This window comes from Trachinotus anak, unplaced genomic scaffold (assembly GCF_046630095.1).
Source record: "Trachinotus anak isolate AG129_WGS33_773 ecotype Australia unplaced genomic scaffold, CSIRO_AGI_Tana_v1 ptg000011l, whole genome shotgun sequence".
In the NCBI taxonomy this organism is placed as follows: domain Eukaryota; kingdom Metazoa; phylum Chordata; class Actinopteri; order Carangiformes; family Carangidae; genus Trachinotus; species Trachinotus anak.
Window position 1 is genome coordinate 26,003,994 of NW_027273862.1, and position 288,358 is coordinate 26,292,351.

The 288,358-nt window shown below is 39.1% G+C and overlaps 7 protein-coding genes and 1 long non-coding RNA gene across 10 annotated transcripts; 3 read left to right on the forward strand and 5 right to left on the reverse strand.

Moving 5' to 3' along the window:
• The first annotated feature begins 7,516 nt into the window (after nt 1-7,516).
• hsd17b12b (hydroxysteroid (17-beta) dehydrogenase 12b) lies at nt 7,517-24,902 on the forward strand. Its single transcript, XM_071489367.1, has 11 exons — nt 7,517-7,838; nt 13,627-13,673; nt 13,921-13,996; nt 14,720-14,827; nt 15,149-15,213; nt 15,964-16,008; nt 16,660-16,694; nt 18,038-18,119; nt 18,839-18,904; nt 19,565-19,714; nt 22,911-24,902. The coding sequence occupies exons 1-11, from the start codon at nt 7,661-7,663 to the stop codon at nt 23,016-23,018; spliced, it is 960 nt and encodes a 319-aa protein (XP_071345468.1). The 5' UTR covers nt 7,517-7,660; the 3' UTR covers nt 23,019-24,902.
• A 6,225-nt stretch (nt 24,903-31,127) lies between these two features.
• On the forward strand, nt 31,128-177,991 carry LOC139628050 (uncharacterized). Of its 2 annotated transcripts, none has more exons than XR_011692666.1 (3): nt 31,128-31,409; nt 76,475-76,572; nt 177,448-177,991. It is a non-coding gene; the product is annotated as an uncharacterized lncRNA (long non-coding RNA). The 2 variants fall into 2 exon arrangements; XR_011692667.1 differs by lacking the exon at nt 177,448-177,991 and adding an exon at nt 99,500-99,630.
• lrrc4cb (leucine rich repeat containing 4C, genome duplicate b) lies at nt 86,327-127,537 on the reverse strand. The gene is made up of 2 exons (XM_071489370.1): nt 126,405-127,537; nt 86,327-91,275 (listed from the first exon to the last, which is right to left on the reverse strand). Exon 2 carries the CDS (start codon nt 91,246-91,248, stop codon nt 89,353-89,355), a length of 1,896 nt encoding a protein of 631 aa, XP_071345471.1. The 5' UTR covers nt 91,249-91,275; nt 126,405-127,537; the 3' UTR covers nt 86,327-89,352.
• Nucleotides 150,095-160,553, reverse strand: apip (APAF1 interacting protein). The gene is made up of 8 exons (XM_071489483.1): nt 160,421-160,553; nt 156,584-156,653; nt 155,642-155,742; nt 153,983-154,031; nt 153,713-153,830; nt 152,753-152,888; nt 150,993-151,160; nt 150,095-150,884 (listed from the first exon to the last, which is right to left on the reverse strand). The coding sequence occupies exons 2-8, from the start codon at nt 156,647-156,649 to the stop codon at nt 150,785-150,787; spliced, it is 738 nt and encodes a 245-aa protein (XP_071345584.1). The 5' UTR covers nt 156,650-156,653; nt 160,421-160,553; the 3' UTR covers nt 150,095-150,784.
• LOC139628049 (uncharacterized) lies at nt 167,970-172,509 on the forward strand. Its single transcript, XM_071489374.1, has 8 exons — nt 167,970-168,132; nt 169,839-170,441; nt 170,639-170,719; nt 170,916-171,011; nt 171,257-171,358; nt 171,541-171,600; nt 171,704-171,782; nt 171,878-172,509. Exons 1-8 carry the CDS (start codon nt 168,036-168,038, stop codon nt 172,053-172,055), a joined length of 1,296 nt encoding a protein of 431 aa, XP_071345475.1. The 5' UTR covers nt 167,970-168,035; the 3' UTR covers nt 172,056-172,509.
• On the reverse strand, nt 172,684-193,891 carry slc1a2a (solute carrier family 1 member 2a). 2 transcript variants are annotated; one of them, XM_071489371.1, is made up of 11 exons: nt 192,594-193,891; nt 182,965-183,104; nt 181,953-182,105; nt 180,383-180,633; nt 180,177-180,285; nt 179,257-179,383; nt 178,862-179,095; nt 178,009-178,203; nt 177,446-177,580; nt 175,974-176,184; nt 172,684-175,009 (listed from the first exon to the last, which is right to left on the reverse strand). In XM_071489371.1, the coding sequence occupies exons 2-11, from the start codon at nt 183,092-183,094 to the stop codon at nt 174,938-174,940; spliced, it is 1,617 nt and encodes a 538-aa protein (XP_071345472.1). In that variant the 5' UTR covers nt 183,095-183,104; nt 192,594-193,891; the 3' UTR covers nt 172,684-174,937. The 2 variants fall into 2 exon arrangements, with proteins under 2 accessions (XP_071345472.1, XP_071345473.1); XM_071489372.1 differs by lacking the exon at nt 192,594-193,891 and adding an exon at nt 185,598-186,659.
• Nucleotides 193,892-194,024: 133 nt separating this feature from the next.
• pamr1a (peptidase domain containing associated with muscle regeneration 1a) lies at nt 194,025-204,378 on the reverse strand. Its single transcript, XM_071489369.1, has 11 exons — nt 203,726-204,378; nt 202,561-202,734; nt 202,122-202,247; nt 200,590-200,704; nt 199,613-199,830; nt 198,234-198,431; nt 197,910-198,104; nt 197,413-197,479; nt 196,492-196,760; nt 195,440-195,771; nt 194,025-194,932 (listed from the first exon to the last, which is right to left on the reverse strand). Exons 1-11 carry the CDS (start codon nt 203,829-203,831, stop codon nt 194,360-194,362), a joined length of 2,373 nt encoding a protein of 790 aa, XP_071345470.1. The 5' UTR covers nt 203,832-204,378; the 3' UTR covers nt 194,025-194,359.
• A 2,208-nt stretch (nt 204,379-206,586) lies between these two features.
• Nucleotides 206,587-210,858, reverse strand: slc35c1 (solute carrier family 35 member C1). The gene is made up of 3 exons (XM_071489426.1): nt 210,731-210,858; nt 209,300-209,811; nt 206,587-208,345 (listed from the first exon to the last, which is right to left on the reverse strand). The coding sequence occupies exons 1-3, from the start codon at nt 210,841-210,843 to the stop codon at nt 207,765-207,767; spliced, it is 1,206 nt and encodes a 401-aa protein (XP_071345527.1). The 5' UTR covers nt 210,844-210,858; the 3' UTR covers nt 206,587-207,764.
• Nucleotides 210,859-288,358: the final 77,500 nt, after the last annotated feature.

Sequence of the window (288,358 nt, forward strand, 5' to 3'; positions counted from 1 at the left end):
TGGCACTTGTCCGTCACGAATCTTTTTGCGGTCTGGGCTTGCTGTGCATACATGACTCTGGGAAGCCCTTACCCCAAAAAGCATTCGTGGAGGATGTTGAACGTCGGTCGTGTTGTTGGGGCTCAGGAGGCTCACTGCCGCTGTCAAGACTGCTTTAGTGGTTTGTTGTAAAAAACCGAGGTCCGGACTCACAAAGTCTACAAGTGTGACCCATGCCTCCAACACACACACACACACTGAGATGACAGACAATGCTCAGTCAGTTGTAATATCACAATGTTACACATTTAAGTGGACTTCAGTCTTGAACACTTGCCTCTCCGGCTGTGACACACCATGAAGTGGGTGAGGCCACAGGTCACAAAGGAAAATACTAAAGAATAAGGAGTGTTGTCCTTCCCCTGTGAACACACTTCTCTGTCCCTAACCTGACACAGCAGTGCGGGCTGCACTCATTCAGCAGTCCCTGGGTTGTTTGGTGCTACGCTTGTGATCTGCCCCATTATGTTCAACGTTTGTCTCTATTGTGCTATAAATAAACATGTTTGAAAGAGGAACAGATATGGAGGATTTTTTTTAAATGTTTCAACACTTTAGAAATTTATGCCTTATTATCTACAAAAAATGGTTTTTATTGATGAATTATTCTGCATCAGAACCACATCACCATCATCCTGTCTTCTCTGCAGCATATGTAAGGCCCTCTTATCTGACGTGTGTTTCTCACAGGATTTTTCAACATGCAGCAGTTTCTTTTTTGTTGGTTAAGCGAGCAGATGAATACGCAGACACGTTCTTCAGCAGAAGTTGTCATTTTCTCCAATGTGTTGTTGTGATTTTTTTTCTCTTTCTGCTGACTGAACATTTGGGATGTAGACTGAATATTGGACAGACAGATGTCAAGGAGAAGGAGATGAACCTGCTTTTAGACTTGCTTTTAGAAATGTACACAGAAAGAGTTGATAACGTGTTTACTCAACGCAGTTGCTCAACAATGCTGGAGATTCAAGAAATTTGAAGTTACTTTAATCTGCTACTTTAAATCAGGGTTACATGGATTTTGGAGAAGCCTGAGGTGGACGTAACGTCAGCTCTTTATTTTCTTCAGTCAACAGAATGCGAGATGGAAAGTGTCTGAATTCTTATTCTGTATATTGGCATCATACAATCTATGGATGCTCTTATTGTTTTGAGTGGTTTCTTCTGCATTCCTTCAATTTATATTTGGTACATTTCCCCATTACACTCTTTACATATCAATGTATACAAATTTCAAATCAGTTTTCCCTCTGAGGCAGGAACTAAGCAAGAAGCACCTCTCTGTGCTATGAAAATATGTTTTTTTGCTGATCTCTAATGTTATTTTTTATTCTTTTTTTTCTTGTTGTTTATGCCTTTTGAACTCGCAGGTTCACTACATCACACACACACTACACCGGGGAAACCACAGCAGTGACCAGTCCACAGCCAGGTCAACGGGTGGAGTCCACACAGTGAGTGGGGAAAATAGTAAAAGGGAAGCAAACAATAGTTTTTCATCCTATTCAGTGACCATGGCTGCTAACATCATCATGCAGCATGGATGTGACCCCCAGCGCTACGTTCAATTTACTCTACATCTTGTGTGTCACCCTAAGATTTTGCTGTATTTTAAGTCCTTCTTCCTCTAATTGATCACGACATATCACAAGAGTGGAAATTCCTTTTGTCTCTTCTTCTTCTTCTTCTTCTTCTTCTTCTTCTTCTTCTTCTTCTTCTTCTTCTTTTTCTTCTTCTTCTTCTTCTTCTTCTTCTTCTTCTTCTACTTCTTCTTCTTCTTCATCTGTCTACTCAACCTTTACAGGTTATTGTTTTGCAGTATCATCTGCAAAAAACAAAAACAAAAACAGCCTTCTATTTAATTTTGCAAGCTGAGGATGAGCCCAAATCACAATAGTTCCTAGTCATGTCAGTAATTTCATTTGTTCCTCTTCAGGCTCAGCACTAAAACAGAGAGAAAGTGTCACAACATGACATCATGTTGACTCTCAAACATTCATCACGTTTCAATGTGCAAACACTTCAACTGGCAGCACACACGGTAACGTTAATCCTCCCACGCTGCCCGGTGAAAACCAGCTGTTTGATCATATCTCCACAGAGTCTCCACAGAGTCTTCATCTTATTGCATACTGTCAATAGAGATTAATAGACCTGAACATCCTGCAGAAACTCTGAGGTGGCTTCTTTCTCATGACTCCTTCAGAGTGAACAGTTAAGAGATTCTTTCAGTTTTACAAATGTGCTTTTTTGTCATCTGTGACTGACAGGAATGACCGGCCCCTGCATTCGATCTTAAATCTGCATTGTGAAATATTTTCATAATAGTCACTTCATACAGAATCGCTGGCTTAGGGATCCCAAGCCCCTGGGACCTGGGGTCTCACCCATGCCCATAAGCATGGAGTGAACCAGCCCAGCAGCTCAGAGAGTGCGCAGCTCCTGGTTTGGGAGAGAGAGAGAGAGAGTGTCTAAGCCTCCTTCTCACTGCGGTTTCCCCTCCAGGCCATCTTTTTAATCAGCTCACCTGCTTAAAGGAGAGGTAATAAGAATTACACAAAAGTCAGAATACACACAGCGGTCAGAGGACAGCCTGTTTCTGTAGTTCTCTGTTTTGAGAGGTGTGAGGATGGCAACAATAACATGGTAAAAAGACAGAAATAGTAAAAAAAAAAGATTATGTGACACCCACAGTGAAGGACAACCACTTTAAATGCTTCACATAATTCCTATCTTAGAGATATCAGACCTTATTTATAGGAAGATGAACAGAGTTTAGATCCAGGGATAAAGATGTCGTGCGTGTCCTTTCCTTTCCACTGTGTCACGTTTCATGAGTCATTGTAAACATATTTGGCCTCATATTGTGAATCAGAAGGTGTTTTGGGGTTTTAATTAGTTTTTGTATTTAACATTTGGGAGTGTAAAAAGACCCTACAGCTTGTAATGTGTTTTACCTGGACAAACACTTTACATAGAGCTCAACTTAGTGGCAATACATGGAAATAACTATAGTTTATATCAGAATATGTCATCGCCTTTTTTCTTTGACTTGGTCATTTATTTTTTCTGCTTTGTCAATAGTCTCAGTGTTTAGTTTGGTTAGGTTGTGTGTATGGAGATAATGTGCATCTGTGTTATGGTATTAGTGTGTGTGTGTGTGTGTGTGTGTGTGTGTGTGTGTGTGTGTGTGTGTGTGTGTGTGTATTTGCATGTGAAATTAGCAGGAAAAAAAGAAGAGAAACTTTATTTATTTGTCTTAAATTTTGTCAGAAATTTGCAGTCTGAATTTTATTTTTAATTAAACAAGTTGTGCATATATCTGTCCTTCATGCACAGACTACAGTACAAGTGACTGTTCAGTCAACTACCACATCCAACAGCTGATCCCACTCTTTGTAGTTTGAAGACGTACACTGAGCATCCAGACACTTAACTGTGATTAAATGTAAATCTGCAACCATTTCCTCTCACACTTCATAGTTCATGTTCAACTTTCTTCAACTGGAAAGGTCAAATACACATTGACTGTTTAAGCAAACGCTAATTTATCACAGTGTGAAACCACTAAACTCCCCATTGGCTCCTGAATAATTGATTTGTGATGTTTTTCTTAATTTAACAACAGACGACAAAGCGAGACAAGATACAGAGAGCAGGTTGTGTGCATGGAGTCATTGTTAGTGTTGGTCTTTAGATGTGGGAATGTATATATATGTGTGTGTGTGTGTGTGTGTTACCTTGTGTTATCTTTTACGTTATACTTTTCTCCCCCTCTCTTCATGTGTGTTCTCCCTGTTTGTTAAAATTGATTTAACTTAATTTAACATTTTATCTCTCACTGTCTTTTTTTCTTTTTCTTTTTCTGTTCAAATGTGTCATAATGTCTGTGGACGAAATGACCGACATAAATAAAATAGATTTTAAAAAATCTGTTAGTCATATCCCAAGAATGACTGAATGTATTACTGGTAAATTCACCTCATTTGCTTTGATTACGAATTCATATTATCAATGGATATTATCTGTATGCTGTTAACTGTGTGTGTGGGCGTGTGTGTGTGGGTGTGTGTGTGTGTGTGTGTGTGTGTGTTTTGTTTCAGAACATGCTATGTTTTAATATTAACCATGCATTTCTACAGCAGCTCTGATTCATAATGAAATCAGTGTGAAATCTTCTGTCATGTGTCTCATTGGCTTTGCATGTGTAGTTTTAGTAAATAACACCACAGCATGTGGAGCGCCATATTTCAAAGCTCTTATAACCAGTGTGTACCTTTGTGCTCACTCTCCCTCTTCAGACTCTGTGGTGTTTATACCTGTTGTGTTCATTTTTAGTTGACAGTTTTTAGTCTTTATTCCCCTGTATGTACGACATGTGGAAATGACAATAAAGCTGATTTTTTTTTTCCTGTAAAATAACTCATGGAAATAAACATAAATAAAAACTCAAATGATGCACAGTGTGTTTTTTTCTGTGTGTGTGTGTGTGAGCTGAATCTGACAGTAAAGAAAGACACAGAATAAAATGTGTATTGTTGTCCACTAAAGAACAGAGTTTAATAAGCATATTATTTGGAACAGTTGCTCTATGAGTGTGTTGTTTTTCTTGTACGTCTGTGTGGATTTTCTCCAGTTAAAGACTGATTTCTCTCTGTGCTCACAGCTGTAAATCTCTCTAACTTTTTGTCTCTTTATCAACAACATCCATCCTCAAAAATAACAGACAGGAACATTAATATGACTGATATGGGGCTGTTTATCAACATGTGGTGCATTGCTGGCTGTAGTACGCCATGTTGTGCGTCCTCATATTTCTAATGTAGATTTATTAACCAGCTGTTTTTTCTATGTCATGTGCCTCTCTCTTGATTATTTATCAGTGCAACAGTTTTAACTCTCACTCGTCGTCCGCCTCATTCACACTCACTCACATGTGGACTTCAGGTCTACTGTACTTGCCTGCAGGCTCAGGGACCTTTATGTCCGAGATAGCACTTTAATCTAGTTTTCATTCAGGTTCCTTTGAAAGCTTAGAGCCAACAGTTTAGACTCCTGTTTACCATTGCTGCATTTCTATTTTTAGACGCAATGCTCTTATGTAACGCTCACTCTCACATTATGGACCACTGCTGTCTGCTCCACTTGGCTGAACTATGTGTACTCCGTGTGTGTCTGTATACTAAGTTGGATTCAATCACGTCTCATAACTTCTATGAAGTCAGAAGAAATTAAAAGGAAAGAAAAGATATATTTATTTAAGTCTAAGCATCTGTCATACATGTAGTTAAGAAAACTAGAAAATCAAACATTTTACAACAAACACAAAATATCTAAGGCAAGAAAAATCCTGGGTGGGGCTGTTTTGTGGACAGTTTCACGATTTAGACCCTTGTTTGAGACTTGTGAAATAAATCATACAAATTCAAAATAGTTCTTACAATTTTCCAGGGTGAATACAGCACATGCCCAGAGTTTGTTGTGTTTAAGGATGTCTCACAGTACTGTAAGTATATTTCATATATACTGAATATTGCTTGAGACTGCAAAACCAAAAACCTTACCACATTTCCAAAAATGGCAGCCTTATCCACAGTTTATACAGTATTTCCATAAAACCTAAAAACACTAGGTAAAGCAAGCAAATAGAGAATCCACTAAAATACACTTGGGGTGTACAATTGCATAGTGACTTTTAGGTCTAGAGAAAATATTTTTTATATATAGAAAACTGAGCTGGATAATATATTTTCTTATTATATTTTTGTTGTTGTATTTTCAGACAAGGTTTTTCAACCTACTCAAAGTAGGAAGAAACTCAAAGGGTGATTATTTTTCCATAATGTGGGAAACATCTACAAAACTGCTCAGATCACTGTGATCAATAAAGCAGTCTATAACAATCAATACACCATCAATAAACAGTTTTTTTTAGTATTATTTTGCACAGCCAACACATTAGGTGAAATAATAATATTTTTAGTCTTAAACTGCAAAAAACATGAGCAAATCTAAAACATTAACATCTTATAAACTGTAATGCAAAGACTCAGGTATTTTCCCCATGAAGTTATAAACAGTCTGCAGCTTTGGCATGATTACTGAATATAAAGTCAAGTCCAATTTATTTATAAAGCTAATTTAAAAACAACAGCAGCTTACCAAAGTGCTATACAATCAAAATAGCAAAAACAATAAAACAAACATACAAACAAAACACAAAGACCAGCTTAAATAGCAATAGAATAATAAGAGCAGCAAGATTATAAACAATAAAAATAAAATAGATTCTCATACTGAGTTAAAATCCAAGAAATAAAGATGTAGGAAAAAAAAAACACAACATGAAACAGGCAGTGTAGGCACCAGCCGAACATGTAGAGGCAACTTATTCCAGAGTTTGGTGGCTACAACTGGTAGCTGTGCCTCAACCTTGATCCTGACAACCAGAAGTTACCGGTCAGCCTAAATTACTTTGATGGGACGTGTGGTTGCAAAAAGGTCAGAAAGATACGTTGGAGTTAATGGTTTGTGGGCAAACAATAAAATCAAATAAATCCTAAAATGTACAGGGAGCCTGTGAAGGGATGCTAGTTTGGAGGAACTGTGTCCTCACTGAGTGTTTCAGTTAAAAGATGAAGTGCAGCATTCTGGACCAACTCCAACATGAAGGACATTACAGTAGTCAAGTCTTGATTTGATCACTGAGTTTAAAATCCATTATCACACCCAGATCTCTTACACACGGTTCCAGGGAACACAGGTCCACATGAGAGGACTTCAGTTTCACTCACATTAATGTCTAAAAAAATGTAAGGCCATCCTATTAAATTGTGATGCATCTAGAATGACAGACAAACCTCCTGTAAAAGAGGTAGCAGGTAATAGGTGCAGTGATACACTTTCAGGGTGGAATGATGAATACTTACATAAAATAAAATAAAATACTCATATAAATTTTAAAGAAACACCCACTACATAAATTTACAGAATATACACGCAGCCACACACTCACAACTTGAAAGTCGTATGTGCAACAATTACAAAAGTGGAGATAAGAGTGGAAAACCCTGCTCTTCAGGGATGGTACAGAGCAGACTGCTGTATGTGTAGAACAATGTTAGTTTAGCATTTGTGAAAACACATAGTCAAGATATTCATACTGGTGAAGGCAAAGCAGAAGGACAAAAAACGAAAGAGAATTAAGACCTAATAAAGCTGCAGAGGTTGTGGGATGAAGAGTCAAATCTATAACATATTTGTAAGAGAAAATAGTTGACAAATGATTGTTAATTGTAAAACAACCCAACAGCTCAGGAAATGTCAAAACATATACATTTAAATGTTTAAATTAATTGCTGCCAGGCAAGGCTGTGACTGCAGCATGACAGTAGGTGGTAGCAACGCTCTCATTCCCTGCAATGTGCTGTTTTAAAAACTCACGAAGAAGAAGAAAACGGGCCAATCACAGACGGCCGGGCGCCGATGCGGATATCCGGAATACCCGTCGACGCATGCAGCTGCACTTTGAGCACCTCTCGGCACATTCACACAGAGACCACGGGCCCTGGCGTCGTAGCGTTATCAGACAATACAAGACAGAGGCGAGTGCGCTGCGAGAATGGCGTCCAGCGGAGAAGCCGTGCTCCGGGCCGTGGAGACGCCCCTGTTCTGGCTCGGCGCTCTGACCGCGGCCTGGCTGTCGCTGTGCTCCGTGTACCGGCTGCTGTCCGGGATCAGGGTGTGGGTGCTGGGCAACGGTCGGCTCGTATCCCCCGCTAAACTGGGAAAATGGGCAGGTGAGAAACTCCAGTTGTCACAGCAAACTGAATAGAGGATGTTAGAGATAATAATGTGGTGTAAGTAAGTGTGTTAATGGTTAATAAAGAGTTTGTTCATTCTTATCACATCAGTTATAAGCTGTTAATAACACATTTTGACCCCTGGAGTCTGCAATTATACGTGTTAGCAACTCTTTTAAAACATGAATAGATAAACCTATAAACCTATGAAGCACAAGCAGGTGAGGTATTACCTTATAAACTCTTTTTAAATAATCTGAAAGTGGTGCAGGTATGGGCTGGAGGCTCCTGAGCAGATGAGCATCAACCTGAACCTGAACTTGGAAGGAAAAATAACAGTGTCCAATTCCAAAGGAGCGCCTCTAATTGCTGCAAAGATTAATCAATTCATTGATAAGTCAGTTGACGGAAAATTACTCAAGAAATATTTAAATAATTAATTTTTTGTTTGAGTCATTTTTCATGCAAAAATGCCATTTATATTTGCTGGTCCCAGCCTTTCAAATATGAGGATTTCCTGCTCGTTTGTATAATATATGATAGTAAACGAAATATTTTTTGTCTTTTGGACTGTTGATGGGATGAAACGAACATTTTAAGGACACTCTCTGAGCACACTTTGGGAAGTTGTCATGCCTGTTCCCCTCTATGTTTTGACTTTTTATAGATTAAATCCATAAAATAAATGAAAATAATCATTAGTTGCAGCCCTATCCTCTAACTTTTACTTTGTGATCACGTTTTTACCCCTTTGATTATTCATAGTCACATTTTAAAAGCTCAGCCTTCATATAGTGAAAGAGTGGCTGAACATCAACGTTTAAAAGCACCATTCACTGACCTGCACCGACTGACAGGTACAGTCTGTTGGTTGATCTACGCAGTGTCAACTTCGCACAAGCCTCTGATGGAATGTGGCACTCATGCTTAAATATTGATTTTAGTTATTTGTTAGTTTGCATGTTTAAATTTACCAGCTTTTAAACTTGGGTGTTAGATGTAGCATTTAACTTTGAAATCCCATGGCCCCTAAAAGATTTAATAAACAAACAAATTTTTTTTTTTTTTTTTAAAACAGTCATAGATAACAGGTCATTGAGCAATGGAGGCTTGGGCCGACCTGCCAGAGGGACTGATATTAGGAAATCCTTTGTAAAAATGATTCTATCCATGAATACTTACAACATTCCTCTAGATTTACTTCATTTTCTTTGTTTGGACTCTGAAATCTAATCATTTCATTTTATATCAGCATATTAGTAAAAGTAATAAGTATGAGAGAATGACAATAATACAGTGTAACCTTTTAAAAAGAAAATCCCTTATCAACAAACTGCACAGTGCTGTGCTGTTGCACTGGGTCACAGCTTTCTTGCATAATAAGTCTGCTCTGACAGTTTCATAGTTCAGACTGGTAATTACAAAGCCTCCAGTCTTCTGCTGTTACCTCAGCACACCCTTGTTCCTCCCTGTGGCGTCTCTGTCCCGGCAGCAGCAGACTGCAGTGCGAGTCTCTGCTACGTTTGACAAGAAATAAAGAATGGGCAGTGAATGATCAGCACTTTGCCACTGGGTGTAAACTGTAGTAAATCTTGTGAGTGGATTATGGCGTGAGGGGATTATCAAATCAGACTGAATGCTGTCCATCTGTCCGGCCTGCTCACTGCCTGAACCTTGAAGTTTGAACAGACCGCTGGGATTGATTGAAGTCTGGCGTTCAAGGTTCACATCATAACACGAAAAGGGCTGAAAACCAGTCATACTGTACTTCAGAAGAAAATAGAATCAGTGGTTTTGGATATAGCTTTATTACACTGCATCCAGTGACAAAGTTCGGAACAAAATGCTTGTAAATAATAGTCTGTTTGGGTGCAATTATTTTATTGCATTTACAGTGTATATTTCCCCAGTCCTGAATTATTTTATGTGTTTATTCTTTTACTTGAACACTTGGCTCCTCACTATTTTATAATTTTTTAAATCAGGGTCTAGATTCACCACTAAAACAATTTCTTTTTTTGACTATTTAATAGTAATTTAGGAGAAGTCTTTTTCAGCCTGTGCAGTCAGAGTCACATCAGGCTGCAAGAGAAACCCAAATGTTTTTGGGATGCAAGCTGAAGTTGCCTTTGATCTTTTTGTGTTCAGCTAAAAATGGAAGGGCATCAGACGAGGGGGGAGGGGACTTTATTTTTGGATTACACATGCAAATGATTCAGAATATGCAATGAGCTGAAGGAGCCCGTTAGCCTCAGCTGCTACTTTCATTCACAAACTTTGTGTCACTGAAGTGGACCTGATTGAGAGGACGGCCTGATTATGTAACTAGGGCCATTCATAAATGAGTTTCACATGAGACGCAGGGTCCTCAAGAATCTGGTTCACACACACACACACACACACAGACTTACAAAGATATTCACTTTACAATGATATTAAACAGAGTGGAAAAGCAGCAAATTCTCTCATTTGTTTCTCAAGTTTCTACCAGAAAAATAATTAATTGATTATCAGAATTGATTAATTGACCTGATGTTTGAGTTCTACATCACATTTGCTTGATCAGCCACTGTTAGGGCTGCATCAGAGCGCCTGGAACCTTTTGCTCGAGGTCGCCCCCTGAAAACTGGAGAATCATCTTCTCCAAGCGTGTGGAGAACAGTGGAAACTAAAGCTTGAACCTGTGACACATTAAGTCACAGATTGTTAAGTTAATGTACTGGAAAAGGAGAATCTACAGTAGGGCTGAACGAGATGCGAAAAAAAGAAAGAAAAAATAAACCATGGTGCCATTATTTTGACAGATGTTGCAATTGTGATAGGAGTCATGATTTCAGTTGGAGTGGTCAGTTTTGCATCACATTTTTACTAAAAAAAAATCTAAAAATGATGATGATGTGTTGCAGCTGCAGCTCCTGCGATTTGGACATTGCACTTGGCCATATTGTGATTTGGACATTCTGATCACTTGTTCAGCCCTGATCTACAGTTTGCATCTACACTATATGGGCAACTGTCAGCCTCTCCTTGGCTTCTTGTTTGTCTTTGCTATTTGATGATGGCGTGGATATATTGGCACAGTTTAGCACAGTCTAGTTAAGAAAATGAAAGTTGTTTGGCCCATACATACTGTAGATTGCAATGACTGGTATTGTGTACTTAGATGTCCTATACCAGTGCTTGTTTTATGAAATTGTTTGTTGCAAGCACATGCACTGTTACTCCCCTAGAGGAAATAAAGCAAGTCTAGAAGTAGGGCAGGATGTTGGTGTATATTTTCAAATCTCTCCTGCACTGTACAGTATTTACTAGTTATTAAAGCAACACTATTATATTATTATACTTCTGCTTGTCCAGAGAAGCAGCTGCATGTAGGTAAAGGGGCAACAGTGACACAAGAATATACATACTGGATTTTAGCCATATATATCAGGCAAATCATCATCATGTGTTCCTTTGAGTGCAGACGATGTTGTCCCTGGTCCTTCAGTCCTGTTCAACAATTAAATGATGTCTGCTTTCAAATCCAGATGGCAGGTTGGGGTTGTATTAGTGCTATCATCAGAGCACGGAGCTAGTCTAACCTACATTTGCAGAAGACAGCAGTTCCTAAAATAGACCTTGTTTTATTTGAGTGAAGGGAACATGCACTCAGCTGTAAAAGCTTTTTTTTTTCTCTCCCCCCCCCACCCCCTTGTCCTGAGTGCAAAACAGTTCATTCTTAAAACAACTAAAAATAACCCAGCTTCTGTTCCCCTCATCATTGTGCCTGCAGACTCTCCCCCTCTCTCTCCCCCTCCTCTTTCTCTGTTCTATTTTTAGTTGCCCCCAGGATCCCCCATGTTTGTGTTTGTCATTTCCCCCCCCCCACCCCCCACTCCCTCTCGTTTGGCTCTGCTGCAGCCCCGGAGGATGCTCGGCACCTCAGCATCATCTGTACGCAGGAAGACCACATAAAGGGTGGAGAGACAGACGAGTGTTGTCAAAGTAACAAAATATTTGCTTAAAATAAACATTATTTCTGCAGCGATGTTTGTGTTTGACTTTTCGAATAAACGCCAACGATCAGGTGTGTAGAGCTCAGCAATATTAATCTCTACACTCTGTCTGTTCTCATTCGTACATACAAAATATGTCATGTAATAAAAAATTTAGGGATGCACTTTGCCAGATCAGAAACAGCGTCCTTATTTTTTATTTTTTTACTGAGCCTTTAGCAACTAAAATAATAAATGTCAATAGTGATCTAATCTCAGTGGTCTCAGGTACTAAAGTTTAGAGATTGCACTTAATGTTTGCGCGCCCTGCATGTCGTATTTAATGAGTCTAAAAGCCCCGCTAGCAGACCCCAGAGGCTGCGCTGCTCAGTGCATCCAGCCAGACTGATGTGGTTTGACCCAACCAACCCACCAGTATTCCCATCTTAAGTGCACTTCACTCTCACAAGTAGGTCAGAACCACAATGCTTAAAAAAAAAAAAAAGAGAGCAAAATCACGTAAAACACAGAGGAATAATTACACACATCAGCGGAAGAGCAACACACAAGTTAACACAAGGACGAGATGAATATTGCTCTTTACAGGTTACACGGGGACATATTGTAACGCTCTGACTCTGTGTCCCATTCCCTCCTCACTTTCTGTTATATTTAGCCAGAGGTGTGATGAATAGTTGCTTCTGAAAGATGGGAATTGCTAAAAATAGGCCCCTGCTGCTGCTGCTTTTTGTGCCAGGCAGTTCCAGGGCATCTGTTCGCTCGACTGCCACTGATGACAGAGAGGACCTCACTTTCCCTCCCTCCCTCCCTCCCTCCTTTTTGTCCTCCTCCTTCACCTCAGCTGCTCTCCACGAACCTCATCCGACAGTACATCTGTCTATGCTGATGTTCAGCCCTTTACCATTGGAAGTCCATTGTATTTTTCTAGAGCTCTCTGTGCTCTGCCTGTTGCTGGTGTCTTCGCTCTGCACTTTACAGGGACCGCTTGTGAGTCCAACTGTCCACAACTGTGACATCTTCATCACTGGGTTTCTGTGATGGTAATGTTCCTGTAGGTGGCGCTCTTTGTCTATTCCTGTATGCTGGTTTGCATTGCTTTGTTGTGTCTGCTCTGTTTTGGCAGCGTTAACATTTATTGTTGTTCTGTTCATCTTGAATTCACACCAAGTAAAGAGAAACCATCTGTTTATGCCTCAAATTTTTTAATTTTTTTCTACTCCTTCTTTATCTCATAGTGTAAATGTCCACATATATTTGTCTAGTTTTTGTCCAATGGGAGCAAGCCCCATCATTTAGTGGGAAAACCCTCCTGGAAAGTGGAGATGAATTTTTCTGATGGTTTGATCCTGGGATGAGGTGTTTTTATGTCCACATACTTTTGACCATGTACCAGAAGACTTTTGTTTTTATTTTTTTCAGTGACAGACACTCAGTACTCAGTGTGTGAAGGTGTAGCCCATACACATTCATATGAGGATGTGATATGGCGACAGTGTCACATTCTTTTTCTCTGTGGTCCGTTTTTCCATCTACTTTCTATCTAGATTCTGCTCCTGATGAATGTAGAAGTATATGAACGGTACCTTCCTTCCCTCAGTTTTAATGAAGCAACCAATTGAGCCACGGTTTTACATTCATGGAAATAATCTATCCATCGCTCCACGTGAATTATCAGAGAATGTGGAGAAGTGCAGTTTGCCGCATTAAATTCTTTGTAATTTCAAATTTGATTCACAAACTTTTATCCTGCTAATCAAGTTTCTATCTGTCCCTTTTTTGCTCTTTAGTTGTGACGGGAGCCACAGATGGGATTGGAAAAGCTTATGCAGAGGAGGTAAGACTCCCCGGACAGGAGGGAGCTGGGCAGCGTGTCTGTGTCTCTCTTCTGTCAAACACTCACACAAACAACACACCTGCTTAACTAATGACTTTGTGACTATAAGAGGATTTTAGACCAGTCACAGTTCGATCATCACTGCAGGCTAAATGAGCAACTTGTGTTGCTGAGCTTTGTCTGTGCAGTGTGTGTTGAAGTGCACACAGTCGCCTTTTATTGACGCGTTTTTCTGTGTTTGTGTCAGCTCGCCCGCAGAGGCTTCGCTATCGTGCTGATCAGCCGCTCTCAGGAGAAGCTGGATGACGTATCCAAGGTGATTGGTGAGTTGTACTTGTTTGATTTATTTATTTATTTATTCTTTTTTTTTGGGGGGGGGGGGGGGGGGTAAATGCAGACAGAAATGTTGCCAGACATGGAAAATGAATGGAAAGTGAAGATTTTTGTGGATGAGTTTCATATAAATCACGGTGAAATGCAGCACGTAGCTCGATATGATGCTGTTTAATCCATCAGTCGAACTGATCCTGCATCTTAGAGTCAAGGGAAATCAGCCGAACCTGTGGTCCACAGGCACCAGACTAATATAGTTCATGTGTTAAGTATGACAGCTGCCTGACTGGAGTTCAGCCTTAATGATCCACGCAGCTACACAGCCTCATTCATCGTGAACCTGAAATGTTGCATCCATATTGCACTGTGTGGCTAAATGACCAAATGATATTTCATTGAGTTGCGTGTTTTGCACAAGTGATCTTTTATTGAATGGAGATTCAGCAGGACCCTGTGAGGCAGTAAAGCTTCATGCCGGAGCTGAAAGTGAATCTGTCCAATTAAATCACAGCTTTCTGCTGAGGGACGGATATCCTCGGTGATGGTGAAGGATTATTTCAGGGTTTAATCATTTTTCTCTTCTCCCTCTAAAAGACTATTTGTTAGCAGCGTGGCCATTTATAAACACTTTAAAGTGAGTTCTGTTGTCTGGTATCTTTCATTGTTTCTCATATATACTGAATTAAAATGTTCATGCGTGTTTCTGCCCTCAGCGAGCAAATGTGGTGTAGAGACCAAGACCATCGCAGCAGACTTCAGCGCTGTAGATATCTACTCCAAGATAGAAGATGGACTTGCAGGACTGGAGATTGGAGTATTGGGTAAGACTGCAGCTGCAGGTCACTTTTCATAAAATTTAATGAAGCTGCTTATATGAAATGGGAAATTCAATTTAAACCAAGGCCTATAGACATCAGGAACGCTATATAATCCTCTATGATAAATGTAAGTTTGTCATATCATCATAAAGGTTAATTTATCCTGGCTTCTCCAGCCCTTTGCTGCCCTCCGTAGATTGGAAAGAGGAATAGCACTCTGAGTCCCACATGTACTGAATTGCTATCTTCTTTTACATCCATCAGTTTGTCACATTATGTTGTGTTCAGAAAGTCACAGTGCTATTATTTTTCTCTTGTTGACAGTGAACAATGTTGGAATTTCCTACTCTTACCCTGAGTTCTTCCTCAATGTCCCCAGTCTTGACACTGTAAGTTAAAGGTTTATTATCTTCTGTCTTCCATGAATGTATAAATAATGGGCATATTAAGAATACAATGTTTGTAAAAGACTGTAAGGAATAGAAGTGGTAACAAGAGCATTTTGTCTTTCACACAGCTCTTACTTCAGATCAGTTTTCTGCCATATTAACACATGTTGAATGAACAGGGGGGGCTTCATGTGCAGAGAGAGCCGAGCTTCAGATAAAATGAAGCTGCACAAAGTATCCATCTGCATAAGACCTTATCGAATGTTTTACTCTTATTTTGATGAATAACACTGCAGTAATACCATCCTGCTTAAAGCCGGTGTCGCTTTTGCTGGAAGGAGGCCACTGTGGCAAAAACCAAGTGTAGCAATGACACAAGTAGAGAAGAGTAATAAAGTAAAGAAAACTTCATGACAGAAGTGTAAACATGTAAATATCTGGTATACTGCCATGCCTGCCTCAGGTTTGGTAGCATTAGCTGCCACAAGCTACTGGTCACACCAGACCAAGCGAGGCTGGAGCAGCAGAACCCCTGAGTGTGTGTCGCTTTCAGGCGAACAGCCTTTAGCATGTTAGCAAATCATTTCTACCATCTAGTGCTTTAACAGGTCACAAGATAATATCTTTAATACCTGCAGCCGAAATGAGAGCGGATGAAATAACCTACATATCTGAACAACAAAATGTTGAAGTGAACACATGAACACACTGTCCAAACTGTGGTAACGCTCCTGCTCTTCTCGTTTTCAGTTCATCGACACCATGGTCAACATTAACATAACATCAGTGTGTCAGGTGAGTGTCATTACTTTAAAAACGCTGATGCACTGAGGCTTTTTGAGTATTTCCCCCGCAAAAGAATAAAAAACGAATTACTCAGTGTAAAAGGTGTGGAAATGTATCGTGAACTTGGAGACCCCCAGCGGCAGGGATGATCTTAAATAAGTGGTTCAGTCTCAGTTGGACCAACAGTGACTCTGTAGACGTGGACTTGTAACTGTTGTACGTCTCACTCTGACGTCTGGGTTGTCCTTAAATTACTGTTTGTCCAAGTTTTAGATCCTCTGTCAGTTAGTCCCACAGAGGAGTGACCACACACACACACACACACACACACACACACACACACACAGATAAATCACAGTAAGTAACTTCTATCCCTCGTCTCCATATTTGTCAGTTCCCAGAGAAACAGCTTAATTTATGTCATTTAATATTTCTGTAAACTGCTCCCTCTGCTATCATTATCATTTCCTGACTGTCTTTGTCTTCCTTCCCCAACCACCTCTTCACACACAACCCACACACACACATTTACAAATGTGGATGCACTCCTCCACACACTTGCCGACAAACCCACACACATTAATAGACTAATGCTTTTACTTTTTCTCACACCATCTCTCCATCTCTCTCTCTCTCTCTCTCTGTCCTTTGTTTTTCCAGATGACGCGTCTTGTTTTACCTCGAATGGTGGAGAGGTAAGTGATTTGTTAATATGTGATTTCTGTGAATCTTCAGTAACTAACACCAACACATAGACTGGATTGATGAATGTTTATCTATCTTCGAAGGAAAAGGTGATTATGATATGAAGCTGTGTCGTCCACACGAATGGCTTTTAAAAATTTTTCTCGACGAAGATATTCACACATCTAGATGTCTTAGGTGCAGGTGCGTTGGAAAGTGTCACTTGAGTCTTGAAAAGATGAATATCCCGCTCAGCCTCTGGGTCTACAGACCGAAGGGTGATCAATAAGTTGTGATGCTGAGCCAGAGCAGTATGAGGGATTTTCATTCGCAAGTTTATGCACCTTGGGAAATTCTCCTTCTTATTTGTCGTTCTTCCTGAAGTTAGAAATGAAGATCAATGCCACTTTAAATGTCTGTTCGTTAAAGATGCAGGCAGCAGCTGGTTAACTTAGCTTAGCACAAACACTGGAATCAGGGGAAAATGTTCAAAATAAAGAAGTGCTGACTCAGTGGGGAGGCCAAACTTTTGCACATGCCCTAATTACTGTTTAATGAGCGTTAACATTTGAAGAAAAGCTCATATTCTAATCTCTCCTTGCTGCAGGGTTTCTATTTACTTCTTTCACAAAAAAAATTAATATTTTGTTATGGATTTAAACCATATCACCCAAAGCATCAGATGAATGTAGAGGAGTTGACCAGTTTCATGACACTTAAAAGCTCAGACAGGTATGCATGCTATCAACCACACAACTGTTCAACATGTGCATTAATATGTAATATTATAACTGGCTTCCAAATTGTTCATTTTTGCTGTAGCTGTCTACAGTGAAGGGTTTAAATATGCAGGATTATTGCTGTTTGGGAAATGAAACATACTGCACCAACTGTAATGGTGGTAATTGTACTGTGATAGAATGTAAATGTGTTGAAGCCTTGCAGCCAGTTTATAGCTATAGTAGCTACGGGAAGTTTAAGTAAAGCTTCACTTACCTGGCGTCATATACACACACACACAATATGATTTATTTCTGCAAATATCATCCACCTGTAGTTTGGAAGGAGTAATCTTATGAAGGCTGCACAGGCTGGAGCAAGGACATGATCAGACAGTAAATATTTAGGTATTGATGTTGCTGCATGTTTGATCTTATCAACATCTAGGAGCTCTTCTTTGATGTACAACAAGAGCAGTTTCAGCTCAGCTCGTGAGCACACACAGCCCCATGTTCTCTGATCATCCTGCCGTTGATTTCAGGGTGAAGTGTTTGGTGCACGTCTCCCTCTTCGCCTGTGCTTTCTGTTTCTTTTCAGTGTAAAAGAGCATTTGCTTATATTCCTGTGTTTCCAGGAAGAAGGGGGCCATCCTCAACATCTCGTCTGCCAGCGGGATGTACCCCGTCCCTCTTCTCACCGTCTACTCTGCCTCCAAGGTAATCGCCATACACAGTTTATGACCTTTTCTTCAAGTGTTAACTGAGGCGTTGTCCGTGCACGCATCTCAGCCTCATAAATGGTTTACATCCAGCCATATACTTGTGGTCCACGAGGAGAAGTCCGCCCTCTGCTCTCCTGTCATGAATTATTCGGTGGAATCCACCAACAGCCTTCGATGAAAAACACGACGGCTGATGACGAGAGATGTTAGTTGAGTGTTTATTTACACGCAGGGATAAAGTGAGGGATCGTCTTTCTCCATATTTGCTGTTTTAATTGTTGAATATAAACAAGTCGGCGACTCACTCAGGTCCCGAGGTGGTGTACCAATTAAAAATGTTTATGGGAGCATGTGGCGTCATAATGTTTTATAAGCGTCTCATGTGTGTTTGTTAGCTTAAGAACCAGCCTGCTGTTCACAGTTTCAGCTGATTAATTTGCCTGTGCCTTCATACTGGGTCATGTTTATCTACTAAAATCCCACTTTCTGCAGTGCAAGTTTAAAAGTGCATCTAGAATACATCCAGGGTGAATCTTTAGTTCAGTGCTTAATTTAATGATCACCTCAGTTCATTACAACAGCCGATGCTGTTAAATTGCATTGTCCATTAACCCTTTTTGCACATATTTCCTCTTTTTGCGCAGCAGTTTTTGTGTTGCATACGTTGTTATTCTTGTTGGTGTTCGGTGTTTGACCTGACTTTATCTTATACAGGCATTTGTGGACTTCTTTTCACGAGGACTGCAGGCTGAATACAAGAGCAAAGGCATCATCATTCAGGTAAATCATGAACAAACTGTTTAAAAAGGTGTGGTGCTTCATAACTGTGGCAAAATGCAGTTTGAAGGGAAATCCCTCTGTACGTTATGAAGCATCCAGGCCCCTCAGGTCATCTGGGGCAAGTTCACTCAGTGTTCCCAGAATCAGAGCCAAGTGAGGTGAAGCAGCTTTTAGTTTTTATGTTCCTCACCTGAGGGACAAGCCTCCTGAATACCTGAGCTCTGCTGAAACCATCAGCTCATTTAAATCAGGCTGGAAAACATTACTATCTGCTGCAGCTTACCAATAAATTATATACATAACATCTTTTTAATCTTTTTATTTGCTTGTATTCATGCCAGCATTTCTTTTAAAATAGTGCCCTAAGTTTCTGACCTTATTTTATGCAATCCTGATATGACTTATTTAAATATTTTTATGAATTAAAATTAGTTTTTGTTGTTTTTAAAGCCTGTTTTAATGTCATCTTCATGTTCTAGTTTTAATGTATTTCCAAGTTTCTGGAAAGAACTTTGAATAGCCTTGTGTCTGAATGGTGCTTTATTAATAAACTTGCCTTGCCTTCTGTCGGCTCAAGAAAAATAAGTGTTGTCTAAACACTGTGTCAATATAAAAAACAGACACATTTATGTAACAGGTGTGTTTCTTCCTTTCTTCCAGAGCGTTCTGCCGTTTTTTGTTGCAACCAAACTGAGTAAAATCCGTCGGGCTACGCTGGACAAGCCCAGCCCAGAACGCTATGTTGCAGCCGAGCTCAACACTGTGGGGCTACAGGCCCAGACCAACGGCTACCTGCCCCACGCCATTATGGTGAGTCTGGGTGTGTAATGCTGGGAGCCAAGAAGAAAAAGTCAAATTTACATATAGAACATGGCATGTGGGTTTCTTCTCAGCTCTAAATCTGAAATCCACTGCCTCTTCAATGATTTCCAAACATTAACTCATCACAATCTATTTTATACATCAAAAGTCAAAAAGTGTCTTTGTAGAAGAGGGTGAAACACACTTCACTCCTGCTGAAAAGGCAGATTTGTGTAACCCTACACAAACACATACAGTTGTATCTCTACCTGTTCGGGCTCTTTATTTAGTGCCTGGCAGTGAACTGGTTATTGTTCACAAAGTTTGCTTAAAATTGCTCTGCAGGCCAGTTGTTCCTCTGCATGTTGATGTCTGTTATATAATCAGCCTGAGTGCTTGAAATGCACCTCGAATATATGGCAATGTCAGTGAAAGGCAGTGGAGCACAGCTGGAGCATATGAGAGTGATATCATTCAAATTCAGCGTAACACTCGTTAGAAAAACTGAGACCCGTGTTGCAGGTAGTCGAGGTCTGTCATGGCAACAGCAGCGAAAGCTCATCAGGCTGCGATTTCACTTTACACAAAAGAGCCTCCAACCAGCTCATCACCATTCACTGAATTAATGTTGTGTCAACAATCGCTAAAGCATCTGTTAAAAGGTAAACATCCTCTGAAATAATGGAGTGGGATGCTTCACTACCTTGCACTATTGTCTGCATCCTAACACTGTAATTACTCCATGGAGACACAAGCATCAGAAATGAGATGGAAACACAAAAAGTAGTTCCGTTTATTTTTTCAGGATGCGCCTTCGTTTTAGCAGAGGTCGCAGAGAGCAGCAGCTAGTTTCTCCTCCCAGTTCCTCCATGTAGCGCTGGATGTTGTTGAACTACAATATGTGACCTGAATATCAATGATCGTGTTTATTGATATACATATAAACAACCACATCATCCATTACAGTGTGCATGTGGTCAATAAATCATATTCAGCATGAAAAAAAAAGCCTTTGGTGATCCTGTGTAGATAACGTAAACTCAGCACAGACCATTCCTGTCATCAGCTCCTGTATTTCACCAAACCACAAGCTGCAGACGAGTAGTGTCTGCCGTGATTATCTGATAATCCCCTCAACTGTGCAGCACAGCTCTGCTCATTTTCTAGTAATAATCCACAGTTCACCACTTTCTAATTTAGACTGCTGTGAAGCTGCAATCTGCAACCTTCTACATATTCACAAACAACAATAGATGTCCTTTCGTCTCTGCTGTAATTCATTTGTTTATTTCATGGTTGCACAATTAATATCATAGTAAAAGAACTAAAATGATAAAACTAAATGGATATGGAAGTTAAAGTTATAATATGTAACTATTCCACATTGAAATGCCTAAAAGCAACTAGACCCATGTTATAAATGTTTTTGAGTTGTGTACCTACATTATCTCAGATGTCTCCATCATTTTTCAAATCTAGAAAAATACGTGATTTTACTCATGATAATGGTCCGTTTCATTTGGTCAGCTGTCAATTATGTCATATTCCCTACGCTAATGCGTGAGCAATGTTTTTGTCTGTAAAAAATGAACTTTTATCCAGTTGTAAGCCACATTTAAGATACACTTTGTTCATTTTCAACTATATATTTTAACTGGATGAAAGATTTTAGTCATCGGACATCTGGATCTTAAGTTATCAGAGAAAAAAAGCCAGGCAAAAGTAGGCAGCTCAGCACCCAGTCCATCTGAGACGCCCTGCTTCCGCTGAAGAGCATCAGTGAATCACTGATTTTTAATGTGAAACTGTTTAATTCATAGTATCTACCGGTTTTAATCCCCTGGTCCATATGTTATGGAGAGGAGGAGACTTCTGTGGATAATTCAGGTGCCGGTAAAAACCTCATGAACATCTGGATCATTAGTTATCAAAGAAACAAGGGTTAATAGCAGTTTCCACTCCCAACTCTTCTCTGACATCTCATGTCCACCGTATAGAAAATGTGAAACTGCTTTATTCAGTGTTTTTACTGGTTATAATCACAGGGTCTGTTTGATTTGGAGAGGAGGAGTCCTGCATGGATTATTCAGCTCCCAGTAAAAACCTCCTGAGCTGAGCATGTTTTAGGATGCGTGCAACATGAAGACAAGCTCAAATTAATATAAATCTGAACTAAACATTTCAAACCAAAGTATGAAGAAGTTAGTTTGAGATTTGACCCTGTTGTTGCTTCACAATGACAATGTTACTAACCAACCAGTAAGTGAAACATTGTGATGTGATGAAGCTGAACAGCTTTGTCATCATTTTCAGCTGGATGTGTGTGACAAACTACAAATCTCAGTCGCAGACTTTGTCTCTAACAACAGCAAATGTGCTTTTTAAGTCTTTCATCACATGTAATTCAAATTCATGATCCATTATTACATACAACTTGGTTTTAATGATGTATCAGTTTAAGAAAAACGAGAATTTAGCTTAAAAGTAACTCAGCATGAGGAATAACAGAATGCATTTAAGAGGAAATCTATTGGCAGTGAATTGAATAATAAGTCGATGGAAGAACCATTTATGATGCTTCATAAAACTGCTCCTTACTTAAGAAGAAGATTAAATACAGTGGGGGGTTTCCTCAGAACAAAGCCAACTGTTTCAGCTGTTGTCTGTGAAGCTGGAGTTAATTTACACGACAGTTAAAGCAGAAAAGTGTTGCTTTAATTTGAACTGCCTGCTAATGCACAATATATTTAGAAAATATATACAAATTTGTTGAATTTATTCTGAGAGTTTGTTTATTGTGAAAGTTTTGAATAGAAAATTTCAGTATTATGATCTATATGCAAAATGTGCAGCTACTACTACTACTAATAATAATACATTTTATTTATATGCTCCTTTCAAGGCACTCAAGGACACCTTATAACACACAGTAAAAGATAAAATGCAAGTACAAGGCATAGAATACAACAGTACAAAATAAATTGAAATGAATATAATTGCATAGAATACTGCAGGGACTCACACCACAGTGGATGTGAGATCTGAGAAGAGCATACAACAATTGCCAGATATTTTTTTATTTATTTATTTTTTTTGCTCAAAGTTGCTCGCCACAGTTGTTGCTCCTGTGGGTTGGAAATTAATAATGAACGCTCATCTGTTATTTGTAAATGCCACCAGCTGACCATGTAATTCCCCTCTGCAGGGCTGGGTGACTACAGCTCTGCTCCCTGCCAAGATCCTCAACAGCCATGTGATGGGGATGGGTTTGTCCCAGCGCGCTCGTTACCTCAAGAAACAGAAGCAGGGATAGATCAGCAGAGAGATCGGCAGTGGCTGGGAGCGGCAGCGACAGACACAGGGGACCAGGTGTCAACAACTCGTCCAACTACCATCAACATCATCATGGACCAAGAAGAGAAAACGTGACAGTTTCTGAGCAACATCTCAGCCCTCCCCACCTCTCTGATACTCCTACTCATAGATGATGTGAAGCAGTGACTGGCCACAGTTGCCCTTACATGTATTCAGTCCAAACAGTAGTGTGAAAAATATAGAACTAAGTGGTTCTATTTATTGAGTGATCAGCTTTAATGAACCGAGCACTAACATGGAAAGAAGCTAATCATCTGACTGCACAATGTGATTGAGAATTTCAGCCTAACAGGAGAAGGGGAGGGATGCAGAAAATTTGGAGGTGTGTGTGTGTGTGTGTGTGTGTGTGTGTGTGTGTGTGTGTGTGTGTGTGTGTGTGTGTGTGTGTGTGTGTGTGTGTGTGTGTGTGTGTGTGTGTGTGTGTGTGTGTGTGTGTGTGTGTGTGTGTGTGTGTGTGTTTGAGCCTCCTGTGAGTATGTGGACAAGCTTAAAGCTATTCATTAGAGCACTGAAGGACAGTACCTTCTTACTGTTAACACTCTCTAAAGCACTTAAACAATGTGTGATCAAGATTTAAAAGGCTGACGTGTGTTTTCTTGTGATATTAATCAGTTCCATAATTCTTCATTCTTATTTTTTCATTTCATAGCATAAGTTTCAAAGTGAGGTGAAGGGACTGTATGTATAATTTCATCTGTGAATAAAATTGAGAGTGGGCTGTGTAGGTGAACAGCCAGCATGGAGGGAGAAGGTGTGTGTAATATAGAATATTAAAATGTATGTTTTGTTTACATACTAAATTGATTTGCAAATTAATTTGTACAACTGGTGTTACTGTTGGTCTATATGAAAATCTTTCAGAAGACATACAATCCTGTTATAATGAGTGGGTGGCGTCATGTCTACTTTAATCTTTTCACCTGTATTGTTGCATCTTACCAAAATGTTAAAGGTCCCATATTTTACACTTTTCCATTGTTTTATTTGAAGTGTTGATATCCATAAGAAGATATATTTGTGGTTTTAAGAACCAAAAGGCATCTGATCGGCCTCTTTTCTGAGTGATCAAATAAAATATAGCAGATTTCAGGTAAACACTAAACTAAATTCTGCAAGGTTGAATGGTGGGTCCAGGTGGGCTGGTCTTGGGGCATGGCTTAGAGCAGTGACTGCTTTGTTGTGACATCACAAAGTTACAGAAGTCCTGACGACTCGTTGCAGGGCTCACTTTCTGAATACAGGCTGTGTGCATTTCTCTATGGACTGAGGCTTTGATACTTTCACAGTATTAATATAGATCCTAGACCTGCTTTATAATCAAAAAAGACAAATCTCACTTTATACAATATGGGACCTTTAAAACCAAACCACATGTACAGATGAGACAAAACCAATGAGATAATGTAAAACCTCTGGTACATGTCTTTGACGTTCTCCAATGAAAACTCCATGTATGCTATGTTTGTGTGTCATACTGTCTTTCAGTCAGCAGTCGTCTCATATTTCACTTTTCTTGGCTCAATTATCAGCTCTAAGTTGTATACTGCATTAATCCCAATGGATATGGAAAATTTATACTTAACATTTCACTAATACTGACTGTGTAGGTGCAGTAGCTGGGGACCAAATTCACTTCTAAGGCTAGTTCTTCTTTCAAGGGCAGTGGCAGTAGGCATTAGGTGTATTCCTAATACCTGGGAGGCATGTTGTTGGGATGAAAGCAGAGCAAAACAGAACAACTGGGTGTTATTATGTCCTGTCTCTGAAAAACTTTATTCTATTTGTCCTTCCAGCCTACAATAAATATGCTTTTCAAATAACATCACCCAGCCATCTGTCTGTCCTGACTTCTTGTGTTATCTTGTCACTTGTGTTTTGGCTGATTTTAGCATATTTCATACTAAGGTCTGAATGGAGAACAGTGCTGGTTTTAATTTCTTAGTGGGACTTGTAATTAGATAAAATCTGACTTGGAGTTAAATCACATGTAGAAAGTGTACAAAGTGTACAGAATCTCTGTCACATACTATCACTCTGTAAAAAGTCCACAAACTCCTCCACGTAATAAAGAATCCCTTGCACACCCATATGTTATGTTACATCCTTTTACAACCCACTCTTTAGCTCAGGTAACTTCCTTTAGGGATTTTTTACCATTTTTCGTCATTTTCACAGTCCACACAAATGTGTTGGCTTTCCACGTTCAGCCTCCTCCCTCCCAAACATCGCCATCCAGTTCCCATGCCAACAGTTTCTGAGAGATTATTCCGGTGCACTGGTATGGAAGCTGCGGAAATGTGTCATCACTGAGAATGTAGGTGGGGAGGAGAGCTCTGTGTGCGGAGGGATGCCCAAAGGAAGAAACGAGTGGGTTGGTAGAGATGTATATAAAGAGGAGCTCAGTGGTGCTGAAGTCCACGGCTTGCTCAGACTCAGAGACACACACAGACACACACACAAACACTCTGTGATTTCACAGCAGAGTCTCAGAGCGAGGAGCATATTGGAATAAGGAACAAAACAGGATCTCTCAAATCTTCTCTCATCAAGCAGAACCCTCAGGACTGAATATTAAACAGCTCCCACTGATTGAGTATTGTCTTTTTTTTTCATCTGTCCCCAAAGCAGTGGAGACAGCTGATCAGATACATCAGAATCTTTAACAAAAGGCTTTAAATCCTACATCTACCACCACATCTACTCTAGAGCTTCGCTGTGTCCAGCTCATCATCCTCACATTTGGGCCACCGTTCACCATGGCGACCAGCATGGACACGCTCCCTGCCCACCTGCTGCCTTTGGTGATGGAGGAGTTCCCCCAGTCTCTGGCCACGGCTTGCGTCTGTAGAGCCGGCCAACGTGAGCCACGCCTCCGCTGCTTGCAGTGCGGCATCATCGAGGAGGAGGAGGAGGACTGCTCCACCCTGGAGGAGGACCAAGCCCAGCGCTCCTTCCTGCAGACCGTGGAGAGCCTGAGGAGGAGTACCAGATGAGCTCCTCCAGACAGAGTTGTGGCATGACTGTGACATGTTTGACCTATCTGGCTTCCAGTTTGCAACCAGTTTGGAGACCGACAGAAGTCTAATGGATGAAGAAGTGTAATGGATGAAGACTGTGCTGACTCAAAAGCTCTGTGGGTGGTGATATTTTAGTAGAACCGTCATCACTGGTGGGCACAATATATGGCGATGGATGAGAATGAATTGAATCAAGACTTAAAGAACTGTGATGGAGCGTTTCAAAAAGTCAAAAGCTGCTGGCAGTAAACCACTCTTTTGTATATTTTTATCAATATTTCATATTGCTGCTTTGTTGTATAGCATTACTTTCACATTGTCAAACTGTTATCATATTATTCAAATGATTGCATTTCTCTTTCTTTATGTCTATATTGCCTGCTGCTAAGATTTTCAATTTAATATATAAAGATGATGTTCTAACATTTCTTTGGTGGTCTCTCCTCTTTAATATTAAACTAACAGAAAAAAGAATCTGTTCAATTTAAAGTTGACACCTGAAACACACTTTCTACATCAGGTTTTCTATTCGTTTTAGTTCAAATCTAGAACTAGAAGCTGTGTGTTTCAGGGGAAATGTTGGCTTGCAGACAGCCATTAGAATCTTTCAGGCCTTTCCATGTGGTGGCACTATTGATACACTTTTTTGAGCTAAATACCACAAACTATGCTGTACAACACAACAATCTCTCCTCTTGGTCCAGCCTAACAGCATATTAACACCTGCAATTTAGAAACTAACCCTGCTATTTCTCATATTAGTCAGCTATAAATTTGTTATAGCCTTGATTGTTTCCAAGAAACAAAAGGAAGACATCATGAATCATGATACCATAACACAAGATTACAGCACATTGCCCCTTAGCTTTTATGCAGTGCCCCAAGCTGAATTTCACCCTTTCCCCACCTATTTTTTTTTACTAATTCTGTCTTCCTATGACCAGTTCATTCCAACCATGTTTACTATCGTCAAGGCAGTTTTTGCACAGTCAAGCTCTACGTCTGCATCATCTCTGCATGCTCAATATTCGTCTGTTTTAAAGGCAGAAATAAACAATTATGAAGCAGCTATTACAGGTTGAATGAGCTGTTAGTTCTGAATCGTGGTTATATTGTATTGCACTTTCTCAATTCCTCCATCATTTACAGAAAATAGCAAAACATGTTTTTGAAAAATACGGTCTGCAGATGTCTGCTCCATAAATGAATTCAATTACCAATACAGTATGCCAGCTGCAGCCAGTTTCATTTTTGGTTTTGAGTTTATTTGAGGGAGCATTCATGAGAACAACTCTCTGGCTTCTCTTCTTTCTTCATTAGTTAACTCAGTGATCACTGCAGTGGTGTTGTTGAGAGAGGCTGTTTCTCACTTTGCAAAGCTTTGTGTTGTCCAACAGACTTGAGTCCAATGAAATCAAAACTTTATTAACTTTAGAAAAAACCTACTTTTTGATAAATCATATTTTTACATACAGATACTGTCTTAGTCAAAAGATAATATTAATATTTACTTATATATAAAGCCTGGAGGTAGAAGTTATTTGAGGCAAGCTCCTCAGGTCACCCTCTTTTTGTTAGTTTGAAAAAATTGAAAAACCAAAACTATTTGGTTTTAAATTAAATCTACTTTTCATTTTTTACCAATAAATATACAATATCCTATCAATATCCTAAATATCCACCTCCATACCCATATATTTCTGTCATGCAGCATGAGGTTGCTGGAGTCTCTCTCTGGACAAGTCACCAGTCTTTGACAAGGCCAACACAGACAGACAGTCACACTTACACTGACACCTATAGGAAGTTTAGAGCTGCTGACCTGTACTGATCTGTAGGAGGAGGAAACCCACGAAAACACAGAGAGAACATGCAAACTCTGAACAGAAGCATTTCCTGTCAAATTCAGGACATTGTTGTTGGGTGTTGACACAACTAATATTCAGGGTTCCTACAGATTTTCCATTTCAAAATTCAAGACTTTTCAAGGCTCAAAATTTCTAAACTTCTCTGCAGATTTTTTCGACCATATTTGACATCTGATTATACAAATAGCCAGATGTTTATTAATTAAATGAGTAAATTCAAAATCCAATTGTTAACATGCATAATACACACTGACTATGTATGCTACTACAGTGCACTCAGAAAGTATTCACCCCTTGCAGCCTCATGCTAAAATAGTTTAAACTAATTTTTTCCCTCATCAATCTACACTCAACAGTACTTCATGATGACAAAGTGCAAACTGAATTTTTTGCTAATTTACTGAAAAAAAAAGAAACCGAAATATCACATTGATCACTGAAATTTCCCAAGAGCACAGTGGTCTCCACCTGGCCAAACTGAACACTTGGGGGTGAAGGGCCTTGGAAAGAGATGTGACCAAAAACCCAATGATCACACTGACCTAGCTCCATCTTCTGTTTGGAGATGGGAGAAACTTCCAGAAGGACGACCATCACTGCAGCACTCCACCTGGGAGATCTGGGCTTTATGACAGAATAGCCAGATGAAGCCTCTCCTCAGTGAAAGTTTGCAAAAAAGCACCTGAAGGACTAAATGACTGTGAGAAACAAGATTCTCTGGTCTGATGAAACCAAGGTTGAACTGTTTGGCCTCAATTCTAAGATATCACGTCTGGATGAAACCAGGCATCACTCATCACCTGCCCAAAACCATCCCAACAGTGAAGCATGGTGGTGGCAGCATCATGCTGTAGTCTTCTTTTTCAGTGGTAATGTCAGGAGACTGGTCAGGGTAGAATGAATGGAGCAAAGTACAGAGGTATCCTTAATGAAAACCCGGTCCAGACTGCTCAGGACCTCAGACTGGGCCTAAGGTTTACCTTTCAACAAGACAATGACCCTAAGCACACACCAAGACAGCACAGGAGTGGCTGAGGGGCAACCCTAGCCCCTTTATACTGGACAAAAAAATTCAAGTAATATCTGGCATATGTCTTCAAGGTACAATTAGTCATTCCCGAGTCAAATCATTCTGGAGTGGTCGGGTATTTCAGCTTTAGCTCCAATCAGCAGGGATGGAAACATGACAACCGGGCGGACATGCTAATTTTCGTCCCTTTTTCAGTGCAATGCTATAATGTTGCTATAACCCCAGGAAATTGCTGTGACGACCTCTTCTGTGGTGTATGAGCAGAACTCTTTTTATCAGTCTCAACCAGCTTATTCAAGCACTCCTAGGAAACTTCATGAGCGCACTACCTATAGGCAGTTATAGTATAACTGCATCAAAGCCTTTTCACAACAACAACAACATTGTTCAGTTGGCATTGAGTTTGAAGAGACTGAAGCAGAAGATAAAAAGTAACCGCCATAACATAGCCACTGGCCTCCATGCTGCTTTCTACTGTTAAGCCACCATTACCACTCGTCTACTGGCAATGGGAAAGAGTCAATCGCCTTTTTTTGTGGGTTTACCCACATTTAAAAACTTGCACACATGCGCCAATTTTTGTGTAAAAAAGGTTTCCTTGAATGTCCTTGAGTGGTCCAGCCAGAGCCCTGACTTGAACTTGAGAGGATCTGCAGAGAAGAATGTTGGAAGATCCCCAAATCCAGGTGCGCAAAGTGTCATACCCTACGAAGAAAACTCACTGTGATCAAAAAAATCTGTTCTGGTATCATGCGTTGTCATGATGGGATATTGTAGATTGATGAAGGAAAAAGTTTCTGAAACAATGCAATGTTATTTATTTTTTTTATGTAAATTGAAATCACCTCTACACCTTGTCACAGAAGGGGTGTTCATATACAATTCACCACTTAACTAGACAGGAGAATTAAAGTCAATTGACTTAATTGCTCTGCAAAATGCACACTCCTGCGCTCTGCACATACTTCTTGCCTTGCTTTAGACAACATTAAGCTCGCTTTGGCCCGTGCTCTCTCACACAGTGGTAAACATTTTGGCTGTGCCGCTGCCTGCTTCAAACGCCATGCGTGATCAATTCATATTTAGAAATTCAGAATTTTAGATTTCATTAAACAATAGGAGCAAAAGTCTAAATACAAATATTTCTCCAAACTCTCTTTTCTTTTTTCCATACTTATCCAGACCAGGAAATGACTAAAATCCATACTTTTCCATACTGTGTAGGAGCAGCTGTAATATTGAATTCAATTAAGCCTTTTGCAGAGATTTTTGTTCAGTGTCCTGAAATGCCCCGAACCTCCACTTGTGAAACTTGAAGCAAACACACACACACACACACACACACACACACACACACACACTGCAAGCTGCAGGGTTTCTTCAACTTTCAGTCTCAGTGGAATTTCCATGATTAGAAGGCTGTAAGAAAATCGCTAAGACCTCTTTTTCTATTTTCCTCCTATGGAATGACTGAACTGTTTTAAATTGGCTGTTCTGTAAACATAATAGATGTTATTGTTCTTGATATATTGTGAGAGGTAACGGTCATGAAGAGATTCATGGCAGCAAAACAGATTAATATGTTGTATTGGTTTAAGTTAACTTGTTTGACCTTTGCCTCTGTGTTGTAGTAAACTACTATGCAAAAGTTTCCTGCACTTGCAAATGAAAATAATAAAATAAAAAAATAAAAAAATAAAAGATTGTTATCAGAGCTGCAGTGATTACACAACATTTGAATCTGTGCAAAATGGGCATTTTTTTTTTTTTTTTACCATTGTCTGGAATATTAGAAAGAAAGCAATCAATTAATCATTACAAACAATTATCAGATTAATAAATAAAGAACATCATTTGTTGCAGCCCTAATTCTTGTTATCTTTTTGTTTAGAGACATGGAAAGATAAACATTTTTGCATGATGACATTTTTCTTTTCTTTTTTTAGTTCAAGATTAGAGCTGAAATAAAAACACTATTTTGATATTCAATGAATTGTCCATTTTTAAGCAAAAATGCTACACATTCAAAATTTCCATCTTTTCCAGCCTTGCATTGTAATAAACCCAATATCTTTGGATTTTAGACTATTGATTGAATATCAAAAGCTATTTGAGAATATCACCATAGGCTCTCAGAAATTATTATGCAAATTTTTGACAATTTTTCTGTGTTTTATAGGCAAAACAACCAATCGACAAATGGCAAAGACTGTCGGGAGATTAATCGATAATCAAAATAATCTTGCAGCCAAGTCAAGACTGAACTTTGACCTTTACATGGCCGCCTCTTTCCCACATGACATACTGCACTGGTCGCTGCCATGAATCAAACGCACCCTCCTCTCGATGGCGGGTTTTGCCACTGCAGGGGAGCTGCTGTAACCAGCGCTGTTGTTGGAAATCTTCTGAACCAGGTGAGCTTTGTTTTTGTTTTCTGCTAATGTCCACAGCTGTGGTGATATTAGCTCGGCTGATAAGCTGTGACTAACTTTTGCTGAGGACTGACTTGTGTCTTAGTAAGAGTTTTCTGTCTACATGCAGTGCTTACACTGGGTCCAGTTGTGTTATTTTGTGTAGCTGAGCTTATTTTTTTCCTGGTGTGTAATACAAAGCTCTCACACTGACAATGCTAAAGTTAGCTTCTGTTAGCTTCTGACTCACAGGTGAAAGGGAACTAATGTGTCAGCACTGAAGGACATCCACTTCCTGCTGTGAAAGGATGTTACACATCCTAATTAAGGCCTGTTCAGATTTGTGAGACCTTTGCTTTTTTTATGATATAACAAAAAAATGTTGATTTGAATGTTCTTACTATCTAGACCACATTGGATCTAGTCTAGATGAAAAAACCACCATACCTATACTATATACTAAACCACTATACCAAATGTGGACTCGATTTACAGAGAGAGTGTAAAGTCTGTTTAAAACATAGTTTCAGATTTGTGAAAGTTGTTTTTCCTATGATCAGATCTAGATCAAAAATCTTTATATCTCGACTTGTCAAATCTGGACTAAATTAATCCACAGAAACCAAAGACTTAGTTTCAGATTTGTGAAAGCACCGAAACTACTATTCTGTCAGATTAATCCAGAGAACCTAGAGACTATTTGAAACACAGTTTTAAATTTGTGCAACCTTTAGTCTATTTGTGTGAAACACTCACAAAAAGAAAGGTTTCACTGGTTTTGTTCCCCCACACAGACACTGTCAGACTGAGTCTAGATTAAGAAAACAAAACCAAAAAAAAAAAGCACTATAACTTAACTTAACTTTCCCCTTCACCGCAGAAGTGGAAGCTAACTAAAGCAGTGTCTACTATTGATTTATATACTAATGAAATATGAATAATTATCTTAGGGATATGAGTAATTTTGTGCATATTTACCCTTTTATTATTTATATTAACTGGCTGTTGCTGTTGTTTTTGGAGGATTGGCTATTTGCTTACTGCAGACTTTGGTCCTGCATAGAGAGAAATATTCTACATTGGCTTTAGGGATGTAAATATAACAGTTGTCTTGGACACAGCCCATTAACATAATGAATATTTGTTTCATGGGAAACTGAATGTGCTTTTGTCACACACAAATTAGGTTCATTATTTCTCTCCACATTTCATATTCAGCGACCAGTTTAGAATTATTGAAACTAGGAAAATGGGTTAATGTGACGAATGTGTACACTATTCTTCATATTATAATTGCATCCTCACTGCTAAGCTCCTCTTCTACATTTTATACTCATTGTCACCCTTATATCCATGGGATGATGGTTGTCTGCTGCTTATCACTACATTTCATGAGAAGATATTGTCTGCTCCTAGCCTGAAGTCTTATGATTTTAAGTTGGCAATTATGTGCTGCATAGCTGATGTGCCTGAGCCTGCTGCTGCATATCAGGTGGATTGCTGGGCTGAAACGCATCCATCTCTACTCACTAAAAAATACATTCCCCTTGTGGTCCCAGATGCCCAGCTGGGGAATGGCCACGTGGTGGTGGAGGCTGCTAGCCAATTTGCTAACTCTGTTGTAACACTGCTGCTGCAAAAACTTGCTGCAGCCACTGCTGCTGTCTTGTAGCTTTTCATAAACCCCCACCCTCACTTCAGCATCCACCTGTAGGCTCAGAGTCTATAAGTTCCCCCCGGGGCAGTTTATTATCGTCACTCCCCAGTTGCTGCTGTGCTGAGGTTGGAGTTTGCTTGTGGGGAGTGACAAGCTCAGAGTCAGACACCAAATATCAGCTCTGAACATACTTTTTATTCATGTAATAAATCCGTCCTACGTGAGTTGGCTGCCTAAAAAGTTCTGCATCTAGAAAGATAAATAAATATAATCTTTTTATGTGATTCTTTACCAAGTTTGAAGGACATTTGAAATGACTGAAGCAGCAACTGCTCCAAATCCTGATTCCTGATGCAGGCCGTTCTGGTGATATCCTGACTGTTGCTAAAATGCACTTATGTATTCATAGCAACTTGTGGTATAACCCATTTTATCTCCCTTTGAAAGTCTGTCTTCACATACTACAATATTTATCCCATCACTAGTGTCTTGACATAGTCCTGGAGGTCAAACAGAAATGCTGAACTGATTTTTGTTGCCGCAGGCACACTCGGTGTTCATCTCTCTCACTAACAGCTTACAGTTCTGTGGATTGTTGCTTTTGAGGATGAAGAGCCTAAAATAATGGCAAACAAATGGACACTGTGGATGCTTGGGTGTTATGAGCACCAATCCTCATTATCCCACCGTAGTCTGCTCACTGAGCACATGTACGTACATGATTGGACTTGCCCTTCCATTTCACTTGCCACGCTGCAAATCGCTGCCACGTTGGCGGGTTCACTCCATTCGGGCACGGCATGCTATTAAGGGGTTATTTGTATAATTTACCACTTCTAATTCCAAGGCTCAGCCATATTGGCAGGAACATTCAAGACTAAATTGAGTGTGAAGATTGAGAGGAATTAATGTCTGCTGGACTGTGAGCTGAATGCATGCCTTCAGTGGGCCCTCGGCCACCACAAGGACAAGAGTCTGAGAAGGATTTGTACGTTAAAGGTTGACTTAGCAAAGTCAATAATTGAGCTACTCTGTGGGACTTCGTCCGCCCCAAAGCAATCAGCCATTCTTTTTTGTTGGATAGGAGGAAAGAGGCGAGCAAATCTAATATTACTACATGGCTTGTAGGTGGAACACAAACAAAAGCTTTAAGAGGAATTTATTTTTAAAAACAGAAATTATATATATTTTTAAAAACGATTTGGTTATATTGCTTCAGCAATGCAAATATTCATGGCTTTGTGAAGTAAAATATCAAAGCAAAGTTAAGTTGATTTAAGTTGGTACTTTTATAGAAATAACAAAGAACGAATCTGTATTTACAGAAACACTACGGAATGCCTAGTTATTTTAATATATTTTATTTTGCAAAATTTCCTGACTAGATGTCAAAATGAAGTCCACATGTGTCTCACTAAACCTGATTGGTGGGTTAATTGGATTTTAGATGGTGAGCCACACTGGAAGTGCTTATTTTATTTTAATAAAACTTGTCTGCCTCACTGACCTATTTTTCTATTTTGAATAATCGTATTAATTGTCTGTGGAATGTGAGTGGTTAGCTTCTGCAGCATCCGATGTGCTTCTAAATACCCTTGCCTGTTTTCTGTGTTAAGTCCAACAAACTGGCAGTGTCTTGATGCAATGTTAATTCTCCGGAAAAGCAGCTGTTTAATCACATTTGCTCCCCGAAACGACACATCTCCGCTACTGTACCCTGATGTGTGATGCATGCCATCCTCAGGTTTAGTTGAGAGAAGACAGAAATGGGAGATCTTACCGGTAGGCAAAATACCCTGATTTGTTAAGCTCTGACACTAATATAGCTCTTATTGAACCTTTTATGTCTCCTCATTATTTCTTATTAGCAAAGACCAGAGTTGAAAACATTTAGGCTTCTCATTTATAGCCAGTGCAGCCTGTTAAAATGACCAGCATCACCAGGGATTAGATTATATCAGCTGTGGGTAATTAGCTAATGTTAATGCCATAACAGCTACACTGAAACTTTGGTCTGCTGGTTAATGTGCTCTCTCCAAGCTGCTGACTGTTCTCTGCCAAAGACTGTTCATTAGTGAAGAGACACATCACTCTGTAACTACCCTCTGTAGTCACTAAGTGTGAATTGTGTTTCTGCTGTGTTTCTGAGTGGAGACTCTTCTCTAGAGAGATGATCTATACGTCATCCAGTTAAACTTCTGCATATCAAGTCAATGTGAGGAACTCATTAACCTCATAATTCTGAATCAGAACTGCCCGTGTTTGATCGGGTAGATTGTGAATAATCAGGTGTGAGAGTCGGTATGTTAGGGCTAATCAATGCGTCAGAACGATCAATATCAATCTACAATCAATGTTTCAGATCTTCTGCCACTCATCTTATTTTCAGGATGTAGCTGCAGGTAGTGAAAAGGAATTGGGTTAGCTTAATTAATGTTATTGTTAATAGCTACTGCCAAAAACTCTATTTAAGGGGGTATGATATTCAGATCCCCATCCTTATAAAAGCCAAAATGCATTAGTATTGCAGCTTTATTATTTGTTTGTTTATTTATTTATTAATTTACTGTAGCTTTATTATTTTTTAATAAGTTAGAATATTAAATGTCTTTAAAATGTCAGACTATAGTGAAAACAAAAGAAAAACATACACATGGGCCTTTTTTTACCCATCAGATGCAGCTGTGAGAGCACATCACTGAGGTAATCTGTGATGCTGTTAACCTGCTCCAGCTTACCCTGAAATGATCCAGAAAGCCTGCATCATCACCAAAAATACCATCAGCGTTCCCAGAGGATTACCTGTACTTTTGATATAGCCCTTCCTGCAACATCTCCGTCTTGATATGAACAAAAACATTTCCTTCAAACAAGCCAGACAAGTGGTATAAAAAACTGTACAGCTGGTGTCTGTTGTTGAAATTACAGAAAATGAGAAGAAGGGCAGTCGTGTTTAGAGGCCAGAAGAATCACTTTGCTTTGTATAATGACATATCTCTTGCATCAGAGGGATGATAAATCTTCTTTAGTGTTTCCGGGCTGTTTTTCCACATTTTGGCCAGAAAAGAGATCTTAAAGCAAATAGCAGGTAACTTGAATTTGTTGTTGCATTATGAGTGAAAGTGACTGGTGCATATTGAGTGTGCTGAGCCTCGTTCATTGGATTCCCAAGAGAAATTGAAGCAATAGATTGCAAACATTCCCATTACCTCAGCACAGAGCCAACTTTGTAAATAGAAAATCTTTAGAGCTTCAATGTGATGACAGAGCTGCATCAATAGAAGAGTATACCGACTGTGCCTTAATGGCAGAGCAGTGATTAGACTTGTGTTCATGTTTTCACAATATCTGCAGTTCACCTCCATGAGGCCTCCTTATCAGTACTCATTTTTAATGTTACTCTCAATTGGGTAGATTATATGTATTTGTTTTTTAAAACTGTGTCTTGAGACATCTGAATAAGAGTTAAATCACTTTTTTCAGTTTAGTCTTAACATATTAAAATTGTGGGAGGCATTAGTTAATTATTAACCTCATTACAGTCTATTGTTTAACTTCCCACAACTATTCCCCCATCCACACTGATTCACATTATTTATGCAACCTTAATACCCTTTGCCCCCCCAGAGATCAGTAGTTTTATGTAGTACAGATTGAAAATGAAGCTTTAGAGAAGACATTTCAGCTTCTGGTAAAGTAACTGTCTAGTCATTGATGCTGATCAACCCTGTCGTACCCTCCTCAATGGATGATGGCCATTATGTGCTATTTGATGTGATGTAAAAGCCCCCTAGTTATGCTTTTACACATCTTCTGATGCTTTTCTTTGAAGTGTGTTATTTTGATCTAAGCATCATGTAAGTAGTGACTTTGTTAGAATCAAAAAAGTGTTGCAACAAATTGCCGTGTCATTCTGGTGGAAGGGTTTCTGTGCCTCAGTGACCCTAAAAGCATTGTGGTTGTGAGGCACCTGAGTGGGTCACCCAAGGCAAAGTGGTCTCAGCTCATTGGCTGGACAAATGATGATTCACAAAGTGGCCTTTTATGAGTTTTGAACGTTTGAAATTGGGACACTTGGGTCCCCATCTCCGGTCTACTTGCTAAAAATGAGAAAATACATTGTTTGTCATTGCCTTGCAAAACAACCCAGATTTCTGATCTGGTGTCCCTATTAGCAGGCTGTCAGTTCATTTCCTTCCAAAACCATTATCAATAAACAAGACAACAATATTTGTATGACCCTGCTGTGATCTGCCAAGTGGTCAAAGTCAAGGACTAGGAGTACCCTGCAGTCTGATTAGAAGAGAACAATGTTGACTGCAGGTGAAGAATGGTAAACAAGTGACTGGCCCTTGGGGTGGAAAGGGTGGGGGGCAGTTCTTAATTTGCTGATTAATCAAGTATGCAAGTGTTGTTCACAGCACTGTTACACACCTGGTATTTTTAAAAACCTGCAACTGCAAACACAGTGTTTTGCTTGTAGTTTGTGGCCAACAATAAATGAGATGGAAACCTAAAAAAAAAACACCCTGTTGTGCTGTTGCATAGTATGTCGTCATCACACTAGAGGGTTGCGTGTACAAATGTCGACCATTGTGCTTTTGATATGTCAGTTGACTAATTGGCTTCATCTTCCTAGGTCTCTGGCCGAGCTGCAAATCACAAAGCTTTGGAAGGAATTTCACCCCTGGGAAAGTTCCTGGACAATAGTTGTTGAGAGGTTCAAGTTCTCAGAATGTTTGGTGGAAAATAGGGCTGCACAATGTGCAAGGAAAATCAAATTGTGGTTATTTTGGCAGGGATTGATGTGGATCACAATTTCAGTTGGAATGATGTTTTTGCATTTCATTTTTACTGAATGCTGCTAACAAATGCAACACATTTTAACCTTATCAAAATAATTGCAACTGTTGTTTTTTTTTTTTTTTTTTTTTTGGCAGCTCCTGTGATTTGGATGTTGCACTTGGCAATATTGGGATTTCAGTTATGTTTCAATAATTGTGCAGCCCTAGTTGAAAAGCAAAATTATATCTTTTTTAACAACTCCTAGATTTATCATTACTGATTCAGAGAAACCTGGAAAAGTTCAAACAATTCACCTTTATTAGGGCTTGATAGGCAAGAGCAAACAGTAGATAAAATCAGGGCATTGACAGTGGTCAGTAACAGGCAGGCAGATAAACCAGGCAAAACCCATAAATGGGCAGATAGTCAAAAACAGGCAGGACAAACAGGCAAGAAAGGCTGGAAAGCTACAGCATGGAAAGCACAATAGACAGTCTGGCAGGGAATGAGTGGAAATGGGCTGGTATAAATACTCAGAGCTGATCAGGGAATTGGGAACAGGTGAGTAGGTGAGCGAGGAAGGAAAGGCAGGAAAACTGGGGATTACTGAAGGGCAGGAGGGCGTGGCAGGGTCTGAAATGACAGGAGAGTTAGTAGAATGGAAAAGACAAACAGAGAACGAATGCCCGCGTGGCAGTGCGCACTTTGGTCATGATCATTTTCTGCTGTTGGATCATAAAGGCAGTGCTAGCTGAATACAGTAAGAAATGAAGCAAGTGAACTAAGTGTTGTTTTGGCAGATCTGTCCAGGTCCATCGAGCAAAGAGCTCTGCTGCATTGTTTGGGGGGGGGGGGGTGTTGTCTCAAACAAAAAGGGATGCCAAAATAGCAGAGCAAGTTGTGCATGAGACATAAGAGGTTGTGAGGCACTAATAACAATGTCATTCTACTTCTGCCCTTGTTCTTGACAGTCATAATTCACATGGCTGCTAATGGTTCTTGTCAGGCGAATGTGTAGGCTGCTGTAGCCATTTGAACAAACAACAAACTGTGTTGTTTTTCTCGTCTCAAAGGGATTTTTTTTTTTTTTTTTTTTTTTATATAAGAAGAATAATTATATCCACCATTATATGCAGCATGTTGCAGATATACATTCACACAAAGCCCCTCTCCAGTATTGTAGTGATTACATAAAGATATGCTGCAGAGTAGATGGTTGTCCACCTGCCAAACTGATATGAATCACTCAACATGCCCAAGCTCTACCCTTGGCAAGAAATTGCACAACAGCTTTTTTATTTTCCTCCTCCTATTTGGTGACAAAGATAATCTGCATCACTTGAACGTATCCATGTATTGAGAAAGCAAATAAATGGGGACAGTCAGATAAGCAGTGTAAGCAGTATAGGCGCCTACAGTCTCATTTCTCAAGACTTCAAATATACCATGTGACAAAGCTAGCTTCATGTTTTCATTGGTTGCAAACAGTATGCACATATTTCTGCACATTTTCTGTCTTATTGTTATTTTATTTTATTTTTTAACGCATTCCCTGAGGATGAATTACATTATAATTTTAACCTGAAATACATATTCTGTTGATTCCAATTACTTTTGTAACTTTGTTTGAAATACGTCACTAAAGAGTGATCCCAAACCTGAGCTGCTGTTTTTATTTGCAGCATCATTACATAACCATTTTAATGGGAGAGTGTGTGTGTGTGTGTGTGTGTGTGTGTGTGTGTGTGTGTGTGTGTGTGTTAAGCATCATCTTGCATGTTTTCCTGTCAACCAGTATGTTGCTTTACACATTGTGTGACAGTGTGTATTGTCTTGCCTTCATATAAAACCCATTTTTTACCCTACACAGTGCAACATCTCTTTGTATCTCCATGACAGCAGTCTTTTGATCAGAGATTGTGTGTTTCTGTAGACTTGCATTTCAGGGAGATTAGAATAATACCTGCAAAGAAAATCTATCGATAGCGTGTTTGTACAATCACAGTAAACATAATAATGCCATTCAAAAAGCACCCTCGTGCCTCCTTGCCAGGTTTGTCTCTGAAGAGGGAACATTTGTGATGATGGTCAAAAAGCTGCTGCTTTGTTTTATCCCTCTTTTGCTCTTTTCCTGCCTTGGTGACAAATAATCCTTTCTACTAGGAAATGTGAATCTGACCATTTACCCCCTGCTATCAAATCAGCACAGTACACTGCCAGTGTGTCTTGTCAGTCACAGTGAGCCCAGACATAAAGGCATCGTTTGCCTCTGCGGGCTTATGTGCTTCTCCTTAATTACCAACCCAGTGGCTGAGTGAATTTAGATTCTGATATGGACTTCCTGGGCTTTTGGCATGATTGGGTTTTTATCATGTCTGGGAATGCTTAGAAGAATAAAGACAACGGACACATTGATCTACATGCTAATCAAATGGCTGACTGCTCTGAAATTTATAGCCTGCGGGGGGAAGGTAAATGCTCAGCAGCCTCAGTCTGAGGTCTGGCTGGAGACTAAAAACCTGTGCATTTAAAACAGAGTCCCCAAACAACAAGAGTTCTCCCACTTATGATCTGACTTTCTTTTGCTGTAGAGAATTTATTCCATTCAGACATGGCATGATGTATGCTTTATTTAATAAAGTAGACTTTTGTATTAGATTAGATGACCAATTTGAATGATGCTGCACTGGCACAGTCATGGCTGTGTCATTTAGCATGAATTACAATGCAGAGATGTTGACAAAAGCCATTTTGCAAGGTCACTTGTCACAAAGGATTTAAAGGAAAACTCAAAGTGATTGATTGACCTTACAGAGTAGGTAGAGAGCAAGGGAGAGGCATGAATCGCTCTCTGCTTCTGCTGCTACACTAACTGTCAGAACAGAACTACAGATCTGTAAATGATTACTTATTCATCAATTGACATAAAAAGAATAATCAGCTACATCAATTAGTGATTGCTCATTTAAGTCATTTTCCAATCAAAAAATGCCAAACATTACTTACTTTAATCCCCTCAGTTGTTGGGTTTTGCTCCCATTCACTATGTTAAGTGATACTAAACTTGTACATCTTTAGGTTTTGGACTGTTGTTAGGAAAAAAAGCTATTTAAAGACATCACTTTTAGGGGTGTAACAATAACTGATACTTTGGTACTAAGTCGATGCCAAAATTCTGCTGGTACTTGCTTTTCTACAGTACTCTAAACACTGGTGTGTGGAGATATTTTGTATTTGACAGGGATTATCAGGGACAAACTATGTCAAATGTATTGTGATATCCCTGGCTCCTAATGACTAAATTCCCTGATGATTAAATGGAAATTTTAATTTAGACAACTTCATTAGTCAAAAAGTCAGAAAACTGTCAAAATTGAAAAAAAAAACCCCATTGAATTGGGGTCACAGCATCTGTGGGTAAAGGATGTCATATTGCTTTATGTGGAGTGAGGCTAACGTTAGCAGTGCTAGTAGCAGCAGTCTTTTTAACAACCACATGCCTGTACAGTTTACTCCGACACAGCCTACATTAAATCTTATTTTCATTTTCTAGATCAAAATGCTGCCAAACCTTGCTGGTTTTACGAGATGTCAACTGTCCCTCTTTCCACCTTACTCGTTTACAACATCCAGGAATTAGTGGGGGGAGAGGGGGGAGCTGACGTCTGCTATTGACGGTTTTAACATCCTGGATAAGATATTAATAATTTTTTTAAAAGATTAGTATTTCTGGTGCCGACAAGTGAGGGTTGTAATGTTTAATCGTTCAGTTGACTAATCACACATACCCCTAATTTAAATCTGATTGCAAGATTAGTTGATTAACAAAGAATTATTCATTTGTATTCTATTAGTGATTTATCAAGCAGAAATGCTAGACAGTCTCTATTATCAGCTTCATATACAGTATGCGAGGATTTTATATGATTTTAGCTGTTCGGAAATTGATCAGCAACTATTTTGGTAATTGATTAATTGTTAAAGTTGTACTCTCTTCATGGTTCCAGCTTCAGTTAGAATTTGATGTTTTTCTCTGAATCGTAACTATTGTAAATTGAATATCTTTGGGTGTCTGACTGTTAATTGGACAAAACAAGATATCTGAGCATGTCACTGTGGGAATTATAAAAAAATCTATATTTCTTTTTACAGGTTTGGCAATTCATTGGTTAATCTGCTAATTACTTTCTAGATTAATCAATTATGAAAATCATGATTTGTTGCTCTACATACATGATTTTATTCAGTCAACGTAAAAGCAGTTTAGGCCTGAAGTCTGTCAAGCTAATTTGTGCTATGTGGTCTGTCTGTGAAGCAGTAGAGGGCACGTATTAAGAGTCAAACCAGTACGTTAATCTGATTCCTATTACTCTTGGTCCTTCCTACACTTGGCTTACTCCTCTTTTTTTTAACAAGAACAAAGTCTAGTTTGTCCCTGGCACTTGTCTCACTCTCCTCCCATCTGTTTTAGGAGGGCATTGCTGCTATTCATCAAGGGCACTGTAAGCGTTCATCAGACGACTGATTATTCCTCTGTTCTCCCATTCCTGTCCTTCTCGTTTGATTTCCATCAGTGGGGTCTTGTTCTCCCGCTCTCTCCTTCCCCCCTTAATTAGCCTCCAAGAGAAAATTGTGATAATGAAGCAAGGAGAGGAGAGATTCCAATTTGGAGTATAGCTAACTCTTCAGAGACACACAATTTAATTCCTAATTCATCTTTCCAAGGCCACACTGTAAGTTTCAGTGTAACCATCCTCAAAATGTGTAGACAAATCAAAAAATATTTATGAAATGGTGACAAAATTCTGGAAGAATATACATTGCATTTTAAAGTGTATATGCTAGTGCTGAAACAATTAGTGGATTAATTGAGTAGTTGATCAACCAAAATTTAATCCAGAACAGCTTTGACAATCAAGCAAAATATCCAAACATTTACTGGTTCTGGCTTCTGAAATGTGAAGGTTTGATGTTGTAAGTGTGTGTGGTGTAGTGTGTAATTTCATAACAAACTAAAGATGAAAAACATATGTTGACATATTTTTCAAGACAAAAATGAAACTAAAGCTAAACAAAAAGTAACTTTTGAAAATAGTGACTGTTTTAATGCAGAGTCCTACTCGAAGATCTGCATGTATCTGTGAAACTGTACACTGTAATCTGAATCATTAGTGTCCTCCGCTGCCCAACACGTCTGTTTCAGTAGTCGATTTAGCCACTTGACCTGTTGCATTAAAGCATCTTGCATTCAGTAACATTGTGTCTCTGTCAGTAACGTTATCTGTTGTTCTCGGACGGATTGAGTTAGATAAGATGCAGCATCAAACACAAACAGCTGAGACAAACTGTGAAAACATGCAGGGTAGCACACTGACATTGTGGATGTGGATGTAATGTTAATGCTACTTTGATTCAGTTACTCTTTGTGTTGCCATCAGAGGGAATGAGTAAGTTCCAGGATTAATGTTGGCGGCCAAACATCTTAAATCTCGCTCTGAAGAAATATCACTACATTATCTGACATTTTAGCCTCTCTGCTAACGCTAAACCCAGACAATGAGCAGGATTTAAGTGAACAAGTGATTGAAACCAGCTTCTGAATGAGCAGCTGCTCTGCTGTGGTGATGCTAGTTGAGCAGGAGCAACAAAGAGTTCTGTTCAAACAGCCAGAATTTACAATGACAGCTGGATTAACTGAGGAGAGTCAATCTCTTGTATTACTGCAGAGCACAGGGGCGTGGACACTGTGTGTGAATAAGCAAACTGCGCAGTTTCCACTAACGTAGCGTTAACAGATGTCAGTGCCTGTAATCATGGAAACTGCACAAAACAAAATAATATGCTTAGAAGGCAAAAATGAAACCAAAATTATGAACAAAAACTAAACTATGTTGACACACACTAGACCAAAACTAACGAAGATCAAATGACTAAAATATGACAAAAATTAAATGACATTTTTGTTTAAAGATTAAGATCCAAACTAAATCAAAATCAGAAATCAGGTGCCAAAATTAACACTGGATTGTTTCATTTAAAATTGAATGCAGTTGGGTTTTGGACTGTTGCTCAAACAGTGTCTATTGCATAATTAGATTAATTGATAATGAAAATATTTTTTATAGCTGAATGTCCACTCAAGACATACAGTTTTGTTTTATATAATGTTGGAGTTCAATGTCTGGTGATCACAAGCTTGGAATGAACTTTATAAACATTGACAAAGGTAGAGACTTCCTCTCATGTGCCCTCTACAAGGCTTTTATCTTCATGCAAACATTTCCAATACTCTGGAATATCTCTCTCATTTAGATGAATCCCTCTACAAACAAGCTGCATACATCAGCCAGTACTTTCATTTAAAGCATGCATCGAATGTGTGTTTGCAATCTCTGGGGGAGACAAACTGATAAGAGGATTGATTGACAGATCAGGGGGTGTTGCTACGCCATAATTTATCTCCGAAGGGCTGCTGCAGAGTTCACATTGAGGCGAGATAATGTCATTTTGCGCCTAATAAGCTAATGGATCTTAAATCCATTTTTTAGCGTGCGTATGAGCTGAGCACCATTACCCTAATGGTGATGCACAGACTAGTGAATGTTATTTGAGTTTAAATCCACTCTAACCTCAAACATCTGCGGGAAGGATTATGATGGAGGAAGTGATTGTTGCAGCGTTGTCTCCTCAGTTAACTCTGGCCCTGGAATTCAGACGCTTCCTCAAAGGGATTAGATTATATTTGCTGGATTTAAGTCACTAAATAGTTGATTATGGATTTATAGTATTTATCATTCACTATTATAAACTATTATTGTGGTATTTTTGTATCGAGGTCCTCTGTTTGTACAAATTGAATATCTCAGAGCCATATCTCAGTAACACACTTGAGGAAATTTCTGCAAATATGGCACAATCATTCACTGGGATTCAAGGATAAAATGATTAGATTGGAATTTTAGGTGGCAAAGGTCAAAGTTCAAGGTCAACGTGTTGTTAACATGAATTATTACTTTTTAACTGCCTGTAATAATCAGATGATGTTTCACTGTTTCTCCTGCCCTTATGATTATCATCCTCATGGACTCGTCCTTAAGTAATCGCTGAGATGGTTGTAATGTTAATTTAGGACCCCTTTCTAATAAATTGGACGTGCTGGGCTGCAAAAGAAACAATATACACCTGTTTGAGCAGCCACAGATAACAGGGCACCACTGCCGGACACCGTCCTGCTGTAGGGAAAAAACGCAGATGCTCTTATTTGGAGGAAATTCCTGGAGCAAAATTGCAGCTTTTTTCTTCCTCTTTGGTAGTTTTGACAACGCCTTTCTTGGTGCACTGTGCTGATCACGATACAGCGCCACCACATGATGTAATGCTGCAATTGCAGTTACAAATGACAGAAATCCATCAAGTGCATGTGTGTTTTCCAAGACACCCACTAGAGTTTGTGGAGAGCTGGAGGCCGCACGAAATTTGGTAGAAGCCTTGCAATTCTCTATGCAGGAAAAACCCTGTGATAATAAATTGAATATTTTTTGGTTTTGCACTGTTAATAACAACAAACAATGTGAAGACATCATCTTGAGCTCTGGAAAATGTCTGAGTATCTGATAATGAAGTAATCTTTCATTATCAGTAATCTTAATCTTAAAAAATCAGTGCACAGACTTGATGCTGATGACACTTGACCAAAAGGACTTTGTTAGCCACTATGTCAGAGAAAAAAATTCAAGAAACTCTGTGTCTAATAAGCCATGGCAACTGTAGATAATCCACTTTGGGGTATTTTGAGAAATGTGAACAGAGCCTACTAAACAACACAATTATTAGGGTTAGAAGTCTTCCAAGTTTTACGAATTGCCACTTAAATCATGCAGCCTGATGTACTTCTAGCCATTTGCTTCTAGAGAATGCTTACTGGCTGAGGCTGCAGTATGTTGGGCATTGACCTTAGACAGTGAAGAGTTGTGGCTCTTCCGGCTAGTCTGTCTTTGTTGTGGACTAGTAATTACTTGTTAAAGCCTGGGCCATCCGACATTTCCCACATTCATCTACCAAGGGCCACCTCCTACAAAGCAAATCTTTTGATGAAGTGTCTTGCTTTGTTCTGGACCTTTGATTGAATGCCATTGAGGCTGCTGCCTTAGAACACACAACACCAGTGTCTTGGCGTTGCTCATAGCCACCCTCCTGATGCCCATGAGCATGCTAATGTCTATATAAAGCTCATTCATGCTCATCTGTGCTGGTTCATTCACCTGTGTATGTATGGACACTAGTGTTATTACAAAGGTTGCATGTTTTTCATTTTTTTCATTTTTGCAGGGGGTTTCCACTGAGTGTATTTAAAATGTATTTAATCTTTAAGAGCTCATAAAAGCATATCATGTAGAAACAAATGAAAGACTTCCAGATAAACACAAAATGCAAATGAATGTAAATTGTAGGCTAATAAACACGGGAAACACACCTCCTATATGCTCGCAAATACACATTAACACACACATCATCACATACACTGATTTCATTGTCTGCATCAGGGATTTACAAACCTATTAAATTGCTCTTACATGCTATTTTATGCATTTGTTGTTATCATACTAAATTTAAATGTGCTACATTCTATTCTCATTTGGATTGAATTATCCTATTTAATTGTGTCTTTTTCTTAGTCTTTGTGTTTGGTGTTATTCTGTTTTGTGTTGAGGAGTGATATGGTCAGTGAAACTTTTTCCCTGCTGAGACATGGCAATGTTTCCCACAGAACTTGATTATTCTATGTTTGGAGATATCTCCAAAAGTCTGACACCACTTGTTTGGGAATGGGAATAAAGTGTAATACTGAACTCACAATGATTTTTTTAGGCTGGTAAATACACAGCTGTTAATGTTAACATTGGCTATGTAGCGATAGCAAAAACCTACATATAGCTCCTTTTTGTGTCAGAGCCTGACCACTTTCTGAGATTGATGCTAATATTGTCATTTTAAAGTTTTAAAACAGTTCCCTCCCATATTCATATTTTAACATAAATACATAAAGATCCCTCAGATTTGGTTAATAAAAAACAGTATGTAATCTTGTTAGTGCTTCCTGGGGGGAAAATTATCAGCACCATTTATAAGGTTCAAACATATTTTTCCTTTTATGCAGTGAAACATATAGATAATACGGCCCACAAATTGATCCATCTGGTTATTTTTTTAAGATCCCATAATTTACATATCTGAATGATTGCATAAAAAATAAGGTGTATTTAGGTAACCACTTGGAGAAATAAAGTCTTGCAACGTTGGACACTGGATCCAGGTGTGCTGTGCTGGGGGCATAGCTGAGGGTGGTGACTGCTTTGTTGTGACATCACAATGTAATCGAAGTACGGACAGCTCATTTTAAGCCACAGTTTCTGAATACGTGCAGTGTACATTCTGTTTGTGAACTGCACACTTTAATACTTTCACAGTATTTATAGACCTGCTTTACCATCAAATAATACAATGAAGTCTCACTTTCTACATATGGAACCTTTAAACAATGGAGTTGTTCTACAGCATAGTAACAGTGTTACTGAAATTCTGCAGGTCACAGTGAAGCAGATTTCTATTTCCTTCATGACTAAAAGAACAAGCGGCTTTCAGTTTCTACCCCATCAGCATATTTAAAAGAGTAGTGTAAATTCCTTTGTGTAAATACAATAATAAAACAGTGAGCTGACCAGTCAGACTAATGCCTAATTAAGCAGATGAGTCTACAGCAGATAACTGACTGACTGTCACTGAGATTTAACATCCGCTTGTTATTCAGAGATAGCAGTCTGCATCCTTGTATTGGACATGTGTTTAATTGATATCAACCGTTTTCAGCAGATTTCTCTGAGGAACGAAGTATTGAAGGGGAATCTGTAAATTAAAGACAAATGTATTTCACCTTACTTTGCAAGGTGTGAATGTCCTAAATTCTTCTATGCATGAGCAGACCTACATCAATACTGAAAATGAATATGGAGCATGCTAAAGCTTCGGTGCTGCACCACATGAAGCAGACTTGGTGAGGATCCCATCAACCCAGGGCTTGATGAGTGAGTTTCCACAAGTCATTATTGACTATTTGTCATTAAGCTGAGCTACAGAAGAAGAGCAGTGTTGTTGCCGTCTTACAATAGGGGCAGACTCCATGGGGCTGAGTAGGTTCATCCTTATTTTCTGAGTACATAGTGTGTATACAAATTCAGAGCACATAAATGCAGAAATGAGTGTCTGAAACCTTTTCAGAAAGAAATGCCATGGTGAAATAGGATATTTTGAATAAGCTTTATTTGCTGATTTAAAGATTTATCAAGAGTAACATAGCAATTCTTCTTCCATCCTTTTATGTAAAGTGAGGAGTCGTAAAGTTGAAGGGGAAGCTGCGTATGTTGTATTTAAACGCATAATATGTAATTTTCTGCTGCTAGGAGTCTCTCAATTAAAGAAACAAGCTGAGCTCACAGCCCCTCTAACATGAACCTGCTTTATTCTGGGTTTTTATTACCTGGTCTGTTTGTTCTGAAAAGGAGGAGTCCACTGTGGATAATTTGGCTCACAATAAAAACCTCCTGAACAACTGACACGGGAGGAATCCAAACTCCCATTATCCCGTGCTAACTCTCAACATCACCAGACTCTGTCTTTTCTTATTGTTGTAACCAGATGTCTGATGGGGGATGATACCATTGACAGGTGACCAAATGAAACCAACTGTTACCTTGATTAAAATAACAGATTTCTATAGGTTTGAAAATTGATGGCAATATTTGGGATAATGCCATTACACAACTCAACAAAATGTATAACACGGGCCTAATCATTTTTAGACAGTTTAATGTGAAAAAGTTACATACTGTACCTTTAAGTCCAGTTTAGTGGTGTCAAATTTAGACACGGGAGACAGCCAGAATCTGCCTTTGAATGATGTGGTAAAAAGATGACGTGCACTTTGAAAAGAAGATCTTCAGCCATTTCTTGGAGACAGAATTCATATTCTAAAGAAAGGAAAACAAATTGTGGAGTCTGGGATGTTTTATCTTCTTGACAGGGAAAGGAAAAACCAGTGGAACAGTCACTCTTCAATTGTTACTTCATTCCATCACCACTTGACATGACTTTGTACTACATTCGCCAAAGCTTTTAAGATAAAATGGGCAGCTTTGAAAAATGTGTAGGGTTATTATGTAGGCATGAATCAAGGGAGGCTCCTTTTTTTGGGGGGGAAAGCCTGAATACGTGCCTTCTTCAAATAATCAGGAATGCCATCAGTGGAGAAGAAGCCATTCACAACAGAGAGCAAGCAGGCGCCCCCTTATAACCTTTTTTAAGGAATGTAGTGTGAATAATATCTAAGGGAGTTTGGGTGGGTTGGAAGATAACCACAAAGAGGTTCAGCATTGATAATTTTCCACTTGAGCACCTCAAGGCCTGAACATTCACCAACAGAAATAGATTTACTGTGCTAAAAACAGTTTCAGAGAAATCACTATAATCTAAGCCTCTGCAAGAAAGAAAGGTGTAATTTAGAGTTGTAATTTGGGCGGGAGACATGGGGATAGACTTCAATCAAAATCTCATAAATTGACCCAAACCCTAAAAGTAAACTCTGTGTGTTTACAGCTACGTCTATATGATAAAATAAAGCATATTTAACACGCCTTTAAGTCTAATTCAAAAGCTGAAATGCTTATTTGAAGGGCAGAGGCACCAAAAGTGTGGAGGGTTGATGCTTTGATAAGTCTCCTCTTGTCTGACCAATCAAACTCTGTATCATTCTCATAATTCCAGTGTCCCTTTAAACCAAAACTGTGGTCAACCATCTGGAACACAACACTTACACGGATTGCTTTCCAGAATCTGCTCTGTCATTGTATGCTTTTTGGAAGACACATACTCCGACTTATTTGTGTTTAAGGAAATAGCTGCCTCAATGCTTCATGCTTGAGAGCCTATGCACCGTGTCAGTACAACAATAAGAGATTGGAAAACTACAATGATGTGATAATTATCCTAATGTGTTAATTTAGTTTTGATGGTGAGAGAAAAATAAACTTACTTCGCTCTGACGGAGTTCCTTTTTTTAAATGCACATCTAGATATTCCTGATCTCTTCAGTAACACATACCTCTTGTAGGCTTCTGAGGTGGGTATTAAGTTTGCTACATGAGCACAGCAGCAGAGCTCATGCTTGAAATCATTTCAGGTAAAATGGTTCATAGGGCTTGATGATAACACTGTACAGCTTTCAGGAGAATCGTATTGGGACAATGCGATCATACATTGTCAACCTGTCATTCTTGTACATTACCTGCCATCAGTTTTAGAACATCCCCATTTACAAAGGAAATCAGCAAACTGTCCAAGGTTAAAAAAAAAAATGTTTAGATCACCAAAAACTGAAAAATCATGTAAATTAAATAGAAAACTGGCCTTTTTCAGGGATCGGGGATCAACTCGCAGCTTTCTTCCGGGCAGTGAAGCAAGTTAAGCCTTGAAAGTTAATGCAAACAATCCCTACAGTTTGATGACTTATAAACCCTGTGTCTGTACAAATGCAGTGCTGGAACAAACTGTGTGGCTACACCTTCTGATGCATTATTAGGATAATACTGTAGTGCAGGAGGTAGTGCTATATATTGCTATCAGAATGGTAGAAAGCAAAGTGACAAAGGAAGACAGACTGGTTGACATTTCCATTGTGGAAAGAATGCCACCACATGATTTCCTTTACTTTGTTATTTATTTGCTAATTTTAGAGTGTATAGTATACTGAGACATGACACTTTGTGAATTTCACTTCCAGCTGATAAGATGAAGGTGCTGTAAATGTTTTGACCAACAATGACAGCTTGTAAGGAGTTTTTTTGTGTACGCCAACTCCTGAGAGAAATATGTATCTCTTAAGCTGCTAGACTGTCTCCTGCTAACTGTGTCTGTCTGATTTTGCTGAGCAGGTAGTGCACAGAGAGCTTTAAGGACACAATGACAGTGATGAGAGTGAGCACGTAAAGTTACAGACCAGACAGATGAAATTCACTATAAATGTCTGTAAAGCTGAAGGGAGCTGGGGATTCAAATTCACATTGTCACTGAGTTTTCGCATCGTAGCTGCTTTAAAAATGCGAAGAATTGACATTTTAGTACAACATCCATTAAATGTGAGTCTAATTACCTGATGTGAGGCATCTGTATTATGAAGGTCTATGTTGGATTTATTGGGATTTCAAAATCCTGAAAAATTTGAATTTCACTGTCTAAATTACAATTTAGATGTTAACACAAACACTGTTTATATGTTGGAAACTGTTCATTATAGAAAGTTAATTACAGGAGATTCAATTAATTAATGTAAATGGTGACCTACAGTAGCATTACTTGTTTATTTTGTAAACAGTGACCTCGAATGCTGTTAAAACTTTCCACTTGATGCCACAAGGGCTGACAGGATGACTCTCTCTCTCTCTCTCTCTCTCTCTCTCGGGCTCATTCATTGACATAATGCATTTCCTAGCCCCCTCACCCTAACCTTAACCATCACAACTAAATGCCTAACCCTGACCTTGAAGCTGTCTCTCCCCGTGGGAACCTCATTTTTTGTCCCCACAATGACATGAGTCCCCATGGGCTAGTGTGTGTTCAGGTTGAGATCCCCACCAGGATATAAATACACACACAGAGACTCACACACTTCCCACACTCTCCATTCTCTCAGACACAAGCACACACACAAAATAACGGGAAAATAATGTTGGTAATTATCTCATCTGTAATGGCAATGTGGTGTTCATAAATTAGTCTATTATAATATGAAAACAGAAAAACAATTTCCTCGTGCAGCCCTGCCCCAAATTTCTTTATAGGCCCTACTCCGATCATTTAGAATCATCTTAGGCTCAGGGAAAGTGCTTTGCCAATGACTTGATAATGCGAGTAACGTGATGTTCAATGGAGTCATTTCATCTCTCCACTGGTACGTCTCTGATAGCCTCCACTGTATTTCACAACAAAATATTCTTAACATGTAAAATTAAAATACAAATAACCATTATAAAGGAAAATACCATGCCACGTACAGGCCATGAAGTTTAGCTGTGACTGTGATTCATTAAAGGGAACCTGTTATTCTTTTATTTTATTTTATCTCATATAATGTTACAATGTTTGAGATCCATATTAAATGTAAAAGTTTCAAATAATGAGGTAACTGTATGTAGTAATAATCCCTGTGAGACAAAAGTTTGAAGTGGAGCAGAATAACATTTTACTAGCTAGCAACATTAGATTTTGTATTTTCTGACAGCCAACATTTTCCAATTCAGCTGGCATTTAAGTGCATTTCCCACACGAAGCTACACCTATTAACAGGGGTGTATATAGAAAAATTTGTATATGTGGATTTTTATTGAAAGACTAAATCCACTGTTATTTCACGTTGTGTGGGTGTAATATTTACTGAACAGATACGCCCTGCTGTAATCTTGTTGCAGCTGATGTTCATGCTGTTCACTCTCATTTTCTGAATCAGATTCAGGCTCGAACTTGTACAGATGGATTTGAGAAGTCGCAATTTCTAATTATGTTCTGTTACTTACTTTTAGTTACTAGTTGCTTAGCTTTACAATTTGCTTTCAGAACCTCCACTCCAGTAAGATGATGACCCGCTGGGTGTGCAGGCTTCCAGAAGTTCGGCCAATCTAGAGAAAGTAGGCTTTTAGGGAGACCTGAGATAATTTTGCCTATTTCAGTCAGAGGCTCAAGTGAGGGGCTGCAGAACAGGCAAAAAAATAAATTAAAGAAGACTTCTTTTAACTGTGAGTGAGGCAAAGCTAGTGGAGCCTGGGAATAAAAGTATAGAGGCGTAAATGAGCATAATGGGTCCTATTTAACTTACAATTTTCAGCAACCTAATTTGATGACTTTGAAGGCTTCTTGACTTTCCTCACTGGCAGTAAGTGAATCTCAGATGGCTGTATTCTGTCTGCCAAAAATACTTCATATTTTGCTTTGAAAGACTCAAATAATTGCAGAGCAGAACTCATGTTTATCACCGATTTATTTGCCAACTGCTAACAAAAAGTCCTCTCTCACTTTCCATGGAGTCCTCTCCGTGATCGTGTCACAGTGTCTGCTCGAAATCACAGTGATTAAGTTATGCACGATCAATACTTCTGGTAACAAATCATTTCTTGCACTTTATAACTAGCATGACCTTGCAGTTATCATATGCAGTACTGACAGTTTGGCACGGTTGATGGGTCTATTGTGTCGTTATTAAAAAAAGTTATTGCTTGTGTTTTAATATGAGATATCGAGTTTGTGAATACTAATGAAACGTTTGGCCTTAATGGAGAGTAATGGATTACAGATAGATTAATGTTCTTATGTGGTTATCTTATTTTGTCAGGAATTAAATAACTTAAGTGACATATTGCTGCACACCTTGCTTGGTGCTCCATGTACAGTGGCTTTAAAAAGTATTTAGACCCCTTCACTTTTTGCACACTTTATTGTGTTATAGATTTTGAATGGATAGAATTTGCCTCATCAGTCGACACCAAGTAACCCAGAATGACAAAACAAAAAACATAGAGTGCAGTACAAGAGTCTGAGACCACTTTGTCTCAGACTTTAATGCAATACTTAGTTTAGTACTTTGTAGAAACCCCGTTGGCAGCAATTACAGCTTTGATTCTTGTTATGAGCCAGCTCGTTATGGGAAAATGGAAGCAACATAAAACCATGTGTTTATAGAAAAAGAAACTTCATTTTTAAGGTGCTTGGAAAATTTGAATAAACAAACAAATTAGGAAAGGGGGAAACAGAGTTAATGGATGCTCTGTAAAACAAAGAAACAAATATAAGCAAAAGAGGATCCTCAAAAAAAGGTTACAACTGTCTATCTAAAAGAAAGCTAAAATGAAAATAAAACCTCACCGTCACTCTATCTACTCAATTAAAAACCGAAAACAGCCAAAACAGCACCCATGTTCCTCGCGTTTCAAAACAAAGGAACGATTTGTGCGTTCCTGTGTGATCAGTTTTTAAAGCTGTACTGACCCAGTCCCCAGGTAGTTTCACAAATAGCATATTCATAGGGGAACCACACATCCTGCTTAGCATATACACTAAAAGCACTAGAAGAAAGGTTAGGGAGACAGGGGGGCGTTGGTGATAGCTGTAAAAATAATTCACAAGAAAGTCTCTACAAGCTTTGCACACATGGATCTGGGCAGTTATTCCCATTATTGTTGGCAGATCCTCTCAAGCTTCTTCAGATTAGATAGGAATCATCTGTAAACTTCCATCTTCAGGTCGTTCAGATGATTTGTGGCTGTGGTCACTAATATGCGGACTGTGGTCTGGTTCCTATTCAGAACCGAAGTGATCATTTATAAATGATTGACAATTATTCAATTTTGACAGAGAAGTTCTGTTTCAGGCAGTGCAGCTTTTCTAGCCTTTATGGCACTGGTCACGTGACGCCACTCAGCCATTCACTGAGATATTCACTGAGATGGTTGTGCTTCCAGGAGGTTCTCCTATCTCTGCAGAGGACTTCTGAAGCTTTGTTAGGGTGACCACTGGGTTCTCGGTCACCTCCCTGACCACGGCCCCTCTTGCCCATGTCCTCCTTTCTATGGATGGCCAGCTCTAGGACGAATCCTGCTAATTCCAAATTTCTTCTGTTTCACAATTCTGTGTGCTCCTGGGAACACACAGAGTTTTAGAAATGGTTTTATACCTTTTCCCTGATCTGTGCCTCGCCACAGTTTTATGGTGGTAGTCCACAGAGAGTTCCTTGGATTTCATGGCTTGGTTTTTGTCCTGACATGCAGTGTGAATGGTGTGGCCTTATATCCACAGGTGTGTGCCTGTCTAAACTATGTCCAGTCAGTTCAATTTGTCACAGGTGAACTCCAGTCAAGTTCTAGATGTACCTGACCACAAAAAGGGAGTGTCAGAGTAAAGGCTCTGAATACTTTGGTGAATGAGATTTCAGCTGGATTTTTACTAAACTTTCGAAAAATAAGTTTTCACTTTGTCGTTATAGGTTAGTGGGGCTAGATTGATGGGCAAAATGGCAGTTTTATCCATTTGAAAATAAATCAACAACAGAGTAAAGTGTACACAAAGGAAAGAAGTCTAAATATTTTCAGAAGCCACTGTAGGTGCTTCCATGAAAAAGAAATACAACAATATTAAGTGAGTTCTCAACTTGCTTTATCACCCGGTGTCACTGACGTCTGCATTACATCTAAAAAATAATAGTGAACACATAGTTATAAGCACTTTTAACAAAGTTACAAAGTGTTACAGGAAATTAAAACACAACATAAGTGAGAAAAAAAACACAGGCAAAGACAAAAAAAAATAAAACATAAAATGCGAGGTGTTGCATGAGATTAATTATCCAGGAGCTTTAGGTCAGTGTCAGTGTTATTTTTTTCTTAAAAAATTGCTTAGATGAATGTGCAAGTCATCCAGACACAATGAAATTGTAAATCATTTTCCAATAAAGGTCTACGGCTGGAAGTTTTGAAAAACACTGTCACCTCTGGTTTCACCGCTTGGGGTACTTGCATCAATAGTGGCATGTATTTGCCACCAGAGTACATTTGTATTCACATAAAGTGGTGCTGGCTGTGTGTTATTGTGGTGAATTAGAGCTTCAGGACAGTACATTACAGAAAGCTCATACAATACACCCAACCGCCATCCTTGGATAAATCTACCATGCTGCATACATGTGCATATTGATGAAATAAAACATGGAACTGGCTGCTTTATTGTACATAATTTATAAACAGATTTCATACAAATATTAGCTAATTAATGCATTTAGTAGTTTTATTAGTGACTTTATCGCTAATACATTTTATTTAACATAGCTTGTTGATTGTGATGATACATTAGGTCAGTGGTTCTTTAAGTTGGGTCCCCACAGATGTTTTCCATTTGGAGTCCAGTCTACTAAGCAAGAGCAATGTGAAAAAATGCCCAGAGAGATGGAGTTAGTTGAGTGGGGCTGGCAAGCATTGTAACATAATGACTCAGAGCTGAGAGCTACTCTAAATTTGTTGTCATTAAATTATTAAAAGATGAAACACTACACCAGGACTAGAGCTCTCTTACACTCAGCTGGTTGACCAATTAAAACTGTAAGTGCTTGCATTTGAAGTCAGAAACCTACCAATTATCACTTGTCTTGAAAGCAGGCCCAAAATACACAGGAGCCATTTTTGATGCACTGGTTATTATTAAGTAGAAGAGGCTCAGTGCATTTGAGAGAAAATGTCAGATGCAGCTTCAAACATCATCATTATGCTCATCCTCATTACACAGTTATAAATTTCTGCTCATGAATAATAAAAAATTAAAGTATATAAAGCCATCAGGAGTCTAACAGATCAGCCAAATTGATTCATAATAATGTTCAGTGGGCATGAAGCCTAAATTTCCAAATGTTCTATGCCTATAGGTCATAACAAATTAGAGGTGCTGTCATTCACAAAGCAAACTTTATTTTCAGCCTTTCCCTCTGGAAAAATATCCTTGTGTAATTAATTGTGCTCCCAAGCCACTGCTCCTTGTCTTAACTGGAGAGCACAGTGGTGGAATTAGATAGATGCTCTGTGTGGAAGACCCTTCATTTGAGTAGATTCTTTATTAGATTGTATACTTTAATTTCCTCTGTTGAAGCGAATGCAAACAGTAAGGGGGGTTGCTTACCCACAACAACAGGCTTTCATTGTGTTTGTCGACATTATAGCACAAACACTCTCATACAACACATGATTAAATGCATAATAGAAGCCTGTGTAAGAAAGCGAGAGACCTTAGAGAGGAAGGATGTTTCATAAGCCCAAGCAGTGCAGATTCTTTTGAAGTGTATAACATGCCTCTAGTTAGCAATATTCACCAAAACAGTCTTGTGTGATTGCATGCTGCTACACTGCTCTTTGTTATTCTTGCATTCTTGCTTCACCCAGGTTTTAGAAGATATGTGCAGTGTTTACTAGACAAGGAGACATGAATAAATATGAGGTTTTTGCAGGCTTATCAGCTGAGTTCTTATAAAATATAATGTAATAAGTGGACAGGAACAATGTGAGATTATGCTCTGGTTTAAAACAAAGATTTGAATGATGATTTAATGTGGTTCATTAAGCTCTGCGTTAGTGTGGAGAACTCACCCCTGGACTAATTGTAAACGTGCTAATTTTTCAGGTGAGGAGAAGTAAATGCATGAAACGCTCATTTACTCTTAATTTGCTTGATTTTACAAAATGGGAAAAATATTGAATAGAACAATAAATCTTAATTACTGTCAAGCATAGTACATTCTCCTTCTGCACACATCATAACATGTTTCTTCAGGGCAGCAAAAGTCAGTATGTTCCTGTTTTTTCATTCCACTCCTCCTCGTAGTTCAGAAATTTTAATTCAATCTTTATTTAATCAGGCAGTCTCATTGAGATTAAGATCTCTTCCAAGAGAGACCTGAGGACAAGAAACAATCACAAGAACACAATGAACAAATAAAACAACACAGCTACACAACACAAGGAACTGAAAAACAAATAATTAAGAAAAAAAAATACAATAATTACATTTACAATAATTACTTAAGAGATAAGTTTGAATGTTGAATAGTACCTGAAACCAGTTCAACCAACATCCAGGGTTAACTAGTTACTGGATCCTGAGCTGTAGTCACTGGATTTAAATGAGAGAAGAGATTTAGATGAGGTCAGTAATTGAAGGTCATGTCTTGCACACTGCGCAGATTTTTGATTCATTTCTGTTCTGTGGACTGTGGAAGCCATTGTAAAACCCTAACATTTTGTTTATTGAATTAGTTCACAGTCCATTGTTAAGTTACAGTATGTAAAGGATCATTGTCTGCTCTGTGATCCATTCCTTTTTGTTTGTTGACTTGTTATGGGACATTGGTTTCCAAGATTTGCTGATATTCTTTAAGGCCAAAAGCAGAACCGCCACTGAACGGTGTGAGTTAAAACAGCAGCCTCTATCATTTTCCACTGTATGTACAACCTCGACGCTAGTGGTGGCGTGCATTTATGCACCACCCCATGACATTTCAAACCATTGTATTTCCAGCTCACCATCCCTGAAAAAGATTTTCCAGATGAAAAGCTGCTTTGTGTCTCCCGGCTCCCGTAGCAGCTCAACTTCCCTCTCCTCACTGTATCTTGTTTGTGTGCAAAGGATGAGGACAGACAACTTGTTGAGGTCAAGAAATATAAAGAGCTATATGACCCACAATTGTGTTATTAGAAACACAATGGCAAAAAATTGACTGGAAGGCCACACTGTGGCTCTAGAGATCAAGTTTAAGTAGTGGGTGTCCACACATGATTTTAATATCTGCAGCGTGAAGATTCCTATTGGTGCTAGGGGCAGCACTTGAGACATGTCATGTTATGCCTGGTGCTGCAGCAGCAGTGTGTTTTCACCTTTCGAGTCTATTATCATCAGTGGCGGTTCTAGCTTGTAAGGCGACCTGGGTGACCCCCACCAACAACTAAATACCAAATAAATACCGAAATAAAGCTGAAATAAAGTAACACGAATAGAGAGAAAATGAAAATAAAAAAGAGAATCAAACTACTAAATTGCACAAATCCACAAATAGATGATCACACTTTAAATAACCTAATTATTACCGCCACCTGAGAGAGGAGACCCCCTCAGCAGCAGAAGCCTGCACAAACTAGAAAGATCCACAGGGGGACATTTCATTGACGTGATGTGTGCAAATGAGCGACGGAGAACTGGTGGCGCAAATGTAACTTTTGCAGATGTAACTGACAGGATGCCCTGGACGGCTGCTCATGTCACCCATGTCTGAATTCACCAGTGATTATCATTTCTAACAATACTCACTGTGCTGCTGATTGTTCCTGGATCAATCCCCATGGTAAACAGCTGACGTCTTGAAAATGTTGTCTGTTGAGATGTCATCACCGGTGCGGTTTCCTGCTTTGTGTTCAATAAGATGTTTGTGAGGAGTGTAACATTAGTAGTCATACTAATGTTACACATGTGTTGCTTGAAACTCTTTTACATGTCATGCTGCTGTTTATGTTTTCAGGGTCTTGTAGCCTTCTGAGGGTTTTCCACTTAGAAATGAAATCTATTGTTGACTGTGTCATTTCACAACAAGACTGTCATCACTTCCCTCACAATAATGCCTCCCAAAAGGGGTGTTGATTAATCCATTAGCAAAGCTGCAATTACGATTTCCCCTGCAGTTATTTGCCTGTAAAAGGAGAAAGCTGCCCTCATAGACTCTGACAGACATCATCACTTTGAGATATTCTGTGCAGTTCAGGAGTTATTTTGTGATGAAGTGTTTGATTTAAATTCCTAATTTAATTCTGTGGTACACCCACCTCCCCTCGACTCGGCTGATATACTTCAACTTCAGTTTGTGATTTCCTTTGTCACCCGAAATGACTGAAACAACCTGCAGAGAAGGGGCATGAACTTATTACTTTCAATCAAAGGTGGGCGTATAGGAATATAAATGTCTCGCCAATGAGTTCTTGAACACTGGAGCAAGTCTGCGATTGCAGCTGAGCCCCTCGCTAAAATGTCTAGAGACTGCATTGCTTTATGGTCTATTGAGGCTACTGTCAGTGGAGAAATTGGTCTCTCTGCTTCTTGTGCTGTGGAGTTTCTCTTGTATTTCAATTGTCTGCCGGTGCAAAATGGCGGCTGTACAAAGGAGACCTTATTCTGAGGAGCTGACCCCGAAGTTACCTTAGATGCTTTTTTATACTCTGCTGTGATTTCATCAATTGGCCACTTATCAGTATAAGGTGGGACCCAGAAATAACCATAGTAATGCTTTTAGGCTGCATGCAAGTATTTCAAGATGGATTTTCCATTACCTATACTTTATAGGAAAAGGAAAAAAAAACCTGAGGTTTGGCATTGACCCTGGCACTTTTATGTTATGTCTTTGAGCATCATAACAGCCATTCCCTATTTACTGTGCACATATGCTAAAGAATTTTTTTCTTTTCTTTTCATAGAAAATGAGCAGGCTCCTGGTCCACTGCCATTTCACAAAAGCAGTGTTTGTTGTTCATATTTGGTCTCATCTCCACACACAGCTCAGTGAAAAGAGAAGCGATACTCGTGGGGTTGCTTACGGCTCATTTCTTGGTCTTGTCTCACATTCACCGCACACAATTCCATTAAACTGTGAGGTCTTTTGAGAAAGAGAGCATGCTCCCTCATGTGCAACACAAACAAATGCACCCTCAAATGCACACACACACACACTCACACACACACACACACACACACACACACCCTACAGGCTTCTTTTCCTAGCAAGGGAGCACTCACTTAGCGTAGCAGCAGAGTGCAAAGATTGGAAACTCAGCAAGTGGTAGGAAACTTGTGCTATGGAACGCGAGGACGTTTGATGTTAACAGAAAACTCAGTCTGCACTGTACAGGCACTTTGCTGCTAAGACTGATAGGCACTTGAGAGATTGTATCAAATTAGATTCTATTTTGGGGCAGATGGTCCCCACATAGTATTTACTCAGAGTGTGTACTTTTGGACTGTGTGTGTGTGTGTGTGTGTGTGTGTGTGTGTGTGTGTGTGTGTGTGTGTGTGTGTGTGTGTGTGTGTGTATTCGAAGAACGTTTAATGCACTTAACCTCTTCAGTTCTGCTGGATCCACCCCGGAGGTCATTACATGTTTTATTAGAAATTGCGTTGTCAGTCATTGTTTAGATGAACTGCTGTATTTCCAATTGTAGCACAAAAGCTTGTAAGTACATCCTCTCTATTTCATGCATAGAAAGAAGGTAATCATAGGTGCATGCTGAGATCCTGTAGTTCAGCAGTCAGACAATGAGCTATTCCTGATCTTGCTGACATATACATGTGCAAACAATAAATACATAGATAAATCAATAGATAGCATTGATTTTGTTTTTGTGCCACTTGGGAGCAAGAGAAACAAGCTGTGAACACAACATTGAGATTTCATAACCTTTTGTTGATATGGTGAACTTGTTAGCAAACAGTGTTTTATTTACACATGCAGCAGGTATTATCCATTATTGTTCATTTGGAGTAATGTGTCTGGCCACCTGGTAAATGAAGTCCTCTGTTCATTCTCTTTCAGAGGGAACAGTGAGCTGAAACTTGCCATAAAGCTCCATGAAGCCAATGGAAGCTGTAAATTTAGGTGATAATTATCTGTGGGTGCATCACTATCACATGGTCGCTCTGTCTTTGCATTGTCATTTGATAGAATTATATAATTAAAGTATTTAAAACCAATCCAACTGTCAAACAAAAACCACAAAACTTGGAGTTTATCTTGAGTCTAGACCAGTGGTCTCCTCTCCTGGACACCGAGTTTCAACAACCTTCTCAACATGGTCCATCATTTGGCCAGGAGGAAGACTCATTATGACATAAAAGGCTAACCTAAATGTGTGCACTCAAATTAGCTAAACTGTCTCCTTAGATCTATCAATTAATTGGAATTAATTAATTGAAAGTGTACCAATTGAACACTGTCTCTATTTCCCTAAAATGTAGGGCTGGGTATCGTTAAAAAATGTTCAACATCGACACATACCGATACCTTGACTTCAGTTTTGATCCTTAATGATACTTTCTCCGATCCCAATTTTATCTAATCCATTTTTCCAAAAAGAAAATTACACATTGCAAGTACAAATTTGAGTTTTACTTAAGTTTTAATTTTAAGCTCAGTTTCTTTACACACTTAATTGTGTTTATGTAAATAAACAGCCAATCGCCAGCATTATTAGATCTTGGTCCAAGCACGCTGTGTGCTTATTGGCTCACTGACGCTGATGAGATTTACTCATTTACTCCCTTTGTATTGAATGATGAGGCATTTTTCTATCCTCGATAGCATCAAACCAAATCGGTTGGACCATAAAAGTTCGATACCCAGCCCTACTAAAAAGAGTGGGAAATTTAAAAAGTATTGAAAGCAAGCGCTGAATGTGAGGTGAGATTCCTAATCTTTTATCAGGTTGTTTCCATATTAAATCATAATCATACCAATTTTGTAATTTATTTAAATGCATTTAGACCTAATTTCATTCTTTACTTAAATAAAAATGGATTTGTAGAAAAAAACATTTCTTTAAAGCGAGATACTGAAAAAAAAGTATTGAAACTCAAGTGTTGCACTGGCAGTGGTACCATCAGATCATTTTAGATGCAAATTAGCCCCACTCATTATGACATTAACCATCATCTGTCAAACATACAAGCTGGCATTGTCATACTGTTTGTCCTCCTCATAGCTGCAGCTCTACCGGCTCTGCAGCTATGAGTCAGCAGGCTCCAGCAGGCTGTGAGGCAGTTGTACGGTGATGTGGCTGTTGGTGCTCGTAATGCAGATTTAGTAGAGCAGCTGTGTGTTAGGCGCTGCAGTTGACTCATACTTTTTTTGGGGGTGTAATTGGACATAGATGGTTAGAGTTTGATTGGTTCCCCAAAAAAACGGCCTGAACTTAAATGAATTGTTGTGGATTCTGTTTAAACCCGTGTCAAATCTTACGTATGAGTCTGATCCCCCCTGTAGAGTCTTCTGCAGTATCTCAGTAGCACCATGTCAGATTTTTAAACTGTCAGTGTTTGACAAAAGGAATCAGTGTCTTGTCACTGCAGCTAATTGTGTTAAAGGTGCATCATACATCACTAAATTCTTCTGTAGTTAATTTCATCTTAACTTTGTATGTGTCTGTTTTGCAGTGTTGATAGGCAGGGAAATGTCACAGAATGTGTTGGCATGGCTGGAGGTAGGGGACAGATGTGCACATCAATTGGTTCCCGCTCTCCCAGTCAGTATAATATGTGATTAATTCTGAGAAAAGTCAGACAGTCTGACCTGACATGAACCCACTGAGTCAGGTGAGGCTGCAATCAGAATCAAAGCTCTGTGGAAATAAAAAAAACAGTCTTGCTGAGTAGAAAGTTTGAAAAATTTTGCGAAAAGAGAATCAAAGAAAAACACCAAAAAAAAAAAAGATTTTGTGACCAGCTGTTTCTCCCTGACTGTTACAGTGAGGCTGCTCTCCAGCTTAGAGTGAAAGACTGTGGCTGTGCTGGGAAGCTGCTGGGCGTGGGCTCAACATCTCTTCCTTGCACAAGAAAAAAAAATGCTTCAAATAAAGTTTCCCAGTGCGGACATTATGCATTCAGGTTTCAAGTACAGAGAAAGTGCAGAGATTTTTTTTAATGGAGAAATGTGCCTTCTCTTTTTAAGAAATGATTTGTGAATCTCTCAGAGGTGTTTCAAGTATTAAACCTGCTGGTGATGATAACCACTGCTCTGTTCACATTTTTGAAAAATTTCAAGCCTTGAACTTGTGATTAAATTTGACCTTTTTGACTCTTTGTTGGTAACTTCAGATTATTTTAGTGTTTGTATACATTTTTTTCAAAAACACATTGACAGTTTTAAAGTGACATACTGACAACACAAGTTTAGTCCTCATTACTGCTCCAGTCTAGTAAAATGCCTGCTGTTCATACAGTCAATTTATTTGTTAGTCTGCTGGTTTTCTTACCCCCTGGCTGTCCTTGACATCTTTCAAAAAGACATTATCTACATGGGAAACCCTACGAGCAGTCTGCACGCTGCGTGTGCTTTGGTAATTGCTCATTGCAAAGCTTAGGGTTTAACATTATGACCAAGGAAATGTTGTGCATGGGCGAGAGGTGAGGTTGCCAGCAGTTAAATCCTGTGTGTTAAGTTTGGCAGTCTCAGTGCTTGCCGTACGCAACTGTTCAGTAGTTTCTGCCTCCAATTTCTAGAAAATCCTCCCATCACTCAACTGATAATGATGATCTTTTTATGCTTACAGTGGAGTGTTTTATTTTTACGGCTGCGATTCACTACATGTGTAATCCAAAAAGTGCAGCATGAAATGTTTCTATGTAATGCACATCACAATATTATGCTTTATTTCTATAGCACCTTTTAAAACACAGTTACAAAGTGACAAGATAAAATTTAGGACAAACAATAAAAACAAATGACAAACAGATTTAAACAGTTTAAGGTTTTACAACATTGGGGAGGAGATAAAAGAGAAAAGATATGACAATAAGATACAGTAAACATGAGATATAATGTTCCAAAATGATTAAATTAATTGATAAAATAAGAAACATGAGGATGACTTAATATAATGATAGATTTAAGATGTTAGAAGTGGATTCAGATGCCAAACCCTGAGAAAGCACACCGATAAAAACATGTCTTTCAGAGGGATGTAGAAGAGGCTAAAGAGCTCATTTTGGTTTTCTTAGTTCGAGTGGATCAGGTTACTCAGTGTAACGAGACGGGGGTCACCTGTAGTGATGAACCCACAGGTGAATTACCTGACAGCTTCACTGTTTCGGTTTTGCAGCACACAAATAACTGTTTCAGTTCACTGTCAATGCTCAGAATCTTCACCAGCATCTTCTCCAGTAGCAGCAGGCAGCGGAGAAAAAGTTGTGATAAACCCACTGTCCTGTACCAGCCCAGCAGCAAACGGCAGAGCTAGAACAGAGCTAAAAGAACAGTGGATGTTGGACTCCTTCCAATGGCCAGTAACATGGCTGTGAATGTACACTCATGTTGTTCTGTGCCCGCTGAATGTAATAATAAAACACTGTTTGCTAACAAGTCTGCCATATCAACAGCTTGTTTCTGCTGCCTCCAAGTGGCCAAAAAAAATCCGGTAACACATCTTAGGAAATGGCCTCACTTTGCAAACACTGAATATTTTTGGACAAAATTTACAGAAGCAGATATGAATGAAAAATGATCAGGTTCAAGCCAAAAGAGATGATTCATACATGTGTATGAATGATCTGGTTCATCGATCAGTGCTGCAAAGCTACTGTATTTTAATGACATCACAACAATTTGCCAGCTTGTATGGGGAAAAAAAATCTAACGAATTCTGTAGTATTACAGTTTAACTCGTCAAAATGGATTATTAAACTTCAGTGAATAACTATTTTGACTTAGTTCTCAAAATTCAAACCCAAGACAAATGTATACCAAATATCCAGTTGTGTGGTACAATTTCCATGTTGAGCAAATTCTGTCAAATTTTGATGTGGTGAGTAAAAGAGAAGTGCCCTTACTTGAATCTCCCAGGTTCTGCAACTAGAAAAAACTCTTTGTTGAACAGAAGAGTGGACAGAATAATTTTGACGATGAAACTGTTGCACATAAAGTGAAATATTCCTAGGGATGTTATAGGAAACAGAGGACAACCCATATCTGAGATACGAAACATAAACCAATTAACTACTGTGGCTGCAGTTTCCATAAAGTCTCTAAAACTATTAAGAACCAGTGATAACAATACCAAAGGCAGCACTTCTGGTGGGAATATAACAGATATTTGTCAGAATCCTCTGCCACAAGGTCACTCATGACTTAATAAAAATGAGAAATGCAGTGTAGAAGTAACAGTGCACTTTTAGAGCATTGGAGCTGCCAGGTCAGTTAAGTTGAATACTAAAAGTTATAAATTGTTGTTTGTGATCAAGGACTAGTACTTGGCAACGAATGAGCCTGACTTTGATAATTCAAGGATGCACACAGTACACTGTACAGCTAGTCATTCCAGTGTCTGGTTTCTCCTTGTGTTTCGGCACTGAAGGACCAGGTATTGTCTCTGCGGTTTTGTATCCTGCTTTAGCAGAGACTTCACCTTCATAAATCTACACTGCCACTTACAAGACCATAACAGCTTGTGAAATCAACTTTTAAGTTGTTTTTCTCTTTGTTGTATTCTGCGATAATGGCAGTTTTATGAAAATAATTCATTGTATTATGCACCAATACTATGCAACACTTAAATTACTGTTGTTCCTAACTTCCAAGCCTGAAATTTGGTCAACTGCAGCACACCCAGTAAAATGGAAACTGAAATGTCATATTGCCATTTGCTAAATGTGTGTATGCAAATGATAGTGCCAGTTTGAGCCACTTACCAATTGTGTACACTTTTCATAACTGGTTGCTTGGTGGATGGTTCTTTCTGTTCCAGAGGAAACATCTGCGATTCAAGAAAATAAACATGCCAGTGCAAAAATGTTTCCCCTTAGCTTCATCATGCTACATCCAGAGACTAAACAGAATATTATTCAATCATCTGCCCAAATTAAGTGTCTGTATTTATGTATACAGGCTTAATTTTGATTAGCAGCACATTAAGCTACACAAGCTCAAAGAGATGAAACCTTAACAGAGCATGACTGCATGAAAATGAATCATGATGACGGTGAATAAGTCAGAGTGAAATGACTAACAACTCTGCAGACACATTCATCATGATGTGTCACGTCGTGCACTATATTGCATCTTTATTACTTCTTTCTTATTGAAATGCATATTTAAAAATGTGTGCGTATGTGCAATGAGTGAAGGAGAGAGAGACAGAGAGAGAGAGCAGTGTACAGAAAATAGGGTATCCCCAGGGACAGTGCTTACTCCCGGTGGAGCGACCTGTCTTAAATAAATCATTCCATTTCCATGCCCAACTTCCCTATCTTCCTTTAATCCAGTGTGGGAGAGAGTGGAGAAAGATAGGGGGGTAAGCTGTTTGCCTTCCTCCTCTGCCTGTGTGTCGCTTTAAGCCTTTGGTAACTTGAGTTCCCAACTTTTTTTTTTTTTTTTTGTTGACCCACTTACATGTAACTGTAAACCCGGTACAGTAGAGGGGGAAATTTTCGAATGAATTTTCTCTCACTAAACAAGGTTGTTTTCTTATCGATGCATGGGTTCCAGCTGCATGAACTGAGCTGGTTCACCATACATACTTTTTTATGCACTTTGAAATACAAAGCTGGATTTCAACCAAGGTCCATTCATGATCTAAGGTCTAATGTCATGTTTTCAGATTGCAATGAGTGTTAACCTGTCAGTGACCTGCTGCTTGATGAAAGACTCTTATATTATTGTTATTTACCCAAAAACAACTCACATGTTTTGCGGACTCCAGGTAAAAACTAAACACCCACCAAGCTGTGGGAGTATATATGGAATCCTATGGGACCACTAAATGAGATTTGGAGGTCATTGGTAGTCCCGCAAACAGCGAGGCTGTTCTTAAGATACCCTTGGCACATCTCAAGGGTCTGCCTCTAAAGTGCACATACTGCATAACGGATCAGTTGACCCTGTCAGCTGCGCCTCGCAATGATTGACACTGCACTCTTAGAAAGCTGCAGAATTTTACTAGTGCTGACAAGACAAGGTTTTCCTCTCGCACTCCTTTCTCTACCTCACTAAGCTTGGAGACCCTTCAGTCTTTCATGCTGCGATCAAGTGCAGGAAATATTTGCGAACCCTGATGGATAAGCCCTTCATTCCTCTGTGAGCACTGGGCTGGAAAACCGAAGTGCTCACTGCAAACAAAGCAAACATGAACCATGAAATAAAACAACCACTTTGATTTGTAGATAATAGAAATTTGACATGCATTTCACCATCCACATCAAAAAAAAAAGAAAAACTGTGGCCCCTGAGCAGCCACTTTATAAAGACTCTATTTGAAGCTGCTAGATAATATTAGGCTTCTTTTTTACAGTGCAGACGACAAACAGTTGAATGCACACTGTTCAACAGAGACAAATAGTCATGGTACAGACACAGCAGGTTGGGCTAATTTAGCATAATTTACTGTGTTTTGGGGCTGCGTACCTACAAGCCTAGAGAATAGTTTCCTTTTGTGTCTCCCCAGAGTCCTTTTTAATCTTTCTGCAACATGCCTTTGGGTCCCATCTGTATTTTTTGAAAAACACTGCTCACGGGTAAATATCTAATAAATGAAAATGGCCAAAGATTCCCAGTGAAAAGAGATGAAATGAAAGATGATATGAAAGCAGCTTCGTACCACAACATGCATCTGCTTTACCAAATTCAAATCTGTTTTTTCCCCCCCCAAGAATTTTAATGCCATGCAAATTGTCAAAGTGTGCCTGCACCCCAGCGCATGACAAAAACCATTATGTCCAGTTTCCTTTGCTGTCCTCTGAGCGCAACAGTACGAGGCAGCCTTATGAGTGAGTGACTCCCCGAGTTTCACACTTACCCGTTAAATCACATCTTCTGGCTTGAAGCTTACTCCACTCATCTCTTGGAAGTCAGCCATTTTCAACATTATAGCCTTATCTTAGTTAGTGGAGCCCACCAGGAAAAGCTCAGACTGGCTTTTTTAGGCCATGGAGACTTCTGCAATCGGATGTAAACATTCACAGAGCTAGAACATCTTCTAGTTTCAAAAAAGTCTATTGTGCCGTTTTAATTTATTTTGCAATGCTATATGAAATACTTTTTTTTTTCCAATCTGGGCCTCATGTTCCTTCACTGCTTTGTTCCCTCAGCTCTTTTAAGTTCAGTAATAAACTGTTCCAATATGGTGTCAGTATGTGTCCCTGTAGTACATGAAAGGCACAAAAGTACAGAATTTAACTGACAAAATGACTATGAGGAGACAGTCTCAGTGCAGTGATGCTGCAGTCTTCATATGACTTATAAATGACAATGCCGTAATTGTTTTACTTTAATAGAGCAAATCGAAAGGCAGCTGCATTTGCTTAATCCCTGAAGGAATGTCAAATGGAAGATTCTCTGTGTTGTCATCCCATATATTAAAATCATTGCCCTCTAGCCATTGTGTATGATGTTAACTATGTAACCTATGAAATGATGTAAGATTATGCTCAGTTTCTTGTACTTAGTGTGGACTGTTTATTACCGCTTTTCCATTAAATAAATGTCATAAATGTACTTAATACCCTGTTGAAACTTTAGCCCCATCTGTGACCTCAGCAGTCTGTATGTCACTCTGTGACTCAGTCACTTAATGTTCTCTATGCAAACCTGAGGGGGGAAAATCAAACTGTTATATATTTACCCATTATCCAGCAGTGGGTTGTATCATCAGCTGTATTTTCGTAATCCCACATTATGTCTATTGTCTGCTCAGACAGATAAGATGTTGCCCGGGGCAAAACCAATATTTAAATCCAATATTTCCACAGGCTGCACCAGCCACCGCTGCAACCTACGTAGCATCTTCAACGCATGTAAGATGAAGAAGGGCAGAGTGGAGTCTGTGGAAATGTGGTTTTCTTTTTTTATTGTGCAATTAAGTGATTACAAAGCCTGTGTAAATATTAGAGTTAAACACTGGTTTCACCACTCTCTGTCACTGCACACACAACCTGCAGCTGGGTCGATCCTCCGTAATGCTGTGACTGTATCGGGGATTAAACGTATGGAGTGATGGTGCTAACTGAACCTTAGGTTGTTGTGTTAACTGTGATGCTTGCATGCAACGAGACAGTATGCAAAGCAGAAGGTGAAGCAGCTGTTTTCTGGTTTTGAAGCCAAAACACCAGCTGATAAGATGAAAGAAATAATTATAATAATAAAAAATTAAGGTTATTCAAAGTGGTTAATCATGTTGTAAATCCATTATAAACAGATGTTTTTGTCAGATGACCTCTGGAGGCTTTTAATGTCGAAGCATTAATAAAAGAACACAGGGACATTAACACACAAATTACACTGTGTTGGTACTGAAGAGATTCAGATGAAAGTAATGCCAACAAGACAAACAATGCCACAGACATCTCTACCAAAACTAGCAATATATTTATCCTTCTAAAAAGTGTTGCCTGTGTAGCTAAACTCTCATATAACCTTCTCCTGTGTACCACACACTCAGTTATTGTCCAAAAACATGTGAATAAGCCACACAGTTGAACTGGATGACATTTGTCTTTCCTATGAGGAACATGGGCACTGTAGTTTGTTTGGAGTCAGTGCTGTACATGCCTTCCTGTTGCTGTAGATACTCAGTAGTGCACCACATGTGTGTTTGTCTGAGGCTAAAATTAGTCCACAGCAAATACAGTATTTACTCTAATTTGAGTAACATTTGCTGAAAGCTACAGTGCCCAGCTATTAAAGGAAATTAGTTAATTTTTTTCGAAATAAAGCAAAGGCTATGCTCCACACAGTCAGTAAATGTTGAGAGATGGAATAACACATAGTTGGTTTTAGTCTTTTTCGTTCCTTTGTTGATAAGAAAACTAAAAATATCTCTGGCCTTACTCTTTAAAGTTAAGAAGAGCCTTGCAACCAAGCTTCTTCACTTAGAGAAATTAACGACTAAAAATGACAGCACACTGTGTGCCTTCTTGTTCCCTCTGAGGACCAGCCTACCTTTTCTTGTAGCAAATACTGATGACTGACAGTGATATACATGAGATGTCTCCATGGTCAGGTGCAGACATAAAGAACAACTGGTTTCCTTGTTCTAAAAAGAGAAACATGATTTATTACAACTGTAGAATCAAACACATCTAATAGTATGTATATGGTTTAATGTGTTTGGTGCAAAGTCACATTTATACCTTCAGTCAAGCAAATGTTTTCAGCTTTTATCAAATTATACTTTTGATGATTGAGGATCGCTCCAACAGAACAGTTTTCTAAAACTTTATGTAGCTATGTCAAGATAAAATGACAGAGAACAATGTTGAATTTGCACCCAGGATTTTTTTTTTTTGTATAGACCGCCCATGAGCCAGCGCTACATCCACAAATGTCCATGACTGAGTGAGTGACAGTTGAGTGAGCGATGAAGTTATACCATTGGTTGGCTGAGTGTTGGTGTTTTCTCATTGGCCGTTGCGCTTTCAAAACGATTTGACCCGGACAGTTTCTTATTTCCTCAAATGGTGACAGGGGGCTTTATTTACCGCAACAACAGAAGGTAACAGGTTTGTATTAGAGGCAGGTCTTTATTTCTAATTCCTTCAGTTTAATGCGCATAATTGGTTACTCCATTATTTTGGTTAAGATGCTGCATTTTGATCTGCTCCCTTTTTTCCCTGTTGAAGTTACTGCATTACTTGCTAATACAAACTCAGCAATTCCCTCTAGCGTTTGAATGGATAGAACGTGCTGCAGTAAGTGTAAAGCTTCATTTCCGGCTGCTGGTATTTCTGTTGTTTACATGCTATTCAGATCTGCTAGTTTCTTTAGCTCATTAGGTACCGATGGCTTCTCTCTTTCTCTCTTTCCCACTCTCCTGCCCTCTCTTGCTCAATGTGTTTAGTTATTCTGCTGCCTCATTTTAGTAATAATGGTAAGTAATACATGTACTTAATTTGCCACAATGGAGGCGAGGCTCAGTGAATTGGAAGCACGGCTCTGCTTCCGGGAAGCCAGTGTGGCTGGGTGATTGCACGTAACAAGAGCTATAGCCCCAAGCCCACATTTCATGCCACTGCTGTGCCAATAAAGTGTTGAAAATAGCCTGATTATATTGTTAAATTTATTAAATTCAAGCGGTAAAAATTTACGTTATGCTTAACTGGCATGCACATGATGTGACAGGCACCAGGAGTTCATCCTCCTCTGGTCTAAATACCCCTGCTTCTGCTGACTTATTTTTATCATCCATACACATCCAGTCCAGTCATATGCTAGGTTAAGTCTTGTTTCTCTTCCTCCCAGTTTGTGCACAACCTTGTGGGCCACATGAAAGCAGAGTTTAAAAAATACAGGACCCCTAAAAAAAAAAAAAAAAAAAAAAAAAATGATAAAAATAAAAAAATCAAAAACCCTTCTGAGGCTTCTTCAAAGTCAGGAGGCCACTCTGTGCAGAGCATGGTCATCTGTTCACCCTGGTTCAAACTTGCTGAATCACAGAAAAATTATTGCAGATACTTTAGTTCTAACTTTCACAGAGATAACATCTCTCCTGAGTTTACCTTGAAGATTTGAGCATTACAGGGAGTTTCAGTTTAGAGCGACATTTGTGCGGTTCTCCCTCAGTTTAGTTTTCACCTCCAGTTGGAGTCTAGCCACTTGGGAGGAAACTGTTCACTTCTAATCACTAAGGATTGTTTTTCATCCACAACCTTTTCAAGGTGCCCATTAAACATACATTAGGCACACTGCACACTTTTGCATCTTTAATGAACAATCTGCTTCAAAATTCTCCCCATTTCTTACTTATCCTTGTGTAAACATGGGGTGTTTTTTTTCCGACCAAACAGCTTGTTAATCATTCCCACAAACTTTTCTCATCCACACAATGTTCCCATCCTCCTACGTAAATGTCAACATCCACAGCCTGTGTATCTGCTCAGTGAATAAAAAACAGAGCAAAGCAACAACTATAAAAATCTATGTTCCATCTGCATTTGCATCATTTGCAGATGGCGAATGATGCAAATGTAGACTTTTACACTCATAACAGACACAAAAAACCCAAATATTTTTATGGATACTTTAAATTTTTTTTAATTCTACTTTTTTTGTTGTCCTTATGTTTTTTGTTGATTGAAATAGGCTGCAAAACATTACTAAAATTATAATGTAGTAGTGGTCATGCATTTGAAAATATAATCATTCTTTCTTTGTTTTCTTGCTTGAAGTTTCCTGAACAAGTTGAAGAGATCAGTGAAGATCTCCTCCACATGTTCAGAAGTATTGTATATTTTCAGTGGAGGGAGAAGTCACACTTCTCACATTATGATACACTGCAGTTTGCTCTCGGATTTGGTAGAAGCAGTGGGGGAACCGGGCAGTTATGAAGGAGGTGGTGATTGATTGTATTATTGTGTGTGTGTGTGTAGAATTACACCTCTGTAATATCCCTGAAGAGGGGTGGACCTCTGCTTATGTAGGAGGATCGCACAGGATATCCACTGCAGGATATCTCTGCTTATGGATGTGATGGTTAAACCACCGGAGGAAGGAATAGAGGGGATGAATTTTATTAAATGATAAAATTCTGATTTAAGACTTGATTATATTCTGGGTGCAAAAACAGGCAATTAAATGAGGGCGATAAAGCTGTGGTGTGATGGATGCACTGTTATTCTAGATATTATGTTTCTTAATTACAATACAGTAGATCTGCTGTAAAGTAGGAAGATAGGTGTATTTCAGTGTTTATTTTATTTTGTTTGATTTTGAATCTACATAAAAAGAATTGACAGCTACAATTATCAAACTGGAGAGCAGGTCACATTTTCAGTAGGGCATCAGTGTCTTGTGTTATGATTACCTCTACTGTAACATCCAGTACACCACCAAAGTGTTGGAAGGCAAGTGTTGCACTGTACACTTGCCTTGTCTTATATGGCAAAACAAGGAAAATTGTTGCTTTATCACAGTAAAGCAAAGAAAGACTTGGAGAAAAACCACAGAAAAATAAAATGGCAAATCTATTACTATTATCTATCTATCTATTAGAAACTGTCTCTTTATTCTGAAATTCTTCATCGGGGAAGCTTTTATCTTTTTCTTTACCCTTCAAATGTCTGCATGACAGAATAATAATGATCAGCTCGAGTAGTGTCTGCACAAGCATTTCAAGTGTACTTGTCAGTCACATGCAGGTGTTGCCACTTGAGTAGCCCTGGCTCTTATAAAACAGGATGCCTGTACTATACAAAGCCAGCACCTTGAATCTAATACTTAAATGTTCTTGTGTTTTAATTGCTGTATTGCCACAGTTTGCATATGTTCTGTTCTGCATAAAACCAAGCTTGGAATGTTTGTTATTTTAAGCCTTTATCTCACAAGGTATGTTGATCATTGTCACATCCCTCTTCAGGTGTTAATTATGTTCTTGCTTTAGGCATACACTATTAGTTGTGGCTCTTCCAAGTGAAAATGAGGGGACTTTTAACATAAGAGACTGTAGGTGATGAAGAATGATGAATGCCTTTATGGCCACTCGTGGCAGTGCCACAGATGGTGCACCTGCCACAAAGCAGGCTGCAAATTCAGCAACGAGTCAAGTGAAGTGCTTGTTAACTGGTTAAAACTGGCAGTATTATTTGCGTATGAGCTTTATGGAAACTGCAAAATGATGTGTAATTAATTCTGTGGAGAAATCTTTCATATTCTGCACTTCTAGTCTGTAACTTTCACGTACGCATAGGCATGAGAGACAAAGAGAAAATTCAGTTATGCTGAGAAACTAAGTGCTGGTCATATACAGTAAAAAATAAAACTAAGAATTGCCATAGCTGCAAACATGATTACTTTTTGATAGATATTATAACACAACACCAAACAGACAATATAAGATATGAAAGAAGTGCACGATTACCAACCTTTTAACAAGTCATGCTGTCAGCAATTGAAAATGTAAAATGCAGAACATAATAGTTATTGTCTGCAGTTTATCATCTCACTTGTAAACCCATCAGCAGTAAAAACGTGTCAGGTTGTTTTACCTATCATATACCCATCATATCATATCATTTCCCCACAGGGAAATTGCTTTGTTACAACTGCTCAACATAATTTATGAATAAAAATGCTACTAAACTAATATAAAAACTACAATAGAAATCGTAACAATACATGCATACACAGTAAGTAATTAGAAAAATGTACAAATGCAATGTGCAAGAAGTAAAAAAAGTGTGCAAAGTAGAATCACAGTATGGACAAAAGTGTAAAAATGGGAAGGACTGTAATTTAACAGTAAATTCACCGTAATGTGCAGGTAAACACAATGAAAAGTGTATGTGGGTCAACAGTAAATTAACAGTAGCATACCGAGCAGAACAGGGATAAATTGTATAACTGGATTACCACAGGGAGGAAGGACCTCCTGTGGCGTACTGTGGAGCACTTAGTCATTCTGAGTCTCTGGCTGAACGTGCTCTTCTGGCTAACCAGAGCACTGTGTAGAAGCTGAGAGACGTCCGTGATGAAGAGGAGTTTTGACAACATCCTCCTCTCTGCGACTACATGCAGAGGGTCCAGATCCACCCCAGGACTAAGCCAACCTTCTGAATCAGTTTGTTGAGTCTGTTGGTGTCTGCCACCCTCAGACTACTGCCCCAGGAGACCACAGAGTAGAAAGTGGCATTGGTCACGACAGACTCATAAAACATGCGCAGCATATATTGAGGAAGTCCGGTAAGGTGCTGGATGACTCAAAGAGCATGATTCTAGCAGCACCCCCTGACCTTTAGATACAGTTGAGCAGGTATATAATGACATTGTCCTCTTCGACATCCGGTTGATAGACAAACTGTAGGGGGTCCAGTGAAGGTTGACCAATGGATGGAAGGAATACATGAACTATGACAGATCGTGGGGTGGTACAGACCTTGAGCACCCATCGGCTGATGCCATCAGGACCAGCAGCCTTTGCTGAGTAAGTTCTATTCAGCAACTTCTCACCCGGTCAGCAAAGATGGTCGGTGGGTTGATGGTGTCATGTCTGTTAAGATTCTCTGTCATCCAGGTCATGGTATCTCTTAAAGCCTCAGGCAGTTGGACTTGCTTGAGTTTCTTGAAGACATTTTATCTTTCATCTGAAAGGCTTCTTCAGTTCTAGTTGGCTAGTGTTGGCTAGAGTTTCTGGCATTTAACTTCTTGTGGGTCGTTGTTGCTGAGTGGCAGTTGATCAAAGTGGTCATTGTCAGGTTGCGTGTTGAATCTATTGATGTCTTTGGTGACCTTGGTCTTGTTGTTGGGAAAGTCCACACAGACGTTGATGTACTCACTCACTCAGTCTGTACTCAGTCCATCTATGGCATAAGGAAAAACATCTCACTCAGTGACTCACTGCTTTCAGTCTCTCACTCAGACTGAAAGCAGTCATGCATAGTAGCGTATGTCTCATCAGACCACCACCTCACAGTCTTGATGGGGGCAGATTGATGAATGACCAGTGGTCTGTACTTAGGCTGAAGGTGGACCAGGTAGTGGTTGGCATTGGCATTTAGTAGGTCCATGGTTCTGTCTCCTCTAGTAGTTCAGTCCTAAAACTCAGTGAAAGTGGGGAAAGTCTTGTCCAGTATTATGTGGTTGCCGTCCCCAAAGCAAAGTAACTATGTGCCCCTTCATGTGTACACAATGTGAACAGTCAAGATAATTGTCTTATCAACGATGCCTTTCAATCCCCTGAATTCCGCCATCTTTTTTAGGAAAACGAGGAAAATTTACCAAGCACTTACGGAGAAAAACCTCAGGAGATAACTATGTCTCTACCCTTTGTGTCTGTGCTGATACAGATATGGATAGGAGCTTGGCCAACTAACCTTTCCAACCACAGAGGAATTATATATAAATTAGATTCTCACTGTGTACCTGCAGAACTCTGTATATTACCCATATTGGTTTCTCACTGGCCAGATCACAGGCTCTGGTACACATCCCGCAGATGATGAAAATTGGTTTTCACAAAGATCAGTGGCAGTTCCGTGGGACTCAAATCATACAGTTTCAGAAAATCATTTAGTTTTTTTTTGTGTCATTTTTTTTGTCCTTCAACACATGTTAGAAGCTTATATCCTCCGTCATGCTTGTCCATTTAGATTGTCCAGTGTTCTCAAACAATACACAGTAGCTTTAATTTTAATCAGTGTTTTCATTTTGTGTGCTCTTGTTAAAACCTTTTAATCCTGATCTGAAATCAACTGAGCCCAGAAAAGTGACTGACTCAAATAATTGATTCTTGCCTGATGTGTGTCATCCCATCTGTAATCATAGGAGCACACAGGAACACGGACCACATGGACCACGTCTCAGCTGTTTAATGGTTGAACTACCAAACATCCATCATGGCTGCCACTCTATCTATCAAAAAGGTAACAAGGAACACACACACACACTCACACTCACACACACAGGTCCCATTAATTACAATGCACCAGTGTGTGTGGACCAGCAGAGATGAACAAGACACATCTTTCAATTATACTTCCTCCCCATCCAGCATAGATGCACTTACTTCTCATGACTCAACAAGAAGTGCCAGAACTGAACTGGGAGTCTCTGAGTTATTTTGCGCTCACACAAGAGCTCATCTCTACCAGGCCACTTACCTGGTTACTTTCCCTCAGTGCTACATCATGATCATATCTGGGTATTAATGTCTTCATCTTTCATTATGTCTGCACTAATGTGATTTGGCTTCATGTATAGCACGTATTTTTCCCCAGTGACCCAGTAAGTAATAGAATATTACAGAAATTAGTTGCTGGTTGAGTGTGTGCGTGTTTGTGCGTGTGTCACAATGCAACAGTTTAATTCATGCACACAGTAAGCTCTTTTACCTGAATAGGCAAAACAGCCATGGAATCTGCACACAATACATAATATTAAAATATCTCTACTGCATTAACTTTGCAGTGTTAAGGGCATATTTGGATGCATTTGCACAAGTTATAAAAATCTCACAGGAAAACAGACCAACCCCATAAAAATTCTAATACACAAACCATTTACTCTCTCCAGTTGCATTCAAATATGTTTTGTAACAAATTTAGTGAATTACAGTACAGTTGTACTGAAGTTGATCACTGAATCTCAGCTTTGCATGTGCACTTGGCAGGAAACAAAACCACTAAGAAAGAAAGGGAGATGTAATTTCTGTGTATACAAATGTCAAAATGTCAAGGCATGTAATCCTTTCAAGAGGTGATGAGGTCTTTGGTTAGAGCTTGGCTTGACTCCAGACTCTCACACAAGAAAAGCGCTTACTCCAAGTTCTGGAGGTGAACACTGAGTTCTGATCCCACTTTCCTCTTCTCTCACTCTCACTCTCCTGTGCACTCACTCTCCTTCTCTCTCTCTGGCTTTGAAGGGATTATTTTGGTATCAGTACATATGGATTTACAGTAGTAGTGTACAGTATATCCTGAGTGGCATGCTCCATTTTATTTACAATGCCAGCACATTTTTACAGCATGTTTTCCATAGATACATGAAGACTGGGGTGGTGCATGTAAGAAAATAAGTCATATCACTACAAACCCTCTACCCATATGCATACATTTCCTCCTTGATAAGAGCTCCACTGCATTCACATAGATAGCGTCAAAACATTTTAAAAGCCTGGAGCTGTCAGAGAGAGACACCTTACATTAGCAGAGTTTTTGTACAGTAAGTGTGGTATTTATTCTGAAAACCAACCAGTTAGTAATTATTTGCTCTAAATTACAGTGGAATTAATTTAGTAATTGCTTAATATAAAGGATTAATAAATGATTAATTACTTGCGTTAGACTCTTCATGTGTTCAAGTGTTAGCATTGATAGCTATTTACTGAGAAGAAACAGTGCGAGTTCAGCATCAAACTTCATTCCTTTACTCACCTTTACTCAGAGGGCGTATTATAACCTCTTGTCTTATAAATGCAACAATGGCTGAAGCTCACCACCACCCGCTCTGGCAAAAAAAAAACAAAAAAAAAAACATGTTTGGCAGCAAAGAGAACTTAACAGCTATCTCCTTTAAGAATCTCAGAAATCTCTATCAAAACTAGAAGTGCAAGAAAATGGCACTCTCTTTGCTTTAAGGCATACAGGTGGGAGTGATTCAACACCCATATATTTTCATATGAACATTTAATCAAGAAAACCATTGTATTTTATTCCTCCACAGAAATCCCTGTAGTGCCCTATCTATTGCTTATATTGTAGGTTTTTATCTCACTACCCAGATTATTTGTAAAGGAGGTCAAAATGGCCCATTTTCATTTTTCATGTAATTTTGTTTTTTATGTTATTTATTGTAGTTTTGTAGTTTTTCATTCTTTCAAATACTTTGGAATTTTCCTCAAAGTGTTTTAAAATGAAACATAATCATTTCCTTTGTGTTTTTAACTTAGTTTTATTTTTTATCCATGATAAAAACTCTGCACTTGATATTCTATATATCCCTCCACTGATTCTTACAAAGTCTGTCCGACGTTTATCCTCGCGCCACTCATCTTGTCTTCTTCCACTTACAGCAGCTGTTGCTAGGGAACAGCTCATGGCTGCATTAGAATATTAATTTTTACATAAAAACGATATTCAATAGATGGTGAGTAGGCTATTAGATATAAGCTTCATCATAGAGTAGTTTAACTGAATGAATTGAATTTCAGTGTGTAGTGCAGGCATGAACATTTGCACCAGTTTATTAACTGTAATGTGAAAAACCTTAACAGGAATCCGTTACACTGCTTTCACTGGGAAATGTGGTGTGAATCCAGTGAGGTGCTTGGTATATATTTGATATATATACTGATGCCAGGCCCACTATATATCCACAAAAATACACGTTCAAATTCAGTTGTCTACATTCCCTTCACTCAGTACTCAGCTTGTGTTTAAGTTTGACATCAGTCATTTAAGTTTTTTATGTGACGCTAGATAAACCTGCTAAAAAGATGATTCAGCCCTGTTTCCTAACAACGCAGGAACACTCTGAAAATAATTTTTTTATCTTTGCAATATTTGACATTCACTGTGGCTTTATATCATCTTGTCTTGACTTCTGTTATCCCCTGTTCTCCATCCCACCTGCATAGCTGTAGATTGGGCAACACACACACATACACACCACATTACCACCATTCTGTGTCTGAACGTTAGCTGGCTCCTATCAGGTTTTGAATTGATTTTTGAGATTTTTACAGATTATTTTCAAGTCTCAACAAGGCAGAATGCGTGCTGAGATCTGCTTTCCTGATACATGTCCATGTACAGTATAGGTGATTCAGGTTTTGCCTTCAGGGCCAAATGACTGGAATGTCCTGCCAGAGGAGCTTGGAAAAAAAAACATCTTTAGAATCAGCCCTCACATTTTTCCAGATGTGCTTTAGAGAATATTATTAGAAATAATAATATTATTATTATTTGTATCATTTTCCTTTTGTGTTAGTTTTTTTCTTTTTTGGTAGCTATTTTTATTATTTTGATCTCGCTGCTTTTTATATGGAAATTTGTTGGGTCTTACTCAATGTCGTGTTGTTTCTAGTGAATCTTTCAAGAAAATTCCTACTTGGGCCACACATATTATGAATAATATTGAACAGTAACTTCAACAACTGGACTCCTGCTTTAAACACTGAAGCTACTGCAGATTTCATCTGTGCTGAGGAAGGATTGTGAGTCGGTGCTTCTATCATTCTTTTGCTAACCCTGCAAATGACCTATTGGTATACAGTTTACTGGACCAATTGTCTGGCATTTATCAAGTATCTAAGAGCAGAAATGCTGATCGATAATTCATCTTAGCTTTGCTGCCATAGTAACATAAACACCCGGGAGGATGCGGTGGGTGTTTACTGCTAGATTAGCACTCGTACATTAGAGTTGCCAGCGAGAAGAAGCAGTCTGTCATTTGAACGGCTGAACAGTCGGGTAGTTGTTTGCCAGCTCATCATAGCAAAGGAAATGGGCAGAGAACATTGCTGCCACTGTCAGGCGTTTGTGCCAACACAGGTAACCACCTGTTTAGCATAAGACACTTTTGGTGCATCTGAGCTCACAGCAGCTACCACAGTGGCAGCTGTCACACTCCTCTACCGGCTGTGTCAGACTCTTAAAACCACAAACATACAGTCCCAAGCATTTGCCCAAATACACGCCTAAGGCTGCAAACAATAATCACTCTTATCATTGATTAATCTGTCAATTAATCATCCATTCAGTAAAGTCATAAATGCTCATCACAGTTCATCCAGGCCCAAAGTGATGGCCTCACCCACAGTCCAAAACTCCAAAATATTAAGTTAACATTGATGCGAAACAGAGAAAAGCTGCTAGTTCACAGTTAAGAAGCTTGGGCTAGGAGAATAGTTTGATGTTTTTTTGGCTGGTGGTCAATCCACAGACCATTTCAGCACTCCACCTACATACACAACTGTTATATCTGCTCATAGAGCTCTCTTCCTCTGCAGCTTTTCCTATACGTCAAAGTAGCACTTTTATGACTGTGCCAGCGCTGCTTGTAGCTTTGCCAGACCTGCAGCACCAGCACAATGAGGCTTATTGAAGTATTAAATATAAAGGCCACTTGTTATGTGTTATGTGCTATGTGTTATGTTTAATCTGCCACTTGACAGTCTGACTCGTCTGCAGAACACAAGAGGTCCTGTCACAGTTTGTCCTCCACTGAATGTGTCACTCTTGTCTTGTGTAACTCGCTTCCTCGCAATTTAAAAACAAACAAAAAAAAAAAAACATGAAACCTTGAAGTTAAATGTAGAATAAACTTTACTACTGTAATATTAGAAAAGCAACAAGATATATGATGGATGTGGAGACAACAACAACAAAGGTAGAAGAATATCTCTGTTCTGAAATATTGAAATAAAAGTCTGTAAAAGTTGTCATATTTCCTTCCCTTCCTTTGGAATTCACTTTGTGCCTATCACTTAGAAAGTCCTAAATAAATAAGGATTTTTTTTTTCTTTTTTTTTTCTTTTTTTATCATCAGATGATGCTCGGCTTGTCAGATTTTGCCTGCTAGTGGTTCTGGTAGTAACAACCACAAGCAGATGTCTTCTTCAACCCCAAAGGGCAACATAGCCTGACATCAGCATCTTGTTTTTAAGTGCTCTCTCTCTCTCTCTAGCTCTCTCTCTCGCTCTCTCTCTCTCTCTCTCAAGAAGAGCCATTTCTGGAGCTGCAACACATATTGTAGATTTTCAGCCCACATGAGTCGAACAAGCATGTTGAGCGAGTATCACTTTTAGGCAGCAATGACGTGCCTCTGCTGCCGTTGCTAGTTTGCACAAAAACACTTTTGGATCATTTGTCTCCGCGCTGGTTGTCTCGGAGAATGTGGGACTTAGCACTTGTTTGGGTGCTGTCAAGACAACATGCAGCCATTTCTATAGCTTCATAAATACAGTGTGGCAACTGTCATAACACTGGTGATCTGCCCTTATAGGCCACATATTTTATGGTGCAATATTGGGATCTCTGTGGTTTTTACTCCATCACTCAGCAGTATGTGTGATAACACCCAGCTCATATTCAGCTGTAATACAACAAAACTATTAATGTTGCATAACAACTGTACATCTCAGACTCTCTGCTGTGACAGAAGCCTTTCAAGTTCGAACGCTGATACCTTTTTAATCAGGTTTTCCAGCTGTTTGCTTCTGTCTGATATTGTAATAAATTATCCATTAACCAGCATATTAATCAGACCAAATTTAAAAAAAAAAAAAAAAAAAAAAAAAAAAAGCATCTGATACCTTACACACACACACACACACACACAGAATGAGCATTAAGGCCATGTGAATGTATTCCTCTTCTTCATAAAATCATGAGACACTTGGCTCCTTCTCTTATCCCGTCTGTGCAGACAAACGTCTGTCGTTACTTTGGGCATAAAAGCTGCCAGAATTGACGGAGATGCCAAATTAAATTGAGAGGCAACTATCAGCGCCGTGAAACACAATTCTAGCCTTGGCCTACATCTGTTTCACAATGACTCTTTCTGATAGAATGGTGGCAACTTCAGTTCAGAATACAAACAGTAGATATTTTGTGAGTAAGGCAGTTATTCAAACTAATACTGATGAAGCTGGGTCTTATCTTATTCAAACACACTGCATTTCTCATGCTAGAAGCTATTTCACTAAACAAAGATTCCACTTTGGCAGCAAAGTTGATCAACTTCTTATTGCATTTTCTTATATATCTCTTTTTTATTAGATTACATATTAATCACAGTAAAAGGTCAGTATATTGCATTTCCTCTCATAAAATGGGATGCATATGCCCAAAAACTGAGCATTTTAAAGCATACTTAAAAAAAAAAACATCCTACTGGGCGACTCCTTTCCTCCAATTCCATAGTACTTCTTTCAAAAACTATATTTGTTTAACATTTCTACTTTATTGTATAAGTCATTGTGAAAAGAAAGAAGGGCTACAACAAGCACCAGGCCTCCAAGTCCGAGTACAACAAGATGATGTACTCGCATGTTTAGCCTCAGCTTTCAGTCTGTGCCTGCTACTGGTCGGCAGCCTCGCCCTCTTTCTCTCTGTCTACCTTTCATATGTGAAACAGGTGTTATTAGATGCTTGATTATAGACAACAGCAGTCAAGTGGGAAACCATCTGTTTCACAGCTTGCTGGTGGTCCGTTTAACCTGGCTGTCTTCTTAGAGCTAGACTCCCTGAACAGAGCTTTTCTTAAAGGGGACGTTTGCACTTGTAACCTGAAAGTCAGAGTACCTGGTTTCTGTGACACATCTGTTTTAAACCCCGAGAGTACAGTTTTATTTTAGAGTAAATATGATGTTACATATTTTGGCTGTTGTGGACCCCTCTTGACTACAGAATAATGAATTCTCCCCTCTTCCTCATGGCACCTTTAGTGCAATGTTCAAGCAACGTACCTGTGTTTGCTGCTTTAAGGGGTTTCACACTGACAGCCTGACAAGGTACTGCATGTGCAAGCACACAGAGCACCAGTTAGAATACCTCTCCATGATTCACTTTCTAGTGTTGTACAGTTCAGCCTCAGAGGAGTATAAGGTGCTGTGTGATATTTTAAGGTTTGATAAGCCTTCAGATTGTTTGTATTTAATAGTCTTTATTTAAATCATGGAGCAACATGCCTGCAATAATGCAGCACTCGATTTGTCGTACTACCTGTTTAGCAATGGCCTTATGACACATCACCTTACACAACATGCTCCTGAAGAATGCAGTGAAGCTTATTACTAACGCTGCTGCAAATTATTAGGAAGTTTAAACTGGCTTTTGTCATGATGAAAATGCTCCATCAGTATTAACCGGTAGTAGGTTCTTGCTGCAAAAAAAATCTTTCTAATTGCTTTCTTTCATTTAAAGAAATTAGAAATTTTCTGTTTAAATGTTGCTCCCTCCTTCCTAACAGATATTAATGACCTTCAGTCTTAGTCGGTTAATTTGTTACAGTGTGCACACAACATAAGGCAGCCTTCACACCGACTCTGCAGCAGGAAAGGCAGGCTCCCTTTCAATGAGACCACTGCTTTGCAACAGCCGGTGGTGCTGCTGATGGCTCGTATACATGTGTGAAAGTGTCCCCTCAGGTGGCATAGAAAATTACTGACTAATTGTTTAGAGATGTACAATCCTGCCTCAAGGAAAATAGAGCCAACGTGAAAGCAGAACTTCAAAGAAGGAAAATCTCATTCAGAATCACATTGATGTTGTAAAATCCAGGCTCGTTCAACAGGGCATTGCATGGTTTACTCCATTTGTCTCAATAACCAAATATTGATGAGTTAATGTCTCTGTTTTTATCAGCTTTCAAGTGGAACCATTTCCCTCTAGTCTCAGCTCAAGTAGAATGGACAGGAAGGGCTAATGGCGTAGATGTTCATCGGACAGCAGAGATTACAGCTAAAAAGATGGACAGATGACGTTACAGGAACATGTGAATATCAGTGTGAAGGTTTCAAATTCTAATAAGTGCTGGGATACAAATGTTATTATATATTAGAATATAATTAGTAAATCTATAGAACACCTTCCACTTTTTCATAAAGACAGATTAAATGCACAATATGTAATTTACTGTGGCTATGAGTCCCTGAAGTAGTGTGGGATTGTGGGAGTTGTTGCTGTTATTGTAGTCTACTCCTGGTTAGGATTCTTTCAGTGTCAGTCATTCAGGAAGTTTTACCAAGGAGCTGGATTATCTGCGGAGGGCTCCTCCTCTGCAGAACAAACGGACCCAGTGATCACATCCGGTAAAAGCAGAGAATAAAGCAGTTGCTCGTTAAAAATCACCATTTCTCCAATGCTATTTTGGTGCACACAAGAAGTGTTGGAGGGGCTGTGAGCTGAGCTGCTGCTAAAGTTCCCCAGTTTGTTTCTCTGATTAACTTAAGATCCAGATGTTCAGGAGGTTTTTACCTGGAGCTGTATTGCTCTCCTCCTCCTCCAAAACAAACAGACCTGTTGACTAAAATCCTTCATTCAGTTAAAATATATCATTTTTAGACATTTTAATGCAAATAAGTTACATGTTATACCTTTTAAAGATAGCCTGAAAAACTTGAGTTACAAAGGCTAGTGGAATGATGGTTAGTCAGGGTGTGATGTTTTTGTATAAGTAGACTCGCTGTCATATTTCAGATTTTTTTTGTTTTGTTTACCTGTTCCCTGTACTGTCATGCTAATACTGATGCAGCCTCTTTTGTTGTTTTGTTGTATGCTCTTTGTCTGAATGCCCCTTTTTTCCTTTTATCCGGTTGAAAAAGTCCACTGCAGGCGGCTGTGTGCGTTACTCTCTGTGTGTTGTTGTGCATTTATGTGCTGTATGATCGTCTAACATCCAAGGCTTGACTATTGAGGAAAAAAAAAAAAAAAAAAGAAACCACAAAACTCAGAACATCCTCGAAGCAAACGACCATACTGTCTGTTTTCTGGTTGTTTTTTTGTGTTTTTCTCAGTATAGTTTGTGACTGCAGTGCAGTTCAGCAGCTGATTCTCAAGTCACAGATAACCTGCACTTCACACCTGCACATGAATGCACCACACACAGCCTCACAGACCCAGAGGCACAGCCTGGATTTTTTATTTGTTCCTTTCTTCCCTCCTTATTAGATGATGTTAAGTCAAGTGTACTGAAAAATAAAGACACGTGAAATAACGTTCACATCCAATTCTAAACCCACACTGATCCCACGGAAAATATATGAATATCTGATTCGGCGCTTGTGAAAAAAACTTCCATTTCCCACATATAGTGTACAGTACACACTATAACTGCCTGGAAATTAATGAGATTACTGTTCAGTTTTTGAATAGGATCTGGCATAATTTCATTGAGGCTAAAAGTGTCAACTCCTGAATAAATTGATCATTTAGGGAACAAATTTATGATCTCCTTGTTGAAATAGCATTTGAGACTGACTGTACATACCAAATAACTGTCTGCACCAGTTGCTTCATGCCATTTTGTCGGGCCGCTACCAAGCACTCTGTGAATGAAATGAAGTAATCCCAAAGGCAGTTGTGCTGTTTGGCTAGTGGGGATACCATAATGAAAAGCAGTATCTTTACTGAATAGTTGTAATGTTTTATACAAATATCATGATAGTTTCCAGCTTAATTGATTCAATATTAAATACATTTTGAGCTTTGCCACTGAGGGTGGAGTAGCCTTGTGTTTTTATATCTGTAACAATGTTCTCCAAGGGTCTATAAGATCCTTTGTTCATCATTTTGAGTCAGCAGAGAGAGCAGGAATAGCCTATTGTGCTATTGGTTATGAAATTCTCAGATTTGCCCGCATGAATTGAACGATTCTGTCAGACAGATGGAGTGATTGAAATTGGATAAAAGAATCCGACTCCCAATGTATAATAAGAAAAGATGGCTTCCTTTTCCATCTCAGAGAGATCCACTTCCCTCCTCTGACCTCATAAAATAAGCTACAGTACATTTCCTCACAGCACATTCTTCTCATTTCAGCATTCTGGGAGCTGCTTAGTAATCCTTTTTGTTTGAATATTTCTATACATGTGTTCGTGTGCAAACGGGACAAAAATGCCAAAAATGGTGACATCGTCTGTGAATAATACATTCCATGAAATCTATTGGAAAAAAAAAGAATTGCAATTTTTATTTGTATTCATGTACAGTATGAACTACAATCTCAGGTATCAATAATTGAACATCATCCTCAGAGAAATTAGTTGGACTCCTTACAAGCACAGTCTCTTGTTTGTTTTTTTTCTTCTTTTTGTTTTGCTTTTTTGTCTTTTTTTAACAATTGAAGCACATGTAAAATTATGATCTGAAGTTTTTTTTTTGCATTATGTTTTTGAAAATATTTTTTTTTCTTTTTTTGTAGAAATTTAACCATTTGATGATTATTCTCTCCAAAAATGAGAGAGAATATTCCCACATACAGTAACCCTCCCCATACATAGACAGTTGGCAGAATAACACACAAGATTTTGATCACCTTGGCTTAGGATTTTGCACAAAAATCAAGCTCACTCTGCTGGTATTTCAAGTCCAACATTCTGCACGTCAGTCTTAATTTCATTCGGGCATTCAAATATCTCTTCACATAAAACCACCTTGCTCTAGTAAATACCAATACAGAGATATCCCATTCATTCTAAAGAACTCACAAGCCTCATTTCCAAATATATATATATATATATATATTTATATATATATGAAAAATCTCACCTTTTTTTTCACTGTAGCCAGCGTCAACATTGAATCATTAAGCCACCAAAAGCATTGAAAAGGAATTGAGCATTGAAAAAGAAAACAGTGGAAAGGGAAAGAATGGTTCACTCATTGACTGTAGTTATTGTTGCCAATCATAGTCCTGAATGAGAGCCTGATGGAGAATGAGCTTCAGTTTCACCTGTCTCTACCTCAACAGAGGTGCCCAGTCTTTTAATGTAAATTTTGCTTCCGCCATCTTTGTTCACCATTCCACCATTATGGTAGAAAATTAAAGAATACATTTTGGAGAATGACTGATGAGAAGCGTATGATTTCGTGAGTGACAGTGCTTTATTATGTTCATACTATAAGCTGTGGTAGCTGTCTTCACAGAGCTGAAAATCAATAAGGCAAGTCAAACTGCGGGACAGTTAAATTGTTCAGTTTTTCACATTGTGCGGTGATTTATTTCATTTACGTAACTGAAACTGGGCATGGCTCTGCAAAGGTGACATCATGTGCGGGTCAAATCCCATCCACCCCATCTGTAAATTCACATTTCATTATGCCGGTTTTGTCTGTAATTAGTCGCATTTGTGGAATTGCCAGGGGAAAATATGCTTAAAAAAAAAAATAAATGCTTAAAATATGCTTGTTGCACTGACACCAAAGTGAAAGGCATACCTACTTCTTTTTACTTTCTGCACAAGGTCACTGTTTCCTTGGCAACAGTCTGATGGCTAGTTTTGCCTCCTTATTCCTTATCTATTTTTCACTCCTCTTCCTTCATATCTGCAATATCTCTGTTTGAAGACCCCTCATGACCGTTGTGTGTCTGCCCCACCCCCACCCCCCTCTCCCACATCCCCCACCCCACCCACTGTTCTTCACTTTTTATCCCTTCCTCCCCTTCCTTAAGCCTTGCTCTTTGAAAGACTAAATGAAAAAGCAAAGCGTAAACAGACTACAGGAGAGACAATGTTTTGATGGTCTATAAATGATGCAACATCAAAGTGTGTGTGTTTTTCTCTGACAGAAATGAGACTGAGCAGGGGTCGCTTCAATATCAAAGGCCTCTACCCCCTGTTAGATGTTGGGCACAGGGAGAGTGGAAAAGTCTCATGCTGTTTTGTTATCAGCTTTCCTCTGTTAGTCTGCAAATGAACTGCTGATACAGATTAATGAGCTATAACCCATCTCCCCTTATTTTGTTGCAGGTTCCTAGCTGCTTCACTGACTATGTTAGCCCCGTCTGTGTTAGTCTGACAGGGTCACACTACATTACAAAACAGCCTCATTTGCCTCTTTATCTGTACTAACAGATGGACTATCAGCGCCCAGGCTCGTGTGACCCTGGGGTGATGGCAAGGTAACGCGACACTGAGTGGACGTAGATCATTACTGGGTTAACAGAAAGGCTACAGACCGCAGCCTTATGCTCCCCTTCATTTTCCCAAGCAATATTCTGCCGTCGTACAGCACATGCCGGCGGATAAAGCGAGACAAATGAGACATGGCGAGGGGTGAGGAACGTGCCTGAGCTAAGTGACAGAGAGACAATCAAAGAAGCAAGAGGACATGGAGAAAAGGAGAGTGGGGAGAAAGCAAAATGAGGGTAGACAGGGAAGATGGAGAATTCGCAGATGGAACAAGAGAGGGGGAGAAAAAGGAAATAATTAGTAAAGGTGGAAGTGCAAAGCAAAGGTAGGAGGAGGAGTGGGAGCAAGAACTTAATCTTAATTAAAGTGAAGGATGTATGTCTGTTGTTTGGGAGCCACAGGGGGAATGCACATTTACTCATTTGGCTGCTTTGCTCCTCAGGCATGCTGGCTTCACTGTGATATCATCCAGAGTTGTGCCATTAAAAGATCTCATTTTGTGTTGAGTGACAGCTAGAATATGATGGCAATGAAAATAAACCCATTTTATGTTTTGTCTCATAAACCTCTGCCAAATTGGACAAGGGTTACTTAACAACTAGCAAATAAATGCTTCTAAATACTGAAGCAACGTCCTTCTACAAGACATATTATTATTAGGTAAAATCAAAGTACTAAATTAATGGCACTGAATTAATTTTAGTATAAGGCCAATTTCTAAAGTGGGTTTAACATGAGAAGCATTTGATACATTCCATATTCACTTTTAGTAAACCATTCTTTCCCTTGTGCATTATTACACAGAGAAATAAAATGAGCTAAAAAGCTATCACAAATTTTTTTTTCTTCATTTAGCCACTAGACATACTTTTAATAAATAATCTTTGTTTTTGTAAAGACACTTGTTAAAGTATCATATGTCGTCCCTTTGCCAAATGCTGATTTATCGCCGTTATCGACATCAACTCTGTTGAGTCAATGTCATTTTGATTTCTTTTATCTTCATGTTTTGGTCCATTGTACTCCAAGTATGAAACTGCTGATACTGAATATTAAGTCAAATTCAAGATCAGATTTGGGTCTCTTGTACATTGTCTTTTGAGCAGGCTTGAATCAGTAAAGGTTCCTGTGTGGCTGAGCTGTGTATGGTACTGAGCATAGGAGGGTGGTGGTAAGTGCTCTTGTAGGTGTTGTAGTGGTTGTAGTGCTCCAGAGGGGGCAGCGATAGGTGTCTCTCCATGGCAGCGACACCTGCAAGGTCTTCTTCAACAGTAATGACCTCCATAGAGGAGGCAGGACCATCAGGATCCTGCTGGTTATGCTGTTTCCTCATCTTGTAGAAAATAACCAGCAGAACAGCAGCCATAAGCGTGATCGCAACGAAGCAGCCAATTATAATCTTGGTGGTTTTCATCACTTCATCCAGGCCATTGAGGGCTCCCTCTCCATCCAGATCAAGAACTGGAATGGTGTAAGTCCGCTCTGTGGTCCTCGTTGAAACAGGAGTACCTTTCGTTGTTGAGGATGACACCCAGCCAAATGGGGGAAGTGGCGTTTGGCTATCCTCCCCCGGGGTCTCAATGGTCTCCACGGTGACTGTGGTAAAATAGGTCACCCCACTGTTTTCCACAGAAGTGACATTAAGCACAGCAGAGGCAGAAATGTTGCCTGCTGTGTTGCTAACCATACAGGTGTAAGTTCCAGTGTCCTGCATTGTGACGCTAGTAAAGTTCAGTGTCCCGTCATTGAGTACAGACAAACGCACCTTGTAAGCCCCATGTGTCACCAGGGAGCCATTTGGTGTAAGCCAGCTGATGGATGTCAGTGAGCTTGTACGGCATTTAAGCTCTGCACCCATGCCTTCTGTCACATTCAAGTCACTGGGTGGCTCCACAATGACAGGAACATCACACTGGAAGTAGCTGTGATCCAATTCCCCGATGTAGCGACCTTTAAAAACTGTAGGAGTATGGCAACGGGCACAGCAGCTGGTATTGGCAGGCACTGTTTCCTTCAGCCACCAGCTGAGCCACAAGATATCACAGTTGCAGTTCCAGGGGTTGTGATGGAGGTGGACCCGCTCTAAGCGATGCAACGGTGTGAAGAGGTCATGTGGTAGAAAGGTAAGGTTGTTGTGAGCCAGGTTGAGTTCCACCAGTGACTGAAGGTCATCAAAGGAATTCCTCTCAATAGTTTGGATCTGGGCATGCATCATCCACAGCTTCTGGAGGTTCACCAAACCTGTAAATGAGCTAGGCTTGATAACAGAGAGCTGGTTTCCTGACATTTCTAGCTCTTCAAGCCTGACCAAAGGTAAGATGTTGGGTATCTCCTTTAGGTTGCACATTCCCAGGTTCAGGTAACGCAGGTTGCTCAAGTCCTTGAAGGCTCCGTCAGAAATATAGGAGAGACGTTTGAGCTCACCTAGATCTAGCCTTCGAAGTGAGGGAACCCGGTTGAAGGCATAAGATGGTATACTTTCGATGGGGTTGTTACGTAGCCATAATTCCTTCAGCTTGGACAAGTACTCAAATGCTCCATTGGGGATTGTCGTGAGCCGATTATCAAAGAGCTCCAAGGTGTTAAGACTGGCCAGCCCATTGAAGGCGCCAATTTCAATGCTGCGGATGTGGTTCTTGCTCAGCTGCAGGATCTCCAGATGGCGCAGATGTTTAAAACTGTCCACCTTAATAACCTGGATGAGGTTGTCCTGGAGGTTCAGATAGCGAGTGTTGGTGGAAATGCCATCTGGGACATCCCGTAGACTGCGGCGGGTGCATATGACTTTGCTGAACTGGTTACTGCATGAGCAGACAGAAGGACAGGTCTGAGCGCGAACCAGCCCAGCCACCACCAGGATCTGAAGGGCCAAAAGAAGCACAAAGAGGGGGTTGGACAGCGCCCCCTTCAGCCTACGACCTCTCATTGTCTGGCGCTGGAGGGAGGAGATCATTGTGTTCAGCATTCATAGTTCATCTGCTGTGTGTGTTCTCTGCAACAAGAAGAAAAAGAAAGAATAATATTTAGTAACCACATAAAGTAGAAGGGGGTACATTGTAGATGTTATAATTATCATTGGCTTAATACCAGATCTTTTCTAGTGCTGAATTGATTTGTTGGCAGGAAATTTAACTGACAAGAACATTTGCTTTTTCAGCATCTCAAATGTGAACAGTTGCTGCTTTTGTATGTTTTATATGATTGTAAAATTAATGTCTTTGGGATTTGTACTGTTGGTCAGATGAAACAAACTATTTAAAGATGTAACTTGGAGCTAATCAACAGATTAATTGATGGTGAAAATAATCATTACTTGTAGCCCTAATCTATTTATACAGTACAATGTGCATAGAATGACAAATGAACAAGAGCAAGATGAATTAAAAGCTTCAATTAATTGTCAACATCGCCCATCTGTGGAATATAACAAGCTTTTTGTTAGCTCCCTAACCCTGGATTGCCCCAGATTTCCAGACTTCACAGAGGCTGATATATCTACACTGGAGACCGAAAATGAAAAATGAGAACTTAGCAACTGTCTCCCACTCAAGAAGGACCTGTGAATTTCTTGTAAGCCCTTTACTCATTGAAATCCTAAGCCTGCAATTATTTAATACAGAAAGCCTTAGACATGAAAATCTTAAAAGAAATAGTACAATCTGTTGATGTCCCTGGGACCCTTTTTTTCAGGACAAGACATGGCACTGACACCAAAACATCACACTCAGTGAATGTGGCTCTGCATTGTCACAAACAAGTACTGTTGAGTGCCAGTGAGGAATTTGTACAAAATATCAGTGTCAGTGCTTTATAATGTGCTATGGCTCATAACTTGATGTAAAACAAAAATATATGAACAAAGTTATTGATAAATGCTATTCAGTGAGAAACAGTGAGGCTTGCTTTTCAGTATTTCAACATTTTTGATAAAATATTCTATAGCCTGTTTCTTGCCTTTGGATGTGTTTTATGTAATTTATTTCCTGTGGTTTCTAAAACAGCATTTTTCATTGATTCATGATTAATGCCTTTTTTATTCACAGCACTACTGCAGTGCTGTTTACTTTTCCATTACAATCCAATTTATTGTCACATCAAAATCCCCGACAAATAGTGTGAATCAAGAGTGTGGAGAAGCCTGATATTGTCCTCGCATAACTATAGCAGAATGTGTTATCTCCCAAATCAAGTGACTAACAAGAAACTTGTTACTCTGTTAGATTAGATTAAATTAGATTAGATTAGACCATTCAGTCAAAGTGCCTAAGAATATGCCTGAGTGTGCTCAAGACCAAAATAGACCAAGACATTCATACACATGCAGTACAGCCTGCACCTCCTACTTCCACAAAGCAGTGTTGGTGTTGCTATCATGGTATATTATCATCTGTCCACAAAGAGGGTAACCTACACATAAATCAATACATATCATATAGTAAACATTACATATGGTGTAAAATTATAAAATGTGACAGCATTGTGTCAAGCTGTTGCCAAAAGCAAAGCACTCTTGCCTAGTGCAAAAAACATTAACCTTCCCTACTGGATCCTTAGGTTTATGTGTTCTCCTTGTCTCTTCCCAGCTCTTCCAACTCAGCTTATCTGTTAATCATCTCTTCCAGTCAACTCATGAGCAAGAAGGAACGAGTGTATTGTGACAGGTGTTTTCTAAACTGTGAAAATTGTTAACTGTGGTGGAAATGTTCTCCTGTGAGGATGAATGGCTGACTTAATCACTAGAAATGAGTCTAACTGTGGCTTGGTTTTTTTGCACCAGCCAGGCTGCCACGCCAGTCGTGCTGTAGAGAGGCTGCTGCTAGACAAGCCTCTGCTGGGGAATCAGATGGAATGAGGCCTCCCGCTGGCAGGAGCTCATTTCATCTGGCTGGAATTACAACAACCCTGTGCCGCCACCTAAGAGAAGAAAATGTCAGACATGACAAACTCAGTGATAGAGATTATCAGCTGTCAATAAAACACCTCCTCTTGCGTTTCCGCTAGAATACTTAAGGAAAAATAGTGATTTTGTGTTGATCTACCACTCAGGGTGATTGTATCTCTGGCTACATGCCTTATTCATAAAATATTTTATCTGAATACATTTTATCAGCATAGAATGACTCAGTACATAAAGTGATGCCACATATATTGCAGTATAAAAAAAAAAGTTCACTTCAAAAATCCCTCTTCCCTTTGTTGGTGCAACACTGTGTGGATTAATTTCATCTAGCCACACTCAACATGTATTGAGAGCCACTGAAAGCAGTAGCTGCTTACATCTAAAATCCTGCCAGTAACATAAAAACACACCCACCCTTACTTTTCTGCTTCTGCACCAGCAGCTACTGGCATTATGTCTGACACCACTGTGATTTGCCAAATTCATTTGTTATAATGAGTTTGTTGGAAAAGTGCTAGGGTAACATATGTCTCAATCAGGGTGCACACAGCAAGGAGACTGTAATATAAAGCAGAGTATTTGAGAGCATCAGAGCACTTAAATTGCAATGTCGGATGATTATAGTCTGTCGCTGTTGTGCACTGCGAGCAACCACATTCTACTCCAGCTAGCAAAATGTGTTAGCGTGGACATTCCCACCCTCTAGGGAAGCAAGCTTGGCTGTTTACAATGCAAAGACCTAAATAACTGAGTATCTACTGTTCAAGAAATGAAGTAACACCTTATGTACAAAAAAAAGGTTCTCTGTGGTATAAATATGAGAAGAAATATGTTAAAACTGCTCCACACAAGTTAAACTGAGGAAGATAATACATGTATGAAATGTTACATATTGAACAACTTGCTTTTCAGTTACAGTTTGATTTTGATATTTGTCTTAACTTGTAGGCATATTTAGCATTTCCCCTCAGAGTTCTAAGGGGGATTTGTTTGATGTACTAAAGGATTACTCCAACGAAGCCACAAAAAAGTAAACATCTGACTTTATAACATGTTCACCAGAAAGCGTGCTATGGTTCCCAGTCCTTTTTTCTTACATTCCCAAAGAGAACAGTTTGTCATATTCCTATATGAAAGGAAAAAAACATAATAACTAAAGTCACTGACATTCATCACATTATTTATTGTAATATTTGGGGTAAGAAAAATAATCAAAACAAAGGCTGTATCACATTCATTATGAATAACTTATCACAACCACTTGAAGTTGATCTAGTAAATGTGAGTGGGTAAAATATGAAGTGATATGAAATCTGGCTACTCTCACATCATGACAGAGAAAGCAGCCTGTGGCTGAAGGCTGTCTGATGAACTGAATGTCATCTCGCTAATTCATTCAACACATTTCTGATTCATTGCATTTGCATACGTTTGTTGTGTGTCTTGTTTTAACCTTGCTTGTGCTGATGTAACCTCACAGGCCATCTGCGTCTTACAAGGCCTGTGTACAATGTGCCTAAGAGATACATGGATAACAGTTTTTTTTTGTGTCAGTGTCATATCTCAAGTAGTAATAAATAGCTTAGCATATGTACTGTATATAGGAACTGAAGCCACCTAACAAACAACACAGCATAGTACATTAAAGCATAAGGTACTACTGTATTGGTGGCATCTACTTATTCCCACTGAAGTTGTAAATCTTTATGATCCCAGATCAGTTATTTCTTTTCTCCCTTCTCCCCCCATCAACAACAGGCAACAGTATTTTTTGAGCAAAATACAGTAAAGTTTGAGCAAACATCACTCACACAATAGTGGATTTTCTGGCGCCATGTAGTCAATACTATTTATAGCACCAAGTCAATTGTTGGTTCAATCTTTAAGGAATTTTCTTTGACAAAAAAAAGAGATAATCATAAAATAATAATAAAAACAAAGAATAATAAAAACAAAATGGATTTAATGTTTCAGTCAATTTTTAAAAGCAAGAATGCCAAACACTCTCTGGTTCCAGCTCTCCAGACTTCATAAAACTGCAGCATTTCTATAACCTTTAATACAATGTGTACAATGCTTCAAAAGCCTGCACCTGTGTGTAGTTTTATTTCTGGAGTGTTAATGTGCTGTTTAGCTATTAACACGTTATTAGCCTTCATTTATGCAAACAGCTAAACAATAATCATTTCATTTGTTAAGTTGTTTTGATTTCATCATTGAGACCATTTGTTTGTGTTGCTCCATATTGTCGAAGTGATGACTAGATTTTTAAATCCAACATCATGTGAAAAAAAAAAGGAAAAAAAGAAAAAGAACTCCACCTCTTTGCTGCAGTGTGTGTGCATGTTTGCATGCTTCTATGCATAAGCCTTGCACTAAGCGCCGTCATAACTAGCGGCCACCACTCCTGCTGTCTCAATCTGACGTGCAAACCGAGAGTGCTTCGCTCTTCAGCTCTGCTCCACCTGAAAAAATAACGGCAATTCCCCTCCCCCACCTTGGCTTCAATACTCAGAGTGCTGGTGTTAGGGAAATAAATCTAGGAGACTGTTGGGCGCTGCTGACTTATCAGCCAAACTCTATTCTTTTAACAGGAACAGAAGTGATGGCCCTTTCGTTGACCCGATGAGTCTCAGAACAGCAAAAATGAAGTGTATTTTCTTGAACATTTTTCATTCTCTTGGGATGGTGTTATCTAACAAATGTTTTTTTAATGTTATCCATGGCTTGCTGCAGCCCATTTTAAACTCTGCCTATGCCTGTAACCAGGGGAAGTTCAGGTTGTTTAGAGTACAGACCTTACTGCAGCCGTCATATGCACTGTAATGCTTGGTATATTGTCATGTTTGCAGAGGTTGTGGTATAATAATATCTGTCAGTTCCTATAGTTGTTAACACTCAATATATATTTTAATTTGCCTCTTGCAGCTGGTTCGGTTGGGCCAGTTGTTTTAGGAGAGGAGCTTTGAAAGAAAGGACTTTTTGCACTAGTCACATTTAGTGAGTGTTTTAAACACAGTGTGTTGGCAGTGCAGCCTCCCCTTGGTGAAAAGAATTGCAGCTGCAATACATTGAAGTCTAGATCACACACAAAAAGAAAAAATGATGCAAACTACATTTTGGTTTTTATTTATTTCCTTTCCTAATATTACTTTGCAGTATGCCCAAAAAGGAATAGAGAAATCATGATTTCAGCTTTGAAACCAAAATGAAACCAAATCATTTCTGTGGCTTCAATCTGATTCATTCAAAGTACGACTGACAGCAGCCACAATATTTCATTTTCAAGGTAATGAAAGTAAGATGAGCAAGTACAACTGTGTGGAGCTACAACATTTCATTTTCAGTGGAGTCAAGGTAACATCATCCTGATTGCACATGAGATACAATCTGTGAAACATTCTATATTCAATGTCTTGTTGAAAGACAATTTAGCATCAATGATTTGGCTGAAGACACAGAATGGGGGGGAAAGAAACGTGTAAGCGAGGTCATACGCTCAAGTGTTTTGGCTCAACTGTTTTGGCTCAACTGTTTTGGCTCAACTGTTTTGAGATAATATTCTTCAAGGGTGTGGGTGAAGAGGTGGAGTGGGTTTCACCTATACTGCAGCGACCTTCCAGATTTAGCAAGGCTCACCAAAAGTGTTTACACAGTTGCTCACACTTGATGGCAAGAGCCAAAACGTGTTTTAATTCTATGGACTACATCTTAAGCAATTCTTGAATAGAACAGTGTAATTGGATTTTCTAAATGCTTTCATGTAAAAGCTTCATTGGTTCCTTTAATTTTAAAGCTCCATTAATTGATTTTTGCACACTAGGGGGCACAAAAACATGAAAACAAGCTGAATGATACATTAACTCAACCAATCAGCAAATGTGAAGGCCATAAAATTCTAAACAATGAGCTAAAACAGACTAAAAGGCTTTGTGGAACAACAGGGTTGGCTGACATTACACCACGATTTCAACACTACAAGCAACCCCTTTCATTTCACACAATAGTGAGTAATTTCATTTAATGTTAACATTAAAGAAAATAACATTAGGGTCGATGCAAAACAAAGTTATAAATAGAAAACCAGTCCATTTACCACACTCACTGATCCTGTGCAGATTCACGGGGTGCTAGAGTCTACCCGCCTCAATGTATAGGGAAAATATTCCTGGTAATTTATCACCAAACTTGTTACCATAGCTCTGCTGAATGTGAGGCAAGTAAAGGTTTATGTCTACTCCGACCAACAAAAGATAACAGGCGGTAATTTAGGTCTCTTCATCATGATATGATGAGGAAAGAGGTGCTACAGCTGACCCTCTGACCCGAGCTTAGTGACTGCCATCCCCTCGGGGCAGGAGGGCTCCCAGATGGCACGGTCATATTATTGAAAATCATCATGATTTCTGATCACCAGGCTCATTTTCTCCAGCCTGTGATGGAACGAGATTAAATTAAAATAAAGGCAAAATTGAGAGCAATCAGACTGCCATCTGGAATTATGGTCAGACACACAATCGCTGTGAGGACAAAAACCTATAGACACATTTTAATTTGCTGTCAGGCTGTATGCGATGGTATTATGTCTGAAAACAGTGCAGATGACATTTTTAATCAATCTATTGTTTCTAATGAGAAATGTCATATTATTATCAGCTATCCAGCCACTTTGTCCTACAGACTGATAATTGCAGTCTTGGCTAGTGATAGTGCTGTTTCATTTGCTTTTGTTTATTGAATGGCTTTGAAATGACACATATATCAAACTTTAGAGGAGAATGAGAAAAGCAAAGTATTGAGTGGACAAACTTTTCAAGCTACTGTGTAAAGAAGTGTGTAAAATGCCAACATGCAACCTTTTCTCAGGGATTTGCACATGAATCACTTATTGTGATATGGTGGTAAAGAGCATCACATTATAGAACTTAGAGTTCCTGTATGTTATTTCATGTACCCTTGTTTCAGGCAAGTACACAAAGGTTGCTATCTTCTGCCAATACTGGGGAGAGGGAGAGCGAGAAGGTAAAGAGACACCTTTCAAGTGATAATTAAATTCCTGTTCACATACTGCCTTATGTTGCCTCCATTATGATAATTGCATGGGCTAAATAATCTGCAGGGACCTCCGTGTCCAAATGCACTCTGCCAAGGCTCTGTCTGGTCTCTGCAAAGGGATTAAGACAGGATGCCCTGGGTGGCAGGCAGACTGAATGCGAGGGCGCTCTTAGTATTCGTGTCACTGGTGTAGCCCACCAATCTGCTTCCATGACTGCGTTCCTAAAAAGAGATCTACAGGATCTGCCAACTGTAGGTGGAAGGGCATCGTGGCAGAGTCAAGGCTGACTGGACCAAGTGGAAAACATGGCACATTTAACTATGTTAGCACCTCTTAGGCAGCGGGGACAGTCTTGGTAATTGGTTACACAGATATGGGCTAATGCTCTCACTGCAAAACATTTTGGTTTTGTTGATCAGAAAAACTGTGGAAACACATTCCCTCCACATGCAGTGTGTGAAAGCAGGTGGCAGCCTGAGGTTTAGGTAGGTGAGTACACACATCCGGCAGCAGTGGCAGAATAATGAGCTGCACAGACTCTGTAAGCTGCCTTCTTATAGTGGAGAAACGGATCACAGTTTCAGCCGAGGATTTCTGTGATTGGTGCAGGAGGTGCACATGCAGCTGATTTGTGAATGAACTCACGACACTCATTTTGTTTGAAAGACCAATTATTAAACATTAAATTAAAAATGTTCCACATTACAGTGATGCTCTTGTTACATGTTATGCTTCATCAGAGGAAATTGGCTCTCTGCAAATGTGTTAATAACATTGAATGTGGTTTCTTTCAGGTTCAGAAGCCAGGGAAAGTGGGCCAGGGAGTTGTGTTTTAATGATAACATGCAAATTGCAAATTTTAGTTTGCAATTTGTATGAACCAATGAGATTTGTACCTCACTGCAGCACATCACTGGTGTAGTGATATTCTATGTTAATACCTCCAAAAGGGCAAAATACTGTTATTCATTGTTAGTATTGGGAAATACAACAGTGTTGTATTAAAAATGGCACAATAGCAATGCAGCTTCAATGGCCAGTCTTGGCAGGTTGCCGCTCCCTGCAAAATGCAGAGTGCTCGAAGGGATTAGTTCACTGGAGTGTCCTCTGTTCAGTCACAGCTATTTGCCAATGAATTCCAGCCATTCTAGTTTGCAAATTGACTGCATAGGAGGAGTTGGAGGCAGTTCTCTCTGGAGCTTTTGTGTTTGCATTGGGGTGACAGGATACTGACAACAGATGGCACCATACGTGGTGCAGCCTTTTGTTCTTTTGTTTAAGGTTGCTGCTCACCAACGTGCCACTGATTCTCATTGGAAATCCTTCCTGTGGATTGTGCCCCACATCTATCAGTATGTGGGGAGTCATTTCTCACATATCTAAAAAGTGCAATGCTGAGACCCTGCATGTAGCCCCATGTTGACACACACTTATCTAGGTTGGTGTTGACACAGTGTCACACAATTTCATTCTGACATGTGTGAACCTAAATAATATTTAGGTTGTATTTATTATGTATCATTACAGTGACACAAGTTTTGCTTGTCTTGTAATAAGGAAGGTGATGGTTCATTTTTGCAAAGTTAATCAGCTTTGGGTTGGTGAAGTTTTCAGGTACTGTAAAAATTTCTAGAAGCTGTTGGCTTTAAAAAATATACTTGAAATTTAAAGGAAAAACCAACATGAAGTGTCTTAGTAAGGTGTTGGGCCACTATGTGTCGCCTATAGACTTTATAACAATGGACACAGACTCCAGGTCTGAAAAATTATGCCACTGCGGAAGTGCATTAAACCTGCATTTTTCTAATGACCATCAGGGGGTGTCTCCACTGGTTGCAGATTGTAGTAAAGTCTATAGGAAAATGTCTCTACTTCTCACTTGATTCATTATCTCATTAAATGTTTTCCTAATGAGGTTATGGTTTTAGTTGCTAGTTTTAAGTCTTCTTCGATACAGGAAGATGTTCATTTTGTAAATTATGGTCCCATTTAGGGTATGGTTTAGGGTGTGGCTACAGTTTGACAGATTGTACAACACACGGCAACCTGCCAATCAATCCACCTACATCTATGTGGGCTGCTGTTATCACATCCGAAGTATGTATTAGCTTTTCAAACTCTTCACAGTGAACTGAAGATTTGACAACTTGGAAGCAGCTGTCAGTGTAGTAGGGCTCATGTACATTAATTTGATTAGTTATTGTCATTGAAAAATGTAATAATAATAAAAAAAACCTACCATAATTAAATTGTACTGAGAGCATGGTTTTTCCAAATGTACCATATGTGTCATGGTGAACAAGACACTTTGGTGAACTAGTGTCATTAAAATTGATCAGTAAGACACGTAAGAACAGCACAAACTCTGATATCTATATTTAGATCCTTCATCTGTGTGCTCTTGTATGATTATAATACTGTGCATGTTGCTGTTGTTAAAATTTGTACTGGATATGCTCCATAAAACCATCAACAAACTTAAAGCAAGAGCTTCATAAACACCTTTATTACAGATTAAAACTACATTAATTTCAACAATTTACTACACTGGAAAGGTGTATAAAAGAATGTCATAAATGGATTAATTAAATACTGTTCGGTGCAAATTACAATCAACCGTAACCACATACAAAATATAAAAAAAGAAAAGCTATGGATGAAGGTAAAAGTGAACTTCATTGTCACAAAACAAGTTTGCATAATAAAAAGAGGTAGTGCAACATATTTTTTAATAACAAGTATAAAGCCTATATTTATCATGAATCCCTGTGTGAGACAGTTTGTATGTAGCAGGCTCACAGCGTGAAGGAAGAAGGTGTTCTGAAGTCACTATGAAAGGGACAAAAAGGCTACCTGACACAGTATTTGAATGTAAATGTGTCCCAGTAACAACCTCTCTCTAAATAAGTGAGGTTCTTGGAACAGCACACATTAACTCTAATGACTGAGAGCTATAAACTACTACTACTATCTAATGTTTTAAACTACTTACAATTTGTTACAGCTACATTTGGGGTCCAAACGTTGTTGGACTATATGTCCAACATGGGGGCAGAGCCTCTCCATATCTTAAAGGAATAAGACAGTGGGAATAGGTGAGGTTCTAGGTGTAGGGAACATGGAAGAGCATAGCTGATAAGACTGAACAATGTTATGGCCACAAGTGTTACATTAACAAAGTACTATATTAACAAAAATAACACTCATCACATTAGGCATTTGGGCATTTTTTTAAGTGGCTAAAACATGTTTTTGTGGATAGCCCCATCCACGGCAGCACATCACTCAGGCTCTGTGCCAGTGCTCCCTGCTGCCTCTCCAGACTGGCAGCGTGCTGATCTGAAGCTACTGCAGGTAATACACTGACTATAGATAAGTACCTCACACAACCCTTCGTCAAATAACCCCAACTATCACTTTAAAGAATGAACATATGAAGCCATAACACTGTTCACAAACCTGCGAGCCTTGTCAATCAAACCCAAATTTCCACCAGCCTTCCACCTGCATCTCTGGGTGATGCCAGAGAAGATGATCTTCAAGTGTGTTAGGAGTGGAGCAGTTTTTCCTACGCACAGGTGGAGGTGGTGCAGGTCATTCTTGCTGTGACGAGGTTGTAGCTGTCCCCACTTATCCAGATCATGGCTGGATAGAAAAAACATTGTAATAGTGAGAAATGTATCATATTGTAGACTATGAGAACAAAGCAAAAATAGATTTTGCATTTTATCTGAAAATACATAACAGCTGCTCTCGGTAATGTTAGTGTTTTTGAAAGAATCACTCTAAAAGAGGTTTTGATGCATCAACAATGACATGAGGTGCACCTGCAAAATCAAGCCTACAAGCACTGAACCAAGTTTAATGTTAACACACACTGACGCACCAGCTGATCTGCTCTGGAATGAACGGCAACAGTTGACTATAATGATGTTATCGTTTTGTTACCGTTACTTAACAATATTCTATTCTTAAGTAACGTAACTTCAGATTTGCAGAACTAATTCTAAAACACAATGTTACAATGTTTTACACTTGGTCTATGATTTTAACACAGGAGGTTACACCACACATTTAGCCTCCACACAGGAAGATACAAGAACATTACAAGGTTACTTCTCGTATATGTAATATTTGCCAAATTTGGACATGTATGCAATTAGCTACTAAGATTACTTTAACACTTATCTATAACATTTACCTTGAATATGGAAACCAACTTTGTTAGCAGCGGCTTCTCACGGTGCACCCAGGGGCCTGCGGCCAGGTTGGCGGTGTAGGTGGCCGTGCACAGCGTCCTCGGTTCTCATGTCAGAATCCACTCCTTGCTCCTCCCCAGCTTCACCCTCTCATCCAAATGGGGTTTCTTCTTGTTTAAAAAAACCGAGATGACGAAGGCCAAAATGCAAACTCAAGGCTTCAAAATATGGCAGCTTCAGTGCTCCTTGGTATTGATTCTTCAACTCTCTGAACTCTACTGGAGGGTTGGACACGGTTCTTCCAAAAGATAGTCCCTAAATTTAGTGTTTTCATGATGGTGGTGGAGAGCTCTGTCTAACACCAACCGGTCCAAAATCTCCCAGAGGTGTTCAGTTGGGTTGAGATGTGGTGACTGTGAAGGCTAGAGAGTATAATAATCATTTTCATACTCATGACACCATTCGGTGACCCCTTGTGCCCTATGGATGGGGGCAGTGTCATCCAGCGTCATCCGGTTTTCTCTGTAATTTGTCACTTGTCTGTATATATTCTGGCTATAGTTACTCTTAGTAAAACAAAATTTTAATCAAAACAGTAGTATACACCCACAAACATATGAAATCAATATATCGAAACAAGTCTATCATGTCCAAAAAGATATAGGCTTAAGCCATCAACCTTTCTGTCAACCTGAAGCCATATTTACCATATGCCTCTAGAAACGTCTATATACTGTAGCCAGTGCAAGCATCTTGTTCAGGTTCATCTGTTGGCTTGGCTGGGTTTTGGATTGACTTGAAATGCCACAGTGAACTGTGTCACCTAAATAAGATGCTTATCTTAGCTGATGTGGTGCTGTTGACTGTAAGCATTGATATGTAATTAATATGTGATACTGTTCTGACGCAGGAGTTGGATTCTCATAAGCGTGTTTGGAGTCTTAGAAAGTGCCCATGTGTGGTAGCTGAAAGGAAACATGGCCCCTGTGTAGTTAAAAGGCTTCATCACATGATGCCTATACAGTCTAAAAAGCAAGCAGCATCCAATCATCTAGTTATGTTTCCATAAAGAGCACACAGTGTGCACCTGTGAGAGTATAAGTGGGCTGTTTACTCCTAATTACCTTTATGCACACACAAAAAAAAACATTGAGTATTTCACAGAAAAACTAAAATGTGGTGAGAAAAACTCATCATCATGTTGTGTCAAAGAGCACAAGGACAACAGATTATTTAATATTCTAAAAACTAAAAGACATATTGTCCTTTTAATACAGTAAGAATCAGGACTATACCAAAGATAATTACCAACTTTTGCTGTGTAATGAACACGCATACATTCACCTCATGATCATATTTAATCCTGCAAGACCTACACACAAGCACCCACACACAAATATTCACACAAGAATTACACATGCATACAATAGATGCCTGCATATCTCAGCCAAGGATTAAAGTCAAGCTAAACCCTTCGTTCTCAAATTGCCTAACTGACTTGAATAAAGTGATAGCCATGTGATACTTCTATTGATCCCTGCAGTGAAATTCTCTTTTCACTTTGCTCCCTCCAGGGAGGTCAGAGTGTAGGGTCATCTTCACATAGAGCGCCCCTTGAGCTGCCACAGAGTCAGTGGGGAATCGCTGATTTGCTCAAGGGCAGGACAAGAACGACGAGTACAATATAAGCTCTTTCCTGTACAGCTACAACGGGAGGGCCATCTTAAATCTCTTCTACTTAGAATATCTTCAAAAGAAAAATTTCCAACGTAAGACACAAAGCTTCTGGAGGTAAAGGGTAGATTTTTATTAGAAGTGAATATTAGGAGAGCACCATTAGGTTGTCCTACTTTGAAGGCAACTTATTCACCTAGTCCTCTGTATAGAACAATAGGCACATCTCAACTATTCTTCTTAAAGTATGTCCCTGCCATGTGCCATGTTGTATGATATGGGTATTGGTAATTCATATCTCAATATTAGATCCTTTATATTAGATCCTAGATTAGAACGTTCCATGTTGCATATATGCTGCTACCTAACTGTCAAAACTGTAGGACGCTATAAATTCTTTTCATGAAGCAACTAGTCCATCCCACTGCAACGATTTACAGCTAGGAAATTAAATTCCCTTTGACCAGATTACTATAATTATCTACCTCATGTTGAAGGGTGAGCAGAGGATTAAGGTCTGTTTAAAAATAACCACCATCAAATATATTTGGACTCAATAAATGAAAGCTGAAGAGCAGACATTTTCTCAGTGGTGTGATTTTTAATTTTTTTCCCCCTCCACTTCTCCCTTCGCTTTTCTTTTCTCTCTGTTAATCTTCTTTGATAATTCAGCAGCGAATGCATGACGCTTGGTGGGAGACCGTCTTAAAGTCAGTCGGAAATCAAAGCAGGGAAAATGCAGTTATTCAAGTGGCAGTCAACAATTTTTGCAAAAGATGGATGTACACTGCACACACAGTTTCTCATAAAGACTCAGATCTACCAAGAGGATCACAAATCATCACCAGGAGCCATATTATTGTTCCGCTTGTGCAAGGTCATTTGGAAGGCCTGGGAGTTATTGTGTTGGTGCGACACAAACATTGTGTACCTTATTAACTTTGTATTTTCCGCAGACGATGATGATAATTACCTCTTATTTTGATAGTCTTGGAGGAAGTGTTATTACGTTTTATTACCCACCAACCCAGCTGCTCAGCACACTATGGTTGTGCTAGGTAAGGGATTGTGTTAGTTCACTGCTGATGGCTGATTGATTGTGTGTAGCCAGCGTTGACAGCACACAGCAGGTAGTCCATCTTGTTTTTCTTTCATTATTCGTTCATAGTGTGAAGTCTCAGCTGGCATGCTAATAAGCTGTTTAGGATTAGTGTTGTGCCAAAATTTGTATCCACCCCCCAAAGAATGAGTTGCCCCGTTGGTTTGTCCTTGTTTGTCCTTGTTTGTTGTTTTATTTTTGTTGTGGTTTTTATTTTCTAACACTTTCTAACAGCAAATGATCATAGATACATCACTCACAACTTTTACCACAACTCAGTCTCTAAAATGCAATTCTGAGTTTTTTTTGGTTTTATTTTGGCCAACTATTTTTGTGTTTTATAAAGTTAACATACATAACTCTGGGCCTGTTTCTCAACACGGTGTTGGTAATTTTACCTTCATGAATCACTTAACAGTTGTTAATCGGCATAAGTCCAATGCCCTCCAGTCCACACATCATGTTATAGCACACTGAACCTGTTAACCTTGGGCTTTAATCCCGAGTTAACATCACCCTGGGTTATCTTCACACATTTAACACTGTTTATATTTAATCCTTGTTGCCCTGAGGCGGAACGGTCCAGCGGCTGTGGTTGCTTGTTATTCCTTCCTGCATGTGTGACCCCAAGTCATGTATTTGCTCATGAAGGTGCACTTTGTACCGTCAGTTATTTATGATTTTAGAAAAGTAGAAATCAATGTTTCTGGCGAAAGCTATAGGAGCCAAAGTTGTCATATACAGTATTTCATGATGCATGATATGCAAATTCCCTGTAGGTTTTTTTTTTCCTATTCAAACTAATACTATTGTAAAAGAACAGGACAGCCACAGGTTTCTAACCATGTAAACATTATGTGTAAGGTTGTTTAATGCTATGCGTTCTGCAAAGGAAAGTGATTATTCCTACAAAGGTCACTTCCTTGATGGTTTAAACAAATATTTTATTAAATGTGTTTCATGCTCTATTGAATGAGATGATTAATAGATGATCAATAATCCTTTATTTCAGGAGAGACAGTTACACAGCATCTACAAAGATAGAAATTTAGCCTGAAAGCTAATGTTGTATCTGTATTGGTATATAACTTGATGGATGTATTTGTTAATCTAATCCTGACCTGAGTGACAGAGATATGAAAATATAATATACTGCTGTTCTGTGACAACCATGTATCTCCAAAATGTCTGATTTTATTTACTACAATATAAATCCTTGTATTAAGTTTAGTGGCAGTGGATTTTTGAGATAATCCACTGAGAACTTTAAGTAAATCTGTCGAAGTGGGTGATTTATCTCAACTCATTTTATCTCTTATATTCTTCCCCTTATCTGAAAATCACCAAATTTGGACTTTTTTGGAGAAATGTTTGAAACAAGTTGTTAAACCAGCACTGACTTCTTATCACCTATTAAGCACAGGGATATGATATACTGGATTTATTGGAAAGAGCTGCTGATGATTTATACATCCAGGCGAGTCCAGGAAGTAAACCTTGGCATTCATTTGGAGTTGTGTTTCTGGACACCTTATGAATGTATGTTCTTTATCCACTCTTCTTTTGGCTCTGTTTTTGGTCTCCAACAGCACCTAAGAAAAAATCTCACTCTGCATGTTCCACTCTGTTCACCAGCTGGTCGCTAAGTGTCTGTCTGCTGTTTGGAGGCTTTAAAAAATTAAAAATACTTGAAAATGTGTCATTTACAGCTTCTGTCAGCAAATCCATTCATCCATTTTCTATAGCACTTGTTGCATTCATGCTCTGGGTGAAAATCTCCCAGGACAGGTCGCCAGTCTTTCACAGTGCTAACACATATAGACAGACAAACACATTTACACCCACTGGCACCTTAGAACATGCAGACTGGGAGAAAACTGGAGCACATGGAGGAAACGGATGCAGACAGTGATAATATGTAAATAATCCACACAGATCCTTTTTGTCTGGAGTTTACATGTTCTTCCTCGCTGGATATCAGGATAAAACGCACAACCCTCGGCTTGCAAAATTCAGTATTACATATATTATCCTATATTTATAGATGTATATTTGTAGACGTTTTTTTTTTTTTTTTTAAGATCTCAACTCAATGGAAGTTGAGCAGTGTTCTGAGCACTGAGCACACAGAGTACATTGTCTTTTCCTGCTCCTCTCCCCATGTCTGCAGCTCCGCGACACCTTAATCCTCTAGCTTTTTCACTCTCTTTCCTCGAAGCACCTTTCTCCTTCTCCCTCACTCCCCTGAGAGCCACTATCTGTCTCCCTCTATCCCGGAGCCTTTCTCTGTCTCCTTTTCCCTCTCCACTGTCATCACTAAATAATTCCTTACAGGAGAAAAATCTAATCAAATCTGAGTGAGAGTGAGAAAAGCAGAGATGGGAAGAAATTGTGTGTGTGAACCCAACTTGGAAAAAGAGGGTGGGGGGTGGGGGTGGGGAGGGGGTTAAAAAGAGACAGAATCAGAGAGCAACATTGGCAGTGTGTGAGGGGGTTGTAGAGTGAGAGAACTGCAAGTGAATTTGCAGTCAGAGCACTTAGTGTGAGGAATCCATTCATTATTCATTAGCTAATTCACCATGTATAGTAATTAAAATCAGGGCCCGCTCCAAAATGGAAAGAGCTATGATAGACTGGTTTTCTATGTGCAATATTTAAGAGGGCTGCTTTTCAGTACTCACACTTCAGGGTTTTATAAATCATGTTTACGTCTTTAAAGTGTGCAACTCGCTGTCAGTGCTCCTCCAGTGCAGTAAGTACACAGGGTGACATCTTTCTGACACGGGAATGAATCCAAAATAGAAATATGCAAATGTGCAGCATGACCTATAAATAACAAACAAACCACTGCCTGTTCATTATACAGTATACTTGAGGAAATCGCTTATTAAAAACAAAAATCAGCATTGTCAGTGTCAAGATATACATTTAATAATTAAAACACGTGTAACCCATTTTGCATATTTGCATACTGTACAATGGTTTCGCTGTGTTTGATTTATAAATCCAGACAGTGTGTGCATAAAAAAAATGCATAATGTATGTCACACCCCATTGGAAAAAAAAAAAACACACACAAGCATTTCTATTTGATCCTGAAAACACTACGAGACTGAAATAATGTCAAGTCAATTAATAGCAGACTAAAATAGGGAGTGCTGATCATCCCCCTGTTCAGTCTGTGGGGAAAAAAGAGTTGCTTGTTTGAGCTATATTTGAACAACAAAGTTGCTTGTTTTGGCCTCGTTCTGACAGCAGTGGTAAAGGTTGCAGTCGAAACAATCCCACACTATGTGTGTGTCTGTGTTGTGCCTGTTTATTCCAACCAATAGACTAATTGTCTCTCTGGCAGGTGGTTCAGATCAATGGCTATAACCTCCAGCTTCTTCTTTTTTTTATTATCAGTTGACTACAATTAAAAATGTTCCTCTGGGTGGTCTGTGTGCGTGTGTGTGTGTGTGTGTGTGTGTGTGTGTGAGATATTATCCAGGCCCCTCATTTATGAAAGGAGACTGATTGTGTATGAGGATTAATCTAGTATGGAGATGTGCAACAAGCCCCATAAAGATGCTAAAATCATTTGAACCATCTTATGCATGTTAATCTATAACTTCATCACCTTTCCACAAAACCAATCTGCATCTGGGCCGGTCTATAACAGCCTCATTACCAACTGAGAACACATAAAAAAAAAAAACATAAAGTAACACCTAACGATGTCCATTGCTCCCTATTGACCATGGAAACCACACAGTAGTGATTCAACATGCATTCATGTGGTGAAAGCTTTTATATCTGCAGTACTGAGAACCCTGCGTCTTGTAGAAAAGAGAACTCCTGCTCAGCACAGAAAAGGATGCTTCTGCCATTCCTGAAGCAGCAGCAGCAGCGTGTTTGGAATAAACTGGGCAGTTAGCATGAGCACCAACAGCCATGTGACTGACCAAACACAAAAAAAAAGGATGCCACCTACAGAGAATAAAATTACATGAGCACAACATGTACAGACAAAATAACATAAATTGAGAAACATGGAAACAGCCTTCCAAAGGTGAAAAGCACTTAAGGATGAAGGGGGACAATGAGGAACCAAATGGCCTTCATTTTTTTTTTTTTTTTTTTTTTTTTTGGACAAAGCAATGATGTCCTATGTTGCCAAGAGATGGCTAATTTCTTTTTTTTTTTTTTTAAAGTTATGTTTGTGGCCATGGAGCCTAGTTTGCTGAGTGCAGAACTCATTTATGGAAATTGCTGAATAGCACACAAATTCTCAAATACTTGATTTTGGGAAGATATATTATTGCATGAATTTAAATGATTGTAATTTTTATGGAACGCATGGAAGAGGGCTTTATTATTATGTTTTCAGCCCAAAAAAGGTTGCAAAAATGTAGAATTTAATACAAAAACAACCTGCACAAGGGCTAGAAACAGTGATTATTTTCATGATCACTTTATCTGCTGCCAGGACATCACGGTTTTGTCATGTTTTCTCTGACCAGCTCTCCAAACCTGAAAGATCAGACCAAAAAACATACAAAAACATGTGAGCACGAGTTGGAACAGAGAAACGTTCAGGATATTGATTGATATATTGTTAACCAAATTAGTTGCAGATTATTTTTTTGCTGATTAACTAAGCAATTAATCAACTAATCATTTCATTTTAGTTTGCTCCTTTAACTGGAAACTCTGAACAAAGAATTCCAGCTTTTGATTTAATAACTGTTGTTAAACCTTTATTTCTACATGGCATGTTGCATGTGCAGGTTTTGTATCCTGGATTTCTCGTCATATGCGACAGAGCTCACTCCACAAACGAGCAGGAACAAATTATTTACTGAGCGTTTAATATCAATGGCCAATTATTGTCGTGTTTTGTTGCAGTTCATGTTCTATGTTCACGAATGCTTTTATCCTCCACATTCACTCTGAAGAGTGAATTGTTCCTTCAATTAACATATCCGGTCTTGTGTCGCTACTTTAAGTGGATGAAAGCGACTAGCGGATGAGTGAATGGAAGATAGAGGGAAAGCGACAGATGTTGGCTGAAGTCACTGTTGCTCCTCTCTCTCTGCCCTGGTGTAAAAGTGGGTGTTGATCCCCTGAATACAGATGGTTTTTACACAAGCAATCCTCTAAACGGCTGAGACACGCTAACATGCTGGTGTCTCGAATGGCCTGCGTCTATCTCCAGCGCCTTTGCAATGCCAAACACCTCTGTTAATGTCACAGCCAAGAGCCTCAGTTTAGGATACGGTTCAGAAGACATTTCATATTACCTTTTGTGGTTCTACAGTGAATGTGCAGTCTTGGTTTTTCCATTTGGCCAGTGAGAAGCAGGGACGAGCAGTAACGTGTGCAGAAAATTGGAGCTACTCTTTGAAGCTGCCTGAAGGTAAGTCTGCACTGAGGAATCAATGCCTAATGGAAAATATTGCTTGAATGCACAATCATCTTAATAAAATTGTGGTATCTCTCCTCTGGCCCCTCCCTTGTGCCTCGGTGGTAGATTAGGCTGAACCTATGACAATTAACCTTGAACACCGTGGGGGAAAGTAGAGGAAGGAGCCCGCAAGATTTTCAATAATTAAATTACCCCTCCTGTTGCACATCTCAAAGTCCACTGCCACATCCTCTGCCTCCCAAGTTACCAATAGGCCAGGCTCTTTGTTGTGCAAATTCCTATTCACTGTATTATACCTCACAATTCAGACACTTTTAATGTACAGAGAGCTGCACATGAATATGCAACTACTTTATAATTTAACAAGTTTGACGTGCTAAGTGAGACATAAGCCATTGTTCTACTGTGTAATCCAGGTGACTGCACAGCGATTGTAAATGTTTCAGTGATTATACATCTGTGTAACTTGACATGTAAAATCAGGTGTGAATTGGTTTGTAGCTCATTAGACGTTGCAAGGAGGGGTGGAAGCTGCGATAGAGGTGTAAAAGAAATTCAATTCAGGTGCGGCTGCATTTGCAATGGATGGATGGATGAACTTTAATGAAAAATAGTGTTGGTATTAAGAGCAACAGAACCAGTGTTTGGATCTGGCCATACAAAGCCAGACTACAGGTTGCACTCTCAGTTTGACACCAAGCCCTTTATTGGGCAAACAGACTAATGTTTGTCAGTGTATGTCAAAGTGACAAAGAAATGAGCAAATAGATATTTGAATAAACCAAATTAGGTGCAGCAAATTCTGTATTTACATAGTGATGTGACTCGCTGCCTCTCAAACTGGGCTGTGTTTAGGCAGTTCCACTCTTAGATTCTCTTATGCCACTTTTTTTCTTTCTTTGAGCTTTTTATGAGCAAAAATTGACGTAGAAAACATTTAGGTAGCGACTGGTTACAGTAACAGTCAACTTTTCGGCTGTGTATTGTAGCTCCAGTGCTATCAAGTAGCTCCTTTAAAAAAAGGTGTAAGTAAGTAGTAGGCTACACCTCTTCTATCAACATGTCAAATACACTCACTGGCCACTTTATTAGGTACACCTGTTCAGCTGCTTGTTAATGCGAATATCTAATCAGCCAATCACAAGGCAGCAACTCAATGCATTTAGGAATGTAGACATGGTCAAGACGACCTGCTGAGGTTCAGACCGAGCATCAGAACGGGGAACAAAGGTGATTGAAGTGACTTTGAACGTGGCATGGTTGTTGGTGCCAGATGGGCTGGTCTGCGTATTTCAGAAACTGCTGATCCACTGGGATTTTCCCGCACAACCATCTCCAGGTTTACAGAGAACGGTCCGAAAAGATAAAATACCCAGTGAGCAGCAGTTCTCTGGAAGACAATGCCTTGTTGATGCCAGAGGTCAGAGGAGAATGGACAGACTGCTTTGAGCTGATAGGAAGGCAACAGTAACTCAAATAACCACTCGTTACAACCAAGGTTTGCAGAAGAGCATCTCTGAACACACAACACGTCGAACCTTGAAGCAGATGGGCTACAGCAGCAGAAGACCACACTGGGTGCCACTCATCTAACAACAGGAAACTGAGGCTATGATTCACACAGGCTCACCAAAATTAGACAATAGAAGATTTGAAAAATGTTCACTGGTCTGATGAGTCTCGATTTCTGCGGCGACATTCGGATGGCAGGGTCACAATTTGGCAACATGAAAGCATGGATCCATCCTGCCTTGTATCAATGGTTCATGCTGGAGGTGGTGGTGTAATGCTGTGGGGGATATTTTCTGGGCACACCAACTGACCCTACCAACTGAGCATCGTTTAAAGGCCACAGCCTACCTGAGTAATGTTGCTGACCATGTCCATCCCTTTATGACCGCAGTGTACCCATCTTCCGATGGCTGCTTCCAGCAGGATAACACAACATGTCACAAAGCTCAAATCATCTCAAACTGGTTTCTTGAACATGACAATGAGTTCACTGTACTCAAATGGCCTCTGCAGTCACCAGGTCTCAATCCAATAGAGCACCTTTTGGATGTGGTGGAACGGGAGATTCGCATCATGGATGTGCAGCCGACAAAGCATCAACTGCGTGGTGTTATCATTTCAATATGGACCAAAATCTCTGAGGAATGTTTCCAGCACCTTGTTGAATCTATGCCACGAAGAATTAAAGCAGTTCTGAAGGCAAAAGGTGGGCCAACCCAGTACTAGCAAGGTGTACCTAATGAAGTGGCCGGTGAGTGTATGTAGTTAATCTAAATTTCATATTTTCTGCTGCTCATTTCATTTTCAGGTTGTGGCTATAGGATATGGATTCCAGGTCAATACACTAGAATACATCAGAAGGAAATTTCTGATAGTTTTAGAGTGAAGTTAAACTTTATAAATCTCAGTGGGGAAATTCCTCCTTTGATCTTAACCATTTAAGAGCAGTGGCCAGTCAAGAACCAAAACCATAAGGCACGACTTTAGGTTTGTAAGGAAACCTTGTTGAACACAATGACAAAGAGCAAATGAAAAACGGGAACAGAGCCAATGTTCGATCCTGAGAGGTGACATTGGTACCTCTTATCCTCCTCAGACTGATCCAGAAACATGTTCTAATGGATAATTTCAGAGCTCCAGTGCAGCTGCAGTGTTTTGTTTTTTTTTTTAAATGTGAAAAATCTAAGCATAGAGCAGTGACAGCCCAGTGAGTGGCACGCTCGTTCATTCAGGTTGAGGAGTGTGTTTGCTCTGTCGGGTGTAGGAAGGGTTCATGTTGATGTCTGAGTGAAGCAGTGAGCTGCCAATCATTCACTGAGCAACCTACTTGACAAAACACTTGTCTCAAGCTAATGCCTATTGATCACCGTGAGCGTGGGCCATGCTGGCATGGATCCACTCCGAGGAAAACAAATTATTACACTGCAGCCACACAAAAAATATCACTTCAGGTTGCTGACTCAGTGTCTGCATCCAGCTCACGTTCCTGACATGCCCGTGACACTGGTACAGCTGTAGCTCTCTGTAGGTCTTGTATCAAGTTTTGAAAAGGAGAATCTTGAAGAATTATATTCAGAAACTGAGCCTTAAAATGAGTCATCAGGACTTCTGTAACTTTGCCACCGTCAAGATTTAGTTTCTCTGAGTGTTCACCTGAAATCTGCTATATATTTATTAGATCACAAAAAACTGTTCCTCTTATGGATATCAAAACACCAGAAAAGTATCAAATATGGGTCCTAAGAAGATACTTAGAAGAGAATCTATTTAATTTGCGTTCAGTTATAGACAAAGGGAGTGTTCAAATAGATCTCATACACATAAAATCCATTGAATTGTTTGTGACCCTCAGTTTCGAGATCAGCTGTGGAATAGGTAAGCCCCGCTGTGGCGTGAAACACCCTGATCACCTAATGGGCAAAATGTGCTATAAATCCACACCATTACAGTAATGGACAAAATGCATTGTAATCTGAGAAACGACTGTAGTTTCACATTTGGCTGATGTAAATGAGGTGCTTTTTAATTTGATTATTAACTGAAGTCTGGGGTCATTTCTAGCAACACTGAGAAGACTGTATTTATTGTGGCTGAGTGACCGTATACTGTTGGTTGACTTTTTTAGGGGAGGGCAGGGGGCATATGGGATGCACACATTTTTTCTTGACCTCATAGAAATTCTCTTGTTCTGTTACACTGTGTACCTTCTCTTATCAGCACACACTGTTATTGCTATGTCTTCACCCATGTCTCCACTTAAAAAAAATCACAGCAGGTTTTGAAGGTCAACAAGGTCTTCTTTCATCCTACAGACTGTTTACACACTCTCTCACACACACACACACACACACACACAGTCAGATACACATGTACAGGTGTCTCGTGGTGCCTCCTTGCAATGCTGCACTTTCCTCTGGATATTCTCAAACAGAATATACAAGCTCGAGGGCTTGGAAGAGGGCCAGGCTTGTCTCCTTGATTTTGGGTCATAAACGCGGCCTCTGCCCAAGGACTGCAGGGCCTTTTAAAACAGGGCTCAGCTTGATTAGACACACTTCTGTTGCTCCGTCCCAACTGCTAGCAAGCCAGCTGATCAGAGAGGCAGAACAAAGCTGGTCTCTTACAAGCCAGTCGGCGCTCAACTTCCCGTACAGTAAACAGGATATATTTTAAAAAAAAAAAAAAAAAAGAAAAGAAAAGACTATCTTCCTTTTACCACTGCTTGTAGATGGTGGAAATTGCTGTCAGGACAGAAGCCCAGAATTTTGTACTACAAAAAAAATCTGAGGGATATATTCAGCATCAGCAGCTCATTCCAACAGGGACCGCAGCATCAAGATCAGCAACAGAAGAAAACAAGATTCAAATTCAAGTCCACTGCGCCGAGAAAAGGTGGAAGAGTTTCAAGTGAAAGTTCGGTTTTATGAGTCCCTATGCATTCTGCGTACGGCCGCACTCACACTGGTGTTTTGAACGTCTAATTTGTTCATGAATATTACATCGTGCACCATTTGGCTCATGAATATGAAATAGATGGAACCACAGGCTCTCCCCATAATCAACAGTCGACACACACAGTCCGTCGTCAGCTCTCTAACTCTGCGGCAGCATTTCCTCTAGTGCATTTAGCCAATCACAGCCAATCATAGCCTTAGCAGAGCGTCAGTGTTGGTACAAACTGTCCATGAATAACGTGTGAACACAGCGTCTTTGGATATTTTAGTGGATCACAAGCGTCTGCCTCTCTGTTCCGCTGTCTCCCTCATCTGCATGCACAGACAAATGGTATTTACAGTGTGACAGCCATAATTCCCTCGAACAGCAACTCTCTCTAACATGGAGCAAAAAATGTGATTGCAGTGTTTTATTTACTGCTGTTGGATAAACAGTGTGCTCACTGTAGAAACAACACGGCAACATGAAGCCGAGCCGAACAGCTAATGCACCAACAATCCCTGCCCATCCGTTTACCCTGCCTTAAGCCGCATGGCTTTGCTCCAACATGACCATATGCCCCTTAGCCTAGCTACTCTACTCTATATTAAATGACTCATACATAGTCTACATGTCATCTCTACCCAACAATGAGAAAGCACAACTGGGGAGGGATACTGGTAGACTATCCAGTGCTTGTCTGGCACAAATTATAGTTTCATTCAGTTGTACAACAGTAATTATTAGTGCTACATTACTGTCATCAATGAATCTGTTGATTATTATGGCCATAAAATTCTCCATTCTTTTCTTTTCTTTATCAGAACAAGCAATTTGAAGATGTCAGCTCTGGTTTTTTGGGAATTACACCAAACAATGAATTGATTTCTTCAGTAAATAATCAACAAATGAATTGATAATTAAAATAATTAATAGTGGCTGCAGCCCTATTTGTGATGTGATCTTTTGAGAATTGAGATCAAAGTTGTACTTAAATGTCGATGATTTCCATGTTTTACTTTAGTAGAGAATGTACAGAGAATGTGTCTTTTTCACACCTGTGATATTGACTCAACACAAGACATTGTGGTCAAGCTGAAAACAAGGCTGTCTTCTTTTCAGCGCCTGAAAATTCAGGGGGTACAATGTTTTCGCCAAAAAGCACAGTCAGATTCTATTGTTAGTATCAGGTTCTGTATATTGACACTGTACTTTTTGTTGCCTCTTGGTGAATAAAACAGTGATTCTACAGCCTGATTGGACACCAGGACAGTGAAGCATCCTTATCCAATCAGATGATAGGACTTGCTAAGTAAAAGCACGACACCACAAGTGGTAGGTAGGTTAGTCAAACAGTGATACTGTGTCTGACATCATTGTTAGTGCTTTCATTACCAAGGTGTGAGTGAGATAAAGACTTCACACTCCCCCTTAGTTTGTCTCAGTATTCCCCGTCTGGATAATTAAAGTCCAAGCAGCAGGTGCTAGTTAGACAAGCTTGCAAAATTTAGCCTCAGCTGTGTATTCTCAAAGACATTACAAGGAAACACATAATGCTCACTATGCTTCCATCTGACAAGTACTGACATGAGAAGCTTTTCCACTTTTGATGATCAAAGATCTTAAAAATGAGAGCTGCAACTAATTACCATTCTCATTATTGATCAATCTGCTGATTAGTGTCTTGATTGATTAATTGATTGATGTTGAATGACTGTAAATATGTAAATATGTTTGGGTTTTGAAGATGTCGCCTTTTTCATTATTTTCTATCATCTAAACGCCTCCGAGAAACAGGTGCTGCTTAATTTTGGATATACAGAATGAATTAGGTTTGGAGAAAATGGAGATGAATGTAGTTTTGTTTGTAGTTTTCAAAGCATTTAAAATGTCATTAGAAATGTTTTTTCCAGAGACAATGTTCCACTTAATCTTGATGTAATCTTGTGTGTGTGTATATATGTGCGTGTGTGTGTGTGTCTGTATAAAGCAGGTGCTCAGCAGGGAATTCGACTTCGTAATCGACCGCATCATTGATGGAGCCAAATATATATATATAGGTAATATATATATTTATATATATATATATATATATAATTTCCCGTCGGGGATGAATAAACTCATCTATCTATCTATCTATATATATAATATATATAGTTTGTGTGTGTGTGTGTGTGTGTGTGTGTGTATATATAGCAAAGCACCAAAATGACTCAGTCATTCTCAGTCAGTGATGTCAACAAAGCCTGTTTTGGGTAAAAGAAAAAAATATACAACAAAAAAACACAACTGTCATTTTGCATCTATGTCAGCACGTTGTAGGCGAGCTGTACCTCTGACATGCTGCTGTTGTTTGGAAAAATTTCATTTCAGCAGTAGAATTTGGTTCACAGTGGAGCTAAAGAAAGGTTTTATTCTGTCCATGTTGTCCTTCCAACAGTGGATTCAGACTGACAGTCCTCTGTCCACAGATATTATAGAGAACCTGTGATGTAGAGTATAATTTCCCAAAGGAGAGCTATTTAACTGTAACATATTTACAGTAAATGGCTTTACTAATTTGAATGTGGGCCTACAGCAATGTAGGTTACGTATACACTGCAACTGCATTGTGTAGTAATAATTACAGAAATATTGGATTGAATGTGATATCAGCACAGACTCGGCAGGAGGATTCTGGCTGTAATTAGTTGGACATTGCTATCTCCATGTGATGTAAAACAGTTATCCGATGCAGGAAACAAGTAAAAGATCAAATTGTGCTGCAACACTTTTAAGAACTCGAGCCCCACTGGATACTTAGCCAAGGCTTAATATATTTCACAACAAATGAAAGGGACTTTTTCTATTATTGAGGATACAAGACACAAAGAAATACATCATAAGAGCTTTTCTCTTTCTTTCCCTTTGAATTTGAAGGACAAAATGCTCTTGTGGCAAACAATGAGGTTCACCAATAATGTATTAGTGCATGGCAACAAGGGAACAGGATGTTCTAACAGCCATGTTCAAATCCAGAAAACTCTGTGGTTGAAGAAAAGTGTTGTCATAAAAGGGTAAAAATGCATCAGAGGCGACTGAGCTACACACTAAAGAGGCAGTCTTGTCAGCCTCACAAGATTGCCTTCTCAGTTTAGTAGTGTTTGACTTGGCGCCAGTTACTAGGGTTTCATCTTTGCCAATTAAGCCAATCTAGTGTATTCCAGCAACTAGAATCTGCACTGTATGCCAACGTATTAATGAACTGGATATTATTTTCATTCTTACACTGATTCGGTAAGTCCCTTCTTTGTATCATGAATCGCTGCCTGTTCCTAGGAAGTTGCAACATAAAAGTCAGTGCATGCATGGCTGTAAGTAATGTTAAGATATTTTCATCAAAGATATGAGCTAAATGAACTGGCAGGAGATAAATGTATATTAATATGTGGGGAATTAGATAAACAGGGGCAAAGTTAGAAAGAGGGAGATGGAAAGAGGAGGAGGGGGCATTGAACATTAGAGAGATAGAGACTCATCATGACAGTCATCACTTCAGCTATTATCCCTAATTCTCAAAGGGAATATCTCAGTAAGGCGGAGTAAATTTGAGGCTGATAAGCAGACAATGAGATTTGCCTGGGCTTTGAGGCAAAGCTCTTCCAAGGTCTTGTTTTCACCTACACTGGGTTTGAACTTGACGCATCAAATGGTATATGCTGGAAAAAGTTAGATGGTGATTATTGTGGCAAAATATATAATAGCAATATAATAAACATATGGTCTCACTTGAACCTCGCCATTTGCATTTGTTGCGCTGCTGAGGGATCGCAACTTGAGAGAAATAGTTCTGCAAAGGTAACCTGTCCTGGGTGCGAATCAGTTTCTTCTGTTCAGTTACTTCTTTGTGCTCAATGTTGCTGAATTATTGCCAGAAAACTGCACCAATTACATGTCAGCTGGTCTTTACACCGGTTAGTCATGTGACCATGCACAGAGCACACCTCACTGCCTAAACAGAAACTGATTGGTCATCTGCTGCTTCTGGGTGTGGAAAGTGAGCAGGCCGCACACAAATGGAGAAAAGGCTGTCACATTCACACCTGCATGTGGCACGCTGCAGTTGCATATTGCAAAGGTGGTGAGATTAATTGTGCAGCACTGTGCTGGATTCTGCTGTGTAGCTGCGTTTTGGGGTGACATAAGCAGGTGCTGTGCAAACTTGTTGGAATACAATATAGACTCATTGTGTTGCACATATGAGCTGCCTGTGGTCTTTGCAGTGTAAGGATGTGATTGTCTTCCCTATGCCCTCTGTGAATCTCTAATTAGCAAACCACAAAAGGTTAAAGGGAGAACCATAGCTTCTCACATCAGAACGTCCTCCAGGAAATTCCTTATGGTGTAAGGCTGTGGGCCGTGTGTGCAGGCAGAGCGCACACACAGGAGTTTTGTTTCACAGAGAAAGAAGCAAAATAATGAAATGCAGTTGAAGGTGTGCCATTTTTAGCGATGCTTGCAGCATAGCTGTGGGGATGTTAATGTCTGTTGGTCAGGCAGCCACTTCACCACTTTGTCTCAGAGTGAAACATGTCAAGAACTACTGGACTGATTGCCATGAATTTCGAGCTGACATTCATCATCTCCAGAGGAGGAATCCTACTGACGTTGATGAGCCCCTAGATTTTTTTCTACTGCCACCATGATATTGATATTTTTGGCTTTTTATAGAAATATTTTGACAATGACTAGATTGCCATGAAATTTGGTACAGATGAATCCTGACCTTGGCGATTCCCTGACTATTCCTATAGCGCCACTGGCAGGACAGTGTTTTCCCTTAGCCAGGAAAATATTTCTACATCTGCCAGATGGATTGGCACCAGTTTTGGCAAAGACATTCAGATGATGAATCCTATGGACTTTGGTGCTTGTAAGTTCTGTCTCAAAGAGCTGCCAGCATGGCTGTAGACTTGTTATCTCGTTCTTGACTACAATGTAGTGTAATGTGTGGAGGCTGTTGTTGCTCAACAATACCAATATTATTTTTCATGTCAAACTGAGTTTGCTACTGTCTGTCCACCAATCAGAAATGACTTAATCTGTTTTACTTCTTAACAAGAAATTTCCGTACACATCTATGTACTTAACAAACATGGCATAACCACAAAGGTAGTTTCTGTTTCCATTAATTTTAGACCACGTTCGAGAAGAAGGAATACTTCACTGATACTCACTGTTTTTACTAGCAAACACTCACCCGCTGTAGGGTTAAAAGAAAGCTTTTTTTAAAGGTTTCTCCTTTGCAGATAATGATAGATTTGACTGTGGCATTTAAAACATGGAGTCCAACAGCTAGCTCAATTGATGGTTAAAACAAAGTCTCTCCTGCAGTAAAATGTCCATCACTGTCTTGTGCCATTTTTGGCAAAGATTTGACCGGCTGGAACATACTGACCGTACAGATGGATTGATGGGAAACAGATAATACTGCAGGAGTTTAGAAGTTTCTATGGACACCCTGCTACATTTTAGTTTTTCAAATTCCTTGTAGCAGCTGTGAATCCAAGCTGCTGTCCTCCACGAAGGAACAGGAGCCACCTTTCAAGCCTACACTGGGAGAATGTTTGAAAATCAAAGCACAAAAACAAAGACAGACATTCTAGCAACTATAACTCCAGATAGATTTCATCCCAGTAAGAGCTGATTTGGTGATTTGTAGGTCAAAATATGTCAAAACTGGGCCAAATTTGGTTGAGTTTTCTAAGATGTTTAGGCCACACACAATCATTGTATCCAAAGATTTCAGTGACTATATTTTAACATGTGGTTAGGGCCCATTGCTTGTTAAACAAGACCAGGTTAATACCCAGTATTTGAGTGGACCACGTACCACCAGTGATTAAGGACGTAATTGAAAGCTGTGGACAACATTGCCTCGTTTTTGCGTTCTGTTCAGCGTCAGCCGGATTCAGCCCTTTATCTGTTTGCTTCTCTCACATATACAGCATTTTAAGAAAGCTGAATTCCCAATAAAGTTGTTCTCATTCTCATATTTTTCTGTTGTCAGATGGAACAAGCATGAAATAGTGACTGAAACAGCCTATTAAGACTAAATGTTAACCAGCAGTTGCTTCTAAGCCATTTCCAAGCTGCTGCTCTGCTGCTGCTAAAATCATGATTTTATAACCATGATGACTGTGGGGTGAATAAGACTGTGCCGTGATTTTGGCTATATTTACTTGTAAAACAATCACTCAAAGAGAAAGTCACAAGCAACAGAATATCTATCTTATTTGGTCTCTCACACAGGGCACAGCCTCTGTCTGAGTAACAAAATGCTGCTCCGCCTCTCTGCCACTCACTGAACAGAGGAGATGCAGAGAGAGGAGTGCCTCCCACTCGCGGGGCCTTACTGGTGAAAGGTTTGTCCAAAAAGTCGCTCGATTTGTCACTAGCTGCTTTTTTGAAAAAAAAAGTGACAAAGGGTTCTGAAAAGTCGGTAAATATATCAACAAATGTACTAAGTCAGCAACACTGCAGGCTGTAAACACAAAAACCGCTGGTGCCAATTTATTTTGAAAGAGCAATGGGGAAACTCCAGCACTTGGCCAGCTGACCAGTGGAGTAAATTCATGACTCGCCACTCGCCATGTGGTATTCAGCTGACGAATGGTGTAACTCGATTACTCAGTCAGTCAGTTACCAACATTTGCGTTTATAGGGCTGGCCCTGAAAAAAAGACACATTTAGCCAAGCTTTTTAACTTGGATTTCTACACATTGTTTGACCTGCACGGCAATAATACCACACTGACATGGATTCTTTCTATTTGCCTGAACATTTACCCGAATTGATGGTTAATTTACTGGATGTTTTCACTGAATGTTTTTGCAAGTAAAATAGAGAAAGTTGGGATCAGATGAAATTAAATCAAAACACAGCCCAACATGTTCTCAGAAATGATTCCCATGGTGCGCAGCCTTCTGTGCTTCTCCTGTACACCGCATCAACTGTTGTTTTATGTCTCGATTTTATTCATATTCTTGCAATCTGTAGAAAACTTTTGAAATGCTCCTAAAAATAAGTGAAACTGTTGTATGAAAGCCATAATTGCCTTTAGGACATTGTTTACTGTAATTATTATTCATTCTTTAGAGCAGTGGGCGGTACTCAGCTGTGCCTCACATCACAACACCATTGTATCGATAATCACAGAAAATAATGTTGACTTGTGCATTATTGCCAAACTGTATATGTGTAGGCTGTTGGGAATCTGTAGAGGAATCTGTAGAGAGCATTATGGCATTTGCAGAAAGTGGCTGGATGCTGAGGAGGCAGAAACATGGTACCCGTAGCCTGAACATACTCTTTCTATCAGAAGCTCTCACTGGAGTTGATGGCTGGTTCCTGCTGCAGGCCACTGCGGACACATGGTACACAACACAGATGGTGAAATAAGGCACCAACGGCTGCAGTCATAACAGAGAATGTGTCACGATGACATTTGTGCCATAAGTTATGATTTTTTGCAGGCATCAACACTGTCACTCCACATAAGGCATACTTAGTGACAATGAACAGCACTGGATCTACAGGCACATACGCAGACACAGCCTCTTCATACATCACCACATTAATATTTGTTGATTTAGAAATTCAGACTTGTGAATGACACAGAGCAGGATTCGCTGAATAATCCCCCTTTCTGGTGCACAAAGGCAAAACTTAAGCTGCTACAGTGAATACTAAATCTCCTCAGCCTGGCATGCATTGGACTCTTTCACACCCGAGCAGTCCAACTCGTTCAGATTGGCCTGTCTCTTGACTCGACACAAACACATGTTTTGTGGAGGTACTACTGGAGAGATACAGAGTGCTATCTATCAAAATGGAGCTGGCTGGAAGTCAGTGTAATCTCAAGTTGCATCCCACTCGCTTATTTATGTCACGCAGAAGCATACTGTACATATCCATACAGGAACGCTCACAATCCTTCTGCATTAGTTCCGATAAAAAAAAAATAAAAGGCACAGGCCTGGAGACAGGCAGAACCTCAGCCATAAATTATCACCACCTCCCAACACCAATCCTCCTGTCACACAGAGAAATATGCAGAAGGCCAAGACAATATAACTGATGAAACAACGAAATACTGCCACCTTATAGTGAAGCATATCCCTCAAAAACACTGACTGCCCCTATCAGTCGCCAGAAGCATAAGTGCAATGGCGAAGATAGTAATTTGAAAATGAATCAGCATTTTTTCTGTTGACAGGTTGAAACCCAGGGCTTTTAAAAATGAGCATTAATCTATCCCACTTCTTAGTATGTAAGTGTACTTTCACAAAAGCCATCATTATACAAAGAGGTGTTTAGGTTTGTCAGAAGGTTACACAGTCATTTACTAAAGAAAAGGGAAACCTGGATGCACTGAGCAAACATATTTTATATCTATAGGGTTGCATCAATTCAATTTTTTTCATTAGAAATCAGTCTCTTGATTGATTTGTTTTTGAATGATAGATCAGTAGTTCAGTCTATAAAAATGCTAGAAGATAGTGAAGAATGCTCATCACGTTTTCCCAGAGCCCAAGGTGATGCCTTTAAATTATAATCCCAGAACCTGGAGGCAGTCAATAAACAATAATATGAAACAGAGAAAAGCAGCGAGTCCTCACATCTGAGACGATATACGGTAGTTTGTTTGATGAATTACTTGTGCGTTACTTCTCATCAATTAATCATTTATCGACTTAATTGTTTCAGTAACTGAATCCTAAACGTCTTTAGCTAATTTTAGTACCATCACAGCCTGACATTGAACATACTGGCTTTATAATAATGAACATAATGGCTTGGTAAGTACAACATGACCAGAAGTTCTTGTCTTGAAAATGTCACTCAAATCAGATTGAGACTTCGTTACAGCATCAATGAACTTTTTCTGCAGTTGACCCACAACCTAAGGAGCAGGAAATTAACTATGAATCCTGGTTTGACTGACAGCTCATTTGACATCTAAAAGAAGGAAGAAAAAAAAAAGTGCAGTTTCTTCCACACAGGTGTGTAACTGATCCTTGAAATTACTCAGTGATTAACATCCCACCATGCTTAGCGTTGTGTGTAAAAACCCTGTGCAGACCCAGTTGCTCATTATTTTGGCTCATGTGGCTCAAAGAAGACTTTTATGGACGGTTGATTGTGGAAGTATATCATGCTGGAGCCTCTGTGATGTCTGTTGTTTGACTTAATGATGTTTGATGATTGAAAAATATGGCTGAGGTGATGATGTCATGAAAATATATAGAGACGACATAACCACCTGGGAAGAACAGATGCATATAGTCCTCCATTGTGATGTTTGTGCATTATCTCCAGATGCAAGAAAAAAAAACAGACAAGGCTGTCTGAGGTGTAAGCAGGCAGCTTGTCACAGGGAATTTAGGGAGTGATATTATGATGGAGCTGCATCCGTAAAGCCCTTATTATGCGTAAATTACCTCTTTTACGAAGCAGGTTGTGTAAGAACAAAAGCAGTGGTTTATTGAGGAGGAAAAAAATCTCGGATGGTTAGATGAGTCACCGTTCACCCTGTTCTGAACCAGTGGTTGACTACATGTGTGTCACGCATGAAAAGAAATCTATTCGCCCAAGTGCTCATTTCCCACAGTGAAGGCTTCTGTCAGGGCTGTTCTGGTGAGTGGTCCTGGCACAGTTTACATCCATTTGGTCCCTTAGTGGGCAGGTAAATGCCAAAACCTACGCCTGTCAGAGTGATCGCATTTCTTATGCTTTGGTGTCTCTGTCATGATGACCGGAGGAGTATTACAAGGTGAAAAAAAACAAATCCACAGGCTGTGACAGGTCCCTGAGTTGTTTGCTGAGCATGAAAATCATGTTTACCACCCTGGCAGTAACGGTCATCCGTCTCAACCAAGCCGAGCCCTACAGTTATACTACAAACACTGTTTCTGGCCACCTTTAAAGTTCAAATGGAGGAACTAGTAAAAAAAAAAAAAAGTCACATTTCTCTGAATTCTCAGTTGAGCTTTTTCAAAATCCCAAAGCTCGGTGCAGCAGCTCAGATGGTGCACCCCCCACCCCCCACCCCCACCCCCCACCCCAACCCAATCAAACAGGCTATAGGGGAAATATAATGCATAGGTTGTGCTTATACATGCGTGCAAATATCGTGGTAACCAAGTCTCTAAATGACAGACCCTTTCTCAAACACTCCGACTGTGTCCTTGGTTTTACAGGCAGGTTGTAAAACCGCCAGGTGTGAATATGACAGTGTACACTTGAGGACGAAGCGGCGCAGGTTTAAGTGGAATGCTTTTGGCTGCAGCAGCAATTTCAGTTGTGATGGCTGCTCCAAATGCAGCTCCCTCTCTCCGTTCCAACCAACACACAAGTATTTTCAGCATCAGGGCATTTTCAGCACCTCCCACTGATGGACAGCTCCTATTCACTTTTTTTTTTTTTTTTGCTGTTTTGCCAAAGCAACAACTGCAAGACTTGACAGTTTAAATTTTAAAATGTACCCCTGTAGTGGTGAATCTGCTCAGGCTGTGGTAAGAAGAAATGACAACCTCATTTCTCCTGGAGGTGTATCACCCATGGGTGGCTTTGCTGGGTTTTTTTTTTTTTTTTTGCAGACGTACTGGGTCAACACGCAGAAGCATAGAGAGAGAGAGAGAGAGAGAGAGAGAGAAAGAAGAGGGGAAATGTGCATGAGGTTGAGCATGAGCAGATTCTGTCATATAAAGCCTGACCTGAAGCTCTTGCTTTGCCACAGTCCAACTCAAAGCGCCCTTCCTGTGGGGGCCAGCCTGCCCACCTGGCCAATCCAGCGCTCTTTTTGCTGCAAACGTGTATGCTGAGAATACCTGAACTGAATTTGAATTACCATATGACGTAGGCCTTTTTCTAGCAGTAATGTCCTACTGGCAACAGGGGCTACCACATACAGACCCATACAGTCTCTACCAAGCGCTCAAACACACAATTTGTTGCACCAGCTAAACCCCCCCACCACCACCACCACCTCCTCAACCCCCCTTTTCTGTTCCTATCTATCTTTATCTCCATCTCCATCTCTCTGTATGTCTCTCACACATCCAGAAACGCACACAGTCGCTCACACACGAAAGAGACACATATCACAACCGACCTATGGCGATGGAAAGATGATGAAGACTGTTAAAAAAATGAAAAAGTATCTTTCGTTACATGGAAGTCTGTGAGCCAGCCTCAAATTACGGGTTAAATGGCGATGAGTAATGGGAATATACAACAGCACATCACGCCGAATAGCCTCCACGGGGCTGAATTCAACTAAAAAAATGAAATACTTACGCATTTTCTCGAATAAATGAAATCGAGGATGAGAGCAGCGCAGGAAAAATCAGCAGGGCCCCGGTCCCCGTTTTCAAGATTTGCAGTGCGACCGTGGCACAAATCTCCATGTGAAAGGGATCGGAGGCTGCTGCAGTCCGCGTCCCTCTCTCGATCACAAGTCAAGATGCTCGCCTGCGAGAAATGCCAAACACTCAGAAAGAGTTGCGTGGATGTGCGGCGCGGCCACCATTCCCTCGGAGGCAGTGAGCCACCGACGGAAACCCTCAGAGCGCCAGCAGTAGCCTCCTGGACTTGAAGATATTCCTCTGGACTGAGAAGGAGGAAATCCTGCAGAGTTTATGATGGGGGGATCAAGTCTGTGTATAAGCCCTTTCTCTCCCCCCCCCCCCCCCCCCCCCCAAAAAAAAAAAAAAACCAGTCACAGTCGAAAACTGACTCCCACCGGTGGTTTTCTCTTTCAGAAAAAAATCGCCAAATCAGATTCGACCCTTAAAAAAACGAAAAAAAGGAAGAAGGAGGAAAAAGAAAGCAAAGTGCGCTGTTTCTTCTGGATCTCACAGTCTGGCGGTTCAGTTTTTTTGCGCTGATCATTTCCTTTGACACAAATGAACCAGATCAGTGGACAGACATGACAATTACAACAATTACCTATTCACAGCATTGTTGATAAGGTCAGCGTGGAGAGGTGATGCAGAAGCGTCCTAAAAAAGAAAAAAAAAACCCAAAAACCCCCAAAACCTTGAGAACGCCTATTGGATGAAATTAAGGATGTCCGTCCCACTGCAACCATCACACGCGTCGCATCAGCACCAACGGGCTGCCATAGCCTGCTCTAAAATCCCACAGCATATGGTACACACTGCTTCCTACCAAGAAGAGTGGGAAGAATCCACCAAATGCTATATTTCCCCACCCAAATCCGGTGTATTGATTACATAAGCGCAGTTATTAGGAATAATTCCCTTCTCAGGGAGACGGCGTCCGCTCCGGGTGGTGGTGCGGCAGCAGCGGCAGCAGCAGGATCCGTGTGGTGCAAATAAAGCGGGTTTCTGCCACCGGCTCCTGATGGCTCCCCCGCTCTCTGCAGTCCATGACTGGAATAGCGAGCACGTTGAAATCACGGTCTCTGGTGTGTGTGTGTGTGTGTGTGTGTGTGGGTAGGTAGGTGCGCGCTTGTGTAGGCGGGAGTGTGTTCCTGTGTCGCCCAGGGACCACTTTAACTTTGACCACTTTGCCTGCCTGTCCATCTGCCCATTTAAATCACTCAGCGGTCGTTAATTATCAGGGATCAATGGCATTAATGCATGAAGCCCAGATCTGATGTCTTTCGAGTGTGTTTGTGAGTGCGTGGGTGCGCGTCCACGTTTGATTCAGTCGTTGATGAGGTATGGTTGCCACCTACAGGCGTTAGTCTCTGTCCAGTCACCCGAAACAGACCATTTCCACAGTCTGCATCCACAAATACATCCACATCTCACACGTTCAGCATGTAGAGGTCTTATCACTTCTCCACAAGAAGAGCAGGGATAGAGTTAGTGCACCATGTCCACCATGTTAACAAAACAGCCACAAAACAAACCCTGATTGAGGCTTTGGACTCACTGGAACATTACATCATTTTCCCACTTCCTATTTTCACTGAGAATATTTACATGCAACCAATTAATTCCTTTTCCAAACACTGTTGAAGGAGACTAAAGTAACCTAGGCAACCTCAGAGCGGCTGAAACTTGCTTAGTGACTGCCTTTACTGGAGATGGTCGTATGAGGGGAAAACTTCCGTCCACTGCAAAGACCAGTGTGGCAGACAGGCTGGTGCTGTGGGCAATGAGGTTTTAGTGACTTGCAGACGTGCAGATAGACAAGTGAGTGTGCATTCATTTGATGTGAGACTAACAGCCTGTCTCATTAGATGACATAATGGGCCGCAAGTCAGCGACGTGACAGAGTGGCTCCTGGCCACCGAGGCCGTGCTGCTGAATGAGACCGAGGGAGATAGAGAGAGAGAGAGGACAAAGATGAATATAAATCAGTCATAATACAAATGTATTACATGTTGTTTTGATCACACACACACAAAAAAACTAATGAGAGCTGAAGGGGGGAGCCTATGAAGTAGTAAGTAATAACAGTTTATCTACAGACCAAAGGTAGGAAAAAAAATTGGAATAGACTGATAGAGAAACATGAAACAATGATGGCATAAGCTTCCATAGAGGACGGGAGGGGTCACTGAATTATTTGAATATGACTCATCTGTCACCAGAGAAGCACCAATGGGGGATTTTAGACCGACATGTTACACAACTCTCTCCACCACCATCATCAAAGCACCAAATGAGGAAAATAGGGCAACAATTAACTATTAGTTTCATTATCAAGTCATTTGGCAATTATTTTCTTGATTAATCAGTTAATCTTCCAGGAAACAGTAAAAAAAAGTTACTGTTTGTTGACATCAAAGTGTTTGTGTTGATTGACACAGTGCAAAGCCTGAAGAATACATTTTACAAAACAGGTGAATTTTTTTTTTTTCAGTTTAAGACAAGACGAGAGTTCACAGCTCTGTTATAACGGCTCCATGGGGCTGTAAATGAAAATCACTCTGCTAGATAAAACCAAAGGGCTTGACAAATTGAAATTTTGACCCGATGATGGTGCTGGATGAGAAGTCAGGGGATCACCAAAATCAGCAGAAGTCATCATAACTGATCCATCCAGCTGCAGTTCAGATGTTTTAATGAGGCGGACCGACCGGCCGACATACCACACGTTACCATCCCCACAGCTTCAACGCTGGCGAAAAAAAACACTTAAATAATCTGTTTTCAAAAAAGGTGCAGATTAATTTTCTGTGAGCATTGAAGCTGCTGTGGCTCAACACAAATACTACCACACTTAAAGTTGGATTCATCATCTGTCCATCTGTATATGTATGGTAATTGAGTTTGACAGGTCAAGACAGTTATCTGTTGTTGTCCGACAGTAGTTAATTGTTGTCTAACTAAAAGCTAAAGCTGGTAGCAGTCGTATGTATTCACTGTGTAAGTTTTATAGACAGCTGAAAGGAAATAGTGCACGGATCATAAGACATAAGATCTCAAAAAATAATTTGAGAACTAAAGCTAAACTCCTTGTGCTTCCCCTTGTCATTGTTAAGACTCTGCTTCTCAGTATACAGTAAAACACAATACCTTCCACGACGTGGCAAAATGAGTCAGGTTTGCTAGACAATACAAAATGTGACACTGGTTCTTAAGTTCTTCTCTCCCTTTTCTTAAGTTGTTATTCAACTTTAGTATCTCAAATTGAAAACAGCTCCCAAACTGTCATTTTTAGTTCTTTTTCCACATCTGTGAAAGTCAGAACTTCCCTCCTTTTATGTATAATTAAAAGAGTAGCTTGTCAAAACACAAGCCGATTTCAGATTAAATACAGTGTATCCTGGTCTGAGAAGCTAAATCAGTGGAAATCTGATCTGAGAGAGTTTCCGTTGCCTCAGATGAAGTCAGATCCAGGTGCACACAGCTGGACCTTTGTGGGTTTCTCATCACCTATACTGATGCGTAATTGGACTTTATTTCAATGTCATTTTTCATACGCTGCACTAAAATTAATGTGGTAACAGTTGCATAACTGCAAGAGACGTTCACAGTCTCCACCACAAACACTAGAGATGCACTTGATATATTTTCTGTCATCAGCATTTTATTCATGCTTTGATGAAGTATGAATTTTAATTCCTCGAGATCTCCTGAGCAGAAAAAATTTTTTTAAATAAAAGTGCAGGGAACAACACCCTGTGTTGCTGTAAATGAAAAGCCTCAGCAGATCTGCACAGTCAAATCAATGTCAACCACATGCTGCTTCCACTGTGTACTCCCTCATTACAGGCTTTCTCATACAAGGACAATATAAATATACTGTTTGTCTTATTTAGCCCTATTTGAATCCAGACAACAGTAATACTCAGAGTCAATGCCAAGGTTTTCCAGCCCACAGATGACTTCCGCGTGGTAAATCAGCACAGAGTTTGAAGCGTGTTTGACAGCTCGACAGCCTCCATTACTTATATCCTCTTGTTGGAAATGGTTTGGACCGTGCTCATGTTCCTGTGCTTTTTTTCTAAAGGAGTCCATCAAGCTTGAATGTTGTGTGATTAACTGAGACTTGATGCATATTAATAACATTTTTGTCTGGATTAATCTCAGTTTTTGAAGACAGACAGACAAATGAGGCTGTCCCTAACTTCCCTTTGGTCTTCTAAATGCAGGACCGCAGCCAGATGGGTCTGAACTTCTTAACAAAGAGTTCTCACGTTTTTTATCATCTTCACTGAATAGTTCGAGTAGTTTTCATATAACTGCTTGAGATGTGATGAAAATGAGAAAAGAATATTGAAAATTTAAAACAGCTTTATGCTTCATTCAGTCTTTTGGGAGGAAGAAGGTTCCTTTCACTGACTTATTTAGACATTTTGGCTTTAAAGTCTGTCAAACAAATTGAGGGACACAGATGGAGGGGAAAGCTGTGTAAAAGTGTTTAACAAATTATGGGCAGAGATGGCTTCGGTTGATTCTTTTTTTATCCTTCATCTTGGTCAGTTGCCACTTTACTGTCAAAATAGATTTGGCCTCTATATTTCCTTCTCTCTGTGAGACGTTTTCTTTTCCATCTTCCTTCTTTTCCGTCTCCTTCCATCAGCCTGTTGGGATTGTTGGATCGGCTGCTGTGGTAGCACACGTCCCAGACTGCTTTCTGGGACAAACTTCAAGAAGCTGGGTAAAAAAGCCTGGAAAAAAAAAAGATGGAGAGAGAGAGAGAGAGAGAGAGAGAGAGAGAGAGAGAGAGAGAGAGAGAGAGAGAGAGAGAGAGAGAGAGAGAGAGAGAGAGAGAGAGAGAGAGAGGATCCTCTAGCACTACGGAGCCTCTTCAATTATTCAAATGGCCGCCGTCCCTCTGCACTTGTTCTCTCTACTTGGTTTGAATATTAAAATGGCTGCCCCCAAAGAGACAGATATCCAGATGATGAAGCCCACGCAGAGAGCAAAGGCTGAGTGTGCTTGACTCGCCGCATCCCCACCGCGGCAGTCGATGAACGAGAGACATATCTGTGGAACTGACGGCATGACTTTGAAGAGGGAAGTATTCCTGTCATGTTTGGCCTAAATTCAATGAAAGACAGGCTGAGGGGCTGCATTATTAGCATCAAATAGAGCATGTAGTACCTGTATCCCAGCAGACAGTGCACAGGGAAATGGTAACAGAGGTCCTGATCCTCTCTTCGGGAGCTTCGGCCCTGGTCACCAGAGACTGATGAGATTTTGTGACATGATCATGAACTTTATGAGAGATTATGATCCCCCTCACAGGCAGCGTGGGTCACACATCACCTGCCTTAAATAAATTGCTTGGATTCAGGTAACTTTTGTTTGGTTAGACTTTGCTCATACTTGCTAGAAAAAAATCTTTGGGTCGAGTGTAAAAATTCCTGTCAGGAGGTGGACAGAGGGAGCAGATGGTTCAGGGCGGTAATGGAAAGAGTATTCAGGTCTTTGACTTGAGGAAAAGCAGCCAAAGTAAAAGTGCTCCGTGGTCCTACATTCAATTACAGCAAAATGTGGTATCAGAAGTAAAAGTACTCGTGATGCAGCTCTCGGTGTTAAGTTGTTATATAACAAATGATATGATTGGATTATTATAACTGGTGGATTACTGTGTATGTTGGAGCAAGTGGAGTTGAGGCAACTATTTACTGTCTTTAGCAGCACGGTGATGCAGAGGTTAGCACTGTCGCCTCACAGCAAAAGGCTCTGGGTTCGACCTTGACTGGCAGCCGGGGCCTGTCTGTGTGGAGTTTGAGTGTTCTCCCCGTGCCTGTGTGGGTTTCCTCGGGATGCTCGGGCTTCCCATTCTTCCACAGTCCAAAGACATGCAGCTAAGGTCAGTTGGTGACTCTAAATTGCCTGTAGGTGTGAATGTGAGAGTGAATGTTTGTTTCTTTCTATGTGTCAGCCCTGTGATAGACTGGTGACCTGGATGAACCCCACCATCACCCAATGTCAGCTGGGTTTGGCTCCAGCCTCTCTGTGACCCTAAAAGGATGTGTGGTATAGCTAATGAATGAATGAATGAACATTTTATATGCTGTTTGCTAGTAATCGCCAGCAATACATCGTATTTTATGAAGATTTGATATGTTTTGTGTGTAAAATTTGAATATACAAAATAAATAAGTAAAATACCTAAAAATTGTACTGAAGTTCAGTACTACAGGAAATGCGCTTGATCACATTATCCAGTCAGATAGGTTAAGTGGTTTGGTTCCCACCTCCTCCATTCTATATAAGTGGCCTTGAGCAAGACATTTATCTACGTATGGAAGGCTTTGACAAATGAATGTGATAAGATGAAGTGCGATTGGACCTTCCATTCTTCCTCCTGCTTTCAAAGGAACAAAGCAACATTAAGGGATTCAGTAAAGTGTTTTTTTTTCCACCACAAGCCTCCAGAGTTTCCTCAGTTCTTTCTGGCACTGATTCAACAAGTCTGTGGATATCTGCTGTAGAGAGGAAGAACCCATTCTTCTGGGTTGAGATCTGGTGACTGTGAAGGCCACAGCATATGATTCATATCAGTTTCACACTCATCAGACCGTCCAGTGACCCCTGGCTCTCTGTATGGAAGCACATGTTTCTTCAGGGTTTTCAGTTTTTTTTCCACTTATCTATCTTGATATGGTGCAAGGACCTCTTACTGCTCTGATTTGTTAGTGCATGTTACCCAGTAGACCCACCCTCCCCACCCTCAAGACATTTAAATTTATTTTGTATTATTATTTCTTATTTCTTATTTCATTTTATTTTTTATTTTTGTATTCAGTGATCAGAGTGAGCAGCGTAGGAGGATGAACCTTAATGGACCATGTTTCCTCTCATTACAGCAGTTCCAGATAATTGAAGTGGCATTTCTGTGTATGCATATTACTCTAAAGCCCCTTTGTGGATTAAAGAGAAAAAAAAAAAAACTCAGCTGGTGAAATGGCTGTGAAGGCTGTACATGTCTCCATACCGAAGTGAATGAAAAGAAGCCAGTTTCAGATTCACTTCTTGGAGCAACAAGACCTCTTCTTGTTTCAATGTGAATCCAAACAACAACTGAGAAAATCTTTTGTAAATGTTCATTTTTTTTTCACCAGTAGCCACAGGTTGTGTGGCGTTAGTATACAGTCAGTTGCTTGATAACTGTATCTATGCATTTCATTCCCCCCCACCCCCCCAAACAATATAAAAATAATGATGTGATTTTCACTGGGGTCTGTACCAAACAAGCATGTTCCCTTACATCTGTAGAATATGATTTGTAATATCTAGTACATATTTTTTCTTTGTGTGGCTTATAAAGTCACCAAAGTGATCTGTATGTAGGTCAAAGAGAGTCACTTGTTTGCTTGGTCACAAAAGCCTAATTTCTCTGGGGCCTTTGTCACTGATGTGGAGAAAAAAAAACAAAACAGATGATAATCCGTTTTAAGCACGGAATTGATTTGAAGCAAAGGCAAGTGGAAACCGGAGAGAGATCTGTAAATCAAGCCCTAACTGCTTCAGGTGGCTTGTTAGTTCTTTCAAAGCACATATGTTCTTTGCATTATTGATGTCGTCAGTAAGGTGTAATTCAGAGGCAAATTCCTCCCCATTTAGATGTTAATGTATCTAATAACTGCAGCAATATCTGAAGCAACAGTCAGACTGGTGGAGGCTTTGCAGGGAGCTGGAGGCCAATTATGCAAACTCCTCTGATTTTTGTGACAGATTTGCAAAAGAAAGTACATAAAAAGAAAACTGTGAGGATTAAAAAAAAAGAATGTTTTAGCCCTTCTCATAGGTTCTAGGCCAGATTATTTTAAGAGCAAACAATGAGGAGATATGCAGAGCTGCAGACGGCTATGCCATGCCAATATGGATGTGTTGGCACGTGGTCAAATACACGCTGTGTTCTTATCTTTGTCGAACAATGCTGTCAGACAGACCTTGTTTCTCCAGAATACATTATTTTGATTAATTACACAAGGTCCCCATTGAATTTGAATGACCTCCAAAGGAGTGTACCGAGTCCTGGTCATGTGACTTCCTAGATTTCTATAAAGCATGATAATGAGGCTTATTAGCATAAACATGCAGACAGAGAGAGGCTTCAAAAAATGGGTTGGGGTGTTATATCTTTTATCTATAACTTTCTCAACGGCTTTACCACCTCGCATGAACCTACAGTGCAGCTCAGACGGACTAAATGCATGAGGATGGTGATTAATGCAAATGCTTTAGGCACTGAGGAGTGCACAGGGAGAGCGGTTAAAGGGAATTTAGTGTGTCCTGTTATTTTGTCGTAAACGCTGTAGCATGTCACAGTAAAGCAAACCAGGACCCACTGAGTTATGGCGCTTCCTTTGTGTGTGTGTGTGTGTGTGCGCAGCCCGTACGGCGTCTAGAAATGTCAGAACCAGTATATTACATGCGTGCTGTCCTGTGTGACCTGTAAGGTCCTATGCATAAAACATCTTTACACTGAGGAGTGCTGTGAAGAGTTAAATTTATTAGGAATGAAAAAGAATACCAGCTGAGTAATGAATTAATTTCTTTAATATCTTTTAGATCAATGAGATTTGAAAATATTTATATAAGACTTCAGTTCAGGGTTTAGAAAATTCTAGATGTATAGAGGAAATAGTTCTTCTCCACATCAGTGCATCAGAGGCAGGCGTACTGCACATGTGCAATTATCGCTTTGAAGATCAAGCAGCAGGTTAAGATACTGGTGGCGCTCTTGCAGTGGCAGCTCAGTGTCCTTCTTAATCAGAATGGACAGTGGGTGTCATAAAGGACCGAAGCGGTGACCTTCCATTTGTGGGATTGCCTCTTCCAAGCCAAGCCAACATCAGTCTCTCAGTACTTCTGTGATGAATTTTGAATCTTATCTCTCAGCGAAAAATCGCTCTGAATCCCAGATACATTTATATTCAAAATCAATGTTTGGGGGAAAAATAAAATAAAATCTGGGACTAGTGAGCGCTCTTTAGTTGTCCTGACCATAAAATTGTCAACTTAACAAGACCATTTTCTCTCCTCTGAAATCCTATAAAAAGGTTGACGGATAGCAGATATGATCAGGTGGTTATATTAATCAATACACAGCATCTGATGTTACAGTCTTTTGTGCCATAATCCAGACTGAGCAGCCATACAGGAGCCCAATTCAGATGTCAGAAGAAGGATATACTCACCTGCAAATGGCGACTGGGGCATAAATCTATGTGACAATAAGACAGGCAGCACAATTCATTATGTAACCAACTAATCTAACTGCCCCATTCACCAGCCAACTAATTTAATTAATCGAGGTTACGTCTCCTGGGTTATCAGATAGGCGCTCCTTACTGCTGATGTTATGTTACCACCAATGCTACCGTGCTCAATTCATCACTGATACTCGATTCCTTCTAAATCAGTGTTTTTCTCTGTCGGCGGGTAGGTGAGGTTTGTGGAATGACTAAAGACCACCTGGAGGCCTCTTCACAAATCAATACCAACCTCATGGTCGGCGTTATCTCCTAAGGAGGGGAGTTAAGATTGATTGTCGTTAAGCACTTTACAGGATGGAAAGAGGATGAGGACGGATCATAAAACGCCCACGCACCACCTACCCATCCCTCTCAGCTGCAACAGAGTGCAGCCAATCAATAAAGGCAGGATCAGCAAAAACATAAATAAATAAAAAACAGTAAAGGAATAAATATCTAAATAAACATTGAAGAAGTAATCAAGAAAAAAAACTGCACAAGTGACTGATCCAATCTGTGGCAAGAAAATGACAGATTAAAAATTTCAAGAATTGTTGTATGCAATAAAAGAAAAGAAAAGAAAAAATAAAGATGTCCTGTTTGAATTTGAACACATTTATAATTTTTTTTCATGGGTTCATGTAACCAGTGGAGACAAACAGGTTAGCTCTCTTTAGAGCTAACCTCCATGTATCCCTGGCATGAAAAGCGAAAAAGGCACATCTTCAAATTAAATAACTGTGGCTCTGCAGCTTCAAACTAATAAAGGCAAAGTGGGAGTATCAGCTTAACTCACTCAGGAGGTAACACAAATATGCATAATGGATTATTAAAAAGCATGGGATAGATTATGATATCATAGTAAAGGTAGGAGATGAAAGGAAGTTTAGTGTGCACACATTAACTCTGAGGACCCAAGCAGTCAGGTTAAGTGCTTTGTACTGGTTTTGTGTACATAAAACTATATTTTACTGAAAATGTGCACATCCACGACTAAAAGAACATTATTTTTTCATAGCTTTTATTACATCCTTTCATGCCTCACTTGTTGTGCGGCTGAGGTGATTCACAACGGTAAATAAGGAGCTTTTTTTAAAAGCACATACAGAAGGCTTTACGAAAACATTACATAACTGCACCACCTGACATTCCTTATTTATGTCACAGCACATTACACTTGTATCCCACTAAATATATCTCTATAGGTACTTAAGAGGCAGGAAATCAACAGCTCAAACCCAGTGATGACAGATTTAATATGAGTAGGTTTAGGGCTGTAGAGGTCTCCTCTCTGTCATAATCTCATTCTAATATTCAAATGTCGACTTGGAAGTGAGCCAACTGGGTTTTGGTTCAGTCTTACTCATGACTGCATGTCGGTAATTTATTCAAATACAGATTCTAATTAGTCATTCCAATTCAACAACAGCACTGTCTTTTGTGCATGTATATTTGTTACAGTAAGCCACTGGTTCACAATCGCATTCACTCTTAAAGGAAGAAAGTGATACTGGTTGACAACCATGTTACAGCCTGGAGATGTAGATTTACTCCTGTAAATTAAGTGTTCAAAAATCTACATCTTTCACAACAAAAAGAAACGGTTAATGAATAAAATAATCCAAAATATAGCAGGCTAAACTGCATCAGTTTGAAACCTTTGGTGATGAAAAAGACTCGACTTACAGTGGTGCTGGTCTTGATTTGGACACAGGCTGCAGTTTTCTGTGCAAAGCTTTGATGAGGTTTGTGTGGTTTGTTGTCTTCATGCTGTTTTTCCCCAGTAGTGCCTGCTGTTGATGACATACTCAGCGCAACAGTTTTATTTGCTCATGGTTGAATAAACCCACAGATTTGACAGCTTTTGTTTATCATTGCAGGACGCGATGAGAGGTGATGTCTCTAATGTAAAATGTGGATCGCTGCCATTTTGTTCCCCTTGTAATTATTAAGTGATCATTGCAGCTTTATGGACAAACAGTCGAGCCTGTGGTTGTAGATGCACTGCTATTTGTCAACAACAGAAAAATTACAGCGTTTGTTGTTTTTACACTTTCCTGAAAAGCTACCTTTTACAGTCACGGGGGCAATGACTGTCCTCTCTTAAGTAGCATGGGTGGAGGTAGCACATCATCATTATATTGTCAAAAGTGTCTTAGGGAGGAGGTTGTCTTTGACACAAGAGACTCTACCTCAAATCCCATCTCATACCAAACCATGAGACCAATGTTTTTGTAACTTTAACCATGACTGTGATCTTTCCCGAACCTTAACCAAGTCAGTTTCATCACCTAAGCTTAACTGGACTTTATCTGTAAGTTTTCTCTGCTGTCGAAGGTGGTTTCCTGTCGGAAGTGGATGGTGCTCAAAGTATCAGCTAAATTAATTAACAATATGCACATAAGGCACCATGAGGGGCCAGGCTTATGACTCTCCTATGCTAAACTTAGCTACTGCTTTCTCCGAGAATTTTAGCCTTTCCATAATATCACAACATGAACTTTAAATCATCTGAATATAGTTGCAGTAGTGTGAATTTTTAATTAAGGTGTAAATACTGTTTATTTTTAAGGTTAAATTAAGTCATTTATTTAAAAATTAGTTGATGTGACTCATGCCTATACATATGCAGCACATATCCAGTAATTCCACATCACTCTATACCTCCTGTTAGAGTTACCTGCAGTATTATACTATCAGTTTATCTCAGTGATAGTTTCAGAAAAACACGAGGGGTAAAGCAAACATATTAAATATGAAACGGGCTTTGACAGCAGTGCCATCTTCGAAACTGCAAAAGAGCTTTGTGTTGCACATATTCCTGAAAGCAAATCGGAACAACGTGAAAAGTGGAAACACTGTATCTCACGGCTTCTTAAGAGGGAGCAAGAGAGAGAAATCATAACAGCTGTCATAATTAATGTTTGTAAAAAAAGCAGCGAATGAATCGTGACATATTTTTCATAAAAGTCTGTCTGAGTGTGACAGTGCTGGGGACATTAAAGTAAAGTAGCTTTAAATTATATAAAGTACTGAAACACAGGCTGTTATCGCCTTTCTCAGTCAAACAAAAACTCCACATACTTGCCTAAACTCAGCTGAATTAACCAGTATTACACTCAGTCTCGTGAACTTCCAAAGATGATTTCATGACAAATTACAGTCAAATAATCGTGATGCAGATCTCACTGTGACTCACTATTTTTAGCCTTTTTATTCTCCTGCCGGAAGGAACATTTTAATATGCTAATACATGTTTTTCCCTCTTAATGGCAGCAGCTCTTTGAGACACTTGTATCCACTTACATTTGAACACCAGTGTTAAGATTAGAGCAACGGGAAAATGGAGCCAAGCGTGCCCCACATCTGTCTGCCATTTGTTCATAAGACCGGTCAGGATAAGGACAACACTGGGATCCACCAGCCAGACAGTGCTCACTGGTAATGTTGTAGGTGTAAATGGAGTCATGCTCCGTTGAAAGAGCGAGGCTTGTGTGCACGCTCCCCTCATCCATCATGTATGTGTCTTGTCTATGTGGGCAAGGGGAGACGGAGGATGCTCTCCAGCCGGGCCCAGGAGATGGGCTGAAGGGAGGATGACAGATGACAGATGAGGTGCCGTCATGGTTTCCTAAGAGCTCAGTAAGACCTGTCTTTTGGCGGCACATCTAAATTATTACCCCAGCTTCGCAGGCGTTTGTAACGTGCTGCCCGGTCTTGTGTTATTCCTGCAAGGCTGCAGACCTTTAGGTTTTGTGAGCTCATGAATTCATTTTTCATCATTCACCTTCTGCAGAAAGCAAGACGATCATCTGTACATCTCTTGCTGATGAATTTTAAAACTCATCTTGAGCGTATAATAACTAGCAGTGATGTCAGAGCAGAGGTGGTCAGTCTCACCCTCAGGAAGCAGCTTCCTTTTCATTCCCACTCTGACTCCCATAGAATACATAAGCATGTGTGTTTCATGGTTCAACACTCACTTGCCAAGTTTCATTGTAAATATGGGCTTGGTATGTGAAGAATGAATGTGAAATATATTCACATGTCCTACAAAAACACGTTCCTAGAACAGCCAGTCTCAAGCAATTATTCCTATTATAAAACACTTGACACAAACAAGCCCTAATGATGAATCTGGCTGCATACTCATTAATTCAAGAGTTAAAAAAACATGCATGGAGTGTGATCTTTTCCCTTGCAGGCAGACTCTCTTGCTGTGAGCTCGCATAGCAAGGGGCCCCCGTCCCTCTTATTTGACTGTGGCCCTAGAAAGCACAACGAGCAGGGAGGCTCACAGAAATGTGAACTAGACACGTGTCTCTGCCAGACACTGTGATCTAGTGCTGAGTAGGTGCTTCAGCATGCCAAGCTGGTGTGGAGGGAAAGTAGGGCAAACAATGTAATCCAAAATACAACAAAGTGGACGTTTTCTCTTTTGAGAAGAAATTACACAAATATAAAGTGTCTACAAGATTTGCATATTTTTGCAAATGCAATAACAACAAGAAGTCATTGTCACAACTTCTCCGCAGTCCGATGGCACATTTGAAGTTTGGCAAGCCGTGATCTTAAAGCACATTGCGAAACTGCAAATATCAGCTGTAATCTGTGAGTGATCGTGTTTTTTATTGAGCTCTGGGGGTGTAAAATCTGTGAAAACCTGAATGTGTAAGAGAAAGAGCCTTTAATTCCTTTCACTAAAGGTGTAATACAGAGATGGCCCTCACTCCCACACTCCTTTGTACTGGATCTCTGCTCTGACTCGCTGTCTGAGTCATCTCCATTGTGAAAATGTTACTTTAGTATTTTCATTAATTACCAACCTTGAGGGTTCAGACAGGCTAATGAAGACACAGGACTTAAAAAGGTCTCGTTTGGTTCATCGTACATGTTTCTTTAATAATGAACATGCTTGCTGATTAAATGCTGCCCAAAAAAATCAGACACCCCCTAATTTTTACCCAGAATTCCAGTTTGTGATGTTGTACTCGCATCCATAATATGGCTGCAATGAACAACTATTTTCATTATTGATCTTAATATTCAATATAAACAGTTTTGTCACTCTTCTGTTAGGCCTACTAATAAAATTAAGTTTTGTTTGATAAATATATTCATTATGATCAAATGATGAGGACATTTGTGGGATAAAGGCTTCCCTTTGTGTTGTCAATAGTTTTTAATTCATTTTAATTATTCAGCTGAGTTGAAACACTCAGTAGTAAAAAAAAAAAAAATCACAGCATTATTTATAGCATCAATTAGCATCAACAAGGTGCCAGCAGAGGGCATCAAAAAATCATCAACCTTCTCAGGCAACTACTTGTAGGGCACCTCCAAGAGCTCCATATAACGAGAGCCCAAAGGATGCAGGAGGGACAAGCAGCACACCACATGCTTCTGGGGCCCAAATGTGGCAGTGAAGCTGGGCTAACATACAGTACTGCTGTCATGTCGTGCTGTGGAGCAGTGGTGAAGCTGTCAGCATGCTCAAACCTAAAAGTACCAGTCGTGCACAAGTGGACAGTACTGGCGGTCCCAAAGTCTCAGACTTCAGAAGCAATCACAGTCCTTTACCTTCTGTAGAACTGTTTGCGATGCAGAGCTGCTAATTCACTCACACTGCAGCTCTTTTCTATGATTGCATGCTAAGATAAACCATTTTACCTACGAGGCTCAAAGTAAAGGTGTAATGTAATAATGTAGTCCTCCAATCATTTCCCCCGAGCAAACAACCTCCATTCCTCAGATGTCAGATAAACAAGGCTCTAGTTTGATTATAAAATATGTGTAAAACAATATATTTTCCAACATCCACTTGGCTTGCAGTTAATTTAATCCAGATGTGGAAGTAACTGGATTAGAGGCACGTCTGCCAGATCTCCACTGGATGTATCCAATCACGTTATGTATGAAATATACTCCAGGAGTACGAGATATTTCCACTGTGATAGCTGAGATGTGCAGCGGCAGCTGCATAGGCACTTTGTCTTGTGGCTGCTTCTTGAAGCAGGGATGTGTGCCAAGAAGGAACTAAGTCCCTTGCAAATCCATTCACTGGGAATGGTTGTCATCCCTCCAATCCATTCAAATTTGATTTGGCAAAAAGTAGTTTGCATGACAGAACCTTGAACTCCAATTGGGGGAAGGTGATGAGGGGGAGGTGAATGACGCACATGCCCGGGAAGCTAAATGAGTCAGGAGGAGGATTCCCAAGGCTCATACAATAGACTCGGTTAATAAATCTAATACATCATTTTTAAATGACACTTTATGCAGCTAGGGTGCAGCCAAATAGATTGACTCTACAGTGTACAGTAGATACGTGGGGGGTGCCTCTCAGTGAGGAGGCCCTGGGTTTGAACCCTCTGGCTGGCTGGTAAAATTCTGTGTGCAGCTTGTGTTTTCTCCCTGTGTCTGGGCAGTTGCTTCAGGTTCTGGTTGTGAATGGTTAGAGAGTCAACACTGGACTCATATGACCAGAATGATAATGTTGCCCATGTCTGCTTGATGTGCAAACAAGCAACTGTCGGCTAACAACTTCAAGGTTATACAGTATGTTTATGTTGGTGTTTTGTTGCAGCTTGTTTCTGCTGCCCCAAGAGGCCAACAAAATTTTTTTTGTGACTAACTCATTTTCAGTGTTTATTGGCCTCAAAACCTTTTACAGCTCCTCATGTTGCTGGAAACATCATCTTTTGCATTTGCAGCCATAGATACTATGGTTGAACCTTCAGTTCACTCGTCAGAATTAATATCTTTGATGCTGACAATGTGATTGTGTCACTTGCAGATACCCTTTGTCTTCTATCCATATAATTTGATTACACTAACGCACACCCACCTACACTCAAATATATGTGTGCGCGTTAAGATTACTTTGTCATATATAACCGTCAAGTGACTCTCCTGTATGTACTGAAGTTACGTTACATAATATTACAGTCTGGAGGCTCTAACATAAATAAAGAATGAAAATAAAAGGATTTGGCCCCTTGTTTGACAGAGAAAAAAACAAGACAAGACTTGACAAGAAGTGGTTGAATAATGCATAACTCTGTTTTACCCTGCAATGCTGAGTGTATTTATTGAGCATGCTGATGAGAACATCAGTAGTAAGGTAAGCTACATTATCTACAGTCAGTTTCCTATGTGGTTTAAAAGGTGAAGGTAGACAAGAATACAATTTGAATAGTAAGTAGTATAAAAAAAAAAATCTTACTTTATTTCTATTTGGATCCAAACTCCAAAGAGATTTTCTTAATGTTACCAATGGTCGGCAATAGATTAAACAATCATTAGTGTGTTATTAAATGATCTGAACAAATAAACAAACAAATGAATAAAGGCTATTAAAACAATTAAAGATGAAATTGCATTTTGGGTGAAGGCCATAACCATGCGTGGCCATGAGGGAGGTTAAAATATAATTGGAAGGCTTTGTTTTATATTGCTCTTGAATAATTACTTCATTGAATATAAAAAGTAAAACTGGTATCATCTGCACCACTGGCTCATATTACCATTTGATATAATTTGATCTACATGCAGTACGTAATGAGTTTTCATTACTGTAGTTGTGTGCAAGGAGATGTCAGAAGACACGGAATTTGCTATTTTATATTGGACTGTAATTGCAGTGTCTTTGCTGTGATAATAACTGTTCTTTTGTGATGCCCATTGTCTTTCATCTCTTTATTCTATTCTTCATAGTAAAGTAAATAACCTTAGTTTGGAGAAGGATTATTGTCATATTTGCTTCAGCAGTAGTAGTATCTTTAAATATACATACTGTAATGCTCCATTTGCAGCCTCCACACCAAACATTTGTTTAGGCTTATGGTTAATTTTGCTTCTCATATACTCTCTCTAAAAAAGCTTTCACCTGAAACCACTAACCAGGTTAGTTTAAAGCTGGTTTGCAGTTACAGTAGCTAATTAAAACAGACTCAATCCAGGACTAATAAAAGATTTTCATTTTCACATTTTCAAACCAATGCCACGCAGCACATTTGACTGCAGTCCTGACTACACTTGCATGGAACATGAAGGATTTGAGAAGACACATTACATGAATTTATGATTGTAATCCATTTGCTCTTTGTCAGGTTAGGCATACTTTCATAGGGCTTTGCCAATAAAGGCTCCTGATAAAGTAACTGACATAGACCTTATATTTAACACCAAATACCTTAATCCAATGCTTTTACCTAACATCAACATTTTATAAGATTAACCCTCATTTCTGTACTGAGCTGCTGCTGGAGGACAGTCTCTGGCTCAACTGCTTATCAGCATCATTATTTAGTGGCATTTCTTTGTGGAAGTTAGTATTTCAGACTTAGATTCAGAATGAAATTCATTGCCCGTTCTGAAGTCTGAAGGATCAACATTATTTATGACTTTGGTTCAACTAGGGCCTGGTTGTCACTTATAAATTAGGATTTAGAGGAATTACTATCAATCAATGATGGGTCTGGCTCATAATCTGTGTCACATATCCTCTCTCCTTTTTCTTCTATATGTTTGGTCTCTTTCTGATTTGCTATGAAATAAAGGAGGCATGTCTTATATGCAATTAAAATAAAAGGCAGCTATGGGTCCACTGTATTATTGCTGATGATCTTTCTTGTCTAATCCATCTGTTTGAGGATCTGTTCAGGACCCCGGGGAAAAAGGCCTAAGATGAGGAGAAAACCAAGGCTTAAGTCAAAGCTATGTTCTCAAAGCCAAAGTTATAATGAACTCCACATGCTTGAAGTCAGACACGAGGGCATCTCTTCACGGAACATTAAACTCAAATATAAAATGCAACCATATAAACGCAGTCAACTAATAAAGTATTCATACATAGGTAGTTATTGTTTGTGCATCTTCATACTGATTTTACTTAAGCTTTATTTTTGAGTTTTTTCCCCCAGATATACTGTATCAAAGCTTGATGGCTGTCCATTGGTGCTACATTTATCAAAAGACATCCACATTTTACTTCAACATGCACTGATAAACTAATTGACAGAGAAGTTGCCTCTACAATGCTTATTATTTCTAAATGGGATATTTAAAAACCATCTTAACTGAAGTGAATCCAAATAATATTTTTTTCTTTGCAGTATTCAGTATAGAGTAAGAGTAATCTGCAAATATATATTCTATTTAGGAAAGCATAAAGTTACAGTTTCCATTAATCCTTCTACAGTCACTGCTTCCCTGCTGAAATGTTGGGAATTCTGTTAGATAAAATATTTCTATTTACTTTATACTGTAAAACACACCAACTTTTCTGAAACACTAACACTGCAGTGCTTGATAAAAAAAATGCCCAATACAACTGAATTTCCATTAAACTTGCTGTGGATAACAATGATCCCCGGAGGAGCAATCTGAATGTTTTGGTGCCTCAGGACTTATTATTCTTATAAATATATCAACTCGGCATGCTACATTCCTCATAACCTCATTGTAGACTGCATGGTAGATTACCATGAAATTTTCTTAGAACATTTATGACCCAAGAGGATAAACTCTTTAGATTTTAATGGCACATGGCCTTTCCTCTAGATGAAACAAAGAGAATTATTGGTATCCTCACTTTTGCTTAGAATTCTCGAATAGCTGGAGTTTGAAATACATGAAATGGAAAATAAATGCACAGCCACCTGTTAACGAATGGTTCCTTTCACCTGATCCAAGAACATGACACATATAAATTTAAATGTAGTTCATTATTGGCTTATGCTAACCATACATTTCTTTTAAATTGTAGACTGCTGCTTTTTTATTCTGCCACAATAATTCAGTAATACAGCAAAAACAAACATAAATTTACATTTACTTTTCTTAATTACACAGGGTTAGGCTGAGGGATACCACATTAGAAAATAACTACTTCCCCTATATGCCTCCACGCCAGTGACCACCATACACGTTTTTGGCCACAACTCAAGAATTAATGTACTTATTATGACGTAATTTAACAAAACATCTAGTAGGATGAAATATTGAAGTCAAATGTCAGTGATGTTATTTCTTGGGCACTGCTCACTTTGGCACATCATCTGCTAAAATATGGTAAACACAAAGAAATAAAGAATATCATTATACCTAGAAAATGAATGCTCAGGATTTTACTTTATGATAATTTGAAATTAGTAGACTATAGGTTCACCAGGAACATTTACTGGAATGTACCATCTTGTTATATTGGTTATTGTGTATGTGCATAATCTGCACTTTACAATCACCTGGTTTATTCATTGATTTATTTATTAGTCCTGCTTGTGACATAGTGCAGAGGATGGGGATGTTGGTTGGTCAGTCAGTGCAACACATTGATCAAGAGTGAAATATCTTGGCAACTACTGGATGGTTTGCAATGAAGTTTGGTACACTCATGATCATGATAGGACAGGGGACTAGGAGTCTCTAAATCTAGCATTGTGGGTATATTGACAGGTTGACAGGAATTTAATAACATGAAGAGTTATAGAAAGCATGAGAAAGATAAGAAACCTAGAAGCTTTAAGAACCTTTAAGCTTTGTGTTCTGTACAAAAATTGTACAATAAAAGGGTTGGACTCAAAGAAAAGACACTCATAACAGTGTTCTTTAGGAAGCTAAATGTTACATTATGCAGTTTAAAAAAGGACACTAGACTTTTTGGGTTGTTCTTGAATGCTTACTTGAAACTGCATATATCAACAATTTAGAGAAAAATAACTGTATTTGGTGGTGCAAACAGGTTTTCTAGGGAAGTGGATTGAGGTTTCTTTACATCTCTATCAGCAAAGTCAAAGCAGGCAAGAAAACAAAGTGAGGCCTGGGTGGAAGGATTAAGAGAAGAAGAGGGCCCAGAGCAAAGTGCTGCTGCTGGTCTGATAAGTTTGCTGAGGAGGCTGATTCACTTTGGAATTTGGCAGACATCAAACCATTACTGCTTGCAGAGGACATAGGCAAAAGTAAGCAGACAATTCATTTCTCTCAAACTGTAGCTAGATACCTGTAGCAGCACAAACTGTGGCAAGAGCCCTTTTGTTTGTAAGGCTGGATCTCAGCTATAGCTGCTTAACTCATATGGCTCACTAAGCTTATTTAGCCAGCTATCTAGGTTAGATTATATGGCATGCAGCTCAGTAAATGAAACCTGATAGAGAGGCTTAAGTCTCAATGCCAACCTGAACCAGCAGCAACACTTTGCCTCAAGTCCTCTAACAGAGCTTAATCCCCCTTAAAATCCACCACTAAACCATTTTTGTTAGTGTGTTTTAATAAGTACAATCGGTAATCCATAAGTGCTTGATGTATTTGCACCAGGTGATGAATGACTTGTTTCTTCAACAACACTAAACAGTAATGGTTTGTGAAACTCCATTAAGTAAATAATTCTTTGGCACTGGTAACTGCTACTTCTGTTTACAAATCCTACACTTTTATCATATGCTAGTTCCTCTCTTTCAATACTCCCCGTCACTCTCCTGTTAGAACTATCTAATGAAGACAAAATGCCAAAAAAAAAAAAAAAAAATGAACTGAGCGCTTTAAGGATGTCAGAATGCAAAAGTGGTCTTTTAAATGTCAGCCCTAAGATACATTAGTGAGCTTCAAGTGTTTTTTTTGTGTGTGTGGATGTGTGACTGTGTGCTGAGTGGCTGACACACATAAGCTCACAGTACTTGTGTCTGAACGTCAATAATATTAATTTATATCGCCATTTGGCCTGTCACAAGGCTTTTACTGAAGCTAAAAATCATAAACACATTTACACTTTAATCAATATCATAAAAAATATGGTGCAGCAATGAGTGTTCCTTTTCTCCTGAGACATAGGTGCCAAATACGTTAATACAACTTGAATATAATTGATGGGTTGAGAGGCGCCGCGACAGCACTTGAACTGTTATATGTCCCTCAGTTGATTGAAAAGGCTGGGGAAAATAACATTTTCTGCAAAGTTTATAATGAGATGCCCTGTGCAGCAACTGATAATGTGCCCCAAAAAAGACTGCTAATGGCTGTAGTGATGAAGGAGAGGAGGATCAAAAACAGTGATGTGAGTTCTTGCCTATCCAGGCATCATACTGTGTATACTCTTTAAAGTTTTATGAACAAATATAAATTAAAATCTGCTTTTTGAGGAGGTTCAAACAGAAATTCAAACAGGGACCAAAAATATGAAGAAAGGTATCCCAGAGCTTGTGTCACAGACAGCCTGAAGGAAGCAGGGGTTTGCTCCGACTAGAGATTACAACAGGGGATTCTGTGCATTGGATGCTACAATCACTGCACATAGAAGCGGAAAAATGTAAATGATTGCCATGGGGCTCATCTTTCAAAATTTTTGTGCCAGAAAAAAAGGTGGATTCCAATACGGTTTTTAGGTAACATATTTGTTTTGCTGGTGACTTGGGAATGTTATTGTTATTTTTGTAGCCGTAGCTACACATACTTTCCACATTTTCACCCAATAAGAAATCTTTCTGTTGTTTTCAAGACCTTTTTTTGGAGGATAAAGGTTTACATAAAGGTTTCATACATTTTGTATTTTGCATGGTTACCTGTAGTGGTCAGTAGATGGTGTATTTTTGCGTTTGTCCTGACAAACTGCTCTATTTGGGATAAACCGAGATCGGTTATTGTTTTCCTTTTCTTAAAATGCCAAAGGCATTATGTTGTGGGGTTGTCCACCCATCTGTCTGTCCGATTCTCGTTTACATGATATCTCAGGAATGCCTTGAGGGAACCCCCTTAAATTTGGTATTAATGCTTATTTGGACTCAAGGATGAACTGATTCAATTGTGATGGTCAAAGGTCAAGTTCTCTGTGACCTCACAAAACATGTTTTTGGCCTCGTATTTGATATCTCAAGACCACCTTGAGGGAATTTCTTCAAATTTTGCAAACATTCTACTGTAAACTGATTGGATTTTGGTGGGCAAAGGTCAAAGGTCTCTATGACTGCACAAAACTAATTTTTGACCATAAATCAAGAAGTCATACATTCATCATGACAAATTTTTACACAAATGTCTAATAGGATAAAATTATGAAGCAGTTAAAGGTTGGCTTAACTCAGTAAGAGAGTATATGTCACATTTGGTCAGATGCTGAACTGGTGCCGACTTTGGAACTGTTGGCCATGTAGCTCATGGTACTGCTGGGTTGAAGATGGACAGGCAGAGGTATACAACTGTGAGGCAGTAATCCTAGTTTTCTTTGTTTTGATGAATTGCCATCAGTGTAATATAGATCCTGGAAAACACTGGAAAAAGTGGGGAAAAGTAACTTAAAGGTGCCATGTGGAGTTTTCTTATAGACAAACAAAATTACTGCTTACACTCAGTGCCACTCAGCAAATTTTTTATTTTATTTTATGGAACGTCAGAAACCCCACTGTTTTTTTCTACTCAGTTTAATCAGTGGAAACACAAGTACCTCTTTGTTACTGCTTCAGTCCAAAGTGACAAACAGTGCACTGTAGCTGTGGGCTCTTTCCACTCTCCAAAATGGACCTGCAACTCGCAGCAGTTTCACTCAGTAGGTATTTGTGAGAAAGGTGCCTGTGCTCAGCTGGCCCTGTTCCACAGTGTGGTTAATGTGCCACAGCGCCCCCCCAGAGCTCCATTATCATGTTATCCCACCCGCCCCCTCATATGAGATTTTTGATGTGTCTGTTGCTGAAATTTGCAGGCTGACAGGTAATAAATATTTATACGAATGCATAATGGGATGAATATTGGAATATATAATACACGTAACATTTGTGATGAGCAGTTGAGTCCCTTGAAATTTTGGAACCAGAGTACAATCTGACTTTGACACTGCTGAATAGTTTGCTGAGTTTGTTTTTTTTTTGCTTAAACATAGTAGTTTGTCTGTTTTTTTTGTTTTGGTCTGTTAAACAATTGAGACACTGAGACTTTCTGACATTGTGGCTTTACAGTCTTACTTGTATGGGCTGGTGTTCAGTTTCTTTTGCAAATTAGTTTCCCAGAATTCCTCATTAATCAAAAGATGGGGAATCTTGGCAGTGTAGATGCAACACAGAGGAATATTATTGTTCTTTTTTTTTGTATATTTCTTGTTTTTCCAATTTTAACTGAGCCTGCGGCGTGTTTGACAGTGCTCTGTTTTCAGCGAGTACAGTGGTGGAACAGTGGGATTGTGGCAGCAGAGGGAGCTTGTTAAAAGAACAACAGCTCTGGCTTTCATGACAGAATGAGTATGCAGACAACTGAAGGCATGCTGTGCAAAGATCTACAGGCACTGTGCAACGCTTGCACCAAATGGACCTGCCTGTGTTGGAATGGTGTAGCGGGAATGAAAAGATGTCCACAGACACAGCACGGGTCCTTTTTACACAGTACAGTTTTATTTTCACTGAAAGGCGTTTGACAAGATGACCACAGCCATTTGTGTGTATGCTGTGTTGACCACAAATCAAAAATGGGATCTGGAACTGACATATGGCTTCAAACTAAATATTAGGCATCACTCTATTTACAATAAAACATAAAAGAGGAGAACGAGTAGGAAACCGTTAAAGAATGGAAAATTGGATTTACATTTTAAAACTTTCCTTTAAGTTTGGGACTTTTTAGTAGTAGGGGAAAACCTAAAAAAAACATAAAGAATTTCTGTGACTCACGTTCAACTTTCCGTCATTTTTTATTGATTGAAGCAAAGGCAGATAATCACCATTACAGATCAACTGAAATATACACTATGTTCACGCCTGACATGCACCAAGACCTTGATTCCAGTGCAGTCAAACTTGAATAGGAAAGCATTTGAACCTGAGGACGTTGATTTGACAGCTGCTCACTCATGAGTTGTCCCACAGTGCTCTGCAGCATACCTCCAGATGCTTCCGGATCACAGGCATTCAATCTCCTTCAATCCCGAATCTGCCCTTACCATTAAATTTCATCAAATTTGAAGCCGGCCAGCGTGAAAGGCAAATGATTACAATCTGCTCTCCTGATTGAACTCCACTGACCTTTCCGCAACAAACGTCCCTTTAAAAAGCACCAGTGAATGTCAAACTATTCCTTTTTGTTCTGTTGGGAGGGCTGAAGGGTCCAGTCCACACTGCTTCATCTGGACAGCGATGTCGAACAGGTAGTCGTAGCATTCGCACCTGCAAAATGCAGCAGTGTTTTGAGTATTCTCAATACAAAAGCACTAATTTATTCTTAGTCATAAATAAGATCAAAGAGGTTAATAGTGGTGGGAGGTGAATGCTCACATGGTCTTAGCTTTTTCCCAGGTCTCGCCCCAGACATAAACACCATGTCGGCGGACGAGGACCGCACATGAATCTGGGTATTCATCCATTGCCCGAGCCATCCGGTCTTTCAGGTCCTTCTCCTCTGGTGTGTTTTCAATAATAGGCACAACCAGGGTGTCATCGTACCTGTCAATATACAAGGTGTAAAAAGACAAATTACACCCAGGCTTAAAATTGAGGCATTTTTAATGGCGCCACAGATGGCTGCCTCGGTGTTTTGGTGCGCTCTGCACTATCACCAGAAAAAATTCCTTGTACGTGAAAACATACTTGGCAATAAACCTGATTCTGATTCTGATTAACCTCAGCCCTGAGATACAGGCTCTACAGGCCTGTTCTCAAAGCTCGACCCCACTGTCTGCTCTCCAGTGCCTCTGATTGTGGGGCAATCGAATCAAAGTGATACAGTGACTGTGAATCAGACTTAGTGCTGAACCTAAGTAATTTATAAAGCAAAAATATCAAACATTTTCTGATTTCAGCCTCTCAAATGTGAGAAATGGCTGATTTTCTCTGTTGTTTATTTTATCTTATGAGTTTTGGACTGTTGGTTGGATAAATCAAGCTCAATCAATCAAGCTAAATCAGAAGTTGTCACCTCTGATGAGGAATCAACCAGTGTGTGACTTATCCTCCCAGGCTCACTCTCTGTGTCTGTAAGCTGACTGCATAACATTATAACAATAAACACCCCATCACAGTAAACTTTGGATCAGCACTTTAAGTGGTTTCTTCACCTCAGATCCTTTTCACATTTTTTCCCCATTTTATAGACTAAACAATTCAAGTCAGAATAATGAATAATTAAAATTATCACTATTTGCTTCCCTAATCCAGCAGGCTCCTGACTTGCCTTAGTCCCAGCTGGAAGCAGAAAAAAAAATTACAGCAACATCTCTTAATTTTATTCAGCTGCATTGACGAGTAACTAGCTCACTGTCAAACCTTTAAAACTTTAAAGTGATATTCCCATCAGGCTTTTCAGTCAACTATAAATTATGAACTGAATCCCTTTAATGAAGAGTAAGGAAATTTTAAATGACTAAAAGTATTATTTCACACAGTGTTCGGTTATATGCACCAAAATAAAACAGAAATAAAATGTATTTAAAAAAAACAAAAACAACATTGCCTGAGTTGTACAGATCAAATTCATGGGACTCACATGTTTGGGCCTGTAATCTGCATCAGCTATTGAGAAAGTGAGGCAAGACAGGGCACATTTATGTACAGACAGATACCAAAAAGAGCTGTTTATATTGTTATGTGATTTATGTCTTAATACCCACAGAGCAATGAAACTGTACTCCTCTCATGGTTGACTTGATGTACCATGGTTACGCTTTTCTTAACATTGTTGAAGGCCATGAGCCAGACGTCCTTATTCCCACAGCACAGTTGGCAGCTGCAGTACCACGATATGCTGGAGTTTTCTACTGTCAGATTGATAGTAGGTGAACTTGTTCCCTGGCAGGTGTGCCACACGTTCATTTTGGACAGCGGTGTGAAAAAAATAAACAGTCTGCTCTGCTCATAAATTCACTGTAAATTCACGCTGTGTTCACATGCTGTCATCCTCTACCGCTGTACTAAACATTTCTATCATGAGAACCAAGATGCCTCCACGACTGAGACTCTACAAAGCTCCTCTTGACTGAGAGATGAAAATGCGAGGAACCTCTTTGGACTTCACTAATCCTTGCTGCTTGATTACATACCGATAGTTTGAGCCTGAGGTGCCCTTACGAATCCCCTTGATCATCTCCTGGTGTGTTATCCTGAACTCTTTGCCAGGATACAGCAGCGTTGCCATGACAGCAGCCTTGGAGTGGGTGTGTATCACTGCCTGTGCCCCTGCATTTTAGCAAAGGAAAAGCAGGTTTTCATTGGAGTTTTATCTGCTGGAATTTTCTTTCTTAGGAGATAATTGTAACAAGGCAAGAGAAAGGATGTTTACCTTTAATTACAAAACCTTTATCAAACAGCTGATAAATCATATTAATGTTATCTTATCTTTTCTTTATGAAAAACAAACATACAATTTTCTAGAAATATGTAAAAGCAATATTTCAACAAACAAATCGATTCCAAATAGAAGACATTTATTTAGTGGAATAATAATAATCTTACACTTTATTTGAGAGTAAATTTATCATAAAGAAAAACCTTATAGGTATTTTATTAACCACATTTTGATTGAATATGATGTGTTCAAAATGTAATCATTAAATACAGGGGAGAAGGACACTATTTGGAGTCTACTATTGATTTCACTATTTTGTTTCAGTGGATATTTGTTATATAATTTCTAATGACAAAGTGATGTTCCTGTGGTGGCAGAGAGAGCTCAACACACGGCAACTTAGAAAACACATGCAAATACATACAACACAACCAGACAAACACCCTGGAAATACACATGGTACAACCAAGCAGACAAATGCGCTGCAAGTAGCGCAGACAACTCAAGTGTTTTCATGGAACACAAAAAAAGTGATGAACCCGGCTCAGATGTGCTCGTTGTTCAGCGCTTTGTGAGTTACTGAAGTCCACTTCTCATCAGTGCTGACTGATGAGTGAGTGAGGGCTTAAATACAACAGTACACACAGCTGTTCCTGGTCTCTGACTTTAGTAGGCCTATGGGTGGTGTGTGTATGACTGAACTAGAGCGACTCACCTCTCATAGTGTAGGCGTTCATAAAAAGCGGTGTGCACTGGCTTTTCTTTAACTTCTTCCAGGCAGGAGGACAGCTGATGTCCCTCTCCTCCACATCACACACAAACATGTCGTCTGGCTGAGTAACACAAATATTAAAAAAGGAATGAATTAAAAATGAACACACTCATCCTTATCTCAACACAGCTTAATTGAAACTCTGTGTCATATATGAGTCATTATCTCTACTCAGCAGAACAAGGTTTCCCAGCGTAGTCACAGCCTGCTCACCTGTATTCTCTCTTTCTGGACGCCTGAAGGTGCGATGTAGATCTGCTCCCTGTGAGTTACAAAACATACAACATGCTAAGTATTAACATCAAGGAAAAGGATAATAAAGTTGTTTTTGGAGGATGTCATCATGACATAATCAAACATCATGGCCTTCAACAGAACACAAATAACTGGACTTCTCCAAGCTTAATTTTTGTGTCAGGCTCCATTGTTCCATTTCCTTGGAACACACTTTGAGCAAACACATAATATAAATAACATTTCAATGACTGCCTGTGTCAACAATATCACATTTCCTTAACAGAACATCATCATTGTTGGAAAGTTTTACATTCTATGGCCTTGGCCAAAAGACCCAATGAGAAAAAAGGCCTGAAAGGTAAAGTAAAGAAGTGCAGAATTGCAGTGTTAAAAAGACTTGAACAATGATCACATTATTATTTAACTGCGAACTGAGAGGCTTAACATTTCCCCGTAGAATGTAAAGGATAAAGCCATTGTACTCTTCTTTATCTCACAACAAACATCCCAGATAAAGGAGTAGCCTATTGATTGTGAGTGCAAGGTTTGGCGAGGCTGCCTCAGGCTCTGACTCATTTCTGAGTCAAACCAAAGCAACTGTAAAAAAGGGCATCCAAACTTAAAATTCAGACCTGCACTCACAGAAAATAAAAATACACTTATTTGAATTTTTTGTATAAGACATCTGACAGCCGTACTGTCTGTTCAGTTTGCTTCATGTGTTGCATATTTTCATCCACTCTCTTTTATCTAGACAGTAAATAAATGTTAGAGGCTTTGTTTTAATAAAACAGCTTTTAGATTCCTGAGCTGAACCACTGAAGCACTGATTTAAAACAGTGTACAAGCAGCAACAAGACGGATACATCTGATTGTTCTCTTTTACTACAATATGTAGGTGCTCTTTGGGGCCATAGAGTCACAGTTCAAATGTTTAACTCAATTTAAAAAAAAGAAAAAAAAAAACTGACAATGTAGAGAAAAGTCAAACACAGGTATTTTAAGGAATAATACCATGCACAGTTATTTTCTATCCGAATCTAAAGGTATAATAATTTAAAAAAAGATGAAAGGACATTTTTGAACGACAGTGTTTTTCCTCTATGAATGAAATACCAGCACACACGGAGCAGCAGTCAGTAAATCTTATTTTGGTTTCATCTGAGGTTTCATCAAGTTCCCCCGTTGGCTTAAATAAATGTCTGCCATTCCCTATTTCAAGCAGGGATTTGCTAAAGGGTGGTGCTTTCTTTGTAGCTGCCATCCAAAACAACACAGTTCAAAGATGTTTGTAATAACCTGTCAAACTCTTCATTTAGAATTCTGTTTCATTATGGCGAAACTGCAGCCTTCTGTCTTCACCAGAGATTTACACACACTGTCAAAGCCGATATATCTGACCTCACATCAGGCTCACTACACATTTGTCAGCATAACAACATTTAACAGCATTTTAACATCACTGTCACAGGTATGCAAAGAGACAAGGTAAATGAAGGTGTGTCAGTAAGTCGGTTTGAATGAAAACCCCTTTAATATAGAATAGATTGTCACAGTTGAGTGAATAAGTATAATATATATATATTATTTCTGATCCTCCGCAATATTCTGCAAGAAATTCATCTACATACGAACCCTCGTCTCAGACTGATCCCTCCGCCCGTCCCTGTCACCCATCCCAGCTGGTAGAAGAGTCGACATAACTCAGGGATGAGGACTCGGGGATGCTCTTTCTCCTGTAACACACACAAAACTGTTAAATCATAATCAGCTTTAACACTCTTTATATCAATTAGTGTAAAAAACTTCACATGCTTCAATGCACATGTGCTCTGCTGTTAATGTTAATTTTTTCGGTGATTGGTGCACCAGGACTGTCACTGTGATGGGATCAACAAACTTACTCTGTGTGACCAGTGCATATTTTGCACTGCAAAGTGTGGAGATATTTTATATGTTTCTTATTGTCAGCAAAACCCATGAAAAGATCAAATCCTGACCTATCATTATAGATCCTACTAACAAGTAGAGCAGATATAGTCAAAGCCTGGCTATTGCTCTGTGCCCCAGAGCTCCAGTGTTGTCCAGAAACTAATAGAAACACATCAGTGAGCCAAACTGTTGCACTGGGTGAAATGGTCCTTTATTACCATGAATATAGAAACTGTAGTTTATTTTGACTCAGTCCCATCTACGCTGCCCTTCTGCATTAAAATACTCACTAGAGCATCAAATTCATATTAATCCACAACTAAAAATAGTCTCTAACGAGAACACTTGTTACTCCACTTTGATGCAGTTTCGCTAAAAACTACTGTGCCAAAGTGTTTCAGGAAATTACTGAACCATTTTAAAGATTTAAGTCTTCAGAAGGAGTAATTGCACATGAGGCTGTGTGCCAGAGACAAGGTCAGAAGTGAGAATTGAGTTTGGGTGGGAGCTAACACATTGTTGATCTTTTCATGGAATTCGTCAACAACAAGAAAATGTAGAAACTCAGACATCTGTAAAGTTCAGGTGTATTTCTATCGCGTCACTTCACACAGACGCAGTGTTTTTCTGTCATGTTATGCTTGCCTGTTTCTCTGTGACTTCTTGACCTGCATCTTGGAAGCCATTGCTGGTGCCACACAAAGCTGACATCTTCCTGTGAGAAAACCATTGACCACATTTAATGACAATTCACGATGCCAAGAGAAGAGGTCTGGGAAATGGTTGCAGTAACATTGATTTTGGTGTCATTTGAGACAGGCTTTGTGCTCTTAAGTAATAATGAAACAGCGTTCTATCAGTGTCTTACTTCCTCATTTTGATTTATTCTTAGCTGGAATCAGATACTCTCAAAATAACACAGGGAAGAATAAGTGAGTACTGATATCTCCAGTTCTCAATAATTCCCCTCCTTCCTTCTCCTCCCATGTCAGTTAGTGAGAAGTCACTGTTTTCTTTGAAGGAAGGCCAGATGCAATAAAAAATCTCATATACCTTTATTGATTGAAATTTCTGTTTTGCCAATGATTACACAAGCGAAACCCCATTTTTTAAGAGAGTAAAAGTAAAAAAATTGTACCATTATGATACAAGAAAATGAAAACGTGTACATACTTGGATCTGACTGTTAGACAGAAATGTTGTTTTTTATTTTGCTGTGATTAGTGTGTCCGTTTAAACAGGATAAAGTAATCTATTGAAGTTTTAAGCCACAACAGAGAGCCCTTCACATTAAAGCAGTTTCCTGCAGGCTAGCTGGCTGCAGAGACACTAGCATTGACTGTAACCTTACACATATTTGTGACTGACTATCTGCAGTTATAAGGGATGGGTGGTGCTGTGGGAAGCTGTTCAAACAGACAGTTGGGAACAGACACAGGATCGTCCTTTCAGTGTTGACAGGTAAATAGTGTTAGTTAGCTTTTGTTAGTTTACAGTAAACTTGTTTAGTGGAGGAGAATAAGTTAATGTTTGGTGGTTGCAAGCTGCATAGCTAAAATCCCCTGAAGGGCTGAATGTAAAACTGCAGGAGGGATGAATAATAATCAAGTGGGCTAAATTTCAAAAAGGTACTGTGAGAAGAGACCTAAAATTAGTTTCATTTTGTACCTGTGAGTTATTCATTTAATTGGTAAAATATTTTATACTTTCTGCTTTCATCTGCAGTGGTAACATTACAGTATACACTATTTTGATAATCACTTCATAGTTTAAATAATTATTTTTTACATTCATTGGTTCCAGCTGCTCCATTGTGAGGACTTTCTGCTTTTCTCTGTTTTATAACATTTTAAACTTTAAAAAAAACTTTTGAAATTTGAAGAAGTTTACCTTGGGCAATTTTCACTACGTGACATTTTAAAAATCAAGGGATTAATGGAGAAAAAAAATCTGCTGATTAATTGATAACAACTGATAGTTACAGCCTTACAATCATTTAAAAAGAACAATATGATATATATCACTTTGTGATAATAATATTCAAATAAATTTTTGTGATTCACTTTTCGTGTGGTCATGGTTATGGTCACGTTTTGTTAAATACATCTGAAGTCTGTTTCCGTCTAACAAGCTCTGATGTAGCTGCTCTGGAAATACCATACAAGTCAGCACGCATACTTCAGTGAGCAATCGCGTGTCATTGAAGACTGAGTATGCAAATTTTGATTTCAAAGAAAGATGAAAGTCCTTTCATTTCATTAAGTGGGTCTCTATACCAAGTTGTGTTCTTATTTTCTGCTGTAGTCTTTAGTTTTTGGGTTGGAATGAAAACATAACATAAACTTAATAGGACACCTGGCATCTCTTATTAGATGTAAGATACTGCATTCAGTTCAATTAACTGTCAACTTGCTGTCACAACCTTTAAAGGCAATTAAGTTATTATTTGTTTATCTTTGTCCTTTGTAGACAAATGTCATATGGTAACAGCCACCTAGCACATAGCAACAATCACAATGAGCGCATTGTTTCATTATTAACATAAAAAGAGCCAAAATTACTGGCAGGTTACCTTAAAACAGAGCTACAGCTAGAAAATAATTCAAGTGGTAGCTCTAAAAATGTATTTCAAATAATATAATATAGTATAATAAACTATGATAATGTATATTTTAAGTCACTCATCATTTGCATTTCACATCAAAATACAAAGATGTACTATCAACAGATCTAAATTATGGGTCTGAGGAAAGCCGTTCTGATGAAATGCTTCTTTTCAGTTTTTGGTTTGGACTTGTTGAGGATGTTTACAGTATCACATCTTGTTCTTTGCACTTAAAGCCTGTTTGCTGTATTAAACTGTGTTGTCGTCTCTGGAAAAAACTGCACGTCAGCACACATACCTGTATCATTTAAGACACAGTCTGCAAATTTTTATTGCATAATCATGTCCTTAGTAACACAGGACTACGAGGCTACATCAGGTCAAATAGTGCTTATCAGTGAAATAATCTGTTTAGGTTGAAATGAAAACAGGCATAAAAAAAACTTGCATGATACAACAGGCATCTCTGATTAGATTAGATACTGACTTCATTCGAATAAATGGTCATTTTAAACTTTGAAAGTCATGTCGTTTGTTAATCTTATTCCTTTGTAAATAAATGTCATACGTTACATGTGGCAGACACTTCACATTGTGAGCACTGTTTCAGGTTTAACCAAAAAAATAACGAAATTACAGTTATTCAAAAGTTATTCAAAATCTGTATACAGATGGACTTTACTGAAATATAACTTATGTAGCTTATGTCATTTCACTGAATATGGATCGATGTTTTAATTTAGGCCTGCGACTAACGATTACTTTTTATATAAATTAATCTGCTGGTTATTAATCTGCTGATTATTGTTTCATCTTTGAATGTCACAAAATTATCTCACAACTTTGTAGAGCTGAAGGTGACATCTTCAAATGTCTTGTTTTGTTTGACCAAAAAGTCAAAAAGCATTTGGCTTACATTGGTATGTGACAAAGAAAGCAGAAAGTCTAATAAGCTGAAATCTGCAAATATTTCACCTTGTTTCACAACTTTTGCTTGAAAAATGACTGAAACGACTAATCAACTAATTGTTTCAGCTACGTATTTGACAGTAAGTTACAGTACTCACTTCACATTCCAGCCTCAGTTGGTGCCTCATGTCACCCCAAAAATATTGTTAAATCTGACTTATGAGTAGTCTATAATAAAAGTAATCTGAAACTGGGACCCCAAAAGTAATGAAAAAGAAATATATGAAAAGAAGCAATACGATAAGATTTATACACTTCACTACTTTTTGCAGACTACATTATAGTAAATGTACTATATTTGAGTTTTTGACTGTAGACACCTGATAATGTGTCTGTCTGCTCTAAGAAATTGGGATTTTTATTTTAATCTTATTGTATATGTTTATTTACTGTATTTTTCTTCTTCCCCCCTGTGGTTCAGGTTTTCTTTTCAAAAAACGTAATTTACAATGTTTAATATTTGACTGTGATGACATGGAAATTCGTATTTATTAGGAAATCTTCTAGGAGAAAAATTGTCAGTATTCTGATGTTTTCATTTACTGATTACTTGATTACCATGATAAAAGGCAGATTAATTGTAGAAAAATAAAAGTTATTTGCAGTCTTAACAGGCAGTGCGTCGCACAACAAATGGGCCCAACTGAAGAACAACCTATACAGAAATATAACCCATAAAGCCTGCGTCGTTGGCTGAGGGACAACATATAAATATTATGAAATACAAGTTCAGATTTGTGCGGCTGGCTAATGCTAACGCTGCCTCGGCTCTAACAGCAGTTTGAATAACTTTAAAAACAGATTTCTTTCGTTTGCAATGAAAGCTCGTTGTGTTACGGCATGACTGAGGTAGCTTCACGTCCGCTCGTAAAAGCAGTAAAACATGCATGAAAAATAAAACTTCTTACCTCACTGAGGTTGCAAGTCTGTGGTTGAAGTAAACGACGTGACAACAACAAACGCTACTGCTAACCCAACGTCATCAACGTGCGACACAGGGGTGTTATGGAGAAGTCTGTTCCGCCTTCATATAGTGTCTCCCTTGGCGACCCCCCCCCCCCCTCCTCCGTGGTTGTGGTTAATTATGCGCAGTAGAAATAACTGGTTAGGGTAGGGGGAAGTCGTGAAGGAAGGTTGGGGTCTGGTTAAACACCCGAGAAGACGACTGGCCGGTTCAGATAGCAGGTTAGGCTCAGGTTAAAGTAAAGGGAAACGCATATCGACGGTGAAACAGACTTCGACATAACACCGGGCGTGAGACGCGTCACTGAACCTGTTGTATGTTATGTACACATGAGTACAGCTCTCATTATTCAGCATGGTCCATACCAGTGTTTTATATTAGTACATCTAGGTCAAGGTGGAGTAATTGAAAATATAACAATTCACTACATTTTATTGAATGTGTTATTATATGAGGTTTTGTAAGCAAAATCTATCTATATACACAGTAAAAGCTTTAGACACTAGTAAAGTGAGGATGCTTTCAAAAATAATGCAATGAAGAGTTTTTATTCATAAATTAATTTTATAAAAAGTGCAGTTAACAGAAAAAACCTAAATCAAATCAGTATTTGTTGTGACCCCCCTTTGTCTTTAAAATGCACCAGTTCTCCACAGTACACCTGCACACGGTTTCCTCATGTCGCCCAGACTGACTCCATGATGTTGAGATGGGGGCTCTGTGGGAGTCATATAGTTCTGTATGACTCTGTATGTTCGGGGTTGTTGTCATGCTGCAGACTCTTCCCTGATGGTACTGCATGACGGATCTGAACCTAAACATCTTAAGTGCCTGTAACATTAGCACATATATGTACTGCTTTATCTGGTTAGATGCTAAATTGCATTTCATTGTGCTGCTACTTCCTGTGTGAAATAATAATAACGTTAAATCTAATACATTCTAGCCTCTCCACAGTCTCCTCAGTGTGAAACATTTAGATTCTGTTCAGTCCTGTGTTTTGACCTATAAAGCCTCCTCTGTGTGATGGCTTGCCGTTTGGAGGTTTTTCACATCACCCCTGCCAGCTGTTTGCCTTAAATCCAGTCTAAAAACTCTGATCACAGTAATGCCATCAGCTCAAACATCATACATTTCATCATCTTCCTGCATCTCCGCTCATTGACTTAATGAACCTTTCCGGTCCACATCAGACTGTATGTTGTACCTGTCAACATTTCACACATTACTCATTACTTGTCAGTAGCTCTCAATATACAGCACTTACACACAGACTATTTACACAAAGACAACAAATATACAGCTCAACAAAGCTAAACACAGATATGCAAGCATACACTAGGCAAGAGCAAGACAACAAACACCATACAGGATATATTGTTATAGTAGACATTAAACATGCCATAGGCTAAATGCCTGTGGTCATATAAACATAAGCCATTCTGTAAATGCAAATGCAAAAACCATGCATACAGCTTTATTCAAAGTAAGTCGTAAATGTAAAAGAGGTCTATTTCATAAAAAAACTATTGTATCTAGTCTGAACATGCTCTCTGTTGACTTGAAGGATCCCTACCTTGAATGGCCAACAATTGCTCCATAGAGCCACTCCTCATCACAGCTTGGCTTTGTTTCCTGTTGAGAAGTGTAACTGCAAAGAACCCTGAGAATAATCTGTGGACGTTCCCATTTTGGCCAGTCTTCAGTCTGGCAGATGTCACTGAGGGTCTGCCTCTCAACACAGTGTCAAGTGTCATCAAATTCTCCAACTGCACCAGTGGCACAAACACAGACAAAGTCGGGTTGTTGAAAATGAGCTGCAACAGGCCCACAATCTTTAATACTACTGCTGTATTTAATGTACGTCGAAGAACTTAGCTTACTCTAGAAAAACCATCCCTTGGATGACTGAGAATCTTTACAGACATACTATATTTATAGATCCATGGGCTGCTCTGTGCATACATTTACTGATTTTAAGGCTTTCTGAAATGCACTTCAGCTTCAATTGTGTAGATGTTTCTTAAAGCTCCATTACTGTTTCTTTTAACTACACCAATGACTCTAGGGGTGGCAGTGGTGGTCAATATCCCCTGGATAGTATGCCATGACATGTGGTACAGGCTATTTGTAAGTTTTCTACGTTTCTCTTTCTTGCTGGGAGCAAGGGTGATTGTCCCTTGACAAGAGCTTCAACAATTGTTGAAGAGACGGGCCGAGGCTAGCTGGTTAGTGTCCTAATTTGAGTAGAGAAAAGATGTGATAGAGAAAAGACAATGGCAATGGCATTGCTTTCTACCACTGGAGACAGCTCTTGGTGAGTAAAGGACTGAAGTTTCATGCAGAACTCACAATGTTTCTCCTAGACTGGTAAGTATACAGCTGTTAATGCTAACTGTAGCTATTCTGCAATAGCAAAACTTACAAATAACTCCTTTAAGAAAACAGTAAATGCAAGAATAACAGCAGATTAAAAAAATCATACAAACTAATAATCGAGGATTATAGAATGACAGAGACTTACACAATGCCTGTCATTGATCTGCTTGGGAGCCTGATAGCTGTGTTTTTGTATTTCATCAACCAGGAAAAGAAAATCCAAACTTACCCAACCAGGAACAGAAATTTTGGACTGTCATTTAACTGTGAGAAAATTATGGTAACATGTATTTCTCAAGTTCCTCATGGAGTAAGAACATTATTTCTCAGATTTTTTTTCCTGAGAGAAATGATTAACTAGTGTTTGACAACACAGACTATTCAGTAGGTTTATGAGCCATATTTGCAGATCATAATAGTGGTTTATTTGCAACAAATTTGTCATGTCACATCAGTGTTTCTAAGCCAACCTGGGTATCAGTCTTCTGTAAAGCCATCAGGCATAATTAACCTACAACTGAAAAGGAGTGGCACCTTTGAAACTAAATACCTGCCATGTTTTGTTTCATGTGTTGCCATGTCAGGTTTTGTCAGTGATGACATAAAGTGGTGCAAATGGATCCAGCCAAGGCAGATTTTGGGAGGAGACATCAGTGTGTCAGTCTTCTTCTGCATTACTTTGACAGTTAGCAACATGGAGACACAAATGTTGGGTGCGTCCCAGCATGGTTTCCAGCTAGTACATGGTGGTTAGCTCAGGAAGTCAGCTGCTGTGTTTTACCAATGTGACAAAACTGAGAAAACTTGACTTCAAGGGGCTTAACATTTTCCACTCTTGCCAAACTGAATTGCTGGCATGGACAGAGAGAAAACAAAGAACCACACATGGTTTACCAACAGCATGATAAACACATGTAAATCACATGGCTGATCTCAAATTAAAACATAATGACTTTCCCAGTCTTGCAACATGTATTGTAATAATTTCAAACCCCTTTGTGGTGGTTCCACTGTAATACTGTACATGTTACCTCTTGTAGGACGCCTCTGGACAACTTTCGTTAAGCCATGCTGCTTACTTCTGTTTGATTCTCCCCGACAGTATATGACTTAATGCAGTGCCCATCACCTGCACTAAACTATTTTCCCTCCCTTTGCTGTCACGCAATGTAGCCTAAGTTGAGAGATTCAAATGTCAAGGCAGAGTAAACACAAGTGCAGCTAATACAAATAATAATAGTACACTTTGACTTCGTGGTGACAGTCTGCAAGCCATGACAACAATGTTATCTTCAATGCTAACTCACTACAGCGTCAGGTAATTCATTATCTGTGGCAGTGGTGTCCATATTATGACAAGTCCAATGAAAAGCCCAGAGAAGTGACGTTTAAGTATTTTTACAGCCACATATGTACCAGTTTATTTTAATATGCAACCTAATCTGTGTCCCAGAATTCAGTTCACTGGGTAGTGAGTCACCACTTATTTAACCGGGAACTGATTTCAGACAAAAACCAGTGATTTTGGCTGCAGAAGAAAGGTGGCAGAGGAGAGGAACTTAAATTAGAAATTTGGAAAGCCTCTATTTGTGTGACTGATATGAATGATGACTCAGGTGAATTGGTTTTAAATGGGGAGGACTTTGTATAAACCCCTTAGCTTCCTCCTCCCCTGACCATATCTATCATTGTATGATTTCTACCGTGATGTTTTAATTGTGCAAACAAATACAGACTAATCACTTCAGTGACTTAAACTAAACATGCACATTTGGGTTATCATGTAGAAACTTATGGTGACCATCTCTAAAAATGAAGACATTTACATATTACATATAATGAGGGTGATTTGGTGTGAACTGAATGTAATATTTCTCTTTCAGTTGAAACTTGACTCTATTTTCCTCTATGTTTGGGTTTATTAATCCTTTTCACATCTCATTGATATGGCCAGAGTTTATAGTCAAGCAATAAAAATCATACTGTTTTTAACTCCCCAGAACTTTATTTCAGGTGAGAGGCAGCAACGAGGACTGCTGTTATGTGCTTTTATGAATCTGTGAAATGTGCAAACTGAAGTGGATATTTGTCCATGGTAGAATAGAGGTGATAAAGGTTATGATTAGTTTCCTCTTGATTATTCATGGCGGTGATAGATGTGAGAGTTGAAGTGCACAGGTCGCTCAGCTCGGTTGCCTTGGGATTTTGGGGATGGCAACAATGGTGGTTGCCATGAAACATGAGGCAACAGTGAGGAAGAGGAAGGCAGTCTGTGAAAGTGCCTGCTAATTGGCCTGCACATACCTAGGGACCTGCCCTTGAAAGACCCTGTGCTCGGCTGCTTTGCTACAGTTTATCCATTCATACATTTGATTATGCACGAACACAGAGAAAATACAGTGTCATCTTTTAGAGTTTGAAAATCTGGTAATTCTGACATGGATGTATGTGAGGGCCCACTTCTGTTTTTAAGGGAGCCACTTGAGAAAAAATATGAACATCAAAGTTCATCCTCTTAAATTTTATGAGGCATTTGGCCAGCGGTGTTCAGACCACGTTTTTGAAAATCAAGCTGTTTCACTTTTCAAGACTTAAATGCATTTGAGCTTTTGAAGGAAAACCTCACAACAGCAGGGGCAAGATATTCACCGCTTCACATCAAGGCTCGCTTTTGAAAAACGTAAAGATGCTCAACTAAAGTGAATTATTGCTCAGACTCCAAATATCTCCAAATCTAAAGCAACAGCTCAACCCAAAATGAGAATTACTGATTCACCCTCATGTTAGTTGAAAAGCGAGTGAAGTTTGCAGGATGATGAAACTCATAGCCAGTTAGCCTTCATAGTTACATCTCAGCCTTTTTCCCCAGACCACTGATGTTATTTTACTGCACCAAAATACTAACACATGTATTGTTATAAATTAAATTTTCAAATTTCAATACATTGGACATACATTTAAATCATATGACTGCACACTCACAAGACAAGCACACTGTGGGGATCATTAAATCCTGAGTCACTAGCATTGTCTAGCCAGTGCAAGCTGACTATTGCACACTTGTGAAGGCAAGATTTATGTTTGAGCCTTGAGGTTAGTCCTATTATGCATCATAGCTAATATACTGTCAACTTTCATTCTTAACAATAACAGGATCGAACGTTTGTTAGGTGTGGAGCGCAAGTCTGGACAAGCGCTCACCCACACACGCTGAGTAATTCATGGCAAATGTCGTAGTCGTGAACGTGCCAGAAGCGCCTGAGGCTGAAGCTCTGCAGTGATGCAGTGACGCATCCATTTCCGTCAGATGCCCGCGTATCACGACAGTCATTAAGTACAACACACATTGCCTGCAGGAAGATGATACTGAGCCGAGTTTCTCTCTGGTCTTGTCCAAAGTGGCTACTGAAATTTTTGAAACAAGACCAAAAGTGAAGATTCTAGTTTTGTTCAAATCCCTGTTTGATGGAGGAAAGAACAATGAGGAATCACTAATGAAAAAGGGTGTGTTGTTTCCTGTGTCTCCAGAGCCGCACATAATTTATCACGTCTCTCACTGAGATCTCGACCTGTTTCTGAGGCATTCTCCTAATTGTCAGCCAACAGATTTCACACTTCCGTGAATGCTGTTTCACACAGTGTGCAGAGTAGTTTCACTTTTTTTTTTGTCCTGTTCCTGTAATTTAACTGCTTGTTGAACTTGAATACATAACAATATGGGGATCATTGATGGTCTGTTGCATTTGTTTTGTATGTTTCTAACCTTTTGTCTTTCCTGACATGAAGACCTGTAATCTCATGCTCTTTCCAACAAAGACTGCAATGCTTAGCTTTATCATTTAACTCATTCATTTTAATTGTGTGTCAGCAGCAGGTCATTACATTCTTGTATTTACCTTCGTTGTCAAATACAATCTCACCATCTAACTAAAATGGCCAAAATTGCCCAAAAATATTTCTTTGTGTTCACTGTATCAGTTAATGCCAGGAATGGAAAACAGTACTTCAGGTTCTTTACACAAGTGATTCTCAAAGTGGGGTCCAAGGACTGCCAGTAGTTCTGAGGGGGTTCCTGGGGGTCCCCAGCAAGAAGGGGAATAATTAATTTCCATCCATAAGTGACACAATGACAGAATGTATGACTTATTTGGTCAAGGGTTTCAAATACTTTCTGTAATAAAATATCTATCTATCTATCTATCTATCTATCTATCTATCTATCTATCTATCTATCTATCTATCTATCTATCTATCTATCTATCTATCTATCTATCTATCAGATGGGGGTCCACTCTTTATTTATAGTCTTATCATTACTCATTTTCTACTTGGATTTTTTTTGTTTCTGTTTTTGTTTCTGTCTCCATTTCCTCTGTCTGTTCTTATATTCTTCTGTATTTGTATCCTGGTACTGATTGTTATGTCAGGTCAGGTCTGTTTATGTATTTATGAATATTCTTTCTACTACTTCTACCTATATGCTTGACTGTGTTTAAAATCCACAGATGCTTATGTACAGATGAACATTTTTTACCATGTGTCTCATTTTTGTCATTAACCAGTTACAGTTTTGGGCTATTAGACTTCAACTATTTAATGACTTTAGATTATTACTTTAAGTTAACTGTACCTTCCATTGTTTTTATTGCATAAAGTCTGGTCCCTTACAAACATTAAGGATCTAAACCTAGCTGCTTCTTCTTTTTTATTAATAGCAGGCTGTCATGCATTGTATTGGTGTACAAAACATTTACAGCCTCGCCTGCGGTCATTTTACCTTGGATTTTTTTTAATGTTGTTTTTTTATGTTATGTCGTTTGATTCTGAGGAAGACACAGCGTCGTTTGCACCTGATCATTAACTTGCTATAGTGAATTGTGTGCTCCAGTTCTTCATTTGGGTTCAGACATTAATAAGTGGCAAATTTTTTTTTATGAGGAAGAAGAGGGAGAAAAAAAAAACCGTGAGAAACTGTCTGAGGAAAAAGGTGTGTGAGGAAGAGGGTGTGTTCTCAATAGCACCAGCCCTCCTGCGTGTGTTTGTGTGTTGCCATCCATTGTTGCGCTGACGTATCACCTGCCTGCTGCTGTGTATAAAAGGCAAAGGCATGATTCATCTGCCTCAAATTATCACTTCACAGTGCCAAATAGTTTCAGCTGGCTAACAATTAACTGCAGTCCATGGATCCGTCACCAGTTTCTGGTATGAAGATGAAGACTCCTCTTGTGGGGGTTATTCTTGGACTTCTTGCTGTTGTCCACACAACACCCATTAATAGTAAGTAAACATCCTTTTCCTGAATATTTATTTTATCTGTTTTTCAGTGTAGCACTTTTAAACACTTAAACTATTACTTTCTATTTTCTGTGTATCTGTATCAGAATGATTTTATTAGGCATTTTGTCTTTGAGGATTAAACTCATGAAGGTCTAAATCCAGGTGGATGTGGTCTTTCTGCTCACATCCTTATGTGAGATATTCACTGATGGTGAATGAAATTCTTTGGCATAATGACATTCCTCTGTCTCAGGGCTCAGGAGGCCATAGTTATGGGTTATGCAGGCTGACAAATAGAGAAATTCTTCTGTACGGACTTCTTAAATTTCCCATGGTGTCCTTTTTCTCACCCTGTGAGTCAGCAGATTCCCTGCCGCCACCTAAGATGCTCTTTATGTTTCAGGTCTAACTCTCTCTGCAAGAGTAGGATTTCATTGTCAGTGCACAGGTTTCACTGGCACCTCCAGATTACACACAGAGGTCTTTGTGAAATGTTCTGAGCTGCTCCAGGAGGTGCATTAATGCGTATGACTTGAATGAGGTGAAACCAAAGATCAGCAAAGAGCTGTTACAAAAGTTCGAGCAACCGGTAACTTCATAGGGATCAGTGGAGCTGAGCATGACTGGGCAGAAATGGAGAGTGGAGCTTTGTGATTTGATTCTTAGGCCTCTTTTTATTCAATTAACTTTTAAAATTTTTTTTTTTTTAACACTTTTTTGACTATTGACATTTCACAAGGCAGCAGATTACGGCTTATTATGGTCAGTGGAAGAAGAGGTGCTCAGATCATATATACCAATTACGCAACGTACTTTTAGATTACAAATAATAAATAAGTTTTGACTATCCGTAGCTTTTTTTTGTTTGAAATACTTGATCATTTTACTACTTTGGGCCTTCAGCAGTAATTTAAACGAATCCATCTGAGATGTTAAGAAGGAAATCTTTTTTTGTTTGAACAGCTTATAACTCATAGCCGTCCGAACCTGCTTTTTTGTCAGTGCTAGCATGCCAAAAAAGATTGGAAACTACTGGTTCTTTAAAAATACATTTTATTTTAAATATAAAATCTTATTCTGAACTTTAATGAGTTCCTCCAACTGTCAGGTAAATAGAAAGTACAATATTCAGTACTGAAATGGACTTGAATAAAAGTATAAAGTAGCATAATTAAATACTTTCTTTCCACAATATGCTATGAAATAAAACCTCATCATTATTGAACGATGAATTTGCAGGTAGTTAAAAAAATAAATCTCAACGAGCAAAAAAACAATGAATATTTCCGGTCAATGCATCAAAGTAAAGTTCATCGCCTAATTTGTCCTCTGCTTCCTCCTCTTTGATGACATGAGCGATGGCTTCCGTCCAAGTAAAACAGAACAGTCATGGTTTACTCTGGCGTGCTGGGTGTGTCAGAGTGGGGTAGGCTCTTAACAAAACTGGTGCTTTAATGAGGCTGCCTCTCTTTTGTTAACCCACTTACAGATGATTAGTCACCTGGGTTAATCATTACTGTTTCTCACCACACCTTATCAAAGGAGACCACTGCACAAGTTTATACAAGACTTTGGAGCAGTGTCCTATGCGATCACATTGTAATACATCAAAAGAAAGCTTGGTAACTTTCCTTTCCGCTCATGTCGGGGCTGGTGGGTAAACACTTGAGCTGATCTCTGGACTTTTCCATCTGTCTTTGTTGTAGGTGTGACCCAGATTCCCAATAAAGCTGAAGATGTTGTTTTCCGAGAGGCCATGACGGAAGGGTTCCTCATCGAAAACCCTTTTCAACCGTCACTCACAACTGATTCACCCAAAAGAAACACAACCACTCAGGCATCCCAGCAGCTGTTCTTGGACACCGAAGGGAGTGCTTTTGGGGACGGGAGCGAGTTCTTCCAGCATGGAGGTGACCACTATGCAACCACAACTCGGAGTGTTTCACAGGCCCCAGGCTCATCCACAGTGTTGTCAAGGGACACTGATGATTCCAGTTCCGATGCATCTATCACCCAAAGCCCTCAGTCTGACTTTACCTCTTCATCCGAGCCAAATGAAGCCCAGTCAAGTGTCACCCCAGACCACATTGCAGTCTCTCAGACCACTGACCCCGCCGTCTCCAGCTTTGACTTCCTGAACACTCAGAGTTCAGATATAGAGTCTGGAAATGGAGAGGTGCAAGGCCAGTACCCTGCTCCAGGCTCTACTATGACCTCTAGCTCCGACACAGACTCCGACGCATCATCAACCTCCACAGACGATCTTTTCGAACAGTTTGCAGAAAGTGAAGGATCAGGATTTACTGGAGGTATGTCAGAGAAACGTTCAGTGTCAACCACTACTGAAAAGGCAAAACAGCAAAACAAGGTGTACAAGAATCCATTCACTCCATTCATTGATGGCAAATATATACTCCCCCCATAGATATGCCTGCAATCACCATCATCTTGTCTTTAATGTTTGCCTGTGCAGATTTTAAGCTTGTGTTTTTATGTCCCTCCACAGAAACCAGCACTGAATCACCAACCTCCACAGATGATCTTTTCGAACAGTTTGCAGAAAGTGAAGGATCAGGATTTACTGGAGGTATGTCAGAGAAACGTTCAGTGTAAACCACTACTGAAAAGGCAAAACAGCAAAACAAGGTGGACAAGCATCCATTCACTCCATTCATTGATAGCAAATATATACACCCCCAATAGATATGCCTGCAATCACCATCATATTGTCTTCAATGTTTGCCTGTGCAGATTTTAAGCTTGTGTTTTTATGTTTTCCTCAGAAACCAGCACTGCATCATCAACCTCCACACCTGATCTTATCAGACGTGTGGTTCCAACACTGTCTCCAGAGGTTGAAGGATCAGGATTGACTGAAGGTATGTCGGAGGAGCTTTCAATGTCAACCATTAGTGAAAAGGAAAAACAGCAAAACAAATTCTGCAAATGTCCATTCATCCCATTCATTAATAACCAATAACCCTAATAGTTATACCTGCTTAACAGGGCTTCATAAAAATCCAAAAATCCAAACCCCCAATATTTATGCCTGCAATCACTGTCATACTGTCTTTATTGTTTGCCTATGCAGATTTTAAGCTTGTGTTTTTATGTACTTCCTCAGAAACCAGCACTGCATCATCCTCCTCCACACCTGGTCTTATTGAACACGTGAATCTAAGCAAGTCTGAAGGAAATAACCTGGCCAGTCCACGTGTAATAGCAGGTACGTTAGAGGAGTTTTCACTGTCTTCCAATACTGAAGAAGAAAAACACATTGTACAAATATCAGTTCACCCGCTCATTAATGGTAAATATCCAGTAGTCCAATATTCAATAGTTATGCCTGCAATTGCTCTCATATTGTCTCAACTAAGATTTTAAGTCTGTGTTTTTATGTTCCTTTAGATCTGCTAGTGGAAGGTGCCAATACTCCATCACCCCAACACAAAGGTCACAATACGCCAGGTGAGTCCAGGGAAAACTGTATTTAATAAACTAGCTTTATGCAGAATTTAATTCTGGCTTAAGACAGTCCATCTTATTAACTCCTACTCTCCCATGTCTCCAGGTTGGATAATCATCGTTGCTTTTATTGCCGGTGTTGCAGCACTGGTGATGGTCTGCGTTGCCATTGCTACCAGAGAAAAGTGAGATTTAAAAATCAGAAAGAAAATAGAGCAATGTTTTTGACTATAACCTTTTTGAGCATAGAATTAAATTTTCCCTCTTCCTTGTTGTGCAGGTGGAATGGACCAAACCAGGTGTCCCAGCCAGAGAAAAAAACGGGCTCCTCAAACCAGCAGAGGGAGCTAGAGATGGAGACATTCCTGCACAAAGAAGAGCCCAGGGAGAATGGGAAGGCAGCAGAGTACACAGTCATCCCCCTGGACGAGCTTCCAGAGAACTATTCATCACACTGAGATTCAGAGAGAGACCCTCTGGAGGCTTGAGACTCAAGACTGTGTTGGGAGCAGATACATTTGATCAGAGGAACATAACTGCCAGGGCTGTCGAACAAAAGGTTTCTGTGGAATCGGAGCCCTTCCTGAACAAGACTCATGGTCTGGTTTTTCCTGCTGCCTTTTAAAGGCTTTTACTGCACCTTCACTTTGAAGCTACAGCCATACTTTGGTTGACATATTTGTTTCCGTATCAACTCTGTCATTAACTGTAAAATATGAAACTGGTTGGATAAGATGCACAAATGCCATATATTTCAAATGCAATTGGAAAGTCTGTACTATACGTTTCATTGTAAATAATTTTTTTAAAGAAAATGATTCTGTGTCTTTTTTTTTCAGTGTCTTTGCTGTAACATAATTTAAATATCTTTGTAATAATAATATTAAAGACTGTGTTGTGGGATGTAACTTATATTAAGCTGCTCTTTTCCTCACATTCATTATGGAAGCTCTGAGTGCTGAACAATGCTCAGCACGCTAACTCATCAGCTCCTCCTGACAATCTGCTGTTGCAACATGCATTTATTTAATGTTCACATGCCCGCATCACGTCTGCCCTCGTCTGAGAAATAAACACAACGGCAGCTCATCAATAAACATTTATTTGTGTTTAATATTTACACACAAGTATTAAAACATTTACACATCTTCAGTCCATTTGCCTGACAAATATTTGCGCGCTCTGTTATAGTTTCATGTAGTACCAGTGCATTCAATCCTGCATGTCTTTAGTCAGCCAAAGTCAAAAGTATTTTTGCATTACAATAAATGTCAGACACAAGAAAAATGTTGAATACTTTCCTGGACCAATATGTGTACAGAATCAAAAAGGAAGATAGAAAATATAAGTTTTATGATCTACAGATTGTACAGTTGCACATGTTCATAGAAAACACTTACTACACTAGGCCAGTTGACTAAGAACATATTCTTATTCAGCTCGAGGACCAATTACAAATGAAAACAGATGGGAAAGTGAAGCAATGAAAGATTAGAGAATGGGTTTTTGCCCTACATCAGGTTATGCTGATAATGCCTGAGGAAGGTGGTGCTTGAACCAAACGCTAGATGGCTTGGTGAAGTCTCGCAACATGTAGACATACTGTAGCTGCCAACACCAATAATCTCACGCACACAAAACTGCCGCAATGTGCTCGTAGCCCTTAAATAACCAAATCTGTGATGAATCAATAACAACATGAAGTCACTGAACAAGTGAAAAATATTGATCCTTCTTCCCTGACAAGCATTTATTTGGAGCTCAGTAGTTTCTCCTTAAAACAGATAAATTCAATGTATTGTTGCAAATAAAACAACCTAAGTTCACAACCTATTGAGACAACTAGTGGCTCATTAAAAGGAAAGTTAACATCATACTAATATTGTTACATACAGTATATATTACTATGGTCTGAATAGAAACTTTTAGCATAGCAAAAACAATTCTGATAGTTGACAAAAAATGTCAAATTCTATACATTTGATTTATACACTTTATCTAAAGAGAGTATATACACAAAGTGCAAGGAGGCACTTTAAACATGAACATAGAAGCTGTTGCCTATGAAAAGAGAAATAAATAATTCAGTTTTCACACAGCTGTGAACAGAGTTGTTACGTGGACTTAAACTCAAAACATGTACATATTCAGCCAACGTCCAATGACCTTGTTGTTACGGCTTCAGACTTAAGCAAGTCCTGGATGCAGCATTTGCTAAACAGGCATGACCACAGATAATTAAATCTTACAAGCTTGTTATTTCAATCTAAATCTGTTGTGTAAAAAGTCAAATCTGCAAACTCTAAGAAACATCTTGTGAGGAAGGCCCAGCCGTCCTCACCCAGAGTGTAGTGAAGCTGGAAGGTGGAGCTGTTTCATTTCCCCCGCTAATATCTGAGTTGATATTGGTGAATAGTAATAATTTTTTATCCAGAAATCATGCTGACTGCACTCTGCAGTTGACATCTTCAAGGCAAGGTTGTCATATAGCAAAGAAATAAAAAGGTTTGAAATAAAACACAGAGCAATGCACTGGCCTGCTGAGAGTTTCTTTCTCTCTTGTTGAACCTCCAACTTTCTTTTCCTTGTTAATCCTCCTCCTCCTCTTAGAAACACACATGAACACAGGCATACTTTTTGAACGCAGTACAACAGTAACACAGTGCTTCACTCATAAAGAACATATATACAAAATAAATAAATAAATAGATAAATAACTAACTGGGAGGGCACCCTTCGTGTACTCTGATTTCCGCCTTACGGCTCTCTGCAACACATCCTGTACTGTTTGTTACCACATTTAGAGGCCACACCCTCTCCGCTTATGGTCTAAGTCCTAAGCTTTGCCTCTTATGCTTGACCATGTGTGTGGCATCAGAGTGTAATCCCATAAGTCAAACAGTCAGAGGTAATGCAGTATTTAACCATCTTGCACTTACATTGTGGTGCCACAAGAAACACTGTTTCATTCCATTCACGCTCTGTTTTCTTAAAGCTGCAGCGGCACCACGTAAGGCCCTGAGCGTTGTCAACTGAATGTTTTATTCTTCTGAACAAAGCGCACAATATGCACCAGTTCACTGCAGTTTGTGTCCAGTGCAACATCTAATACAAGTTGGTGAATCATCTGTAGTTTGCTCCAGTAAAAAAAAAAAAAGACTGGCCAACTGTTTGTGCTTGCAGTACAGTTGACTTGCTATCTTTCACGTTTTTTTCCATCCTTTTGTGTGTGATTTTTATTTTTTTTTATTTATTTTTTTGTTGTTTTTATGTAGTTGTGTCGGCAGAAAGTAAAAGCTGGTGGAACTCAGGATAAGGCGCAGCAGCGTCTGAAGCTGCTTTACTCGCATTTCCATGGTTCCTCCTCAACAAGAGAGAATTCTGCAGTCTTGCCATTTTTGCCCATGGTGACCTGTAAGCAATTATCAAGAACATCTAACTATTGAGGCCAAGGCACCGTCATTTACAAACCGTCAACGGTTGGGGGCAGAGAAGCCATTGTTTCATCACATTCAGGCCACTGGGGCTGAGTTTAGTTTGTGAGTCAAACGTGTCCTCTCATGCACTGATAAAATGAGACAGTGATGCTGTTTACATGTCACAGTGCTTTGTTACTAACAGAAGAACATGGATGAGTAGTTTTCCTGAGTTGGCCATGTATTTTATGGATTCTCTGCCCAACCGAATTACAATAGTTATCAGATATCAAAATTATCACAATGCAACTTTAGCATCAGACAAAAAGTTGCATTATACAGGCAATGAAATATCAACAAAACGTTTGTTTCTGAAGTCGTGTTTGTTCAGAAAGCTAGCTACAGGATCTGAGATTGGCATGTCATGCATCACTTTGGATGAAACATGGTGAAACAGCAGTCTTTATGCATACCACTGGCTACAAAAACTCTTTGAAAAGATGAGCAATCATTGAAAACTGTAATTTGGTCAGGGCTGCCACAAATACATGTCCAATTAAGTAGACAAAAGAAAAAGAAAAAAAGAACAGTTTCTTAACAAATCCAAGACATACCACAACAAAATACAAGTCAAATATAATCGTGTACAGAGACAACGCTTTCTGTTTGATTGATGCTTAAAAATAAACACTTGCTTTTGGGTTTGATGAGAGAAAACAGAGTTTTTGAAGATGATGAAAAAATATATAATATAAAAAAAACAAACTTTGCTTTTGACAAACCTGGTATCACAAAAACTGCTTTTTCATTTACTGTACACACAGTCACAAATACACCAATATAGGAAGTCACATAGAAAAGAAACACAAACACAGACACAGAAAGAAACACAAACACATGGACAGAGCTGGGGAGGAGTCTCTACATACAAGTCTCTATATCCGTTAACGTGAAATGTACCTTGCAGTCGTCTATCAAGATTGAGTTGTGATGAGTGTATACATTCTGGTTGGTGTTATTTTCAAAGTAGGATTGTGTCTTTGCCATCTCAAACTCATCCATCCGGTTCTGCTGGGCGTCAAACATGTCCAGCTCATCTTTGGACAGGTGGTAGACAATACCTGCTCCATAGGAGTCCCCAACCACGTTGACTGAGGTGCGGAAACGATCCCTGCATGTTGAAGAAGAGAGTGATGGGGAAAAAACCCGGAAAAATGATTAGAGAAGGAAACAAAAGAACAACACTGAGAAAAGTGTTGAAAAGAAATGGAGAAAGTGGCGGCAATGCTGGTCACTCAGTCACTTGGTCACTTGGTTGGTCCATCACTTTTGTAAACACTGAAATATCTCAACTACTGGATGGATTGCCATGGAAATGTGTACAGACTTTTATGGTCTGCAGAGCATGAATCCTAAAGATTTTGGCAATCCACAGGCTTTTCCTGCAGTTCTACCTTTGGCGTTTTTGTGTGAAATGTTGAAATCGGGTAGACACTGTATACTCCTGTTAGCGCTCAAGAATTGTAATGATGTTGACATCAAATCATTTAATTTGTTCAGTTCTTTCATTTATGACCAAATACCTGAAAAACTAATGACATTCCCATCAGTCTCAGCCGTACTTTGTGTTTAGTGATGTAATAAAATGTTGCATTGTAGTATTGTTACTGTGTTAGCATGCATTTAGTTCAAAGCACTGCTGTACCTAAGTACAGCCTCACAGAGCTGCATGGCTTTAGATTCTTAGTCTTGTCATCTGACTCCGTTGGATAGTTTGTTAGCAGTAGTTTTCAAGGTTTCCACCATTTATATGAATTGCTCAAAGCCCCATTTAGCCCGAGGGTCAACGTAATATCTGTAATTAGCTGAGTGTGTAGGTGGGGCATCTTATTCCCTGCTGAGAAAAATCAGCATTGTATAAAGTTGTACCAATAGAGAGGAAAATACCAGGACCCCTTTACTTTTTACAAACAAATCATGTAGTTACATGTTTTTTGGATCAGCGCAAAGATGTCCCTGTGTGGGCATAATGAGAGGTGCAATTGTATGTCTTCAGAAAATATATCAAGGCCAGAGTTGTATGGGTTTTATGTGTGTGTGTGTGTGTGTGTGTACATGTGCTGCTTTGGAAAGAACTGAGAACTATTGGTCCATGCACAGAGAGAGAAAGTTAGAAAATGAAACACATATACTGTGTATTTCTATATCTGTATATGATAACTGAAAACATTGCTGTTCAATTTAACTTTTAATTAGCTCTTAGAATTTTGTCAAACAGAAAACAACTTGTCAGATTGTGATTTTAAACAGTAACTGTGGGATGATTATGTGACGCTGATATAATGTTACACTAGTTACTTTAACAAACCTGCTGTTCAGACACTAAAATCATTGCCCTTGTGTTGATGTTTTTGTGTTGATGTTGAACTCACAGCAGCCAGTCGACAGCAACCAGGAGGCTGATGTCCTGGGTGGGCAGCCCCACCGCCGTGAGGATCAGAAGCATGGTCACAAGTCCAGCACTGGGGATACTGGCTGCTCCGACACTGGCCAGGGTGGCTGTCATACTGAACATGAGACAAGTTTAACTCTCAGCAGGACAAACCACAGGATGTTAGGCCCCCCAACACACTACTGTGTACACCTTTAACATTCAGCCACTGTATTTCTAATGAAAATAGTCTGGTGATAAATATTTGAAATCAGTCATATTAGGAAGTGTGTGAGATTACAGTTCCTAACTATAATCAACTAACTATAATACAGAAAAATAATAAAAATGACTGCATTTAAAAACATTTTACTTTACATTTTAATATGAAAAAATAAATACTGGTGAAACGTGCATTTCACCAGTATTTATTGGGAAAAACTGAATTTTAAACAAGGATATTCATCATATTTATAACCCTGCTAAGCATGAGTTTAGCTGAGTTATTGCCAAAATGTCACCTCGCAAATGTGCTATGAAATCTTTCTGTGGCAACATTCTCACCTGACAGTAATGATCTGGCCCCAGTCGAGCTCGATCCCATTCATCTGAGCGATGAAGATGGCAGCCACGGCCTCATAAAGCGCGGTGCCGTCCATGTTGATGGTGGCGCCCACTGGGAGGACGAATCGTGTTACTCGCTTGTCGATGCCCAGGTTCTCCTCTAAGCATCGGAACGTGACGGGCAAGGTACCGGCACTGTGGTGGACAACAAGGGAGAACATGCTTTATTATGATAGTCACAAACAGCATGCATCTCATTTGGCACGAAAAAGAAATAAAAGAACCCTACAACAGATTATAAAAAGTCTATTGAGGGTTAATTTGACTGGGTTGTTCTTATTCTCCTATTCACACTGAAATAAATCCACCGTGACCTACAGTTATTTATTCATGGTTTATATGGTTTATTTCACACATGAAATAAACTTACATAGGCTATGGATTTCAGGATGTTAAGTGTGAGTCTCATAGCGAAAACATTGGCTGTTATTCTGCAGTTGTTCTGTGTGTTTTTTTCTGATAATTAATAAGTGTTTCTTGTAGATGGCAGAACAGTGAGCAGACAGGAACTTGAAAGAACTGAGCTCACCTCAGGAGGGGAAAGAGTGAATCTCATGTCATTAATAAAACATTGAGTATAGGAAAGATATCCCACATGGAGGCAAAGAGAGAAGCTGTTGCCGCCAAGACTAATTCATAGTTACCACTTGAAATAAAAGTTATGGTTGTTATTGGCCAGAGATGTAAGGGGAGTCAGCACACTGGGAAGGAGAACCTGAATCAGAACGTCATACTGTGCTCACCAGTGTAGGAGAGTCTGAGTCCTAGAATATAAAGCAGAAATGCCTCATACCTGGACGCTGTTCCGAGTGCTGTCACCCAAGCCTGGAACACTCCCATGAAGAACTTGAAGGGGTTTTCTTTTACTATTAAAAAATATATCAGCGGAAGGAAGATGCCTCCATGGATGATGAGGCCCACTATCACAGTGACCATGTACATCCCCAGTTGCCTCGCAACGACCTCCAAATCAGCAATGGAGATGATCTTTCCACAGATGAGGCAGGCAATACCAACAGGGGAGTACCTGAGGACACACACGTGATGTGTTAGTGATTAGGATTGCTTTTTATATCTTATATACCACAGATCTGAGACCACTTCCCCATGGGATAGAGCAGAAACTATGGGAATGCCTTTGGCAGTTTTACTGAGTGTGGATCGATGGCTGTGGTGGACAGCACTTACCACATAATTGCGCTAACAAGCTTCATAACAATCTCATTCAGGACGTTGAAAAACTCCAGCATCAGTTTGGCTTTTTCTCCCATTTTCCCCATAATAACTCCAAAAGCGACAAAGAATCCAATCAAACCTGCAAGACACAGAATACAGTAATGTTAAATTACTCTTGGGTGAACCTCATTATAGAAAATCAGTGTCCTAGAATGAGGGCTAATCACTCATTGACCCATTGTTTACAATACTATCAAAAAGATAATATTCTGAAAAGTAAAAGTATTTCGATGGTAGTTTTTGTTATGAAATCCTGAGCTAACTTGACTTAAAAAAACATCTGGCACATGTTAGCTATAACTATGTATTGTATTTTGACACAGATGTGGATGCAGAGGCAGATTGCAAACCTTGACAGATATTCTATTATTAAATATGATTGTACAGCACTGGTGGAGGTATGTGTTATCTGACTGTTTCTGGTTACCTCTGCCAGGAAGCTCATGCTTTCACCTGTGTATTTGTTGGTTTGTATGTTTGTCAGCAGGATTACGCAAAAAGTACTCAATTGATGTGCGCCAAACTTAATGGAGCGTTGAGATATGGGCCTGAGAAGAAGCCATTACATTATGGTTGAAGGGGCGAATCCAGGAAAGTTTTTATCACTGTCCTTAACATTGCAAGAAAGAGCATTTTTCAACATTTTGTCAGTTTCTCAGGACATGTAAAAAACAGACACATGGTGTTGAGATTTATCAGTTTTGTACAATTTGTTGCAGATCCATATAATAATTTGGATCTGCAGATAATAATCTGGATCTGGTGGAAGAAAATGTTTGGTCTTGGTGGAGGAAAGTGCTCTACTGAGTGAGAATGAAAAATAACTACTATTTTAGTTGCACTGTGGGTGTGTTTTCAAACTTTTCACCTACCCAGGACATTCATCCCACTCTTGAACTGCAGTGACCTTTTGATTGTGAATTGTGGGGGTGCCTTGGTCCTGTTAGTGGGCACTGGTACTTTGGTGGTTACTGTCTGAATCTAGACATGAAGCAAAGAAAACAACAAAACAGTTGGAGCAACTGGCATATGAGTCAGACTTTATATGGTGGGTGAAAACTTTCTGTAAGACTCCTACCTGCTGAAAGCAGGCCTGCACCAAGTTCTCTGGGAAAAGGTTTCGGATAAGATCGAAGAAAGCGTCCACGCTGGACACCTCGTCGTTCTTCTTTCCCTGCCCAAGATTAGCCCTCAGCTTGGGGTTCCCTGGATGGATGAGCAGCACCAGGACCACTCCCAGGACGGCTGCGATCACTGTTGTTGACATGTAGTACACCATGGCCCTGGTGCCCAAGCGGCCACTGGATTTGGCATCCAAACCCGCAAGTCCTGTCAGCATAGGAGATTTTACAGAGCAATAAAATAAGTCCTTTGTCCAATATCAAAAAGATAAAACCCTGAAATTGTTAAATACACTGGAGGTTCATTGCATGGATGCTACTTTAGGATTCATATATTTTCTGCCTTTAACAGACAGAGATAAAGTTACTATGATTAAAACATCACAATGAAGTTGATCAGCTCCCCTCAACAAACAGATGCCATTGTCCCCCCCAGACCTCCAGAGCTTTCAGTATTTAAACTCTGAAGCCTCTGCTCTTGCCTCACTTAGATAAGAGTTGCTGGTGATGTGAATGTGTCTGTTTTCTGAGAACATATTAGAAAAACAAATTCTGCACCTGAGAATTTCATATGAATTGCTTCCAAAGTGAGATGACTCACATACACTGCTGCCAGAGTACATGTAAACATAAGAGCAGCCTGTCGACACACGTCTACATTGGTACTTCGACAATTAGACGTATCTCTTGAATTCATGGTGTAATTATCCAGAATGACAACAAGTGAATAGAGCTTTGTTTCTCTGCCGACTTGTGGAGGCACTAGATGTCTCGACTTCCTGAAGCAAATGATGCATAAGAGCAATATTCAATACATCCATTGTTTACAGAGGGAGACTCAGCTGGGTAAGGAGGGCTTGTTGGAAGTTGTATGCACTCTTTAAGTTGTGGAGAGGCAGCATTGTAAATGTGTCTGCACAATGTGCTATATACAGTGATATATATATATATATATATATATATATATATATATATATATAAGATAGGTTACATTTGCAGGTAATCATCATCATCATCCTCATCGTGCTGCTGGTAAATGATTTAGTATTTTTTCAGGTTGTAATGTACGGAAGTGTATTGCTGCTACACCAGAAAAAAAAAATGTGTGTCAGGTTATAATGTGAAAAGTTTATGACACAGTTTACTCTTTAATTTGCACATATGTGTATTTCAGTGGAAATGTTTCCAACACAACTGGCATACAGGTAAACTAACACTTCTTTCTATATATTGTACATCAAGATATTTTGTAGTCCCATAGTTTTTTTTTCTTTTTTAAGTAGTATGAGGTTTATAATAATGACAGTGGTGAAAAAACTATAACATCTGTATACATGATATGCCTTCTGTGCCTCCTGTTCTTCACACAGTGTTTTGCTTGTACACAAAATAGGCACTTTAAGCAGCAAAAAAGAGCTCAACTCTGTTGCAACTCAGACTCCCAAGTCACACCATATGACCACAAATCAGGACACTTGGTTTTTGAATTCAACAGAGCATTTGCAGCAGCCACTGTACCTCACCCACCTGTGACCAGACTGGAAACAACAAGAGGCAGAATGAGCATCTTCAGCATCCTCATCAGGATCTCTCCCGGGAAGGCGATGATCATGATGACATCAGGAGGGAGAGGGGATATGTGCCGCAGCAGCATCCCAGCGATGGAACCCAAAAACACACCTGAGCCGGCGAGAAAAAATACATATGAAAAAACAAAACAAAAAACAAACAAAAAAACAGTGATAATTAACATCACAACCTGTCATCAGAGAGTCACAGCCTCCATGACATTACCTATGCTGTGATAATTACGTATGTATGTGATGGTGATGATTGAAGCTTTAAAACCTATATATATATATATATATATATATATATATATATATATATATATATATATGTATATATATATAAATAATGACACTGACAAACTATAACTTGAATTTTTATCTCTCGACACATGCAGGAGAAAAAAAAAGTTGAAATATATATATACACTGAAGACACATTTTCCTTGCTAAGTTCGCCCCTGGTACATTCAAATGGAATATTAAAGTAACGCCTCACTTCAGTGAATTATGGCGTAATTTAAATCATTAGAGACAAAATATCATGAAACACCTTGTCTTTTGAGTGTGTGCTGATTTTACATCAAGAAGGGAGCTGTGAGCCATTTTCATATTTCAGTTGTATGCAGTAAAAAGTTTTTGCTTGATGTGAGGCAGCGCAGCAGCTCAGTGATTAGCACTGTTGCCTCTTAGCAACAAAGTGCTGGATTTAAACAACTGGGGCCTTTCTGAGTGGAGTTCGTATGTTTCCCTCATGCGTGGGTGGATTTCCTCCCACAGCTCCAAAGACATGCAGGTAAAGATAAATTGCCTGTAGGTGTAGCTGTGTTCATGCAGTGATGGACTAACAACATACCCAGAGTGCACCCTGGCTCTTCTCTAATGCTTGCTTGGAATTGCTCTGACCTCCCCCCTGAGACCCTGAGCAGGATAAGTGGGAATGGAGAAAAATGGTGGAATGATAAACTTACCAAGGATTGTGAGAGTGAGAACCATGTTCTTCATGATTTTGTCACACAGACTGCCACAGGGATTCTCAGGAGTGTCCACTATGGGCTCCAAATGGCTCTCGTCCATCCTGACTTCCACTTGCTTCTGCATTTTGTTGGCACTAAAGAAGAAAGACAGCAAGTGCTGTTAATTACTGAATTTGGTTACTACATTTTTTTATTTTTATTTTTTAAATCTCCAAGCAACAGATTTGCTTAGTGACTAAAAATACTTATTTTCAACAAAGAGAAGCCATAAACAATGCTGACAGAGGTTCAGAGATGGAGATGGGAGTACACCTGGTTACGAGCTCTATTTTCCACTGGAATTAATCCATTATTGCTGAGTATGAAACAAATGCACAGCTACCTGGTGCTGAAACAACCTTCATAATGGTGAAGGTTGATTGGACCTTCATTGGTCTAATCAACCATAATCAGGCTGATTAGACAGGTTCACCATAGTAACTAAATATACAATATTGCATGCAAGATTACAATTAGGAAAAAAAAAACTGTTCATTGTCTCATTAAGTAATTAATGGAGGCATATGCACACATGATTAAATTCAATTATTTCTGTGCACTCTGAACGCATGCAAAGTTGTAAAAAGTTCACAGATGGCCTTTCATAATTAGAGACTGACATTCTCAAACAATCAGCACAGAATCAATAAAGAGTATGTTTATAATCTGCATTTTAAACAAATTATTTCAGTTTTACTTGCTAAATCTGAATAAACACAGCACCAGCTGTTACTCATATCCTCCTCTCTGCTGCTGCTGCCACTGCCTCCATTGAATGTCTATGCGTAGTAATTTATGATAATTTGAGATATTCTATTGTGTATGTGTTGAAACAAAGATGTGAGCGAGGAAACCTGTGTGTAAGGTTGAATAAGGACATTTTTGGGGACATTTTTACAAGTAGATATTGTATATACACACACAAATGTGTTTGTGTTATGTGGTCATTGACTTGGCTTTAACTATTCAGGTTTGAACACACTGTTATGAGGGCGTCTGGTCGTTTTTGTTGCTTAGAGATACTGGATGTTATTTCCATTCTATAAGGCACCTCTTCACCTTCTTCCTTCATCATGTCACTGGAAGCAACAAGTGTCTCAAGGTTTGTTGTGGTCTGGCGTAAAGCCTCTTTGACTTAAGATCAGCTCTACCCTGTGCAGCCTTTAAATCCTCTGTAGAGCACAGACGTGCACACTTATGTAACAGCGAACGCCCGTGTCATTTAGACACTCGACCTTCATGACTTGAACACCTGGAATATTAATGTGGCAGCAAAAGCAGTAGAAAAATACTAAAGTTTCTCTCAGCAAAGGTTGTGGATTACAAGAAATGTTTCCTGCTGGGGAAAAAAAATACACAGTTCACGGCTGAAAGTGGGTACAAAGCCTTAATTTTAGGTGGCGCAGAGACAGAGTGTCCTCTTGCCTCCACTTTCAGTGACATATTCAGTAATTCAACATATGAATTACCTTCTGTGTGAGAAATGAAAGGGGACAGGGAACATGTAAGGTGAGGACAGAAAAACTGCCAAGTCAATCATGCCTGTCTGATACACTGTGCTCTTGCATTAATGAGACTTAAGCCTTTTAAAGAGGATAAAATTAGCACCTCCAGCACACAAGTGATTGAGTTACGTAACAGAAAAGGGGCTTCCCAGCGAAAGTCAAGGTGTCACCAGCTCCAGCATCCCAACTGTTATGCAGGAGATTATTCATTTAAATACCAAACTTAAGTGTTCAGATCAAATCTTTCTACGGCCAGGTACTTGAAAAGCACGGACACAAATATTAACTATGATGGCAGTTTAGTTGCAAACAAAGGAAATAGTTGAAAAGGTAATAGTTGTCTTTGTTGTTTCTTAAATAGCGATGATGTGAAGGTGATGAAGGAAACTCCGCTGACACCGTCTTGCTTGTATATAAAGAGGTTTATTACAAAGAAGTCCAGCATCAAATCAAGCACTCTGGGTTGCCTGAGAGAGGAGTCGAAGCCAATATGAATCTCCTCTGCATAACAGCTCTAACTACCCACTTATATAGGTTATTTTTTGTCATGAAGCTGAGACAAGATATATGGTCCATATCTAAATGGACCTCATTTCCTAAGACAAAGAAACACTCATCTCCCATGTCCTTTTGACCTAGGGCCCCTAATTGAATGCACCAGACCCAGGAAGTCACATAACATATGGAACTTAGGACACTACATCTTTTCCAGTGCACACTGGTAATTTCCCACCATTAAAAGCTGCACAAGATGCACCATAACAAGATGAGGCTGATGCAAAAGGGTCAAAAGGCCAGAATACGATGGAGCTGTGTCTAAAGAGCAATGACAAAAACCATTCTGAAGAACAATTATACTTTATCTACTAAAGCATCACTAACAGGATTACTGTGGAGGGTTAACTGAAGTTTACGCTTAAATCTGTTTTTTTTTAAAGACATAATATGACACAGCTATTACTGAATCACTGATGCATCATCCAGATTTCAAGGTAAAGATGCTGAACATTATTCTGATGTGACCTCATCCATGTAAATGTTTTTATGTCACCATGCCACTAATGTGCTACTCATGATGCTTACCAGTTGTTTTGTAAGTTGCTTGGGATTGATATGATACTTGTAGAGAGCGACTACACGGACATCAGCATAGGTGAAGAAGTTAAGCAAGTCATGACTCCTGCATCAGTAAATCCAGTCAGAACTTCCAAAAAAGTCTTTTACCCCCTCAGAAAGGGCTCTTCGGTCCTTTGAAAAAAAATCTGCAGGTGGCTTCTTCCTCAGCATTCAGTGTATATCCACAATCACTGGTGGCTGCTAGTTCAGCTGCAGGGCAGGCGCGTAAAAGGTAAACTGACGAACCTGGTGGTTTGACAGGAGGCTCCCAGACAGGAAGGGTGGAGTCAACCTGAGATTAGCAGGGGAGTGAAAATCCTTGTTGCTGTCTTTTTTTTTTTTTTTTTTTCAAGTTTTGTTTTTATTTACTTCTCTGATAAGGATCAGAAAGTGTATCTTTTGCAGAGCTTTAATTTTACATCCCTTTCCAAAAAAAATCTGACTTAAACACTTTGAAACTGGGAGATATTATCAGTTCCAGCAATTTATAATTAACTTCTATCACACAGTGGTGTCTTGATGGGATATATTGTGCCACCAAGGTTGTGTGCTGCACACTGGTACCACTGACCAATTTTAAATATTTAGTGACATTTCTGGGGAGAAATTTAGAGCAAGATTATCCTACAAAGACAAAGAGAACTGGCTTTCCACTCATTAATGAGGAGTCTGTTTAGCATATATCCAACTTGTGAGGATTAGAAATTTACTAACGACTGATGCTCATGCAATCCATAATTGTCACATTAAATGAGTTGCACAAGTTTATCTGCATGCGTCATTGTTATGTGAACGAGGTAAGAGAAAGGCACAAATTCAAAGGTCAGTGTTGGGTTTTTAATTAACGTTAACCACGAAGTTGACAGAAGACAGTAACTTTCAAATGAAATAGCAAAAAACTAATTTAGCCAAACAGAAAAACTGATTGCAGCTGTTTCCTCAACTGACTTTTGAACATTTAATCACACAATTAATTATTACATTATAAGAAATCAAATGAATTTGATTCTTATTTCTCATTGGCTTTCATAGAGATTTCAGCTTTTGTCTGCTCTGTTCCGCAGCTTAAACCAACACTGGCTTGTTTGAGATGACTTGAGGATTTGAATGAAGGCAAACAAAAAACAAATCCAAGCAAACAGAAACTTTTCATGATTTTATAAATTGTCCCCCCCCCCCCCCAATGTTATGACTGTGAATGATCTTATGCTCCTCTGCTCCAGCACAACAAGAATCATTCAGCAACAACATGAACGAGTTCAGCCTTGATTTGAGGTATTTGCAGAGGTGCAGCTGAGTGGCCTCACTGAGGGGCTCCTCTTCCTGGAAGTGAACATGGTTTCTTTTAGTCTCTCAGCGTGACATGGCCATTGTACATGCAGTCATTATGATGGTGTTGTCACATTGATGCTGGGGTGACCGCCTTTGTGTGGACAAGATAATTACCAAGGTTCACAAGAGCAATTTGAACCGTTTTGACAGTTGTCATGCTCCTGTCTGGTGTTTTATTATAGGTTAGTCTGTTATGATGACGTGCTGCTTCATCCCTTGACATGGGAATCAAAGAAGTGGTCGTTCAAATCAAAGGTGAACTGAATGCCAGCTGTCTGATTGCACAGTGATCGACTATTAAAAGACCATGTAGTTGCTGTAGGAAATAGACCTATTATCCCTGCAGTTTGAAGAGTTACTGTGCACAAATGTGTTGAGTAGCTGCCACTTTATATCCATGAAGTGTGTCTGTGTGTGTGTGTTCCCATTAGCAAGCTGCTCTCAGAGCCTCAGTGGGGAGAGAAGAGACAATCTAAGAGCACATGGCAAAGCATTTGTCCATGCAACTCCACACCTTGCTCCACCTTTTCTCCCCTCAGCACCGAGCCAACCTCATGCTGCAACACCTGACAACACACACCACGCTTAGACAGCAGGTGTCTATAATTACCTAATCTGTCCTGAGCCACCCTAATCCAGCACACATACACACTGAGATGGATCAGACACACTCAGAGAACAAGTCTACAGCTGTGATATCTTGGAACATCTTTTCCACAAATCACAAAACCAACGTCTCATCCCCTGTGTGTTGTGGTGATAATGAGAGTGGATCACTTTGTGGTAATCAAATAATACAGTAGTTTAATAATTACACAAATACTCTGTGTGAGATTGTCCTCATGCTTGATGTGGCAATGATATCGATGCACTACAAAATCCCAAACACCACAAATCCTACTCATGAGTGTCACAGATATGGAGGCCACAAACTGACAAAATGTTCAAAGTCAGAAAAACTAATTTAATCAATAAATAATATTGTTGGTTTATCTATTTCCAAGAAGACTGTTTGGGAGTAAAGACTTGATGTGTGCTATAAAAAGCTCTCATTAATCATTGAGAGGTGAAACTGGGGTCAGAATAATCCTTGATACCAGACACATGGTGAGCACGCATATATTCCCCAAATGATGGAAAGTCAGGGAGTGTGTGCCCTTACTCATTGCTCTTGGCTGTCAGGACCCTAATGGATTTAATATAAAGGCAACAAGTAAAGCTGTTTAATTGTAGTACACCACAACTTAAATCTTTCTCCATGACCTAATATCAACCTAGTTCCATGCATTAAAAGACATGAAAAATGCATTTCATTGCTTTTGTGCTTTTCATCTAATTTGTCCTGTTTGACGGGGCAAAACAAGACACATAGGATAAGCTATTGTTGTCACTGTCATTGTTAATGAGTTGCACTGTTTTCTATTGAATTTCTGGCAGACAAGCACTTTAAAATCAATGAAAAAAATACAAAATTAAAACTGAGAGGAACACTAGATAAAAAACCTTTAAAAACAATATAACCTTTAAAATATAATGGATCTATAATAATATTTGTTGAAGCTGAATGTTCTCCTTTTGTTGAGTCTCTTTTGGGATTTTGATGAAGATATTCTTTATAATCGGGGATATAGTTAGGTGTAGCAAAATCATGTTTCAGTCACAGTTTTATTAAAAGTTTTAATAAAACTTTTATCTAAATAATGAAAATGGTTGCTGTAATTATTCTCACTGCCCACATTAGGCCTGATGAGATCCCTTGTTGTAAAATCCACAGTCCTTGTTCTTTACTTGATATGTGGCTTTGGCAGTTGAGGTTAAACAAATTCTAAGCTTATAATCTTTTTATTATGTAGTTTTATTTTGAAATTTAAAAAGCACATTTGTGCTTAAAACAGCAGTGTTTTTTGCTGAATAGCAGCAGTGGGATGGTAACATAATTGCCAGATTTGGAAGATATGCACTTGCTGATTGTTGATGTCTTGTTTAGAACATGTTTTTATACTGAACGATGGCTGGAGAATTTGTCTGCCTTTGATTGAGGTTTCTCCTTTTTTTGCGCTTTTAAAACTTAAAAAACATTTTATAATTTTGCTTTATTTGCCACTTATAAAAGTCTGGTGGCGACTACCTGACCCCTGTGTTCAGTATGAAGAGTTGTTGCATGCAGGCCTTTGTCTCTTGGTCTTGACCTACACATTAACTGCTGGTAATATATATGCATATCAACTTTAAATTTTATAGACAATTTATGTGAGAAGGGAACCATGTGTATAGTTAATGCAGTGTTTTTCTTGTGCCAATTTGACCATACACAGTGTTTTGCATCATAGAAACATGGACTGCAATCATGGTGCATGGCTGATGAACCTGTCCCAGTGATGATTTTAATAACATCTGTCTTGAAAGAGCAGCATGAGCTGGATCTGAGCCAGAGCTCTGCACCAGCTCCTGATTAGGAGAGTTTACTGCTCTTACTTATGCAGGAGATGTACAATTAAAACATTTCAGATCTGATAAGCCACTCTTGATTTGCTCTGCCATCAAGCCCTCCACTTCCACTTGAGGATGGAGTTGAGAAGGAAATGCTGTTTCCACCCAGACTCATTTCAAGTCTTCTTGTCATTCCTCGTACAGAGTAAGGCAAACACAAGCTAAATTATGCAGCTAGGTTGATATGCTTATTTGCTTTCTCACCAGGAGTTGGGTTAGAGGATACGCATCAGTTTCAATCTCTGTGCATTCAAAAGCTTGATCCAGAAAGCGTTTAGCATAGGTTAGGTTGAAGCAGTTGGAACCAGCTACCAGAAAAATACACCTTTCAACAGCTCCGGAATCTTGTTGTACATGTTGTATCTTGTTAGCTAGCAAGCTAGCCACCAAAACATGTATCCACCAATGATTTTAAGACAGAAACTTCACAATGAGGACAGGTCCTCTGAGATGCATGCTGTCACCCGGCCCAGCACTTGATGGTCAATAAATAGCTCCGGTGCTGAGCTACCTGCCTGTAAACCATGGTGTCTCATTGTCAGTTTCTATACTTGTTGAACACATTCAGCAAGTACAATATAACAAGTATAGAAGTTGTTATAAGGCATTTTTTGCTGGAGTGAGGCCAGCTCTTTCCTCCCGTTTCCGGTCTTGGTGTTAATCTAAACTGATCACCCTTCAGTGACCCCTCATTCCCTATGGATTGTGTTGTATTGCCATCCTGCTTCTCCACTCATTAATTCAGCTTTTTCCTTTAATTTGTCCCCCATCTGTATGTCATTAAATGGAATGCATATAATTATAAAAATACAAGCATCTGAAAAATCAGGTAGATTGAAGAGATGAAGGCTCTTTCACCGCATTGTACATTTAATGGGTAGGCTCCCTGCTGAAACAGAATGAAATCTCTTTACTGTATAAAATAAAAACATAAATGACTGTCAATTACTTCATGTTTAACGCCCATTAAAAAGAAGCTAAACACAGTGGTTGCATTTGGAAATCATAACATAACACACGCCAAAGTCCCTCTCAGTGCCTTTCACTGCTTCCTTTGCACACTGAGAGTAATTGCACGCTAATAATGTGCCTCATGCCTGAGGCCGTGAATCAAAATGGAAGAAAGCTGAAAAAAGATTGCTAAATCTGCAAAACCTTGAGAGGAATTAGTGATTTAATTGTACAGTTCAATTAACCCTTTCAAGGAAAATGAAGACTCGCCTCAACCTGTTTGTGTCGCCCGAGTGAGAAGCATCACAGATGATATGAGCTGTAAATACATTCTGAAGCTGAGAAGACGCACGTTTTGCGTCTATGGGATATAATTAGTCATCAGAGTGATTAGACGGTTAGCTAGAGCAGTGTTTGACCTACAGAGGAAATGTGTCAAGGTGTTGAGAGGAGGTGTTAATGTGCAGAAATTCTGACAATTATCCATGACGCAGTTCATTCAATTAAACAAGAGAATATTTCAATGTCGCTTTTATGAAAACATGCATTTTGCTGTATAGAAACACAAGTCCAATGATTGGTACAGCTTTTGAATCCTAATGGTATACAGTCATATTTTCAGGCAACAAACCAAAATAATATAAAAATATTAATAAAACTTGATGCTTTATGTAGCTGAAATAGATTTTTCCTGTACTGAAAGGATTTAATTGATTTTTCTGGGGTATTTGGTGCATCTCCACTTATCTCTGCAATTTTAAACTGTTGATGTGATTTTTTTGAAGTATTTTTTGATCTAAAGCAATAAGACATAATGATCATGTACAAACACTGTACTGGGAAGAGTGAAAAGAACTGCTTCAGTGTGTCATTTTAGTGATTGAACCTGGATATTTCTCCCCAGGGCTTCCAGTTAGCCCACTGATGAGACACTTGAAAGTTTCTTTGATGCACAAGTGAATAATATTTCTTCAGAAATATTTTTACTCCACTGCTTTCTGATTTTTAGAAAGTGCGGAACATTTTCTGCTTACTGAAAAATAAGATTTAATTTGATAATCAGCCACTTCATCATGCCATCTCTATCCAGTGTGTCTATGAATTACCTTGATTTTAAACATTCAAGACAGTTGCTCCCTTGATTAAACAGTAAAAAAAAAAAAAAAAGAAGATTTTTCTATATCTAATTATTATTTGCAAGTTGTACATTATGATTAATGGATGTCCACTGTCTGAGGCTGATTATTCTTTCTGTTTTGATTATTTTAGAGGAGTAAGTGTGTGATAGAAAAAATGGATGATCAGAAGGGTGATGAAAGGAAACAGCAGGTGCCGAAGAGCCGCAAATTGAAATGTGCAAAATGCATTGTTTTATTGATACTATGTCAAAAGAAGATGTGATTATGTCTGTAGTCATGTTCCCTAACAAGAAGCATAAAAAACAGGACAAGTGTCTGATGTGCAACCCATCTAGTTAATTTTACTTGGGATTCACCGTGTAATCCCTCAGGCTGTTCTTTTGAACTTCATCTTGTCTGGAGTTGGGGAGTGTGGTGGGAGTGAATCTCACAGAGTGTTGTATCTCTAATGATGCGCATGTGGCCCAAGGACAGCAGTTTTGCATTGATTTAAGAAACTGTCACTTCCACAAAATGCACAAGTTGACTTGTTCCTGTCCTGAGCTGTAAAATCATTAATCTTTTAATCCACTAACAGATGTGCTTCTATCATTTTATGGGCTGGTGGTGAAGGTCCAACCCAGCTTGTTTTAAGCCTTTGTGCACTAATGGTTTTCACTGGTCTGCATTTTGCCAGTATCCTGGGTTGACCTACAATGAGCCACTCACTCACTCAGGAGTGGGAATGGAAATGCAACCAAGAAAAGCACCAACCATTACATCCAGGTATGCTAAGAACTAGGTCACAGCACTAATAACATTATAACAATTCCTCCCTTTTAGCTGCAGTGTGTGTCTAACCTGTAGCAGCCAGTATGAGGATCATCCACATGCAACGACAGAGAGGATGAAGACTGGGTCACACTGAGGGGAATCACAGCTGGCAGAATAGTTTTCCTTTACATTACTAATAATTACCTGTTTGCCAGTTATAACCATGCACAGATGTTCTTGTAAGGAAAGAATCGTCTAATTATCCACCTAGCATCCTTAAATAAAAGAAGATGCTCACCTGTGGAAGTCTTGTCTTCTTTAAATTTACTTTCCTGATTCGAGAAAAAGGTAATTTCCTTCAAGCGTGCATAAAATTAAAGCGGCGGAGTTAATAATTTGCAGAGTTTTTGGAGTGAAATCATACAGGTATTGCTGCAGGTTCCTCCTCCTCTCCTATTCCAAGGTATAGAAGCCCTTGCACCTCCCCCTTGCAACCTAAAAAAAAAAAAACACCCTGCACATGCACAGTGCGCATACTGATGCACAGACAGAGAGGGGTGGTGGGGATTTGAGATGAGAGGTCAGCACCTCCTCTACAGGTGTGGGCGGGGTGTTCTCTCAGTTAAAGAGTAATAGATTAGCAGAGTTTCACCCCATTTTTAGCAGCATGACATCATGCAGTAAGATGGAGACCTCTGCTAGTACAAAACATTAAGGCACAAGCCCATGAAGTCGCCACAAATGCATAACCTTTACAACAGTTTTAAAAGCCTTTGTATTTACAGTGCCTGTGTTTACTGATATGTTTCTTTCTCTGATTTTTAGAATCTATTGCAGTGAGTCTAATGCATTTTCTAGTCCTGACATCTGTATTTGATATTTGATTTTGTTTATACATGAAGAAGACAGTAAAATTGTGGGTTGCCAGTCATCTTATGCATTATTCTGTCTATTCACTTTGCAAGTTGCAGAGAGCGACTACTGAACTACTCACTGTTTAATTGGCTGGGCTTAAAAGGTGTCCTGCACAAAGCTGCGGAGAGCACAGCGGGTGTCTGCGTCTCAGGAGTAAGAGCTAAGTTTAGCAAATCCTCTCAGTGTGTTTCTCAATGACAGCACATGTTGGACAGTCTGCAGAGAAACTCACGAACGCATAAGCTCACATGCAAACATGCTGCAGACACATAGGTACTGTGCATATTTACTGTGACGGATGAGCATGCTGTGCGTACATGCTGTACTGCCATGCACATGCACACATGCACAGCTTGGAAATGCATGCAAATGAGGGGAATGATCTCTCATTCTAAATGATCTCATTCGCCTTCTAAATGATGGGCTGTTCGTATTTTGATGCTTTTTACCTTTTTAAATTTTAAAGTTAAATTTTGACATTGAGTCTGAAACAGTGCATGCAAACTGAATCTAAGTTTTAAGATCAATAAACACATGCGTATTTGCACACATATGTGCCGTGCTATGTACAGATAATGACTTATCCTTCTTGGAAAATATTTATCTGCAGGATCGTCAGAGGTCAGAGGCCTGGAGCTGGCGGAGATTCAGCGCCCAAGGACAGGTCATCAGGATGGAGGCAGTAACTCAGCTCCTAAACACTTTCTGGATCTGAAACCAGCTTCTGATTGTATCTTAATTTTATATTAAATTATATGACATTATATTTCTTCATTTTCAAATAAGTACGTTTCAAAGTATAGTAACAAGGACCAAGAGTTAAAATGGTATTTATCTACTTTATGTACAAGTTTTTTTTTATTGTGAACAATGTAGCGCACAAACATAAGGTGACATGTAGATATCATGAGAAAGTGAGTGTGTATCTTAACTGGCTCACGTTGAAGTGGTGTTGACCCAAATACACAACAAAACACATGCACACATAAGAGACGCAAGAGGACTGCCAGGAAAACAGTTCCCACCTCACATGATATCAGCACAGACAGGAAGCGCAAAATTTAGATTTACAAGACTGGAAAAAAATGCATTTAAAAAAAAAAAAAAAAGCTACTGATAATAATCTTTGAATGAAATGTTTAAAAAAATCTATTTCATATTTTTCTCTATCCAGTCTCGAAAGTTGCTTATTCGTGTCTGAACTGTGTACGTCTGTTGGTGGCACTTATTTCCCTCGTAGCTGAAACTCTCTAAACCAAGCAGCTGCCAGCCTGTGCTGGACGCTCCCTGAGTCTCCTCGTGACCAGACAAGACACCACTTGTGGATGAAAACCCAACTGGCACGGTTGTGACGCCTGGAATAACACTGGGACAGGAGCTTTCAGGACTGGACGGCTTCCTAATGACACACAGTGTATTGTCACTGATCTCTGTGGTATGCGTTCCTCGTTGAGCAAATTCTCTTTCGCATTGAGCAACATCACTCAGCTCAACAAGTTCAGTCTGGCTCGAGGCGGTGTAGCGGCCCAGGTGCCTGTGATTGTTTGGTAAAATCCACCTCGCAGTGTAAGCCTCCTGCGCTGTCACCTCTCCTCCTTGCAGTCTGGGTAGACACACTGGCAACACACGCTCGCTGATTTTGGCCTTGTCCTTCAGCTTGAGCACAGCCACGTTGGAGTCCGGTGAAACGTAAAAGTTTGGATGCACTAAAATATCTGAAACCTGTTGGGGAAGAGAAAGAGAAAATATGGATCAAAATGGGAAGTTATTTATTGCTTATGGAATATCTGCTGAGATCAGATAAAATGCCTCAAGATGCACAAAAATTTCAAATCCAACACAAACATCGTTGTATCCCAGTAAGGCTTTAAGTGCACATATAAATGCCAGAGGATTTATTTGTGTACCACTTACAAACAGAAACCTATCCACAAGCTTATATTTATTTAATGAAGATTCCTTGCTTAATACTTCATTGCATCTGCTGTCTGGTAAATGTTGCAGTCATCAGAGACTTTTTATGTGCTTTATGACCAGGAAATTGAAAAAGAAATTAAAAAGTGTAGCAATAACAAGTATGGTTTTGGTAATTTGCAGGTGAAAAAATATTTAGGCTCCTGGGTTGAAGGTGTGATAAATGTGATAAAAGTCTTGTTTTACCACCATTTAAATGATTATTTCCACTGGCAGTTGTGACTTTACACACAGAAATGAATGACTGTGTTGTACCCTGAGGTGGCGCTGGCTTTTCAGTCTATCCAGCCTATGCGTGCCTATGACAACTTTCACATGTGCTGAGTGAAGGGGCTGCCGCTTGTCCTTGTCCACCACACACTGAGCTGCCACCAGGACGCTACGCTGGGTGAGCAGAGCGCCGCTGCAGGCCAGGTACCAGAACGGAGACTCCTCTGAGACCTCCTGCTGGTCAGATATGCTCATTCCACGGGACCTGTGGGTGCTGGCAGTATGATCAGGAGGTGAGCGGATATAGATGGCTGTGTGCCACGGCCACTGAGTGTCTGAGAGGTTGTGAAGACTGAAGGTGTCAAATTTGCCACAAACTGCGAGAAGGGAACAGTCAAAGAGGAGAGAGGGTGTGTCAAAATGTCATAACAAACTGGCAAGAAAAGGTGTGCACAATGTTATTTTTTTTGTTTTGTTTTTTAACAAGGAAAAAGTTCTGAAATCTTTAAAGTAGGACTGAACAATATGCAAAAAAATCATCATTTATTTTGGCAGATATTGTGATTGCGACATCAATCATGATTTCAGTTGTTGTGATTTAACAATTTCACTTGGCCATTTTGTGTTTTCAACAAAATTTTGATTAATTGTTCAGCCCTAACTTAAAGGCCCTGCACACACAGACACAGGTGCTTCTTAGATTTCTGATCAGGTCAAAGTTGGGTGGAGCTGTGCTGTCATTTCATGAGTCAATCAAACTTCAGTGCACCAATACAAAGGTGGTGTAAACTGACCACCTAAGCAGGTGCATCATGTCCACACAGTCCTGGTGTGAATAAGGCAAAATAAGTAAAAAACTCCTGTGCAGGGGCGACAATCTGTATGTAGGGAATTTAAAGTGATACTGACATTTGGAAAATCTGCTTATTCATTTTCTTGAGAGTTAGATAAGATGAGAGTTGAATTGAACTTTTCACCTATTTAACGCTATACAGTCTCACTTATAGTAGCACATACACATCTGTTTTTTTGTTTGTCTTTTGGAAGTAACTCAGGTGTCACTGCACAGGCTGGGTCTTAACTGCTGCTGCTCTCACCTGGTGAGCAGGAAACATGACGCCCACTCCACCTGCCGGTCTTCAGACAGGTGCGTCGGGGGCTTCCTGTGTGGTGGTAGAGAGGTGAGACACACTTGTAGTCGATGCTCGTGTAGACAGAGTGAAAGCCACGAGGAAGCTCGTCCAAAGCTGTGTCATCTGTTCCTACACTAGACTGTCTGTCCAGTGTGAAAGGAATAAAACCAGCTGACAACAGATCCTGCATGCTGTACCTCGATGAGAGGTGCACTCTCCGGTTTGGGCTCTCTCTGTGGGAAAGAACAAAATGAATCATTTCAAACATTTACCATGCATAATCATAAGTACTCTGACGAAAAAAAAAAAAAATCTTAACATAAGATAGAGCAAATTCCCTAAAACGAGCATTTCCAGTGTCAATAGTGATCCTCCAGGGTCTGTTAAAGTTGCATTGCCTGATTTTGTTTTAGTGCCGAATAAATTTAATCAGAGAATATTTTTTGATTTGGTGGCAGTTGTTGAATTGTATTATAAAATCAAAAAAAGTTTTAAAACAGTATAATCTATTATGATAATGTTGCACCAATTTCATCTGCTCAGTTTCCGAGACATATCTTACATTATTAATTTTGCTTATGCCTGACTACATGCAAGTACGTGACTTATCTAACCAAATGGCTCAAACTGTTTGGTGGCTCCAGAAAGTTTCTTTTCTTGTAGCCACCATGTGTAAAATCTGAATAATTCAGATTCTGGCATATCAAAACAAAGATACTTTTGCTACTTCTCTCATCTCACAGATCCATTCTGGAGATTAATGGTCTGACAGCAGCACCTGGACTGCATCAGTTTTATTTCATTTTTCCAAACAAAACCTACAACGATGGCTTCAAATTTGCTAAGATGATGTAAATACACACAGCACAGAGTCATAAACAATACCTTGATAACTGATGTGGCTTCACAACACTTTGGTGCACAAGTTCAGACACTTTGGGTTCTCGACAGGCTGTAAGGGCAAATCACACAGGTTGCTGTTAGTGCATAAGAATCACTTTCTGAGCTTCTACTGTTGAGCAGCTCTGTTTCCGTAACATGAGTATTGTGACCAGAAGGGTAAATTATCCAGATTAGACAAGAATGATTCTAAGCATAAAATAATTATGGACAAACATATCCTTTATAAAGAAAAATTCAAAACCACTTACTGATCCATCTTTGCAAATGGCTTTCTTTACTATGCACTTGATCACACTGCTGTAATTGCTAAATTGTTCCTTTGTTCACATGTCAGGGTATGTGTCATTTAAACAAATGGTAGGACATACTCTGTGTTAACATTTTGTGCCGTCCTTACATAGTAATGAAGTGGAAAAATGGGCTGCACTATGTGTGCAACAGTGTGTTCCTGGCCCTAATGTGTTTTTGAAAACATCTACCTTTCACACACTTTGGGGGCCTGTTACTCCAGGATCCATTAGAGAGGCAGGTACTCAGGTGGTTTCCACTCAGAATGTAGGAGTTTTTACAGAAAAACTCAATCGTCTCTGCACCCGCTGCGGTGTCAAGAGCAGGTCTGTGATAGCCATTCAGCAGTTTGGGTGGATGGGCACACTGGACTCTGTTTGTTTGACCTATATAAGTGCATTTGAGAGAGAAGAGAAAAAGAAGAAAAAAAAATTCCCCCAGCAAATGCATCATGTGGCTTTCATACTGTATAAACATGAGGGATGAAGACCAGAAGTGACCTGGTGGAAAAGTACCTTTTACACATGTGGGAGCTGTTCCACTCCACATGCCATTTGGTAAGCAGGTCCTCTGCTGGGAGCCGGTGAGTATGAAAGTTGGATGGCACCGGTAGTTTACAGTTACAAGCTCCTCCTTGAGGCCATGTACAGGCAGCAAATAGCCATTCACCAGTTTCTCTGGAGGTGCACACACTGGATTCCTACTGGTTGAAACTGTGGAGAAATTTTGATAGATAAATCGGGGGTCTGTGTCTAAAATGATAGCTAACTAAAACTTGATGAGAACTTGCTTTAACTAAAATCCTGGTCAAACAAAAGATAGCCTTCGCTTTCTCTAAATGGGAGCAAGTTTTGAATCTCAATGTTCGGCATATTTTGGGTGAAATTTCATCTTTCTGATAATACTAGTAATTCAGTATCACCTGCATAAGGAAATCACCTGAGCAGGCCACTTTTAAATCAGTCTATGTAACAAAAAATAAATAAAAAATGGCCCCAGGATACCACCCTGAGGAACCCCGCAAACGATGTGTTTTTGACTGGAGAGGTCACCGACAATATCAACCTTATGGAACCAAATATTTAAAAAAGAAATGGATCTCTTTTACTGCAGCCTCTCTAAATAAAAAATATCTTTTAGTTTGGTCTGTATATAATCTTTTTTCACAGCTGTTTTTTCCCCCAGAATTCATTATATGCTGAAAACTCTACTCCTCTTTGACTTATTGATTTTATCCTTACAGAAATATTGCTGGAATATGCCTCAACATCTACTCATGCTGTAACACTATGATATGCTTAGGTTAGTTTGCAAAAGTGTAAGCCCATGAAAAAAAAAACTGGATAAATGGGATGCAAGTTAGACGCTTGATTTGCTTCAAAGAAAGCAAATGGAAGGAGCGAGAATGATAAATCTGTGTCACTGACTGCCCGTCTCACATCGCTGCTCTGTGTAGGAGGCTACACACACACACACACACACACACACACACACACACACACACACACACACACACACAGAAATGAAAGAAAAATGTCTAGAGGCAAAATGCATGCAAACAGAGAGAGGTGCTGCACTATGCATGGAAGGACAGTGGAGTATCATCTGTATCATGTATTCATGATATCTGAAGTAGACACCTACAGTATATCATGAATAAAAATATATAACAGACTGATACATTATTATTCTGTTTATGTCGACTTCACAGAGGAACCCAGCTTTATACAGTGAATCAGCTAAATCTTCTGAAGCATGTGGATAAAAAAAGAGAAACACCATACATTATAATGCAATCGAATACAAGCAGCAACACTGCTATAGACATTGTGTCAATCCTGTGTTCATACTGTATGTGTGTAACATTCACATGTCTAGGAACCATTACACTTGCCTGAACTCTCCTGAAAAGTAAGAACAAATCCATCAAAGTTGTTGTAACCATCGGAGGTGAAAAGGATGTGCAAGAAATTCCCGGAGCTTTTTATTGGAGGAGGCAGCTGATCCCCACAAAACCGACCAATCACAGGTGAGCTCAAATCATTGCCGTCTCGCACCTCAACATAGTCATAACGGCAGTTATGGTCAGACTCCAAACTGAGCAGAGAAAACCTGCAGCATAACAACAGAGAAATAATGTTTAACTAATTTTTCAACCCAATTTAAAACACAGAACAAAACAGTCTTCCAAGTGCTGAATTGTGTAAATAATAAGTCCAATTATGTGGGCTAATGCAGGGCTGTCTGGCTGCTGTGCTTTGACCTCGACATCATTTGACAGACTGGTAATGAGTTGATCCCCCATAGCGCCAGTTGCTCGCTGAGGAAAAGTAGTTCCCAGCACATAAAAACAAAACACATCATTTAGCTTGGCCTGTCTCAGCAGGATTACTGAGTTAGTTAACGGAGTAAAACCTATCACCGGTCTTGTCCATGTCAGTCTGTGTTTCACATCACACTAATTTTGTGAACATGGTTTTGTGAGACAGACATTGTGTGTTTTTTGAATCACGCCACAGAGTAACAAGTACATTTGTCAAACAGAAAAAAAGAAGCTTATCAGTGAAATAATTTGATGTAACTGTGTTTATCTAAACTATGGTAATATTTGCCCTGACTTGAGCCTGTCAGTGCTAACCCTTTAGTATTCTCAACTCCAGCCTTCTCATTGATCCAGCCACAGGCAGTAAAATCTCTAGACTCTTTGTCTTACTAATGTATCACTTGGGCCTCGGCAATCCTTCCAATAACTCACTGGACTTTTCAGACAAAGTTTGACCAAATATTTTTGGTATATTCTTCTGGGAAACCTGTGTCTCTCCTGTGTTAAAGGACTTCAGTTTACATCAGAGCCCTGGAAAAGTGACCTACCTGAGCTCAATGCCACTGCCCTTCTGCACTTGCACTCTCCATTCACATCGGGCATTTGTTGGGTAACTCTCCAGGGCTATGTGACCCTGAGCCCGCTGGATGACGCCTCCACATGCTACTTCCCACAAGAGAACTGTAATTACTTTCATTTCGTGAACTCACATTCCTGTCAAATATTTGTTTATCACAGTAGAACGCGGCATTTTCACTGCGGCGAGCAGTAGCAGCGATGTGACATGCTGTGTGAGAGGGCAGATAATATCCAAAAAATGATGATATGACAGGATCCAACCAGCCACTTCAAAAAGCATGATTATTAACATCATGCTGGCATTCAAGCTGGCATGTGTGTTTTTCAGAGGAGTAAAAAAGCAAAACAAGATAGAGCAAATTCTCCAAATTGCTTTCTGTCAGTCCTCACCACTAAAAAGTGAGGGTTGAAATGAAGGTTTGATTCTGGACTTAATGGTTTAGGTTTTTGGAATATTTCAGAATTCACAAAAGCTGCTCCTTCAGCAAAGCACTGGTGAAATCCGACAGCCTGTGTTTGGTCAATTTGTCTATCACACTCTCTAAACAGGTTGTACAGGACAACACAAGTGGCATAATGGCTCCTCATGTCTTTGTCAAACTGGCTGCACATGTGAATGGCCTCCAAGTGGTACTTTCCCCAGGGCCATGAAAAAATAAAGAATGGAAAAATACCACAGGAGTGAATAACAGGAGTGGCAACAAGGTAAACCTGTTTGTTTTCTTCTATTAATAGCATAATGGCAACATGAGCTTTACCAGCACACATTTGATTTTAAATGATGTGAGTATGGAAGCTGCTGCAGCATAATAGTCAGTGTAATGTGTAAAAAAAAAAAAAAAAGTGGAAAGAAAAAACAGGAATCCTTTTCAAAAATTCAACATTTTTAGACTAGATACAACAAGTAGATACAAGCAGTTGACTGTAGCTGTACTGAAACCAAATAAAAAAGCATTGTCGCCACCAAGTGACCTTACGGTGTATTACAAATGTGGATGTGGCAGTCTGAAAAACCGTGGACCAGAGAAATGATAATGACTACAACCCAAAAATGCATGTGAATATTTGTGTATTTCCTCATAGATATTAAGGAGATTTGAATGTAAGTGATGCATTATGCTGTCTTAACCTGTAATGAACTACAACACATTCCTGGCAACGTTTACAAAGGCTGTAATACAATACATGAAGGAATTTTAGGATGTAACATATTACCAGTCTACAAGAGCTCTGTCAATCACTCTGGAATCACTCAGTTGTCAGTGGTAACACTATACTGGTAAATGTAATCTAGAAAGCAAAGCATTCAGCCAAATAGTTGTATTGATGATAAACAAGAGCACGTCATCACTTGGGCATGGTGGAGTGCTGGGTATTACTGAAATGTGTGCACTGTGTGATTCATGCATTCTCTTGTCAGCAATGAGATTCAGAATATTCAGCCTATTCCGTGGTACGATAAGGCCTGACAGCGATAATGCATCACAGCAGTTTAACTCACTTTTACAGTCCCCTCCACTCCAGCCTTGGCGACACTCCGTGCAATACTTTCCATTGACGAAGAAATCATCATTGGCTCTCCATGTGCCATTGTGGCAGGTTTTACAGTTCTCAAACAGACTGCAGCCTCGCAAGGACAAAAGGCAGAAAGAGGATGAGATCAACAATTTTAAGTCAATTTGTAACTCTATTAGTCAGTGACTAATATAACACCTTAATGATTTAGCCTATACTGAGCATTGATCCAAACACTCAGTGTCTGTTAGGTCTTTCCCTGGAAAAATCTGACAAACAGAAAGTTTATCTTTTAAGTCTCTGTGAGCAGCAGCTGCTTGTTGGGAGGGTAACATGAGCTGCAGAACAGGAGACAAAACAAGCTCAAAATCTCACAGATTATTCCAGATAAAGCAATTTGTATATGAGCAGTACTGAGAGTGTACCTGGGTGAATGATACAGGGGTCACACTGGTCCAGAGCGTTGCGGCAGCAGGGTACAGTGTAACCGACCCTTGACCCTTTTGAGGGACACTGGCACTGGATCAGGTGGTACTCGCAACACGGACGACACATGACGCTCCACTCAGAGCTCGGGCAGTTGTCCCCCCTCAGTGGAACTGTGGAACCAAAACAGCAGACCCCTGGAGCAAACTCAATAACCATCTATGGAAAACCTCCGACTTTGACACTTTAGATTACACAAAAATTATTAGATAGATAGATATTCGTCTCTATAAAAATAAAACTGATACATATTTCTGTTTCTGCACGTGGTTATTGAAATGTAGTGAACAGCTCAAATTTGTCCCTATAGCATATTTTCCTGTAATCTGATGATCTGGATCAGACAACACTGCTACAACATTTCACGATGACTGAGCAAATTGCTGAGGTGTGAAATTCATCTTGGCAGGTGATTTTGTGGCAGGTGATGCTATTAGGCTCAAGCTGGACTGCATTCTGTTTGTGGATCATATCTTACTCGTTAAAGAACTTTGACCCACTATGATGACCCATGTTGAGCAGCTTGGTTCAAATATGTCTCAAAATGTGACACTAAAGATGCAAACTTTTTTTTCCCTCACAAACCCCATTTTGAATACTAAATATGTTATTGAGCAAAATTTTTTTTTTTTTTCAAACACAATAAACGTTCAGCGCAGCAGTGCAAAGTGGACTCAGGATGAAGCTCAGAAGCCAATTGTCATCATCACACGTTTAATTCTACCCATCAATATTTATGGATTTCTGTGCTAAATGAAATGTAAAAGCCTCCCAGATATTCAACCATCACTAATATGACCAATATCTGCACTAATTGAGAAGGGGAAAGCTGTATACAGGCTATAGCAGGAGAAGTTATGTGTTATTCTTATTTTAGAGTTGGACACAGAGTCTGTAGCATGAATTGAGACCAGTCTTAGCAGGAGAAGTGACTCATCGTCATGAAATAACTCCACAGTTAGTCAGCAATAAAGTCAAACGGGCGTATTTTTTTGTTTAAAAATTAGCAGCATTTTGTCAAAAAAGGAGGCCACGTGATGTAAAGACTGCCCAGTATTGCGTATGGCAACAACAACATTCAATCTAAACTGCAGTTTTACTTACCATGTGGCCAAGCTGTTACACGGAAACAGAGATTAAAGAGGAGGCAGTACAACTTGGGGTCCAGGAGAGTGGGCATGGGCACTTTCCATGAGAGGAAAGTGAACATGTTTGCTGCGAAACTCACAGCAATGAATTTCTAAAGAAGTTCCAAGAAGGTAGCGCCAGCTCAGTGTTATCTACAGATGTTCCTCTCTGCTGAAAATATGACGTAACTATGGATGATGAATTCTCCCATCTCAGCATGACAGACAAAGATCCTTAACCCATTCCTTCCATGATGTTCTCATTTGTGAAAGCTTGTATAAGCTTTGAGATTGTTCAGCTCAAATCGATGGCAGGTCTGCAACTAGTTCCTGTTCCTCTGCTCCTGGTATGAGTCCAGAACGAGTGCTGCATGCTGAATAGTAACAGGGGGAAAATACTCGCTGGCAAAACAAGTGGAAAGTGCATTTGGGGGAAATAAAAAGATCCTAATGAGGAAAACAGTGATGTCCAGGAAAAAAAAAAAAAAGAAAACTCCAGCTGTCAGTGTGTTGAGAGATTTCAAGGAAAGAACAGACGTGAATTTCTCCAAAACTGCACGTTAGATATTCAAAAGCATACCTTTTTTCAAGTACTTCAAAAGTCATTAAAAAAAAACAAAACATATCTGCACATGCATCACACCAAATGTGTTCACCGATGCTTCATCATGCACCAGCTGTCATTCCAGACATGACAATTTCACAACCTCTTGGAAGACAGGTAACAGATGTTGCCTCTAATGACCCTATGAAATGTTCATGATGTCACTCAACATAGATTTGCCAGGAGCAATGAGGCTGATAGGATCGTCACAGCCCATTTCAGGGCCAAGGTCGCTTTTCCATTACCTAAGCTGTTACCTAGGAGTTTCTGTGTTTTGATATCTGTTGTCATCTTCTCCATTACAGCAGGTTGTGAGCAGACAGACTGACATGATAACTCTGCATGACTTCAACTGGTGTTGATAAAGACTGTCGTTTTTGTTTTTTTTTTTTTTTTTAATTTTTTGTGATAACTGATACAATCACTTTCTTTAAGAGATGACTGAGGGACTGAGATTTTTTGCTGTGCTAATTACTGTGAACATGTTCACAGCCAATATTCCCTGTTCTTTTTTTCAAGTTATGTTTTCATGTTGTCATTATGCACCATATTTTCTTTTGCAAAAGATGACCCTACACTTTCAAGTTCACAAGTCAACATAGATGACTTTTTACCCTGAACATGAGCAGCAAGTGGCTGACAAACTGTACAGATACCCTACTGTGGTTCTCAAAGTGAGGTGCGGGGACCCCAAGGAGGGCAAAAAGTGGAATAATTTATTTTGTCTAAATTCCATCCAAAAGTAACACAAAGACATGTATGACTATTTTGGCCGTGGGCTTCAAACAATCTGTAATAAAACATTAAAAAGCACATATCTTATCAGATGGGGTCTGTGGTCTAATTTGTGTCACTTTTTCTTGATGTGCAAAAGTTTGAGAATAACTGAGCTAAAGAACCTGTTTCATTTAACACCATGCAGAATCTGTGGCCGCAGTCTTGGATTAAATCTACAGTAACGCATGAACTTAAAGCTGCTTTTATACTTTTGTATCAACAATGGATCAAATGACTTTGAACTGTGAAAGAGGTCACTCATAGAAACACCAGCTCCGCACAGCTTTTTAGTGTCTTTCAGCTCAGTATTTTGGTTCAGTTTGCTCTTTTGCTTCAGTATCGTTGTTCTTATCAGTGTCATTCTAACATATTCAACAAAAAATTCAGGTAAACCCACCGTATTCTACCTGCCCAACACCAAATGACAGACAGAAGAGTTGGTGGAGTTCAAAACAGAGCTAGGAGAGGGAATATTGGCCAGAAACACGACTCTAAGTGAACACTAATGTTGCAATGTCAGATTTATAAGGTGATATTGCATCAGGGAAGTGCTTTGCTGCCCTCAAGTGTCAAAAAATTAAATAAAATAAATAAATGAATAAATGCAGGTTTAATCATGTTGTGAGGATGTTAAACTGCATAATACAATATAACAAGATAACGGGGGTTATATTACATGGTGGGAATGTGTTTCTACACACAAAAAAAAAGGTCGTTGTTATTCTTTCCAGTGGTAATCAAGACTCCCATCGACACAGTGACAACCTCATTTTGACCACCACTTGGAACTGACATGTATTAAGAAACATGAGTGACTACTTTTGATGCTTTGCAGCGTTTGAACTGTCAATCATTGCCTAAGATTTTGCCTCCAAGTTGAACCTGACCCAAGCAGACATGAGAGAGAAAGATGAAGGGTGGGGGATTATGTATTCCACATCATGACATAGTTATAAAACTCTCATTTGTGTCACAAGGCCAAACTCACTGTTGAAATGAGTTCTTGACATCAGAGACCAGTGTTTTTTGGTTCATGTAATTACCCATGGTGCTCTGTCGCCTATTTTTAGCCCCCAGTTGCTCAGAGAAATATTCCATTTGGAGGCTAGAGACTCCCATCCAACCCTGCTCCCACATCCGCTGACCCCCCTCAACTCAAGACAATAGGGACACATGCAAGGGCCCTCTCACTGAAACGTATCTTATCTCTTTGATAAGTAAATGGGGCCCCATAAGAAGAAAGAATGAAGACAGATAGATAATGAGCTTTGCAGCAGTTACATGCACTTAGCTTTGAGTGCAGACATCTGAATCACTACAAATGTAAGACAGGCTAAAACAGCCAGCTACAGCTTAAAATGAAAATCAAAAAAAGAAAAATCTGACTGCTATTGCATCTCATCAAACCTGTTTCCCAAAGCAAGCAATTAAAAGTTCAGACAAAAATGCACACGTGATCCACTTTCTGTAGTGTTTTGTTGCATTTTTATTATTTTATTTTTTTACAGTTCCAGTGAGCAAAAATTAAAATAACATTTGAGATCTCAGAGAGACAAACTCAAACTTATTCATGAACTTGTGTCATGAAATTTATTTTGTCATTAAAAGTAAAACTCCTCAGTGTATTACAGTCTCACATAGTGCAAGGGAAAATTATGTTCCTTAATTTCTTCTTTTATGTACTTTGCTCCCGGTGCTACTGGTGGATGATTACATTCAGTTACTCTTATCTGTAGAAGTATTGTCTATTAATATTGTTCATACAGCTTCTATTTCTCAGTAGGTGTGAGAATATTTACCATTTACCACCACCCTGATGCTCATAAATCTATTAACCATGTTCTCATTGAGGAGTTACTTGTTCTTCTGCCTTCATATCAAACATCAGCTTCAGAGAGCTGGTAAATATTCACACTTGATCTCACAGCAAAGACAAGCCTTAGCCACCGCCTATGTTTACAGAGTTTGACTCAGCTCAGAAACAAAGTGTGCTGTAGCAAATGATGCAACAGTTTGTGACTGCAACAGTGCTGAATTGTTTTCTTTGGAGGTAATAGGCCTGTGTTGGTCCCATGGTCTGTCATATCCTCTATAAACTGCAGATATCCTGTTGCCTCGGCTTTGTTCATATTTGAGATGACAGAGGTGACATACTTCCATACAAAAAAATGGCAGCAATTTGTTTGACACCCCCTCTAATAAGAAATATCATAATCACAATTAAACAATATAGAAAAGTTTATATTTCAACATGATGCCAATCACCTAAAACTGAGTAAATAGCTTCTACCCTCCCTGTGAATAAAAACGTCAATTTTTTCTTTCTGCAGACTAAACCATAAGAGACACATTATTATATTTCTCTGTAATACCATTTTAAAATAATTTAGAAAAGGCCTCAAATAAATTTGAAGCTTTAAATATATATATATATACACACACACATCCCTTTATACGTTAAGTCAAACTGTATAAAACCCACAGGACTATTCAACCCAACCCAAATCACTGATTCCATGTATGTACCACTTAAATCACTACTCAGTACAATTCTTAATGTTACATTATTTCACATTCTCACGCCACATGGTTAAAGGCTACTGGTTTCTCAGCTCATGGCTACACTGGACAATGGTTACACTCCCAGGTTGCTTTTCTCTGCTGTAAGAAGTTTTTCCTTGGCTGAGTCCTGGGAGTCTTTGGGGGGACTCTTCTTCATTTCTAGACTTTTGACCCAAGTGTAGGCTGACGAGCCACAGAGCACCATCATGTTACTGGTCCACCACAGCAGGCTTTTACTGGAAGAGTTGTACACCACTGCAATTACAGTCTGCGCACAGGCTTTCGCTGTCCCTGAGACATTGTGCGTGAGCGGACTGGTATACTTGATCTGGAGGCCTGTGACGTAGCCGATGGCGAAACCAAACACTCCTCCGAGTGTCATCATACTCCAAAACCCGAGGTCAGTTAAGCGGCTGAAGCTGGCGACGCGGCCCACCTCTCCAAACACTAGAATGAGCGGTATGAAGAGGATGCAGGCATTGATGTTGTTGTAGAAAGACAGTTTCCAGATGTTTCCATCCACTGCTGGCATCACCTTCTTGGTGTAGATGGCATTGAGAGAAACAGAAGCGCTGGCAAGTACCCCAAAAAAGACGCCCGACCAGGAGAGGGACCCTGCCACGCCTTCCTGGTCCACACCAAGCCAGAATCCACCTGAGAAGCAAGTACACATACAGGACTGTGATATCAGTCAGCCTCAATAGTACACAATAAAATATTTTGAACACTGGAGCAGCCAAGCTGTTGTCAGCTGAACTTGAGCACTGCAATATTTCAGTCAATTATTTAAGTCATGAAGTGAATCATTTCCATATAATACATTTCCGTGATTTATACACTTTTCAGGCAGGAACCGAAATATTGATTAAAACAAAAAGTGCTTCTTGTGTTTCCAAATAAATTCTTGTTTGTTTTGTTTTTTCTTTGTGTCAGAAAATAGTGAAAAGAAAAATCACCATTCACATGTGCTCACAGCCAATTGTCATATCCTGTTTTCTTGGACAACCAAAGTCCAAAACCTACATTTCATTTACTGTATATCATCACAATTTGGATATTTACATACACATACACATGGATATTTAAATACTTATATACACATAATTCATCATTTCCACTTGACATCAAATGAAAAATTGGAAAATTATACAACTGGTAGAAAGATTTTGGTTTGTCTTTCTTAGTAAGAATATGCAACTATTTGTTTTTGAAAGAGCTGATCACTGAAATTTTAACAATACAGCCTAATACACAGCATTGCCAAAAGTATATGGACAACTCAGTCCACAGTCTTGTCTATAAAGAAAAAGTTTCTTCTTTACTTTCATGTTTTCCATGTAATCCATTATACCTTATTTTTTATTTGTTTATTTCTATTTTCTATTATTATTATTATTTATTATTATTCCATCGTATTATACATTAATGTTTTTTAAATGTTCTTACGTTCATTTTTTTGGCTTTTCGTGCACAGCAACTGGTGCATGTAATTCCTTTGTTGTAAAGCACTATGTGCTATATTTGTCAAGAATATTGTCAAATGCAAATTTGGACAGATCATTTATTATTTATCTAATAAAGAAAACACAAAAAATAAAGTTAACCTACCCAGAATGATCCCGCAGCACAGTAAGGCTTGGTAAGATGTGGTTTGTTTCAGGATAACATAAGATAGCAGCACATTGAAAACTGTGCTGAGTGAACGGCCAATTGTGTAGAAAGCCACTCCGACAAACTTCAGGCACAGGTTGTTGAAGGTGATCATGCTGATGAACACGACGGACAGCGGCAGGACTTCCCGGGACGTCTTCATGTCGAATCTGACCGTCGGGAAGTCGATGAGCCCCGGGCACAGCTTGGCCAGCAGCTGCATCAGCCAACACAGCCCGACCGTCACCACACACTGATAAAACGTGACGAACAGCGGCGCGTCCAAGTCTCGGTTGTCCAGCAGATAATTATTAAGAAATACCATTGTTATTGAAATAAACCAGTACAGTGCGACCACAGCCGCTATCCTGAGAGCCCGGAATAGGAAGGTCTCTCCTGGTTCGTCCTGGTCCATCGTGTCCGTGCCGGCCAGAGCCATCTTCAAGATAGTGAACCGCTTCAGATGCGTCCTGTTCATGATTACAGAGAAAGAGGAACAACCTGGGTAAAGGCGGCGCATTTACATGAATTAAAATGTAGCCAGAGTACGGCGGTGCTAACTATACGTCGCAAACATGACTGTTTTGTTCCGCCACTGGCAACAACAAAAGGTCTTCCGGTCTGATTTCTTCAGAATAAAAGCGCCCACTCTACAAATTTAAGCCAGATGGAAGAAATAGTTAAATCAAAGAAATACATACATATCCGCTGCAAGTTATAGGCTACACGTCAAACCCACTGCCGTTATGCACTGAATCACTATAACATCAAGATTGCTAAAGATGTGTTTTGATGTATAACAGTGATGCAAGACTGCATCCAAATAAATAAAGTCCAGCATTGGTCAGGGCTCAGGAAAAAGGAACTCAAAATGGACATTCTCTCATTTAACACTGCTCTGGCTGGCCAGTTGTTCGTTTTGCTAACTGTATATTTCTCCGACAAGGCATTTATTAATAATTTCTCTTTATTAAAAAAAAATCAAAAACAAATAAATAAATAAACTTTTATTTTGAAGGCCGACGACCAAACCAGAAATCTTTCAGCATGACTACTTCCTCGCTTGAGCCAACATTTATTTATTTATTTCTTTTATTTAAAAAGACAGGGTCTTTGAACAAATAGTCAGGTATATAGTCTTAACCTGACTATTCCCGATTCTTTCAAAAAACTATTTCCGTGCATTATTATTGAAACTAATTCACGTTTCTAGACGTTTGAGCTTGCAGTGCATTTCGAGCTACAGTTTATCTGTTATATTTGTCCTTTTTTCAGTAACTAAACCTTTCGTTTTTAATGTTTGATCACCTGCCAAACGTTCATTAGGCTGCATTTTTTTCTTGACTTGGTAGGCTATATGATGAACTGGTAAAGAAAAGGTTTTCATACCTGACGCCGTCTGAGACTGCTCTGTATTTGAGTCCAACACGGAGAGCAACGAGGAAGTGTCTTTCACTGTTTCTACCCCTCCCATGAGGCAACAGAACAGGTGAGTTTTGCATGACCAGAATTTCCTGATAGACACCATATGACCTGCCAGACGGCAATGCATGGGATGAATGCGACTATTACCTAGTATATCTATAATACAATGCAATACAATGCATGTGGAAGGTGTTAAGTCAGGAATGAAATGGAATCATGGTCACTTGTTTACCTTTTGCTGTTGGATTTTTAATCTGTCAGGAAGAATCCAATCCAATCTGGCTCATTAAAGATAGGAGTAACTGCTAAGTCTTGCTTTGCGCTATGATAGGAAAAGTCCAGAATCTCTTTTTAAAACTCACAGACAGCCACAGAAAATCATAATGTCATGTCTTACACCACAACAGCAACAGAAGAACTGATACGGAAGTGACAACAAGACTCATGACACCTTCTTTATGAGATTTTATAACTGCGCAAAGTGTTGTCTTTATGCCAGTTTTTCAGGTCTAGAACACTTAGGAAGGTTTTCTATCTATCTATCAATCTATCTATCTATCTATCTATGAGAATGTGTGTGTCAGTCAATGAGAATATATGTGTGTGTGTGTGTGTGTGTGTGTATATATATATATCAAAATTTGGTTTTTATTTTAAATAAGGGGTACATTGTTATATATGAACAATAGCATATACATTTAGCATAATTAGGGTTTTAATCTATTTGATTAAAAAAATTCTAAAAGTAAAACAAATAATGCAATTTACACCCAGAGTAAACCTCAGTGTTAACTTACAGGGTTGTCTAGGTGACTATATCTATTTTCTAGGCTTGGTGCGTCTGGCTTTAGTTAACCAATCGTCTGCAGGGAAATGAGATGTGTACCACTAGGGCTATGCCTTTACCAATCTCTTCTCAAAAACCCATGTTACTTTCAAGATAATGTCCAACTAAAAATAGTGAAAATTACATGTGTCCTATTTTTAGTAACAACAACAACAACTATAATAATAATAATAATAATAATAATTATTATTATTATTAAATACACTTTCTCATTGTTTTCACTATGGATTGTCATTTCTTCGCTTCCTATACTGTATTTTGCACATAGGCAGCAGGCAGCATTTATGGTCCTAATACATCACTGCTGTACTACAGCCTTAAGACAGTAGATGGCAGAAAATTATCACGAATGTTTATTAAGGGGCTGGCTGCAGGATTATCAAGTCTGACTGACACGTAACTTGTGCAAACACATTATGTAGTTGCATAGCAATGACTGGTATGATTAGGATTTTATTTAATAATGAAATGAAGTAACTTATAGTGTGAAATAGTACACAACAAAGGACTAACAACCCAAAACATTTACCTTACTGGACTGGCTTTTTCACTTGCCTCAGAACAGCAACCCTTCATCATCTACAATATGGTCAAATTGTGGCTAATGGGACTGTTAGTTAAATCTAAATCTTAGTCTATAATATCATTCCTTGGGTCGCTTCTATCTGTGAAACCTTGAATATATAATACACACAAAACTCCATCTTCCTCCAAGAATACAGAGGCAGTATCTGAGCAGCCTGTACAACACATCCATCAGGAGGTGTCTGACCCCTCATTAGGTTCCCTTTTGCTCAGGCTTTGAAAACGGAGAAATGTGCTGGAGCTGAGTTTACTATTCACAGTTTGACAGTTTGCCTCCCTGACCCCAGCCAGCTGGAGGAATTTCCACACTTTATTAGCAAGCACAAAAATTGAGGGAAGATGCTGCAGGTGGTATCTTAGATTATGGAAAATCTGTGTATTACTATATCTCCACCTGACATTTCGGTCTGACACTCATGTTAGAAAGTGCACAGAAAAAAAGTCAGATGAACATCAAAATAAGCAGAAGAGTTACACTGGATGAAATGCAGCACAGATTTAATAGATTCTCATTTTATAGGCCCGAGATACCAGAAGGTTTTTCTTAATTTGGGATCTCAAAAATTGAATTGGAAATGACAAATGCAAAAAATAATTTTGTTTTTCTTTGAAGCCTGCACCTATTTCATGCTTAAATTTTATTGTAAAGCCTCTCCTCTTTTATAAAAGACAGATTTCATTTTACTGTGAATATTTTAAACTTATAAAATTCAAAATTACTTTTCATGTTGTGAGACCTACTTTAATTTTGGAAAGTCTTTACAAATTCATAGGTGAAAAAATAGCTATGTTAGGAATATTATATAACAAGGCTGTCATAATAATGGGACTATGAAGATTTTGTAGATACAGTATTCCACTTCCCCTCCAGATGGCACCTTTTACCTTTGACCTCAGTAAGTGATGTACAATACCTCCAAGTAATTCTTCCAAATAATAAACATTAATTGTGATACACTAAGATGTGTTCTGATTTGTGATTTAAAGAGATACATGTTATAAATACAATTTTGTTTCATCACAGAATCAAAGGGCACATTTATAAGACATCACACATTTTTATTAATACAACAGAATTAGTATAAATCTATTGCTATTCAACAGCAGGGGAAATAGCACCACACAAACTGAATACTACATGTAAGCATCACAGGCATAATTGACAGACTTCTCTCTCAACGCTTCTGTTAAATGTCAAGAGTCTCACTCAACAAACATTTGTGAAGGATGATGGCCACTTGATAATCCAAATGACAAAAAAGCCCTCGTCTAAATGCCTCTTCATTGCATTTTGCTTTAGTGCCACAGCAAAAGGCAAAGCTTATGTTCATTTCAACACCCTGTAGAAGTCCAATACAGGAGATGCTGTTAGAATCCGAAAGACAAGATAAGCAAGTTTCATTTTAAAAATTCTAATGGAACAGAAACCAAAAACCAAACTCCAGGAAAGAAAAAAAACAAAAAACCTGACACCTATGAAATCAAACACACAGTTTCACAGCAAGCTGCCACCTTTTTCTTCAACAGGCCAGTGACTGGCATTTGTCCCAACCTACTCAACCTCACCTAAACTGGAACATACCATCTGTTCAAGAAAACACAGGGGTGAGTTAAATAGTTGTAACCATGCCAAGATCACATATAATATAATATAATATAATATAATATAATATAATATAATATAATATAATATAATATAATATAATATAATATAATATAATATAATATAATATAATATAATGTTACATTATATTTTACTGTCACTCCATTAGATGACATGCAACAACAAAGCAAGCATCCCACAAACCTTTGAATAGATCATATCTTAAACCAACATAAAATTAAACACCTGAAAGAGGACTAGGTGAAAACCTATGGTCAATGTGCCAAATTGAGGACATTGTTCATATTCATGATGTCATTGCATAATTTTTGGCATCCTGTATTTAGTGTCAGCTGGTTTTAGCCCTTTATCTATTTGCTTCTCTAATTTGTTCTCACATAAAGAGTATTTTAAGCCAGCTGAATTCCCAATAAAGCTGTTCATTGCATTTTTCTGTTTGTTTTGTCAGTCAAAGGAACAAGAAATAGTGACTGAGATGGGCCTATTAAGACTGCATGTTAAGCCTGATTCATACTTCTGCAGAGGATCTATGCAGAGCCTTCACCGTAGCCTGTGCCAGTGGCCTACACCATTGTGAGCATTTATACCTGTGTGCTGGTCTGGTGTGTCTGCATCACTGTATTGGATTGGGAGCTAACAAATGCTGATGGATGAGACATGCTACCAGGCGGGCCAGTCAAAGTTGTTGTGATCTGTGTTGCTGCAACACGTAGTTACACTTCTAGGGAGGTGCACATATGGTGTCAATTCAATGCAGAGGTGTAAACCTGGAATTACCCAACAGTCACTTTCAAGATGCTGCTCTGCTGCTGCTAAAATCTTGATTTTATAAACTACAGCATTATCTGACAAACTCACCACATAAGTTAAAGACAACAGCTGTGTTCACTTGATGTTTCATTTGTGTTCAAATAATCATTCAGAGAAAAACTTAGAAGCAAAATAATATTTTTATTATTTTGTCTCACAAAGTGCACAGCCTCTGTCCTGGTATTTGAAAAAAAATTTGCTAAAGGAAAAAATGAAAACTGTTGTGAATCTGTTAAAGGCCCCTTCAGATTGCAATAGAAAATGTTCGCACCAAATCATTTTGAAAGAGCACTCAGTCACTCATGTACATTTGGGGATGTAGCACTGGACTGTGGCCAGTTCAACCAAAAAGCTGTACTCTGTTATTTGTTAAAGTTGGCTGATAAATAAATAATTGGTAATGGGCTTTGTGAAAAAAAAAAAGTCAAGGAAGCAACTTTTTTTCAGACCAGAGACAACAGGCCTCTTTTCAGAAGAACCGTGTTTTTTTAAAAATTATTATTAATGGCACCACTTTGATTAAATGAGGCCATTGTGACTACAGTTTCAATAACACTGCATGGCTAACCCAGTGCCACTGTTGTGCTGCTCGATATGTAATTGCTGCTCATGATGAATCTTCCTGCAAGTAAGGTGAGTAGATATTGGGCCAGGGAGGGTGAACTGTGTGGTACAGTCCACAGGGCAGCTTAATTTCAAACACATATAATCCTCCCTTGTGGACCAGAGTTGGTCTCCCAGCTATACTGCTTTTAGCACTTTGATCTCCCTGTGGCTGTAACAACCTCTGCTTCCTCACTGTGTAGAGACGAGACTGAGCATGGGTCCTACTTAAGAATATGTTCCTTACATTGTGCCTATGTTGAGCTACGTATTTACTGAGATTATACTATAGAACAACCTGAATGACCAGATTTGTGGTTTATCTTTGAAAACAAACCATGGTTAAATGAGTCAGATTTGACAACCAAATCTCAGCGCTTTGTAACTGTCATTTTTGTTGTTCACCAACCTGTTTTTTACTGAATCAGGACAAATCTTTATTTTCAGCTCTAAATCCCTGCGAGGAAGACACCTCTCTCTTTTTAAATCCAATAAAAAAGTGTTTTGGAGAAACAATTGATAAATTTTTAAAATCTGCCTCTTCTACATCAGCTCACGTTATGAATTGATGAACAGGTTAAAGTTCATTGACATGACTACTGAGTCACATAATGACTTTCTAATGTAAGAATTATCAGCTACTTTTTATTTCTGGTCATTTACTGTATTTCTACTTTTTGTTTTTGATTTTACTTACCTCGATACATCACCTGTGTTTCAGTATTTTATGGTTTTATCTTTGTCATTCTATCTTTGTCCTTGTTTTCCTGTCTTCTGTGATTCCTCATTGTAAATTTATGAGATTCATGATAGCGTTTCTTCAGTTCCTGTTATGCTTATTTATAACACAGTCATTTATTCCTCTGTATTTGGTGGGAGTGATGGTGTTTTTATTGCTGTTATTCTGTAAAGCACTTTGTGTTACATTGTATGGATAATTGATTGATTGAAACAATCGCTTAATACTAGCAAAATCTTTGTAGTTATTACTCCTCTCTTGGTTTTGGTTAGCTAGATTCGCTAGTTAGCATCCAGGCTGTTATAGAAAAGTGGGTTCTAAATTTCATGTTATGAAAGTTAAAACAAGCATAAAATCATATCTATTTACAGCAGAAAAAAACAGCAGTCCCAGCTATACTTCAAATCAGAATGTCAACATTTGTAGGAAGAATTTTTCCATGCAGTTTGAATGGGGGAAAATGATGAAAACCTGACAAAACTATTTAACTTACTACCTATAATACTGACAAAATATCAAGGTTGGATTTTCTTCCCTTTTTCACAATGTATCAACATATTTATTTATCTATCTATCTACACACTAAAATTTCCTATTGCAATGCTTGTAGCAATAATTCCCAATGAGAGGACATCTCTTTGGCAATCATGGCAAATAAAACATTCCAACCTTGTATGACTTTCAGAGCAGAGAAAGGACGACATCCTCCTGAAGGACTAAGACAATAAAACATGAATGAGCTATCCTCTCAGAATAAAACAGCATGATGGAGCTAATAAGAATCTCTTTAACTATTCAATATAAGATGGCCATCGTCGTCTTAAGCTGGCTACATGAAATACAGCTGCAGTATATATGCAGATGCCCTATTTGTCACTGTCAAACTGACATGTTTGGCTTTGTTTAGTAGGCTGCCAGACTCCAAACCGCTGCCATTAGAGACCAAGATGAGTCTGATGACTCATCCCTCTGTGAGGAGCGACAGTCACACTGAAGAGCAGCATGATGACAACGGTGCTGCCATTTTGTTCAGTAGAGCTTTCCAGCCATCTATTCTCTCATCTATTCATGCATGGGGAGGGACACTGTACACTGTCCCAGTGTGCAGTGGGCAACAGAGAAACACCCCAGAGAGGTCGGCAGTGAAACAACCAAACACAGACTCAGGTTGTACACACAGTAACACCTAAAGGCAATTTACAGTGAAAGGAAAGTGAAGTGAAGCCGCAAAGAGGGGACATGGGAACACTATACAGACAAGCCTTGGCCGGGTTTTACCTGAGAGCCTTTATTTTCTTTCTGATGTTTTTAGTGGTGTTTTTAGTGGTTTTAGTGGCTCATTTACCGTCTGTCTGACTTGAAGCTTCTCTCTCCAGTGAAAATGCAGCTGCAAAGCTTTTATGGGTGCCAATCTATAATCAGGGGTAATTTCGGTAGCTTAATCAGTGATAACCATAATTATATGAAAGTAAAATGAACTTACTAGCAAACAATAAAGCCTGGGATTTTTATAATGAGATAAACAGTTCAGCAAAAATAAATATTAAAGGAAAGGCAGGGTTACTGTACAGATGTCATGATATGAAATGAAAATCACCTTGCACAAATCTTTGAAATACATCACAGCTACTTGTGAATCATTTTGCACATTAATATTGTGCAAATGTGTGTATGTCCTTTAATGTGCAAACTCATAAAGTGTCATTGTTTTTAGTAGTTGTGCTCATTTACTTATCCTTCATTTTAGATGCTGTTTTTTTATTTTTATTTTTATTTGCCTGTAAAACGATTGCTATTGCATTTATTCATACAGTGGAGCCTAAATATACCTATTCACTTTAAGGGGATAGTGGACTCAGACTTTTGGAGACCAAAATGATCTATCACTATCAACTGAGCTGCCATGCCACTTGCATTGAACACATTGCAAAGATTTTTTTACTGATACACTCCATCCATTCATTATCTTTTCTCACTCATCCTCTGCAGGTCTGTGGGGGTCTACAGCCTATCCCAGCTCAGACTGGGCGAAGCGCTTTTGAAAGTCAGCAGCACCGAGTCTGCATTTATGCAGCTAAACAGTGTGATATTTTTAAATTTTACATAGTGATTGACAAAACCAGTATGTATTAGTAGCAATTTTATGTTCATGTTAGTGAGAACTCCGCAGAAAGAAATGCTTTTTTTCTTGAAACATGATTTTAGCCTCATAATCTAACTGAAAAAAAAACAACAAAAAACTAAATCAACTAGTTTATTATAGACGGGCTATCAGCTTGACAAATTTTTGGTTTATCTAACAGCTCCCTAAAAATGAAGCCAAAACATCTCAATTGCCCCCTGGTGGCCGACTGTAGTACAGGCCATAAATCCCACCCCGTCCATGTTAGAAGATGGAACATGGGCCTAACTAAAAAAATCTAAAAAAATAATTGAACTAAGTTAGTAGTTGAACTAGTTATTTGATGCTATACGAAGGGAGTGTATGATTAGTGAGTGTGTGTGGGTGGGACCTTGATACTGCGCCTTCACTTCCTGATCACGACCACACAGACTCTGGCTCCAAATGACATCACCAGTGCAAGATGGCAGCGTTCATATCTAGCCATTGAGTTCAGCTGAAACCTTCTGGAGAATTAAGTTAAACTTAAGTTAAATTAAACAAGTTCATCCCTGGGACCTGAACACAGCACATTATGTGCACACAAGTGCACTACAAAGGTCATCAGCAGACTACCTCACAGAGTGACTCACTGGTTACAACACTGCTAATGAAGCTAAAGTGGTTGTGTACTTCACATTTGTGTTTCCACTCCCCTGCACTGCTGCCCACGGGCCTGGTTAATTATCTCTTTTGTTTAAAATTGGTCTCACACCAGCCTTGAATGTGCTGTTAGTTGGGTGAATGAGCAGTTTGTTCTTGATCAATAATAGGACTCCTGTGTAGCAGTGAAAAAAAATCCCACTTTCTCACTTCATGTGTGTGTTTTTCTCTTTAAATCCTCCTTTTTGTTTTTTATCTTATCTGTTGTTTTTCCTTTCATCACTTTCCTGCTTTGCTGTTATTGACTCCTCTTCTTTAAACCAAAGGAAAACACCCAATGATGTTATCCACTGCATAAAACACATTTCTTTCAAAGTAGCAATGCTGGTTTTACTTAATACACTTATTATGATGTTCTATATTTTTTCTTCTGTATTAATGAGGAACTGAAGGGCATCTGTGGTTTGTGATTATTAGTTTTGACCCTCACAACCACATCCACACAAGACTCTTGAGGAGAGAGTGAGTGGTGGGCAGAAAGCAAACCATTTATGGTAAAGGTTTGGTTGCAGCAACATTGTTGTCACCATGCCACAGAAGTACAATTGTAAAAAATAATAAAACATACATATCATTGCTGTGTTGTGGAAAAATATGCACATGCACAGCTACCCAGTCTTATTAGGGAAAAAAGGTACACCTTAAACTTAAAATGTAAATATGATGCTACAGTTCTTACAGGAAAATCCAAACAACTGACTCCATTCATTTTTTGTAGTTGACAAGGCATCGCAACATAAAACATAAAACCAACTTGAAATGTACAAGAGAACACAACAAGAACATTTCCTTACTGCAGTGACTGTATCAAATGTCAAACAGTAACAAACACAAAATCTCAGCTATGGAATAAAATAGATTTTTGTCAGTGATGGAGTTTTTTCTCTTTATCAAACCTCTGTTTTACGGCCTTTCTTATTTCAGCTTCCTCTAAAGCCCGGTCGAACTGTAGCCTGGAAAATGGAGCAAGTGCAACATGGGTTGTACAATAAAGTTCTCGCACATAGTCATGACTAACAGTTTGCTAAGCACACCCCTGCAATATTGTCACAGTCAAGTACTGTATGGAAAGGGACTGTATTCAGAATACATCAGCAGTTCAAACCACAAGGTGCACCAGCAGATATCTTAAGGGTGTGCCAGCTGGGATCTTAAGGACATACTCAAGGGTGTACCAACAGGGATTTTAAGTGTATACTTTAAGGTATACCAGGAGAGATAAGGGTGTACCAGCAGGGATCTTAAAGATGTACCAGCAGAGATCTTAAGGGTGTACTTTAGGGTGTACCAGCAGAGATCTTAAGGGTGTACTTTAGGGTGTACCAGCAGAGATCTTAAGGGTGTACTTTAGGGTGTATCAGCAGGGATTTTAAGGATATACTTAACGGTTTACCAGGAGAGATCTTGGTTTGTGGTAAGTGCTGTGGTAGAGCATCATTTGTGTGCACAACAACAGGGGCGTCATCCTGCAACTCAATAGTTTAATTCCAAAAAAGGACATTTTCATTTTCAAATGAATCATTATTTAGTAAACCAAGGGATGTTAGATGATTCATAAGTTTAATTTATAAGTCAAAATTTACTTCATTTCATCTGGGCAGTTATGCAGGTGCTGCTCATCATAAATTTCGAGGCTCCTGAGTTGCAGTTTGGGCTTTAAATACTTGGTCAACTTTTGACTTTTCATCTCTTGCATCAACCCATCCCTCAAAATGAGTCACCAGGGAAAATAAGTCATCACTGTGAAAAGGCAAATGATTTAATAAGTGGAACAGACGTGCATGTGTGTGTCCTCCCATGTACAGTGTGTGTGTGTGTATGTGTGTGTGTTAATGTATGTGGATGTAGTAGAGTGTGATGGGGCAGTGGGGGCGGGTTGGCAAAAAGAAGCAGTATTCTCCATTCTCTCATGGCCCAGGCAGCATTTCTGCTGACATAGTGAAATATTGATGTGGAATAAATTCTCATCTAATTAGAGTGGCTGAATTAATCAGGAAGCGTTTAATTAGCCGAGTTTTCTTTTCAGTGGAGGGGAGGTTTTGATGTGGGCCATATGGTTGTTCCCTCTGATGTGCCGTGGTTCACAGGCTTTTCAATATGTACTTTTGTTAGAAGCTCCAATCAAAATGAGCTTTTAGGGGACAGAGGGTAAGCTGTGTAGTAAACCCGGGTCGTAAGGGATACTTGTGTTGGCAGTACATACTGTACTTTAAATATTATATCCTGTTATGTTACAAGGAAAACTGACGTGCTGATTTGTGAAATTCATTTATTAGTACTGGGAATATTTTATGTGTCATCTTGTGTATTTAGTTATGAAAAATTCACAGTATATCATCTATTTGATTTATTTTATGGTCACTCTGCAGAAGTTAAATCCACTCCACAGTGGCTTATATGTCTGATTTACTCAAAGCTTATCAAATAGAAAAAAACAAGAGTACACAGCCACACTAACAGCTCTGTGAAGCTGCACTTAGATACAGTGGTGCTTGAACAAACTGCTAACAGCAGACCCTCCATCACGCTCATACATGCTGATGTTTGGCAGGTATAATGTACAGGTGAGGCTCATGGGAAAGTCATTAAGTTTGCAGATATTTGGTCTTTAACCAGTTGTAGAACAAAAACATAACACATTTAAAATTTGACCTAATGATTGCACTACATCACAAAAGCTATTACAATTCACCCTGAGGGGGATGTGAATATCTGTCCCACAGTTGTCAAGACATTTTACTGAAAAGCAGAAATCTATGTTGATGCCCAATGAAAAGAGATCACTAAAGGATAAATCATCTGGAAACTATATGTCTGTTAAAAAATGCCCATGAATTTCTGTACAAAATTTTGCACCAAATTTTATGGAAATCCATTGTTGAGATATTTCAGACTTGACTGAAGTTGTTGACAAACAGACAGACATTGCCATACGTTGAGGCACACTGCTAACGTGGATTAAAGAAAATAAAGATTTCTCTTGGTCCGTCCCCACTTTGCTGCTGTGTCCTATTCATGCAGCTTTGCGACAGTGAATGGATTAGCTGTCATTTTTATATAAAGGGTATGTACAAAGAGTTCCACAGGTCGCCAGGGTTCAAGAATACTTCCGCAAAAGCATCCCAATGATATCCAAAAACTATTAGAAGCATGCAGAGGAAGAATATTGTTGAAATGACATATTTTTTTCAAGTGCACTTCATTTTTCTCATGCGCCCCCAAACACTCGCATTACAATGTCCCAGAGTATGCTCACTAATGTCTATCTGACTTGAAGCTTCTCTCTAGAGTGAAAATGCAGCAGCAAAGCTTTTTTCAGAATAAACTATAGGTGTGAATCTATAATCAGGGGTAATTTCAGTAGCTTAATCAGTGATAACCATGATTATAAAAAGGCAAAATGCAATTACTAACAAACAATAAAACCTGGGATTTTTATAATGGGATCACATGTAAATAAGAATTTAAATACGCTCACCACCGTTCAACAAATTACATATTAAAGGAAAGGCAGGGTCACTGCACAAATGGCATGATATGACGTTTAAAATCACCTTGCACAAATCCTTGAAATACATCCCAGCTACTTGTGAATCATATTGCACATTAATATTGCGCAAATGTGTGTGTATATCCCTTAATGTGCAAAGTCATAAAGTGTCATTGGGCGTTTGTGGATTTGATTGATGAGACGGTCAAAAAACAATCTGCCCTGCTGTCATCGGTACATCAGTGATGAGTGGGATGAAGGAAATAAAAATGGCAGAGCAGTCAGTGGTGCGATTTATGAATCTGGACTTAAGTACTGTTGAAGATGTAGATGTATGGAGGTGACTGTTAGACACACTGTATCAGCAGATGTCTACGGAAATTAGTCCCACAGTGTGATCATGTCAGACATCACTGGTGTATTTTTTGATGAAGCTTGTGTAGTTGGTGCGATATACTGTATGTTGATGTTGTATTTTTACATTTCCAATCAACTCACAATAGAGCACATCTCCCACAGCTGAGTCTGACTGACATCTGGCCATCCTTCTTATGTGTTTAGCTCTGGAGCTATCAATGATCACGTCGTTTTCGTTTGCAGTTCAATTTAGTTTTTCTTTAACATCTTTATAGTTAAAGGATACCAACGGAGAGAGGAACATGTGAAAGGGGGTTCTGATTATTTTATCACTTTTGTTGACTTTTTATTGCCAAATGATCAACAAGGAAAAGGTCGGCCCGGAGAGTTTGAGAAGCACCGGATGAGGTCAAGTTGCTCACTCAGCGCATATGCCTGAGAAGTTTCTTGGTTTACCTCCATGTTGTGCATCTCACTGCATACACCGACAAACTTTACTTGAGATGATGTCATAAACAAAAAATAGGTCTTCTATATTCTCGGAAAGCTTTATTGTGTATTATTAAACAGTGATGGTTTAAAAATTCATATTACAAAGAGTAAAAAGTAAAGGCTTACTGGCTGCGCTGCTTTCAGCTCTCTTCATACAGCCATGATCTCCAGACAGCTTATGGCTCTCAACGCTGTGTCTTTGAAGTAATAGAGGAGTGCTACCTACTAGTTCTCGTTCATGCTTGTGCAAAGACACTGACACAGCTGTTGTAAGTACAAGTGAGACTGGTATGATTTATAGTCCTTAATGAGACATATTAAGGATAACTAGCTAGCTGTATCTTTCTACCCACCCACATCCCCCAGTTAGAGAAATGCTAACATAAGCATGTGTAGCTAACATATTTCTAATATATTTTAATCAGCATTTCGTGAGCATGTTGTTTCAGGTGCGAGTGAGAAGATGACGCACAATCCAGGCAGATTTGTTTGAGTGTTAGATTCATGAGTTTGAAAGCTCATCATACACTAACACATGCTGCACAGAGGTTCATTCTGCTATGAAAAGGATTTTATCATTGTGGAAAATTATTATTTGGACCATCCATGGTGTCAGCAACTGGCAGGTTAGCAGCAGAACACTAAACATTGCCAGATTATGGTTTATTACATGGCAAACAGCATATTGCCTCATGGTAAAATCTGAGCACAGTTCATCTTTACCTGAGGATCCATATATATATAAAAATGTCAGTGAACATGGATTTACAGCTTATCTATGAATCAGTAAAAGGATGTCTTTAGTCAAATACAGACATTCTTGAAGAAAATTTGATCCAGAATGCACAGGACCTGAGACTGGGGCAACAGTTCACCTTTCAGCACAACATTCACCCAAAGCATATAGCCAAGACAACACTGGGAGTGGCTTCAGGTCAAGTTTCTCATTGTCCTTGAGGGGCCCAGTAAAAGCCCAGACTTAAACCACATAGAGCACCTCAAGGTGGCCGTTCAGATACTTCCCGTCCAGTGTGAAGGAGCTTGAGAGGATCTGCCAGGAAGAATAGGATAAACTTCCCAAATCCACGGGTGCAAAGCTTGTAGAGACTTCCCCTGAGAAGACTTAAAGCTGTAATTGCTACCAAAGAGGCTTCTACAAAGTACCAAATTAAGGGTCTGAATAATAAATTTGCAAAACTGTCAATAAACATATTTTTACATTGTTATTGTGCATTATTGAGGGTAGATTTATGGGCAAAAATGTCCATTTTATCCATTTACAATTTAAACTAAATCTACAAAAGTAAAGAGGTCTCTTTTACACAAGCATTCACATTTTAACTGTGCTTAAATGTTTAATTTATACAGTGTATGCCAGTTAGGTAGCTATCATATACATACTGGCCTCTTAGCTTCCTGCCGCTGACCTCTGACTCCACTGGAAGTACAACATTTTCCCTGAAGTGATAAATGATTCACCATGCTGTTATTATCATACCGGCATCAACCGTACATTTCAGAGTTGTTAACTGGTAATGTATGCGTATGCTGTCACCTGTTTGAATAACAAGCTGATAGATGAGAATTATCAAAGCTGCACAGCTTACAGGGCAAACAGCAGTGTTTGTTTGTCTTTGGGATCTGTCTGTTTGCACCAGCAGGTCATCACTTCAGGAGCTCAAAAATGTAAGTGGATGACCCTTTTACAAAGTTTCTGTGGTTATGTGTAATTCAAGGCTAAAATTGCTTCAATTCTTCATGTTGATTAGAAAATGTTTTTAGGCTCTAATATTAAATTTAGCCTGAAGAGTGAGTGAATATTGGCTTTAGCAGCTAACATTTACCAGATGATTATGTTTGTTTCCTGTACCGTATTTGGGAAGTAGATGATTACAGAGCCTGTTGTTTTTTTTCCTTTAAATATTCACAAGCCTTGCAGCAGAGTCAGGATTCGTTCAAATCATGTAAATTGGAAAGGTGTACAAATATGTGCATGATTATAATTTGTTTTTGTGTAGCTGCTCAGAGGTTGGCGTTCATTTTTAAGCAGGACAGCCAGCTGTCAGTATCAAGAAACCTTTTAAAAAAGGGCTAAAATCTCACGAGGAAAACTCTTTAAGGTAATGTGGATTATTTTAATTACTCTGAAGGCCAGGTATATTTCTGTGTCAGGACGCAATCTGAGGCTGCGTCCACACTACAACATTTTCATTTTAAAATGCAGTTTTAACTCTGTCTCTGAAATAATCTCCATCCATACTAATGCATCTGAAAAAGCATACATACATGACCATTCACATACACTGGGCATGTGTGAGCTGGTGGAAACAGGAAGCAGACTGCCTGGTCTGCAGTTGATTAGTTGCAGAAAATACTATGAATAAGGAGCAGCAAAGCCAGCTGCAGCATTAAAATGCAGAATTTCATTGCACAACTACAACAACAAAGACAAACAGATCAGTGACGCCTCTAATTTGTTATTCTTTTTTTTTGGGGGGGGGTTTCATTATTATTATTACTCAGGATTAGGCAAACTATCTCAACTAAGATTGAAAGCTACAACTGTTTCCCATCATTACATGAGAGTTACTACAATAGAATTGTGGAAACTGAGACCAGCTTTGATATCTAACATCAAAATAACAGTCTTAAGAAGAGACTTTGGCATTCACACAGTGCAACTGTTCTATCTGAGGGTGATGTAAACAGAGTCTGTGTCTTTCAGCATCAACCCAAGCACAAAGATGTGCGCTAGATAAATCAGCCATGCCACTCAGCCACCTGTCCCAGACAAAATAGCCAGTTTAGTCTGCTCTTTGTTATCATTGATGAGCACAGAGAGCCGAAGTGCTGGCTCAAGTGAACTGCCAGCGATCTCTTTTGTTGCACAGTGAAATGTGACACTGATGACTGAGCAGGGAAAGCAATATCACCAGCCCGACTTTCATCCTGTTTTTCACTACTTCACCATTCAGAGAGTGTCACAGAAAGGAGATTAGTGGACACATCCCCCATCTCACTGTCTTGTCGCACTAAAGTCACTGGATTCTCAGTTATTTGAAATGTGTGCAGATGAAGGCAAATATGGATTTGTATCTAAGTGTATGAAGCCTGGACAGAGGCCCTTCAAGCCTACAGATCAATACATATGACAAATGAAGTCATACATCAATTTTCTGAAAACAAATACAACAACAATTTTCTCAATCCATCATTTCTAAAAGTAATTACACTACAGAATATATTTCTGTGCCTTGATTAGTCATCTGATCTAATACAAAATAAGATGTCATCTTTTTTTATTTGCTGTGCTTAAGAGGTGAAAACCATCATCTTATCTTGGTTACTCACATCTGAGTCACACTCTGTGATTCATAATTAACACCACATAACTGTGTGTCACTCTAACCCAGGGGAAATTTTTAATGGTGCCATGGGGTTAGAGTATTGATCAATAACAGTATCAGCTCCTCACAGCCGTATTGCGGTCATTCTGTGCTGTGAGGCAGTAAAAGTCTGCTTTATTGTTCTTTTAAAGTGCAGCTAGAAAATGCTTTTTCCTCTCTGTATTTTCCATTTGTCACTTGTCTCTTACACTTAATGCTAATGATGGGAAAAGCGACCCAGAAATCAATCCAGGAACTGATACTTGGGTAAGTAACTTGACTAAGGAGGTTCTGTCTTGGACACACAAAAGAGAAATGGTGAGCAGCGATGTAATCAAACAAGGTCAGTGAAGGGCCATATATTTCTGGAACAGAATGGACTCTGTCACAGGTTTACTAATGGGCTCTTGACTGGGAGTGGATGGGTGGGTGGGTGGGTGCGTGAGGGGGAGTGGGGGTGGGGGGCTGATGGTGGGATGCCTGACTGCAAGACTAATTTTATTTTAACCCAAGCCAGCAGCAGCTCTGTGAACATTATTATAAATCTACAATCAATTTTGTCATATAGATTGTATTGGTTTTTGTACTGTATGTCAGAAGGACCCACATACAACTCACAATACTGCACACAATTGTATTCTTGGCCTTGGTATAGAAATAAAAGGAACAGACAACTAAAACTCACCCTGCATTCATGTGGTGTTGGAATTATGGGAAAAATTAGTTTTCAACTGGGAAAATTCATGTGAACACTGACTCAAGTTGGAACAACTTGGAAAGTTTTCAAAAACATGGCAGACGAGAGTATATGTTTGGGTTATGGTGAGAAACTTTTGATTAATGCAAATGCAAATTCATGTCTCATATATCAACTTTTTTTTTGCTGACATTTGTAATATGGTATTAATATTGGAAAGTGACGAGAGGGGCTGGGGCTAGCTGGTTAGCATGCTAATTACAGTAGAAGAAAAAGTTAACACTGGCATTGCTTTCTAGCACTGGAGACAGCTCTTGAATAAAGGAATGAAGTTTGATCCTGAATTGCAAAGTTTCTTCTAGACTGGTAAGTAAACAGCTGCTAATGCTATCGTCTGCCATGTAGCAATAGCAAAACTTGCAAATATCCAGAGTCAGAAGACTGACTTCCCAACTCGGGAACTGGGACCATCTGAGGAGAACATGAATGCAGCAACATTTTATTCAGTCATTGTAGAGGGGGCCGTCTGTGCATTGGTGGGGGGAACAGTGCAAAAGTAAGACAATTACACAATACCTTATCGTCTGAAAATACACATATGCAGTCAAAAAGAAGGATTGGTTTTCAAAATCTGGTGCAATGCATTCAAGGGCTTTCAACTACTAAAGAATACCACATTCTTTTTTTGAAAGATGCAGAAAGCTACCAAATTAGCATCATTCCTTTCACAGTACCCCTGCATGCTTACTGGTGTGTTTTGTAGGTTCTGTAGAAAAAATAAATTTGTTCAACTGCTAATTCTCAATTTTTCAATGTCGGCTTTCCAATTGAACGCACCAGATCTGATCTCCAATCCTTTCTTAGGAAAGAGCACTCAGAAGTAATAAAAAAAACAAAACAGTATTCTTTAAAATAGTCAGTAAAGCTAAATAAAAACTTTTCATCAACTACAATTAGTATTTGGGTATTTTCCGGTAATGTGATGCTAACTCATGGGCAGAATATGTAGCTATTAGGAGCCTCTTAACAGTTGAAAATAATATAAAGACTTTAACATCCAGCTCTTCTGAGGGTTTTCCTCACTATATTACTGTGGTTAAAATTAACCCAGCATATTGCAATAACTTTAACTCCCTCTTTCCCCTAGGTTATAAGTCTATATGAATTAATATATTTCCTCTTTACCATTATAGATCATTGGATTCAGCACTATCATGGTCTATTACCATTGTGAACAGATATTTTTGTAGATTTCTAGAGATATATAGTATATTTTAATCCTCTTTGAGCTAAGTGATTCTAACTATTTGCAGAATAAAAGCTTGCAGCCATTCAGTGATTTCATTAGCAGAATTGGTGATAAACTGAACTATGATGGCTGCAGTACATGATTTATGATCGGACGTGAAATGGAGCCAGTATACTGTTGTAGGTTGTCAATAAGCTACTGCGGGAGGCGGCCCTAGTTGAGTAGCTTGTGAAATCATGCTTGATATCACCCTGCAGGTGCCCTGGCTTTATAAACAACATGCAGTATGCAAAGAAGCAACACCCGTTACTATGCATATTTTTATGACACAATCTTGGCAGGCAGAGGCACAAGGCACATCAAAATATGGCCCCGGCCCAATGCAGAGCTCTTGGAGAAATTCCAGCAGAGCCAGAATCAATCTATTGCCAGCTGCAGCTCATCCATGGCCCACAAAATGTAGTGTTCATGAATTAAAAAAAAACTAAAACAAAACAAAAAACAAAAGAACAGTAGGATATGATTTTTGCTCCCACACATTGGATAGTGGGAATATTCAGCCTTTACATTAGGGCATGTTTTTAGTATGCAGTGAAAATGATTTGTAATGACACCCAGAGGTCTGACAAATGTAAAAAAAACAGATAGAACTGTGTATTTGTTATTCCAAAATGGTAGTAAATGGTGGTAAATAGTAAATAACAATAAGACTGCACGTGTCAGTGTCAGTGTGTTCCCATGTGTACCTATTCTCTTGTATCATGTCAAATGCCATAGGCACTTATGGGTTCACACAGTGCACAGTAACCATTTAACTCTACCCCTTCATAAACACACAGAAAAGGATAGGTGGACTATTTATTTTTATTTTTTTCCAGAAGCCCTATCAAGACAACCTCTATTGATTATCTTAGTGCATCAACAACCTGCAATTAAATATCTTCCTCTTATGATGTACAAGCAATCATGAAATAGACATAAACAGGATCTTCACTTTTACATTGAAAAGTGAGTTTGGGGAAACCCACACCTCTGAAGTTCAGCGGAGAAAAAGCAGGTCACAGAATGAAGTTCTGACCACTGAAGCCCAAAATTAAAGCACATGGTGGAACAGTGTGGGAGCAGCTTATTTCATGGGCTAGCAGCAGACAGTTTCAGGACTTCCTACTGACTGGAGAGCATGCTGTGTGAGTGCGTGCGTGTGTGTGTGTGTGTAAGAGAGAGAGAGAGAGCGAGAATGTGTGAGAGTGTGGCAGCAAGCTGTTCTAAACCCCTTTTCCTTACATTTCCATCTGTCACAGTCTGCTTGGTTGCTGTGCAGGAAGTACATATATCACTCAACAGCAGTTGCAGAGGATTCAGCTGTTATCAGGGTCACACCTGTCCAACAGAGTCCTTTGAGTGGAAACTGACCATGGCCATGTAGCAAAGATCAACTCAGTAAATTACTTTCATTACTCTTCAGCAAAAATCATTCATTTGCATCATTTGCATCATGTTTTTCTTAAGAAAGGGAACAATTATTATTATTATTATTATTATCTTGTTATTATTTCTTGCATATAATGTTGAGACTATATTGTATTTATGTAACCTATGTGTTTATGTGAAGCTCTGTACAGACTGTGGCAACAACTTTACTTAGAAAAGGAATCAATTTATCAATTTGCTCTTTATTAGATTAGGTTTACCACAAGTTGTGTAAGTTAATACAACCCCCTTGTATATGTTTCCCATAAACTCCTTTGTTTGCTGAAAGAATCCTTTTAGGTAGAATAATCCCAGAGAAAGCTGAGTGTGCAGCATTTCCAGTCAGCCTGTTAGGCAGAACGCTTTGCTCATTCAGTGATCGTTTGGCTCAAATTTGTTGACCTTTCACTGCACGTGTGCCAGTCATTTTCTACCTTTCACTTTCACTTTACAATTTCATGTCAAATTTTTCATAATTACTTCCCACAACCTTCCTTTTCCAGGAACCCTCAAATGGAAAGAGCACAGCATGAATTGGGCCTTTTACTGGTGAGCTGTGGTGAGTGTGAGGGAACTGCTGAAAAACAAATCAAACAGAAAACCTTGTTAATGCACTGTCATCCACCGGTATACCTACTGTCATACATCACCCATTCTGCTCTAAAAAAAGGAAAAGGTGACTTTTCTGCTGAAAAGAAACTGTAAATGAATGCACAAAATGCTCATGTATTTCATGGTTTATATGTAAATGCCCTTGACAACCAGGGAAGCTGTCAATCTATTATTTCAGCTTTTTGCTACAGATATGAAGAGGTAATTCATCAGCCTTTTCACAATTGTCAAAAACAAAAACTGTGCTATTAGAATAGAAAACTAGGAGTGACAACAAATGAGGAAATAAAGGTAGAGAAAGTGGCATGTAAGTAGGTCTGCTTTTTTTAGCAGGTAATCATTCTTGGGAGGGAGTAGTGTGGCACTGGGTCGATTGCTGGGCAAACTTCAACATGAAAGAATGCGGCAAGAAATCCCATGGAGTTTATCCTTTCTACCCCAATGGGAAATCACTCTGTGGTTTACCTGGCCTCTTTCTTAAATCCACCTATTCCATCTTCTCCATAGATTCAGCGGTGGAGGTGTTTGTTGCTGACTTAAGACACTTGAGTTTATGCTGCGGTGAACATTTATTACTGTGACATCAGCTCTGAGTTTGTTCTGTCCTGAAATGTGACACCTCTTCATTGTCCTCTAAAATGATTCAGAAACAACCCCATTTCAATATAACAAAAAAAAACAAAAAAAAAAAACAACCGACCTACTGTTAATTTAAAAAAAGGGATGAAGCCTTTCTTCTATAGAGTGCTGCAGGTATATCTCCTGAAACCTGTATTTTTGCACTTCCAGTTATAAATGTACTATATGACATCCTGTAAGTGATGTTGTGAAATATTCACTTATAAGGGGATATTTTCTTATCACATATATGCATCATCTGGATATATGAAGATATTAGGTTACTACAGCTATGAAATACCCATAATAAAATATGCATGTGTACAACTATCTATGTTATGAATATTTATATGATACATCATGTTGCAACCATTTATATATGCTCACAATATATATTTACTGTCATTTAGTTTATACTTTCTACATCCATGTTTATTAAAACAATATAAAATTTCTATGTGCTTATATATATTTTGTCTTATTAATTTATCATTAAAAAAAAGTCTATTTTGCCATTCTGGGAAAGTGTTCTCAGACTTTTTGACCCCACTGTGTATAATATCAACATATATTGACTGGGTTTGGGATGGATATTTACATATGTCTATAATATAAGAATACAAACATAAACATACATATTTGTGTGGGCTTTACATATATGTCAATATATGAAATAGTTCAGATTTCTTTTATATATATTTTTACATCTGTTTTTTATATGAATATACATTTCATATAAAAATTCAGTACATATTACATTAACGTGTGTGTTTGTTGAATGGGTTTTTGGTTAGAGGTTTGTGGTTAACATGAGCTCAGGACATTTTATTCCAAGACATATTATACATCAGTAAACAGCTGACTGATGATTTTTTTTACATGTCCTAAAAAAGGTGGTTAGTAACAAGTGGCTAAATAATACCACAGAGGTTGTCATAGATATCACAAAAACCGATCTACTCCCCAGTCCTCCTCCTTTACAGCCTCATTGTGTTTTTCACTCTCTTGCAAAATAACTTTGTAAGAGGACAAGGCTTTACTAGAGGAGGCAAATGCTAAATCAGCTTACAAGTTCAAAGCTTTGCAGTGACATTGAAGTCATGTGACTGTGGTGTAGCTTGTTAATAGACTACCATTAGCTTTTTACATTCATACTGCATTTGAGAGGATTATCTTTCTGAACAAAAAAAAGCATCATAAACTTTTGTTTGCCACAGACCCTACTTACTGGAATAATCCAAAACCCAAAGGAAAAATCCCACTGGGCTTTTTGACAAGGGACCCAGGGTGATGCAGGGTGATACATCCAGGATGGACTACAAAAATACACCAACTCTGCAACACTGTGTATCTGAAAAATCTGGCTTTTGTTACAGTTTCTGAAGCTGCAGCATAAGCTCCCCTGAAGGTCTTGCTGTTTCCAATACAATGTGTGTCCTCTCAAAGGATGCAATGATTGCAGTCAGCTTAGTTTAATTCATAACATATATATGAATTAATATATTTTAAATCAATCAATAATTCAATATATCAATATATCAATATATTTTAAATTCTACCTTGGGCATAATGTAGAAAAACAGAGTTCCTTCTTTAAGTTTCTGCTTTAATTAGTAGTCTTTGTATTTAAGTGCAAAATGCTTGAAGATCAATAAATAAGAAATAAATAAGAAAATAAGAAAAAATTCTAGGTATGAATTTGGTTGCATTAACATTCTCCAAACAGCTTAGCTGGCCACAAACCCTACTGTCCAAAGCAAATGTAATGAAGTCTGCCTTTCAGTTAGAATTCATAGCACAAAGTGATATATATAGGAGTCATAAATGCAAACAAAATCAAATGGTAAGATGTCAGCAGAGACAAACAGAAGTAGATTTGCTGTAAGCGAAGCAATTTGAGGTGAAGGAATGTCTGCTGGAGTCAAGACTGAAGGTTTGTATCTGTATGACTCCATGAATGTCGACAGACGGGAAGAAAAGAGAGGGTCTGAAGGAAAATAAGAGGAGCTGGAGTTTCTATTGAGTTTGGAAATCATTCTGTCTGAACTTTCACACTGACTTGCTGCTTATTGTCAGGGGAACTTATCTATTGAGTGCTTCTGGCCAAAAGACAGAGTGAAAAACCTCCTCCAGCAGCCAAACTGAGCCAAAAAGTCACTTGTTTTTGTCCTTCTGGAGTGGAGGGGAACACAGATGCTCCCACTATGAACACACAATACATCTGTGTATATACATTATGTCACACCTCACGTCTACACATTTTTTTCTTCATGAACACATTCAATAAGCAAACTCTTACCCACAAATAAGACACCATCACCACCAGCAAAATACCATCAGCTGGCATCGAATTGGAGGTGTCTGAGCTGGACAAAAAAGACACCTTTACATCTGTGAGTCTTTTTGAGGGAAGTCAAGAACATAGCAATCCTGATGCTGATTAAGTAGGACATACTACACACAAACAATGATCCACACAAACTGAACCGTCGCGCTAGAATGTAACTTGAAACTGCATTCCTCATCTCGGTAATGAGTTTTAATTATTGACCAGCAAAATTTTTTTTTCTCTTGCAGGCTAAAAGCTTGGCCTTTTCCTTCAGTTTCAGCTAACAGTTTCCTCCTCTACATTATGCTCTTCTTATCTCTCCCCGCCGAGGTGGCAGAGAAATTAAATTACTTATCTCCAACTTCATTAACTCTCTTATCTTTGCAGAGGCACATATCAAACAGAATTTCTCTTAAATATCTCTCCCTATTCCCAGCCTGTTTTTATGCATAAGATATTTCAGCAAGGCACAAGAGAACAGGGGTATATTAGATGTAGCCTAATATGGGGAAGAATTGGATACTATTTCATTTGCCTGACATGTTGAACATGTCCTGCTTTTAAAGTTTTCTGCCCTGGGATCAGCCTTGTCCATGTGGCCTGTCTAGATTTGCATTAAGGGAATGCAGTATGATTAGCCAACTAGAATTAATATTTACTCTAGGAAATACTAATGGTAATTACCATGTCAGACTATATTAATGAAGTTTATCTCATCTTCATCCAATCACAACCTGACAAGCTAGCCCTTAGCCAATCACTCGTAAGCTGTCAAACTTAAAAAGTGTTCTAGCTCTCTTCCATCATTTCAGCACTGCAACCTCAACTGTGACTGCCTGACCAGCTCCGATCAAACCTGCCCATCAGAAGATTCTCTGTTCCCATCCTCCAGCTCCATCCCTCATCACCACCACCAGTGCCTAGACTCCAGGGGAAGTTTCCTCTAATTGGAAGCACCTTGCTCCTATGGACCGCCTTCTGTGTTGATTCACTTCCTGCAGGGGTTTTAGAGCCAAATCCATTCCTTCTGTCCGCAATAAATTCCATTTTACTTTTTCACACTCTTTTATTTCTCTTATTAGTGTCACCTGATTGAACCGTTATGAATAAGATAGTGAAATGTGTAAGCTGTTTGTGTTCATGAGTCTTGAAGCGAAGTACGTATGTATATAATGGAAATGCAGGTATTAGCCTCAAACTCCCTCCTCGCATGAGCCAGCAAAGGAAGCTCACAAGCAGATCAGAGTCTGTTTGGCAAAACCCTGTGTTGCCACTTTTCCCTCTGAATGAATTAAACTTAACATGAACTCCTCTCCATATTGCATAAAAAGTGTTAGAGCTGCTTAAATTTTCAAGGGCATGTCACAATGTATACAAACATAAACACTTCCAAAGGGAAGTTACACGGTGTATTTATTCATGAACTTGCATCCTTTTTACTTTCTGATAAATTTTCAGGAGACAGAGCAGTATAAAATATTTATTGGGTTTCACTTAATTTAGGCAGTGTATCAACAGTCACGTTGGCAACCTGTCACATTGATTTAGCTTGATATGAACACTATACTGCTGCTGTTTTGGCTGTTAGGTGTGGCAGTAGCTGTGCATCTTCTATCAATATTCCATCAAACACATTTCTGTCAAACAAAACAGACATAAACCTGAAACCTGCACAGAACATGCATTTTGCATAAAATAAAATAAAAAAACATGCAATGTTTACCTTGCTAAGCATGAGAAACAAATCATCCCTCTCACACAACATTAATTTAGCTGTTATTCACTGAAATTATGGCAAGTCTCAGCTAACAAATGTTGCGACTGCCGTGAATATTCTCCATATATGTATAATTTGAGAATTTAGTTTGAAGGTTGAAGACAAGACTATGAAGGTGTGGCCCTTTGTGGCTGTCGTAGACCACAAAGGCCGAACTGAGAATTTTTACTTTGCGTTACCAGCTGTGCCCACCCTCTCGCAAGGTGTGGCTCCTGTCACCTGCCAATCTTGACAACACAGAACTTTTTTTCACACACAACACTTTGTTAAGGTTTTAAGGCTCTTACCTTTAGCTGTGGAACTGAGATTAAACCCAATACTTACAGTTTAAAGTGTAATCCTTGGGCTCTCTCTCTGCATTGTTTGCTGCCATATCATTTTCATTATTGGTGCAATGAATATTGGGATAGGTTGGACCACTAAGGATCCAACAGTTGGAGCCTTCGTTGCGTTTGTTGGCTTCAAAATGGGGCAGAGTAGATGCGCCTGCTGTATCTGAAGGATGCGGCGCCTGAATTGGGACACAGCCTCTTTTTTTTTTTTTTTTTTTTTTTTTTTTGCAGCCAAAATTTTGGCTTGTGATTTTGTCTTCCAGCCAAGAGTGATGGCTGTAAGCCAGTCAGGTGCTCTAGTTACAGGGCTGTACTATTGTGTGAGGTGGTTCACTGACATGGCTTTCAATGATTCTCAAATGGAAAAGAGTCATAGTTAACTTTATTAATTACACCTACCATGCCCTAAATTCATGTGGTATTCAAACTATTTTAAGCTTGGTTTTAGTTTGTGATGTTTCAGCTGGAAAAGTGGCAAAAGGAAACAGAGGATTCTGCTCACAGCTGGAAACAAAAACTGAACTAATTGTTTGTGGTGAAGAAAAAGCGAAAAGAGATAAAATATTGCATTTTTGAAAAACACTGTGTCTTTGTAAATTTTAATTGACAAATGAATTGTAAAGTCACCGCCTGATGTTAACATCTGATCATGTTAAGTATTATTAATTTAGGCTCTTTCTCTCATACTTCTGTCTTCTCATACTCCTTTGTTGGATTTGTTGGATAAGTGAGTGTGTGGGTAACATACACCTGTATGATCGGCATTTTTTTCATGGCAGATCTTTTGACTTTTCATAGACTGAAAAAACACAGGAGTTACTAATAAAATGAAAAATGTCTATGCGCTACGTCCTGACAGAGTGACAGTGAGCCAGCGTGCACAACACCTGCAGCATGAAACTGAAGCAGCTGTAAGACATTGAGCCATCATTAATTTTATGACATACACCTGTGATTTTACTACTGTGATGTGTCAAATATATCTTGTGTGAGAAAGGTCTGTCATTGTGTCTCCAGTTTGGTAACAAGCAACAAGCAAACCTCCAGCACAGCTCCAACTTCAACCTGAAGTGTGGCCTCATCAGCCAGAACAAATGACACCTGTGCGAGTGTGTAGGATCTTTCAGCAGGGGGCTCTCCATGAGGGATTCCTCCTTAGTTTGCCAAACATTTTTTTTTTCATAGACAAAAGAAATGACAAGTAAAAAAAAACAAAAATGTACAGTATATCCAAAGAAATCTATATTTTTTTCTATTTCTTTTCTTTACAAGCCATGTTTTATATATAGCTGGAGAGATACAGAGTAATAATAAAAAAATACAAACACAAAAATAAATAATTTTAAAAGTACTAATATTAATTACAAGCATTCAGCATTGTTACAGTAGCACTTCAGTCAGTAAAAGAGGCAGTGCTGTATGTTCAGATAAAGTACATAAATTACTATGGCATCTGTCATTTCAGTTAATTACTTCTTTATCAGTAACTAAAATTAGCTTTGCTTTTAGATTAGCTATTTTTTTGTCAAATGATTAAACTCAGACATTAAATTAAAAAAAAATCTCAGTTCCACAAAAGGAAGGTTCAGTAAGACCGTTTCTATGGAAACTGTCCAACATGCATTATGGTAATGTGGCTGCTTTTCCGAGGGAAAGGAAAACTTCAAAAATAATTTTCTCTGAATTGAGTACATATGGCAGATCTATTTCAGTTTAATTCAACAAAAACATTCACATCTAAGTGAAAATCAAGAAGAGGGAGGAACAGAGTAACGCATCCAATTTGGTCTACACAAGTCATCTTTTATTTCTGCTGATGGTAAGACAGTCTCACGTACTGAATCTGAGGGTCTGTTGTGGCACGACTTGACTCTCCATGGATGACTTATTGAGGCTGTTCATGCTTCACACTGCTCTCCCCTCATTATATTTTAGACTACCGCAGATTTTTGATTGAGTTCAGTTACTTTTTTTTTTTTTTTTTTTTTTTTGCCTCACTGTGTCTGAAGAAAAATTGGAAAATAATCTGCAGCCTACCTCACATATCCCTGATTTACTTCTCTGATTGTTCTTTGGAAATCTAGAGAACTGACTCTCTGCAGCCAGATTTCTTTCTCACTGACAGAAAATTGGCTGTTGCCTTAAAATAACTGCCATGTGTGCTGTAGGCCCTGTTCACCTGGCATTAACATCCATTTCAGGTGATCCAGTCACAAGTGGTCATCTCTAAGTTCAGATGTGAACGCACCCAAGAGGCATTGAGATCCGATCACTCAGACTGCCCTCGGAGATGGTCTGGGCCACATGTGACCACATTCTTTCAGCAGTGTGAACACAAATGCATCCTGGGCCATACTGATTGGCCTTCTACTGAGCCGACATCCTCTGCCACAGTCTGATTAGTCCTGCTACAGTTTCACAATGACACAAAAATATTTTAACATTTAAAACGGACAAAATCTTATTTCATTGTAGAGCTGTAAGTAGAGCATTCATTCGTTCAGCCCATCCTCGTCCCCACCCTCTCTCTCTCTCTCTCCCTCTGACTCACACAAACACATTGACAACAGATCCATCTGTCACATAACGTGTTTACTACATATAGGTCTGGGAAGTGAGATCTGATCACAAGTGGTTACTGGAGATGAAATGTTGGGAAATATTCTAATACCAGGTGTAAACTAATGTGCTTGCACTTACAAATTTCCTTACAAATATCGTAATGCGGCTGTACAGTATATGCATGTTTGCATATCCACATAAACACACCCACACAAACATGTACACACATGCAAAAATGAGCTGTAGCTTCAGATCTTAAATCAATGTTTGCTCTCATGATTGCATTGTATCCGTGTTGTTTCATTCTATAAGACACGATGTGGCAAATCTTTTTAAAAACCCTGAGCACATCTGACTTGACAATGGATACACTTTATGTGTGAGCATGTTTGTATTTTAAAATGTTGGTTCAAATATCTTATTAAATATGCATGAATGTGTGTACAAACAGTGTAGCCATCACATGGAGGTGGGATATACGGGATCAGCTTTGTTAATAAAGAATCAACACTGGAAGTTAATGAAATATTCATGTATTTCAATTAATGTGTAATTAATCAGAAATTAAACCATTAACAAAATATACCAACAAAAATGTCCTTCAAAAATGATATGTTTCTGTCCCTAAGAATTACAAATAACAAAAGAAAGAACTTATTCTCCATAATTATCAGAATATCCTCATTACAGTAATGTTTTCATAAATTTTTATTCAATTTTCAATTTTGTAAGATCAGTTTGAACTAAGAACTAAAACGGTAGCTTTAGATTCAATAATTGCCTGCTATAACATCACTGCACTGATATTACTGTATAAAGCAACCCTGTCGTTTTGTAGGCGATATCTCTGGCTGGATTACATTCAGAGGCCGTTTTTTTTTTTTTTTTTTTTTGAATAAAGCACTAAATTTATTAACTGCAGTGGAGTCACTAGGAGGTGGTTGGGGTGGATGGTGGGTGTACAAAGCGTACAAATATTACATCAGAGGCGCGAGTTTGCATCAGGTCTGAAGTCTCTGTTCACTTTTTCTGCATCAAACCAGACTATGATCTTTTCTGAACCTTAACCAACTGCTGTATATAACTGCAAATGGATATCGTGCTGCTAGATCAGATGTTGTGGCAGAAAAAAATATGTTGTGTAACATATAAATATGTAAATTAACAACACATCCTCATTTTGTGAATAGAAAACATTAGATTTCTTACAAAATGTATTTACTTTAATTCTATATAAATATAATTTCAAGGACACAGTTGGTGTGGTTTGCCTGACAGTATGTAATACTGCATTAAACCAGTAAATCAACCAGATAGCCTCCACATGTGTTTCATGCTTTACCTTAATTTGGTTTCATCTATATTTCCCATTTGATATGTACTATATGGTTTGCTCTGGTTTGCTTTAAGATGATGTCCTTCCATAAGCACTTGTACAGCTGCGGTTGTATTGACACTGGGACATGTGATACAAAGGTCCCTCTGATTCAGACGCTAAATATTCATGTTTGTGGATCCAATATGCAATCTCACTCTGTGACCTTCATATCTATAAGGGTAAAGCAGTTGGCATTTCTGGAACAGGGGGAGGTCTGTGGCCCGGTGATAAAACTGATGTGTCGTTTCAGTGTAAGGTTAATGCAGATGCTGAACCGAACTTGGTACTCCCAACTGCACAAATCTGTTTCTCACTGACCTTGCACGTAAAATTCATTTGATTGTCAGTTCATATTTTCCAGAGAGCACAGTTATTAAGTGCCTCCCTTCTGATTAGTTGAATTATGCTAAAACAGCATTTCTGCCGGCAACTTGATGGATGATTTAAATTGCCTCCACCGCACTGCATTTTCCCAGAGATTTATTTTAATCAATTAAAATTTATTTAAATCAGTTTTGTGTTTATTTCTCTCTATGTTTACTGTTTTGTTTGTCAAATAAATCCACTCCCACAACCTCTTCCACACACTCGCAGAAAAGGATTATCACTTGAAAGTAGGACTTCCTGAGATTATGAAAAAGAGGATCGTCATAAGATCAGAACAAATAATGCTCTCAATGTTTCTGACAGAAAGAGGCCTCTGTCTGTCTGTCTGTCTGTCTGTCTGTCTATCTATCTATCTATCTATCTATCTATCTGTACAGGTGCATAGTTATGCGGCCACACAATGAAGCTAACTATCTAAAAATTAGATGATTACAAATCAGTAAGCGATGACAAAAAAAAAAAAAAAAACCCAAAACTGTTAGCTCAACAGTAAATTATCACAATGTTGCATTAGACCCAGCATATCTGACAGATTCACTCAGTCATATAATAATTAATGTATAATCACTCTATCACATTGGCTTCAATCTTTAGTGAAAAAGCTTTATTCAAAATATCAGGCAACATCTGACTGTTTCATAGCTGTTCACCTTGGAATTTAAATAATGTATATGTGTGTTTATGATTTATGATCATATTTATGACACATGGTTGATTATCATGTCACATTTTCAAGTCAAAAAACCCCTCAGCCCCACAACTGGTAAGGATGACCCCCCCCCCCCCCATCCAGAAAACCAAAAACAAAACAAAACAAAATAAATTCCACATTTAACAGGAAGACTGAAAAATAGTTTGCATCACTTGTTATGATGAACTTTTCCTGGAGAAAAATTGTAGATAAATTCCCAGCTTTAGCTGAGATAACATGGCCAATAGAAACTTTAATTATGACAAACAGGGAGAAAACGAGCTCCAGAGAGGGAAGAGAAGAGAGAGAGAGAGAGAAAAAAAAACCATAATTTCTACTTAATTGGTTGAGCTCGTAGAAAACTGGAGGGAGGAGGTGAATTACCAATGCACCGGCACTAATTCTGCTTTCATGTCATACTGCATTTACTGTTGATGAAACCTGCTGACGGTGAATAAGTGGTAATTACAAGTAGTATAATAAGTGGAGGAGTTCTATGGAGGTTAAATTTTTTTCTTCCAGTTGGTGTCACAAATTGCAGATTGCAAATTTTTTTTTTCTATATGAATATATATATGAAGGCATCACTTGAGTTAGATTAAAACAGTGGTTACCCATGGTAACCCATTTTGTTCTGTTCTAACTCACTCACACCTGCAAATGAGTCCGGACTATTTTAAGAAAAGTAAGTGATATCTGCTGGTGTTCATGTGTGGTTGATTTGAGCTGAGAAACAGCACACACATAAGGCCCACAAAGCATGTTAAATGAGACCCTGCCAACAAGTTGAACACACGGACGCTTCCAAGTTTCAGCAATGAGATGTCACCCCTTCTTTTGACTTCCTCTGTTATGATGTGAACATGGTATTAGCCCACAGAAGATACAATACGCTATTACCCACAGACAGTGTTGTGACTAAGCAGCTTGCATTTCCATACAGATTGCATTTTGTTTCTGCTCAGCTGCCACAGAGTAATGAACAGCTAGAGTGTGTGGAAGATAACAGGATAGAGCTCATTTCCACGTACCTGAACACAGTCTTCAGCAATCTTACATCACGCCCCTCCAATACAAGGCTTATTTGACCACCTAAAGAAGCTATTACATGAACAGCTGGCATCACATGTGAGAGTCTGGGATTCAAGCCGCCGGAGCCATTTTAAAAATAGACTTCTGTTACATTGTTCAGCCTATAGTAATTGTGACTGTTCCACTTTACCAAAACCTGATGAGGATTTTTGACATTTCCCATCGAAAGCTTTGCAATTTCAATTAATTTCTAAAAATCCCGTAAAACATTTTGTTAACCACAATCATGTTTTATTCTGATTTGAAAGAACTGTTTGCCCAAGGTTAGGGAAAGACTGTTCGAGGTTTTGTTGATCCATTCATCCACTACAACCTCCACTTATTTCCCCAACAGAAAACAATCAGTTAAAGTGTTTTTAACTGATTGAAGGTGATGAATTTATCATTGAAAAGAGTCCCCGTCTCAAAGACTATGACCAGGCATGGACCAATGGAAAGCAAAGTTATTCCTCCATTTTAAATCCATGTTACAATTTTTTATTGTAATATACAATGAATGTTACAAACTCTCAGGACTGCTATTGCTTCATGAAATGAGTCAGTGCTTCCAAGTCTGAGGCCATGGTTTTCAGCCAGAAAATGGGGGACTGCCCCCTCTAGGTTTGGACTGAGCTGTTGCCCTAAGTGAAGGAATTCAAGTATCTTAGGGTCTTGTCCACAAATAGGGGTAAGATAGAGCAGGAGATTATCAGACAAATTAGTATTGGCAGTCATGCAGATATTGTATTGGACCATTGTGGTGAAGATGGAGCTGAGCCGGAAGGCAAAGGTCTGGATTTACCAGTCGGTCTTTGTTCCAACCCTCACCTATGGTCATGAGCTCTGGGTGGTGACTGAAAGAATGAGATTACGGATACAAGTGGCTGAAATGGGTTTCCTCTTAAGGGTGGCTGGGCTCAGCCTTAGTGATAGGGTGAGGAGCTTGGATAGCCGGAAGGACCTCGGAGTAGTTGCTACTCCTTCACATAGAAAGGAGCCAGTTGAGGTGGTTCGGGCATCTGATTAGGATACCTCTGGGCACCTTCTTCTGGAGGTTCTCTGGGCACATCCAAATGGGAGAGTTCCCCAGGGTAGACCCAGAACTCACTGAAATGATTATATATCCCATCTGGCATGGGAACACCTTGGGATCCCCCTGGAGGAGCTAGAAAGTGTTGCTAAAGAGAGGGACATCTGGAATATTCTGCTTAACCTGCTGCCACTACAAGCTGACCACAGATAAATGGAGGAAAATGCATGCTTGCATGGATGGATGGATCGGTCGAGGACTGCTATCATGAAGATAGAATGTAAGTCATATTATAAGAACCTTTGCACCATAAATACCTTAATGAAATGAATGTGTGAATAAATGCTGCACATCTGCATTGAGCAAAGTCGATTGAGAAGCTTCAGACATATAATGCCTTCTGGCCACATCCCATTGAAGTGTTCGAAGCACGACCATCAGGGAAGCAACTATGAGGGCAAAGCCATAACAAGCTGTGTTCGTTTTGAAAGGAAATGCAGATTTTGAAGAGTCTATCTATCTATGTATCTGGAACAGTATATATGACTCTGCCTTTCACAAATGACTCACATTTTTTATACATTTCTGTCACTTTCTTTCTCTCCCTGGGCATCTCAACTAATCTACCCTCTACATACAGCTAACAGTTTACACCATTACAGTGATTTGGTGATACTGGGACTCATTCGCTCAGTCTGCATTTGAAAACCGCACGCCAGTCACTTACTTATAAAAAAATATATATATATATAAAAAAAAAAAAACTGGATAAGTGATCCATAATAAGAACTGACCTTTGATGTTCATTTCCCTACTTCTCTTCCACATATCAATTGTAATTATGGTCAATCTATTTCACCTTCCCGTCTATAAGGATATTCAGTGTCAGCCTGTCTGCTGGAGCAGCCTCCAGAGAAACATTCCTCGCTGCCAGAGAGGCAGCAGATTTATCAGAAGACACATGCAGAGCCAAACATCTGCAGACACTCTGCCAAGTTAGCACTAACAAGCACTTGTGGACACATTAGCTTAGGTGTATCACAGCATTTAATGCCTTTAATGCTGTAACACAGTATGTAGCATCAGTCTACATAATGAATGTTTTTTGCTTATGTATCTATTCCTGGAAAAATAAACATAAATGTATAATTTAAGAGGGGTTATTGTAATGATTTCTCTCTACACTGGCATTAACCATCAAAATGCAACATAAACACAATCCTTTTCATCTGTTTGAATGCAGCCTGTTTCAGTACACACTGGTTCTTGAGCTACATGAGCCACGGAGGCTTTAGCACCTTGCCAAGCTTTGGCTGAAGGCGATATGAAAATAGCTTGACTCTACTGGAACTGGCCTTTGAAGGGGGGGTCACATGAAGCCAGACAGAGGTTCATTCATTTATTTAGTTAAGCTGGATTTTGGAAACGGCATGTTAATGTCCCAGTTTAATGGAAGAAAAAAAACAAAACAAAACAAAAAAAACGGTTTCTGCATCTGGAGCAAACAGACCTTTAGCTTGAACTCCAAGAGAGGATTTGAGCAAAGATTTATCTTAATAGTTCTGTTTTTATAATGAGCCAGATGCCTGCTGTTTGGATACATTGTACTGCCACCTGAGATCATCCTTTTTGTTATGATAACAAGTGTTATTGTAAACCTGATTTTCAGCTTCTTTTTCAAAAAGATATGAAATGAAATGAACAAACCAACAAGGAGAAAAGGATTGTAATGAACAAATGTTACATTACATATACATGTACATTTAGATTCACTCATTTGGCAGATGCTTTTAGTGTCATTCATAGAAAAAGAGACAACCTTGTCTCTTCTAGCTTTTTTTTTTCTCTCAGTAACAAGCGTTGATGACACATCTCAAATGTGAATTCAAAGGTGAAAACACACTCACCAAACATCTCCGGATTGTAAAACTCCAGATTATGTCTCCAGTATTAAACACATTTTTTGAACATTCACAGGCAATATAATATCTGCACATTTCAAATGAATTACCAGTAAAGTTAATGCTCTGTAACACTCCTGAAAATATTGTAATTATATTTTTATTATGCCATGTGGATACCTCCAGCACCACCACCTCCTCCACACCTTTGCTCCTTATAATTGGCATTAGACATAACTCACCTAACATGGTCATAATGTCTGAGGAGAATGGTCTAATATTGAGAAATCAGCATGAGATGTAGTAAACTGCACCGGCAGTACAATCAATTTTCCTCCATTATCATTTCCTGCAGATTTCAAAAGAAATACCAAACAATTTCACAGATCAAAATCAGGTATGCTATTGTGAAAACGTTTATTGTATTTAATGGTAATAAACAAGAAGAAGACAAAAGATGAAAGTCTGAAGGAATACAAACATGTCTCAGCATGTCAGAATCTTCCATAGACAGAAAATCAAATAATCAGTTGTACTCTTTTGTGACAAGCGCTTTCTACAAACAAAATATGACAAGATAATTTCATTGGAAGCATTGGAATTGAATTAAATAACTGTCTCGTAGATTCTAACTGAACAGACTTCTCCTCAGCAGTAGTAACACAAAAGTCTCGACTACATATACAGGCACAAAGCCAGTGGTAGTGATAAGACGTCTCCATGAGCACTGGGCTCAACAAACCACATGGAAACAATAATAAATAAAACCGTTGTAGCCTCCTCAGCTATATGGAGCTTTTTTAGCTCATATGTGTTTTAAGTTCTGTGATGAGTTGGTTGAGCGTGAATATTGGGCTTACATTTGTCAGAAACATGACTCCAAATGAATGCTTATCACATCAATAGTAGCTTTCAGCATAACTTTAAAAAAACTGTATTGTCTGCAGTGCTATATATAAATATTTAGGATATTGTATATTCTGTGTCTAATGGAGAAGAACAGATGTCTTCAGATAGGATATCCTGGACTTTCCCCCCAAACCATACTCCCTGCTGCTTCACAATGAAATGCCAGGGGCTGATCTCTTCAGCCATAACTGAATCTCTCAACTCCACCTGTTTCTATAATTACACATATACACTCATTTAGCAGCACCACACACTACATCCTCTAATATGATCTTGAAGTTGAATTGACACCGCTGTGAAAAATTTTTCAACAAAAACTGAACATCATAACCTTAATGAAATGAGGCTCTATTGCAGGACTGTTATATTAGACTGAGTTAGTTTTAGCTAAGCGTTCTTAATAAACTACCAGCTGAGTGTGTGGCAGCATAATATCGTGCCCTAATCAGGCCAAGTCTGAACTGCAATTACTTTTCCTGTACGCACACCGCTCACCTTATCTCATGAGTTAATTATTAAACACACCACCCAGATAACTCTCACACTGTAGTCTTAGAATATAAAGGAACCCTTCAATAAAACATGTATACATTGGCCTTTATTAAAGAAAACAAGTCAAAGAACAGTTATTTCCATTCCTATGATATACTGGGGACTGTATGTTTCACTGTGGGTATATAACACCCTGATTTAACTTACAATAGCTTCTCCCTCTCCTATTCCAGTGCCTAATTCAAGACCACATCGCAGTGTGGCAGCTAAGTAAATTGAGTTTTTACAACAGGAGCGCTTGTTTTCCATCCCACCAGTTTGAACTTTGACCCTAATACCCCCCCATAGGTGAAATCGAATAGTCACCTTCTGTTTTTCTCAGCACAGAGTCTTCTGCCTGCATGCTTTAATTTGCAAAAGCTCTCATTCACCTTCCACAGAGGTAAAAAAAGCCATTTTCTTCTCTATGGAATCTGTTTCCCACATCACTGTTTCTGACTAACAGTCCCTGCCGCTACTCCACACATGAAAAGAGTGTCTGTTTTACTCATCATACTTTACACTATGAAATTCTACTGTGTGTCAGACTTTCTCTGAGTAATGGTGACCAGTACCAGTTTTTTTTTTTTTTTGCAATCAGTTGTTTTAAATTACATTTTTAATTTTCATACGACTTCCCATTAAATTGAATCAATGAATAAACAAATGAATGAATGGGCTTTATTTAAAGAGGACATTTCATGCACCCAATGCAGCTCAAAGTGGTTTACATTTCAGCATCAAAAACAAACAAACAAACAAACAAAAAACACATACACATGCAAAAGGAGATTCATATTAAATAAGATCATAATAAAGATGATTTAACACAGGTTTCTTTGATTACTGGAATCAGTGTTTACATTAATTTGGTCTCGATGTGAAATGAAAATTATATTTTTATGGGCGTTGTATGATGCTGATATGAGTAACCACTTAAAATGTGATGATACACTGACATCATCATAATTACCTTCAAATTGCACTGGGAGGGAATGTTGGAGTAAAAAGAGATAACTCACTTCTAACGTGGTGTCTCATTACTTTTTTGTTTTTTACATTTTTCATTAATGTCACAACACAGTGAAAAATAAATGAGTCTTCCTTTTAATATGTTCCGATAAACACACTGTTTAAAGCAGGTACCCTTGGGATGCTACTTTCTCCAGTTTCACAAAGCCTGAAGATTAATTTAAGTCATGTTTCTGTGGTGCACTTGAAGAAAGGAAACACACAAACACATTTAGATAAATCACTTCCTTTTATGGAATGCATTGTCTATAAGTGGTGTTTATTTATCTAGGAATGGGGAAAAAAATGGCACTATGATAATTTCATCTGTATAGGAAACTTGTTTTTGTAACACATCTATAATAAAACTGCTATGATTTAGCTTTGTTTTTGATGACAATTTATCTCTTCTATTGTGTTTACTAATTGTAGAAATGGGTATTTGTTATTTTTCTTTGTCTGGCATCATCTGGCGAGATTTACAATACTTAAAGATTCCTAAAGTTCCTCTCCAGACATGTTTAAACTCTGTAAAAATACTCTGCCATGATTAATACTTTGTTTTACTTGGTTATCCCACATAAAAAGTGAAAATAAATGGATGCACATCTATGCTTTCAAATTTTGAACAGGCCCTCTGCCCTGCCCACCACCACTGCTTGAGCTTGCTTGACAGGTGAAAGAGTAGACACTATCCAGATGGTTAGTATTAGAGGAAACACTGGTAGGACTCAGCCACATGCAGACCCAGACTCAGGAGTTTGTTGCACACTACAATTGATGACTAGAAGACAGATAGGCGTTGTTATCTGTTTATGTTGTTTGTTAGCTTGTAACTGGCAGTGGCTGACACAGTTCTAATGCAAACTCTTGCTCTCTGTAATGACAAAATTTGGCGACAGGTGAAAGAGCAGAGCGCATCTGGATGGTCAGCATTAGAAGTAGGGTTGCCACCCATCCCATATAATCTGGGATTTTCTTCTGTTTGAAAGTAAAATGCTGTGTCCTGTATTGAATTAACACAGGACAGCTCAGTGTGCTGTGAGAAAATACGTCACATGATATCAGTGTCAGTGGTTGCCCTCTACAGGTAAAGAGAGTTGTACAGTATCCTAGTGGCTAGAGCTCATGTTATAAAGGCTAAGTCCTAACCGCAGTGGCTGGGGTTTGAGTCTGACCTGTGGCCCTATTTTGCACGACATCCCCTCTCTCTTCCTGACTTTCCTATTTCTCTGTTACAGTGCGACTATCATCCTTATTTCTTCACATAGAAGGTGACAACTTCTGTTTGACACATTGGAGAGAGGTTCAAAGGAAAAGGAAACAAATACCTTATAACAAGAAGTCAGAGGGGAGAGCCTCAAAGAGACTACAGTGTCACTTTTATAGCTTTTACATAGACAAAGAACTAGAACATGATTGGCCCTTTGCCCAAAAACAACCAGTATTAACCAACTGGCAAGAAGCCACAAAATGTTCACGAGCTGTTCACACTCTAATGTAAAGTGTCTGCATGGGCAGGGGACATATTATAGTTCAAGGAGCCAGAGCTTCTACTCCAAGCAGCCAAGGCTTTTACACATCTCTCAGCTACTTCACCTCAAAGCATAGACACATAGAATGAATAAATGATAAACTAATGACTAATCTGACTTTCACTTATTGCAATTACTGTGTTGTTAGAGATTTTCAACGGTATCAAATATGGCGATGACATAACATTAGCTAGCAGGGCAGTGAGGTTGGAGTGTGGCTGGAGTACGTTTAACCTGGCCACATCAGCCCAATCAGAGGAAATTCATACCAGGGAACCTTCACAGCAGGAAGATGCAGCAGAACAAGTTCACACAGATCACATTGATCTGTGTCAGGGTTCTGAGGAGGGGCCTTATCAGGGGTTAACTGACTGTGAAGCTCATTACAAAGAGAGAAACAGAAATGTGGTTTACATGTGTTTTATCATTTGCATGTACTGAGCCTGATAATGAAGATTGACATGTAAACTTGCATATAGATGAGAGGTAATCAATGAACTGATGTGAGGATTCAAAGTCAATTATGATAACCTGAATCTTCCAAGTGATAGACTTGTGAATCTGTCCGCATGTGAGCGTGCAAGCATGTGCACAAGTGTCTCTAAAGTATCTTATCTGTGAATTACTTCTCTATACTTTTAACTGCTGGAGAGTATTTCCAATTTGCCCACGAGTCTATTAGCACTCAGTTTCAATTACCAGCACTCTAATGGATGTTGACACCAAATCTACTCCACTTGCAAATCCAGGAAGCTCACTTCTTCAGACAAGCAGGAATGTCTCGTCAACAGCTGCAGCAGATGCTTTTGAGATTCAGTGTGACAGCACCAAACCAGATGGCCTGTAGAGTCTGACCCACATCTCAGGAAGTTAGAGGAGATGGTTAGAGGCTTGAAGTCGTGACAGAACTTGTAAAGAGCCATTCAGATTCAAAGGAAGTGGCACAGCAGGCTCACACACAGGACTGACTTTACTGCGTTTCCAATTACCTGCCTGGTGCTGCAAGTGCGATTGGACATTTAGTCCTTGACTGAGCGAGAGTATTGTCTTCACTTGTCAAATCTAGTCTGAAAAGTTTTTCTGAGGGTAGATAAACCTCCCAATACTTTACATTTGAGAACCTGTATATGAAAAAAAGGTTTTAGAAAGCATAAAGGAAGCAAAATAAAAACTACACTTATGGTAGATTTTTTTTTCTTTCTCATGAGGGACCCAAATGCAGGATGTGGACAGAGTGGGTTGGATGAGAGGAAAAAGGTTTATCGAAGGGGAATTTCCTGATTTTGGGGGATGATGGCAGGGAATGGGGGTCCGGAGGTAGAAGGGGAGAAGGAGGGCAGAGAAGAGTGTGGCTGGATGTGAGCATGGAGTAAGGGACATCATGCCTGGCAGCAGTGAGCTTGGGAGCACAAGAAAACACTGGGAATCTGCTGACTCCCCTGCTATGATGCTGTCTGCTTACACAAAGAGCCTAGGGGCTCGAAACACTGTGAATAAACAGTGTCTTGAGGCATTTCAGGCAATGCTGTAATGTAACTGAATATTTAAAAAAAAAAAAAAATTTTAAAGTAATTTTTGAAATACAAACCTTGTGATCTCAAAGCAAGCTGGCTGGCAAAAAACACTCCAGCTAAGAATACATTTAAGGGGCAATAAAGTGCCACAGGGATAACATATTTTTGTAAGTCTAAATACAATCGCCAGATGTAAAAATCTAATGTTAAGCTATAAACAAAGTACACCACAGTTGCATGACTTCAGCATCATCAGGGGTTAAACTGGGCCGGAGCCTTCCAGGGCTGAACTGTGCCCCCTTCAAAATCATGTCATCATATTTTTAAATCTCTTGGTAAACTTAATATTATGTGGTTCTTGGTGAGTAATTCACTGGACTATAAAGATTTGAGGTGATTTCTACACCTAACCAATGTTATAAACGAGCTTTGAGATGCATACATCATCAAATTAATTAATTTGTAAGTTGTCTCTGCACCCAAACGTGGTTTCTTGCTGGGAGAGGGGCTGGTGATTGTCATTTAACATGAGCTTTGGCCTTCATCGTCTTTATAATATGAGAGGTTATAATACACCCTCTTAGCAGCGCTGACTCCTCTGGGCACAGTTGCTAAGGGACATTGACGGGACGGGCTGGGTTTAACGTGCTAACTTCAGTAGAAGAAAGGTTGTGATAAAAACAGTTAATATTTCCACTGCTGGAGACAGCTCTTGGTGAGTAAAGGAATTAAGTTTGATGCTGAACTCACAGCGTTACTTCTAGACTGGTAAATAAACTACTGTGAATGCCAACGCTAGTTGTGTAGCAGTGGCCAAACTTATAAATAGCTCCTTTGATGTCACAGGTATGTTTTTTTGTAAGTTCTGAATACTCATTTGTGACAGGTGATTGGATTCAATATAATACCCTCAAGCTCAATAAAATAAGGGCAAATCAGCTTGTTAGCTTGTGATAGAGAATACAATTTTTTTGTACATCAGACATACAATCAGTGGCAGTTAAAAATGAGATTGAAATGAAGAAAGATAACTGCATGAATAAATAAGATACATTTTTATGTCTTTCTAATACACATATCAACATTACAGTACTTGTTACATTCAGAATGAACAGATGAAATGAAACTAGTGAATGTAACCCCTCATTAAGACACATTATTCTCTGTGCTTTCTCTCTTTGACAAACATTAATGGTGCAAGTGATACAGACAGTGAATCTAACAAGCATTTAAGCAATCAATTCAGAAGGCTCACAGACAAACTGTGGGTGATTTTTTATTCAACCAGCGTAATGATACTTCTTGCTAGATAAAGAAATGTCAGACCGGGTCTGCAAAATAACTCTCCATTCACTGTTTCCATAAAGCTGCACTTTTTTTCTGTCTGATTATGTAGTAGATGTTAAAAACACTGCTGTTGTCTTCTGACAGAAAGGATAAAAATGTACTAAATTAACAGGCAAACTTCTTCATATCCAAAAGGTGTAATTGAAATATACTGTATACAGCTATTAATGATATTTTACCAATGATAAAATATATAGCATTGCTTAAATTTGTAATTTAAACATAACTGGATAATAATCCTTTCTGCAAGCTCAAATCTACAACATACAGTGTGCAGTGCTGCTGACTGTTGAGACTGCAGGATGCTGCCACGCTGGCTGTGAATTCAGACCAGTGAGATGACATCTGCTCTGTGGCTCCGACAACTTGACACAGTAACATTCTCCATTTCACAAGGACAGGCTCAACACCTGTACCTCTCACCCACGCATTCACTGGTCTGTAATACTTATGAGCTGTCTCATTGACATAATTCATTCCCTTGCCACTCGGCCTAACCTTAAAAGGGTCACTGCACCACTTCTACACATCAGGGTGTTGTGATGATGAAAACAAATCAGCCTGTGAAAATAATTGCATAATTCCTTCTTTGGCTCTGGACAACAAAACTCCTAACATGGGCATTGACCAGGCAGGAGTGAGTCTAATGAAAGATGTTACCAAGTTGCATTATGGGAAGTGGAAGGTCCAGGGTTCTTGGGGCTAAAAATCAAGATGTCTCATCCTCTGCTGCTTCCTGAATCGTACTCTAACCACGAGCCTGAAGCCATGTCTTAAACCTCAGTCATCCTTTTGAAGACAACAGTACCATAGAAAATGTCCCCACGTTCCAGAAATTTCTTCTTAAGGTCTAAAACTCAAATCGGGCTTCACAAAGACAGAAGCACACAGCAGACAAACACATTCCCTGCTTGTCATATGGTTTTTCACATCTCTCAGGTTTTTGCAGTCAGTGAAAAAAGGCTCGACCTGTCACACATACTGGCAAGAGTAATATTTTTAAATGCGGATTTGAAGCTGTGATCTACATTTGATAATATGCATTGAACTGTAATGACAGGCCTGCTGAAAGCATAGCTCTCTCTCAGTCAGGCCTTGTATGTAAGTGAAGGTAAACTAAGTGAAATGGCCACCAAAGAGACTGCAAAATGGTCAGTTAAGGACATTTAATGCAAATGTGGAAAGACACTAATCATATTGCTTCAATTGGGTTTGAAGGATGTCAAGTTGTTGTTTTGCATCTTTCTCTGAATATCATTGAGGTAAAGAGTAATTCTGAGAAAAGACTTGGGGGCAGTATTGCATGGTTGATCACAGTCTGATGTGTGTTTCTATTTACCCAGAGATTTTCAAATTTATTCAAAGGGCAGACTTGAACTGTCAAATACATTCTGTTTTGACTGAGCAATTTTCAAAATAAGTGCATTGCAGTTACCATAAAATACCCCCACACTCATCTTACCTGCATGTATTTCATGCTCCTGCAAGAGAAAACTTTCTTTTCTCTTCTCTTGGCACCACAACAACCACAAGAGAAAAGTTGTTTTTCATCACACCTGTTTGGATTCCAGATTTATGGATTTTTACTGAACAAACTTTTACTGAGTGCGTGGAGTCACGTGGACTGTTGAACATCTTGATTTGTTACCCTAAATCACACTCAGCTGCTACAATCAACCCTCAACTCTGGGTCAACTCAATCACTATGACTGACAGAACGTTGGCAGCTACAAAACAATCAATACCGCTGCTAAATGAGGGAACTGGGTTGGTGTAGAATATTACAGGATTTTTCATACAGTTAGCTCTTAACATTTCACAAAATGTCAGCAAAAGTCGTCTGTATCTGTTTCTGTCTCTAATCATTCTGCGTCTGTGCAGCCACAGGGTGCTGATGTTTGCCTGGAATCCCGTCTGTACGTCTCTCGTGTTTCCTGCCAATCACGGACTGACATGTGCACGCGCACATTCACGCTCAAAAAATTTCCCTCCTCATTTCTGAGTAGCATGATTTGCAGCGCAATGCAAATACTGTACTTCAGGCAATCTGTATTAACATATTAGAGCTCCTCTTGTGAGTTTTATAGCGTCATTCTTTGTTGCTCATTTCCATTTCTCATTTCTTGGCTGCATTCATGTCACTTTCAAACTGTTTTATCCCTGTGGTAGAGCACTGCGCATACAACATGACATCATTTCCTATCACTGTATCACGCACTGAGACAGATATTGTTGTCATGTACCTCTGAGGAAATCATGGACTCTGTCCTGAAGGGACTGAGACAATCAAATCAGTGATCACTGAAGCTGTTCACCTGGCTGTTGAGTACCTGTTGTTATTGTTGCCTGTTAAAATCATTAATTAACCAACTGAGGTTAAATTTAAATAAATAACAAATGGTGAGCTAATTGTTATGAGATTAATTAAAGGTGTTTCATGCAAATATGACTCCAGCTCAGTGACAGAATGGAGCGGCCCTGCAAGAAAGAATTAGTTTTATTTATTTAATTAGTTAATTATCAGTCATTAGTAGCAGACAGATGTAAACTTGTAACCCAGAAATGGTGTCACCAACAAAAAAGCTATGATTTTTTTTTCTTATTTATTTTATTTTTTTTCAACAGACCATATAGTTTTTAATTATGATCCTCAGATGCCATTTTTCTCTATTAAAGTAAAATAATGTAAAATATCAGGAAGAGCAATAAATAAAGCTTTAGAAAAAAATAATTTTTATCTAACATCAACATGATACACATTATACACAACTTTGTACAAAATAGAGCATATTTGGAAAATATATAAATATATATGTTTAGTATTACACTAATTGGTGGAGAAGACCAACTCCCAGACTCCTGAAATATATAAAAACCTAGTCTAAGCAAGGCTTGAGGTAATACATAATCATTTTCCTTAGAAAAAAATTTAGTTTTAAGAAAAATAACTTAATATTGAGTCAAAACAGTACCTTTTCTGCTTTAGAAATATGTGGCGATGACAAATTATTCTGTCTATCAGTGCAGACTGAACTCTTCTTGCTTGAATGCATTCATTTTTGGAATTGAGCACACATACCAAGTGTACTGTGACGATACAGATGTCTTCTCACTTTTTGCTTCGTTCACAAAAAAAAAAAAAATAATCCAGACAAATATTGAGTAAATCTTAAAAAATTTATCAAACTTGAGGGAAGCGAAAGTAGAAAATATAGAACATGTTATAAATGTTTCATGCCCTCATACATGCTGTATAGGCTGTGGACAGTGCATTATCAAGCTGTCCTGTATCACAACAGTGACCTGAATGTTTGCCTCATGTGAAAGATTAATGGAAAAGCACGGAACATGTCAGTCATGCTGCTGCCGAGCCCATAAACAGGCCTGAATATATTTCAGTTCTATATTTATTCCTGCATATCGGATACTGTCGTGCCTGCAGATATATTTTTTACTCAAAAGTCATATGTGTGAGGGGAACTTTTACTTTTGGAAGACACACTCTCTGCTGGTAAGTCACTTCAGACTGTTTATTATCTGTTGGCTTATTGCTGAGCATTATACAAGACATATAGAGGGAACTGACAAAATTTAGAAGATTGGTGATTTTTTTTTTTTTTTTTGCAGTATTAAGACCTTTGAATGTTTCAATATGAACATCACATACTGCAGAGAAACCTTGGCCCTGCAGAGAATATATCTTCATATTTACACTTCCACCTGCACTCTAATTTCTTCTTGGTGCCTGTATTAAAAAAACAAATATGACTCCATGAATTAAAATGTGAAAATAATTTTATTTTTCAGAGAAATGATTAATGTTTTATGACAAACCTTGTTTAAAATGCAGGGGAAAAAAAAGCTCTGCGGGAGCTCTGTGTGCACTTACATGCTATATGGTTTACAGAATAAGAGCGTAATGAATCATCCAAATGCAGTTACCCTGATAAATTGTGTGGATTTAAAGGTGCAGTAATCAGTTCTCTTGAAAGGCTGTTGATATTTGAACAGCAAAAAACAACGTCTTCTATGGCGTGGAAGTGGACACTCTCTCTCATAGCTGAAGCAAAACAAACCCATCCATCCATCCATCCATCATCTATACCACTTCTCCAAACCAGGTTGCGGGGGGGCTGTAGCCAATCATAGGTGACCCTGGAGAGGTCGCCAGTCTATCACAGGGCTGCAAAACAAACCTTATTACATAAAACTTCATTCTCACATCAGAGTGAAAAACTACAAGACTACAGTGAGAGGAGAGGACCGTAGGTTTGTGCCACCATGCAGAGAGGATGAGACAGTTTTCCATAGCCATCTGCAGACTGTGATACTCACAACTCTGCTGCTACTATAGCTAACATCACACCAACAGCATATCTTAGCAAATTAGAAAATAAGCCAAATGTCTGTGGGAAAGTAATTCAAAATTAACAGACACAGGTCCAGGCTTAACAACCAGTGGGGATTAGCTCTCACAAATATTAGCAAACGGGACAAAACAATACTGTCGTATTGGCTCTGTGAAACAGCACAACCAATAATATCCACCTGTCAAGCAGACACAGAGCAACTCTTCATGCCTTTCAACTCTCTGAGGACTTTCCATGATAGTCGGACACTACTGGGACAAATCCTGGTGGGCCAGTGGACTGTCAAAACATCCATGAGGTTTCTAAAGATTTTATTGTCAGTCTCTTTACCGGTCCTCCCAAATGACAGCCCTGCATGAGTATCAAGGTCCCAATGCTATTTTACAAAAAGAAAAGGGCATTTGGAGAAAAAAGTCATTTTCCTGACAATGGCATTTTGCATGCTCAATGTAAAAAGCTTAACCTATTTTTGTTTTTTTTTTTGGTTTCTTTTTTCCTGAGGCTTTATACCAAAGATAATATTTTTTAATGGGATATTTTCTATGCAATATACAGAAGAAAAAGTTATTATTTTTTTAATTCCAATCTTGACTTATACTTACTAATAGGAGACACTGAATTTAGTCAGAAACCCAGGATTGTAACCAGTGAATCACATGGCTTTTGACACATCCTTGACTACACCAGTATGCGTTGCTCACTTACACATGATTCACACCATTACCTACACAGCTGTTCCTGGTCTCTCTCTCTCTCTTCTCTCCTCTCTCCTCCCCCCACCCGTCTTTTTTATCTTCTCCTAAACCCAACCGGTCGAGGCAGACGGCCGCCCACCCTGAGCCCGGTTCTGTTGGAGGTTTCTTCCTGTTAAAAGGGAGTTTTTCCTCCCCCCTGTCGCCAAGCGCTTGCTCTTTGTGGGAACTGTTGGGTTTTTCTCTGTAACAAAGTAAGGTCTTGACCTGACCCTGTAAAGTGCCTTGAGATAATGTATATTATGATTTGGCGCTATACAAATAAAATTGAATTGAATTGAATTGAATTGAATTGAATTGAATTGATTCAGTACCACCCATTTTATTATTAACATTTTCAGTCACTCAGAACTTTTAAAACTTGCTTAATAAAGCTCTGCTCTCCTTACTGACCCGTTGGACTAGTTCTGCATGCAGACTTAATAACTACAAAAAGTTACAGCCTGATTGTTAGAGGCCTGATCTCATAACTTGATGGTTGCTGCTCCCAATTAGTGGATTGGTTGGCAAAATCTGGCTGAGATGAATAAATATTAGGTCATATTCCATCTGACAGGCTAAATCTGTTTGTGGGCACATTTAAACAACATTGCTTTTTTTTGGATGTACTGACAGGAAAAAACAAAAGGCAAAAGATTTCCAGCTAATCAGATTGAGCCACACTCCTAGCTGCTTTGCAATTCAGCTCAAATCGCATTTCAAGCACCCAGTCTCAAATGCAATTTTCATCTTTCAGCTCCTGCAAAATGACACGTTTTCACAACCACAGCACGTTTAACTAAGCATGTACTGCAGCATAAAATGTGGCTGCAGAAACATCATCCTTTGCATTAGTGATATTGTGACAGAGGTGTATTCATAGCTGGTTTGAATTTCTGAAAAACTGAAAATAATGTCTTTAAGTCATTTATGTAATTCAATCATGCATATCCCCCAAAGAGGTTTTTCTTTTTCACTTCACAAGTTATGAATGGATGAAAAACACCTGTTCACAGCTATTACAACAAGGCGCTGCAGTACACCGAGCATGGCCAGTAAAAGCTTGGACGCTTATTCTAAACATCTTGCACTTTCATATAAACTTTGACTGAGGGTTTCTATAAGCCAGCCTTCCTGTGCTCTGTATTACACACTTCATATCCCCAAAGTGAAGTTTTATGTCGGCCATAGTGTGTTTAAAGTCCTTGTTCGGGTGGGATGACCAAAATGCCCTTGAGAAAGTTGCTGAGCATGTGGTTGCTGTAAAAGTTTGAAAGTTCATAAAAAATTATTCACTCACACTTTCAAAAGTCCTTCAGTGTCCTCTGACAGTAAGACTTGAAAAACAAGTGAACAACACAATCATCACAAATTGTGAATTTGACATTATATCAACACCTTCGCTTGAAACCCACACAGCATTTTGTTTTTCTTTGAGTAATCTGAAGGTGTTGAAGGTGACACTTTGTTTTCAGTTTTTTAGGTTGTCTCCAATACAAAGATATGACAGGACATATGTATTCTCTATGGATGTGTGTGTGTGTGGGTGTGTGTGTGTGTGTGTGTGAGCAGATCATTTTCTCTTTTTTTCAAGATTTTCAACACTAAACCCTTTACATGAACCCTGGTTTGTGACATGTTAAAAACCCTGTGATCTACCAGTAACTTTAACAAATCAATCAAGCAAAGAGAGCAGCGGCAGACTACTTGGACCTGGTCTGTAGGAACAAGTCCAGATTTGCAGATGAGGGGCTGTAAGAGCATCTGGCGGTGGTGCTGTCAGCTTTGTCAAGCTGTCTGACTGGAGATGCTAGCATACTTCCTGCTGTACACATAGGGAGTTCGCTAGCTGGCAATAGCTGTCCCTCATAATCACTGTGTAATCAACAAGCAACATGTTCGTCAATGCATGAAAGCAAATGTGGGTTGTTCTCATATTTTATGCTACAGTGATCTACTGTAAAAAAAAAATCACTGACCTGTATCTGCATGACTTTATTGATTGCACTGCTGCCACATGATTGGCTGACTGAGCAATTGCATGAATAAGCAGGTGCACAGGTGTTCCTGATGAATAGCTTGGTGAGTGTATATAAACAGACTTTCTGGGAAAGTGGGTGCTCCTGGACTCCAGGTGAAGTCCCTAACCTGTGGTTTTTGAGATTGGAGGGAACAGTTGCTCTACACATTATTTTAAAATCATGTTTGTAAAAGTAAATTTCATTTTTGTTTCATTTTCATTTTCTCTCTATTTGGATTATTCTCAGATCTGATATAAAAACATGTTCATATTTTAAAATCAGGGTGAGGATTCATTTTCTTTCTGTGGTTCATTTGTTTGACTCAAAAGGGCACAGCCACATCCAGAGGGGTTTAACTGAATCAGAGATCCAGACTGCAACTCCATCCTCCCCCCACTGTTTTAGTATAAACACTGAATATTGGTTTGTGTGCATTTTCATTTTTCAACACTGAATTAATTAAAGAGCAATAAAAGCAAACTCACTGACATGCATTTTTGAATGGGCTCTTAGTTACAATCTTTATTTTCATCCTGTGGTTTCTCTTGACCAGTTTCCACTTTGTAATGAACCACGTTCTTCATCCTGCATTATTATCAGCTGGCAAATGATCAAATATTTTTACACATGCTTTTGAAACAGTTCCATTCCCAGTGTGCTCAATTCCTCTAAGAAAATGATCTGCGCCACTAAATCCTGGCCCCTGCCGTCTGTTTAGATGTCCGTCAGATCCAAATTATTATCTGGACAAAACTGATGAAAATGTTGAAAATGCCTCACAATGTGAAGGAAGATGATAAAAAAGAAAAATTCTGGATCTGCTCCTTGAACTGGACCTGCACAAAAATGAAATGCCTTCCTCCTTGGTCTGTACCCCATTCGTCCACCATATTTGGTGCAAATCACTTCAGTACTTTTTGTGTAATCCTCCTGACAAACAGACAAACAAAACTAGAATGGCACTCAGTAGAGGGCATACTTCTGCCAATGCCAAACAATCCTGCACATCTGCTCCTCCGTCTAGCTCCTATAGTAGAAGAATATATCTGCACCAAACTGGACAAACTCAAAGATTTCAACACCATAAATATTCGTTTACATCTCTTTATCACAATGTTTAGGAAGGTGATAGAAAAATGCTGGATTTTCCCCTTTAACCTGATCCACACCAGAATGTAACGGGCTCTTCCCTGGACCATGCCCCATCCCTCAACCAAGCGGTGCAAATCAGTGCAGTAATTTGTTTCTGCTGACAAACAAACAAACAAACAAAGGCAGAGGTCATAAATTCATCTTGATTAGGAATGGTGTAGTGCTAAAATGACTACATAATTTCAGGTTATTTGTTCACAGCTGGGAGCCGTACAATATTTAGTCAGACATTTGGCTCCTTAACATCAAAGAAACAATCATAAAATTGTTCAACAAAAGGAAAAGCATTCAGCAGGATTCTTACCTGCTGTGATCAGTCAAGAATGTTTCCTTATTAAAAAAATTAGATCAATACAGTCCAATTGTATTACAGAGGAGGTGAGAGTAATAAAGATATTCCCATCTATGCAAAGCTAGATGGAAATGTGAGATGTGTGGATAGTATAGGTGTGTGTGTATGTGCGTGTGTGTGTGTGTGTGAGCATGGTGAATAATTTTACAATGCCAATTTCACTGTTTCGGTATGTGATATCTTAAGTGGTGAGGGGAAAATTAAAATTCACGTGGAGATAGTAATAATATGCCATAGAGCCAATTGGATTTGAAAGTCATTTGGGTGTGTTTATAACTGGAGGATGATGTCATTGGATGGGATGTGGAGAATAAGTAATTTCGCACTATCACATCCAATTTAGCAAATCTACTTTATTCAAATACCGTTCCTCACTTAGGCTTTAACCTTATCCCTCACTATACAATGCTGGGGGAGTTCATGAATTTATTACTGCCTCAATCTGATCTTTTTGTAATATGATAAAGGTTGAATATGTGTATATCGGAAAATCGGCTTTTGTGGATATCATGGCTTAACATAGTTAAAGACTCGTGCTGGATTTGAGTAATCTGGTGTTGTGGAGGAAGACTGCAGCCACAGCAGGGCTAAAGGAAAAGTAAGAGAGGTAAAATCTTAAAGGTTTAAAGGAAGACCAGATTTCTTCGGAAGGAAGGCTTAAACCCCGTCACAGAAATTCCACTGCCTTTCTTCATTTTAAGTTGCACTCAAAAGGTCAAAAGTGTCATAATACGATAAACTATATACATTATATGGGCAAAAGTAAGTGGACATTTCATTCTAAACTCATGACATCAACAAGCAGTTACAAGAGCCTCCAACTTTTCTGAGCAGGCTGATTTTGGAACCTGGCTGCAGGGATTTTCTCCCATTCAGCCACAAGAGCATTAGTAAGGCTGGTGAGTGAGTGATAAGGCCTGGCTCAAAGTGGGTGTTCCTGTAAATCTCAAAGGTGTTGGTTGGGCTTGAGCTCAGGGCTCTTTGCAGACCGGTTGAGTTCTTCCACACCAGACTGGGAAAAACATTTCTTTACTGACCTTCCTGTGTGCATGGGGACGTTGTCATGTAGAAGAACGGACTTAAGGGACTTAGACTAAACATGATAAGCAGCCCCAGACTAAAAGCATACAAGTAGCCTACTGCATGTGACTGTGTAGCTCCTGTATCTGCTGTTCTTTGGTTCCATGTGGGCATTTCTGGTATTTGTATGTTTACCTCTTCTTTTTAACTCTTTTCATTCCTGATATCCTAGCCACCAAGATTTGTTTTAAAAAGAATATGATTGCTGCTGCAGATAAATCAGAACACATAACTTACATGACTTTTTGAAGTGCCAGTAACATACACCAGCAAAGCTGACCTATGACAAAGTCCACTTATGACATACTGCCTGATTGGTAACTAATAGTAGTGTCCAGTAATGTTTTTCTGAATTACCCTACATTTCCTCCAAACTCGGTGATATATTAGAGAATATCACATGTGACATTAGTTTCAAGCATCAAGGATGGGCTGAAACATTTTTGGATGGAGGTGGTGCTAGTGCATCTTATAAAATTAGGGATTCTGTAGTTTAAAAGTAAAGTCCCACAAATAAAATCTCCATCAGTTAATGTTGTGCATCCACAGAAGTTTCAGCTTCAGTTCAGCGTTAATAATGAAAAGTGTTATGTCTCTACTTTTTCTGAGCGTCTGAGAAGATCAATCATATAAAAGTTTGAGAAAAAAAAAGTCTCTTACCCATCTGTTATTGTCCCTGCGTTTTAATATAATAAAAAAGAACAGAAATGGTGGGGATGATAGACACGGTGGAAATGAATAAAATGTAAACTAAACACCCTGCATCTTACAGTCATGTACAGTCACGCATGTAAACAGCGTGCCTGACAAAAAGATCCTGAGCAGTCCTTCATCTTACCCAACATATCTAAGAGAACAAAATCTGGCGGATTGAAAAGCAGGTTGTTTTGAACCATATTTGCCATTATTTGGCATTAATCCGTACACAAGGTCTGATGCAACTGTTTATTCAGAGCTCTGCAACTAATAATGAAGGAAGAGGCTGATGTGTGTGCAACAACTCCTCCAACCTGAACAACGATACAGGTCGTTTTTTTCAACCCTCTGGTACGACCCATAGGAGGGACTCCTGAAATAGTGCCCCGACAGCAGTAGGCGTACCGGACCTTGGTTGTCATGGTTACAATAATAACAGTCATGGCTTGGTTAGGTTCAGGCACAGAAACTACTTGGTTAGATTTGGAAAAAGGGTTATTTTGGGTAAAATATTGTCAAGTCTTATAGTATTGTTGTCATTGTAACAATAATAACAACATTATACAAAACTATGGGTCATAATGACGTGCTGCGAAAACAACCAATGGGCTTGTGTTTTACAGGACAGTCTCTGTATGTGAGAGAATGTATGTCTTCTTCATTATCTGGCCCACGTTTCATCTTCCAAAGTTATCAGCATTGAATGAATTTGTCCCAGCGCCACCACAATATAAACCATGTTTGTAACAACAACCCAAATATTATGTTTTGTGATGCAGTTGTGTTCTCAGAATATCTCATTTACTCAGGATAACACAGATCTCCTTTTCATCTCCAGTTTCTTCTTTTTCAAGTGAAAGGTATTGTGCAAGAAAAACTGAAATTCCACGCACTTCTATTGTGTATTCTATTGTGTGTTGTGTTGGCTGCAGACACAGTTATGTCTGCACATAAAATTGTCACTATTTGTGTAGCTAGAAGATGTTTTTTGTGAGATGTTGAGTGAAGTGACCCTTTAAACAAACAAGTGACTATGTTTATTTGAAACCTCCTATCCAGCAGTTCAGAAACCAGACTGTGTCAGCACACACACACACACACACACACACACACACACACAGCTGTGGAAACTATCTTCAGAGGAATAGAGTGTGATGTATGGCTATCTGCTAATACAAGCATAGCTATTCCCTCATGGCACATTAACTCATCTTTATGGTTTCTTATCCAAAGCCGCTGCTTTCTTTTTCTAATACTTCAGATGTTACCTTTGTGGCCTGATGTAATTCATTAACCTAAATCTTTGAGGACGCAGGTTGTTAAGAGCGGCTGCAAATTTGCTCCAGCAGCTACAGGGCGTATCCTCGCTACCAGATGCTGCTGTTGAATCTAGCTGCTTTTTTCTGTTATTTCTCTATGACGCAGTAAAGTGCAGAAACTAAACAGTGCTAGGTCACATATAACAAGGCTAGTGGTAGTAAAAGTTGTATTTCTGATCTAAAATCTTCCCCTTGCTGCTTTCAGGTATACCCACTTAATTCTTGTTCTTCTGCACATAGTAAATTGCCTGTTTTATATATTGCATTATTTCTCCTCAAAGTTAATGAATTGATTTTTGTTTGTTTACTCCCATTTGTTGATACCAGGGACTTCAAGAATTGATTTTACACTTTATGAACTGACCTTGAGAAATACCTGATTGACACTGATGTTTTCACTATGCCATCATGAAGCACTTCTGTGCCGGTGCGCTGTTGTACATTGCTCAAAAAAGTAAAGATGTTTTATTAGTTTAAGACTAATACACTTTTCTCTGTTGATGCACTGACCCCTTTTAGATTTTCTGGCTCATGTTGCTACCTCCTCTTGGGAAAATGTTCCCTCCACAAGCAATTTCCTCTTTTCTAATGCTTCTATTTTGTCTATTGCTTTGCCTGTACAGATAATAACCCTATATATAAACCTCAAATTATACCTTTCCGAATTGCTTCTTTAGCAATTCATACCCAGTTGCGAGATTAGGTTGTACACTCCATTCTTTTGCGTGGTAGCACTCTGTTAGCAGTTGTTTTTCCACTATTACTAATAATGCACTTACATCAATGGCTAAAGCCAGGGTTCCACATTGAACTGCAGCTATTACAATTTTCCCTACATTGGTAAAATTCACCTTTCTACTTATTGTCAGAGTTTAATCTTCCAGTCTTTGTGTGCAAGTATTCCAACAAAGGATTTTCCAAAACCTTTGACAGGTTTCTCCACCACTGTCCCAGCTTCCTCTGTGTGATAGTTTCCCTTTACAACAGACAGCCCCTGTTGACGTGCATGGTTTAATTTTAGTTTTGTGATACTCCAGAAATCCCTAAAGGAAAAAAACTCTGCTACAGCACAGTGCCGCTGGGATTCAGTGCTTTTGTCAAGGACACTTCAGTCGGGTGAATGTTTGCTGTCATGGGGATTATTTGGGTTTAGACCTTCACATTGAAGGACAATCACTCTGCTCATTGCACCATCATGCTGCACTATTTTCATCCTAATGCAATTTATTTTTGAGCGGGTAAGCAGCCTTTTTGGACACTATGTTCTTGCGACCATAAATACAAACTATAACAGGCTGATAAAAAAAAACAAAAAAACATTTTTATCTATTTCAGTCTGATGTCTTCATACTTCCAACACATGTATGAGCAGATTTCCAAAGGGAATTTTATTCAGCCAGAGAACAGTATCTAAAATAGTCAGCTCAGTTAGTGTAGTAAATAAAGTCTTATAATAGTTCTACCAGTGCTCTTGACTGAGTCGTGAGAGAGATAGTTACAGTCTTTCACAGGAATTTTTCAACCGTCCACTGTCACGCTAAGTATCTCCCCCTTTAAACACAGAAACAGGAATCTAGGCCAAAAGTGACGCATTTCTCAGGACTGTATCTTTTTATAGAAATGCATTTTCTCCTGATCCTCTCCAAAATGAGAATTTATTGCTTCTGCAATAATGTTCCTAAAAAAATCTCAAGCTGGCCTCTATTGTATATGCTGTAGCACTCCTCTCTGTTTTTTGCAACGCTTTCCTTTTGTTCAGTGCTACAATCCATTATAGATTCTGACTCTTAGATTTATGGGTTATCTAAAGCTGTATCTCTCTGTGCTTTGCTTTCTCTCTTTCACTCTTCCGTTGTTGTTTTCAGTTGACGCTTTTCAACCAAACATAAAAGCATTTCATACATTATGGTCATAGTTATTATTCAATTTGTTTTTCATAATAACTCCCTGCCTTTTCAGCTATTACTGCTAATTTTAAATTGTTTTAAGATTTTAGTTTAAAGGAGCAATTTGTAAGTTTTGCTGTTGCTACATAGCCAGTGTTACTGAAGTTAGAGCACTAACCAGCTAGCTTTACTTTCCAAAAGTGACTCACTGCAGCCTCCACTCTGCCCAGTTTAGGGAACCTCCCACTGAGTTTTCCTGTGAACAGCTCTCTAGCTAATGATAGGGAAACAATATACAATCATATATAGGCTTGAAAAGTTGTCATATCAAAAAACAGAATACATTTGCCAGTGCATTCCAAAGCGACCAATATGAGTTGAACCACCAAGGTCCTCTTTGTAGCTTTTTCAGGGAATTTCAACCCACATGAGCCTGTCACTGATGTGCTGCCCCCATCACTAGGATCAGTAGGACACATCAGCAGTAATTTGTTTCAAGTTCAGGCAGCAAAAAGCACTTATTTAAATTCAGGCGAAGATCATCTTTATAGTTAAAGGTAATGAACACTGACTGTTGCTCGGAGATGCCATTTGAGCCTCTTAATAAACCCTTTGCACAGCAGAAATTTTGACTAGTCACAGCAGGAAAAGCACAGATGAGAGTGACATTAATGATGGCTCACTTTCATTAAATGTCCCGGAAGGCTGTTCCAGTTAGCTACGCACAAAACCAGGACCTCCCTTAAGCACAAGGATGGTCCAGTTTTACCGTGCAGTTTTATTTCTCGATCTATTCTCTTAACCGAGGATGAGATGAAAACAAAGGCAGATGCTGCCATTGTTGAATCAAGTCATTTTTAGTTATCTATGTTTTCATTTCCCATAATTTACTTTTAAATTATAGTTTAATACACATGCTACAACCTTTTTTTAACTGTACATCCAACTGGGAGGACATACTCAAATAAACAGCTAATTAAGATGTTTAATATGAGTAACATGATTAATCTCTCAATGAACACTAAACAATGTTTTTGACTTCTCCAACAGGTGGCACATCTGAAACTGGAGACAAACCCAGTAACATACTTTGTTTCAGGTTAATGAGCAAACCACGACTGAGTGGGCTGAAAACCGCCCTGTGCTGTGCCTGCTTGGTGCGTTCTGTACCTCTGGCTATGAGTGAAGTCAGAGCTGGCTTTTTGTGTTCGACAGCTGATGAATAAAAACATCTTCTTCAAACGAGTCCTGTCTTTAGAGCCAAATTGTTGTAATATGGGCATCATGATGTACCACACTGTGCTGACTGTGCCATGTCATCTATGATCTATGCTTTGCTTTGTAAGATCTAATTTGACGCTGTTGTTTTGTTGGCCTGTACGAGAACATTACTGATGAGGCAGCGCAGAAGGATCCCTGAGGACAGCTGAGCACGATGCTGTTAGAGGTGCACTGCTGTTTGAACATTCAGAAACACATTTCATGGACTATACTACAACGATTACTGTGCCACATTCACTGCTGTGTTTTTATTGTTTCTGCACAATTTCAAAGCAATGTAAAGACAATAGGAAATAATAAGAACACTCATAAACAGTCACGCAGTTTTAAAAAAAGGTCACAAAGGGGGATTGGATGGTCTTAGAGGATAAATCTGGTTATCATCATGAGGATTGTCTGTTTTTAGTATTTAGCACTCCACTGTTGGGCTTTTCATGCCTGCAGTTTGCCAGAAGCGCTGCACGCTCTCAAATACACAGTCACTACCCACCGCCCACACACAGCAGGCTCCCACAGAGAAACCTAAAAAGCATTTAAGACAATAACACTCTACAACACAATAACCCCCTGCAGTTAACCCACATCCTTAAATAGCTGTGATTAAACAATTACTATGTCACATCAGGTCATTACTGCTGTTTCCGTTTGAATATAATCAATGATTCTGACTTTGTGAATGTGCTGCACAATGAGCTCACCAACAGTATAATTACCAGGCTGATGTGAATTGGGCACCCCAGTCAGTAGTTCACATGTGCTGTACATGAACACAACATCTGTGCAATTTACTCGATAATGTTCTGATGCTAATTAAACCGGCAGAGCTACCATGACGATAAAACGCAAGCTGAATAATTATGTGGAAAATTGAGTCTTGAGTTAAGTCCTAGTTGAGTCCTAGTTTTATACATATTTTTAGGGAAAGAAATGCCTTTATTTGGTATGTGTGTGGTATTATACAAGTTGCAGGTTACTTTTGAAAAGTAAGTTGTGCGCAAATTGAAGTTCTTTGGGCAGTTTTGCCTGGATACACACAGGTTTTCAACACAATACTTTGGATAAAAAGTCTGCTTAATTGTCTTCTGTAATCACCAAGAATGTGCAGCATACTATGTATTTTTCTACCATTTAAACAGTATTTGATGATGAGGCAATATCTAAATTTAAAAGAAACATAAGTTTTGGGTTTATAGATTTATGGACATTTGTAAATAGACACTGGGGGAAGTGTTTTGCTGGTTGTAGCAGAACTGTATAATCTGAATTGTAAATCTGACAATTTATTGTGCACTGTTCAGCTGGGAGATAAGATTTAAAGGATGTTAAATACATGCACAAACAGGCCATACCCACTCCACACACATGTTCACCCACTTCAGGGCTAATGAACTTGTCAGCTCCATGAAACCCCTGGGCCTAAAATAAACCCTAAACCAGCCCTGTGAGGACATGAATCTCCTCTGTTACCATGTGTCAATGTCACCGCTGTACACATAGTGAAGGAGGTTGCCCTACATAGTCAATCTCCATAAAGAGCTGCTCACTAAGTGTGTGCATCTGCATGTTCTTGTGCGCATGTGTGTGTTTACTTGCATGCATGTCTGCACATTTAAGGAGTGACAGTGTGGTAATGAGGGGGGGTGTCAGTGAAGAGGGTACTGATGTGCTGTCACTGTGGATCGTCCCAAGGTCTGATCAGCCTCCTCAGTCTCATGTCTCTTTAGGCCAACTTCCAATGAGGTTTAGCTTTTTCTTACATATGATATACAATAATTTGTGGATTTTGTAGAGTAAATAAAATGTTTGACACAAGCTGCCACTTGTGATAAGCACAAATGCATTTTTTCTGTGGGAGTGGAGGAATTCTAGTGCCCATACAGAAATGTCATATATGACGTATATGTCCCCACATCAAGAGTTATGTTGCCATATACAGTATGTCCACTATTAGGATATATTATTATCACACATATAAACTTATAGCTTTATATATCCAGAGGATTTATAACATATAAGAAATACCCGTAGCAAAATTTGTATATGTAAATATTAAAAATATCTATATGATACATTTTTACATTGTATTATATGTTGTGACTATATATGTTAACAATTATTTTTAATTTATATATGGATGTTTACTTAAATGACATACATAAACAAATTCTACATGCTTCTTTTTAGAGATGCTATATGCGTATGTTTGGACACACTTTATGGAAAAGTGTGTCCAAACTTTTGACTAATGCTGTACATAAACATGCATATTTCTAAGAGCTAGACATACATGTCAATACATGAAAATGTTCCAATTTCTAAAAGGTTTCATTTTTAGATTTTATATGTACAGTTTTGTACAGGTGGACTGATACGGTACACTTTGTTGGTCCACACAGCTTAGAAGAAAGGGTTCATGCTGTGAACAAACTTCAGTTTGTTCTTGCATCGTTAGCAAGAAACCAACAGTGATGAAATGGGTGTGAGCATAGAATAACTTTCAAACTCACTCTGATACCCCACAGAATATTTTCCTATCGTAATAGTGGTAACTTTTTTATGGCTTCTTTGCGGCCTTTATGGGCTGTGTGCTCCCTGGTACTTGGTAGTGCTTACTTGTCTGCATCCGCTTGTACATTGGTGTCCATTTTTCTTCTTAAATCCAAATGGGTGGCGGACTCATTTCACTGTTAACAATAAATGGCCACACTCTTGAAGAAAAGACATCATGTGCGTACCAAGGATTAGAACCACACTGAACAAAACAAAGTGTGCCTGTTGATGGCTTACAGTTGAAACACCTTTGTTGATAGCCCCATTTTAAAGAATAAGACAATTTAACGGCGACTGCAGGCATCTTCTTTATCTTGTTGTGGCTGTATTGTGCAGTGGCGATGATTTGGAGCTGTGCATGCTGCCACTGTTTTCTTCAAAACTGTAAGTGTGAAAAGTGACCAGCGGGACAAGCTGTATCAGAAAGTTTCAGAGTTTAATGACATCCGAGGAGGAACTTAAACTGAATGGTGCATTTGGCTTCATTTTATTTAGTCCTAAATAGGAAATCCTGAACTAAAGTTCATAATTGAATGCACAGTCAAAGCTAAATTGAGTCTGAGGCAGGTCAAGGTCTGCAGGAATCTTTATTGAAGATGGAGGTCTCCCCATGACAGCGGTTGCTGACTTTTTCACCACTTTTTCCTCCTTTGATTCAACCCTGCACTCGCAGTTTCAGCTGTTCTCTCATCATCATTTAGAGTACATGTTATTGGACGTTTGTGCCGTCTGGTCAATCCATCATGTGATACTCCAGAGGGCTGTAATGGAGGATGAATAGAGCGACTCATCCAGCACGGCTACATCACCTCACAATGACATTACAACAATTTGTTCAGCTATTGTGAGCAGTAGCAAAACAAAACAAAGTCAGATGAGTCAACAAACCAAATCTCCTGGGAACAATCAGACACCAGGCGTGACTGGCTAGCTTTTATGGCACAGCTCCAACCAGCCTCTCTTCCTCAGCTGAAGGTCAACTCACAGCAATTTCATAAAAATCTCATAATTCATTGACCGTGAAGCCTTATATCTCAGCAAATTATCCAGCTCCTTGCATCCTGCATGTAAACAAATCCATGTTTGTACAAGCAGCAGTAGAAGTATATGTGTAGTCTCATCTGCAGGGTGTGTTGAAAGAGTGCCTGGTGATATTTATTCAAGAGCACAAAGAGTGAGTCATATTAACATGTCTATCTTGAAGAACGGTGCCTGTATTTATTTGTTTAGTTGGAATATTGCCTCGATTTGTTTTTTTTCTTTGTTATTTTTCTTTTTAAAAGCCTTGGCACTCACTGGAGGAATGGCAGTAATTGGAATAGCTTTTCAGGTCTAATTTGCTCATTTTGAAAAGCCATCAAAGCAGGACAGTAATTCCTCTCAGAAACAAAACATGAGGTGTGAAGATTAAATCTAAAAGAAGAGAAACGCGGATGAGTTTGTGCATGAAATTATTCTCTACGCATACAGTCTCATTCAAAGATTCAAACACTGAGGATTCTCAATGTCTAAACTGCTAACAATGTGCAGGGTACAGTAATTAATATCTTCAGAAGAAATCAACACAATATGTGATTTCTTGAAATACATTTAACACATTCACAGACACATCACCTCCTGTGGTTATACTAATGAGAGACAGATAATGACAGAAGCAAGGCTGAGTGTGGTGTAGTTGGATGGTGGTGCACAGAAGCTCGTAGTATAATTGAGTCCTCAAAGTGTTCACATCACCCATGTATTACCAACAGTCCAAGTTGATTTCTTTCAACTGTGGTCACAATTTCCCCAACCCAGTTGTAACTGCAAAACTGCTCCACACCTTACAGGAACAATTATATATAAGTTTGGCTATTGCTACATAGCCAACGTTAGCATTAACAGCTGTTTACGTACCAATCTAGAAGAAACAATGGGAGTTCAGCATCAAACAGTTTATTCCTCACCAAGATCTGTCTCCAGCATTGGAAAGCAACAGCGATGATGACTCTTGTGTCCATCATCTCTTTTCTTCTACTGAATTCAGCATGTTAACCAGCTGGCCCTGGCCTGTGTTGTCACTTTCCAATAGTGATTCACTGTAGCACCTAATCTGCCCTGAAGATGCAGCGCTGCTCAGAGGGTGTATTATAACCTTTTGCTTACGCAGTGATGGCTGAAGCTCTTGTCAAGTGACTATTGTCACCAAACCCTCCCAACAAGAAACCACATTTAGCAGCAGAGAAAACATACAAATAGCCCCTTTAACCATAGAGGTAGAAGATCAGAAAACAGTCGTGTGAATCACACATGGGTTTTTTTGACAAGAAAATAACTGAGCAGAAATGACTCATATGGATCATTGTGGAATGAATAACCTTTCATCATGCGAATAATTTGTCTTGTGTATGTAGTTAAGGCAATATTAGCAAAGCATTATTATATTACTGAAAGAAAATTGTAGTACTTCAACATTGCATAGGTTTATTTTTATTTTTATGCAGTACTGTGGATGTAATATCAGTTATTTGGTTCAGGTCAAAGAACCTGAAAAGATTATCAAAACCTCAACATTCATATATTTATTGTTAACTTTGTCAGTGAAGCTGAAATCTGTTGAATCATTTTTATATTGTTTGATCTTAGGGGAAGAATTTCCTACCATGATAATCTTGCTAGCTTTTTATCTATCAGATAGTTTGTCCTGTCTTTTATTAAATTTTTTTTCTGTGAACCATATTTCCACAGCCTTAATGAAGTAGTTTCTCTTACCTAAATTTAATTATATCTTGGTGACAGGAAATTGTTATGTACCACATATTTTGTTTTTGTAGCCGCTAATAAATTACCTGTTTTGTCAGGTTGTAAAAACTTGTTGGGTTAAAAAGTAAACAATGAGAAAAACCTTTAATGACCAAAACAAAACATGGCTGCAAAGGCCATGCATCATTACCACGATGGTCCATTGTCATTTGAAATGCAGCTTGTGCTGTGTGGTTCAGCTTCATTTGGTTTATTGCTTCAGTCAGACAGAAAGAGAATTAAATTGTGTTTCAGTATGTGTGTGGAAAAAAAATAAAAAATCCACCCACCACACACCCACACACCTTATCTTATTCAGCAGATAAGCCCTTCACTGTACATCTGTTTATGATTATCCACTAAAAATGAGAGTGATTGGGGGAAAACATGATTTTTTTCCAGAGAATATGCAGATGAAGAGAATTCATTAGGAAAATTTAGTAGATTAGCTCATGTTTTTACAAGGATACACAATAAATGTTCCAGTTGAGAAGGAATGAGAAGTAAAAGTCTCATCAATATAAAGTTTCTTGCCAATTACAAAAACATTGGCATTTATTTTCTGTTTTGGCCAAACATCTCAAAGTGTAACCATGAGGAAAAAGCTCCAGTCAGAGGAGGAGGACAGAAAGTCGTCTTTGCTTCTGAAGCCTAACAAGAAAACAAACTGTTGTCTGAACTGTTTCTAGAGCCTCACAGTTGTGCTAACTGCAATTTTAGAGTGGCAAAGGGAGTTAATGATGTTAATAAGGCAGGTTACAGGAAGAGTCCTTTATAGTTATCCTCCTGTGAGCTGAAGGTGACCCTCCCTAATGAAACCCAACACTGCAGTAACTCAGGCACTTGCTGGCCTGTTTTGCTGGCTCCAGAAATTAAGAAAAAAATGGAAGTTTCAGGAATTAGCTCTCACGTCTGCGGGTAAAACAAATATGCTTAAGAAATGCGTAACCTTGAACTTTATTTTCAAAGACTTAATTAGTAGAAATGCTATTTCAGGGGCACATCTGAATTCAAAGAGTCCACTAGGACCACTTGTGACATGAGCCTTAGGTTTTACAAACTTAGGAAACTAAATCATGAAAAACCTGCAATGTAGAGATCATTAATGACATTTAACTGACATTTAACTGACATTTAACAAAACGTGGCCCAGTTTTTGCAACATTCACCTATTTTCACGGGGTTGTTAGTTTAAGCTTGTAGAAAAAGAAAGTCGATTTCCAACTTTTCAGATTTAAAAGGTTGCTGCTCCACTTTGCCAGGTCAAAGGGTACCTTTGTTCCCTGAGACTTAAGACCTGATATTGGCTCTAGATTCTATATTGAGAGATAACAGATGGCAGATACAATAGATTCCAGATATAAGTGCTTACAGCTTAACATTTCCATTTAACAAATTGAGTTTAAAGTGTGAAATATAGAATTAGAAGTACAGTTATGTCAGAGGCAGAGAAAGTTTTTGTGCAAATCCAAAGTGCACACTCAATAAAGTTTACCTTCTGGATGTCTGCTGCAATAAAAACTGACATATACAGTACATTTTAGATAAATTCGCTATTTATTGATTAGTGACACTAAACTACTGACTGTGTGCTTGTACCTCAGATGAAAAATGAGTCCACACACACCACTCATTTATTTATTAAATGGCCACTCTGTTCCCCAGATAGAAAGGGGAATTGCATTGCTGATTCAGTTTTGTGTTTATTGATTTGTCTAAAGCACTTGATACAGTAGAACACTCTTCTTCTCTGAGGCTGCTGCACATCAGCTGCTTTTGAGGCAAATGCGCGTAATTGGATTGTATCTCACCAACTGAGCCTCAGTTTAATACTTGTACTGGTGCATTAGCAGGGTTTTAAATTCAAAAAGATGACGTTATGTAAAAAGGTGTCATGGATAGAGAAAAAAAACAATGATATGATAATTAAATGTAATTTCTGGTTATATTATTTTCTGGTTATATTATTTGCATAATTCTACTTTTTAGATAAACACTGTATATAGTCATACATTACACAGTGGTTGTCTTTTCATAACGAAATCATTGAACCTGAGAGAAAGAAGGTATTTGAGTGTATGACAGAATTAGTATCTACACTTGGAGACGTTTGGCCTTCTGGCCTCCTCGAGTCACTGTACCTTCAGTTTCATGCAACCAGCAACGTCCTGGGCTAAAAAATAAAGGCAACACAGTCAGGCACCGCCAAGATGATGAAGATGGAGCAGCCCACTGGAGCACCTATGGGTGACGTGAGGGGGGCCACATCCATCTTTATTTATATCTATGGTTTCATGTTGTGCTGGGTAAAGTAATTTAGAAGAAATGCCATAAATTGGGAAGTTGGATGCAGGTAATGCATTTTTATCACCACTTAACAAAAGCCAATGTAATTTAAATGCATGATCTCGTGCAGATTGATGTTGTTTACACTTTAGATTTTATTACTTTTAAAATTCAGGTTAACCTAATATGATAATCATATTATATGCACATGAATTATGAAAGCCTGCATTAGTTGTGAGAGAAAATCACAAGTGGAATGAACCGTAAGCCTCTGTTAAAGTGGATATTTATCATTCTTAAATTTGTGTGAAATACTGCATTAATCAAGGAACTTTTTTTTTTCTTTTTTTAAATCGGGGCCTGCCATGTCACTATGTGACGTGTATAATGCGACTGAGTTGATTTAAATGCTTTATTGCTTCTGCAGGAAAACTCATTGTCAGCTCACAGCGCTGTGGAGCTACCATGATTACAAACACCAGCCAATAGTGTAATCTATCAGATAGAAAATAGGACCAGCACATTAGGAATTGATTAAAAAAAGATACAGGAAACCAACAGAGAAGGCTAAACTCAGACAAATAATATCCTGCACTTTTCCTAATATGTAATCAAAAAGAAAATTATATCTAAAACATCCACACAGCATCGTGATTTCCTGAGTGACCCCGTAAGCACATTCAGATATTTTTTTTACAAGGCATCACTGCACATTTATCTCAGCCCATGACTGACCCTGTCAAGTAAAATAGAATAAAATGTCTGTCTGTCTCTTTAATTTGTGGCACTGTGGCAATTACATCCACCTCCTTCACCCCAGCAGGGTCCATAAGCTTTGGTCAGAATTACAGACATATTAAAAAGCTGCAGCCACAGTTTGGGTACATTGGGGTCAGCAGTGTCACAGGAACTGATTAATTCATTAAAATCATAATCCCTCTAGACTTCCCCTGAAGCATACATGACCCATTTCTCTTTAATATGGCAATGTAAAACTTTCACACAAGACCAATAAAGCAGGTAATATGTGCCCTAAATGCAGCAGATGATTTAGCACTTCCATCTGTTTAGCCTGCTTGGCTAAATTGGTTTGACTCAAGATGCTAAAATAGCACCTAAAAACACTAACCCATTCCCTAGTTGCAGTATTATTCTTAGCTGCAACATATTTCTAGCACGAGAATGAACTGTGTGCATCAATATACAAAATGCTGTACCTGACAGATTCTGTGTATATGTAGCAAAATTACATGACAGTGAAAAGACACTGAAATGGATATGAATGACCTTTAGACAAGTGTGTCATCTTAAGAGACGCATGCACAAGTAGCTGCTTGTAATGCACCCAGACTCACTCCAAACCAGCTCCACTAATAGTCTCTGAATCCAATATGCTCCGTCGCTATCTCAGGCTGAGCAGCAAAGCAATCATGTAATTGTGCACAGTGGAAATGTGAATTTGTCTTGTCAGAGGTGTCGGGCTTGATGGTGTACACCATGTTTATGGCATTAGATATAAAAAAAAAAAAAATTAATTAATCCGAACACTTCTGCTCATCAGCAAGCTTTACCCTGGCGCAGTGGGAAAAACAGATGCAGGGACAGAGTAAATAACTGCTCACTGTTCCAAAGCTGGATGTCAGGGATGGACAGAAGGATTACTTTCTGGAACAAGGGAAGCTGGTGAGGCTGTCTTTGGCTCACTGAAGGATCTCATTTTGAACATGAAAGCGATGCACTCTGAGGAGCAGGGTGACCTGATCGTCCTGGGTTCACCATGTACCTTGCAGTGGACATGGGTGATATTTCTTAACCAGACTCAGAATATTCGTCTACAGATGAATAACAAAAAAAAAAAAGAAGAAAGTGAAAAATGAAAGGTAAAAAATAAAAAGTCATTGATGCTTGTTGCTGTTTTCCATCCTGTCAGCTTGAGGGTGGTTGGAAATGCTTTTCACCTGATGAATCTTAAGTGAATGTTCAGTCAGGAAGACAATCTCCTGCCACATGCCTTCTAAGTCACAAGCTCAGTTTGCTGCTATATCTAAAACTTCACCAGCTCATTCTTGTCATCATCCAATCCCAACCTGACAAGGTGGCCTTCAGGCAATCACTGTCAAACTTTAAAAAGCTCTCTTTCTCTCTCTCTTTCTCTCTCTCTCTCTCTCTCTCTACTGTCACAGTGCCACAAAGAATTTGTGATCCACCTCGACTCCTTCACCACCTCAGCTGGATGCCTGACCAGCTCCAATCAAACCACCCCATCAGAAGTTTCTCTCTCATGATGACGTTCCCATCCTAGAGCTCCATTCCCCTTCACCACCACCAGTATCTTGCCTCTGGGGGAAGTTTCCTCTAATTGGAAGCACCTTACTCCTATGGACCGCATGTGTTCCTGCTTGGGTCTGAGGGCCAAAGTCTGTTCCTTATGTCTAATCCATTTAAAAAAAAATTCTCACTCTCGTTCTCATCAGTCTCTCCTGATTGAAATTTACACAAGGCAAACTGACTACACATACATTTTGACAAACCGTTTGATTCCTTGCCACCTCCACCTCTAAGTCGCTGTTATCGCTTAATTCCTGATAGTAATCCTCTTTGCATTTTCATCTGAATATTTACTGTTTGTGTAGTTTTTGTACACCATCACACTAAGACACAATGTTCCAGACTTCAACTACAGCATGATGAAAATATGCCATCAGAATGTCACTCAATTTCCCATTGTTTCATTAAAGTGTCATCTTGTCAGTTAACCGGACATGATGGATGGCTGTATTGACTCTACACTGGTCTTGTTCTTTCTGGCCCCATGACAGGAAGGAAAATTCGAAGCTCCAGCATCCTAAGACCTGAGGCAATGAGGAAATGACACTGGTTGGACGAATCCGCCTTCGGTGATTTGGCCTCTGGGGATTATCTGTCAAAATTTCTCTGTTGGCATATACAGTGATATTAAAGACCTGGGTCAGGATCTCGCCTGACAGGGTCTTCCTTAGTTTTTTTGACAATAAGTTAAGATGGCTGGATGTGGGTGCGTGGAGTGTCATTTCTGTCTCTATTGTAGATAGAAGAAAAGGTTAATGTCTCTGTGGTGACGCCCTTCTGACACCAAGTCATTTTAAAACTGCAGCAGCAAAAAGAGTCACATATTTCTCAGCTAATTCCCCACACTGGTGCATTACATGACAGGCTGTTTAGCATAGCCTACATCTACTTTTGTGATTTAGTAAAAGAAAAAAAAAATCTTGTCTCATTTTGTCAGCAAGAACTCCCATCTTTTCCGCCTTTCGTAGTGGGAGGAGACCCACATCTGACAAAAATCAATCACTGAGGATTTCACACAGGGTATAGTTATTGACATATTTGCTGGAATACACAAAGTAGAGGACCTTATCTGAATTCATCCTTCCACAAGTTAGTCATTTTCTATTGACACAGGTCAAAAGAAAGAAAAAAAAAAAGGAACAAATAAAACATTTTTGGAGAAATGAACAGCAGCATGTGCACACGCAACAAAACTAAATGAAAACATTTGTGACATAATTTGTAATTGCTTTCGAGAACAATAAATGGTTCTGTTGTCATGGAGTCAATACTGAACTTGCACTGCAGAGAAATGGCAAACTTCCCATTCTGATATGACTATAGCTGGCACACATACTGTGCTATGTCCTGGGCATAGATAATAATTACACTGTTGTTTGGTTGCAGATAGATTTGATGAGTTTTCCACAAAAAATGACAATTTTCTTTTTTTCCCCCCTCTTTTCAGACAGCATAATGTTTACACTGTTGAATTTAGAATGCATCTGAGTGGTCCACAGCTTGAGTATTGCCAGTCAAACTTGTAATCGTAATTCTTGGATATGACAAGCCTATATATTTAATGAAAATGCACAAGAATCATAATTGAAATCACCTGCTGTGTGTTTTCTTGCTTGATTCAACATTTAAGCTTTAAAAGTAAATGGAGCATCTAAAAAACTGCTACCGGCAAATTAAGTCTGTCTCGTGCTATTAAAAGAAAATCCTAAATCACACCTCAGAGCTGGCAAAAAAATTATTTCATGACATCTGCGCTACAACTAGTTCAATTTCCTGTCTGCTTTCATCTGTTGGAGAGAGGCTCCTCTTTCCGTCTGCATTTTCCCTCTTCCTCCATTCCTCTCTCCCACCCTGCCACACTTTGAGCACAACATGCTTGTAACCCCTTAGTCCCACAACAGGGCTCGCACTGCTGTCATCTGCTCTAAATGCCTTTCACAGGTAGTGTGGGGGCTCACTCTGATCCAAGTGCTGCCTGGATCATTAAGGGACCCTGTGGCTCAAGCTTCTGCGAGCGATCATTTCCAATTAGGCCTCCGTTTTGCACCACATGCACCTCAGCATCCATGGGGGGGGGGCAGTGGTTCACACTGTAAAAATCACTGAGGTGGGGAGAGAAACATTGGGATGAGTGTTCACGTGGTAACATCGTCACCCTGAGAGATATGGGACACGTTTCTGAGGTAATGAACTCGGATTGACTAATTAAAACGAGCTTTTAGCAGTGGGACTTGTGTTGATTTTGAGAGAGTGGGAGCTGGAACATCGGAGTGTGGGACTAAATGACTCATCAAGTCATAATCACCTCTTCAGGTGAATCCATTTTCAAAATCTATTCAAATAATCTGAAGAGTGTACTCACAAGCGATGCCCTTCCTGAAGCTGTGCTGTGAGTGAGAGAGATGACCCAAAAATCAATAGTCTGTAGGTGCACTGTATGAATACACTGTCGAAAGTGCTGAGAATTTCAATTACTTTTACTTTTGTGCTCATGTGGTTTTTTGCTCTTACTAAATCACCATTCATTTTTCATAGCTACACAAAGCATTTCTAATCATCTGTTTCTGTTCTGTAGACAATCAGGGATTAATCTTGAGAGCATCTACAATGTACAAGTGAGGAATGTAAGTGAGGAAATCAGTACTTTTTAGCTCTTAAAATGAAGAGGATTGAAGCAGTTTTTCTTCTAATGATACAGCATATTCAGCACTGATGAGATCACCACTGTTTCCATTTCAGGTATAGAATTGCCCCACTCTGGACCTAAATGTGTAGTGTTCATGGCAGATTTATTTGAACCATAGCGCTGCTGCAACCCCTCAAACAAGAAAAAAGCACAGACAGACAGACAGACAGATCATACATTATTACCACTCTTCACTGAGGATAGTGCCAGGAACAGGGCTTTCTTCTGAGCAGAAGAGCAGCAACTTTAACGGAAATCTCACTGGTTGCATATGGATCATGGGAGAGCACCACAAACACTACAGGACAATCCCACTGCGGGACAGTTGGGGAAACAGTCAGCCTTTGTAGCCTCCTTCCCTCATAAAGCAGGGTGAACCCTCACCAAAGTCAACATGATGCACACATCATGGTGGAATGTGATGAATGTAGATATGGACTGAGCCTGTGCACCACGTAGGAGGACAAACAAGTATTCACTGACCAACCCTGTCGCAGAGAAATTACGTTCATATGCTACTAAACTGTTGAATGAATCATTGGCTACATTTATTAACAGCTGCAGAGTCTCCAAGAGGTGGACTCAGAGCACACAAATGACAGATCCACAGTCTGTGGTTGAGTTCAGGCAACAAAAGCACTTTGGTTGAGGGAGATGAGGGAAAAGGGATCATGATAGTGAATATATAGTTACTCCATGTTTGCAAGCTGCCATATACGTAACTTAAAATTTCCTCATGATATAGGAAACCTAATCCTGTTGCAAATGTCTTGTCTTCATATATTTGCTGTTTCAAATTAGTTGTATATAAATGTAAATTCTAGGAGACAGGAATGCGCTGATATGCCCTTCAGTTAAACTAGCCAATCACAAGGGTCACCTGAAAATTTATGCCACAAAACCCCAGGATCATTTAGGGAAGCTGTGATTTTGCGAACACCAGGAATGTGGGCGACTTTGAGGTGCTGAAAATTCTCCAAGGTTTTTCAGTTTAGACTAAGACTTCCCACTGCCTGTTGATGTGAGCCACAATCACTCAGCTGTCTGCCCTCACCAACACATCCTTGCCCCTCAGCTTTGGAAGACATGGCACTGCATCCATCCCTCAGGAGATTGATGTGGCATGACTCTCCCTGAGCCAGCTTGCCACTCATTGCTCTCATCATGCGAGTGCCTCTGCATCCCAACAGGAATGCATTCATCAGTTTGCCACGTACGTATGTAGGTCACAGGAGGACACTCTACTAGACCAACTGCTGCCTCTGGGTCAAAGCACAAAAATCCCTGTTCTTCTGTTGCTGGCTGATTATTGCACCATGTGCAATTAACTACCACCGACAAGCACATTACAACCTCAACTTGCAATATTAAAAACTTAAACATGGAGCTGAAAACCAGTGTGCTGCTGCCCTCTCTGGTTCAGAGCTTGAAGCCTGTTTAACCTCTGACCAATACCAGCATCACTGTTGGATGTGCATCTGCATCCACTTCCAACAGCGATGTCACCAGGTCCTGGAGTCCACCTGTTCATTATTGAAAGAAGAATGAAAGGTTAAACTGGAGGTCAGTAAAACCAAGACAGACTGTAGCATGATTTTTCTGACTGCGCAAGTACAAATAGTAGTTCATGCATTCACTGCTGTTTCTTAAATATTCACCATATGACCTGCAATAAAGGCCCATTGTGAGGTCATTGTCTTGCCCAGGAGTCCACAATCATTTTTATATCTTTCCATTAAGAAAAGGCAAAAAATAGATCCCCACTACACCATTACCTCCTCTATTATGGAGCAAATACCTATACTAGACTGTTGGAAACAGGCACAAAAAGAAAACATTGACATTGGATAAAATCCAGATCTAATACTAACAATTTCTTATGGGGACTGGGATGCAGGTTGAATTAGAATGATAAACTCTTTAAAGTCTGGAAAAATTAAACCTTGGACCAGTCCATCCTGGGGTTTTAGTGTTCTGCCAAAAAGTAATGCCAAGTAAATCAGAATTGAGCAGGCTGGAATAAAAGGAGCCAAACTGTGTGCAAGACCTTATGCCATAATACTGTTACATTTCAAACTTGGCTTGGGCTGGTAAGAACTGAGAGGGTCCACACACACAAATACTCTAACTGCCAATTCAGTTTATTGAAGTATCAAAAGGACAGGATGTGAAAACAGCTGGTGGTGTGAAGCAACACTGTACATGTGTACTTTGTGAAGCGATGTGGAAGTTGTACAATCTGCCCAGAGAGAAGGAGAACACTGGGCAGAACTGGCCTTTTATACCCAAAGCTGTTCCCATCTCATAGCTGTAACTAGCTGCATTGATGACCCACCCAGTTAACCTATATCACAGCAACTCTTTTATTTTCTAGTTTTGTTAACAGCAGCCCTGCAAATACAGAGTGTTTATTTCAGTGTTAAGGCACAGTAACCTTAGAAGTGTCATATTTTTTGTGACTTAAAGCACCAAGGGAGAAATAATTTACCATTCTTGTACTTTCTGCTACCAGCTCTCTGGCTGTGTGGCTGGTGGGGGACTCTGAGCACAGTGTGCACACACTGCAGTGGTGTCTTGTGGTCTGAATCCTTTTGTTTTGTTGTATGTTTGCTAAGATTAGTGGGTATTTTCTGTTGAGGATTAATGGTTTATTTTGGTCTCATTTTAATAGAATTGCTCCCAGTTGGTGGTTTTACTTGCCATTATGCTTGTGTCTGTCTCCTCTCATTGCATGTTTAGATAGAACAAGAGCCAACCAGTACACTAATAAAACTGTGCTGTAAAAAGCAAATGACGCACACAAATTGTCTCATGTGGTTCTGAATGGGTAGATATTTATTTAGGAGTTTTTTTTGTCTCATCAAAAATAAAGTAGTGGCTGTAGATGACAGAGCCTTCATTTTAATTCTATAAATCATATGTAGCCAAATCGGGATTTTAACGTAGCAATTAAAAAGAATCACTAAGGTAATCTCCTGTCATGAGTACTCTGTGAGATTAAAGTGGATTATATTGGATTATGTCCATTGACCTGATTTACTGACCGACTGCGTCTTGTTATCCAAATCAGATTCGTAAATCTGACCTTCAGCAGTTGGATTTAGAGCTTCAGAGAGACCGTGACAAGCAACAAGATGCAAGCACCTGTCCGTTTTTAACATGCACAGAGGGGGTTGGGAAAGTTTGAGTGAATTTATTTCTGGCTGCAATTTAAAACAGTTAAATGAATAAATAGAAAAACCCACATCTGAATGACATATAATATATATAATCAGTAAACACAACAACTGCCTCTTCTGCACACTGAGATTAATCAACTTCTATCTTTTGAGATCTGGGTCACAGCGAGTCGAGCCAAAAACAGGAGGTCAGAGTCCTGATCTCCTGATCTTTGGAAGCACAAATAGTTCAAAGGTATAAACAGTATAAAGATCTAATATACTGAAATATTTAACTGTAAGATTAATATTTCAAATACACATGATAGAATGTGTTATTATCTTTTAAAGAAAATCTGACCTCATATTTTAAAGAAATAGTTCCCCTCAAATCTTTTGGTTTTATACCCTCTTCCCATGTAACTTTGTAGCTTGCTAAAAATTAAACAACAAAATACTTAAGATTTGACAAAGCTATGGTTGAGGTTTTGTTAGGCTTAGACACAAACACAACCAGGTTATGTTTAGGGAAAGAGCGTAACTTGGGTTCTTCATTAATGTAAGGGGACTACGATGCACGGATTGGCTCTGATGTCATCCAAATCCGCATGTATGCATAATTAATCCACCCACCACCCACCCGAACAAATTACAAATTACTTTCCATGATTTAGAGACCAGCACCAAATCACAGGTTACCATTACTTCTTACTGGGATATTACACATGATGATATAGTTACAAATTACACTGATGTTGGCTGGCTTTTAAATTAACAGACATTTAAAGTTATTGGCAACAGGCATTTCCACAACAGCCTGAATGCTATTTAATGCGTTCACACTCTAGAGAATGTAATTAATATTTTCTTCATACATCAAATATTATTTCACCCACTTACAATTTTTATGGTCCACAGATTAACTGCAGTGATGGAGGATATAACCGCAATCCATGCATCATTAAAAGGGAGCTTTGTCATAATGGTTACAACAATAACCACTTGGTGAGAGTTAGAGAACAATCATGTTACACTGACTTTCATTAGGAAGTCTCTCCTGTGCTCAAATCTGTTGTTTTGTTGACCCGACCATGTGTTGCTTATGACTAACATCAGAAAATGCAGGCGTTCATGTCGTTTGTGCAGCAGGTTATTTTGATACATAGTTATTTTTTGATTTCAGGCGACATGTAGTTGCCGTAGTAATTATGACAGGAGCAAAGGGAGAAGTGCGGTGATGTAGTTTATAGAGCGACAAAGTCCAAGTCAGGAGGAGGCTGGGGTGGATGGAAACACAGGAATATGACACAGGAGAGCAGTGTTCGATCCCCATGTAAAAGTAGCAGATTATGTTGTTTCTATTATCCATGACCATTCAACAAAATTAACCAGTTTGTTATTATTGTAACCATGACAACAAAGATCGTCTAATGTTGAGGAAATACTTATTTTAACCAAAATCAGCATCTTTTCCTAAAACGAAGGTAGATTCGCCGCTCTTGGTACAGTTCTTGTCCGCTACCACTGCCACTGTGGGGGCGCTACTTCAGGAGACACTCCTATGGGTCACATCAGAGGGTTGAAAAAAAATGGCCTATATGGTTGTCCAGGTTGGAGCTAACTGTGTGAGAAGTTAGTTAATTGTTAATTGTTCCTAGTTTTTTTTTGCAAGGAACAATTTTATCTGACACAACCACTATTTGGTTTAAAATGAAACATTTTTCGCAATCAACTAAATTAATCTTTTCACTGCTTTCCTTACAGTGCGTCACAGTTATTGCTCCATTTCTGATCTGATTAATCTGCCGTCTTTCCCACCCAATAAGTCCACACTGCAGTTTACCCTCCTCTTCTGTTGTAGCTCTGCAGCCTCTAACACACCTCATTTTAATTGCTCAGCAGCTTTATCATAATAGTTAGAGGTTACAGTTAACAAGATGGCCAATTAATCCAGAATACTAATCAGGCAGTAATGAGGTGTCACAGAGATGGCAATAACTGCTGGCTGATCCACAAACAATGACAGAGCAGTAAAACTGACATTGGCCCAAATTAGCCCTCTGATTTAAATAGGTTGGAGGCTACTTTGTAGGAAATGACAGAGGGAGCAGAGTAATGTCAAGGACGTGCTTGTCAGTCAGTGTTCACATCAGCTCTTGATATTTCTTCCACTGAGATACTGCGGCATTTATCTTGGTGATTACATCTTAAACAAACAGTTTGCAGTTTGCAAAGCTCTGATAAAATGAATGGCTCCATTCTACATGGATAATTCCAATAATGGTAACTTGAGAGCATCTATCAGAATCCATGAGTCACTAGAAAAGTTACAGTATTGCACAATTAAATGTAAAAAAAAAAAAAACCCAAAACATTAATTGCTTCTTTGTTGTATTAAAATAACTCATTAGCAGCATGATGAAAAAGATTTATTTGTTCAAAAACAGGCAGGAGCCTGACTGCTCTTGGTCATTAAAATGTGCCCAACCGAGTTATCAAAATGTATTACAGTCATTATGTTAATTTTTCTTTCATCAAGTGTAAATATTTGAATTTTAAACAAAGCAACAGAAAAGAAATGATTCAGTGCTGTCCTGTCTGAGCTGCTTCAAATGTATCCTCACAGGTAGAGATGTAACAGGTTTACTGATACCTCGGAAATTAAAGCAAAATCAATATTGAATCAATACATCTGGGTGTTTCTCTTTATGGTGTTTGACAGAGGATGAAGGACAATAAGGACAACAATAACTTTAAAATTTGTTGTTTTAACACCGCAGGCATGTTTGCATAGCTAAGTAGTGTTTGCTGAGGGTATAATAGCCAAACACATAATGCCACAGGGGCAAGAGCACAGTTAATAGTTATTTATAATTATTCTATAAAAAAAGAAAAAAGACCCGCATTGTGTGTTACGCAGCAAGGAGCTTTAAAGCTTTAAACATCTGTCCAGCTGTTTGCTCTTTGGATATTCTGATCATGTCACAATCCAGATGCTTGTGAGAAAAAACACAGAGCAGAAAAATATAGCATGACAACTTTACACTCGCTACTAAATATATGTATCTGACAACAAAACTGAAGTGGATTTATTTCATCCTTTCTTTTTTTTTTTTTTTCCCCCTTTTCCTCCACTTCCCTGTGTCACTATTAACTGTAGTGTTGGCTTGAGCAGAGCCGCAGGCAGACATCCTGTGCATCACAGGATGTGGCTAGCTGCTCCACTAGTAGAGTGAAACATTAATCCCCTGCTGGTTTCCCACCCACAAACATGAATTCATTGAAATGCATGGCTAACCAGTCCACCAACCTCCCAGGAACTACATCTCTGCAACTGTGGGTAAAAAATTTTATGCCTAATTCCATGATCATTTCTGAGGCTGCAGCGGTGTTGTGATTTAACCTATTGTAAATAAAAATAAATAAACAAAACATATTATATAAATAATTCCTCCCCCATGTCACCCTCCGCATGTACAAACAACTACGCCATTTTTGCTCATAATTGTGATGGATTATGAATCTAAAATCCAATTCTGGACTCAGTAAAATGCTACATGCATGAGTGTGCTTGCTGTCCAAATACACAGAGCTTCATGATTTATTTACAAATGGAGAGCCCCCTCCAGTGCTCATCTGTTGATAACTAATGCAGCTGGACACCTCTTCAGCCCCCCCTGTTTTTTTCATGGGGATTTACTGTCTTAAGTAATTTAGATTTTTTCATATATTTTATTTTGCTCACATGTATTGATGCAGGTCCAGATTTGGTCTTTGAGGACAGTGGTGACCAGCATAATCAGGCCTGCAAACATAGACCGTAGAGTACAAGCTTTCCAACATTCGTCTCCAAGTGTATTTGGCATTTTGCCAAAGTATAAATAGCAAACTGTATGTTGTCACATGGCCTATGCAGTAAATGTAAAATCTTCAGTGAACTTTTCTCTGTTTCCAGGGAGACACGTTTTTGATATTTATTTTTACTCTTTAAGCCCATGATTTCACACAAACCAAGTCATGTTCCTGTATGTTCCACAAGTAGTGGAAAGCACTTTTTGCAAACAAGTGTATTTTAAAGTGTATGTTTAATTAATGTTATGGTTTTTTTTCTATTTTTACGCTAAAGCTACCATTCCATCATTTTTGTTATTCATAACAGCGTAAGCACCAGTAGTTGTAGTATTGTATTATTATTTTTAACCATTTATCTGAACCAAAACCCTACATGCAGTGCCTTAAGAAACTTCAGAATAATTACCCATCTGATTTTTGTAGTGTATTATATTATGGCTTTAAAGAAGGATTGAACCTCCTGTTTCAGTACCTTCAGGTGGTCTGTACAGCTGTGAGTCCTGTGTCTCAGCAGTTTTGTTCTTGCTCATCATTTCAACTTGATTTTATTCAAGCTGTCACTCAGGAGTGTTCAAATCAGTCTGGATGCACCTCAGCAGTAATTCTGATTCAAGTTTTCCATTTTCCACTGGGGCTTTAACACCACAAAATACACACACAATTAAGAAAAAAAAAAAAAAGAAAAATCACAAGGGGGGGTTGAATACTTCCTGAAGGGTAATGCATGACATTTAAAGATGGAAGGGTGACTTTTTGAATAATGGAACAGAGCACAATTTGTATTTGTAGCTCATAATTGGGATGGGAATATGTCATTCTTCTCAGTAAAACCAAGGTTGAATGTGGGTATTACACAATGTTCCTTATGTGACACGAGACTTGGAACATTTTTACTAGTGGGGACAGCATGTGGCTTGTATTGTTTACACATTGTGAGTCTGTATGTGTGTGTCGTCATGGCAAAACGTGGTTCTGAAGACACCTGCTCTACCAGGAAGTACCACACAAGCAGTTTTTAGTAATTTGGCAGATGTTTTATGGACACATTTTTGTCACTACAATACCCTCACAACCTTGCAAGATGCAGTCACAAAACTTTACAGGTGTGTTGTTGAGATCAAAATAAAGGCAGAGTTCAAAAATGTGTGTGGTTCCACCTATGAGTACTGAGTAGTCATGTAGTAATGTAAGCAATGAATACGAGACGCTCTGGTAGCTCACCTGGGAGAGTGTGTACCCTTTGCTTGGGCCCTTTGCTGCATGTCATTCCCTGACTTCCCTGTCTATCTCTGTTGTCACTATAAAAAATAAAAATTAAAAAAAAGAAAAGAAAAACGGCACTGATAGGTCAGAGAGTCAACATGATGTGATCCCATTGCGAGATGGTCTCTAATTCCAGCATTTGTTACAAAGTGGATGGCTTTACATTCTAAAAGTAATTAAAGTCCTTAGTTTTAATGGCAAACAGTCTGACGCTCATCCATTTTGTACTGGGATACAAATCAGAGCCTACTGCTGTTGTTGGAGCTTGTTTTCCTTTCCTGTGTACTATTTGTTAGAATAGAAATAGAGGGTGGTGATGGAGAATAAGAGAGATGCATTATTCATAAAAATTAGATGCTGCTACTCTAGTGTAAATCAGCATCCTGCTGTATAGGAAATGGGGAAAGACAGGAGATGGAAAGTGCGATGTCCACTCCTCCCACCGGGCCACAGCATCTGTCTCTGAACAGCCCACTGCCAGTTCACCAAACATGAAGCATGTGTGAGGCCTTATCTGTTCGCCTCTGATGGGCTGCCAAAACTCAGGGCTAAGGGGACAGCAAGGCAGCCATGCATCGCCTCCCTCCCTCCCTCCTCACCCAACCCTCCTCCTTCACCACAGCCACTGGCCGGCCACTGATATGAGCAACAATTTCCTGTCTGGATGCTGCTGTCTCTTACACACACACACACACACACACACACACACACACACACGCACGCACACATACATACATACATATATATATGTATATATATATATATATATATATATATATATATATAGAGAGAGAGAGAGAGAGAGAGAGAGAGAGAGAGAGAGAAAACACACACACAGTATAAAAAGTGTGTAATTAGGTATGTACAAAACACATGCTTGAACTTGCATGGACACACACACACACACACGCACACACGCACACACACACATGCTTATCTCCAAAGGCTGTGTTGGTAGCTTTCCTGGGTTGCAGCAATCTCTTACAGAAGAGACAGGCGATATTCTGGGCTGAGCCACGTTCCACCAGCTCCACTAGATTACAATGCAAACACAGCCCCCCCCTCAATATTGTCTCCTTTTTTAACATGCAC

Coding starts and splice junctions, on each gene's coding strand:
- hsd17b12b (XM_071489367.1), top strand. CDS start 7,661: ATGGCGTCCAGCGGAGAAGCCGTGCTCCGGGCCGTGGAGACGCCCCTG. Junction 7,839..13,626: donor TAAACTGGGAAAATGGGCAG/GTGAGAAACTCC, acceptor TTTGCTCTTTAG/TTGTGACGGGAGCCACAGAT. Junction 19,715..22,910: donor ACCTGCCCCACGCCATTATG/GTGAGTCTGGGT, acceptor TCCCCTCTGCAG/GGCTGGGTGACTACAGCTCT.
- lrrc4cb (XM_071489370.1), bottom strand. CDS start 91,248: ATGCTGAACACAATGATCTCCTCCCTCCAGCGCCAGACAATGAGAGGT.
- apip (XM_071489483.1), bottom strand. CDS start 156,649: ATGTCAGCTTTGTGTGGCACCAGCAATGGCTTCCAAGATGCAGGTCAA. Junction 151,161..152,752: donor ACCTCAGGCTCAAACTATCG/GTATGTAATCAA, acceptor GTATATTGACAG/GTACGATGACACCCTGGTTG. Junction 150,885..150,992: donor TGGGAAAAAGCTAAGACCAT/GTGAGCATTCAC, acceptor TGCATTTTGCAG/GTGCGAATGCTACGACTACC.
- LOC139628049 (XM_071489374.1), top strand. CDS start 168,036: ATGGATCCGTCACCAGTTTCTGGTATGAAGATGAAGACTCCTCTTGTG. Junction 170,442..170,638: donor AGGATCAGGATTTACTGGAG/GTATGTCAGAGA, acceptor GTCCCTCCACAG/AAACCAGCACTGAATCACCA. Junction 171,601..171,703: donor CAAAGGTCACAATACGCCAG/GTGAGTCCAGGG, acceptor CCATGTCTCCAG/GTTGGATAATCATCGTTGCT.
- slc1a2a (XM_071489371.1), bottom strand. CDS start 183,094: ATGCAGAAGCAAGTGGAAGTCAGGATGGACGAGAGCCATTTGGAGCCC. Junction 180,286..180,382: donor TGCAGGCCTGCTTTCAGCAG/GTAGGAGTCTTA, acceptor CTTCATGTCTAG/ATTCAGACAGTAACCACCAA. Junction 179,096..179,256: donor CTTGTTAGCGCAATTATGTG/GTAAGTGCTGTC, acceptor GTGTGTCCTCAG/GTACTCCCCTGTTGGTATTG.
- pamr1a (XM_071489369.1), bottom strand. CDS start 203,831: ATGTTCACTTTCCTCTCATGGAAAGTGCCCATGCCCACTCTCCTGGAC. Junction 202,735..203,725: donor TGTAACAGCTTGGCCACATG/GTAAGTAAAACT, acceptor TTGGTTCCACAG/TTCCACTGAGGGGGGACAAC. Junction 197,480..197,909: donor GCCCCCAAAGTGTGTGAAAG/GTAGATGTTTTC, acceptor TTGCCCTTACAG/CCTGTCGAGAACCCAAAGTG.
- slc35c1 (XM_071489426.1), bottom strand. CDS start 210,843: ATGCAAAACTCACCTGTTCTGTTGCCTCATGGGAGGGGTAGAAACAGT. Junction 209,812..210,730: donor GCAGTCTCAGACGGCGTCAG/GTATGAAAACCT, acceptor AATCATGAACAG/GACGCATCTGAAGCGGTTCA. Junction 208,346..209,299: donor GTGCTGCGGGATCATTCTGG/GTAGGTTAACTT, acceptor CTTGCTTCTCAG/GTGGATTCTGGCTTGGTGTG.